The sequence below is a fragment of the Pseudopodoces humilis genome, chromosome 25, assembly GCF_049639895.1.
Source record: "Pseudopodoces humilis isolate 2021_Gansu_Grassland_sample_001 chromosome 25, ASM4963989v1, whole genome shotgun sequence".
NCBI classification, from domain to species: Eukaryota; Metazoa; Chordata; class Aves; order Passeriformes; family Paridae; genus Pseudopodoces; species Pseudopodoces humilis.
In genome coordinates, this window is record NC_142224.1 from 6239001 (window position 1) to 6521001 (window position 282001).

Consider the following 282001-nt stretch of genomic DNA (forward strand, 5'->3'; position numbering starts at 1 on the left):
CTGTGCACAGGGAAGGGCACTCGGGGCACTGTGGGCTGCCCTGGAAAAGGGATGGGAGGACAGAGAGGTTGCTCAGCCACTGGAAATCACTGCTGACGTTGTTGGGCCGAGCCCAGAGAGGAGCCCCAGTGCTCTGGGGTGCCGAGGCCAACACAGCAGGTTTGGGGGGTGCTGAGCCTGCTCTGCTGGCCCCTGGCCAGGCCCATCCATCTTTGATGCTCCGCTGCCTCTCGTCCCCTGGGTCTGGTGCCAGCGAGCTCCGCAACAACCCCGTGCCCTTGGCTGCTGGAGGATGGGGGCTCTTTCTTCTGGTGTTGGCAGGGCTGGTGTCCCCCACAAAACACCTTTATTTCCTTTTAATCAAACTGTCACCAGGAGACACGTCTGTTCCCACTGGCCTCGCTGCTTTCATCGGGGTGAGGACGGGGCCGTCCTTCGGAGCGGGCGGACGCGGATGCGAAACACCTCAGCCAGGCAGGGCAGGGGATATCAAAGCAGAGCCTGGAGAGGTGGGATGCCGGGATTTGCATACACGATTGCCAGCTGAAATGCGAACAGCAGAGATGTGAAAATCAGTGTGAAGGGTGAGCATGAAAAGCAGGGGCAGGCTGGGGAGGGGGAGCCAGGGCAGGTGGGGAGAGAAGCGGCGAGATATGAAAGAGGAGGAAAACGAACACACAGAATATTTTAACTAACAGAAAAGTTTCTTGTACGGCAGACAGATGATGAAAGGGAGACAGTGAGGAATTATTAGGACAGAAGATAAGGAAACAGCAGAGATAGGAAATAATTATTTTGTATCTGTCTTTATAAATGAAAATGAAGGGCATTAACTTAAATAGGATTTAGATTTTCAGGGACAGAAGGGGATGAATTAGGAAGTGTTCAGATAGCGGCAGAAACGATTATTAAAGGTTGGGGGCTCTTGAAACAGACGCTGTGGCTGGGCCCGTGCAGAGGCAGCCGGGGTGTCCCCGGCAGGGAGGGGACACCTCGGGGTGCCAAACCCTGGCTGTGACCGAGGGGTGCTCGGTCCCCGGCCCCCACACTCAGCCCAGAATTGCTCCAAGAACCCTCATGGCGCTGTTTTCTCTCCTGGCACAGTTCCCCAGTAAAGATGCTTCTGTTTAGGATAATGATAATTAGGAACACATTCTAATATTGCTGTGGGGGGTAAAAATAAAAATCCACCCTTGGTAAGAACTTCCTTAAGGCATGTTTTCATCCCCCTTGCGCACAAGTAGAATGAAATTCAGCAAGTCAAGCATTTTTATTACATTCTAAAGCCAAACAGCCCTCGGCCCTGTTACATTTTCATGCGCTTAAAGAGCACTTGCAAAATTCTTTTCATTTGCACTTAGTTTAATTTCAGATGATGTTTTCATCACTGTGTCCCCACTTTGCACACACAGCCTCCTACCTGTGGTTATCCAGGAGAATGGAACCTCATCTGCATGACCAGAAATGTTTGTTTGCCTGGTTTGATGTATAAATGGGCAGGTTTGAGTGAGCTGCTGATGGCAGATGTGGAGGTCTGGGGGAGTGATTAATTTGAAATTATGTGTCAAGATTTCCAAACAGACCAGTGACATCGAGTTTAATGTCAGAAATTGAGCTATTTGAGCACAGCCTGACCTTCGGGGGCTGCATGTTAATGACATTCCAGAAATACTCTTGGAAGTGCTGTGGTTTGGGCACTGAACCTCACCAGCCACTTGGGAAAATCCCTTCTTCACCTCTGGCAACCTGATACGAACTTTTAACTTTTGCCCTGAAAAACAACATCTAACAGGCTTTAAATAAACCAAATAACAGTAATTTCTCCTAACCTCAGACTCTTAATAACACTTCTCTCTTGTGTTACTCTGATACACTGAACTTTGCTGGTAATGGATTTGGCTTTGGTGCTGATGTGCTGACTCCTCGCAGCTCATCCCTGTGGTTTTTATAGGGTTCTGCTGGTGGATCTGCCTTGCCCCCCCAGAGGAGCTGGAGGATGGATTTGGGGGTGGCACTGGGCTGGCAGCATCACAGAACCCACTGGCACCTCACTCTGCTCCAGCTGGAGAGCTGAGGGGTGTGGGGATGCTCCCTGTGCCGGCTGTACCCAGCTGAGAGTGAGGGGAGATCTCCACGTAACCCTCCTGCTGAATCCTGCCTGGGAGAGGAGCAGGATCAGCCTTGTGAGTGGGCGAGTCACTTATTTATAACTCTCCCACTGAGAGCGAGTTTGTTTAATTTCTGGAGCAGCACAGCGCCGGCGAGTGTGGCTGTATAAATTTGCTAACAATAGTGTCTGAGCCTATATATAAACCTGGAGACACTGCAGTCCGCAGTGCATTCCAATTAACAGGAAGATGCATGATCTGTGGCGTGCCAGAGGTAAGCTGGGACCTTACCTTGATGCTGCTCTTATCAGTCCCCAACTCCCTGGGAGCAGTCGCTGCCTGTGTCCTTTATAGAGCTGTACAGTGTTTGGCAGCGCCTGGTTTGTCCTCTCCTCTGGGGATTTTGTGCTCCTGCTGTGTTCAGAGCCACACACTGTGGCCCCTGGGGGGCTTTGGCCACTGGCCTTGCACCCCGTGTTCTCTAATTGCGGTGACTGTGGAGGTTGGTGCTGGCTGCGGCACACCCTCGTGGGGCTGGTGGTCCCCAGAGGAGGTGGCAGGGGACAGGAGGATGCAGGCAGCAGCAGGTGACATTGCAGAGGGAAGGGCAGCACATCAGGCAGCAAACTGCTCTGGGCTCTGGAACAGACATCACTGGAAAGAGGGGTTTTAGGAGATGTCCATTACAGTGTTAATTGTTAATTGATAAAATCTGACACAGAGTAAAGGCCAGAATCTGCATGAGTGAAGCTGGGCTTGTCTTGTAAATTACCCACGAAGAGCTCGAAGAGCTCGAGTTTCTGCCTTGGCTATTCTGTCAGCAAGAATAGGACTATTCACCTGGTAAAGCGGAAAACCATGATTGAAATGAGATTTACGGCACAGTTGTGGGAAATAATCAAAATGAGAGGCCGCCTTTTCAAGCCACCCACTGCCAGCAGAGAGGCAGCCAAGGGGCTGCTGTGTGCAGGGCATCTGGGGACACCACTGCTGCTGCTCTGGGGCTGGGGGGCCGGGGGGAGGCAGGAATTGGGTGGTGGGGGCTCCCCGAGGCAGTTCCTGGTGGCTTGACATCCACCAAGCTGCAGCTGTAAGGTACCTGAAATTACAATATTGCTCATTATAAAAATGAATTCATAAATAAGCACTTGAGCAAAGGGGCAGGGCCATGTTTCTGCTTGCTCTTTGTGGGGGAGCTGGTTTGAAAGTCAGTGTGTGCTCTGCTGAAGGTATTTGAAGGTTCAGAGGAGCAGAGTGGCCTGTTAGGTGGTGTAAGGACGATTTATGCCCTCAGTGAGCTCACCGGGCACAGGCTCAGCCCCTGCTCAGAGCAGCTGTTTGACATGCAGCAGCCAGAGCACATTCTGCACCGTCTTAATGGAGCCAAGTAAATCCCATCAGCTCCAGAGGCTGCAGACTGGACCTGGGGAGGGGCTGCTCCAGCCTCCTGAGAAACCCAGTTACAATATCACCACTTCATGTCATGCAAGAGAAAAGGTGCAATTTAAAATCCCATCCTTCAGGTGCAGCGAGCAGCCTTTGGTTGTCAAAACTGCATTTCTTTAAGGCAGTGGCCCAGAATAAACTGGTAATGAAGAGTCATTTGACAGCAGGCAAGCTGGAAACATGTCTATGAAAATAATACAAGAGTTTCTAGTTTATCGTGCATTTAGGTGACTTATTTTTTCCCTGTGCAGCTCCTCACCACCACAGGCAGTTCAGCAGAGCTGTGCCTCGGGGAAGGAGGTGTCTGAGCAAGCTGCAGGTGTGTGTGGAAGGAATGTGCCTCATGGACTGAGCGCTGCCGGGCTCGTCCAGCTCCTCCCGGGCATGGCCAACCCCTCAGTTAATTCTGGGAACAGGGTACCCAGCTGCAGCAGGGACTCCTGCTCCCTTGGCCAAGGCATCTCCTGTGCCCAGCCAGTGTCCACAGTCAGAAATCACATCTCCTACACAGGACAGACAATAAATGCCCGTTCCTTGATTTTCACATCATCTGCTTACAGTCTGGAAGCCGTGGCTGACAAGACCTATTATTTTTCCAGTTATCCAAACTGTCTGCATCGTAACAGCTTCCTACTTCAGTCGAGACAGTCTGAAAAGTTTAATATCATTTCAAATCAGAGTGCCAATAAAACTTGACATTATTAATATGATGTCAAGGGGTTTTCCAACTGCTTAGGGAAAAACAACGTGTCCCATTAAACAAAGCTCCCTGCATTGTGAAATATTAAGTGACTTTTCAACGAGTGCCAGCTGGAGCTATTAGTTTTCCTTTGGTGCTGCTGATGTGGAGAGGAGGTCTGGCTGAGAACCTTTTATGAAGACATTAGCCGAATCCATGCAGTCGGGAAGGCTTTTGCTTTCCGAGGGACCGCGCTCGATCTGGGCTGCGTCTGCCAGGATGAATTATTAAAGGCAGTAAATACGTTTGGAGGGATGCGCCTCCTCCCCCCGTTAATGCACTGCTTACACTGGGGAGTCTGGAGCCTCTACCGGGACTTGGAGCCAAGATTTCCATAAATGAACCCACCCCCTAATCTTCTCCCAGCTCTCCCCACAGGAGCTGGGAAGCGCTGCTGGCGCTGTCATAGAAGGGCTTGGCTTGGAAGAGACTTTGAAGATCATTTGGTTCCACCCCCTGATATGGACGGGACACCTTCCACTATCCCAGCTTGCTCCGAGCTCTGGCCAGGCTGGCCTTGAACATTTCTAGGGATGGGGCAGCCACAGCTCCTCTGGGAGCCTGTGCCAAGCCCCCTCAGTACAGAATCTCCCTGGCTCTGACTCGGGGCTGGAAGGGGTCGGTTGTGCTGGGGTCGCTGCCTCGGCGCAGTCTGGCTTGGCTCATGCTTGTCTTCCCAGGGTATCCTGCTGCTGCTTTCCAGGCTGCCTGGTTTTCCTGGTGGGTGCTCAGGCAGCTCACAGCCGGTGGGAGGCCTGATGTTCCTGCAATCCTTCCTTTGCCTCCCAGTCATTGTGAAAGAAAATCGCTTCATCTCTTTGTCCAGACTAAACATGTTCTCACAAAAAAAGTTGAAACGGATTTTTTTTAGCAAGCCTTTGGTACCACACCCGGGCCTGAGCAGGGATTTGTGTGCTCCAGGCTTTGTAGAGCACATGAAAGCCTCAGCTACACACGATGTTTATATCGGGCATGTGTTGGTGCATGTTCTCAAACACACTCCTGAATGCTGGGCTTGGCTCTGCCTGCACCTCTGCTGTCCCCACTGGTACAATAAGGAGGGCTTTGATGTCTCACAGGGGAAGTGCAAGTATTTAATTTAACTTTTATCAACTTCTTTGACAATCTAAGAGCACTGCATATAAAGCCAGGTTTCAGGGAAGTCGAGGCAGTGATGTCCCACTTTTATCTCTGAGAGAGATCCCACATCTGAGCTCAAACCCTGCAACCCCCAGGGCTTCCAGCCAGCCGTGCTTGTGCCTTAAGGCCATAACTATTTTTGACACTTTTAGCCAATAAAATCACAACCTCCTGTTCCCATTCTCATGCAGGGAGACCAGCAGCTTTGTTACCTGAGCCATTAATGCTGCCAGGTGCCATGGCCAGGGCTGGAAGGGAGCCTGCTGCCGGCACCCTTCCCAAGGAAACCACATCCCGAGGGTACCACGGAGCTGCACCTGGAGCTGGAACCTGCCCCAGAGCACCCCAGGCACTGCCCTCGGCTCTGATCCCTCTGCAGAGGCTCTGCCTGGTCCTGGTGGCTCCTTGCCCCAGCCAGGGGCAGGAGATGAGGATGCTGCTTCAGCTCCCCAGTAAGCCCAGCTCCTGGAAGGACAGCAGGCAGTTTTTATGCAGCCTTCAAGGGGGAGGAAGCTCCTTGCTGCCTTTTTCCTGCTGCACAACCTTCCTTCACCTTCCTTCTTTTAATGTCTTAATCAAGTGGCTGATAAAAGAAGTGATCCATGAAAAGGACGGGTATCTTGACAAGGCACAGAGGCTTGTGGCAGCACTTTCCCCACAGATCAGCATCCTCCACGAGACGGAGAGACAAAAAAGGCAAATTTTTGTACCCTTAAGCTTCCACCACTGCAGTTCAAAAGACCAATCTTTACAGAAAATAAATTTAAAGGAGAATTTTTGATGTATATGATGGTCTCTTGTGGTCGACAGGAGTGCTGCTGGCGGTATATGGAGTTATGCAAAGCCAGAGTTGGGATTACTTAAAAGTGTCTGTAGCTCTTTGATTAACCAGTGTGTATTTTATTTTTTATATGGCACAATCACAGCTCTACATTGATAATATCTTGCTATTATTGTTCGATACGCCAAACTCCCCCTTTTCCTGCAGCAGGAGGCTGCTTTTTAGGGCTCTATTTAAAGAATTCACTCTCTGCATATTAAATTTGTGGGTTTACAGGAGGGTTTGTGCTCTTGGGTGTAGTTTTGGTGCGATGCTGTGCTCAGTGAAGGGTGGCTGGTGGGTGTGGAGGCAGGGAAAGGGTCAGGGCTGTGTTTTGGGAACCTCTCTGGGGGAAGCGCTGGCAGGGAGGCTCTCAGCATCCTCCTCTCCCACACTCAGGGTGTTTTTGGAGCTGCCACAGCAGGAATGATGCTGATTTTTGGTGCTCTGCCAGCTTTACAAGACCGGAGAGGCTCTGAGGTGCTGCAACAGCTCAGGGGCCGAGGCAGGAGGGATGTGAGGGCTCAGCTCTCCTGCGTGGCTCCGTTTGCTCTGTCCCCCCTCAGCAGCTGCTCCCTGGGCCTGGCTGAGGGCACGGAGACAGCAGAGATAAGAATAGCTCATTGGGGAAGGCAGAAGCGAGCAGTGCCAGCCCAGGGCTGCCGTCTGAGCCTGCTGGAAGGGGAAGTTCAGCAGCTGAAGGCAGGGAAGGCCTGCTGGGCTGGGGCCTGCTGGGCAGCACGTGTGTGCACCTAACGCTGCTCCCTGCCCGAGGCCCCTAAACCCTCTGAGCAAGGCTACAAACACAAATGTGAGGCACGCTGCTCTCTCTGGCTTCTGTCCAGGGATTTATTTCTATATTTATTTTGCATTTTCCTTCTGGCCTTTCGGCTGCCCACACCACCGGTTCCTGAGCAAGGCCTGAGCCCTGGCGTGCCGACAGTCCTGTGTGATCCGTGTGCCCTGTGGGATGTGGAACGGGGAGGAACAAGCTGTGCGTGAGTTTCTCAGCCCGTTTTAAGGGGAGAAGGCATCACTCTGCATCACCAGAGGAAAGGGTATCCTCTGTGTCCATACTCTGACTTTACACAGGGACTGTGATGGTGTTAATAAAGGGTGGGACAGCCTTGGCTCCCTTGGTGCTCTCCTGGGAAAGGCGAGAGCCTGCCCATGGACGCTCCAAGAAGGAAAAGGAGGATGTGGGATACTGGACCTGGTTGTGTGAAATTTGTTCGGTGCTGTTGGATCAGAAACGAGGGGGAAAGGGATGCTCAGCTCTTTCATTATTTGCCTCCTTTTATAATGCTTCCACTTTAAATAAAAATGAAGGTAGAGAGTAAATTTCACATCCAAAGATGGGTGTCTGCTCCTGAATAGGATCGATTTAGGGTCAGCGCTTCAGCAGCGCAGGATTTGGGTTTCAAAGGTTCCCAGCCACTCCTGCAGTCAGGTTTTTCTAAAGGGCCCAGCGTGATGACATTTACAGCCAGGATTTTCAAAAACAGCGTAGTACTTCAGATGCTGAACTCATGAAAAATCCAGTCATTTAATTTGTTAAATGAGAGCGAAGGTCTCTTCAGATAATCTCCCTGTCATTGTGAGAGTGAGGCAGTTCTGTGGGAAAAGCAGCCCGTTCCCAACTGCAGCTCCTTTCGGGAGCAGAACGCGCTGGGCCGGAGTCACTTTGAAGTGTGCTGGAAAGGCAGGGAGTGACCTGAGGAGTGCCAAAGGCCACCCGATAGCAATTAACTGGGATTTGCATGGCTCGTTCCATGAATTTGGAGAAGTTTGGTCTTTGAGGAGCACACCTGCTTGCTGAAGGATCCTTGCTGGAGCCCAGGATGGCATTTCCCAGAGCCTGGCACAGGGACGGGCACAGCAGAGGCTGCTCGAGTGAGCCATGGCTCTCCAAGGACAGATACAATTCTTGTGTGACAACTTGCTCCTAAGATTTCAGGCACATCTTTTCCTTAAGAGACTCCAGCGGGCTGAGCACTGCCTGGGGATGCACAACTTGGAATTCATGGCTCCCTCCAGCCACAAACTGCCTGCAGTCAGGACAGGGCACTTCATCTGCCTGTCTTGCTCTGCACTCTGGGGTTGGTGATGCCCGGAGCCATTTGCAGTCCTCAGGGTGCAGGAATTCCTGTCCTGACTCCTTGTTTTGGATCAGATCCCAGCTGGGGAGCAGAGTTCCATTGCTTCAGCCAGCGGGCATTGCTCCCTCTGTAGCTGTAATAACCCTGGAATGGGGAAATAACAGCTCCTTATTCCCTGGCTCCTTTGCCCACGATTTGCTCTGAAAGCAGCACATGCAGACACGGCTCTGGCCACAGCGAGGGGCTGTCACCTCCGTGTGTGCATGGGGATTTGGGATGGTGCTTCCCTGGACACGGACTGCAGGTGTGGAGTGTGTGTAAATCCCAGCTGAGGAGCTGAACCTGCCACTGACCTTTAGCTGCTTGGCAGCTCATTCTCCTCTGTAACACCTCCTACAATTAACAGTCAGTCGGTGGTTCATTAATGAAGCAATAGCAGCAAAACAGAGCCCTGGCAATGGGCTCCCACAGCCCTTAGGATGAGCTGTCCCCCTAAACCAGAGCCAAGTGTGGTGTGAGGTGGGCAGAGCAGAGCCCTGTCCTGCTCAGGCTGAGCCAAGTTTAACAGCACAGATGGGATGGATCCTTCTCTCCTTCCTCATCCCAACCTTCTGCTCTGGATGGAGAGGGCACTGGAGTTTGGAGTGATGCCAGAGCTTTCTCGGGGTTTCCTGGGAAGGAGCATGTCAGCTGTGCTGGTGATGTGGAACATCCCTTCCCTCCTTCTGCGCTGTCCGCTCCGGAGGCCGTTGCCTTAGAGGTGACTCCAAGCATGTGAACACCGGCTTCCTTCCCATTTTTTCTTTTTTTTTTTTTTTTAAAGTCCCATTTTTCTGTCTTGTCAGGTCTATTTAAGCATTTAATGAGGTGAGATAGTACCAATAAATTTAACACAGCACAATAACTCTGATGTGGGCCGCAGCCTAATAAACTCCCATCCTTGGGCCGGGAGGGCGATCCAGATTGCATCTGGAGTGATTGCTTTGCTCAGGTGTTCCCGAGGTTGAACAAGGACTTTGGAGGCATTGCCACAAAACCGAGGCTCTTCACTGAGTCAAGTTTGCTGAGGGTAAAGCTGGTGGTGGTTAATCGGCAGCAGGGGCACAGAGGAGGGGGGTCTTTCTCACATTTCCAGCCCCACTTTGTCATGTACCCCTTGTACCACCCTGGGCAGAGAGCTCAGGCACTGCCCTCCTGATGTCCTGATGGCTCTGACACATCTCTGATGAAACACTCGGGGATTTTTGCACCATGTTGCACAGTGTAGAGAGATTTGTCCTTTGGCTGCTTTGAATGTCTCCTGAATGAGTAACTTGGCAGATTTTTATTTTTTTTTATCCCCCTCACTACTTGCAAATCTGTTTGCAAGCAGCTTGCTTTCTCGGGGGAGGACTTGGAACGATCCGCTGGCTCCTGCATCTCGTTTACTGAAGCATCCCTGGCTTTGGCAATGCCTTCTCTCGTGCTCAGAGCGGTTTTTTTTGGGCAGAGAGAACAGGGAAAGCCGGGTTTAAATTTCATGCAGGGGCATCTGCAAGTTCAAGACTTATTCTGGAACTTTGGCATGCTGATTTGTGGCTGAGGCAAAGTTATTTTGGAGTACAAACTAATTGTCTCTGGCTTTGCACATGTTTGAGGATTTTAATTGTGTCTGCAGCCTGATATTGCCCATTCAGCAGGGCCAAGCAAAGCGATAGCTGAATTATCCTTCTTCATGTGGTCCTAGCAGTAGAGAGGAGGAAATTATAGGGAGTCTGGTGGAAGTGTGTGTGATCTGGAGCCCAGGGCCCTGGCTTTGAAAAGCTTGGCTTGCCTTCCAGAGCGCAGCTTCCTTAAGCTCCCCTGTGCTGAGCTGCTTTCTCCCTGCTCTGTGCTGAGGGACGTTCTGTGAGAGGTTTATTACAGTTTTCAGTTCAGCTCTGCTGCAGTACAGTAGAAATAATGCAATCCTGCCTTGGCTCCATCTGCTCTTGGGGGCTGAGGTGCAGAACAACCTTTAGCTATGCCGGCACTCTCACCACCAGAGCTGGGGGATGGATGAGGGATGGATGGATGGATGGATGGATGGATGGATGGATGGATGGATGGATGGATGGACAGATGGATGCTCTGAGGCTCCCCTGAGGCAGTGATGTGGCTGGAGAGGAAATGCTGTGTTTGGAAAGCGTCACACTCAGCTTGGTGCTGGTGTTGGGGAGTGGGCTCCGTGCTGCCGGGAGCAGGCGCGGCGCTCTCGCCTCTCCAGTGTGCTGGGTCAGAGCATCCTGCCTGGACAGGAACGTGCTCCTGCTGCACAAAACAACCCTGTGCTGCCTGGTAGCTGTAATCTCTGATGCTGCTTCTGTCATCTCATCCACAGCCATGGGAAATTAGGGTTTGTCCCCCAGATTTGGGAGCAGGGAAAGGAGCAGTGTGGTGATGGCTGCCCTGGTCACCAGGCTGGGTGGGAGTGGAATTAAGGACAAGGGCAAGGATGCCAGAATTACCTGCAGAGTATTGGGTGTTAGCTGTATCCAGAGCATCCAGGTGTGAATGCAACACTCAGGTTTATCATCATTATCTACTCCAAACAAGTCCAGGGATAACTCACTGCTCAGAGCATGTTGGTTTTGGCTCAGTAATGGATTCAACAATTCTTTGAACATAGGGTAGAAAGACAAGAGTCCCTTCAGGTAAGAGACAACTCAGAACACAAAAATGCCTGAACTGCTGGGTTTGGGGGCTGTAGAGGTCATGAACTCTGCTAAATTCTTTCAGCCTCGGGTGCTGGAGCTCCATGAGACAAACCTGGGGGAGAAGGAAAACATTCCTGGTGCCCCTGTGCCTCCACAGAGCGGCAGCAGCAAATGTTTCCAATTACCCTGAGGAGTTTGCATGTGCTGGGTTATTCTGCTCAGTGCCAGAGGGGCTGGATTCCCTCACTGCTGTGGAGAGTCTGTGAGCCAACAGCCACAACCATGGAAAAACACAAAATCCAGCTTGGGCTTTCATCACAAAAATAAATTCTACTATGCAGAGGGAAAATGAGAGACGTGGAGGGCAGGGAAGGGGACATGCTTGGGACTGCAGGCCCTCCTGGGTGAGAGGGAGGGTACTGGACCCTGCACTGTGCAGCCAGGGATGGGTGCAGGGGCATGTTCCGGGAGGATAAAAACACCCTGTGGAATTTTCTGCCTTTGAAAGAAAAACAGGATGGAATGGTCCTAATGGTTTCTTAAACCCAGCTCTGTGCCACACTGTCTTCCTTGAGAGGATGAAGCAGGGAACGGTGTGTGGTCAGTTTCCGTCGTATCACTTAAATCCGCCACCACCGAGTGAGGGACGTGTTCGGAGAGACCTTGAGGAAAGGCATAGGGAACAGCTTGAAGTATCAGGGAAGCTTTAGCACAGAGATGAAAAGCTGCAGGACAAAGTGGCCGGTGCCCATGGAGCTGTGCAGATGGACAAGAACAATTTTGTGTGTGAAAAATGAGCTGGCTTTGCCTGGGACACAGCAGAAGTAGGAGAGTTCCCAAGTGCTCGAGCAGAACAGTCCAACCCTCGGGATGGAGCTTGTCTGGAGCCTCTGCAGCCCACAGCTATAATTAGGCTGCACCCAGACAGCTTCAGCCCTTCCCTTTCAAGTGTCTGAGTGCAGAGCCATCAGTGGGAAGCACAGATTGGTTCTGGAGAGGCAAAGCTCACTGAAGTACCTGGTGGGTGCAGGGGAGTTGTGTCTGCAGGTGTGACCTGCTGAGCTGGGTGCCCAAGGGGGTGTCAGATACTCCAAGAGGTGCCCCCGCAATGCTCCTGGAGCCCCAGGGCTGAACACCCTGGCTGTGGGTGAGTGTTTCTTTAAAGCAGCCGCAGTGATCCTTGGCTGCCTGACAACCCAAATGTGGTGGCAATGCCATATGCTTCTGGCTTTAACCCTCCACGGAGTGCCCCAATTTCTCTATGTTTTGATTTTAGTCTTTTTTTTGTTAGATCCGGCTTCAGCAGCTCTCCCCTTGGCCGTGGTTGATGGGGAGTGCTCTTCTCCTCTCCAGCCCTTTGTTGCTGAAGCAAATCAAGAGTGTCTCAGCTCCCTCGCCTTCCCACACGCTGCCAAGTAAATCCCGCAACTTTCTCGGGTGACGACATAAATTTGCAATGGTGTTGTACAAAAGCTCCCTCCGAACCAGAGCTGCCTGGCATCCGTAACAAGCTTATCAAAGGGTTCCTTTGCAGGGAGATCTGAGCCCTCCAGGTTTTGATTCAGAGCAGGTGAAGGCAGAATGTGCTGGAGCCTGATTGAAATGTGCGAGGTCAACAAAATAGAGCCGAGAGTGCACAATAATTGGGGAAGAAGCGGCAGCCTTGCTTTCTGCATGTGTTCCTGTGATCCCTCGGCTGTAATCTCCCATTTCCAAAGGGAAGCCTGTCTTGCATACTTTATCATGGTGCTCATTTGCACAGGAGGGCTCTTTCTGCAGAAAAGGGAGAAAGCCCAAGCTAAAACCACCCCTGGCTTTATTCCCCGCTGTTCTTGTGCAGGGAGACGTCCCAAAGGGCTGTGGGGAGAGGAGCAGTGCAGTATCCAGCTCTCATTTTATGGCACCCTGCTTCTTTCAGAGTCTGATCCTTTTTTCTGGGATGCTGAGGAAGGGGTTTCTGTGCTTTCTTGGAAATTAAAAATCCCTAGAAGGATTTCAGGAAGGTATTTCAGGGCTGAAATACCTGGGCTTTTTGGGGTAGAACTATTTGCCGGCCCAGATTCTTGCCTGGTCTTCTCACTGGAAGATTTACAGCTTTGGGGATCTCTGGTCTGGGAAGAGGTAGGAAGGGGTTTGTTTTAAGTGTGTACTTTTTCCCAAAGGCTGTAACACTTTGTGGGAAATTCTCTGTTCCCGAACATCTGTACAAATTAAACCCTTCCTCTGCTTTGGAGTGTGTGTTTGGGGGGTTTCCTCTCCTCTCCTCTGCATTCTGTCTGAGAGGGGAATGGATTAAAAATAAAAAAAAAACCAAAAAAACAGAAAAGGGGGAAGAAATCTGTCCCCTTCTCCCTCCTTCCCATCTGTTGTTTAATCACCAGCTGTTTGTCCTTAAGCTTGGATTACAACCTCTCCAGCAGCCTGCTCGGTGCGGGGCCCTTGCTCCCCGCACACAGCATTCTGCGCACACTGCTCCAGGGAAGAGGAAAATCCAGGCAGTTGTTGAGCCTGTTGCTTGATCTCCTGCAGAAACACTAATCTCTTCCTTCTGTGTGCTCCTGCTTGAGATGTCCCTGCTGGAAGTGCCTGTGATGGGGCCTGAGCCGGTGCCTCTCGCCCCGAGGTTGAAGGGTTTGAGGTCGTTGCTCTCCCTCCCACAGGACGAGATGTGAGAATCAGCCCTGAGCCATGTGTGGTGTCCCCTTGGTCCTCTTGGTCCCTCGCTGCCCTCCTAGGCTGAGGGAGCCCCAAGGGCTTCTGCAGGAGCTGTGCCAGGCACGGGGCTAACGGTGCCCTGTCCAGGGAGTAGGGAGCCAAGGGTGGGGCTGGGATTTCAGGATGGTTGCCAGCTCTGTCTCCATCTAGAAGAGCTGGAGATGTCAGCAGAAAACCGAGGGATTGCTTAACAAGCTCTTTAGTGAATGTGCTGAGCTCATCCGGGGGAGCCATGGATGCCAAGTCTGTCGTGCCGATGGACACAATGCCAGGAGCCATCTCCCTCTGCTTCCCACCTTCCTCTCACTCAGGGCTTTGCTCCCCATTTCCTTTCTCCCTGCTCGCAGCACTTCCAGCTCCGCTCTGGGTGCGAGGAGCCACAGCTCCATCCTTCCAGCGCTCCGCAGCTCAGACCCGGCAGATTCTGCTGCACCACAGCTGCCTGGAGACAGAGCTGCCTGCTCATCACCCCACGGGTGCTGCAGCCACCGGCCTGATTAACAAACATCCCCCGGCAGCCCCAGCTCCGTAACCCACGCGGAGCCGGAGGCTGAAAGCGGCGCCGGCTCCCCGGGCACGCGGCAGAGCACCAGCAGCGCCTGCCAGATCATCCTAATGATACCCGGATCAAATGGAAACTATTCTTAGACACCTGTGTCAATCGGGGAGGACAAGAAGAAAGCAGAAACCCAGAGCTGCTGAACACAGCATCCAAAATATTTTTATAGATTAGTCCAAGCTCTTTATTTCCGAGCAGGTGAGGTTCAAAGGAAAGCAGGGCGAGCGGCCCAATGCACAGCGCTGGGAAAGGATTGATTTAGCTCCGAGTTTGTACTCGAACGAAAAAAACAAGCGGGGAGATGGGGCTGAGGATTTTGGGGCACAGCTCGCAGCAGGGGTGTGGTGGGGTTTCTTGCTGGAAAAGCTGGAGATGGGATGGACACTGCTGCTGTGTCCTGTAGGGGAACCCCGGGCAGGCACTGGGCATGGCTTTAGGTACATTTGGGTGAGGGACGAGAGGAGGAATTGGCTGCCCTGGCTTGAATCACAGCAGAAAGGAGAGTTCAGAGTTGGGGGGCCAGAGTGAACACGGCCTCAAAAAGGGCTGGCTCTGATATGGCCTCATCCAGCTCCAGTGCTGACACCAGTCTCTGGAAGAGGGGATATGCTATGACCCGAGGGGTGCTGACAGCGTGTGCGGTGACCGTGGGGTCACCTGCTTGCACTCCTGGCCAAGTCTGGGAACAGGGGCTTTGAAATGGGGCTTTTCATCTTGAATTTCCTGGGAAACCCAAGAATGCAGGAGAGAAGAGCTGCTTGGAGTCAGGAAGGCCATACATTTGCTGGTTAATGCCTCACCAGCAAGGAGAACTTCCTTGCATGGGGCTAATCATTTACAAACTGTATGTTTAGATGTGTGGTTTTAAGCTGATTACCTCATGCCCCAAGTATGTGGCTCGGCTTCCTGGCTCCAGGGTGGGGTTTCTGGTTGGGTCTTTGTGCCCCTTGACAGCAGAGATTGGCCATGCACTCTGTCTGGAAAAAAAATCTTACTGGGAGTGTGGGGATCCCACAGTGCTCGAGCTGCTGGCAGCATCTCTCCTTTGGCTTCTGCAGAGGTGGAAAGGGTGTAAATGAGTACCAGCCTCAGCCTGTGCCTTGGAGCGTTTGGGGATGACCCAGGAAAATCCTTAAATGTAACTTAAAATAACCTAAAATGGATGGTGCCTGCCAATTGTTCCTTGAAGGTGGAAAATGTGCTCCCAACTCATTAAACCCCTGGGACAGCTGTGGGATGGGTCTGTTGGCCTTGGTGGTGCCACGTGTGGTGATGTTGTGCTTTGGTGCCACAGTCAGAGAAGGCAGGAGATGTGGGATCAGGAGAGCTCTTCCCTTACACGGCACCACTTTGGTTTTTTCTTTCTTGTTACCTGCAAATGAGAAATGCTGCTCTCCCTAGCTCTGCATTATTCCAACCATTCCAACCCCCAGCTCCCTCTCCCTGAGCTAATAAGGAATTTTGAGGAGGTTCATGGCCTTGTTTGTTTATATCCGGCCTAGAAAATGCTTTTCCTTCCCCTGCCTCTCTTGCTAAAATGTTTTCTGAGATTTATTTGTAAGCCTATAAATACAGAGTAAATAGCTTTAATTTAATTTACCGGCCTGCTGTAAGGAACTGTATCTACAAACAGGAATTCCAGCAGTCCCTGCTGAGTGAAGAAATGTCTGGGTGCTCCAATATTTTCTGGGTTTTTTTCATTTTTACTTCCCTTCCTAAGGAAGAAACTTTTTCCTCAGCTTCTAGAGGCTCCAGGAGCTTTGCCTGTGGGATGCTCTGAGCACAGGTCGGCTACTTTGCGCCGAAGGTGACAAATTCTCTCCTGGCCCCTGAGAAGGGAAGGCAGCGAGCAGATCCTGAATGGGGCCAAGGCTGGCCCAGTTTGAGGTGCCAGAGCCCCAGAGGGCATCTCCCGCCTTCCACCCACCTGCACTCCAGAAGACGTCATTTCCATATTTTCTCACAACTCTTGGAGTCTTCCTGGTTTCTGGAATGTGCTTGGCAGGCAGGCTCTGGTGCCTGGCTCCTTCTATAAACAGCGTCTCTGCGGAGACGTGAGCGAGGCGCGGGGTTTTATGAATGGGGAATGTTGGTGGCATATGGGAGGCAGCGCTGAGCCCAAAATGAACGTGAGAAAAGAGGGAGAGGGTGCGAGCTGGCTTTCAGCTCGGCGGTGGCTGGAAGGAGCGACATTCCCGCCCGCTCTCCGCCTGGATGGGTGCCCGGCTGCCTGCGGAGCCCGGCAGAAAGGGGCGGCTCTCTGGCACCAAAGGAAGACAGGGCTGCTGATGAAACTACACCTTTTCCTCTGCCCATCTCCAGCTCTGTCCCATCCACCTCCCCTCCCTCCCAGGCCTGTGGCTCTGGGGGAAGCTGCTCATCCCCACGGAGCTCTGGATCCTCAGAGCATGGCCGGGAGCCCGGAGCAGGATGGGTGGGAATGCAGCAGAGCTGGCAGCCTTGGCACATTAACCAAGATAAATCCCGGATAAATGAGGCACTGACGCAGGAGTTTGCTGTGCCCTGTTTCGCCCCCGTAGCTGGGGCTGGCGCTCTCCCAGTCCATCCAGTGCAGCTCATGCTGCTGGGCCTGGCGGGGCTGGAATGCTGCTCCAGGTTTGCTGCTCCCCACGGCTGCCTGCACCTGCTTTGAGCTCCCAGTTAAGAGATTTGCCGACTGCGATCTCTTATTTTACATCAATTTGTGAGGAGGTTCCCCCACGCACCTCTCCCACCCGCCGCTGCCTCTGACAGCTTATTTAGAGGGGGCTGGTGCCCAGGGGTAGAATTTGCAAACAAATAACTCTCACCCGACATGACAGTGCGGAACAGGCTGCGACAATGCGCGCCGGCGCTCGCTGACGTGACAGTGACAAGAGGAGTTTTGTGCTCATTAGTTTTCCCAACATAAAGACTCCAGCTCTGCCCGGCCCTCGCCGCATGTCACCGGGAACAGACTCTTCCAGCTCCCTCCGGCTGCTGTGCAGATGCTGTGACTGACTGGGGCTGTGGGGGCTCCTTCCCCCTTCCCGGGGAGCAGTTCTGGCACTGGGGAGCACCAGCCTTGCCTCTGCATCTGCAGGAGGGTTTTACCCCTTTGTGTGCCCTCAGGACATCCATTAGGGTGAACCCACCTCTGGTGGGAGAAGGGAGAAGGGAAGGGATGAGGCTGCCTTGCCTCTGGTGCTTAGTGCACTTCTGAGAGTTACAGCACATGTCATTCTTGTCTGTGGTCACAGCAACTTCTGCATTCATTTTCCTTACTTTTGATCTGAAGTATTTGCAGTTGCCACGAGTTGCCTTCCTGCAGCGTGATCTCCGTTACCTTGTTATGGTGGGAGTGTGGGGGTGGCAGGGGAAGAGGAGGAGTAAATCCTCCCACCCCTGGAACTGCCCTGCTGGCTGGGATTTGTGATGGGAGTGCAGAGGCTGAACTCCCTGGATCTGTGAGGGGCTGAGTGGGGACACCCCACTTTCATAATTTAATAATTTATCTCTTGGGCAGTCTGTCTGACAACGCATCTTCCCACTTAGGACCACTTTCCTGATGGAAAATCCATTATTTCTTCAATTTCAATCCTTGGGGGATGGTGGAACCCCTTCTCCACCCTTCCCTTCTCCCAAACTTCTGCAACCAAATGCCCCAGGGGCGGCTGCTGAATGTCCACAGCCCAAACCCGCCCATCTCCCCCAGAGCAGCTGCTGCTGATGACACCTCTCCTGCTGGGGTGCAAGCGGGCTCCCATTTTTCCTAATTAGTCATGATGTCTTGCCCATCACAGGAATAAATAGCAAGCTTTCCCTGAGGGTGTGAGATGAGAAGCGCTATTTATCGTTGCTCTCAGAGGAAGCTGACAACATGACAGGTGAAATATCAGGAATAATTAAGAAAAATAAGGGCTTTATGTACTTTATTGCACCACCAACGGGGATATATTGCCAGTGACTCGTGCATCCTTGCATGTGCCCACATCCTTTTCTGGGCTGCATCCTGTGTCCGTGGTTTGTGTCCGTGGCTCAGTCACTGCTGGCCATCCCCACAGGCACCTGGGCTGCCCAGTGCTCCCACCAGCTCAGTGGTGGCTCCACCCTGCAGTCAGGGTTCCAGCTCTGAGGTGTGCACAAGTCGGGTCACAAATGTGTCTGTTATAACTCCTGTTTTCCAGTGAGCTCCTTGTCCAGGAGGAAAAACCCCAGTAATCTGTGTGTGCCTCAGGGATTTGAGGTTTTTTCCTAAATTGTTGGCCTCAGAAAGCAGCTGAGCCCCCGAGATGTGCTGTGCCAGGGCTGCAGCCGGGCTCAAACCCTGCCTGGGGTGTGAGCTGGTGGCTGTGCTGAGGAGAACATTCCCCCACTTCCACGTGGAGCTCGATGACAGATGATGCACAGGGAAAGGGAAGAAGCTCTGGTTTTCCATCACAGCATTAGCCTTGCCCTGGGTGTTCCTGGGTCTGCTCAGGCTGCAGCTGGGCTCCGTGGCCTCCTCAGGAATTGAGTTCCAGCCGTGTCCTGCCCGTGCTTGGTTATGAGGCCGGACAGCTGGGGAGCTCAGGAACTGTATCTCCTCAAACAATGTGAAAATCTGATTACAGCAAGTGTCACTGGGCATCACTTAACTCTTCCTCTGCAGCCCCAGCCTTGCCTGACAGCCATAATAGATCTCTGGGATGCATCCTGCATGGGAATAAAATGCCCAGTCAAAAGCGCTTAGGATCCCTCAAGTTTCGGGTTTGCTGATCACATCTCGCTGGCTGGGGGTGCTTTTGGGGCCACCCAGCCCACACCGAGCCTCATTAGAGCTGTGCAGCCGGGTTCCCAGGCGTGGGCAGTGAAATGTGTCTGCTTTTTGGCACTTGGGAGAAGAGCCATTGTGTGCCACAGTCCTCGTCCCCTCTGGCCATGTGCTCCCAGGGCTCGCTGGCGCTTTCTGGCAGGCTTGTGAAAGGGACCTTTTGTCAGGGGAGTAGAAATCCAGCAGCAAACAACTCTCAAATTGGGAAACACTTCTCTTGGGGCACATATATTTAGCTCTCTTGCAGCACTGTCCCTTCAATTTATCCTTGTGCTTTTGTCCCTTTAACCACGGGCACCAGGGTCTGAAAGAGAAAGATGCCAGCAAAGAACAGCAGCTGCTTCTTGCAGAGGTGAAGGTATTTTTAACACAATGCCCGAGAAAAACGAGCTTGTTTCCTCCACCCTTCAGTCCAAATCATCCTGTGAAGAGGCTCTAGAGGAAAGAGAAGCCCGTGCATGTCTCTCCACAAAAGCATCGTGGAGACAAAGCCACATACAAAGGCTGGAGAGGTGAGTGAGATACACAGGCAGGGCTTTGTCCCAGCTCGGTGGCCTGCTGTGACTCACTGAGAAGCCGAGGTGCTGCCAGGGAGGCAGGAGAGTCATGGATATTAATTTAAAACATGCAGGGTGGCCAGGATCCCAGCCCAGGCAAAGGAGAGGATGAGGGCTGAGTCACAGCCAGCCAGGTCCCTGTCAAACTGAGCCTGGTTTTTGTTCTTTTAAATATTTATGGAGCCCTGTAGCACCTTGTGCTGTGGTCTGCATTCCCTGAGGCTTTGGAAATGGATAAAATGTCCAGAGCAGGGTTTGCACCTCTGTGTGGCATCGCTTCAGAGCCTGCCCGTGACAGCTGGTCACTCCCTGCTTTGTCTCTCACACTGAAGGGTCCCCCAGGCACCTCGGGGACCTGGGCAGGGCAGGGGAGGGTGGCTGGTGGGGCCTCTGCTCCACCTGGAGGATCCTTGTTGGGGGTCAGGGTGTGCAAGGAGTGGGATGTGCAGGGACCCAGGAACCACGTTGCCAATGGAACAGCCAGGGATGCCAGCTTTGTCCCTCAGACACCCTGCAGGAGCAGCCACCTCATCCCCATCAGCTCCCCTTACTGGAGCCAGGGCAAGCTCTGGGGGTGTGCCCACAATTTACCAGTCCTGCCAAAGATAAGATTTCCCCCTCTCCTTCCTATCTTTAAACATTTGTTTTCTTTATCAGTAGCTGGCTGGGATCAAGTCCAACAAGTCTTGAGTTCAGCTGTGCGACCCCTCCACTCGCCAAGCAAATCAGCCCAGATAAGATCTGGGCCTCTGAAGCCAATTGTAATTTAATACAGCTTAAATTGTAAACATCCAATAGTGGCAAAGGAAATATGATCAAAGCCATTGATTTTTTGTAGTGACACAGTGTCTTTTTGACCAATTCCCAATAATGAGAAAATTGAAACCTGTTTGCAGATATTAGAAGCCTAAGTGGTCAAGTAAATAATTAGCAATCTACTCATTTAAGCTCTGAGTATGAAAGATCATTGAGGTCCTTACTTTCAAGTAAAATGCTGAAAGATGCTGAGCATCTTCTTGAAATAAAATGGGGAAAAAAATCACTTTGGGCAGCAGAAGATGGATTTCTGCTGGGAGAGCAGGATGCTTACTGTAGAGAACAAACAGCTTTTTCCAAAGTGCATCAGCGCAGCGCTGCCCATTTTCCATTGTGCTCCCTGCACTTCTGGCCCATGGGTTAATGCTGGAGCCCTAACGAGCTGGCCTGGCTTCCAGGGAAGGGCTGAGGTGATGCTGGCAGCAGTCACACATCCAGTGGGTGTTTGACCCCCCGTGCCAGAGGCACTGGGCAGCACCAGGCTGGCACAGGCAGAGCCCTGAGATGTCGCTCCCTAGGGAGAGCATCCCTAGCCAGGTGTATTTGGCCATTTCCATTGGGGAACAGCTTTGTAGCTGGATGTGTTTGATACGGGCTCTCTGTGGTGCCATAACAGAGGGGAATTTAGAGCACTGTTAGAGCCCAGCTGACTCCCCTTTCCATCTGGAAAGGGCAAAGTATGCCTGGGAAGAGGTTTCAAGAAATAGAAGTAATTTGTTCCTGCTTCCCTGTGAGAGGAGATGCTCCTGCCTGTGCTGAGCATGGCATGTCTCGCTCTGTTCCTTCTCTTTGCTGGAGGAAAATATCTAACCTGGAAACTGGGGGCACAGGGAATCCATTTGGCTCGTGTAATTCATGGTGCGATGCTCTGTGGTGCTGCAGCTGAGGCAGATGCCAGAATTTAGTGGTGTGTGTGAGAATTATGGACTGGAGGGCACGAAAGTGAGGTTTCTGGTTTCCCCAGCAGACAAAATACCTGGCTGATTGCAGGCCCTGCAAAGGCTTGGAGCCTTTCAGAGCTGCGCTTCCCTGCCAGGCATGTTCGGTGGGATGCTTGCCAACCCCCCTGTGGAGACAACATTCAGGTCTGTCTGGATTTCCACGTGCTTTCAGGTGTCAGGATTTCAGCTGGCTATCTCAGCTGCCGTTCCAAGGCAGAAATAGGGTGGCCAAAAAATCAGTATGCAGCAGATAATGGTGCTGGTCACGGTGGAGCGACACTGCTGCCGAGGGCAGGAAGGCACCAATTATTGTTCATGCCAGGCCCGGGCTCACAGTGGATGTCCTCAAAACAGCCGCTCTCTTCCCCGGCCCTTCAGCCAGGAATGAAAAGGCTTTCATGTTCTGCGGGGGCGGAGAGCACAATTTAAGCTGACCCGGCTCCGGCTGGGATTCGAAAGGTCACTTTGAGTACGGCGCTATCTGAGCCCATCGATTTAAAAAAAAAAATAAAAAAAATATTTAGAAAAAAAGAGCCCCAGCGCTGCACGGAGGGGGCAAGCGGGGGAGAGGAAGCGAAAATAGCTCTGGCAACAGGCATTGTTTAAAAGCAACAAAGAGGCTCTGAAAGGCTCCCCGCTCACCGCCGTCAATAGCCACGGCCAGTGCGAGGCCTGCAGCGGCTGCCCAGGCCCAGCGGAGCCTCGGGCCGAGGGCTGGACAGGGCAGGGTGATGGGGGGACAGGGAGGATTGGCACAGGAATTCTGGCTCCGGGAGCTGGGAAAGGGGCTCAGCCTGGAGCAAAGGAGGCTCAGGGGGCCCTTGTGGCTCTGCACAATCCCTGGCAGGAGGGGACAGCCGGGGGGGTCGGGCTCTGCTGCCAGGGAACAGGGACAGGAGGAGAGGGAACGGCCTCAGGCTGGGCCAGGGGAGGCTCAGGGTGGACAGCAGCAGGAATTTGCCCATGGAAAGGGAGCTCAGGCCTTGGCAGGGGCTGCCCAGGGAGCTTTGCAGTGCCCATCCCTGGAGGTGTCCAAGGAAGGGCTGGAGGTGGCACTCAGGGCTCTGGGCTGGGGACAAGGTGGGGATCAGGCACAGCTGGGACTCGATGACCTGGGGATCTTCTCCAACCTCAGTGATTCTGGGATTCCCTGGAGAGGGCACAGAAGGATTGGCAGCTCCCTCCTGGTGGAGAGGGCAGGTGTTCAGACAAACCCAAACCAAGTCTGAGGGACCAGCCATGGCTGAATCATTGCCTTGAAAGCATCCGAGGCCAGGAAAGAAACGATTTGCCCTGAAGAGCTCAGCCCATTGTCAGCTGCTTTGTGAGCATTAGTGAATAATAAGGAGCGAGAGCAGCATTAGCCCTGGGTCCATGCAGTCATCTGTCACGTAACAAGGGGAGTATTGGCACACTGTCATGTTTCAAACAGTGCTGATCAATGGCTTTAAAAAACAAACACTGCAGCCTGGCCCGGGAGCAGCGCTGGCCGGGTGGTGGGGGCTGGCAGTGCCAAGGCAGCTCCTGCCCAGCCGGCCCCCCACCCTGAGCTGAGCACAGCCCCTCTGCTCTGCCTGGGTGCTCATCAGCAGGGAAGGGGCAGTGGTGCAGACCCAGGTGTTGTCTCGGTTTCTGTGGGGCTGAACACATCGGTCCCCAGCTCAGTGCCCTGTGAAACAGCGACTGGGACATCGTGGGGATGCTCTGCGTGGTGAGGGATGTCAGAGTCACGGGCTGTCCAGCTGCTGCAGCCTGGGCAGGGCTGAGGGCTGGAGGTGGGAGAAGCCACGCAGCTGCCATGCTCTGCCTGTCGCTCCATCTTTAGCTGCAGTGTGCAGCCGTGGATGTTTCTGTGGCCAAGAGGGAAAAGGGAACACTCAAGCTTCTGACTGGATTAGACAGCAGGGAAAAAGAGGATTTTGCCCTGGCCAGTGGTGAGCAAAGGTGGAGGCAGCATCTCCTGGTCTGGGTGTCTGAGGGGAGAAAATGAAAGAGCAGAGGAGGCTCTTCCAGAGAGCTCACACTGACAGGTGTTTGGGAAAGTGATATTTTCATATTGACTCAGAGGGGGAGAGGACAAATGGATTGAGGGATGGGAACCCCTCTGCTCCAGACACAAGCCCAGAGGATGTGCCCAAGGAGGCAGAGCTTTGCACCAGCAGGAAGGCGCTCAGCAGAATCCCTTAATGGATTTATTCCTTCAATTTCCCTCAGCTCTTCCAGCCTTTGGATATAAGCAAGGAAAGCAAGTTTAGGCACAGATTATAAAAGTGATGGATCTACAGAAACAGGAGAGGTTTGAAGGGCTGAAATTTACTGCGAAGCCTGGCCCAGAAATGACCCTCTTCCTCCTCCTCGACATTTTTTGTCTCTTGTGCAGAAAAATGCAGCTGGTCAGTGTGACAAGTGGAAACTGGAGCTTTGTCATTGCTGTGCGATGCTGAAACAATGATGTATGGCTGGCGATAGATCATGTTGGGTTTCCGGAGAGCAGCGAAGACGAAGGCATGAGACTAATTCATGATGCATGAACACATTGATCTTCCTGGCTCTGGAAATACAATGTAATGAACCCCCGCTAACAGATCATTTTTGTGCCACTGCACTTCACTAATATCTAATGATTTCACCTTGCTCTGAGATAAAATATAATTGTATGGGAGTTCCAGCTTTGTTCTTTAGTACTCACATAGAGTTAACGAATTATGTTTTCCTCTGTAGCTGTTGGCAGGTTGAGACACGCTTACAAAGGCCCCGCAATTACCAGCTAAGATGCATGTTTAAAACCCCGTGTGTGTGTATGTGTGGTGTGTCTGTGTGTAATGGCTCCATGCATGGAGCTGCTGGGAGCTGAGCAGGGCAGGAAGGGCATGGAGGATGCTGAAATGAGGGTGGCTGAGCTCAGACTCTGGGTCTCACCCATCCAGCTCATTACTGCTGTTTGCAGCATCCCAGCTGGTGGCTGGCAAGCCCAGCAATCCCATTGGAAAGCACAGCTCTCCCTTTATCTCCCAAAGTCCATTTGGAGATCAGCCTGCCCCTGTCTGCCCTCCCAAATCCCCACTCAGGCAAAGCCTTTTCCTTAAGAAGATGAGTTTGGGGTCCTTTTGTGAGCACCCCTGTGAGATCTTTGCACTTGACCTCAGGGAAGGTGCTCACTGAGATTTTCCCAGCTTGTTGTGTGTCTGGAGCAGCCACTGTCTCTCTCCCCAGCCTGTGCTGATGCCCACAGCCTGTCTCTGGTGATGAACAAGAAGGATGCTCCCTGGTGAGAAGCAGGGCAGGTGGAAAGGAGAGGACAGATAAGCACTGAGTCTCAAGATCTTGAGTCTCCTTGTTCTGGTTTGAGGGTTGGTGACCCTGGTGTGTGTCCTGGAGCAGCACCAAGAACGCTCCTGGGCTGTCAGCTCTGGCCAGCAGAGTGCCAGGGCCGGCCACTTCTTCCTCTGCCCCTCCGGCTGTGTTTGCCTTGGCACCTTACCTGTCTGCTGAGATGAGCAGCTTTTCTGGGGCAGGAGTGGTAAACTCCTGTTTGCTGCCCAGCACCTGCTGCAGCTGGGTCCCAGCCCTGGCCATGCCTTTGGAGCTGTAGCACCATGCCAGGAATGAGCTGGAGCGCAGATGGGAGCTGAAGGTGAAGATGTTTGTGAAGTCTTCAAAGTGAGCCCGGCTGGTACAAAAGGAGTCAGTGAAAACCTAAGTGCTCCTGACAGGGAGAGCTGCAGTAACGCTGAACCTCATTTGAAATTCCCTCTAGGCTAAGTAAGGCTCTTCCTTTCATGTGTGGTGTTTGGATCCCTTCTGGGAGACCTTTCCTCTGCACCGTGCTCGGGTACGTGTGGTGTTGACAGATGATTAAGATGTGAAGTCTCTGAAATCAGAGGAACGGCCCCAGTTTTGCTCAGGTGTTTATTCACATTGGTGTAATCATCTCAGCCTCATTTCTGGCTCAGGACTTGCTGCCTCTTGCAGGAATGAGGCACCAGAAGGAAAACCAGTCCTTTACTGGTAGCAGTGCATTTATAGTGGATGGTCCTACTGGATTTGCTGGTGTCCTTAGAGGTCACTTTATGAGGCTCACTTTGTGCAGATGAGGAGCAGAATGTTTTAGCAGACCTGCACTGTGATTTGGGGAGCCAGTGATTGCTGCTTCTGCACCTTTTGGGTGTTTTCAGACCCCAGGGTCAAACAGCACCGCTGGGCTGGAGCTGGGTTTTTGGGAATTTAGGTGGGGCAGACAACACCCATGAGACATCATGTGGTGGGGAAGATAAGGCCTTTGATGGGATCAAGAGAGGGGATTTTTTTTCTCCCAGCAGCTTATATAAAACAAACAAACAAACAAAAAACCCCAAATAATTTTCTGTGGTGCCTGTCTGGAGCGTGGGGCTGGGCTGGCAGTGCCAGAGAGTCCCTGGCTGCTCCCAGCAGATGCTGACACCGAAACCTGTGTGCAGGGATGGTGAGAGGAGCTGACCCCAGCTCTGCTCGAGGACACAGGCTGAGTTCATGAGTGGACTGTGCTGAACCAGTGTTGCTGGTGCTGGACCCCTCCTCACACAGGGCTGGGGCTTCCCTTGCACTTATTTTGATGTCTTCCTTCCTCCCCTCCCTGTGATCTCAGTGTCTTGACTTTTCCAGGCACTTTTCTCCTATAAGAATATTAAACACACTTAAAAAACACTTAAATGCTAATGTGAAACCTGAAAAGAGGATGTCAAATGCACAAGGCACTCTGAAGACATGATGTCTCTGTAGAAGGGTTTGACCCCAGTAATCTAATTTGCTTTACATTTAAAATGATACTTCATTCTCCTATTATAAGGCTCTGTGTCATTGGCTCATAAAGATTACCATTTCTTGTCTTCCAATTGTAATAAATCCCATTCAAGCACCCTCTTGATTTGAAATTTGTCACGACAACATGCAGAGGGCACAGTTCCTGCATTTTATGGCGCGGGTGCATTAGAGACTCATCTGCAGGAAGGATGATGCAAGAGCATAAAATGATTTGTTCCTTTCCTTTCTCAATTAGATACGTGTTTAAAAAAAAATAATTAAAAAATCTGAATTATAGCTTACTCTTCATTCTCCAGGAGTAAAAGGTTGGGCTGGCAGGGGAGCCAGGCTGGCTGGATTGGCCCTGCTTTACCCTTACACTGGGGAATAATCTGGTTTCTTTAAAACCATCTGAAAATATTTCATCTTGTTTCAGCAGACTGGGGAGCTTTAACCTTTCTGGTTGTGCTTGTTGGAGATGAGAGGAAAGTGAGTGTTTGGAGCCCACACCTTATCAGGCACTAAATGCCACAGTCGTAGCAGCTCCTTGTGCCAAAACATGAGGCTGGATCTGGGGCCAAAATGAGACTTTTGGGTAAACTCAGGTGTTCCAGGGGTGGAAACAGCCCTGCTCCATATCGGGGTGAGGCACAGCAGTGTGTCTCACCCAGCCTGGTGCGAGCAGAGCTGGAGCTGGAGCCAGCCCACTCCTCTTCAGGGCTGGGACAGCAACACATCAGCCATCAGTACCATGGAAATGTTCTTTTTTTTGGGAGGTCTTGAATAAATCCATGCAAGAGACTTTGCTCAGGGAGAACTTTTATACTTCTGGTATCTGTTGCTCCTTAGGGTTTGGGGTGGTTTTTTGGTTTTTTTTTTTAACAAAGGTTTTAGTTGAGCAAAGAATCCCATCTGTATGGCTTTTTTATTAAAAGATAAAAAGCTGGAGTTCACAGGAGTTAGCATTAAGTCACAGTCCGCAGCAATCCGAGGTACTTGCTGGCTGGGGACTCTCTCTGTTTATTTCAAATACCCCTTTATCATCCTGTTGAAAGAGCCCTGTGCTCTGTAAAGCTCAGCCAATTGAAAAAAGAATCAGATAATGAAGACTGATGCTGCACTGATGACAGCCCCTCAGATCTTCAATAGGATTGCTCCAAAATCAAAAGACTTTTGCGTTTTATTGTCACATTCATGGCTCAAAAATAATTAAATGGAATCTTTTAGCTCTAGAAAAAAAAATGAAAATTTAAAAACAGCCCCCCACACCTGCAGGAAAGGGACTAATGGGAATATCCAGTGGGTATGGGGCTGGATTCTGTGTGAATTTGCAGATTGTGCAGATCCTGTGTGAAAATCTGGTGATTGCAGTGGGTGCCCAGGACCTGTGTGGTACAGAGGTGACACCACTGCTCTGGGTGACAGGACTGGGCACCAACCCCCAAAGGTCCCAGCCCTGGTGGAGATGGACAGCACCACCTTCCCTCTGTCCTTGGCACAGCTCTGAGCTTCAGCTTCTGTTTTACCTCTGGAAACTTTGAACAAATTTGTTGCTCATTGCAGTGGAAGGCAGATAAATAAAATATATTGGGAGCGATTTGTGCTGTAACTAAACCCTGAATTTATGGAGGGAGAGCGTGGCCAACCACAACTTTGTCACAGCACATGAACGCCTGGAAATTAGGTTTTGCACTTTTAGCTGGTGTTTAAAGAGGCGTCTCCGGACTCCCCAGGCTGGGGACAGGTGTGAGGAGATGCTCTGTGGTCCCTCCGGGGTCAGCAGGAAGAGGGGACATGGCACACCCAGCAAGAGCCGAGATGTATTTCAGGAGAGGCATTAAATCCGAAATGCTATAACTTGATTATTTCTTCTGTGGCCTCCTTTTGACAAAACTCCTCCATTTTCAAAGAGTTACACGGGATTTAGCCCCGCGCCGCTTTCATGTGAATTGTGTGGCTAAAGTTCCATGCAGCTCTTTGAAAATTTCAGAGCTGGTGCTTTCCCCAAGATCGACAACTGTTTTATTTCTCTTGACAGAAAATGGTGAGAGAACAAACACTGCCAGGTGTGGGGGAAGCGGTTTGGTCTCGGTCTCTGCAGCACCTTTCATGTGAGGCTCAAAGAGCCACACGGGAATGGCAACTCCTGCTGCACCTGGACAAGTTCTGTGGGATTGCCCTTTTCTAGGGGGAAAGCTTGGGTGGCTTTGGGTTCTTTTTCCCTCCCTTTGTGGATGTGGGGACCAGCACCTTGGCTCCCTCTGTCCATCTGTGAAACCAAGGAAGGGCAACTAATTGATCATCGGTTTTGTAATCCCACCTGTAAATGGCTTCTACCATAAGTTCTTCTGCAGTGGATGTAATTAGTGTCAGTTATTTGTAATTAGCCACCCCTGGGGTGATGCTGTGTCCCCTAAGACCATTCCCAATGGTGGCAGTGGTAGGACTGGCGCCAGTTTGCACCAGGATTACTCCAATCCCTGGCCCAGTGTGTTGACAGCAGCTGCTGCTCATCCATGGATCTAAGGCTTCTTCCTGCTTCCAAACGCCACTCCAAGCACATCCAAGCCACTGTCCTGTGCTGTGTCACAGGGGGATAGGGAACAAATTGCCTTTATCCTTCTCCTGCCTTTCTCTCTGTGTCTCAAACTGTGGGGCTTGGCTCTGTCTCTGGAATTATACCACAGATTGGAATTCACATTTTTAAGTTCATTTCTGCTCTGATTTAAAGGCTGAATTAACAAACAATGGCTTATTTGGTTTAAAATGCAAAAACACCATCTGGTCCTTGAGATGTGCTAAACCACAGCGGGGGGAGCCAGAATGACACATGGGAAGGGTCTCCAAGTGGCACGGGTGAGGCTCCCAGGAGGAATTCCTGCCGCTCCTGACCTGTGTCAAGGCAAGGAAAGCTGATCTTTGGTGTGGGCATTGCTACAGCTGCAGCTGTGGCCTGGGGACAGCTCAATTTCAGGGGATGCAGCACTTCAGCCCTCACTGCTGGCAGCTCAGAGCAGTGTCCTGGGAGCTCTCCTCTGTCACGGGCTCCTCTCCTCACCCTGATGTAAAGTTCTGGAGTGGCCTCGGCAGGCTTTGCTGGCCCTTGGGTTTTCCCTGTGCCTCATGCCTCACTCCAGAGCTGGCACAGGGCTTTCCAGCATCCCTGGCACAAGTGAGTCTCAGAAGCGAGTGCCCACTCAGCCAGCAGGACTCAGGGAGTGACTCCATCCCATGACACTCTCGATTACACCCCCGTGCTCATGGCTCAGATCAGTCCCCGTGGTCCTTTGTGCCCCAGCCCCTGTGCCCACGCTCCCACTGCCACTCCCAGCTCCGTGCTGTCCCTGGCTGCTGGTGATTTGATTTGATACGGCTTTCAATCACTGCCAACGGGCCAGCAGCACCACTGCTAAACACTGTGTGACAAATAATCTGAGGCTAAGCTTCCAGGACAGAGGAAATCGCTTTCCTCTTGAAATTAAAGTTGATGCATAATGGAAGGCACTAAGACGTCTCCAGCAGGGACATCACCAGTTTGAGTCCATCCCGAGTCCCACTCTGTCTGCTGAACGAGATGCGGGAGGTTAGGGAAGTCATTTCCTAGAGTTCAGCATTTGCAATTTGCATTCTATAATCTCCCGGCCATTTACCAGCAGATAATTTGTCATGGTTTGCTTTAGCTGTTGTGATATTGATATTTATTATGCAAATTGTATTTCCTACTACTTATTGTCCTCACCCTCAGAATACTTGAATTATTATAAACCTGTTTAGTTAATACGGGTTGTCTCTCAATTGATGTCTGAGCCGCAGCAGGTCGCAGTGTGTGGTGTTGTGCAGGGGGGGCTGCACTGTGCAATTAGGAACAGGCACGCAGGATACCTGGATGTGGGATGGCACAGCAGCCACTGGAGCTGCTCTGCTGTGCTTAGTGGGGCTGGAGTCCTCCTGGAGAGGAGGGGATTTGGGGTCCCAGCATAAAACAAGCGCTTTCTCACTAACTGGGGTGAAGCTGGCTTAGTTATGGAATTCTGATGGTTATGGTGGCCCACAACTCTGCTTGCTGAGCAGAAAAAGATATGTTTGGCAAGGCTATGGAGCAGAAAGGCTTGTCATCATGGGAGACAGAGAGTGGCATGGGGACGGGTGATGCCTCAAACCAAGTCTCAGGCGGCTGCATTTTGGGTTTTCTTGGGTGTGAAACCAGCTTGGTTTCACATTCCAAAGGGCGAAAGCTCTCTCCAGCCCCACAGTGTGACGCAGTGCTTGCCCTGGGCGGTTTTAACCTCAAGCTTGGCAGAATCCAGGATGATAAAGTTGAACTGACAATTCACCTGCCTCAGGTTAACTTGGAATAACCTAATTAATAAGGTTGGGAATATTTGACATCCTCTGCGTTTGCTCCATTAACGCTTGCATGGACCCATTGTCAGCGATTCTACGGTTCCATTCCTGGTGCCGTGGGCGGGGGAAAGCTTGGAGCCTTTCCGGGCGAGACGAATCCCCGGCGAGCCCGGCCGCTCGGTGTGCCGCGTGTTACGGTACAGCCGAGCACTCAGGGCAACGGCAGGGGGCAGTTCCGGAGCTTCACTTGTTCATGTGCTCCGTTTAAATCCGTCGCGTGGGTGAGAAATCCGCAGAAAAGGTGGATTTGTTGCGGGGCTGCGGTTCCCGGGGGCCCGTGGGCTCCGGCCCGTGCGCTGCCCCGGGGCCGCCGAGGCTCAACACCGCCTCCAGCGGCGCGGGGCCCCGGGCGGGCGGCGGAACCGGGAGCGGCCCGAGGGCACGGGCCCGCCGGGAGGACGCAGGGGGGCACAGAGGGGGCACAGACCCTGCGGAACCGCGCGCTGCTGAACGCGGGGTGCTGGGCGGGATCCCCCCGGGACGGAGAGCGCCGGCAGGGGCGCACAGCGGGAGGAAGGACGCCGGGGTGGTACCCCGGGAGGAGGATGCTTCGGGGGGCGGGCGGGGGGCACACGACCCCGGAAAGGCCGGGAACGGGGAGAAAGGCGCGTGTGGGGCGCGGCGGTGCGGGTGGGCGGCGGCGCGGGGCTCGGCCCCGGCACGGCGCTGCCCGGGGTCGGGCCCGGCGCGCTCGCAGCCGCCCGCGCCCCCCGGGCCGCGGGGCGGAGCGCGGGGCGTGCCGCCGAACCCCCGCCCCGTGACGCGCCATCTCCCGCGGGCGGTGCGCGGCGGCGACAGAGCGAGGCAGGTGCCGGCGATGGCGGGTCGCGCCCAGCCCAGCGGCCCCGCGGGCAGCGGCGCCCCGGGGCTCCTCCCGCTGCTGCTGCTGCTGCTCTCCGCCGCCGCCATCATCCCCAGAGGTAGGAAGGACGCGGGGTACCGGGGCGGGCGGTGCGGGGAGCGGGGGTTCGCGCTCGGGCATCGCGGCGGCGCTCGGGTAGCCCCGGTTGCGGCGGGGCGGGGGGGAGCCCCCCCGCTCCCCGTGGCCCCGGGCCGGGCCCGGAGAGTGCGGAGGTCCCGGGGAGGCGCCCCCGGCGGTGGCGGCGGCGGGCGGGCTCACCCGCGCGTGGCGGTGCGGAGCGGGCAGCCGCTGCCGGTTTCCATGGAAGCGGCTTCTCCCTCTGCTCGGGGGGTCATCGGCGGCCCCGCAATTAAAAACTAATTGCTTTGCGCGCCCCCTCTATCCTCCCCTCTCCGCCCCCCCGGTGTTTGCGGCGGCGCGGGGATGCTGCACCCCTGCGGGAGCGGGGAACCTGTTGGAATCTGAGTGGAACTTGCGCGACGCTTCGCTCTCCCTCCTCCTCTCCCTCTTCCTCCCTCGCCTCCCCTCTCTCTCGTTCCTCTCCTCTCTCCCCCGGTGCCCCCTGCCGCAGCCGCGCCCCCCGCCTAGCTGGGCGCGCTGGGGGCGATCGCCCGGCTCGGGCGCTGCGGCTGGAGCGGGCGCTAATAAAATGAGGCTAACAACGCGCCCTGAGCGGGGCCAACTGGGTCCTCTCCGCGGCACCCTCGGGTTTCGGTGTCCCCGGTGCGTTGGGCGAGCCCCCCACCCAGCCTGCCTTCGCTCCCCGCCGAGCCCGGGAGCCGCAGCAGCGACCTGCGCTCGTGTCCGGTGGCTTCGGTTCGAACATCCCCCGTTAACGCCGTTCACGTTTCCAGTATGTCCGTGGGGCGGCACCGGGCCACCCGGCCGGAGGAGCGGTGCTGTGTCCGGGATGTTTGGGAAGAACAAGAGGCCATTGAGCGATCTGTTGAATCCCGCTCGTAGGAAAGGGGGGACGAAGGGGCCGCCAGCCCGGCGAACAAAGAGCTTTATTCACAGCCTGTGTGCATGTCCATGCCTTCCCCGCTCTTCCCGGGCGGCCTTTTTGGTGGGATGGTGGTGGGGGGAGAGCGCTGGGGTCGCTTTCAGCTTGTTTTCCCTGCGAACGGGGCCGGGGCTGGTGCCCTCCCGCCGGCTCCGACAAGGGCTGCGCTGCACAGCAGCCCCGGAGGGCGACTGTGCCCCGATCCCGGCGCTCCGCAGCCCCGAGCCCGTTCCGGGGAGCCGGGGCGGAGGAAAGGAGCCCCGGCGGCGGCTCTCTGCGCTGTGAGCCGCGGAAACGCTCCGCTCCGGCTCCCGGGCTTCCTGCGCTCGCTGTGTTGTAGCTTCTCAGATGTCTCGTCACAAGGTGCTGTTTGTGTGTTCCGTGTCTGTCGCTGCCTGGTGAGTCTCCCGCCGGTGTGACCTGGGGATCCCGGTACTGAGAGACGCCCAGGATGGAAATACGAGCCCTGCTCTAGGACGGCCGCGTTCATCCTTTGTTTTGCTGTCTTGATCGCCTCAAATTCTCTAAGAGCAGTTTTTAACGGGAGGCCAGAGTGATCCCCCGGCAGGCTCAGCCTGTTCACCGCTGCCCAGCCAACGGGTGGAACTGTGATTTGAGATCGCAGAGCTGCTGAAGGGAAACAAAAGCAGGGCTGGATGCTCAGGCTGTGCCGGACCCGTGCACCGGGGTGAGAAGCGCCGTGCGGCGGGAGCTGGGGTTGTGGTGCTTTCGTGGAAGACACATATTTTGTGGTTGTGGTGCTGTGTTGTGAATCACGGGATAAAATCCCAGACTGACTGCATTGAGGCAAAATTTCTTTACAGTTGAGGACGTCTTTTTTCCCCCATTCTGCCCCTTTTCCAAGCTATCAGCGTTAGCTCCGGTGCTCTGCGAAGAGAGAATTAGCGTGTGGCAGCAGCGCCGAGCGCGGAGCGCTGTTGTCGTGTCTCCCGCACGGCTGCCACCCGAGGCACAGCGGTGCCAGCGCTGTGTCACCGCCGTGGTGGCACCCCGTGATGCGGGGTGAGGCTCAGGGTTCTGCTGCCTCCTTTCATGGAGGCGATGGGAACAGCAATAGGCAGCAGCTGGAGCTGGAGCTGAGTCGGCAGGCTGGGATGAGCCTGTGCGCTCGGGTGGATCCGCGTTTCTATGATCGCTCTCCAGCTGCTCTCGAGGCTTCGCGGTTGATGGAGCTCCCGATGCCCCAGCGCAGCAGGGCCAGGGCTGAGGAGCGCTCTCGGCTCGCTGGCAGCACCGGGCTGCAGCTCCGAGTCCGTCTGCGCTGGCACCCGGCACTTCAGGGAGAAACAACTTTCCAGCAGAAGCCACAGGAGGAGTTTGGAGACGGCGTTGGCGAGGAGCTGGCCAGGGCTGGTCGTGGCTGCAGCCTCCGTGTCCACCGACCCCAAGGGGCCCGGGAGAAGCCCCCGTGAGGGCAGCGAGCGCTCCCAGAGCGGCTGCGCTAAGCCAGGCTCCTTTGTAAACACAGAGTGAGTTTCCAAGGAGCCTTTGTATGCAAGCAAGTCTGCTCGTCCCTGGCCTTCAGCAACAGCGTTCTGCATGCGACGCAAACACCGGCGGGGAAGGGGCTGGGGAATAAAGCGATCCATCTGGGTTGCAGCTTGGGCTCATTTGTCTTGCGTGTAGGCAGTTGAGCCCAGGTTTATAAGCACGACAATCTGGTTTGAAGGCACTGCCAAGGAGGCTCCTGAGGACGGGAAGGCGAGGACATTGCTCTGCTCCGTGCGTGCCCCGCTCTGAGGAGGGGGCGGCTGTCAGCACCTTCTGCAGTTTGGACATCCCCGGGCTGGGCACTGCTGGGCTGGGCACTGCTGGGCTGGCCCTGGCACAGGTGGCTGCTGTTGGTGCACAGAGGGGGCTGCAGTGACAGGAGGCCGGAGAAGAGCCGCGCTCCCCTGGGGACCCCCGGCCGTGTCAGCGGCCGTGCTGCTGATGCTGCGCTGCCGTCGCCTTTGTTTGCCTTGTGCTGTCTTTCCTGGTGTGTAAATAAAGAAGGCTTTGTGATCTAGCAGCGCTGGCTCCTCAGCCTGGCGCTTGGCGAGCCTTCCCCCAGCCCTGCCAGGACCGGTGGGGCCGTGTCCTGCCATCGGTGAGCTCTCTGCCCTATTGCTGGGTGGAAAATGGGTCAGCTCCTTAACCCTGTGTCTGCCTGAGGCCGCCCGGAGTAAAACCTGTGTGCCAGCCTGGATGCACCCTCTGTTTGAATGGACCGTCCAAGTGCTCCTCAGAGCACGTTTGCTTGTAAAAAGCAAACCCACCTTCCTGTGTGTAAGGCAGAGTTTTCTGGATGTTTCTCTTGAATGGCTGTTTTTCTAGGGATTATTGTCAGACTTTGTATAGGGGTTTTGAAAACCTGTTCCTCTTGTGGGTTTTGGTAGTACTTGCTGGTACTTCTGTCAGGAAAGTGGAGGCTCCCTCCTGTATCCAAACAGGATTTCGGCTCCTGTCTGCGGCTCCAGATCTGAGCAGGCTCCAGGAGCTGCAGCCTTCCTTGGAGCTGAGCCAGGAAGTGAATACTTAACACAGTGATTTGAGAGCACAAGCAAAGCTGGACACGCAGCCAGTGTCTACCGAGAAGTTGGATGCTACGTGTTAAAAAAAGTAAGTTGTGCTTGTTCCTCCAAGGGACAATGTGAGGTGCAAACCCACCGGCGCTAAATAAAGGGACGCTGTGGGAACCTGCCATGAAGGAGAGACCCCAGGTGGAATGTTGTAATTAGGAGTGGTATGTACTTGTTTAAGTTCCATAAATCAGTCTCTTTCCCGGGATGTAATTGCACGCTGCAGAGAGCAGCTGCTGCTGCGGTTCCCGGGGAGCTCCACCACAGACGCTTTGAAGGTCGCCCAGCGTGGGCTCAGGCGCTCCAGGGCAGCGTGCTGGGGAAAAGGGTGGCTTTGGATGCGTGGCGGGCGAGGAGTCGGAAGGGAAATACCACGGGGCCTGACTCTCAGCTGCGGGAGCTGGAACGCAGTGAGCTGTCGGCCGGGACGCGCGGTGCCCGGCCGGCGTTTGTGCTTTGGCCACCAGCTGCGTTTAGTTATTCCAGCGTTTAATTTGCAAGGGCAGGGTGAGCCCCAGCTGCAATACTGTGGCTGCAGGCAAGTCCTCTGATGGCCCTGCCCATGTGTGACTGCCTTCTGTCAGCCTTTTCTGCTGTGAAAACTGTTTTTCTTCTTCCTGGTGTCCTCGTTACCTGTTGAACCCATAGGTTTTCCTGCTGTGTTGCACATCAGGCTCTCCCATCTGCAGGGTGTTGAGTTGGGTCTTGGGGAGCCCTACAAACCACTGTGTGCTGCTGGATGAGGCTCTGAAAACCTGAGTTTCGAGTCAGTCTTTTCACCCATTCCAGATTCCAGCAAGGAATACAAATCCCCGAGGAGATTTGGTTCTCGGGGTTTCTCGAAGCCGCAGCATGTGGCTGCCGGCTGCTTGCATTTAAAACACTTGGCTGGCTTGTACCAGGGACATTTGCTGCCCTCCACTCCTGGTTATTTTAGACCAACAATGTCCCTCTGTAGGGCTGGGCTGGCTATTTTTACCCTGTGGTGTGGTTTTAATTTACTGTGTTTTTCTGTGGTTTCAAAACTTGAGCATTACAAAGACTCTGCCCTTACCAAATTCTCAAGGTGAATCAGTAGAATATTTGATACCCCATTAAGTTCCAGTCTGAAGGATCAAAGAGATACTTAGGCACATCTCTTTGCTCAGAGATATAAAACTTTTGTGGGCTGTAGCTTAACTGGAAAATGTCTTTAGTTTTGCTTTTTTAGGTATGTTTTTGTCCCTGGAAGTGCTGGCAGCTCCTTGGTGTTGTGGGTTTGCTGACAGTCTCGCATACAGGTGCTGCCTCCTGGCAGGTTTGTGGTGGGTTTGCTTTGGTCCTGCCAAAGTTTGTGGGTCCTGCCCCAGTGGCACAGCCCAGGTCCCCCCTCCCCTCTCAGTGGCAGTTCCAGTCAGGTGCCAGCATTGGAGGGGGAATAGTCTCTTTACAGTAAACAACTGCCAGTATATTTTAAAGCCCAGGTGTGCATCTGGCAATGGGAAAAAGTTGTGTTGGAAACTCTCCTCCTCTTCCAATCCCAGCTGTGGAGTTTGCCCTGAGCAGTTGCACTCCTGGCTTGGACCTTCCCTAGGAAATGTCCCATTTTCTGGAGCCCTTGGCTGAGCAGTGGCAGTTGTGAGGGATGGAGATCTCTACCTGCAGATCAGGGAGAGGCCAGTGAGCCATCAGAGCCAAGGCTGCTTACACTTGCCTCCTAAAGTTGTGCTCAGACTTGAAGAGTTGGGTGTATAAACCCCTGGTTCAGGTTACGGCTCCAATCAGCCACTCTGATCTCATGGTGTCCTCTTTTAGCAGTTAGTGAGCGCCTGAATCTGATTTATGATCTCCTCCAAGGTCTGCTTCCAGAATGGAAATGTCATTGCATTCCCCACGTTGTCAGCAGGGCTCTTGAGTCGGTGGCTCTGCAGTGGGGGCCTTCTCTTCACAGAGATGCACTTGGGTGCTCATCCCAAATGTGTCTCTCCTGGACCTGAGAGACCTCAGCATTTGGTACAGAAACTTTTTTGTTGGAGCAGTGATGCTGTTTATAGAGATGAATTTTTCTTGGGCAGCATGAGACCATACTGGGGCTTGGCAAGCTCCAGCCAGGCCGGTCTGGGAGTGCTGGTGCTGTGGGTGGGGGACCATGGGGACCACTGGCCTGTGTGGCACCTCACCTGCGAGGTGAGTACATCTCAGACCCCCACTCCCATCCAGCTCTTGCAGCCTATACCCCTCTCCAAAGTGTGGCAGGAAGAAAGAAATATGGAGCCGCAAAGTGACATTTCCTCCCTCCCCTTCTCCCCCCGTGCAGCAATAGAAATACGAGTCTGAGTCTGCAGCGTCAAAAGAGAGATCAGAGTAATCGGATCAAGCATGAGGAACTGCTTGTTGCTGCTTCCCTGTTTTTAAATGAGGCTGCCTGGCAGCTTCCCTGGCAGAGCACTTTCAACATTACTCGTGTTCAGCTTTGGAGCTGGGGTTGCAGCAAAGCCAGGCTCTGTGAGAATTGGGCTGGAAAGGGAACTTTCTGCGTAGCCTCTGGGCTAACACGCAGAAATAAAGGCTCCCTGTGCCCCCACGGCCCTGGGTTTGTAGCTGAGCAGAGGCACATCTGTCCCTAATTCTGCAGAGAGAGTGCTCTCACTTCATTCATTTATCACAGTGATGCTGCTCTGGGATGTGCTCCGTGATGCCAATACATCCCTGACCTTGGAAAAGCGCGGTGACTTCCCCTAAAGCCATTCCCACCTTGCTGCCCTGGTGTGGCACGGGATAACTCTGTCTATGGAGAGGTGTTGAAATGGTCCAGCTGGGTCAAACCAGGGGGGAGAGCTGCTGGCTCAGCTGCAAAGGCTTCTCTTCATGCAGTGTCTGTCCATCCATCCATCCACCCACCCCAGTCCTTAGTGCTGGCAGTGCTCCAGAGCATCTGCACTGTCACCTGCACTGCTGCAGTGCCTGTGGTCACAGAATCCCTGTACTGCTCCTGGAGTTTGGCTGTGAGGTTGTTCAGCTAATCCTAACTGGTTTCAAAGTAATGAGAACCTGAAATATCCACATTTAGAGAGCTATTGCTGTTAGCTGGGTTTGGTTTGCATTCTCATTCTAAGCTATTTTGCTTGTAAACACAGTTGGAACTATTTGTCTGTGCTCCCATTGCCTCTTTGACGTCTTCATTCGCATTGGTTAATGCAGACATGATGTTAGAAGCTTGGTGGAAGCAGGGAAGCTCCCGAGGGCTGCCCCTCCTGCTTTTCCCACTCTGTATGGAATTAGTTGCCGTTTTCAGCTGCTGGAGGACAGGCCTTGCCACGCACTCCCGGGCTCTTCAGCAGGCAGCACGCTGGGCTGGTTTGGGTGTCAGCAGCTCTGCAAACGCCGTCGTGCCCGGATCCCTGGCTGCGCGTGACGGGGCAGCGCGCTCGGTGCGAGATCCCGAGCGACGCCGTCTCCCGTTATCGGTTCCTGCTGACAGCCTGACTGGGCTCCCTGGCGCTGGGGGAAGCTGCTTGACAACCATCAGAGCTCTGAATGCTTGTCATCACCGGCCGTCAGCTTCGTCAAGCGGAGCTGCTGCGGGATGCTGGGTTTGTTAGGACTCCTCGGAGCCAGCCAGCTTTTCCAGGGTGGGCGCAGCAGGAGCCAACAAAGCCAAAGCCCTGCTTGCCTTGGGAAGAGTTGTCTTGGTGTGGGCTTGCCAGCAGCTCTGGCTCTCCAGGCAGATTCATTCCTTTGGCACTCTGGTTTGTTGCTGTGCAGTCTGATTGCCGAGGATCCCTGCCCTGGAGGGTGGGAGCGGTGCAGATCCCTGGCTGGCACGGGGACACCCCTGGCCCTGGAGGTGCTTGTGGTGCTGGGATGAAGCAGGACCTGCGTTGCCCATTGTCACTGGTGGAGGGTGGATGCGGGGAAGATTTCTCTTGGTGCGTGAAATGTGAGCGTGATTTCCCCTTTGGCACTTTGCTCCTCTGCCCTTGGTTTACTGTGATTTTACGGACTGCTTGGAATGAAGAGTTGCATCATTCAGAGTCTGTGTCTGCAGGGTCACGACACACCGTGGCTTTTCTTGCCCTGTCACAGTTAAAGACCAGTTTTCCTCAGCTCCTAGTCTGTGGGTGGCTCCAAAGGAGACGTTACTCATCCCCGAGTAGGCAGAACCACCGAAAGCGAATCCCACGCTGAGGTTGCTGAGCTGTGTCCACACAAACAGCTTTTCCTTCGATTTAAAGGTCTTATACCCTTAATCGTTCCCTGGAATCTTTAACAGAAGGTACAGGTTTAATCAACTCCCTGAATCCATAACTGCCAGGTATTGCTTCCTCAGCACGAGGAGCGGAGTCGCACCTCTCCCTGGGAAGGGTGAAGATTAAAGTGGGATAGACAGGAGATTAACAATGTTCCCTTCAGACATCGCCAGGGAAAGGGGGAGACGCTCCAAAATGAGGAATAAAGGAAATACTTGGAGTCAAATCACTTCTTGCTCTGTAGGAATCCGTGGAGCCTTGTAAACAGAGGGTTTATGGCAAACCCAGTGCTGTGGCTCTTAAATCACTCTGGGAGAATTTTGGATGCACATTTAAAGGATGACTTCCTCCTCCAGGCTCTCATGCGCAAGTTGGATCCAAAATTTCCATGTTAACACGACATGATGTGTGTGGAGTGCAGCTCAGGGAGGCTGGTCTCGCTGTCAGGTTCAGGATACCCTGTTTTGTGTTGAGGTTTGGTGGGTCTGTTGATCTCACTTCTATTCAGGAAGGGGGAGGTTTAGCAAGAGTCCCATTAAATGGGATTTCAGTGTTTCCTACAGAATGACTCTTTTTCAGTTCCTACTAGAATAAACATCTTGTGTGTTGTATTCACAAGTCACTGATCCTGCCTCTCCTTCCCCTCACGCACTGCACCCCTCTAAATCTGACTTCTTTGGACAAGGCAGGATAAGGAAATGAAAATAGTTCTCTGTGGGTGATGGGGGTCTGTGGGGGTGTAAAAATCCTGTCCAAAGGTTTTGAGTGGCTGAAACAATCCTGCAGGAAATAAATGAGGATTAGTAAGCTATTTTCAGCCTGGTCATTTGCTTCTTCCCAGGGAGAGCCCAGTGGAGTGGCCAATCCAGTGGATATCCTGAGGGATGAGGGATTTTATGCTGGAATTAATGTGGGTGTGCATGGACAAGGAGGGTATTGGAGGAAAATGGTGGGATCATTCCCTTCTCCTCCTGGATTTCACTGCCCAAAGAGCAAATCTTCCTGAAAACTGTCCCTGAATCCTCTGGGAAACCTTTGGAAATGCAGATCCTTGTTGCTTTACGTAAAATGTCTTTGTAGCAGTTGAGGATGCCAGCGTCCATTAAAGACACAATCCAAAGCCATGTGAGAGTTTTAATAACTTGGTATTTTTGTTGTGCCAAAAAATCCAATTACATACGGAATCACTTTTCCTTTGTAAAGGTCTGGGAAAGTGTTTGCCTAAACTGCTGTAGAAGCGGCATTTCAGTGAACCAGCTGAAAAGTCATTTTTGTCAGTTTATTGGGTGTAATAAAATGGTCCATCTTGGGGGGGGGGGAAGGAGGGGGACAGAAAAGCCTCTCTGAAATTGGGATCTTTTAATTTTAAATTGGTTCCTGGGATTTATACGGCTTTCAAAGGCAGATGGAGAGGGAACAGCTCTGGGTAGGTGTTGAAGCAGCTTGTGCCTGTTTTTCTGAGAAATACACAGATCCCATAGATGAAATGTTTACGAAATGGACACGAAATACACAAGTCTCTACAGAAATGCACAAAGCTGAGCACAAGAAGGTGTCGTGGATGGCTAAGGGCTCATGGCTGTACCAGGCAGGGGCTCTGCCATCGTGTCCTCGGTGCTGTCAGTAATCTTTGAGTGCCATCGGTGCTGCTTTCCCACCCAACGTGGTTTTGTTTGTCTGGTCTCCTCTTGGAGAGGCTTTTTTTAGCCTTCATTTGTCCAGATTATCAGCATGCAGAGGAGAGCTGCCTGGTATTTACATGATTTAGTTGTAAATATGGTTAAGTGTTGATAGATATTGTTGTCATAAGTGCTTACAGCTCCTGGACTGATTACTGAATTTCTTATGTGGAAATCTGTACAAGCTCAGCGCACGAGCAGCTTCCCAAGGGAAGTGTGAGGAAGGAGCTTGTGGTTTCCGTGTGGAAATCAAAGCCCAGATGTGGCTGGAGCGGGTGAATTTATGGGGGAAGTATTGTCGGGTTTGGTTGGCAACAACTGGGGTTCCGAGGCTGTGATGGAGTGAAAATAAAAGGCTCCTGTTCCCTGTTTTTGTGGGAACAGATGCTGTTCTGTGCAACAACTATTCGGGGCTGATATGCATAGGGAACATCTGTAGGGTTATCCACCAGGGGCTCGGGCTGAGGGATGTTCATTGCTGCCATTGGGCTGAAGGAACAAATGTGTTATTTGCTGGTAGTTTTCTTTTTAATTGACTAACAGGCTCTGCCTGAACTGCCCTTGTTTAACAGTCTTATTTCCAGAATGTTTTACATCCCTACTCAGAAACCTGAATTTGCAAGTGAGTATTTCTGGGAAATGTCTCACAGAACGCAAAAAGCCTGGATTTGGCAGAATCCTCTCCAAAGGGTGAGGATTGTGGAGGGCTCTGCAATCTTGATCATGGTCTTGAAAACCTGTGGATCTTGCGCATTTGCCCACAGAAACAGAGATTTGTGCAGGTGATTTGGAGTTCTGAGGTGGGAACGGTTATTAGGATAAAACATGGGAGGAGAGGCCAGTCGTGTTGTGTGTGAAGGGGATTTGTGGATGTGATGTTCAGCTCAGTGCTGAATTTAGGGCAGAGATAAAAGCCTCTCCCCACCCCGATGTGGTTCTCCGTGTAATGCCAGCACTTCAATCCTGGCAGCGCTCGGCTCAGGCTGCGGGAAGGGAGCCGGGAGCCGCGTCCCGGATCCTGCGGCACCGCGCACGCTGTGCGGGGGAAGCGAGAGGCAGCACGGCCATGCCCACCCTCCCTGGATGTCCTTCTTGCTTTAGAGATGCTTCCTCGGGAGCTCAGGCAAGTTGGAAGGAGCCTCTGTTCCCTCCCAGGTGAAACCTGTCCCTCTGGAGGGAGCTGGAGCGGCGGGTCTGGGGCCGCAGCGAGGTCTGGCAGCTCGTGTGCCTGGCAGCCCCTTGATTCAGGGCTGTTCTGCCTTGAGGGGGGGAAAATCCCCAAAAACCCTGCACTCGTGGGGTCAGGAGGGATGAGAGAAGAGGAGCCCCAAGTACTTAGTATGGGCAGTGTGAGCTTTGCGGAGTCACACATCCAGATGGATTACATGAGGAACTTGACATCTTGTTTAAAAACAAATCATTCATTATGTAGCAGTGAATAATCAAGCATTACAGTTTCATCTCTGGAGGTTCCTTTTTTGGTTGGAATTTTGATAGTTCAGTAATTAAAAGCTGTAAGCTATTACACTGTCTACATGTTGATCAATTGGTAATTAAAAAGTTGATGATAGATATGGTATTTCATGGGACTGGTTGGTTACGGTCAGATTTCCTTCGTGTGTTTTGAAAATTGTCGTTTAACTTAACACTTAAACGTTTTTCAATATTCATGGGCTGTTTTACTTGATTTTTATAAATGCCTTTTAATGATCGCAATTTGCATATGGTAATTTAGAATCAGAGAATCGTTTAGGTTAGAAAAGCCCTGTAAGATCATCGAGTCCAAGCATTAACCCAGCACTGCCAAGGCCACAGCTACATCGTGTCCCCAAGTGCCACATCCACACGGCTTTTAAATCCCGCTGGGGGTGGTGAGCCCGTTCTCGGCAGCCTGTGCCAGGGCTGGACAGCCCTTTAAGGGAAGGGATTTTGCCAGGATCCAACCTAAGCCCCCGTGGTGCCAGGGAAGCCCGTGGATCTGCTGAGCCCCTCACGGCTGAGGCGGCTGGAGGTGAGTTTGATAACACAATCAGGGATAAAGCAGTCCAAAATGAAGGAAAACTGGGTTGGTAATGGCCTCTGTGATGGAAGATTCATTGCTTCAGGAGTCTAATCTGAGAGCAAAATGAAGCCCAAACCTGACAGTCTTCAGAACATAATGCAAGATTTACTGCTCTGCCACGCTCAAGAGATTAAATGAAAAACCAAACAGCCACCCTCCAAACTGCCCTTCCTGCACATGCCAAACTTAGGGAAAACCAAGGGGTTTTGCTTCTTCTGAGTAAAAAAAAAAAGCAAAATAACCCCAAACAAAATGGTTTTGCCCTGTGTTTGCCAAGGCATGCAGAGTCCTTCCCAATGTGTGGCCCCACGTGGAGGGGGTGGCCCTGGCAGTGAGGAGTGTGGTGGGGAGGGATCCTCGCCCTGCCCTGGTGGTGGATGATCCCACCTGGAAGCTGCTCCAAGGTGTTTGCTGGGCTGGGAATGCTTCTGGAGTGGCCCCTGGCTGGGGGGTGTGGGGCTGGCACAGTGCTCTACCTGAGCTCACCCCAAACTGCACATCTGAGGGACCTGGTTTGGGTCGTGCCTCCTTCATGGTGATGCATCCTTGGACTGGTCCAAGGAGCCAGACAGCAAAAGCCCCAAACACTGAATCCTTCCAAAGGGTGAACCCCTTCCCAACCCTCCCCCCTGATCCCCGGGATGTCCTTCTGAACTCCAGGACAGAGCGATCTGCATCCTCCTGGTGGCATCAGTGCCTGCAGTGGCTTCACCCGCTCGCTGGGGACAGGGACAGTGTTGGAGTGACCAGTTCTGCTGGAGATGCAGACAGAACACCAGTGCATCACATGTGTCCTGGAAAGCCCTTGGTTTAGAAACCACTTTGTCCCGAGACACTTGTTGCTTTGTGACAGCTGGTTCCAGTAATTTGTTTTTATAGGGCAGTTTGTAGTAAATGAATGACACGTTGAATATTTTAGTGAGATTTTAGATTATCTAAAGAATGTTTTCCGGTTTACTAATTGGTAGATAATGCTGAATACATTGATGCTGACATAAGCAAATGGATGTAAAATGATTTTGAAGCGAGCCTCATTAGAAGATGCTCTAATTCAGTCAACAGGAGATGTCAGCTCGTGGCCGTGCGTGCTCGGACCCGACTGCGCAGCGCGGGCGTTTCCAGGTCTGTGTTAATTACAGGCAGGCGTGGGGCTCTTGGTGAGGCTCGTTACAGCCCCTGTGACAGGTTCTGTGCCCTGCCCTGTTAGAAGGCAATGAGTAATTGGTGATCTTGAGGAGCTCCTTTTGGCCTCTCAGCTGTCCACAGCCAGGCGAGGGTTGACTTTTTGAATCAGACTTTCTCTGGAAGGTACCAAAGAGAAGTAAACCAAGGGTGGCTGGGGGTGAGTGAAGGTGTGCTCAGGTGGGCAGAGTGCCCAGGTGAGTGTCTGGAGGCAGGCACTGGCTTCAGCAGTTTCCCAGAGGCCTGATTCTCATGGTGTTACATGAGCAGAATACTCTGTGGTGTGCAGGGTGTTCCTTGGTGATCAGATCCTCAGAGTGGCTCCTGATGAGCGGTGACAGTCCAAAAGCACCTTGCTTTAACCCCAAGGAGGAGGTGGGTTTTGTTGTCTCCTCAGGTAATAAATCCCTGCAGTGTCTGCTGTTCCAGGTTCCATTTATTGTACAGAGCAGGTGATTTTTCACTCCCCTAGATTAGGATCTGCCTTTTTTTGGGTCTTCCATCAATAAAATTAACTTTTCCCTTTCTCTGTGCATCTATGAAGGATGTTACTTTGCTCTCTTGCAGGCAGTGTCTGAAGTTTTGAATTCATAAAGCTGGATTTGTTCAGATCTCTTGTTTTCATTCCCTGGAGACAAAGGGGGCAGTAGGTGCCTGTACAGCTGCAGCCCAGTGTTAACCCTTTGTCCTTCAGGCTTTGTTCTGGGTGACAAATCACGGGGGAGGATCTACCAAATGTGATAATTCTACAGGAAAAATCCCCTCATGTATTTGGAAATGTTCAGAAGTTAAGGCATTTCTGCAAGGTGATTGATTCTCAAAATGCAGCCAAGAACAGTGGGCACCAGGATTGGGGGAGTCCTGAGAATGTTTGGTGAAATACCCAAACCATCCAACCCAACTAACCAAAAGATACAAATTCTTACTTTTCTGAATAGAAATGGAGCAGTTTGGGGTTAACTTTTCTGGGAGTGAGTCCTTAATTTCCCAAGGCTGATCTCTGCAGACACGTGGTGGATAAAAGCTGCTGGGGGAAGAAAATGAGGGAGCAGAGTCCTTAACCAAAGCCGCTTTCCAGGCAAAGGATGATCAGGAAAAGCTCTTCCAAGGGGGGAGAAGACCTCAAAAATCCCCAGGCAATCAAGTTTCAGCTTTCCCCTGTCATCACAGGCTTTCCAGGGGCATTCAGATGGTAGCTGGAGCCTCGCTGAATTTTCACTAATGTCTAAAATTAATCAAAATGAGTGTTATCCATTTAGTGCATAATCCCTTCTGTAGGCTGTGTGTAGGCATAATCAAGGGATGCCAAATGTATTACATTACCTGAGATATTTGGGGATATTTTTATTCTACTCAAAATAATCTGCAAGATCTGATATGAAGAGACACAAAAGGTTAGTTGAAAGCAGACAAGAACTGAATCATTGACTTGAGGAGGAACTGCATTGTGCAAACTGTAATGCTCCTTCTTATTCATTACTGCAATTATAATTATGGAACCCAAAGTATTTAATTGGCCTCCCAGACTCTTCACACTGAATAGATTGCATTGTTACCATTTAAAAAAAATATCCTCTTATGCATTGCAAATACATGTGCGTGTTGCTCTCTAGCTCTCAAGAGGTTTCTTTGTTTATGTGATGAGCGATTAACTGAATTAGGGATCTTTGCTGTGTTGTGTCAAACAAAAATCCAGCGGAAGAAGAATTCTTCCCGGATGTCAGGTGATATTAGAAGCTCTAAACCCAAAACTTCACGCATTAAAAACACCAAAAGCCAGTGTCATCAGGGCTGTTAGGAGTTTTCAGAAATGTGAAGTTCTGGAGGGAGGAGTCAGCCCTTGGGGCCGAATTCCCCCGCTCTGTCTCACGGCAGTGGGGTGTGGGGTTGTGCCCACCGGTCCAGGGTCATCCTGCTCAGGTTCTGCCAGGAAGAGCTGGCTCAGATTGCCTTGTTTTATGTGACTTTGTGTCTTGTGTGTGGAACAGGCAGACATGTTTAATTACCTAGAAGTAATTCCGTCCGCGGGGCTCCCGTGAGCCTCCAAACGCAGGCAAAGCCCGTTTGTTCCCCATTAACAGCAGAAAGGTGCGGAAAGGTTTGTTTTTCCGCCCTCATTCCGGCATCCCTCGTGCCTCTCAGGCAGCATTTATTGTCCTTTCCCGATCTTTTAATGCCCTCACAAATGGAAGGACAGCGAGTTTGGATGTACCCAGCTGGTAACTCCCCATCCAAACGGCGCTTTAATGGAGCGTTCCGCCGGAATTGCCGCTGCTCCTCGTTGGCTGATCCTCGCGGAGGGGCGGTGGGGGGCTGGAATCGTCACACACAAAGATGCTGTGTGTAACACTTGGCAGAAGGACCTGAAATTGGATTACAAGCTCCTATTCCAGCAAGTAAACGTCCGCGGTGTTTTTTATAGCTTATCTCTATTCATCTCTGTTTGCAGGCTCTGCTTGCCAAGCGTTAATGTAAACACTCTATTTTGAGACGTCGGTCCATTTGCCTTCTGGAAATCCTTCTTTTATAAGGTGGTAGTAAAGTCTGTGCATAAAACCAAAATAGCTCTGTGGTCATAACTGTGCTGATGCCGCGTGGCTGGCGGCGCTGGCCACCTTACCTGGGCTCCTGGGGGTTACAGATGGGGGCAGGAGCAACCAGGAGATACAGGAGATACATATATCTGTGTGTGTACAGATATATGTGTAAATATACATATATATGATTTTCTCTCTCCCCAGTGAGGCTGGAGGTCTCTTATAGTTGAATTTGAAAGAATTAAATTGACTTTCAACTTATTGGACTCGCTTCCAAGACTCTCCTAGAACAGATTTCTTAGAGTTGGTGCTCGGTGCAAAATGGATGATGGTTCAAACTCCTCAGGGGATTTAGGGAATGGTTTTATTGTATTGCTGGTTTGGCCGAAAAAATCATATATGGAAACATCACCTGAAAGAGATTAAAAAGTGGAAATGAACCCATCTTGTGTGTCCAGCCAAGCAGTTGCGTATTCTGGTGGTGTAATATGTTGCACAATATTTTGGAAGAAGCTGTGTAAATTCTGGGAAACATGGCCTGGAAAATGTGCGAAGAATCCCGGTATTCTGTGAATGTGCAATCTGTGCAGCTCTCGGAGGGAACTGGGTGTCAAGTACTTAAGAATATTTACTGGTTCAGAGCCTTCTCGTGTTTATTTTGGGCTGCTTTGTGATTGGAAAAAAGCGTGAGGATTGAGATACTTCCTTGCCTCCTTTGAGAGGACTGACAGAAGTGAATGAGGAGATGAAGGCGGAACTTCCCAGCAGAGAGCTGTTTGTATGGGAATGAAATGAAAATGTGCCTTCATAGCGTCAGGAAATCTGTAAATAAAACCTGTTTTTCTTCCTCTGTGTTTGCTCCAGTTTCCTGAAATCTTGTTTACATATTAAAGGGTGTTAAACTGTCTTCCTTTGTGGCAGGTCTTACTTAGAGCTGGGCTGAAGCAGTGGGAATGAAAGGCTCCCACCACTGCTCTGGATAACAGGGCTGGGCTGGTGACAGTCTCTGGGAATTGATGTGGCAGGGAAAAGATTCTTTTTATTTTCTGTCATTGCCATGAGGTCAGGGAGAGAAAGAAGGCACAGGAGAAGTTTCCTAGGCCCCTTAGGTAGGGGGACAAGCACAGAACTTTGTGCTGCCCTCTGCTTTGCAGTGCTTCCCAGGATGAGAATCTGAGGTTGTTACTGATGTTGGTGTTACACTGGTGTCTGCAGGAGCTTGTGCTGGTTTAAAAATTGTGCCCCATTGACAACAAGAAAAGAGGGGTGAGAGAAGGACAGCCCTGGAAATGTTCAAGACCCAGATTAGACAGGGCTTGGAGCCATCTTGTAGTGGAAGGTGTCCCTGCCCATGGCAGGGAGTTTGGAACAAGCTGGTCTTTAAGGTCCCCTCAACCCAAGCCATTCCTGATTCTGTGTCACAATAAAACCATGAAATTACATTAAATCTGAGACCCCACTGTGATGCCTTCTGAGAAGACTCATGGTCAGGGAGGAGCCTGTGACTGAAACAAGTTCAGGTGGTGTTAGGAGTGGAAAGCAAAATGCAGCTCGATCCCACTGTTCAATAAGCACGTCTTTACTGCTCTGTAATACTTTGGTGTTATGCTGGACTCCCAGTTTAGGCATTGGTTCTGCAGCACCCCTTGGCTCTCAGCCACCAGGGACCTCGGGATCAGGTGTCCTCTGCCAGATCCTGTGAGCAGTGTGTGCCATCAGCCTCCCTGGTGACAAATGGCAACTGTTGCTTAATTTTTATCCCCAATTATGTAGCTCCAGGACCCATTTTTCAGGTGGAATGTTGGAGCCATTAAGAAGAAATAAGTAAACTCTGCTGTATTCCATCATTTTTGGCAGGTACCCAGTGGTCTGTAGCCTTAATGTATGTGCATTTCTATGCAGGTATTTTTCATAGGGCTTGTGCCTGGGACTGGTGGAGGCTTCGCTTGCTGGCTGCACTCGGGGCAGGAGGGAGTGCTGGGTGAATCCACAGCCCTGGGTTGCTGTAATACCACACAGAGCAGTGCAGAGTGGCCTTAGCCTCCATGCAGGGGACAGAATTCCTGCAGCGTGGGAACGTGCAGGATTTCCGAGCCACTGGCTCCGTTTCCAGTGAAAAGCGACGCGGTGATTCGAGGAAGATTTGACATTTGCAGAGGTCGTTTGAGGGAAGCTGGGTTACCTTGGGAGAGCTGCCAGGCTGTGCTGGGCCTCGGCTGCACCTCGGGTGACGATGGAAAGGTTTGGTGAGAGGCCCTGTGGCTTTGCTGGGAATCTGTCCCTGTGCTTTAAACGTGTTTCTTTTTGACCTTCCTGAGTGGAGGGAGCAGCTTCCAAAGTTTCCCTGGTTGTTTAGCAGATGGAAAGGTGAATATCCACATGAAAACACCTGAGCCTGAGAGGTGCTGGTGCTGCTGAGCTGGTGGGATGTGTGTCTTCCCTTGCTGCTTTTGATGGAACGGAGATGCACCACCTCCTCTGGAGGAAACATGGGAGATTAGGATGTGCTTTGTTTTCAGAGGAGATTTTTGTGACAAATTTGTCAAATTTGACCTCTCAAAAAATGACAGAAGTTTATCAAAACACTTGCAAGGTTAATGTCAGCTATAAACTTGTTTTTAGCGTGGGCAGCAGAGGATCCAAACAGCCTCCCTGGGTCTTGTTTTGGGAACAGAATACACCTCTGCATTTAAAAAAATGCATCTAAAAACCTCAAATTCTTCCTGGTATGAGCGCCCAAGATCACAGAAGGGTGGCTGAAAGAGATTATCTTTCTTTCTGAGATAGGATCAGAACTATTAGATAATTTCTAATTTAGTTTTGAAGGTCCTGCATTTGCAGGGGATCCGGTGACATTCCTGGCAGCTTTTGTGTGTCCTGGCACTTTTGTGTTTCCAAGTTTTACATCTATTATGTTGAACCTTCCTCGCTGGAGAGCTGTGTGCTGTGAAATTGCTCGGTGGGATTTCAGCAGGTGTGTACAGATTGCTGGGGCCAGGCCAGAGCTCACCGGTTCTGGAGCAGTTTCCCAGCTCCAGCCTGAGCCAGGAGAGGAAGAGAATTCAGCAAGCCCCGTTCAAGATAATGTGATTTGCTGCAAAAGTCTGTATTTTTAGGATGTTTACTACAGAGGTCTGAAATTACGTGGGCAATTTGTTGCCCTTGACAAGAGAAAATGTATCTCCGGTGAAATTTCATACTAAAAGCAATCTTTTAATGGACCTTTTCCTTCTGAGCTCGGTGCTGTAATGGCACTGCCTGCGCTGTAAATCACCGTGCTCCTCGTGCCGGCACCGCACAGCCGGCCTGGGCGGATGGTGCTGTGCTCTGGGGGCACTTCTGGCACTGCAGCCTGGCTTGGCTCATTATTTCCTGTGGCTCCAGCCCCTGGGCCATGGAACAGAACCCTCCTGGCGCCAGGCTGGGGCTCCAGCAGCGTCCCCAGCCTCGCACTCCTGCTCTGGGTCAGCACCAGGGAGGCTGTGAGGATCCTCTGCTGCCCAAACCAGACCCAGGGAGGCTGTGAGGATCCTCTGCTGCCCCAGTAACAGTGGTCTGGGGCTCTGCTGGGGAATGTGAGCTGTGCAGTGCAGCATCCCCAGCTCACCTGGACTGTGCTTCCCCCTTCCCCTGCCCCATCCAGGCCCTTCTGTCCTGCTGGAGGCTCCTGGTGGATCCACAGCCACGGGCCAGCTGTCAGAGCACAGAAATGTGCTTTCACATCCCAGGGACTTGCTGGGACAGCTCCTGTGCTCAGACACATTTCCTTGGCAATCCAAGGAATTAATGCTGGGTTTTGTTGACCCACCTGTTCGTGGGGAGGTTTTTAATTACCTTTTTGGTGGCTGGCCAGCGGGATAATGCCTGTGCATGTTCCTTCTCATCTGTTTGGTTCCCCCAGCTTGAACACAAAGCGAGCATTAAATTGCCGTTTCAGAAGTGTGGCAGCCTTTGGAAGGGGAGCCTGCTTTCCCCTATCCGAGTTGTATCTCACACCCTGGGGTGCCAGGAAGTTGAATTTCCAGGGAAGAAGCTCAGCAAAGGCTTTGGAAGGAGCTGGCAGCTGGGATGCTGCGGCAGTGCTCAGGCAGCTCCCCGCGGGAGGCAGGGATGGATGGAGGATGGATGGATGGATGGAGGATGGATGGATGGATGGATGGATGGATGGAGGATGGATGGATGGATGGAGGATGGATGGGAGGAAGGGAGGGAGGAGCACAGGTACCTGCTGGCATGTTTGGACACAGCCTCCTGAGTGAAAACTGGCAGTGTGGAGTCCCGAGGTGTGTTTGTTCCGGTGTGGATCAGCAGCAGTGCCCTGTCGGGGCGGGAGAGCCGTGGCTGCTCAAGGCTGTACGGATTCCTGGGGACAGCAGCAGAGGACAGGCTCCAGCAGCTGAGCTCTGCTGATAGATTTTTCCGTGCTTTTACCCCAGGCGCCCTTTTGTTTCCTCCTCAGTTGACTTTTTGGTGTCCACTGGCTTTCGTAACCTGTCCTTTGCCCCTGGAGCTGGCAGCAGCAGCAGTTCCACATGTGGCTCCCTGTGCTGGCCCTTGTGGCTCCACTTTAGGGAGAGGGACGTGATGTCCAGGGGACCCTGGCTTGGGCAGGTGTGGCAGCACTCACCTGGTGAGCTGGAGCAGAGCTGGGGCAGCCGCTGCCAGCACAGGCAGAGATTTCCTCAATGCAGACAGAGGATAACTCTGACCTTCCTCTGAGGGCTGTTAAGGATTAATGTTTGCACAGGGCTTTGGGTATGTCAAGCTTTATGTAAATAGCAGTTATGACTCTTTTATTAATTCCCTCCCCCAAGTAAATAACCTGTGCTGTGTGGCGGGCGCTTGCTGCAGCGAGGGAAGGCAGCGAGGCTGGTGCAGCACCAGGTCCCCTCCCAGGGCCACCCTGACCCAGCCACAGCTGCAGCCCCTTCCCAGTGCTGTGCTGGGAGCCCAGGGAGGCAGAGGTGCTGGTTTGCAGCCCTGCTGCTGCCCTCCCTCCGTGACCCAGTCCTGTCCCTAGGAATGCTTTGGGGGACATTTCCATCTGCCCCTCAGGGCATGCCACCTCCTTACAGCCAACACTTCTTTTGGGACTTCACAGGAATGGTTATGCCCCTCCAAAATGCTGGTTCCAGGTCTAAATGTCCTGCCATTTTGTGCTGCACAGTGTTCTTGTGCAGAAGATCTACATTCATCCCTGTCGTTTTGGACTCCATGTTCCATGAATTTATGACTTGGTTTGCTCTTAATGTGAGATGTTTAAAGAGGAGGATTAGTCTCTGGGGTTTAGCTCCTCAGCCCTCCTCAGTTTGTAATCAGGCAAAAACATCATTAGAAGAGATCTCTGTGAAAGGTTTGGGGTGTGAGACTGACAGAGGTGTTTTACTGTTGAGTTCAGGAGCTCATTTCCAAAACTTAGTGTTGTGCCTAAAACCATGGAGGGTGGGAGTTGGCTCTCTGCCAGTTAGTTACTTAAGTTTAAGAGATCTTTGCATTCAAATTACTTATCTGGAGTGCTGGCAGGCTAATAAATTCCAGGGACTGTTCTAAATATTGTCAATCTCCAATGTAATCCTATTAAAATAATTGAGTATTTTCAGGGTAAAGAATTCCCTCATCCTCTGTCCCCAACACACAGGAGAAAACATGAAAGGCAGCCTGGAGTGTCCTCTGCACATCATTGAGCCGACACAGCTGAGGCTCCTGGCTGTGGAGCTGGGAGATTCCCAGCAGCCAGGGCTTGGAGAGGCACAGCGCTTGTACCAAAGCCGTCTGCGTTCCAATTCCGTGCTTTTTTTGTGGATGTGAGTGGGTTTTGTCCTCGCTCCGTTTGACTTGGCCCGGTGCACCTTGATTTCAGCGGGAGGCTGGTGTTATCCTCTGGGATTTGTTCTTGGAATGCAGGGAATGCCAAACCTCCCTGGGCCTGCTCTGCCGGGGTGTCCTGCGGGAAGCTGCCGAGCCCGTGGTGCGTGTCTGATCCCTCGGGTTCCAGTGGGTGACAGCAGTGTCCTGCCTGTGCTCTGGCCCCAGTTCCCAGCTGGATCACATCCCTGGGTCCTGTTGTTCCAGCTGAGCTGGGACAATGGACCCTCCGCTGGCGATGCTGCCGGAGCAGCCCCCAGGACATCAAACGCGGCCTCTGTTGCTTTTTCAGAGAAGACTGTTTCTCCAGTTTGCCTTTTGATAATCTTCAAATGCAGGCCTGACCTGAATTTACAACACGGAGGAAGAAATTGAGAGGAAAAATATCTCCCGACAGCTTTTAAGGTGTCTTTGACAGCAGTAAACTAAAGAAAATAAGCACAAGTTCTTCCCTTCCCCTTTGCTTTTGTGGGTCACTTCAGGGGAAATCTGAGCAAATCAGAGAACTTCAAAAACAACCTCCAGCCCAATCGCTTCCACCAGGCACCCAAACCCCCCCGCCACACAGCCCACAAACCTCACATTCTCCTTGGCAGCCTCCTGTGAAAACCATCTTGGAATAACTCGCCACAAAGAGGACATGAAGTTCCTTGGGTTTGGCAAAGTAAACAGGTTTATTTTTGTTTGCAGAAGGTTTTGCAGTGCAGCACCCTGGCAAAGCTGGCCTGCATCTTCTCCTTGCCTGGATTTACCCTTGGGCCCAGCAGGTTTGCAGGATGAGGGTGCGGGGGCTGCGTTGGTGGCTCCTGTCACCTCGTGTCCCCGAGGTGCCCCAGGGTTTGTTTTGCTGCAGAGCAGCAGCCCTGGCGCTCTGTCCCCGGCACACGCTGTGTTTCACCCCGGTGTGGGTTACCCTGGCTCTGGCTGCTGTGGGCGAGGCGGGAGCAGAAGCGATCCCATAACTCAGCTGGGATTGTCCTTGGAGTGATTTGGGTGGCTGGTGCTGGCTGCAGAGCCGCATCGATCCGAGCTGGCTTGGGAGGTGCTGCTCACCTGAGCACAGGAGCCGGGGCTCCTGGCACTGCTCCCGCGTGTGTCAGTGCTGTGGGGAGGGATGAGCCATTATTCTGAAATATCGGCTCCGTGGGCTATGGGGGATGAGGAAAAGGCTCCTTGCTGCAGTGAGGGCGGCGGGGTAATGCCCCGGTGCTCAGGCAGCGGGATGTGGCTCCTTAGATTTTCTCCTGGCTGTTTTTAAAAACAACCCAGCAGATAGAGCTGATAAATGGTGCTTTGAAGCTGCTTTCAGGTGTCCAGCTCAGCCTGCTGGGGCTGGCCGGCGGCAGCAGGGCTGCTCTGGGCGCTGCCCCGTGGGATGTGCTGCTCAGGGGATGAAGGAGTCTCTGTTGCAGGGAGCCTGTGGGAGCAGCTTTTGTTTTGCCGTGGCTTTTGGGGGGCTGCAGCGTGCTGGAGGCAGCTCCAGGGCTCTGTCCCACCACAGTGTGTGCTGCCTTTGCAGGAAGGGTTTGCCTTAGCCTTTGGAGCAGCACAAATCCAAGGCTTTCTCTCAAAGCCGCTTTAAGCGGGGCCGAGGCAGGGCTGGAGCTGTGGGTGCAGGATCTCAGCGTTTCCATCTCGTCTGCTCAGCTTCCCCCATCTTTTGCCCTTACAAAGCAAGATGGAGTTTATTGTCTAATCACCAAAGCTGCCGAGTCAGGACTTGTGTCCAGGGTGATCGTTGTCGGTGCCAAGAAACAGAATTGAGCAAAATTAAACCCAGACCTGATTAGTGACCTACTTACAGGATGGAGAAGGTGCTGGGACTCTGGCTGAAGCGAATTCAAATTCCCTATTTCATTGTATTTTCTTGATTAATAATAAGTGAGTGAAATATCAGTCAAGATTTTTTTAAAGCAAGGAAGCAGCTTTAAAACATTACATTTATTTTACCTTGGGAGAACTTAATTAGCTGTCAACAGCACAACACATGAGTGGTGACTTTTGAATGAAATTATGAAATCTCTGCTCCTGAGGCATTTTTCTCCCTCCTTCCAAGGCAGAGGGAAACACAACAGATATGTTTAGGTAAAAGCTAAGTAATTTTTAGGAGAATGCTTTTGCCTTCACTGTTTTCTTGTATTAATTACAGAAGTGTATAACCCTTCAGTTCTGATTTGAATGTGAGCGACCAGCACAACCGGGTTATTAAATCAGGTTGCAAATCCGAGATCAGGGTCATGTGGTTCTCTGTTTGATGGGCTGATTTCTTAAGTGATTGAACTTCTATCATTCCACTGGATACCATGGTAATTCACTTATTTCACAAATGTGATAAATAAACCACAGCCAGCAAATCACTCAAATGGTCCTAATTTGGAGCTCCTGCCTTTTGCTGACATATGATGGGAGCGTGGCAGGGCTATCAGGGAAATGGATGTGCTGAGGAGCCAAGGAGAACAAGGTGGTTTGGAGTTAAAATATCAGAAGGCATCAAAAGCCAACCAGGTGTCCCAGCAGGGGCAGCTGCCTCTCCTGGGCAGCCTCGGTCTGTGCCTGGTTCAGCAAACCTCAAGTGCAGCTTCATCTGTGGCACAGCTTTTCTCAAGGGCTTTGAGTAGGGAAGGAAGATGGATGGATGGAGATGGCAGGCAGTGGAGTTCCCCAGTAATTCTCCTTAAAGCTTCAGAGGTCATTTCAATGTAGCTGAAGCTGTGATTTCAGGAGGGGCTGAGAGCAGGAACAGGAGGAACCCCAATATTAGGATCCTAGGGAAAAATCTGCAAAAAGGCTGGATCAAATCCTGAGCAGCAAGTCCTGATTGTGTGAGACTGACACTGAAAGTGACAGTGGTAATCGGCCTGAATTGCCTCGATTGCAACAATGTTGCAAAGTGAACTGCCCTATTACTTAAAAAAATATAAATAAAATTGACATGGGGAGCATTCCTGGGGCGAATTTGCATTTCAAAGAGCTCCAGTGGGACAAAGATCTGCTGTTTGCTGGCAGTGGCTGGGCTGCCCTGGGCACACCCGGGCTTTGGGATGTTTTCCTGTTGAGATGTGGGTTAACCTGTAAATGGTTACATTTACTGGTAAACCTCGGTAAAGTCCCACCCTTCAGGCTGTGGCTGAAGCCCCTCTTGTGCACCCATGGGGATGGGCGTTCACTGAGCCTGCTTGCAATCAGAGAGATAAAAAAGGCTGGTTCTGACAAAGCATTCAATATTCAGTATCAGGTTGTTTTTTCAGTCCAGATCTCACCTTCAGCATCCCTGCCACAAGTCCCCATAGACCTTCTGATTGAGATTCCCTGCTCTTCGAGGAGACAGCGAGAGGAAGGACGAAGAGCTGCCCACGTTTTTGTGGCAACTTGTGACAAACAATTTCAAATCTGGCAGCTGCAACAAAATTGTTGGCTGTACCCTGCCACCACTCTGGGGCTCAGGAATGTGTTTTTGTAGCAGATGGAGCTATTAGTTAGCTGTGCTATCTTGAAGAATTGCTTTCCCAGGTAATCAGCTCTGCTCATTTAGGATGTCGTTTCCCCACCTCGATATGTCAGCCGAGGAAGCAGGAGTGATTAATCACTGCGGCTTGGACACTGCACAGGAATAACTGCGTGGAGGGAATCGTTCTGCGGAGCACCAATGCCACAGGGAGTTTAAAGTGCTCTGATGCAAAGCAAACAAGATGGAAGAGATGACCGTGATGCTTCCTGATGGCTGTGTGGCACCCTGAGAGTTTCTGTGGCAACCTGAAGATTTGCAATTCATGGGGAGCCTGGAGCGAGACAAAACTTGCCGGGCTGGGCTGTGGCTGCTGCGGAAGGGCCAGCGCCAGCCCCTGGCACGGCACCACCGCCGGAGGCACGGACAGACGGACACATGGACGCCTTCCACACTTCCCACCAACTCCTGCTGAAGGGAGCCAAAGGTCCCTCAAAGGTTCATTAAGAATCAGCTGTTGATCCCTGCCACAGACTCTGCCTAAAAGGCTGGGCTTGCTGGACTGAGCAACAAAAATACTGTAAAAGCAGCACATTTTTATTCTTCCTGGTTTGAAGGCTGAAAATGAGATTTTGTTTTTTCAATTACTGATATTCTTAAATTACCAGCAAAGAAGGTTAATCCTTTTTTTTTATTATTATTTTTTTCTGGCAGATCTCAGGCTTAAGCCTGCTGGTGGCTGCCTCTATTTTAATTTCACCCCTTCGAAAGCAATTTGGGATATTTTGCAAGACTTAATGTTGCCATGTGCAGTATAAACATAAGATGCAAAATAGGGCAGTCTGGGATTTGGGATAGAAAGGGTATCAGCTTTAGCTCTGAAGTGTAACCAAGGAATTTAAACTTGTTATTGGGCAGCCTCGTCTTGTGAGGAACATGCAGGATTTTCAGCCTCATCCCTCCCTGTAGCAGCCTTTTACCACTCACCTTCCCTGCTGTGCTGAGCGCTCCATGGCGCTGTGCTCCTCGGGCCTTTCCTCATGGGGAGGGATTCTCCAGGGCTTGGATGTCCTTGGAAGCAGAAAAACAAAGGGACTCTCGGTGTCCCAGAGCCGAATGCATCAGAAAATAGCTGCCCAGGGGTTTGTTGCCTGCTGGGGTGAATTAGAGCGAGCTCAGGTGGGTGGAAGGCAGCGAAGCGAAGCTGTGGTGCAGGGAATTCCTGGCAGCTCGGCTTTGCAAAGCCAGCACCTCGGGACACAGACCCTGGAACCCCACCAGGAGCACAGCTTTGTAACCATTAGGTGTAATCCCCTTTCAGGGGGAGGCCAGGCATCTTTCTCTACTGTCTGACGTACCCACGATGTTCTGGACATACCAAACCAGCCATGGGTGAGGTGTGTCCCAGGCTCTGGGGCACTGCCAGCCTCCCCCAGGTGGGTTGTGCAGGGAGGATATTCACCTCGGAGCCCGTTTGGGAACTCATCTTCTTCCCACCTAGCTCAGTCATGGCTCTTTCTGAAGGATCTTCCTGTTTATTTTCAAAGCACCCCGTGCCTGTAGCAGAATTTTGAAGTTAATTGCCTGGATGCAGACAGCACGGAAGGCGGAGTGTTACAAGGAGATAGCTGGAGATAGAGAGGCTGAGAAAATAACCTCAGGGCATCTGCCTGTGAGCAGGCATGTAAAAATACTAATTTTTGAACTTTTGACTTCAAATGGTTTGTGTAAAAATGTTTAAGTATTTTTTTCCTCTCAGATTTGATCTTTTTGAGTCACAAGACCTTTTTGTGGTTGGCAGGGCTCCTGTAACATATTTCTTTTTAAATGATCTCTGAAGTTGTTGAGTACACGGGTATGAAAGTGCCTGATGGAAAGCTGTACAATTTGTTCAGGCAGGAGCATAGAATGAGTTTCTTTTCAATGGAAACTGAGTTGGCTTTTTGAAGCTCCTCTCGCTGTTTGAGAAGAGATTTTCTATGTGAGGGCTCAACTGCTGCTTTGTGGCTCTTCCCAGTGAGCCTGTGAACAGCCCTGTGTGGAAGTACCCTCAGGGGTGTGCGCTGACAGGTACAATTTGGGGCAGCCTGGTTTCTTGAAACTGAAAAGTTTCCTAGAATAAAAAAAATGAAAAATACTGGGGAGTGGGCCTGCTTGGAGATGTTTCCATGTCAACTCCAGTGTTCTGTCTGTGCCCCATCTGCCGGCGTCGTGACGGGCGAGCTCCTTGGCTGAGTAGGAGCATCCCAGCACACGGCACCGTCCCAGACTGCGGCTGAGTCACAAACGCCTGAGCCGCTTCCATTGGCACTTCCTACACACACACTCGGAAATGGTCCCCAGAATCCCAAGAACAGTGACCTCCCCAGGCAGGGCAGGAGCTCTGAAGACTTCTAGCCAGGTGTGTAAATAAATCAGAGACCAGATCACTCACTGTGATGGCAGGGAGCTGCAGCCTGTCCCCCCAGCCCTGCCCCTTGCGGTGTCCTTGCAAACCTCCTGTGGGTTGCAGAGGTTGCATTTCCTGGGTGCTGAAGGTGACTTTGGTGACTTTGTTCCTCTGAGTCTGACTCTGGTGTCTTGAGGCAGGGGCTGGAACATCAGTGTGCCTGCCTGTGTCCTTCAGCAGCGTTAACCACTTCAGTGTAAGTAACTTGGAACTAAGGAACACAGCAGAATGCTCCTGGCATGTTTCATAAATCCCTGAAAGCTGTTTTTCAGTCTTGGTCTCGTTCTCTGGGAAATGGTAACATGCACCAAAGGATTTTTTGCTAGTCTTGACTCTAGTTTTGACCTAATACAGCAAAAGGACAAGGACAAGAGAGCAGAGAAATGGAATAGAGAATGGAAAAGGAGGTATCTTGTTTGCACATGGTACTTGGCAGGCTGCCCTTGGTGATGGGGGTCTCACCCCCTTGTCCCTGCAGCTTTCCCAGCTCTCCCAGTTCCAGCTGAGCACATGGCAGAACATTTTGCTGAGTCTAGGACTTAATGAGGGGCCATGTTGGGAATAGAGTTGTGCTCCCAGACTGGAGTTCATGGTGGAGTGTACCTTTAATATGAAGTGACACTTGTCAAAACAAATGAGCGAGATTTTTATTGCATGTTCACTCGCTTGTAAAATTCGCTAGTCTGCAGTGGCTCTTAATCACTGCCGCGAATTAGCCAGGTCCTCCTGCAGTTCAATTACTGGTGTGTCATGTTTAAATTCTCCCTTGATGAACTGATGCTGAGATTATACGCACGGTTTCATAACAGGTAACGGGCAAAATACAAACACAGGAGGGGAGCACAGATGGTGCAAAGTGCTTAATGCGCAGTGGGGCGAGGTGTGGTGGCTGCTGGAGAGGGATGTGGGGGAGCTCTGGGTCACCACAGCCAGTTGTGCCTCGGGGGAGGGCAGAGATCCGGCCTGGACCAGGATGTTGGCGTGACAAAAGGGACAGGCAGCGCTGGCCTCACCACAGCCCGTGTTCCTTCAGGTTGCCTCCATCTTCCAGTAGCATCATCACTGGCACTGGGCTCTCATTGCTGTGCCATGTTGGTTTTTGACGCTGCCCGTGGCCAGTTCAGTATAAAATCCCGGGGGCAGAGGCCTGGCCGGAGGTGCAGTGTTTGGGAGGCTGGTTTCTCTCTCTGCTGCTGCTTTCCCGTCCCCAAGTCGCTCCCGCGCCGTTGCACGGAGCTGCTCGTGCTAATTGTTCCAGGCGGTGCTCAGGCGCTGGCTGAGCCTCAGTGTTCAAACAGAGTGGCAGGTGGAGCAGTAGATAACGTTAAACTGCAGCTCGCTGCGAGATGCACTCCCACTGCCTGTCTGGGCCGCCGCGCTGCCTCCCCCCGGCTCGGCGCCGCGCGCAACTCGCGGGGCCCGGCAGCTGCAGGCTTCCCGTCTGGAGACAGCCACGGTGCCTCCCTTGTCCTGACCTCTTGCTCAAAATGAAATTCTTAATTACCAGGGAGCCGATGACTGAGTCATGCTGCGCGTTGTCAAGGAGACAAATAAAGCCCGTTGAACTCGCGGAGATTGTACTGGAGAGACTGGCACGATTCCTCCTTGTTCTAGAAGCACTCTGAGGCTGTGCAGGCTTCCAGATGTTATGTACAGCTGCTACCTTTACAATATAGATTTCAAAATTACGTACAAAAAAGCAAACTCATTCCCTCGTCTCTTATCTGTGCTCTGGAAATTCTCCACTTGCCTTGATAATGTGATTTTCTAAGGAGCCACCTTGGTAATGACCAGAGATGAGATGAGATGCAAGAAGTTGTAATTGGAGAGGAAATAACATTTAAGAAGTGGGAAAGTGAAGATGCTTTCCTGATGCTGAACAGGTCTGACTGATCTCTGTGAGGTTTCCATAGAAAATTGAAATTAGGGTGTTAAGACCAGGGCTTTAAACTTCACACCGAGCTGTTAGGGCAAGGTGAATCTGGGGATGGAGCGAGTGTTGCCACATCTGGGTGAAGAATACCTGAAATACAATACCCTGAAAGCTTGGCCCCTCTGCTGCAGTTTGATTACCCAGGAGGTGCCTTCCTGTGCCTGTACCCCACTCAGGGCTTGGAAGGATGCAGATGCACACACCCGTCAGCCTGGCTGCTGAAATTAGAGCTAACAAATTATTGATAATTAGGGCTGTTTTTTGTTTCACCATTGCAAAAAGTGAATTTATAAAAGCCAATTTATTTTTATCTCTGGCCTCGGGAACTCCAAAGCAGTTGTACTTATTCTTAATTGCTTGTTTTATGGGTGAAAATGAAGCTGGGATGTAAATGACGGCACGGGGGGGAGGCTGGGATAGAGCTGCTGCCACGCTCAAACCACGAGGAGGAAAACTGGCACTGAGGATTGCCTAATACTCCACAAATTCCAATTTTTATTAAGTTTAACAATACAACCGTTTCAAACCATCCTAGAACTAAATATAGTAATGAAATTTTATTTGAAGTCAGGAACATTATCGAGATATGACTTGATGTGTGTAAGATACTGCACATCACTGGAGTGGTACAGATTGTGTTAAATGGGCCTGAAATAATCTTCAGGAAGGAAAATCGTTTTCTATTCTCCTTGACACAAAGTGTTTGTCACAGATACGCGTTCTTATCCACGTCTTGTTAGTGAAATCATTATACTTTTCATTACAACTTTTATGCAAATATGCTGGTTTTCCTTGATTAGGTTTACATGAATAAGCTGTAATTGTAGGCTGAGGTGATATTAATGCGCAACAATTAAATACGTAATTACTACGTGTAATTGTGGTGTGGGGGACGGACAGCAGCAGCCTGGGCACTGTGCTGGCCCAGGGTTTGGGGCTGGGCTGGGGTCCTGCCCTGGGGACAGGAGGTGTCCAGTACCCAAAATGCACAAAGAAAGGGAGTGTGAGGCCGCGGGAATGCGCTTGCAGCATCCTGCTGCTGCTGCCCAGTATAAAGAGCTGGCTAGTTTCCACTTGTCCCACTTGCATTCCTCCTTTTGCCCACCTAAACACGTGGAGCCTTTCAAGTATTACATTTAAGGAAACTTTTTTCCCAGGCAGCTGCTTGCATGTGCTGTAATTCCTGTTAATCCCTGCGTGCACAGGGCTCGCTGGAGCAGCGGGTGGTTTCCCTCCCTGTGACACTTCACCGCGTTTGCGGTTGGTGCTGCACAGGAAATACAAAGAACAACCAAAAGGAAAAACTCAAAAGGAGAAATACTGACCTGTGGGTACCTGCCAAAATTGTCATTTTGGCAAGCAGTCAAATGTGCCTCTCTAATGGGGGTGGCAGTGAGCCGTTCCAGTGCTGGGGATACCCAAGTGCCGCCCTGGGAGCGTCTGGAAGGCTCTGCTTCTGCTCTGGAGTCCCCGTGCTGGGAGGAGGTTTCAGTGTCACCCTGTGCTCCTGGAGGTGACCGTGAGCAGTGAAAAATGTCTTGGCAAAGGCAGTTGTTTAGATGTTTTGTTTTGTTTTTTTCCAGTCAAGAGTTCCCACAACTCTAATTCCTTTATTTTTAGTTTGGAGTGGATTTTTCTGTTGTTTTTTTCTGATAAGGCAGCAAGGCTCCTCTGGTGGCCCCTTTTTGGGGGGTGCAGCCCCCCTTCCCTGTGCTGTGCTGGGACCCAGCACAGCAGAGCACAACTCACTATCTGCAGCCTGAAGAATGAGTTATTGTGCCACCAAGAATTGTTTGAAGAATTAAAATTGACCCATTTCCTTCAGGCACGGGCGAGTTAATACTCGGGAGTGTTAACATCGTAGGAGTGATTTGAGAAGTATTATTCGTCAAATCCCCGTGCTCATATGTATGTAGGTATAAATAAAAAGGCCTCAAAGGTTGTTTCAGCATTTATTAACCTCTCCTCCTCTTCAGGGGCTTTACTTGGCCAAGGCTTTATCTGGTTGTGTGGTTTTTTCTGAATTTGTGGAAGTGGAGGAGCAGCTGTCAACACCTCCCTGGATTGCAACTTGTCTTTGTCCAGGGTTTTATATCCAAGTTCCTGCATTTGTGCTAATTTTTTTTTTCCTGGCTTTTTTTTAGGTAAGTGAGCACGATGAGAGGTGGGATTTGAAGGCTGGTGTTTGGCACAGGACAGGTTCGGGCTCGGACAGCGGATCAGGCAGTTGTCAGCCAGGAGATGCTTCATTAGTAAGTCTAGAAATGATGGGTTATAAGAAAATGCTTCAACAGCTTTTGGAGGTTTTCTGGGGTTCTCGTGTTTGGGTGAGGAAAGGTCTTGGAACTTTTCCTCTCACAACACTGCAGGGAAAACCCAAACAGCCCTTCCTGTCTTGTGATTTCTGTTTCTGATTTTCTGTAGTATATTTAGGAGTGTAACTCTTCAAGGAGTAATTTTTAAATACAGCTGGATTCCTGGGCTTGGGAGTGTTCTCCAACCTCGTGTTGAAAGGGAGCATGAGGAGGTAGGAGGCAGCAGGGGTGGTTTGTTGTTTTTTTAAATAATGCTTAATCTAGAATTAAATTCAGAGGAGTGCCTGGAGAAAATGAGATCTCTCTGATCAGATGCTCAGAATACTTTTTGTCTTCTCTAATAAGCAAGAAAAGCTAGTAGAGGGAATTACACGCTGGAAGAGGAATTTTAATAGCAACAGATATGCAAGAAGGGAGGGATCTCAGGTGAACAGGGGCTGCAGGCTGGTGAGCAGGAGAGCTTTTCCCAGCAGGAGTTGTTGTGGCACGGACACAAACCTGTTCCTCCCCAGCAAAGGCAGAGGAGAGGAACCAGCTCCCTTTGCTTTCAGTCCCTGCCTGCTGTGGGAGGCTCCCACCAGGAGCAGCATTCCCTGTTGCAGCCTGGCTGTGCAGGTCTGGGGCAGCCAGTTCCTTTGCCACTTCCAAGTACCCTCCTCCTCTGGCGCAGGGAAGGAGTTTAACCTCGGGGAGTGTCCTGTGGCACACCCTTCCCTGCCCTGAGCTCCTTCTTGGAGCGTGCTGCATTTCACCAGACCTGCCACCACCACTGAGTGCAGAGGGGAAGATCCTCCTTTTCCTCAGGTGTGGGCACTGCAGGAAAACAGAAGCATCTCACAGTGCCTTTTTGCCTGTGAATCTGGTTAAATAACACAGGATTTTGCTGCAGGTGCCATTCAAGGTCGGTTACTCGGTGTTGCTGTAACTAATTCCAATTAAAGCAGAAAGCTTTTCCCATTTTTTAAAAAAGAAAGACTTAAAAGCCTTAATTTGCTACAGTGAGCTGCAGCTCCTGGCCTGGACAGAGTATTCTGGACATGCAGGAGATATTCCTTGCTCCAGTAATGCCCTCCTGAGCTCGAGAACCCAGGCTGCATCTCCCAGCCTCAGCATTCCAGAGGAATGGGGATGGTGGCTTCAGCAGGTGTTGGCACCTGCCTGTCTCCATAGAATCCTGTGGAGAGGTCTGTAGGGGGAGAAGGGAAAAACAGGAAGAGAAGCAGGAAAAATTGCATTTTCGGGTAGGACCCAGCTAGCCCAAAAGCCGTGTGTGCTGTGGGAATCCCGTTCTGGAGCAGCAGCAGCCGCGTGCTTGTGTTCAAACACGGAGATAAACGCATCCATCAAAATTCATGATTTTGGGGTTTTTCATGGAGTTGCTAATTATTGAACATAACTGCTTATTCATAATTTCTCTTCTCCTGCCTGATAGCCCTAATCCAGTATTTGTGTGGCTGTCATTCCCATGGCAACAGACTGCTGTCTGAGGCAGAAGATTATTAAATACCGAGCAGCGCATTAAAATAATGGGCAGGTTCTGACTTAGAGACTTTCACATGGGGGCAAACTTCAAAAAAAGAGAACACTCTCACAAAAAGCAATTTACTTTGCCAGTAATGTTCTCTATTCCCACAGCTCTCACTGGAGAGAGCTGTTTGAGGAGCAGCCCGCTGCCTCGCAGCCCATCTCCTGCTCCTCCCGCTTTGCGGAGAAATCCTCAGCTTATGTTTATGTCATCGGTCTGTTGCCATGGAAACTTTGTCACAAATGTATCGTGACCTCACAACGGGATGGCAAAGGAGGAGAATGTGGGCTGGAAGATGACATTAGGAATGATCAGCAGCAGGGGAAAAACAGCCCCAGGCCTTGGGAGATGCAACAGAATAAAGCGCAGAGAAGGAGCTGGGGCTGGGGAGCATTTACCTGAGCATCACTGCGGGCACCCATCCCACCCCGATCCTGGTGTGCAGGAACTCGGCTCCAGAGCCATTTAAAGCTCCAACTTTGCTGTTTCCCCATCATTTCCCAGCACTGTCAGGTGTCCATGGCAGAGGAGCAGACCCTTCCCTTCAGCCTGTGGTTCAAACAGCAGGGCTGGGAGCTGGGGGGCAGCTCAACCTCTTTATAAGTGTCAGGTATTTTTCTTTTTGGGATTTCAGCCCTGTGTCAGATGGGGACGAGGGAACAGCAGAGCCCTGGGTTTGCTGCAGCACTGCTGCTCTGTGGAAGGTGTGTTTGTGAGGGTCTGGAGTGACAGGTGTCAAGGTGATGCTTTTTGATGCCTTTCAGAAATCAGACTTCCCCTAATGAAAGCTGCAGCTAAAACGTGAAAGAGGATTAAGTGAGGATTAATAAAGGAAAGGTAGACAAGAGATTTGATTATCTGTCTCAGAGATACTGGCTGGGTAACGTGTCACAGCAGTGAGATGGAGCAGAAGGTTCTGCACACCTGGGGTATCGATTGGTGCTGTTGCAACTTACGGTGCTTTTTGCTCATTTGTGCTGACCCCAGCCTGGTGCAGTACACTTCCCAAAGCAGAGGATTTCCCCTGGAAGGGCTGCTGCTCCTTCCTGCCTTGCCGCAGGTGAGAGCTGCCCTAGCACTGCTTGCTGCCAGGCCCAGCAGCAGTGGAGCTCAGGCAGGTGCTGGTGTGACGCCTCCTGAACATCAAATCAAAGATGATAAAAACAGAGAGGCTGCTACAGAGAGCTGGTGCTGCTCCAATGTTATCTCCCCGTGCAGGTGCTCCAGGCAGTGGAGCCGCATCCAGAAGTGCCATTCTCTGCATATTTCATGTATTTTTAATACAATCCTTCAGAGCACTAATAAGATCTTTGTGCAGCTTGAGCGTCACTCGGAGCCAGTGGCAGTCCTCTGAGGGGGCTGTGTGTCCTGCACAGCCCTGGCACACCCTGGCAAAAGGCTGCCTTGGCTCGTGGCCTCCCAGCTCCCCAGGGCCCACAGGGCAGGTGGGATTCTGGGGACAAGAGGCTGAGCTGGAGCCAGCCAGCCCAGCAAGGGCAGGGCAGCCTCGCCTGCCCTGGAAAACCCTCTTGGAAAACCTCATCAGGGGATTTCTCGTGGTGTGCTGGGACAGTCAGAGGAACAGCATCTCCTTGCTGTTTATCCCTTAGGTTTCCTGCAGGGAATAAAACGAGGGCTGGACTGATTTGTAGACCGTGTGCCTCAGCACTTGCTTTCTCTCTTAAGCAATTTCCCTGTCCTCTGGCTTCTTAAGAGCTTAAGGATCATTTTGCTCTTGCAGTTGGTAATACGAGAGGAGATCAGTAAGTACAGATCTCTGCGACCCATAAACCGTAAAGTCCTGCCTGCAACTTAAACCTCGGCAGCTTTATTTGCTTTGTCGTGGCTTCTCACATGTGTTGGGGTTTAACAAACACGAGTTTTCCCTCTGGAGATAGACTTAAAAAGAGGCTGTGAGGAGCAGCATTGTTCTCGGAGCATCTTGTCTCTCCCCTGCCTTGAGAAGCGTGTGACTCCAGGAGGGAGCAGCAGCAGCTCTGCTCGGGCTCTTTGCTCCTCCCGGCTTCATTCGCAGCCTGCGCTGCCCAGGTTTGTTTTTGGCTGCAGCCTGCAGTGCTGTGGGGACAGCTCTGTACAAGGAGAGTGCTCTCACAGTCCTGCAGGCTGCTGGGCCTTGGCTGTGCTGCTGGGGAAGCGTTCTGGCTGCAGGGGCGCGCGGGGCTCGGAGCGGCCGCGCAGGTGCGGCGCAGGCAGGGGAAGGAGCGCTGGCAGCGCGGGATCCTGTGAAAGTAGGGCATCCCGGAGCTGTTGTGTAACAGCAGCTCCCCTCCCCAGCCAGCCCTCTGCCTCCTGGGGAATTTATGACCGAGTTCACTGCGATTCTATATTTGGCTGAAATATTGAAAAATGCATTTGCTGTCAATGGGTTCCTTTAATATAAAAGGAAGGAGATTTATGGGCAGAGGAGCGCTGGCATCACAAGTGCCCTTTGTCTTTACTTCTTTACTCAGTTGCATCTTCCCCTGGACCTGCTTGAGCCAGGTGTGTTGTTGGGGAAGGTGAGGATGTGAAGCCATAAGGGTAACTCGGATTTCCACCTCCTGGGAAATCCTGAGGACACGGGGCAGCACTTAGAGAAGACTTTGAGGGCTGTTCCTTTTAGTGCTCTGCCCATTTTTAGTCTTGAGCTTTTTCAGTTGAAGACAGAGGGTTAAAACCAGGGAAGTGTGACCTGGGAAGCAACGATTCTTAGCTTTAACTTGACTCCTTCCCTGCTTGTGTCCAAATATGTGCCAGTGCTTTAAAAAGACGCAGTAAGTAGCTCTGAAGGATGCAGTCCAAAGTTAGTCAAGTTAACAGCTCCCACCTCTGAATAGAAAATGTGGTTAGCAGTCGGGTCAGGGCTGCAGTGAGTGGGTGTGTGCGAGTGTTGTGACAAGCACTTGCTGAAGCAGAGGCACCAGAGCTATGGAATGGTGTGGAATGGTGTGGAATGGTGTGGAACTGGAACAGGCTGGGCACGGCCACCAGAACTGTGTCACAGCCATGGGCCAGACACCTCCTGCCAAACAATCCTCACTTTATCCTCCTGCTTCCCCTGGCAGCCCAGTGCCTTTGCCAGCATGCGCATCCCTGGGCTCCAGGAAAAGCCAGGGAGCTCTGGAGCTGCGAGGCAGGGCAAAATTACTTGACTCTAGAACCAATGAGGTGTAGGTGAAGATCTTTCTAGAAAAAAATGTGTAGGGAAGCACTGAGATTGGCAGAGTGTTCAGTCTAAGATCATTGTTGTGGGTTCCATGGGAGCGTGTGGCAGAAGCCAGAGGGTGACACAGCTCTGTGAAAGGACATCAAGGAGCCTCGGTGTTTGTGTGGGATCTCAGTGTTTGTGTGGGATCTCGGTGTTTGTGTGGGATCTCAGTGTTTGTGTGGGATCTCAGTGTTTGTGTGGGATCTCGGTGTTTGTGTGGGATCTCAGTGTTTGTGTGGGATCTCAGTGTTTGTGTGGGATCTCAGTGTTTGTGTGGGATCTCAGTGTTTGTGTGGGATCTCAGTGTTTGTGTGGGATCTCAGTGTTTGTGTGGGATCTCAGTGTTTGTGTGGGATCTCAGTGTTTGTGTGGGATCTCGGTGTTTGTGTGGGATCTCAGTGTTTGTGTGGGATCTCAGTGTTTGTGTGGGATCTCGGTGCTCAGGTGGGATCTCAGTGTTTGTGTGGGATCTCAGTGTTTGTGTGGGATCTCAGTGTTTGTGTGGGATCTCAGTGTTTGTGTGGGATCTCAGTGTTTGTGTGGGATCTCAGTGTTTGTGTGGGATCTCGGTGTTTGTGTGGGATCTCGGTGTTTGTGTGGGATCTCGGTGTTTGTGTGGGATCTCGGTGTTTGTGTGGGATCTCGGTGTTTGTGTGGGATCTCGGTGTTTGTGTGGGATCTCGGTGTTTGTGTGGGATCTCGGTGTTTGTGTGGGATCTCGGTGTTTGTGTGGGATCTCAATGTTTGTGTGGGATCTCAGTGTTTGTGTGGGATCTCAGTGTTTGTGTGGGATCTCGGTGTTTGTGTGGGATCTCAGTGTTTGTGTGGGATCTCAGTGCTCAGGTGGGATCTCGGTGCTCAGCTGGGATCTCGGTGCTCAGGTGGGATCTCAGTGCTCAGGTGGGATCTCAGTGTTTGTGTGGGATCTCAGTGTTTGTGTGGGATCTCGGTGCTCAGGTGGGATCTCGGTGCTCAGGTGGGATCTCAGTGCTCAGGTGGGATCTCAGTGCTCAGGTGGGATCTCAGTGTTTGTGTGGGATCTCGGTGCTCAGGTGGGATCTCGGTGCTCAGCTGGAGCCCCAGCTCCAGACACATCCCTGCTCTGTGTCATCCCATGCTGGTGAGTGCAGCCAAGGATCAGTGGAACACAGGGCTGTGGTGTGGGCAGCGTGCTCGTGGAAAGGAGCTAAGGAATCCAGTGGGAAATGTCTTTGTTTTTGTTCTTTTTGATGAATTCTCTGAATTGTGTGTCTAATTGCGCTCAATTACTCCCGCCTGGCGCAGGTGGGTTCACGGTTTCCAGGCAGGGATTGTACATTGATTTCTTTTGCAGGCCTGGAGACAAAAGTCATTCATAAAGGACGAGGAACTTTGCTGTGCTGTCAGTGTGGGGGGTTGCATTTCTGCCTCTGCATTGTTGGAAGCTTCTACATTGATTCAATTTGAAAACTGAATGAGAAATTAACGTGTTCTCGTGTGGACACATTTCAGCTAAATTATTAAATGAAGTGGTCGACTCTTCTCCCTGTATTAAACCAGCAGAAAAACTATAATTAACCATTTCATTGACTGAGGAGGAGCAGCAAAATTGATGTGAGACATTGACCTCATAGATTTTTCTTGCCTGTGCTGTGAAAGTGAGGGTGAGCTTCTAGGAATGAGAGTGGTGGGTCAGCTTTGCTTCCAGAAATACAAATGTTTTCAGTTCATTATTGCACCTTTTCTGCTTTATCCCTCCTTCCCCTGGGCAGGACCTGCTTCTGCCTTACTCTGCTGGGATTTAGGAATCCCTTCACTCTGGCACTTGACGTAATCCCTGTTCTCCTGGTGGTTCTTGCTGGCTTGTGTGGAAGGGAGGAGGCACAGCACAGCCTCTGGTTGGGATGTCTGTGTTACAAAACACCTGCTCCACTTACTCAGCATAACCAGCTTTTCCAGGAAAAATCCAGCAAGTCTCGGGCAGCAGCAGAGGTCACTTGGTGTCAGTCCCTGGGATGCTGGCAGGTGTCCTGGCTGTGCTGGGCACCATCCAACAGCCATCTGCTGCCAGGTGTGCTGAGGGTGACGGGGAGATGCTGCCCTGGCACAGCAGCCTGCTCCTGGCAGCGTGTGAGTGTGAGAGGCAGCACGTGGGGAAGGGTCCCTGGGGCAGCTGAGCAGGGCCCAGCTCTGCCTCAGGGATGGAGAAGCACTGCCCTTAGAGATGGAGGATGAGAGGTTTGTGGCAGAAGCCAGCCTCCTGAACAGCTGGCCGGCGATGCTGGGGGTGCTGTGACCCTGGCTGACCCCTCATGTTCCCCAGGGCTGTAATCTCAGGATTCTGGGCACAGGGTGTGGCTGGGATTAAGCAGAGATTATGTAGAAAATCCATGGGATGTGGAGTGCAGCCAGCTGTTTGCTCCAGGGGACGATGTTGTCGTGGTTGGAGGAGCAGGCAGTTTTCTGTGCAGCACAGGATAATGTGCTTTTGTGAAATCTGGGAACACACAGCTCCACAGAGCACTGCACAATGAGAGCTGCAGGGTTGCATTCCCCTCACTGTGAGTGCTGCCATAATGCAGTACTCCAAGCCCCTTGGAGACAGGAAAACACAGGCATTTCATCCAGAATGCCCAAGTTAGTCTTCTAATACAGAATTTTACTGGGCACATAGGAGTGCGCTTCTCACACGGTGTGGCATCAGTAATGGGTTCTGTTGGTGCCAATGTAATACCTCAAAATATCCCAACTGTGCATCTAAATATGTAAAACACAGAATCCCACAATTATTCAGGCTGGACAGGACTCAAAAGCTCATCTCATTCCAGAACCCCTGCCATGGGCAGGAGCATCTTCCCCTGTTCCAGTCTGCTCCAAGCCCTGTCCAAGCTGGCCTTGGACACTTCCAGGGATGGGGCAGCCTGTGCCAGGCCCTCATTACCCTCACAGTGATAGCAGGGCATTGATAGGAATAGCAGTTATTACATCTGCTGATTTCATGCTGGAAGTTTCACCAGGAATTGCTTGGGACTCCATGGGACATGTGGTATTTTGGTATAAGGGCAGGTGTGGGAGGGACGTTTGTGTTTGCCCGATTTGAGGAATAAACAGGGGACGTTTTTTGCCTGTGGTTTGCTTTTGTCCCCCTTCCAGCCAGGCCAGCACACCTCAGTGCTGGGGAGCTGCTGAAGCTCCCTCACTCTAATGAGCAGCACTGAGGGGTGCCCGAGGGTTCAGCTCTGCAGCCTGGAACTGCACAAAGTCCCGTGTGGCACTGGGGGTCTGTGAAGTGTGTTCACATAGCTCTGTCTTACATGTGGCAGCTCCTTGAACCTTATCAATTTTTAATGGTACTCTACTGTAATAAGAATATATGATCACTCACTGGGCAGGAGAGGCTGAAATCCCTGCGAATGCAGGTTTTTTGTGAGGTTTGTGAGAGCAGTATAGCAGGAGGCATTTAAGGCGTGCTGGAGGAAGAAGGTGAGCTATCCATCAACCACACAATCTTGGATTTGAGTCTTCTATTTAGATTAAACACGTTAAGAAAGATGGATGGTAAACGTATTTCAGCAGCATTGTCCCCAAACCAGAGCGGAATATAAAGAGTTTGGGAGAAGGATTCAATTACACTGGCAAATAGCTTGAGCAAGAGCTGGGTAGGAAGGGAGCTCGTAGGGCAGTGGGATGCGGATTTATGGAGTTCTGCGATAAAAACATGGCTTTCATTAAACCCTCCCGTTCACATCACATTTGTACCGCGTGGAGACGTACCTGGAGCTGCTTCAGAGCCACTGTGCAGCTCTTGATGTGTGTGATGGTTCCTGTGCATGGATGGCATCCCAAACTGAGGCTCCTTCCAGCTGGAATTTGGGCTGGCTGTGTTGTTGCTGGGAATCACTTCTGTGCTGGTGCCTTTGGGTGACTGGTGACTCAGAGGTGATCTTGGCATTCCCTAGCTTAGGTGCACGGAATGGGGAGAGGGAGGAACCTGCCCCAGCCCTTTGGTAATCCAGTGCTGGCTCAGGGCTGTGTTCCTGAGCTGCTTTGTTGCAGCCAGGACGGGAAGGGTGAGTCTGCTGGTTGTGGCCAGAAAGAAATGAGTTGTATTCTTGGCATGTTAGGGACGTGCTTGAAAAGGCCAAGGCATCGAGGTGACTGTGTTATTACAGGGCTTCCTTGTACAATTAATTGGTGCCCAAGACAAATATGAACAGTTAACTGTATTCTGCTGCAGTGTGAGGTTCAGAGGAGCGGGAGTGGGACCTGCCAGCACTGCCATTGTAAAGCCCTTTTCCTACAGCGTTCCTTGAGGTGTGCAATTACCTGGTGCTTGCAGGCAAGATGTTTTCTTATCTTGAGCCAAAACTTTGTTCTTTTCCTCCCAGTCTGGCACTTGGCAATTAAGGAGCCGTGTGATGCCTGTACTTTGATCTTTACCTGCTTCTGCAGTCCCTGGTGTTGCTGTGGCTCAGGGAAGGGGCAGTGCTGGCCACTGCTGTGACCAACAGCTCGCGTGGCATTTTGCTGTCACATTCAGAACTGCGCTCCTTCTGTGAAAAACAGACCCCAAAACCTGCTGCACTCAACCTCCCATCCTCACAAGACTCGGTTCTCTGCTAATGCTCCTCTTGGGGGGAGTTACAGCACAGGGAAGAGTTAACGTGTTTGTCTTCTCAGTTGTGGTTCTTTTCATTCAAAATAGGTGATTTTTCTTTCCAAATCCTTGTTGCTGTTCTTTGTTCAGCTGATTTGCCCTTGCTTGGGTGGGTGTGAAGATCCAGGATTGAGTGCTGGGTGGGATCAGGATGAAGTTAAGATGCAGGGAATGGGTGAGCTGCCGGTGTGGCTGTGATTCATCCCAGGGGTTAGCAGTACATGGTTTTGTGCTCGGGTCCTCCCTGCAGTACAAACATCTCATATCAGCTCATGGGCTGTAGGACAAGAGGCCCCAGTAGGTTTCTGAGGCTTGTGAGCTCATTCTGCTTTCTCTGGGGCTTTTTCACTTGGCTGTTTAACAAAAAACAACACAGAAGCTGAAAAACCCCAACCCACACACACGTTCGCCTGGGATTTCTCCCCTCCTGGAGTTTGCCTGGATGCACAGCCTCTGTAGGATAACTTGGCTCTTGTCTTGCTCTCTTGCTGTATTTTAGGCAGGGTTTGTGCAGGTGCTTTTTTACATGGAGGTGGTAGTTTGTGTTTGATTTCCTTATAGCTTTGACTGAGCCACGAGCCAAGTGTCCAGCAGAGCTACCTCTGTGTGTTTGTGTTTCCAGACACCTTCCATGGATCCCTGGGGTCACAGGGGTTCCCCAAGGTGGCAACATCAGGATAACCTCTCTTAACTGAAACTTTTAATTCAGCTGTGTGGATTTCCAGTATAATTTTCTAGCCCATTTTTGGTCCTTGTTGCTGTGCATGCTGCAGAGTCCCTGGGGTGGGAGGGACCTTGCAGTGCAGGCTCACAGCCTGGAGCAGACCTGGAGCCCTCCAGGAGAAGGTGACTTGGATGATTTTGTAGCCACAGGAACTACCAAAAGTCTTCCTGCATTTTTTGTTGTGTCTGTGGCCTGTCAACCATTCAGATTATTTTTTTTTTTCCTTCTTTCAGGTTTGGTGGCCAGCCAACATTTAGGATGTTTTTTTCACTTCATTGCTCAAGTCTTTTCATTTCACACCATTTCCCGTGTGATTTGGGAATGTTTGAGCGTGTGCCACGCTTGTGCTGTCGAGCCACAGTCGCCGTGCTGTGAGCCAGGTCCCAAACCTTCCCTCCAGTTCCTGGAGGTGGTAGAGAAAGTTGTGTAGGTCAGCTTGGAATCATCATGCTTGCAAAGAAAAAAATTAAAACTGACTTCAAAGGACAACTCTGACACGGTCAATTAATAATTAAAACAGTTTTTTAATGAGCTATGCAATTACCTGTGTGTCCCTGGAGATGATAGTTTATGGTATTATTGCTCAGTGCCCTTTCTTTAGTCATGGCAGATGACATCTGTAATTTAAAGCAGGCGAGACATTAAAGTGACAGAAGTTTCATTAACCTTGTCTAAAGTTTGTTAATGACAAATGTCTCGCAAAAAAAAAAGCTATTGTCAAAACAGCAGCTTGGTGTCAGGAGGAGCCTCCGAGCTGTGGCCCAGGGTGGCTCTTTGGCCAGTGAGGGTGTGTGTGGATCCTCCTGCAGTGCCAGGGCTGGGGTGTGCCCGGGGCAGGCAGGACTGACGGGATCTTTGATCCCCTCCCACCCTGGAATCCTTGAATGGAGCATCTCCCTACCTGGGCTGTACCCACAGGCTGCACTCCTGGGGGCTTTCACTTGGCCCTTGTGCTCGAGGAACTGCAATGAGTTCAGGCTTAACATTTCACTTTAAATTGTGGCTTAGAATTTGGTTTATCAAATTTAAAACCACGGTCTTCTGAAAGACCCTTGGAGAAAAGGATGGCAGGAGGGGCAGGGGGCCCAGAGCCCAGGGCTCGATGGGGAGCGTGGCCACTGCTGGTCCTGACCAGGCTGCCACATCTCTGTCCCCAGCTGTGAAAGGCCAGAGTCTCTGCCTGCTCCCAGCCCTCACTTCTCGTCGGGATTTGTCCCTGCATCCATCAGGAGCTGGCTGGGAGCATTTGGATCCTTCTGTAAACACCTTCTCATGAAATAGCAGCAAATTTGACAGCCTTAACTCTCAGGTGCAAGTTTTCTGGAGGAGCATCATCCACTGGATGCCCTGAGGAGTTAATTTAGTTCAAAAATTTAGTTTAGTTTAACTGGGGTCCCGATTAAAGAAGAAATTATTTGCTTGAATCATGAGAAACTTTGTGGGAAGGGGGTGAGGCACAGGGAGGTGCCTTAGCAAGGAGATTGCTTTGGAAAGGGTCAGTCATATCTGAACATCTCAGGGGTGAATGCCAGGATACTCAGAAATAGAATTTTTGCAGCATTGTATCAGTGAAGACACTGCAGGGACAAAAAAACCATTTTGTTTGGCATTTTTGCAGTTGCTAATATGGAACAGGTAGGAAGTGCCTTGTTAAGTTATTGATTACCTTCAGATGAACTTACAGGAGTTTATAGCAGCACGCTGTGCCCTCAGACTTTGTTAAACTGGATTAATTTTTGCTTCTGATCCCGTGAGGCTCCCAAACCTATTAATACTGACTGCAGCATTTTGGAAGCGTCCTTCTGGCAGAACATCTCGGCTGCGAGCGCGCTTCAGATCACGAGAGCTCGGCTTCATCTGCCTGGGAGAAATGTGGTTTCCCTTTTCAAATTAACAATAAGGAATGTAAATGTCTGTGTGAGGGTTACACAGCATTTCATGCCTTTGTTTGTTGTGGCAAATTGGATTTAAAACACTTGCTCCTGTGAGAGGGTTTTATGTGCCCTGAAGAAAGGATTTGCTATAGTTGCCCTCCCTCCGATCACTGTGTGTGTACATACAAACACACACACACAAATACTGTGTTTGTGTGTGTGGATGGAGAGGGCAAATGCAAGATCTGCCCGTTCCAATGTCCCAGTTTTGTCAGAATTTGGGATTCTCAGGCAGGAGCAGTCCCTAATCCTGGTGTCTCCTGATTTCGGTGTGGAGTTCCTGTGGGTCATTCGTTGGCATCAGATTGATATCTCATCTCATTTGGGAAGGAAACGAGATGTGCTGATGTTAATGGTGTAGTTATAACCCAAGGTAGACTCTTCATTCCGTGTCCCCTTTGATTTTGCTGTAATTGTCCAGTAGGAAAAGTTGTGTGGACAAAGGGCACTCACTGTGTGGCTTCTTACAGTGTCAGTGTCCTGATGGAATCGAGGCAATCCTTTGGTTTCCCATAGAAATTCCACTTGCTCTGTACACCACCACTTCTTGATAAAGACAGGACAAAACACCGCAGACCCTGTGGATTAGTGTCACTGGGAGAGAAAGGGCAGCGGGGATGCTGTGGGCAGCATCATTATAAGTAGATTTTGAAGGCAACTTAGATTATTTACAGCCTTGTCTGCGTGTCTGGTGATCCCAGAAGTGCTGCTGGAGCCTCTCTGCACCTCCAGGATGAAACACTAGGTCCCTCGTGGCTGCTCTGACCTTCCTCCCTGTGCAGGTAGCAGCTCTTTGTGGGGATTTCTCAGTTCAAGTGGTAGCAGAGGTGCTGAAAACAGAATAGCTATTATGTGTGTTTATCTAAGTAAGACGTAATGTGTATTCCCCAGATGGGTGTACCACGTTGCCAAACTTTTGTCTACAAATTGCTAAAACCGGTTAAGCAGGCACGTTTGCAAATGCACACGGCTCTAGGGAACGCACTTTTGTGTGAAATAGCCCATTAATTTGAAGAAAATGTTTTAAATAGTTTTAGGTGATTGTTTCTAACAGCTCCATTGCTCGAGGAGTGCCGGATGAAGAGATGTGCGGGTGCCGTGGGGATGGGCTGGAGAGGGCAAAGCTGGCAGTGGGGCACGGAGCTCAGGGCTGGGGAGGTGTCTGCTCTGCTCCTGGCACAGCCAGCAGCAGCATTTCCAACAGCCAGGACTGCCTGGAGCCCTGTGTGCTGCTGTTCCACTTCTCTGACCCTGCAGGAGCATTCCAGCTCGCCAGGCCCGTGGTGTCTGTGCAGGGGGATGTGTTCTCCCTGCTCCTCAGCTGCCTCTCAGGTGTTTGAGGAGCCTTCTCTTTCCTGCTCAGCCCAGTCTCTGTGTGCAGACCGTGTCTTCCAGGGAGCCTGCAGGGCCCAGGTCGGGCACAGCTCCAGCTGGAAGCAGCACCTGCCTGTGCCTGCTCTTGCCAGGCTCCCTCCCAGCCCACAGCGTCTGTCCCGCTGCACATCCCACCGCTGCTGGGACCTGGGGGCGAGCAGGACACGTGGGGACCACGTCTCGCTCCTTCAGCTGATCCCCCAGCCCATGGAGAAGTCCAGCACCCCTTGTTTATCCAGGATAACTTTGTATGAGGTGTGAGGAGGTGGCTTGGCAGGATGGTGGGATGCTCACTGGGTGCCTCCTTTGATTTGTGGCTGGCTCCTGCGTGATTTCATGGCAGATGGTTCAGCTTTGCCAGTCTAGAAGAAGGCTAAAATAGGAACAGGTTTGTTTTTAAAGACAGCCAAACAAGCGGTGCATGGCAAACTTGTGATTATTGTGGTGTTTCTTGGTTTACAATACAAAAATATCAAATGCTGTGCGGTTCAGGACTGAGGGTGCAGGGGGGAAGCAAGGTTAAGCAGCATCTCACACCTTCCACTTCACATCTCATTATTCATTGCTAATAGAAGCCTGGACCATCTGTGTCTGCAGAGAACATTTGGATGTGACAGGCATAGGAGATGTTACAAAACTTTCTGTGTGAGATGTTTATTTCTGGCGTGTTCTGCTCGTGCTGTCCCTGTGCCTCCCGCAGTGGACGAGGAGCGCTGGCGGCTGCTGCCGGGGGCTGCCCGGGATGCTGAGGTGTCTCCAGGAGCTGTGAGTGCTGCTTCCTTGCTTCTCACATTCTCTTCAACTTGCAGACAGCCTCCCAAAACCCTCTCGAGTTTTTGCCATGTCTTAGCAGTGGTGCTGAGTGTCCATCCAAGGCCATGGGGTGTGGAGCAGAGTATCCAGAGTATCCTGCCAGGATTGCAGGGGGAGCAGAGTGTCCTGGCAGGACTGTGAGGAGGGGAGCAGTGTCCTGGCAGGACTGTGAGGAGGGGAGCAGTGTCCTGGCAGGACTGTGAGGAGGGGAGCAGTGTCCTGGCAGGACTGTGAGGAGGGGAGCAGTGTCCTGGCAGGACTGCAGCCGTCTCTGCTGAGGACTTGCTGCAGGTCCTGCCCCTGTCCCATCCCTCCCTTTCTGCTGGAGCCCTGCTGTTGGGATGCCTGGATGGGCTGAACCCAGAGATGGGGTTGCAGGTGTTCCCTCTGTCCCACAGCACTCACAGCACCCCTGAGAACATTGCCTTCTCCTTTCTCTACAGTTCTGCCGTAGGGGGACTTAGAATATCAAATATCCATCTCCCCTGGAGGGAAGGAGCTGCTGTGGGATTTTAAAATTCTTTTATGTTTTCTTTCAGCAGTGCTGAGGAAAAATATCTTCTTGGTTCCATCAGTTAAATTGATGCTTGTGAAAGACTTAGCAAATACCCTCTTTCCATCTGTTTATTAGGCTTCTGAATTTAAGCAGTAATCAGAAAACCAAACAGAAAAGATCGTGCTGAGTATAAAGTCCCTCCCACTTAGGTTTCAGTCATTTGGTGGCTGTGGTGGCATCCAGAGCGTGTTTCCTCTCCTGAGAAGAAAATCAGATGTGGCAAAGTTGGCTTTTGGGGGGCTGTGTTCTGAACTGCAGCTCTGGCTCTGTGTTAGCAGCGAGCCCCTGAGCCCCAGTGCTGCTGGCAGCAGGGACACACGAGTGGGCACCAACATCCCTGTGTGCCACTTGTGAGAGAGGACAGGATCCATCTAAATGCTGAATAATTGAGGGCCAGGAGTGCAGCGGGTGAGACGTTAAGGCTGGCTACTTAAGGAAGAGATGATGGATTCCTGCAGAATCCTTTTTTCTGACTTTTTGAAGGCATTTTAGGGAGAGATTCTTCCTAAGGGGATTGAGGTCATCGCTCTTTCCTGTTTAAGACCTGGTGAATTGCCTCTTGGACACTTTATCTCGTCAATGACACGGTGTTCAGTCAGGGGGTTCTGCTGACAGCGTGAACCACACGAGCACAGCTCAGTCTGTGAACATCAGCAGAATCGGAGATGGAAATACCTCTGTAGTGTTGGTGATTTAGTCATGGAATGTAAAGAATTTTCAACAGTAAATGCACCGGCTTTTGAAGTTTCTTTATCCTCTGCAGAGTTTTAACTTAGATGGCAATAGGATATCAGTATTCATTTTACAGAATTTTTTCCGGAAGATATTTTTCTTATTTTTGCCAGCCTGACGTCGTTTGCATTCAGTTCTTCCGTTATCAATAACTGTAGAAGCAATCCGAGCGGAGTTTGCAGAAATTGCTTTGTCTGTGCTTTGCTCCTCCAGTATTTATTGGCTGACACTCTAATGTGATTATTTCTCTGTGTCCCTGCTAAAGACACAGCTTGGAAAGATGCTACCCTGAGATGCCAAATCTGCACTTTTCTTCATATGAATTTGTGAGAGAACAACTGTTTATTACAGGCACCTGATTTGCAAATTATTCCTTTGGAAGATGAGGATTAAGCAGTGTTCAATTTATATTTGTGATAGATAGGTCTCAGCTCTGTGATAGAACAGTCGGAGTGTTGAAATCCTGGAGTGATTTCATGTGGTTGTGCTGACAGGAGATGGTAAGAGAGGGAAGTTTTTACAGGACAAGAAACAAGTTGCTGAACTTGGCATCTGCAATAATCTCGAATTGGCAATACATGCCTTGGAGCAGAATATTTGGCCACTGAGCTGGAAAATTGTTATCAGTTGTGGCAAGGTTATTTTTAGGCAGTAACATCTGTGGAACACCATTTCCTCAAACTTTCACTATCTTTTGTCAAGTCAGCCAGATGTGACTCACTTGAGCATATTGGGTGGAGAGGAAAAAACAAAGTGTTGTGTTTACCAGAAATGCAAACATGACCTTTTCGGGATGAAGGCAGTCTTTATTCCCAGCCCATGGAAGAGGCAATAAGAAAAGATGGATTTTCATCATCAGTATTAAACCTCTTTACAGTGCAGTATTGTGGTCCAGTGCTCTCACAGAAATCATGACGAAGAGGCTTCTTCAAAAAAAAGCAATTTTCTCTGCTTGTTTCAGAGCAGAAAGGGGAGGGAGCCGATGATGGTGTCTTGATTCTTGGCCCCATGTCACCTTCTGTCCCAAGGCTTGGGTTTGGCACTGCCTTGAGAAGCTTTTCTCACCTGGAGATGGTTCTGACCTTTCCCAGAGCATCCTGCCCTGGGAGCAGAGTGTTTCTGTCCAACCTGGAGTCACCAAGAACCTCTTGGCTAAAACAGACAGAGGGTTTGGTGTCCTGCCACTGTCACAAATGCCATGGCAAGGAGAGTCCCCTGTCTTTGCAAGCTCCAGTGCCAGGAAACTGTGGAGCAGGTTTGGCTTCTTGTGGATGATGAGCATGCTGGCTGTTTGGGTGTCTCCAGAGTGGAGGCTGTCTCAGTTTCAGAGCTGCATCCCCACTGCTTGCTGGGCTGGGGAGCTGCAGCTCTTCCTCTCGGTGCCCTGTTGTGGCACACGGGAGGCTCTGCTGTCACCACGCCAGCTCCGAGTGCGAGCGGGTCGGCTTCTGTCACCCTGCTGCACTGCCCAAGGGAGCGGGAGCCTGACTGCAGGGCTCACAAACAGCTCTGGCTTCAAATCCATTGCTGACTGCTGTCACCATAAGCAGATTTGTTTAAATAACTTCCAAACTTTGCCAGGATAAGTTAACTCGCAGCACTGTACTCACAGCTTGCTGCTGCCGTGGTGCCGGAGCCCAAAGAAGAGGGCACCCCGGCACAAGGGGTGGCACTTGGGGGAGGTTTGGGGTGGGTTTTGTAGCCCAGGAATCACGTTTGTGGCATGCAAGCCACAGTGGAATTGCCATGGGAGACTGCAGGAACCCAATGGTGCATTTTACTGCTCGAGGAACCCACAGCATTAAGGGCATCTCATCCTCTAGCACGGCTTAGTGAAAGCAAATAAGCCCCAAGGAGGTATTACCTGCCAGGCTCTGGCTGGGGCGTTAGAACAGGAGTCAGACCTTGACATTTGATGTCTCTGAAACAGGTTTTGGCTTAAATTCAGTTGTTTACTACTGCAGTCAGGAGCAGATTTGTTAGACAGGGCTAATTACATGTGCTTGTTCCAAAATCATTTGGAAACTGTAACATTTGTTGCTTTTCAAGCGCTTTAAAATATGCAAATATTTCATGCAATGAAGAGAGCTGATTTTTGCAAGAAGCCACAAATGGTGTTACAGCCAAATGTGATTTTAGAGGTGGCCCAAAGCAAATCCGTTGGGTCCCCTGAAAGGAGCAGGGAGGAGGAGGAGGACGGGGAGGGTTCTGTGGCTGGTGCCAGTGTCTAATCACAGGTGAGAACTGAGCAGGTGGAGAGCTTGTTTGCTCTCTTCGTCTGGAATTTGTTAAACAAGTAGTGGGAAGATGACCAGGAACCATTCCCAGTTCCAGATGAAGGGATGTGCAGGGGGTTTCTCACGGGTGTGTTCCTCACAGTGCTGCTGTGCATCGGCCAAGAGGGGCTGGCACTGCCTTCAGCAGCACTTTCAGGCTCTGACCCCATTGATCTGAGAGCTCCTGCGATCACAGTGTTTTAAATATTGCTGGGTTTCTGACTATGAACTGTTTGGCTGGTGCTGCTCAGACGTTCTGCTGTGTTGACGGGATCCAACACTCCCCCAGTGAGTGGAAGCCCAGCCTGGCCGTCTCTGCTCTTGTCTTGAAGAGTTTTATAGAAAACTGGTGGATCTGGGGCCTTTCAGTGTTCTGCTGAAGGTCCAACCTCCCCACACCACGTAACTAGATGAGACCCTGGTCGTGTATCATGGGAGCAGGATTGGGAAGTGTTTCCTTTAGGTAAGTCCAACCGCCCAAAAGCTGTTGGAGCCTCCAGGAGCACCAATTCCTCCCATATTTTAAGACTGGATAATTTTATAAAAGCCCTCTTACTTTGTTTGTGTCTTTGCTGGAAACCATGTCTATCTGCCAACCCTTTGGAAATGTCATGATGTAATTATTTTAACGGGCAGTCTGTGCTCCTTTATTTGGGGGATATTAACCTTTCTAAACAAAAGAAATGTTAATATACATGGGAGACGCAGCTAATGGGATTTCATTTTTCTTATTAGAACAGACTGGAGTTCTCTTTTTAAATTATTGTAAAAGAATTCAGCAAGTCGAGTAATTGCCTTCAGCTAATCCACGATGGCAAATTTGAATGTGAATATCCAGATCATTCTGTATGGATGGGAAAAAGTAATGTGATTTTCTTGTTTTTTATTTGCTTTGGCTAAACAGTGTTGAAGGATGATATAAATTCATTGAATTTGAAACAAAGAACATGCTAATTATTAATGCGCCGAGTTGTGATGCGCTGTGAACATGCTGTTTAATTTGCAAGGCCTGTGGTGGCCTGCTTATATTTCATTGCATATTGATTCAAAGTTTATGTTTGTATGTGGTTTGGTGGTTTTCCCTGATAGCCAGGGAATTTCAGCTGGATTTGTGGGCTTTTCCCCTGGTGTGGACATCGTCAGCAGATCTGGGCATGGCAGCGCTGGTCTGGACACAAATGGATAATATTTACAGGGTTTGGTGCAGGTTGGCTGGATGGATTCAAAGATGAATTTCTCTGTCTGCAGCCTGTCCTCAAGGCTGCCTCCTTCTCACCACGCAGCCGCTGGGCTCGCCATGGCCTTTCTGGGGCAAACACTGCTGCTTTTACGAGCTGATGCTGCGTTTTAAGTCATTCCTTCCCCGGCGTGCCTTGCGGTTGGAACGCGTCGGGATAAATATCCCAGACTCTGCAGGATTTATCGTCCAATCTCGATTTTAAAGGGATATTTCCAATATCTAATCACTGGCTTTATCTGCAGCCAACTGGTGTGGTTTGCAGCGTTCTGGGCGGCTCCGCCGGGGCTCGCAGGGAGCCGCGCTCAGAGTTAACGGATACCAGCGGAATTCGCTGTGACCCCCCGGTGGATAAAGGAGGATGAGTGGAAAGCCGACTTGATTGCATGTCTGGAAGAATATTTGTGCCTGATTTATGTTCTAATTTTGGTATTGGGCTTTCTTGACGATAGTAAAATGTCACATTAGCATGGAACTTTCCATCTAATGCGCTGCGAACAAACAGCGGTGCTGAGGCCGTTGTTGGGGCTTCCCTGAACATCGGGATCCAATGGCTTTGCTATAGGAGAGTCTTGGATAAAGCTGTGCTTCTATGTGCAATTTTGTAGGAATACTTGGGAAGTAGTTGCCTTCCCTTTTCCTCAGAAGTGCTCAGGGAGCTGTGCCTGGGGTAGTTAATCCTGGTGTTACAGTGTCAGGATGCTCATTACAGGCTGGAATAAAACAGCCTCCAAAGCTTGCTGACTCCCAGATCCTTGGCAGTGTTGAAGTACACGGGTGGGGGAATTCCTTCTTGGCACTTCATGTTTGTGTTGGATTTTGGCTAGAAATCAAGTGAAATTTTCATCCAGTGAGAAGTGGCGTCATGGACCCCTCAGTGCCGCCGTGTCAGACCCCAGGCTCCCCAAAGTGTCAGCTGCAGTGACTACCCCCAGTGCTGCTGGTGGGAAGCTTCCAAGAGCTCATCTCCTGCAGTGTTGGAGGCTGCTCCTCAACCAGTGATATGAAGGAATTAATAATTCATCTTGTGTCTGTAGGAGGAAAATGAGTCTTAAATTTGATTAGTAAATGACAGGTTTCAGCCTGGTAATTTGCAGCCTTTATTAACAAACTTGTAGAACTTATCAATAACGCTGGAAGCCTCTTTATTTTGGGCACCTTTATTGTAGCTGGTGTCATTTTTCCCGGGAAAGAAGTGCTGGTATTCCTATCTTGAGCCAAGCTCATTAAGGCTCCAGGACTGTTCCACTTGTACATGGTGCCTCTTGCCAGTTATATGCCACAGATGAGTCACAAGCCTGTTTTGATTCCTGGTGGTTCTCCACCTGCTTTGCCAAATCCCCCAAGATTTCTTTTTGAGATGATCCTCAGTGGTTAACCACGACTTAGAGCCTGTCCACAGATTTTATGTGGGATTTTTGGGTTTCTCTCAAGTGGTGGTATGAGGCACGCTGCGAAGAAAATAGTAGCCATATGTATAGTCTAGTCTTGTGGAAAGTTGGGAGAAGCTGTGGAGCGAAACTTCCAAGTCTTGGAGTTTCCTTGGCTCTGCAGTGCTGATGTGCTGGAAGCTCTGCAGTGAGTCAGTGAGAGGGACTTAAAAGTTCTTTGAATTTCCTAAAAGTCCCAAGACAACTTGAGGAGCAGTTTGTTTTCTCGGTGTTTATTTTAGTGCCATTGCACTGGGAGGTCACGATCCAAGCCCTGCTCAAATGGGGAAGTGCTTTGGTTAAACTGTGCTGCGCTGTGGGTGTCAGGAGGATTCAGTGAGGAGGAGGAGGAGGGTTCTGGGGCTGTTTGGGAGGCCGTGGGCTGTGGACATGCTGGCAGAGCCTCTCTCTGAGCTGGTTTGCTATGCAAATTGGCAGCTGAGCGTTGCGTTGTGCTCACTTGGGATGATGCTCTTAAAAGTTGTGCTGCTTTTGTAGATAAACACGAAGACATCCGCTTTCAACTTCACATTCTTTAACCTTGTTTTATTCCTTGCCTAGTGCTGACACTTTCAAGGCAGATGAAAATCAGACTAAATTTAGCAAGGAGCAGAGCCCCCATCCCTCCTTCCCCCCCACCCTACCCGTTCCACACATAGCATCCGTATCCTTTTGATTAGTTTTGCCCTTGGTTTCTGCTTCAGATGAGAAGTTTTGCAAAGTGATGCTGAAGAGAAGCCTGGGGTTTTTATGAAGTGAGCCCTTGGCGTGGCATGTCTTCAGTCCTTTGCAGAAGTGAATCTGGAGACTGTTTCCCTTTGTTGGGCTGTGCCCTCCTCTCTTCCTGTCTTGGCCCTTCTGCCTTATTTGTGCTTCAGAGAGGTGGATTTTCTGTATCTCTTGGTGCAGGATGGAGCCACTGATCTGGAGAAATTTCGTAGCTGGTACTGGTGAGCGTCGGTGTTGACAGTCCGTGTGCGTGCTGCTCCTCACTGCTCCTCCGAGAGCCCTCCTCAGACATTCCCCAACTCATTTAGTCCCATAGTCTCATTTAGTCCCTGTTTGAGCAGAGATTAATTATTTTGCTGTGTTGTGATGGCTGTTGGAAGCCGAGCCCTCGGGGGAAGGAATTTTTTAAGGCAGTTGAGCCTCAAGATTTAATTTGAACTCCTGTCTCTGCATTTGGACAAGCAGATTAATTGACCCTTGATAGGTGTGGGCTCTGCTCCAAATGAACAAATCCCAGCTGCTTCCACTGTGCCTGTGCATGGGCAGATAAATGGCTGGGATGTGTGAGGTGGGACACTCAAACCCCCACTTGTCCTGCTGAGAAGGGGAGCTGAGTGTCTGGAGATGATGAGTGAGGCTCTGGTCACCTTGTTCATGTGACAGACCGCTCCCAGCTGGCTGGTCCTTTCCAAAGGGACCCCTCTGAACTGTTCCCCAGCTGCCTGGGGGCTCTGTCTGCCAAACCCTTGGCATCTCCCTCAGCTCCTCCTGTCTCAGCTCCTCCTGTCTCAGCTCCCTGGCTGTTCCTTGCTCCCCAGCCCTTCATCCCACATCACTTGGTGTGCATATCTAATGAGGAGAAATTGGTGACATCCAGGATTAGCTAACCCCCATCGCTTGTGAAATTAAGCCCTCTTGAGTGTCGAAATGCTGCTCGGTGGCAGATCAGCATTTCTGTTATTAAACATGCAGCTGGAGAACAGGACTGGCTGTCCTGTTACCTCTTCCTGGAGCCACTTGAACTTGCCCTGTGTGCCTTGGCCCCAAACATCCGTGCAAATGCCGTGAGTTTCACCTGGTGCAGAGCCCGGGCACAGCCGAGCTGAGCTGCCCATGGGGACATGTGGCACTTCTCCTGTGAGCTGGGATGTGCCAGATGCCAGCGGGTTCTTTGGGTGAGCAAAAATGCTCCCAGCAACTTTCTTCTTAAATAACAGCACTTTGCATATTCCCTTCTGCTTTTTACTTAGGAAAAACAACTACCTGTGCCCTTTACTTTTGAAACCGAAGGGATGTGTGTGCTGTTTCCAGTTGGGAATGAAACCTGAGTTTCTCCAACCCAAATCACATTTCCTCAGTGCTGTTTAGATGAAAATTACAAGTTCTGTGTATTCTCTTACACAGCTGATGTGATTTTTAGCTACACACTGATAACGTTCCGGAGCCAAACATAACAGTGGCTCTGCAGTATGATAAATCGGCCCTGGTTTTTAGGTCCTTTACTACCTTTGTTCTGAGTAATCAAATTAAAGTAATCTCTTATTACAGCATGGCAGAACCTGCACATGCAGCTGTTTTTTATGGTAGCTGCAGGTCTTAAGGTAAGTTAAAGTTATTTCAGTTGTTACTTATCTTTGGAATGACGATCATGACAAATGGCCAGTGTAATTTCTTTCCTTAGTAGATGGATAGAAAGGGAAGATATTGCACAGGCTGCTCACTGAATTCATAAATTTTTAGACTGGAAACACAGAGTTGGATATTGAAACACTTAACGTGACAAGAAGACAGAGAATTGTTTTCTGATCTTGTTGGTGCCATAAAGTGAAACTCAGTCGGTGAACTTCGTCAGCAGCTTCTTGTTGCCATGTAATTTAGATGGGAGGAGAAATAATCCAAGAGATAAAGATGGCTGGGGTTTTTTTTGCCTTTCCTGCCATGAGACTGGAGCTGTGGGGTGCAGCAGGCACAGTGTGTCTCACAGGGTGACCCTGAAGGGAGGACGGGTGCTTGGGGCAGGGAGTGCAGTGACCAGTCTGACAGGGATGCTCCCTCAGGGATGCTGCCCCTCTCCCAGGATGGGTCATCCCATGTGTTTTGGGTGTTGGTAAAGCTCAGGGTGCTTCTGGGGCAGGGCACACACACGCTGGGACATGGCCAGGCCCTGGGGAGCCCATGTTGTATCAAGCAAATAGCAAAGTGCTATTTGAGTCTTCTCTCCAGTGGTATCTTTTTTAGCTGCGTGTCTCTGGTTCAAAAGGATAATGATGTTTGGTTTAAGGTCAGATCATGCAGTGAGGGGCCTTCCTTTGCTGTCTCTTGGCTAACTGGTATGGACAGGAGCTGCAGAAAGGACATCCAGAAACCAAAGTGACTTGGCACGAAGCTGCAGAGCGATGTCTTAAGGATTGCCAGCAGCACTGATGGGAATAAGCTCCTTCCCTCAGTCCTGGGCTGGCTCCGTGCTCTCCTGCCTGGCTCCCCTCCTTCTTTGCCAAAGTGCCAGGAGATGTGGTCAGCACAGAGCTCAGAGTATGGGTCAAGCTTCTCCCACAGTGTTCCTGCTTCTGTTCTGCCTTGACTGGGAGCCAGGCAGTGCTGGTGTGAGGTCCATGGGTTTGCTGATGTGCCGTTTTTTCTGCATGAAAGGAGGTTTTATTTAGCATGATGTTAATTGGGTGTTGCCCTTCAAAATATGTTGTGTGATCCTTTAGGTTTGTGAGCTGGATGGGAGAGGAGCAGCTCCCTGACTGCATCTGCAGCACTTACACTTGAATTTGTAAGAGGGAAGGAAAATTTGGCTTCAGATTTTGCCAGCTATAAAGAAAATATTTTGATACAAGCTCGTGAGTCATCGGAGGTAAAAGGGAGGCAGTCTGAGCACTGGAGCTGCCTGTGGCTTCCCGAGCAGCCAAGTCTGAGATCCGGGACTGGTCTGAGCTCGGTCAGGCTGTGGTGCCCCCAGAGCAGGGGAGATGTGGTACCCATGGGGATCCCCATTGTCTTCCCAGTGAGCAGGGCTGCAGCAGCAGCTGTGGGCTGGCACTGAGCCCTGTGGATCGAAGCTGGGCATCTCTTGGTTGTAGCTGGGGCCGGCTCCCTCCCTGTGCAGTAACCAGGCGCTGTCCCTAAGGATGAGTGACCGCCCTGCAGTCCCCTCCTGGTCTGTGCAGGTGTAGTCTGCACAAAACCGGGCCTGTAGGGTTCTTCCATCATCATCTGTCAGCATGTGAACTGAAGGGGAATTGTCATGGATGGGCTGCCACCAAAGGACATGAGCTGGGCTAACCCTGCTGGGTTTCTGCAGCGTTCAGTGTCTGTGCTCCCCTGGGAATGCTCCTCACTGGTGCCTGCAGCGCCTGCGAGACAGAGAAGTGTCAGGGGAAGTGCCTGGGCCGCTAATAGCTTTTTTCTCTTTTTGTGCCAGCTAGGGAACACTGACCTCAGAGAGAACCTGGGCAGGGGCTGAGGCACTGGAGAGCTTGGCCAGCATGAGAAGCCTCTCCCAGTTGTCCTCCTTGATGTACCAGTGTTTAAACGATGCTAATTTTCTGTTCGCCTTTCATTTGTTGGATGGCTGCTCAGAAAAGATAATTTTTTCATTTTCCCTGGGCTTCTGGATGGTTAAAAAGAAGCTGTGTGTCGTGCAAGATGGTTGCAGAGAAAGCGGCTCTTGGAATAAATAAACGGAACGCCTGTAAATCTGAGGCAGTTGAGTAGGGAAGGAGAAAAGGCGAGGCTATCGCACGGGAAGCAGGTGGTGGCATCTCTGACTGCCTCCCTTCAAGGTTCCATCTGACAGAAAAGCAAACTCACCCGCGCCTGGAACACCACTTATTTCCCTCAGCACAGAATTCTGATTATTAATTTGAAACCGTATCAGTGTGCGAGTGATGTGGTGACGTGCAGACAAACAGAATACTTTGGTCTTCCAGGGGCTGGCTGCTCGGTATAATTGCGGCTTTAAACAAATTCAGTGGCCGGAAAGCTGTAAAACATTTGCAGGCGAGAGCACGCTTTGAATATTCATCTTCTGTGAGTGTCACCGAGTGACATCTAAGAGTAACTGGGCAGATATGGGTGCCAGGCAAAACAGAGAGTGGGGAGTCTTGCTCGCTGATTTGTATTCTAGATGTAAATCTTAAATTAGTTTGAGATTTTAAAATGGATTTTTAAATGCCAGGCACATAAGAGGCAGAATTGATATTAATATTAATAGGCTTAAAAAGATATTTAATGAAATATTTGTATAATATAATTTCCTCATAATCAAGTCAGGAAAGTATGAACTGACCGTAGGTCTCAGAGACCTCTGTTGTGCCGTCCATCCGATGGGCCCCGGTGTGTGGAGCTTGGGTACCTGGATCTGCCTTTGGGCTGACCCACAGCCCCGTTCTGCCACCCCAAGTGTCACTTCCTTGGCACTGGTGTGAGGATCCATCCGGTGCCAGAGGCACCACATGGGTCCCCTGGCCTCGGGGCTGGAGTTCTCCCCGTGCCAGAACACAGAGGCAGTGCCGGGAAGGCGCAGTCCCTCGGCAGGGAGCTGTGCTCCAAGCAAACAAGAACTTGGAAGAAGTAAGAGTGGTATCCTGCAGATATAAATAAAATGAGGCCAGTTGCAGGAGGAGGAGGAGATGGGAGAGACTGAAATATTAATGAAGATATAAAGCACTGCACCTACACTGAGAGCAGTGTGATGTTCTTGCTCATCTATTCATGTTGAGCTGGCTGGAGCTTTAAATTTTAAAGCCTGGGTGGAGAAGAGGGGCAAGGTTAGGCAGCTCGTTAGAGGCTGTGGTGGTTCTCACAGGCAGCTGAATGGCTCTGAGGGGAAGGAGCCTTCCATCCCAGGGATTTGGACACATCCCTGTGGCTGAGCCTGCCTTGCTGGGCATGCCTCCCTTATGCTGGGTGGTGAGGACCTGGTGCAGCTGGAGGTTGGGGCTGGTGGATGGGAAGTCTCTGCTGCTGAAAACCTGTCTGGGTCAGGGAGTGAGGGCACGGCACCCTGACACAGACTGGGCAGCTTGAAAACCTCAGGGAGGCGAAAGATGGGCGCGTTAATGACACCTGCCCGGTGCCATGGTGATCACGGGCTGGCAAAACCAGCATTCAAGGTGTTCTGCAGACAGTGCTGTGGGGCAGCCACCCCATGGGGACAGTTTGGAGCAGCTGGGGCTGCCCCATGGCTGGGAATGCACAAATCCTGAGCTGGGAGCCGGTTTTGGGGGCAGGTGGCATGGGGAGAATGCTCCTCTGCAGGAGCCATCACACTGCAGGAGAGATGTGCAGCTCTTCTCTGGCAGCTGCTGCAGGTACCTCTGGCTGTTTTCCTCTCTGTCTTCTTTTCAGCAAGGAGTTTGCCTCCACCTACAGGAAGCAGAAAGCAAGAAAAACCCCAATAGTCACACAGTACTCTCTGTTAGCCCTCGACTTTCAGAGTAGCTCATTCCTGTCCTGCAGCACAGGGCCCTGCTCCTGGAGGTGCTCAGGCAGCCTGGAGGCTCCGTGCCTCTCTGACAGGTTTTAATTTCCCTTCCACCTTCCCAGGCCTCGACAAGGAAACATGTGAAAGCTCACAAGCCAATAATTGAGTTTTGGTTGCATTAGCGAGGTTTCTGCTGGGGTTTGTGCTGAAAGACAAAGCAGATCTTTCTGAGGAGAGCAGTAATGGTGCAGGAAGCTTTGGGGAATCACAGCTTTGGGGGGGGTGGAGCTTTGGGTATGGAGTCATTGGCCATTGAGCAGCACAGAAAAGCAGGACCAGGACTGATATCCATGTTGGCACACCAGGCAGGCTGGGCACGGGCCTCAGGGGGTGCCTGCAGTGGGGCTGAGGCTGGGTTATACCATACCCATTCAGTCACATTCCATATTCAGTTTTCTTTACCTTCTTCCTGCATGTGAATGCAGAAGAGAAAGAAAACAGAGCTTGGGTGGCTTCTCCAGGGCCTCTTCACAGGGAACCTTCCAGTTCCTGTTTCACTCCCAAAATGACAAGTGGCTCTGTCACTTCCTCCCATCCACTGCTGCCTTGGAGCCGTCACTCCTGTTCGGGTGCTCAGTGCTTGGTTCTCATTTGAATATTTGGATGGTTTTCCAGTGTAAGAGACCTCTATCTGGGACATCCTGGTATGGAGGGCGTGTAGCATGGGGCACACTTGAACTGTCAGTGTTGCTGTTGTGGGCACTTCCATGGGACAGCAGGGCAGCCTGGGCAAAAACCTTTAACAGGACCTTGTGGATAGGCACAATCCTTGGTGCTGGTGTTGCAGCTCTTTGGAGCAGTGTTCTCCAGGTGCTGGGGGCCAGGTGAGGAGGGGTCTGGATGGCAGGGAAGGGGCAGCCCCCTTGTACTGGAGGAATGAACTGTGCCCGTGGTTGTCAGTCCAACAGCCACACATCAGCCCTTTGTCACGCTGCTGGAATCACGTTTGTGTGTTTTGGGGGCATGGTGCCACATTTGAGTGATGTCTGGGTGAGAGAAATTCCAACCTCTGCATTTTCTGTACAGGATACCTGACAGTAAAGCTGCGGGATGACCTTTATCTTTATGAGCTGGGAGAATTAAGGAGTTCTGTATTTTAGTTTAATTAAGCTATAAGGCATAACAGATGGTGCTTTTCTGGGTGATTATTGAATGTCTCTGCTTTGACTGAGAAGTGCAGTAGCACTGTGATCATAAATGTATTGTGATTTGAGATATCTGAGCTCTTAAGGAGCACATGTTGGTGGCAGTGTGTGTCCGCTGGGCACCCGCCCCTCTGCAGCGTTTCACCGTGTGGGTGCTGCTCTTTTCCATCCTGTTGTGTGCCTCAGTGGCACTGGCCAAGCTGCCACCTCGTGTGGCTCAGCTGCCTGGCTGTGAGAGCAGAGTCACCTGCTCCCCCCCTGCATCCGCCAGCAGTTTCCAGGTATGAGATTCTGCTGGGAAATGTTCTTGTTGTACCCACTGCCCTGAGCAGAGGCGGGTCTGCACTGTGTTCTTATAATAAAATTGACAAACAAATTACCCTAGAATTTCCAAAACTACCCTAGAATTTCCAAAATTACACAGATTCAAAAAACCCCCCAAACCCCAGCATTCAATCTGCAGAAACATCTCGCTGTAGGAATCACCAGCCTGATGAGATGGCGTTGGCGGCAGCACAGCAAGGAGGGACTGAGAAACGCAATGGGCTGGAAACCCAAAGCAGCAGCCAGCTCCTGTCTGCAGATCAGGTACACCCAGAGCACTGGAGATGGTGCTGTTCCAATATTTGCATATCCATAACCAGGTCAGGCATTAAAGATGCATTGTAGCACGGCTGGTGTGTAGGACTCGGGAAGCTGAGAGGAGCTGAGGTCATGGCAGGTTGATTTGCTGTTTGATTTTTTTCCCCCTCTATTACATGAAAACTTGGCATGAATTTGTCTGTGCTGGGTGTTCCTCTGGCAGCTGCCATAGTTACTTCAGATGTTAGAAAGCAGCAGAAGCAAGGAAGAGTGTGGAATTAATTGAGCAAATCTGACCAGTCTGAGGCTTTTGCAATGGGTTTCAGGCAGAATCACAAAATGGGTTGGGTTGGAAAGGGCTTGAAGCATCATCTCATTCACTGCCACCCAGGGATGCCACCCACCATCCCAGGTTGCTCCAAGCCCTGTCCAGCCCGATTTTGGACACTTCCAGGGATTGGGCAGCCTGTGCCAGGGCCTCCCCCTCCCACAGGGAAGAATTTCTTCCCAATATCCCATCTAACCCTGCCCTTTGGCAGTTTCTCCCACTGGTGCATCGTCATCATCCCCTTTTCTTTCCCCCAACTTGTCAGACATGGGAATTGCTCACAGCTTCACCCTGAACTTTTGCTTCCTCAGTATTTCAGATCACTGACTAATATGCTTCAATTTTTCTCATTAATGGAGTATTTGAAATGATCAAAATGAAATAGATTCACTTCCTGGCTATAAAGTTGTTACAAGGATGATCTATGAGAAGTTTTTAACAAAGCCGTAGCCTTTTTTGGAGAAAACCTCCCATTTGTCTTGATCTTGTGCTGTTACAAGATGATCTGGGATCATTCTTTAAATGGTGAACTTTGAAAACCAGCAGCTACACAGGAAAGCTCCAAGTTACGGTTTCAAAGGGCATTGCCCCTTCTTGACCTTTGTTTCCTGGGTTTTGTGAGCCAGTTCCTTGTTCCCCCTCGTCACAGGGGGACACCGCTGTGGTGGGACACTGTCCCTGACACAGGCAGGGTCCCACACTGAGCCTGGACCCCCAGGGGCTCCCCCCGCCCGGAGCTGCCATCCTGGGGTGCTGCACTTCGGGCTGCACAGCACAATGAGAACCCTGGGCTGTCGATGAGCTGGCTCGGTGCCATTTTCGGAGACAATGCCCCGCCTAAATAGCCTGGATTGGGCTGAGAAGAATAATTGCTGCTATGAAATAATTTCGCAATTACCGCTGTAATTAAGGGCAGTTTGTTAATGAAAGTGCTTGGTGAGTAATGGCTGCAGGGCGCTCCATCCCGCGGCCCGGCGCGGCGCGGGGACGCCGGGGACGCGGGGACACAGCTGTCGCCCGCAGGATGGATGTAAATACCCGCCACTGCTGGTGATGAAGTGCCGTCATTACCCCCCTGCCCTGCGGGAACTGGTCAGACAAGGAAAAATAAACTTAAAATATGATGGCGAGCGCTGTGGCTGCCCAAGGCCCCTTCTCCCGGCCGCGTTAATGGGATATGCAGATGCCCTCACCCAGCTGATCCATCCTGCAGCTCCAAACCTCAGAAGCCATTTGTCAGGAATATGAACTTGGAGCTGCATTTTTGTCACTTCACTTGTTTTGAGCTTGTTTTTCCACGTCATGTTTCCTTTTAGAACGCAAATCCTCACAGATTTTTCCTTTGTCCAGCTTAGAAAAAACTGCTGTTAGGAAATGTTGCCGTGTTTGCATGTCTGAGTGCAGAGGGAACACTGGCTGCGTGTTTGCAGGGCAGCAGTCTTGGAAATACCTTGGTGTGTTTGGGCAGGAGTCAAACTAATGGAGCATTTTAAATTGCTGGATGAGGCAGCTGCCAATGGACACATTGTCCATGGGCTGAGGATCTGTGAGGGTTTCCTGAAGCCAGTGCCACAGAATCATACGGAATTGTTTAGATTGGAAAAGACCTGTAGGATCATTGACTCCAACCATTTCCCCAGCGCTGCCAAGTCCACCAGTAACCTCTGTAGTGATGGCAGTGCTGCATTCTCAGGGAAGTCATTTTCAGGAGCCTCCCTTGTTTCCTGTGTGACCCAAGCCCTCGGTATTTGCGGCTCTTGGCTCTTTGTGGGGCTCGTGAGCAGCTTTTCCAGCATGGGAGATGGGCTGGGGTTTGGCCTCTCATGGCCCCTAAGAGGAGGGTGGCTTTCCCAAGGTCCCAAGTCACCCTGCTGATGTCTGGGTGCCAGGCTGGAACTGAGCAAGCCAAATTATTGGTGAATTTCAATTCCAGCTGCTGAAAGGCTTTCCCTGGGAGGTCAGAGCCATTGACTTACGCCAGGTGTTGGCAGAGGTGAGGGAACTTGTGGGAAGGTGGGAATATGGGGCAGGTTTCAGCAGTGCTGAAGAGCAGGGAAGCTGCTGGTGGTACTGCAGAGCACCAGGGGGATGTTTTGTGTGGGGCTGCAGCTGTGGAGGAGAAGTGGTGGCACTTGTCACCATCCCTTTGCTCCACAGCCACAGGGCAGGACGGCGCTGCCAGGGCAGCAGGCAGCCTTCTGCAGAGCAAGGAAAGGCTCTCATTGGTGCAGCTCGTTAGAGGTGGAAGGATGTTTTTGTGCCCAGCACATCGCCGGGTAGCAGTGCCTCTTGTTTTAATTGGATTTGCAGCCTGCTGAAGAGCCGTGATTTACAACAGCTGCTCAAATATGCACAGCGAGGTCTTGGGGACTGCTGAGGTGTTCATCTGACCATCAGTGGAAAATCATTCCGGCCCCGTGCATTCCGTTTGCTCAAACTGAGCTGCGTGAGGTGCGCGGGAAGAGGGCGAGCGCGCGGAGTCCCTGCCGCCGCTCTTCCCGCAGCCGGTGCGGGAGCGCCGGTGTGGGTGCGAGGAAGCAGCCTGTCTGCCTTTACACGAGGCTTGTCAAAGGTTTTATAGATCTCCATAATGAAGATGGATCAGGTTCATTCTCGTTGCCAGTTGCTCTATCAAAATAGCACTAATTACCGCAGCCGCACGTGCCGCGCGCTGCCATCTTCCTCCTTGGAGCCTAAAGCACGTCTTGTGCCGCTCACAATAGATAAAATGAGGCAACTTTTCCCCTTCTATTTTTGGAAAAGTAGTTAGTAAAGGAGAAGGAAATTGATTTTGGTGTCAGAAAGGACATTTCTGACAGGAGCATACTTTGAAATGATTCAAGGCATCTGTTTCTGTTGCAGACACCCAACGCTGCTGAGAGCGGTACCTAAATTAAACTGTTTAAGATGTCAGCTCTGGGTACGAAGGCAATTTACATCCCGGTAGCACGGTTGGAATTTTTATCATGTAATGAACTTTCTCACTCAGTTTACGAACAAAGCCTCTCCCACAGTAACTATTTTTGTAAACGTACAGATCCTCAGGTGCAGGATTGATGTTCATGTTGGGAACGGATGGGGCGGGGTGTGAAGGTCTGGGCAGGCTCACAGGAGCTTTGGGCATGCTGTCTTCATCATGGCTGGCTTTGGGACATCAGTTTGGTGGCCTTTCTCTTATAATCTTGATTATCATGTGATTAAACCCTGGGGAGAAGCATTCCCTCTTGCTGCCAGGGGTCTTCTGCATCCTCCGTGTTCTGCGGAGGGTCTGCAGCGAGATCACCTCTCAAGGTGAGCATTAAATTAATATGGAAGGCTTCTAGAGCTCTACAATTAAAAGGTCTTTTACTTTACCCACTTCAGAACAGATCTGGCAGTTTATTGCTGGAGCCTTGGCTCCCAGCCTGGCTGACCTTGGATCTATGCCTTTTAACTATCAGTGGGGTTTCTTGTGCGCTGTTGTGGCCTTTTATGCAAAGAACAAGCCCCTGTTGTGGCCACCAGCTTTGCTGAAGCATTTGTGATGCTCGGAGGATGCCAGTGAAGGTGGGAGGCTTGATTTTCCTTTTCACGTGCATCTCTCAGTCAGCACTTACTGTACCCTGAGGTGGTTGGGAATGTAGAGGCCCTTCTTGGTATAGATATTTACCTTTTTAATGTTTTCCTGATGAACTGAGGCAGATGAGGAGCCCAAGGGGAAGCACAGGCTACGTTTGCCTGTGACAATCTGGGACTTCAGGGTGTGGTTGCTTCAGCACCTTTCATAGTCCCAGTTCTGACACCTTTGGCAAATGATCCAGAAATGGCAGCAAGGCTGATCCGGTCCCCTCAGAATCACCTTTGTGTCCCTGCTTTATGTGCTTGAGTTCCAGCCTTGGCTGCTTGAGCAAAGCATCTGGTTGGCATTAAAAATTCAGTGTATTGTCTCAAAAAGGGGCATTACATACATGTGGTGCTGTTTGGGGCATGTCAGCAGCTCTGCACTGACACAATTTAGGTATTCCTTCGCCCAGAGTTAATTTTCACGCAAATTGAGCTGTCTGCTTAAGGGGAGAATCAACACCCAGCTGCCAACATGAGCAGCGTATTGAAGGGGTCATGGGTGCCATGTCATTATCATTTGTATTAGTTTATATTGGCTGAAAGGATGAAAGGGGAAACAAGAATATTGACTTATGTTACTTCATATTGAATTAGCATCCCTTTGCAAAGGGCTTCTGGCTTAGCTTGGAGCTGTGAATAGTTTCTGTTCAGCAGAGATGGGGAAGTTTTGGAGCAGGGATGTATCTGTCCATTCCCACTGCCTCTTCCTGCCTTTTGCTGGGTATCTTGAGCTCAGTGAGACCTCACAGTGCTGTAACTGAGTGGAGTTTGTTTAAGCTTTGACTTCAAACAGTGGATTACCTTTTATCACATTATATAATGAATTATTGATCCACTGATTGTGAATATTCCGGGGAAGGCGCGCTGATGGAGGCTGCCACCGGCAGATCCAGCCCTGCCCTCGGCTGAGCAGCGTCTCTCCTGTCCCAGGCTCACACTGCCACGTCTCAGACCACACACAGCTCCTTGGGCATCGTCCTTGGAACGTGGCTCCAAGGGCACAGATCCTCCACCACCCTTCAGGCTGTCACAGCTCTCCCTGAAATCAGCATCGCTGCTGCTGCTGGGAAGGGAGAAGTGAGATATGAAACCCTGCGGTTGGTGAAGGTGTCGTGGGCAGAATTGCAGTCTGGGTGGGGAGATCTCTGCAGAATGGCACCCTAGAGCTTCCTAGAGCCTTTACTCCTTGGAAATGCAGATTTTGTTGTGTTTGCTGATGCCAAAGATACCGTAGTTTGTGTTTATTGAGTTGCTGCTGTTGAGGTGATTCATTGTGCTGACACCGTGTGCTGTTCTGAATCTCAGCCTCGCCAGGCCTCTGTAGGTGAGCACACCTCTTGAGAGACCAGTTCTGACTTCAGGACCTGTTCCCTGGGGCGCTGAGGGAGCTGGCAGAGACTGGAACACACGTTTCCGTTGTCCTCCCTGTGTGGAGGACAGAGATAAAGCAAAGAAACACGGGTACTGCTGGCTGCAGGCTGCCCAGACAAGGTGTTGAGGAGCTGTTTGCGCTGAGTGAGACGTACGGCGCATGAAGAAGAGTTCTGGGCTCTGCCCACCATCTGTGAATGCAGCAGATACCATCGCTGGGAACAGAAAGGGTTTTCAGGCTGTGAGATGAGTTCCTGATTGTTTTGCTCCATGCAGACTGTCTTTGGCATTCCGGCAGCATGGCCCTGCCTGCATCAATCGATCCCCGCCCGCCGTATTGACAGGCAGCTCCGATAGTTCTCATCTGAAGAACTGCAGCATGGATAATTAAGCAATGCACTCTGCAAGTTGGTGATCAGCTTCTCGTGGAGGACCAGTAATGAATAAAAAGTACATTAAGTAAATTAAACTCTTGATGCCTGTAGGTCTGTAACTGCAGAGTTGCCTTTCTGAAATTCATTACAGTTTATAGGAGTTCTGTTAATCAAGAGACTCCTGCAGAAAACATTCTGGGAATTAAAGCTTATTTTATTTCTGTGTTGTTTAGGACACAGACAAGTGATGTTGCTGCTGGTGTGTCTGAATACTGAGCTGGGCTCTGAACCTGGGTCCATGGAATGTGAAAAAATCAGATTTAAGCAGTTAAATGGTACTGCCCCCCCACCCAAATATATATACATACATATATAACTATGTATAATGGGACCTTATGCTTTTCGTTGGCAACATCTTGTCTTTGAATAACACCCAGGCTGATGGGCTCAGTGTCTAAACCAGGGCTTAGTGTCTAAACCAGCCACCTTTGTGTTTCTTGGTGTGTGCACGGAGTGTCCGGGCTCTCAGCAGTGCCCAACATCTGTCCCGTGCTGGATGGCCACGTGTTTTTGGTATGTTTAGATTTCTTCCTCTGGAGCACTGAATCTTTGTTACATTCTGTAAACAAGAGAGCGCCTGCCCGAGCAGGTGCCCTTCTTAGTGTCCAGATGTAGAAATGTTCTCCAGCGACATGAACACGCTGCAGAAACCGTGTTTGCTCTCTAAACTTTTTTTTGCAAGCGGCTGCCAACTGCACGCTTGGATGGGAGCCATTTATTTGTAGCACAGTCAATCTTCCCTTAAAGAAAACCACCAGTGAATTAGCTTTTGCATAGTGTTTCAATCAAAGCATTTGATCCTTGTTTCTGCGAGATAATCCTAAGAACTTCTTATTTGGAGAATAGAAGACCGTGATGGATTTAATTCATAAAGGGAAGCAGCCGTAAGGAATGTAAATGTAAGAGGCTGATAAGGTAGGATTTCCTAGTTGCTATGACAACCCCTGGGTCATGAGCCTGAGAAAATATAAAGTAAGTCCTGGAGCTGTGAAGATGATTATAAAATTTAACTGTCATTCTTCATTTGGAGTTGATGGCAAACATTATTTACTTAAGTTTATCTCCAGGCAGGCGAGGATCCTTTCTTCCTCCCTTAAATCGGAGCCTCGGATCACAAATGAACGCGTTGCGCGCGGCCGACATTATAAGGCGAAGCCACTATTTATTATTCTAACCAGACAATTTGCAGGGAATATCCCTGTAGATTCGGTCACTCTCGTGCAGAAGCAGAGCTTTTATCTGGTGTATCCCTGATGAAAGGCTCTCTGACGCTGCTCAGTGCAGGGGGATGTTCCCAGTGGGGGGGTGCCATGCTGAGCATGGTTCCCCACCCCAGGGATGCCCTGATCCCTGTTTTCTTACCCTGGAATCCCGTGTTTGGCTTCCACAGGGGAAGGAGTGCTCAAACCTGATTATTTGTTGAATGTCTGCCCTGTCCCTCTGCCTGGTGGGCTCTTCCCTTCCTGCCGGAGGGAACAGGGCCACAACAGCCTCCGCATTCCCCTCGTGCGTTTCTGGTGCTCTCGGCATCCGCTCCCACCTCAGCCACGGCAGCTTGGCTTCATCTTCTGTTCCTGGCTGTTGCTGTCCTCCAGATTCAGACCAGCAGATGCATCCTTTTCCAGCCTGTAAACATTTTGTGGTCTTGAGGGCTGCAAGAGCAGTCCTGGCTGATAGAGTAAAGCATAAAATATCCCTGCACGAGCTGCTGACATTCCTGGGATTAAGGGCTCCAGGAGCTGGGCATCTGGGGATGTGGCAGAGCCCGCAGCTGCCAGTCTCCCACTGTCCCAGATACCCAGCTGCTGCAGAAAGGTGGATTAGTTCTTTAACAGCCTCTCTTAAAGCTCTGCTCCAGATGGAAACCAGGGAGTTCCTGGCTTTCAACAGCACCTTCTGTACTGTATAGTGGTTTCAGCCATTCCTGGTGTCATATAATTTAAAGAACACATATGTGATGAGCAGTTGTGTGTGTACTGTAAGGCATCAGCCGTGCCCCTCAGCAGCGGCCTCTAGCCTTTGAGGGAAGGTGGGTGAAAAAATTCTTACAATTACTTAAAGGATGTTCCAGCTGCAGTATTGGAGTGTCTGACTTGCGCGCTAAAAATCATTCAGCACCTCCCTCTGAACTTTATTTTACTGCCTTTGGAACTTTTCTCTCGCTGCTCAGTGTACTCAAGGGGATGAAAAGGGAAGTCACCGGATTCAAAGAATCCACGTGCAGCAAATGCTTTTTGAGGCTTTTCACTGGCTGTGGGATTTAGTGTGATGCTATTTTTGAGGCTGCTCTCACAATTTCAGTTGGGAAACTCTTTCACCTTTGCAGCTTTCATCCTGAAATGATGCTGGTGCAGGCGAGCTGGCAGATTGTGGCAAGGATCAGAGTTTGTAGCCATTACTGAGGAGAAGTAGCTCTTGTGCAAATGGAACAGAGCATTATCACTGTACTGGGAAAACCAGAATCTGTTACTTTTCCTGGGGTGGGAACTTTGTGAAAGCACTTGTCTAAGTGGAAATTGCAGCAGCCCCAGGTTCTACTGACAGTGCCTGTGTTACCCACAAGCTGCATGGCTTCTCTCCTTGTGCACATGAGGACTTTAAAACATCTCTTGTGCTCACGACACTGTGTTTGCTCCGTGGGATGTGGCTGTTGGTAGCTCCAAGGCAGCGTCCCTGGCACTCAGCTGTCCCAGGGCTGCCACACTCCGTGTCCCCAGGTCCGGCTTTGGGAAGTGCCACAGCTGGGAGTGGGCTTTGAAAAGCATGAGGCTTCCATGTGCAGGAGTCCTCCTCCAAACAGGAGCTGCCATCGGGCCCTGCAGGCCACGTGTGAGCCGCAGAACCCACTTGGGTGGACACAAGTTGTGATGGCTCCATAAAGTGGGGAGCTTTGTCCTGAGAGAAGTTTTTCCTGCTTTGGTAACATAGGTGTCTCAGCCAGGTTTGAATCCTTCTGCACACCTTGCACATGCTTAAACACAAAACCAAGATTTCCTTCTGCCTGTTAGAAAGGGTTTCCAATTGCAGACAGGAGTCTGTTTCTATCTTCAGAAGAGAATCATTCAGGGAGGGTGGTGGTGAGCATATTGCAGTGCTGGACATCACCTTCTTCAAAAGGGCTGGTTCCCAAATCTTTAGTGTTTTCCCATTTTTGTTTTTTGGTAGCCAGAGCAGGCTGAGCCTCAGCAGCTGCTGAGCACTGTCTGGGGAAGGTGTTCATCCTTGGACCTTTCCTGGGCAGGCATTGGGGTGTGGCTGTGTTTCTCCATACAGTATTTAGTCATTCAAGGCCACGTTTCAGGAAGGTAAATCAAAAGATCTGGTCCAAAAGGCTTCCCCAGGACAGACCACTGTGCTGGAGCTCTGAAGCACAACAGAGGATGAAACGTTGGAGCGTAACAAGGCTGATGAGCACAAAAGAGCATTTTTATTTGGTTTCTCATCAGTTCTTCGTAAGCATTGCAGTGTCTGTACATCGATTGGAGATTTAGCCCTACTGCCCTTGTTATCCCTAGTTGAAGATGTAAAATGCTTTTTTTTTGCAAGTGTGGACGCAAAAGGCTTTTGAGTTAATTAAATCTATGAAGAAATGAGCTGTGAGCTGAGCATTGTAGTCAGCCCTTTCCAACCTGAGCCTGGACCCCACAGTGCTGGCCGCTCACTGTCAGCGTGCCGATACCTGCCAGCATTCAGGTAGCATCAGATCCCTCTAGAAAATGGAGATTTCAAGCAGCTTGCAGGAGGCTGTGCATGTAAACCTGAGCCAGAAATAGCTGCTCTGACAAAGACTGACAGGTACGTGCCATTCTCTTCATCTGGCACATGCTGTCGGCGGTGCCGCTATGGGAGCTGGCAGCAGCCTTGCAGTGGTGGGTGGCAAACAAAGGCTGCTCTCAGAAATATTTTCCACACAAAGTTAGGATTAAAAGCACAGAGCCGGTATAAAATACCAGTGATAACGATAGGGATGAAGGGAGTTGCTGGCAATACACAACCAAACTGAAATCTGTAAAATGAGGCTTTTTCTCTTGTACTGAGTTTTCCAGCGTTGCTTTCTCACATGGTGCATTGGCTGTGATCTCCTCTGCCTCCTGCAATTGATAGAGCGACTGGGATCGATCGTTCATGGACACGTGGGATGGCATTAGCTCTGGAGACGAGGTCGCTCGATGACTTGGGGAAGATGCTGATGTTGCTGGTCAGCCTCAGCCGAGCGTGGTCGTTACGTGCTCACCTCTGCCCGCAGCCCTTCACTCATCTCTGACTCTCCTCCAGAGGGCCGGGGGTGGAGTGAATCGCAGTCATCTGCCAGATCCCCTCCAAGAGCTCCCACAACTCAATGCAAATGTAGCTGTTCCCTCCCACAGCTCCTTACGCGCTGCCTTGGGCTGTAAGCGCGTCGCTCATCAGCACTCCAATGGTGTTGGTCCTGATGGCTCAGCAGAACCCACTCACCGCCCTCCTCCGCCAGCAGAGCCGAGGGAGGGCTGCTACTACCTTCCCATTTCTGGTGCTGGGAGGAATACAGGGTATTTTTACAGAATCTGCTCGTTAGCAGAACCTGGGTGGACCAGGATGATCTTCCCTTCACTCTGTCTCACACGTGTGCAAGGTGAACAGCTGCACTTCATTTCAGGAGTTCTCCCCTGTCCAGCCTGGCGTGCACTGACTGGATAAAGTGTTCCAGGGGTTGTCTGGGAGCATGCCTTGGGAGCCTTGGTTATCTCCAGGCTGAAGGGTGGTTTCTAGGACACCGTGAGCCCCTTCTCAAGCTGCTCTGTCAGGCAGGAGGAGCTGTCAGGCTGGCTGGAGATGCAGGAGCATTTCTGGCCAAAATGAAGCTGGACAGCGATGGGTGTGGGTGGAATCCAGTGCTGACATTTCAGATACCTTCAGCATCAGAATGCTGAGATAATTGAAATCAGAGGTAATTGCAGAGCAGCCATGGTAAATGTTATGGGTTCTGCTCCTGTAAGAGCTGAAGCTGTGCAGGCAAGTGGGCAAAGAGTGCACGAGCAATAAAGGTTCTTATAAGTACAGGAGATCAACCCCTCCTCCCATTGCTAACATCTGTTGCTGCCAAAATGTAACAATTGTGTTAAATACGTGGCTTTTCAAGCAAATCCTGTTAAACCTCTTTGTGGATGTGTACTGTGTTGTAGGAGGTGACGATTCTGTTCCTTTGCCTCCTTGGGTAGAAGCCCAGGTCAGCACCCTCGGCTCTAAAGTGGATTTTTGGGGTGCTTCTGGTTTGGGTTTGGCAGTCTGGAGTAGTTAAAAACAGACAAGGATTGAAAAAAGACATGCTGTGATCTCCCCCGAGGGCTCCACAAGTCCTCCAGGTTGTACTTGGCTCCAATTCCACATGTCTTCCAACTTGACTCCAGTTCTGATGGTTTTTTTGCAGCTGTTGAGAAATGGAAAGATTTGGAAAGCACAGGTCATGTTCTTATTATCAAGTTTCCTAGCTTTGTATTGTCTTCATATATACCAGGTACCATTAAAAATTCCCATTGAAGAGGCCAGTATCACACTGATAGTGTTGGCAAGTTTGGGGATTGGACTGGCATCCAGCACTCCTGTGGTGACAGAACCCATTTCTCAGTGAAGTTTTGTTTTTCCCTATTTGCCCATTGAGTGGGCTCCAGACCCTCAGCAGGACCAAAACCAGAACAGCTGTGGCAGCTTTAGGGGACTGCTGGAAAAGCCTGTTAGGAGTTATAGAGACTGTGTTTAATTTATGGAGAAGGGAGGGTAACGCATGAGAGTCAGAAATTGGCTGTTCTCTTTGTAAGTGAAAGGTCACGTTACCGAGCACGGCAGGGTGGATTTGTGAAAAACGAGCTCCTGTTTGCGAGGAATTAGAATGAGTAGCTGATTTTTTATTTTTTTCCCCACTTGTGACCTTTAAAGATGCTGCTCGTAGATTGATAAGCAGGCTGATGCTTTTAGCAACCCAATCCTCCATTTCCCTCTCGCAGAAGGACAATCTGTCAAACACCATGGGTGTCACTCGCAGAAAACCTTCCTCTCTGTAGCCCCCCGGGGGAAGGAGGGATGTGGTGGCAGGACCCGAGCTGACAAACAAGGAAAATTCAGCATTGTCTTCAATGAGTAAAGACCTGCATTTCCTGTGGTCTGGAGCCTCTGGATTAAGACTTTCCCTACATCCTTTTCCCAGTCAATTCTACTTTCTCCTTTTCTCCTGTGGTGGGCAGGGTTGCAGTGCTCCTGTCTGGTGGGACAGTGCAGGTGGTTTGGGAAAGTTGGCTTTGCCCCCTGAGCCGGGAGAGCTGCTTTCCCTCCTCTGCTGCTGAGGAGGTGCATTTTGGGGCTGGGAAGTGATGGCTTGCGTGAGGCATCGGTGCATCTTATGTGGTTGTGTTTGGTGACAAAAATAATGGCAGCAGAAGATGGGCTAAACTCAGAAAAATCCTTTTCTTAGTGGTGGGCAGCAGTTCTGTGTGTCCAGGTGTGCCAAAGCATCCTGGGGACACAGAGGAAGCTCCTGACACTGCACGGAGGTCTGGCTTTCAGAGCTTGGCAGTCTCTCTGAGAGGCTTCACTGTGTTTATTTTCTGTTCCTAGAGTGCTGCTGGCACCAGAGTGCCGCGGCTGCAGACACCCTGGGCAGTGCAGTTCCTGTGGCAGCACTCTGCTGTGTTCTGCTGGGTGGATGACACAGTCAATCCGTGGCTGTCCTGGCAGGAGCAGGATTCTTACCGGGTGACAATTTGCTGCAGAGAAATCAGTGCTTTTCTGGTGATAGTGCCTCCCATTGCCCTTGGTCATCCCTTCCAGTTCGGGCAGAAGCTGGAACACGTGGCTTTGGTCCAAACCCTGCTCTAAATGCTCTAAGGCACATGAGAGCTGTTAACGTGGGTAATTCCACCGTGTCATTTGGTTGCCCATTGCTGGGGGAGTGTTCGTGCACAAGTAATTCTCTTTCCACAATTTCCAGTTGTGAGGCTGTTGCTGACCTGTTTCTCTGTTCCAAGAGGATTGTTGTCACTTTGCCTCTGTGATGCTGAAGAGCTCACCCATAAGGTGTTTTTCCTTGCTGTAATGTGTTGGTCTCCAGTGAGGAATAGCTGACAGGCTGCCCCATGACTCTTACCATCCACACTGCCCAAATTGCCCTGAGTTGGGCACATCTGGCCACTACCCTGGCAGGCAGCGGGGTGTTTCTTGGCCGTGCCCTGTTTTAAGATGCTCTGACTGCTCATTCCCTGTGGGCAGAAGGTGCCTTCGTGGTTTCACCTGCTCAAAACTTAAGTGCAGGAGCTGAATTCCTTTCTAGGTCCTGTGTGGGGCACGAAAGGTGAAAGGTGCTGCCAAGACTCGCTCCCAGTGCGGGGAGCTGGCCCAGGGCAGTCTCTGTTCTACAGTGTCCCTTTGTGAGTGCCGCCCTTACATAAGCGTGATGCCGCAGCAGCACGATGGAAATCTCGTCAGGCCGGCCAAGTTCCCTGGTTTGGAGCCAGACATCTGGGATTGGGGTTTTCATGGCATTCTTCAGTAGCATGAGGAGCCTCATAAAGCAGCTTCTCTGGGGTATTGTGCCGAGAGCCGCATTCCCAAGCAATTACAGCCGGGGCTGCAGCAGTAATGAGCCCTCGCTTTGGGAAGGGACAGGAAGACAAAAGGGAAACGTTCAATGGGAGCTGCGAAGCCTTTGAACGTGAATAGCTGTGGGCTTGTTAATTGGGATCACCATTGGGAACATTCCCCGTTCCCTCCGGCTCTGGCAGTGTGACCAGGCTCCGGCAGGGGGAGCGGGGTGGCAGCAAGGGAAGAGGGCTGAGAAGCTGCCACTCTTTGGGATTTCACCATTAATGATTTCTGGCGATGGGGACGAGGCTCAACTGAGCCTTTTTTGGACCAGGAAAGTGCTGCAAGTGGTGTTCCCAGCGGAGAGAGTCTCAGCATAACAAAACGCTTGCCTGCTGCTTCAGAAGGTTTTGCTTCTTCAGCCACCAGCTCCATCCTCAGTAGCTGTGGGGTGGCAGGGGATGGAGGAGCTGCTCTGACTGAGCTTCTTGTTCCCAAAGGTGCCCATCCCAGTGGGACAGTGGGTGCAGGGTGGTGCACCCTAACCCTAAGCACCGTGTCACGCAGGCAGGTGACCATCCTGGCCAAGCTCCCATTTATTTACAAACCTGGGATTTGTATTGGAGTGTTTCAAAGCTTCCTTATTTCAAATGTTTCCTCTAGAGCTCCAAATAAGGTCCAAATAAGAAGTGAAGTTTGAGTAAGAGCTGCTTTGGCTTCTGCAGTGAGTTACTGTTGAGGCTGCTCAGAGGTGGGCTGTTTGTGTCTGTGGGTAACTACAGAGAACATTTTGTTGGTGTTTGTTTAGAAGACAAACAAAAGCTCTCTGAGCCTGGGTGAAACACTTGTCCCTGGGATTTTGAGTAGGACAACAGGTACAGTGTGGACTGTGACTCAGTGTGCGAGTACAGTGCCTGGAACAATGTTGTGTGTCCTCGTGTCTTCACAAGGCTCTGCCAGTTCAGGGTAAACTACTGCAAACTTGCAGTTTCCCTGGGGAAACAGCTGGTGGAAGGTTCAGGGAACCAGTGCTTCCCATCCTGCAGGCCAGTAATACCAGACGTTCTGGCTGGCAGTGCAAGGACAGATTCCTGGGCTCGTTGATGCCAGAGGCAACTGCACGTGGTTCCACTCTGTCGTGGGTTTGCAGTTGAGAGTGACAGCTTTAATTCCTTGTATTGCATTTCGGATGGAAAGGAAGGGTATGGCAGATGAATTTCTTTCTTTTCTGATTCCCTCCCCCCGTTTGATTGCGCTATTGTTTCTTTGGGCGCATTAAAATAGAATTTGACTGGAGTCGTTATCCGCTGTCCCCGCGCTGCCGCGTGTAATCCGCTTGCAGAGCCCTCTGCTTTGTGCAGCGGCGTTTGCTAATGAGCAGAATGCAATTCGGTTTTTTGGGAAATTACATGAAACAGCATAGCCATAAAACCTTCAGATTCAAGATGGCTTGTTTTGTTCTCATAAGCAGCCCAAAGCCCGCGGCTGTTCATCACCCTGCACGGCTGCCGCGGGGAATCCACGGCGAGGATTCAGCCCCAGTTGGAGAAGAGCCTGTTGTGCTCCACGATCCATTCCCATGCACACTGCTCACATCCCTGCGCTCAGGGTACGAGAGCAGGATGAGCTGCTCCCAAATTAAGTACAGGCAGTAGGAAAAGGAAATTTTGCTGGTTGAAGTCACCTGCCTCATTGTGGGTGTTGAGCATATGGTGTCTGTGTCAAAGCATTTTTCCGCAAAACTTGAGCATTTTATCTCGTCAGCTGAGCTTAATACATTCCATTCACAGGATGGTTATCCCAGGATAGTTATTCCAAGGGGCAGCCTGAGGAGGTGGGCTGAGGGAGGAGTGCCGCTCGAAGGGAGGGTGCTGGGGCTCAGGGTGAGGTGTTGGTGTAACTCCAGAGGCAGAACCTGTGAGTGCCTGACTCCAGCGATTGATGACACCCGTGCTCGAGTAGCTGCCTGCCTGCAAGCCTTTCTGTAACACACAGCCCTGGCAGGTTTAGCAAAAAAAATAATCCCCAACCCAAAAGCACCTTCACTACAGGATCTGCCCAAGTGGCTCCTCAGCAAAAACCCTTTTAACGTTTATAAACCACTTTTAAAAGACAGCCTGAGCCAGACTGTCATTTCAGTGCTAGAAAAATACCTGTGAGGAATTGTCCTTCATTTGTAGCTCCAAAATGTGGTGTGTCATCCGGTTTGGTGAGAGCCGTGTTTACTGGAAGGTTGCGGTTGCTGGGGCTTAAGGAGGGCTGTTCTGGACAGACCGTGCCCTGAGTTAGAGCAGGTTTTATAAAGTGGTTTTAAATGCAAGTGATTAAGGGGAGGATTTCTCTTGCTCTCAGGTGCAAATGCAGCTCCTGATTAAAAGTCAACTGCTGAAATCTGAAATTTTCACAACAGCACTGCTGAGTTATTTATTGTGAAGCATTTCCATTGAAAATGAGCCTTGTTTTAAATATCCTACCCTTGATGTGCTGAGTGCGACGGGGCCAGGCTTACAGTTCGTGAAAACTTGGCAAAAACAAGCAGATCTCTTCAAACTGTTGGGGTTTGAGAAGAGAACTGTGAAGAATGTGTCTAATTGAAACTGTTCTTTCAAGAAATGCTAAGCAAATGTCTGGTAGATTTTCAGCTGCTGCTGGCAACATCTGTAAAAGGTCTCAAGTCTCCTGTGACATGGCAGCAGGAGGGTTGGAGCCTGCCTGGCTTTGATGGTTGGAGTGTATTTTGATTTGAAATGCACTCACTGTATGTACAGTAGGAAGAAGGGAGGTTGTTGGTGTGTGATGGGCTGCTCTGGCTTCGTGCTGGGGGCTGAGCACCTTGGCCTGGGGAGTCACCAGCCCTGAGCTGCCCAGCTGCCTCCTCATGGGCATGAGAGACGAGGTTTGCCCAAAACTGCAGCAAAAAAGAGGTGCACCAGATTTTTCTGGGGGCTCCCTGTATCGCCCAGGTTTGTGCCCAGGAGGACAGGGAAGAGCAGGGTTGAAAAAGCTGGAGCTGGGATGTGAGCAGTGATACCCCAGCACCACATCCCTCCCTTGTGCCCACACTGGGCTCCTCAGAATGTTCCAGAGAGCTGCTGAGCAGCACTGTGGGTGGCACTCAGGGGGTGGTGGCAGCTGGGCACCTTGAGGAACTTTGTCACGGGTCACTGCAGTCCATCTAATCCTGGCTAAAAGCGGTAAAGCCGCCGTGGGGCCAGGCGTGGAGAGCCTGCAGGGGTTTCAGGTGGTTTGTAATCCTGGGCACATCGAGAAGGAGAGCTTTATTTAATTCTAATAATGGCAGAGATAATGTTGGCTTTGTGATAGTCCCGGGCACAGCTGTTCTGCAATATCCACGGCGGTGCATGCTGTGAATGGCTAGCAAGGTATCGAGCCCCCAGGATGTTTTCCTTGCTTTTCAGTGCCTGGATGGATTGCATTGGTTTATTGGAAGAGCGCTGACTTTGTGCTTGCAGTAATTAATTCCCTTTTCCGGGCTGGGGGAAGGTTGGCTATAATTTCCTGCATTCTTTTATCATAAGGCCAAAGGAGAAGCTCAGAATAGCGAGCAGAGAGGAACACTGCATACATGCATTTTAAATTTAGTTTCAAGCAGTTAAGAAGACGGATTTTTGGTGGAGTGGCCTCTCTGTATTTGCAGTTTTCAAACAAGGTGACCTGGAGGACTGGATGTAGTGTCCATTTTTGAAATCCCAGGCTGTACTGCTCACTCCACCTGTAAATCCATAATCCCTTCTCCTTCAGGGCACTGCAGTGTGCTGGAGGTCAGGAGTTTGTTTCCCTGCTGGTAGTTCTGACACTGTCCTGTGGACAGGAGTGTTGTTGAGGGGGAGTGCAGGTGTGCGCTGACCAAAATTCATTTGTACCTGAGCTTGGAAACGTGGCAGAAGAGCAGCACAAAGTGTGTCCTTCTGCTGTCCCCCCTGCCCCGATCTTAGGGACATCCCAGAGCAGGCTGCCAGCAGGGGCTCCCCACAGGCATGGGAGAGCATAAGGATGGGAAATACTTGCTTGAGAGCAAGAAAGGCATAAAGAAATTGGGGAAGATTGAGTTTCTTGTGTATTTTCACTGATCTAACGGGGTTTTCCATAAGATGGCAAGCACTGCGTGGCTCTCTCATGTGCGGTGTCACCTTTGCTGTGTAGCCGCGGCTGTTCCGAGCTGTTCCCGTTGTCTGCAGACGGGCAGCGAGGGCAGACTCGCAGGGCTGGGCTGGCAATTGCCCGAGTTGTGGCCGAGCCCTGGCGGTGACACGCGTGCGGTTTGCGGAGGGAGCCGCTGCCCTGGCTGTCCCCCGGCAGCGCCGCCCGAAACGGGAGCTGCCCGAACCGGGAATTGCCCGAACCGGGAATTGCCCGAACCGGGAGCTGCCCGAACCGGGAATTGCCCGAACCGGGAATTGCCCGAACCGGGAATTGCCCGAACCGGGAGCTGCCCGAACCGGGAATTGCCCGAACCGGGAATTGCCCGAACCGGGAGCTGCCCGAAACGGGAATTGCCCGAACCGGGAATTGCCCGAACCGGGAGCTGCCCGAACCGGGAATTGCCCGAACCGGGAGCTGCCCGAGCCCGGAGCTGCCCCGGCGCTGCCCCAGGTGCGGGCCGAGCCGTGCCGGGCTCCGCCGGGGCCCGCAGCCCTTCCCGGTCCCCAGGCCCTGGCTCCCGTTGCCTTGCCAACACGGAGCGAGGAGATGTCGGAGCAGAGCGGCTGCGGCACTGCCGCGATGCCGGGGGCTCGGGGCGAAGCGAGAGGAGGAGGAGGAAGAGAGGGAGGAGGAGAGAACCTCACCGCCCAAAAACAGCCCTCTGCACCGCGGCGGGGAGGGAGAATTAATAACACTCGCAGAGGCATTCAACGTTCACTCCTTGCTGCTTCTGAGATTGTACAACAGCATAATTTTTTAATGACGGGTAATGATGAAACATCAATTTCAAATCTGTTTTTCTGACTGGTGCCTGAAGCTGCAGCGTCGGGCGCGGCGCAGGGAACCGGGTGCCCAGATCCCTATAGATGGAGCCGGTGCCTGCTGATGTTTGCCATGTGGATACCAAGGAGGAGCAGTAAATTGAAAATTGCTTCTAAATGGGCTCAGTTTGACTGTTCTAATGCTTCTCGGGAGAACACAAGAAATGTTGAGATTTTAAAATAGAAGCGGCACGGTGGTGCCTGGTGGTGTGCGTTGCTGGTGTTTGTCTTTCTTTACAGTTCACATCCCTTTGGTGGTGGCTCAGAGGCGCCTCACCTGAAAACAGGAATGAAATGCCATTTATCTGAGCCTTGCAAGCTGCAGAACACGGTGGTACAGGGCTGGGGACAGGTGTGAGTGCCAGGCAGCCCAGTGCCCCACGCTCCTGTCCCCAGGGAGGAGCAGTGACACCGTCCTGCCCCCACCACAAATTCCCTGGGCCACGGGCTCTGGCATCACCTTGGGCTCCGTTCTACCTGAGATTGCTCATCCCTGCCTTGGGGCTCTCCAGGACACCCTTCCCAAACATTGGTGTGCGATGGCTGCACACCACCCATCCTGCCTCGTATGGGAGCGCAGCAGAAAATGAACATTTGAGCCCAAAAGATAAAAATATGTAATGGGAAGGCTTTTCTTGCTGCAGCTCTCCCTCGGAGCAGACGCGTCAAAGGCAGCAGCGAATGGAAGTCGCTCTCTGGAGCTGTCTCGTTCTTTCTCGAGGCAGTGTTTTGATAAATGTTGATGAGTTTCACTGTAAAACTAAATGACATTTATAGCACGATGTATGCTTTACCCATTGCTTAATTATACCTAATGGTGTTGGATGGAAAAGGCATTTACCATTTTACTTTTGTTTAAAATGACAATCTAAACCTCAAAGCCTGTGGGGTTTTGTAGAACGATGACGATTTAATTAAGAACTAAATACAATCTAATTTTAAAAGGCAATTGCAACTTTAAGAAATAAGTGATAAAATTTACAAAGAGCTTGCTGAGAGAGGAGTGTTGTGCTCGGTGTGCCTGCTGTGGGATGGGGTGGGCATCTGAGGGGGTTTGGGAGCAGATTTGAGGAAGGTGGGATGAGAACCATATCCAGACTTGTTTTCTCTCTCATCATTACTGTATTTTTTGGTCATTTGCTTTACAGTCCTGTTGCTGCATCTGCAGAGGCAGTGAGAGGGATTGGGCTAATGCAGTTTATAAACCCAAGGGTTTATTTTTGTGTGCACAACACGGTTTCTCTTCCCTTCCTCCCAGCTCTGCCTTTGTCCTGGCAGCCAGCAAAGAGAACAGAGCCTCTATTGAAAACAAGGCGTGAGGAATGAGCGTGGATCAGGCAAGCTGCATCTTTAAAAATAAACACTGGAACAGAGCTCTGTGCCTTCCACTCAGCTGGCAAAGCACTGACAGCAGGCAAGAATGTGTTCAGGAGCATCTGCCCTTTCTCTTCTTTTCATGGGTTTAGTCAAAACAAATCCCATAGAAGAAGGGGAAAAAAATACCAAAATGCATTTTATTTCCCCAAACCTGGATGAGCCACAGGGCAGAGGCTGAAGGGGGACGTGCAGGATCTGCAGTGAGGAGATGAATGTTTAAAGATATTAGCACTGGTCCTATACTAACATTTATAAATCCGACGGGTGGCAGATTGAGAGCTGATTCCACATTTTTTCTTCTTCCTCTGTAAAATAATAAATATGGTAAAATAGCTCTCAGAGCTGCCTTTATCGTGGGGATGAATCAGGACAGTTGGTGTTGCAAGAGACTTAAAACTTACAAATATGTTGCCCTTTAGGTGAGCATTCATCATTATGTCTGATCTGGGATCTAGACTAAAGGCTTCTCTTATACCTTTTTATCCTTCCTGGGAAGTAGAAATTGGAAGGACTCCTCACTTTGATCATAATGTTGCTGCTGAGATTCTTTCACCTGTTTTGGGGGGGAGTGTCTGTCACTGCTGGGGGTCTATTGTTCTTTGAGAAAAGATCTTGTCTGCCATCTCTAAAATAATTGAAGAGGGGGGGACATATTTGAAAATAAACCAAAGTGAAGGAAAAGACCCCTAAAGACAGGGCCCTTCTTCATGGCCTGGAGTCCCTGCAGGTGATGGGTGGGCAGGGAAATGACTGTGGGCTCCAAAATCCAGGACTGGGCATTCTCATCTGTGCTCCTGCCCGGGGAGATGAAGAGTGGACAGATAACACCTGTGAGCAGAGCCACTCCAGAGGCTGGGAATGCGTGGAAAGTGAGATCAGCTTTCCTCCCATGATGGCAAACTGGGAATTAACTTCAAAGGGCAAAAGAAGCTCAGCCTAACCTGTGGAGGAGAGCATTCAGTGCTTGGTGGGCTGGTAGCAGACAGGTCACCCCTGTGTGCAAGCTCAGGGTCATTCCAGCTGGTAAATGCTTCTGCTTTTACACCACAGTTTTGGGATAACAGCTGGGCAGGTGTTTTGTCAAAGGCTCACAGGGTCCCTCCTGTGTATGACATGGCAGGGACAGTGCTGGGATTTAAGGCTGGCTGCTTGCTCAGCCAGAGGGTGGGAACAGACCAGGATACCCCAAAAAAACACAGCATTCCCGTGTATTCTTTGTTGGTCCTTTGCTTTGAGGACGTTTTCTACAGGTTTGCACATTTGTTATTTTGTCATTTGTTGCTTGCTTATTTCAGTGGTGAAATCTGAAAGATTTCAGACTTAAATACGCAGGCAGTTGAAAGGAGGTCCTTTTTATAGGGAAGAGACCAGGCTGATGTTGATCAGAATTCATTGTGGGTGCTTTATGGAAATACAGATTTCTTGGGTTTAAAAGAGATTATTAAGCTGCACGTTGTGACAGATGCTACTGACAGTAAAAAATAAAAAGGATGTGAAAAAGTCTGCAAGAAATGGGTTACAGGTATGGATATAAGACATATCTGCTCATTAGAGTAAAATGAAACCCATCATCTGACTTGAAACAGGATTCCTTGTTACTGGGAACCCTGTCTCTCTGACTAACGGGAATCAGTGTTCTGGGATGCACCTGGGGCAGGTGCCATCGGATCCAGAAACTGAGCAGGTACCAGAGCAGACATTAATAGCAATGGCATCGTCCCAGAAGGCTTGGAGGGGACGGCGAGGGGCTGGAGCTGAGGGGCTGGAATGGTGGGGTCCGTGGAGGGGCTCCTTGCTGCTGGGCAGTGCCGTGGGACGTTCCCCCCGTTGTGTCCCTGTCCATTCTCAGTCCCTGACTGCCACCCCTGGGAGCAGGGATCTGTGCTGGAGGGAGCAGATGGGGAGACCACAGACCCACGTGCCAGCTCGGGGTGTGAGCAGTGCCGTGCTCCGTGCCAGGCAGGTGGCAGCTGCCGGACACCGCAGGGCAAAACCAGAGGTGGCAGTGATGGTGACAAACCTGCAAACATGTCAATTCTCTCCTGTGCTCAGGTTTTGGCAGGGGCTGCTGCAGCTTTACCCCCGTGGCAGAGACAGAAAGGAGTGTGAGGCAGCAGGTGTTGTTCTGGTCAGGGAAATGCACAGAACATGCTCTTTGATTGTGAAAACTGAATATTTGATCTGTGCTTCCTCCTCTTACCTGAAGCAACCTGCTCCTCGTCAGGGTTTAGCTCCCCATGGAGCGAGTCAAGGCAGGGAAAGGAAATTCCACCTGTGTTTGAAACTCGGGTTTAATCAAGGTCTGCTTCCTTGGATCTGGGCTGTGGGTGTCCTTGGCAGCTGGAAGATAAATGCAGATAAGGAATTCTGTATTAGGGCTCCATTAATAATAAACGTGTGTTGATGCTAACTGAGTGTTATTTAAACACACTGAATGGAGGCAGCAGCCTGCTGGGACCATCTCGTGTTGTCAAAGCTTCTCCCTTGCTGAGGCTGCTCCCAAGCAGTGCTGGGGCATGGCAGTGGATTTTGGGTGGTGTCCTTGGTGGGTGTCGGCTGCCAGTGAGGGCTGTGTCGGGGGAGCACGAGCGAAGGGCACCTGACTCTGTTTCTGCTGAGGGGCCGCTCACAGCTTTGCCCTTTCCTGCCCTTTTGGTCTTCCTCGCTTCTGTCCCTCAGTGTCCCCCAAGAGCTCCCTCAGAGTCCTCAGCAGCCTGCCCTTCCCAGATCCTCCCGCAGCAGATCTTGTGTCTCCCTGGTGCGGGCGAGGAGCCGCTCACGCCGGTGTCCCTGGGGGACGCGTGGATAAACCTCTGACCTTACGGGAGAAGGACGGTTTTTAGTAAGTGACCTTTTGCTGCCTAGGCAATGGACCATCAGCTGCTGGAAGCAAAGCAAGAGACCAGCTGCTTCTCTTTTGTAGAAACACATTTGAAATGTGGAATAGAAACGTGAGATGTGCAGAGCAGCAGGCTTGTGCTGCCGTTCGGAGCGCTCCCTCCCCGGGCTCCGGTCAGTGACAGAGCAGATGGATATTGATCCTCGGTGTCCGCCAGCGGTAACCTTTGAAGGGACAGGCGACGTATGGCCAGGGAGTTTGATCTATCAATATCTGGGTAATAGAAAGACAAGGGTGACATCTAATCCCAGCACAGGTGACAGATCATAAATCTGCACAGACGGGGCGATCGGCGGCAACAGGAGTGTGAGGGGAGGGCGAAGGAACTGCCTCGGTCTGAAACACACTTTTGGCCACAGCTGCAGAGGTTTTCATGGCAGAAAAAAATAATTCCCTTCTTAAGATACAAAGAATTCTTTTAATTTGGACACAACACAGGATTTTTGTTCCTGTACCATTTTGGTTTCAGCCAGTGGAAAGAATTCCCTGATGCCGTTGCATCACATAGATAGATAGATATTCACTATGTTTAAAGTCAGTGCAGCCTCCAGTGTAATTTCGGAGCTATTGTCATCTTTTATTCTTACTCTTTAAGCCAGAAAAGCCATAAAGGTGGCAATGGCATTTTTTTTCTCCACAAATTTAATATCTGTGCACAACTCGCTTGAATTTGCCGTATATTTCTCTGAAGTGGCTGTTTCATAGCGTAAACTTGCTCCTCACAATAAGTAATTTTTAGCACCATCTTGCACATTCTCTGTGAGTGTGGAGAGTAATTCAGGGGAAGTGTGACTGAGCGGGGAGAGGAGCGGGCGCTGCCGAAAGGTGCCGAAAGTGCTCGCTCGCGAAAATCTGTGCTGAGAAGGAGGGGAAAAGGTCCCTGGGACTGCTGGGGCTGAGCACAGCCTGTGACAAGGGATGAGATCCCGGCGGCAGGAGCGGCTCTGTCCCTGCAGACAGTGCCAGGGAGACTCAAGGAAATCAACATTTTGGGAACAGTTTCTGTGAATGTTAATTTCTCCCACCCCTTCTTTTCTCCCTCCTAAATGGGAATTGGAGCATCACCAGGGGATCCCAAACCTGGCACAGCAAATTTGTCTGTTGGCAGTGCCCTTCCTCAGAGCAGTTCCCTTAAACCTGGCTGCAGCATAAAGAAAGGATAGCATGCATTAAATCCAAAAGGAAAAATCCAAGTACCAGGTGGGCGTTACCGTACCAGCCTGGTGTAGTCCCTGCCTCAGAGGGAGACACGGAGCTGCCATACCCCGTTCCCACCATCACTGAGAAAGCTTTGCCCACTTTGGCTCAGGAAAATCCCTGTTCCTCTTGGTGCTCAGCAAGGAATTTTCATGGGCGAGACTCCCCAGTGCTGAATTGCAGCTGACAGATCTGCACAGAACTAACTCAAAAGGGAGATCTTTCTAGAATTCTATTTGTTTGCCACCATCACTTTTTTTGAGGAGCTCTTTGCCTTGGGATTGGAGTTGCTGGGTCTGTTACTGGCCATGGAGAAGATGCTGAAGAGGGAATAAGAGCTACTTGAATGCAGGAAAATCTCAGAGAGGCTTGACTCAGGGTCACAAAGCTGGTAATTACATCTTAATAGAAGAGAAAGTTGCTGTTGCAAAAGGTTAGTTGTGAATCTTGGTGGAAAAAACATTTTCCTCTGGGGTGAAGGCCACACTGAGAGGAGAATTGCTCGGAGGTGCCATGTTTGGCTCCAGGCTCTCTGGCCTCGGAGGGTTTCCCTTAGGGACTGTGCAGGAGTGGAAGGAGCAGCAGCTGCCTCTTCTCCTGCCCTGCCTGCACCCCAGCCTCTCCCAGTAACCTTTCTGTGAGTGGGTGAGAACACCTCTGCCTTGCTGTGCTTTGGCCACCCACGGGGGAATCGGGGCTGGCTTGGGTGGGTTCCTGACCCAGCCTGTTCCCAGCTCTGTCCTCCTGCAGCTCTGTCCTCCTGCAGCTCTGTCCTCCTGCAGCTCTGCAGCTCCCACGTGTGTGTCCATGTGTTTTGTGGGCAGCCTGGTCTCCAGCTGTTGCCCATGAAAAGATGCCATGAAATTAACTCCATCGGCAGCAATTGCCTTTCCTTGCCAGCACAATCAGTGTGGATTGTCTCTTCTTTTCCAAAGTTCAAGTGTGACAACTGCAGCTTTTTAGAACAATCTCTCAAGACTTGGAGCCTGGATGCACAGAGCTCCAGTGGCTTCTCCCACACTGCCTTGGCAGTTCTCTCCCTCCTAGGAGCAGGTCTGCAGAGTAGTTAAACGGCCTTTGGGTTCCCTCCTTTTTCCTGTATCTGATCCCTGACCAAGAGTCTCTGGTTCTGGTTCTCTTCCTGAAGAGCTGCTGGTGGTATTTGTGTTGAAGGGAAGAGATGAAGCTCTCAGTGATGGATGGGACAGCAGAGGAGCTTCTCAGCTCAGGGAAGAGAAGGAACACAAAGAGGAGAAAGCTTCTGGGGAGGTGGATGCTCAGTGTTTATAAACCCACTTGTCTCTGCTCTAACCACCACGTTCCTTTTAGGCATTTGAAACTGATAGATGAATGTTGACATTCAAATTGTGTTAATTCTGGGGATGGAGCATTGTGTCGCTTTTTCCCTTGAGCACGTGGACAGTTTGTGTATCTGTGTGAGTTGTTTCTTCTGACTCAATCTATTAAGAGGAATTTTGTTTAGGTTTACGGCCTTACACAGTTCAGGTGTAATGAAAACCCCTCTTCCCAGGAAAGCATTTGTGTCGGGATCCTGCAGACTGAGCCAGCAGTGCTGCAGCTCATGCTGAGGCACCTGTGGTTAGAAATTCCATAGAAATTGAAAAACCATGCTCCCCAGCACGTATTTTTAATCTTTCCTCCTCTCTCCCTGACGCTTCCCTCTAGCCCGGTGTCCTACAAGCGGAGAAAGAATTGATTTTAAATGTGACCGCTGCATATGAGCCAAGGTCCCTGGGCTGTGTCCAGCTGAGGGGAACTTGTTTGAAACACAATTTACTCGTCTATGTCTGTCTGCAGCCCTGAGAGGAGAGACTGCAGTGGTCTAAGGCAGGAAGACAAGTGCAAAAATTAATTGTACAGGTTGCAGCCAAAGCATCCCTCAAGCATTGTGTCCCTCCCCTCACCCCGCTTCCAGCAAGTATAAAACAAGGTGTCATTTTTCACCTTGCAAAGGGAGATTCAGTAAATGAGGCTGGAGAATTTCTTTGGGTAGTGAAGGAAGCACACATTGTATTTTCTTTCCTCCTGGCACTGCAGACACCCATTTTGGTGTTTTCCCTTGCTCATTAACACCAGTGCATGTGTTAGACAGGAGCTCACCCAGACACCCCCCAGAGGTGGCTTCCTTTCTGTTCCTGTTCCACTCCCTCTGGAGCAATCCCTCACACTCCAAGTCAAGATTTTCAAGGCTCCAAGTCCAGTTCTGGTGTCTGTCCAGTGCACCATGCGCTGGATGAGGATTTGTCCCTCGTGTTGGAATCCCAGCAGGACTGTGACACTGTGCTGTCCTAGTCCCTCCACGTGTAACAGATTAAATTCTGTTCCTTATCATTCTGTTGGGGCCTTTCTGTTGCATCTGCTTGTGCTGTGCCCCTCCAAAGCATTGCCAGGGATTTAACATTGGTTCTCAACAGTAATTTTCCTTTCTTCTCTTAGCTCCTGAGATTCCCTGTTGAGTCCATAAATTTCATCTCCCCTCCCCAGCCTGTCCTTTTGTGTTCCAAAATATTGTCATGCTGTGTGTGTACTTTAATGCTGCTCAGAATAGGGATACACTGACAGTAAATATTTACTGAGAAACTTCCCGAGGTGCTGACAATGAGGATGGGTCTGAAGAGTTCTTGATTTCTGTTGCATTTTTATTTAATTTGGAGTTTGTGATTGCTGCTGCTCATGGAAATGGCTTTCCTGGGAGCAGATAGGAATAGAATCTGGAGGGGTGAAGCAGGCCTTGGCTGAGGTGAAGCACGTTGAGGTCAGCGGAGCAGACGGCGGCCGATCAGCCGCGCTTTGATGAAGAGCAAAGAGGCAGAGCCCAGGAGGCTGTGGAGGGGCTCAGCGTGTCCTTATGTGCTCCCTGCCCATCATTAACCCCGATAAAGCCTCCTTCAGAGGGATCTGCTGCCAGCCCACACCGAGGTGCTGGACTCTGCAGCCATCCATCGGCAGGTTTAATGCAGCAGCATCCCGGCGTGTAAAGCTTCAGTGGCTTGAACTTCAAATAATTTATTTCTAAATTACTTCTACTGTAATTCTTATTAATTCAAATAGTCTTCTAAGCTGATGTAAAATTCAGTAAACGCAAGGAACAGTTTAATGAATTGAAAATAGGATTGAGTCTTTTAAAGTAAATGTAAAAAAATATGCTGGCAATAATTGCTTAGATGGAAATCGAATCTTAATAGCTTTGTTAATGATTTGTAGGGAATATTGCGTTTATGAGAACATATCAAGCTGATCCTTGTGCAAGAACCTTGTTTTGAATGGGTTTGATGAAATTATTCCCCAGAAGCAGTTAGTAATGTTTAGTATTTTTGCTTGAGCCACTTTTGAGATGTTTGATTTCATTGATGCCAGGGCCTGGCTGTGGCTGTGCAGCTCCACGGCAGCGTGTGGCACAGGCAGGGTAGGGCTGTGCTGGGACAGCCTTTGGGGGCTGCACAGCAGTTTGGCATTTGAGAACAGACTCACTTAGGCTGAAAAAGCCCTCTCAGATGATCGAGTCCAGCCATTAATGTGTGTCCCCAGGGTTCACAAGCACCACGTTAAGGGTGCTGATAGTGGGGTGGGGTGGCTGAATGCTCATCTTCTGGTCAGAGAGCTTTGAGCAGGACCAGTTTCATCCTGATCTGCAGAATGTGGAGCAGGCAGGTGTCTGGGACAGGCTCTGTGCCCCTCCTGAGCGGGGCTGGGGCTCTGTGCTCCAATACAGGTGTTACTGTTTAATAGTAAATCTTGCTGCTCCTCAAAGTTCATCAATCTGGAGAATATATCTAAAATTTATACTGAGAGGGCAGAAAAATGTGCCCAGACTTCAGCTTGCTGCCCATCAGGCGTGGAGAGGAGTCTGATGGTTTATCAATCTTTCTCTTTCCAAACAATGCACCTTTTTGTCAAACATTTGTTTCCAAGAGATGTCAAATAATAAAGGCAAGTTGGAAAGAAAGATGAAGAAAAATGAAGAAAATGCAGTGTGAGAGAAAAACTGGCATTTAAGTACGATCCCCAGATTTCCTGTGTGCAAGCTTTATCCTAATCCTGCATTTTTGGGCTTCTCATGGCTGAGGCAGCTGTGGAGCAGCAGAGCTCTGACCAACCAGCCTGTGGCCAAGTGCCCAGGTATCCTGGCTTCATCTGGAGCATTGCTGAAGTCTCAGTACCTCTCCCATCTGATTCCCAGTAGTTATGGAAAGATTGAAATGCGAGGCACAATTCCCACAGCCATCCCCTGCGTCCTGTGGCGCTGGAGGGCTCAGCGTGCGGGTGATGTGCTGCCTCCATTCATTAGAGGAGAGTTTTGGGGTGATGACCTGTAAGTGATTAGAAGGCTCCCACAGCATAATTGCACGGGATCCTTTTTTTTCCCTTCCTCTGGACATTAATAGCACCTACTGATTACACAGTGAGTAAAGACTGATTCCCTGAAGTCTGTCTGCTCCAGTCACAGGATAAGTGCTTGTTACAGCAAGTTGTTCTTTCAAGGTAATTTGAAAAGATGTGTCTGTTGGGAGAGGAAGGGAATACTGGGTGTTTCTGTGTGGGGCAGTATTCCTTCCTCTATTCCCGTCACAGAGCTCCTTTTCCTTTGCTCCTCTACCAGCTGGTGGGGGGGGACCCAGAGTCAGTGGCTGATGTTCCTCCATTGGTGGCAATGGAACTTTTCATTCCCAGATGAAACCACTGGTGCTGTGTCTGACCTTGAGTCCCTTTCTGTGTCCTGCAGGTGATGGTCAGAACCTGGTGACGGAGGACGTGACAGTGGTGGAGGGGGACGTGGCCACCATCAGCTGCCGCGTCAAGAACAGCGATGACTCGGTGATCCAGCTTCTGAACCCCAACAGGCAGACCATCTACTTCAGAGATTTCAGGCGTAAGTTTATGGCTCCTCTCATGACTCCTGTGCCTCACTTGCTCTCAGGATGTGGCATTTGCTGAGATCTTTCCTGTTTGTGCAATGCTGGGCACTTACAGTTCAGCTGGTTCTGTGGAGTTAGGTGAGACAGACAGTCATAATCTTCTCCTTAATGGAAAACTTCACAGTCCCCTCTAAAAGTCAGAGCATCTTACTTTGCAATGGGAATTGATTGTTGTAATTCAGGGTGAATTGCAATTGAGTGCCGAATATTTAGCTGACACAAACAAATTGAACAGAGCGACACCGAGACAGCACAGTGTTCTCAGGGGTAATCTCTTCAGGCCAAAGACTGAAAATTTCAGGGCAATCTCTACTGCTTTATACCCAACAAAATCTCTCATCACTTGCATGTCCAGTGGATAAGTCTGTGCTGTGCTGACAGTGCCATGGTGGCCACAGTGAGATGCTTCAAGTGGTCTGTGTTAGTGTCACTGTGGGGACACGGCTGTACTCTCTGCCCAGGAAGCAACAGGACAGGAAACAAAGTTTAAATTCTACTTTTCCCAATTCCTTCCTCATTCAGGCTGGCCCAGAGTGCCTACAGTCAGTCATGGGGCTTTGTAGACAATATAAGCATTTTACCTACACATCCCTAAGCCACGTGGTAATAAAACCACATCCAAAGATTTGATACTGTGCCCGGTGGTTTGCTCATGTTGATTATTTAAAATGATCTGAGAACAAAAAAAAACCAGGTTTTATTGGTCCAGCTGCAAGGTAGGAAGCAGGATGGAATCTGATCAGGAGCCCAGGGGTGCTCACCTCCATGTGCTGCTGTCTGTAGGGATCTTTGGGAAGGGGACGTTGCCTCTCTCCACGCAGTCACCCAGGCTGTGCTTGCCCCACAGCGCTGAAGGACAGCAGGTTCCAGCTGGTGAACTTTTCCAACAGCGAGCTCCGAGTGTCGCTGACGAACGTGTCCATCTCTGACGAAGGGAGGTACTTCTGCCAGCTCTACACCGACCCCCCCCAGGAGATCTACACCACGATCACGGTGCTCGGTAAGGAGCGGGGTGCTCGCACCTGGGCACGCAGGGTCAGTGGGATGGGGCTCTGTGCGGCACTGGGGGAGCTCCAGCCACCTGGAGAGGGGCTTGCAGCAAGGATTTGAGCCCTGAGTGCTGCTGGCCAGGCACGTGTGGCCGCGCTGGCAGTGACAGCAGCTCCTCTATTCCAGCGGCTCCTGCCGATTAGCAGCAGCTTTTAAGGCTCCATTAGTGGGAGAACCTGAATCAGGGAGGGTGACTTAATGTAAGATCTCACTTGCTGATTAGTTTAAATCTTCCTTCTTTTGCTTAATGAGATTTGGGTCTTAGGTTTTTATACGTTGTTAAGTGATGTTTATAAGCAGTTTTACTCCAGCTATTACAGTTATCAACACCTTCAAAGTTTCTGTGCACTTTCCAGCGCTCACAGGCACGGGAAGCTCTTCCAGCTCCTGCCTCTAATCGTGCACAAACAGTTCATTGGATTTAATTTCACTGCTGGCAATGCTGAGAAGGTGTTTGAAATGAGAATACTCATTTCATTCACCTGCAAGCCAGCACCACATGTCTTTCAAGTGGGAGACATAAATGCAGGTTTTTGTTCGTTTTTTTTAAGCATGAATTGTGCTTTAGAACTGAGGGAAAAGTCTGTTTTCACGCCTTTTACTTCAGTTGTTTTTGAGAAGCCTTTGTGGCATGGCTGTGTGTGTGCTGCCTTTCCCCCACATCCATAAAGGAGGTGGTTTCTTGTCACCTTCATCGTGTACTCAGGCAAACCTCAGCTCTGGAAGCAGGCAAGGTGAGGGAGGTTTATTAGTAGAAGATGAAGGAAGGGTCTTAGTACTTGCATGGAGAAATGGGGCACTGTGATGCCAGGCTTGTCTTGCCTGTCTTTTCTATTATTGGCTCCCTAATTAGGGGAACTAATGAGCCAGGGCAGAGGAGTGGCACTCAATGTTGGCATTGGCTGGTCCTCCCAGGAATTTGTTCCCCACCAGAAATCTCGTGGCCATCACCCAGCCTGTGATTGATCTGAAGTCGTAGCAAAGACTGATTTTGCTGGCCTGCCTCTAATGCTGCCAGCCTGGGGGAGCAGAGGGGGCTCCCAGGGAGCTGCACATTTGCTTCAGCACTTCCATGTCTTCTGTGACACAATATGTAGATTTATTCATGCTTAATTGGAACATGTGAAAGTCTCAAATATGTAGCCCATTCTGTTCTTTTTAGAGAGAAGCCACAAGTGACTAATTAGTCCATTTGATCATCTGGATGGTATTTATACATATTTGCTCTTCATTAGCTTGAAGACCTGTGAGTCACATCTGAACTATGCAGTTGCTTAATCACATTGATCAGAGCAAAGTTGAGTTTCCTTTGGAAGTTCTGGGATTTTCTGAAGCCGTGACTCTGCCACAAGAACTCTCGCTGTTCACTTTTTCCTGGGTTTTGCCTTGCTGCTGCTGCTTCCACAGGAAAGAGATTCCCTTGTTCCCATGTCTTAATTTTTAAGCTCATTTGTCCCATTTCTGGGCTGTGCTGCAGTGGTTGTTACCCCTGAAGTTAGAGCCTGTTTCTCAGTATTACTGGATGATTTTTAATTGAGTACAGTCTTCCAGCTTTGTGTTTTGGGAGACTCCTGATCTAGGGAAGATGTGTGTCTGGGCAGAGCAGCAGATCTGCACCCCAAAGGACGTGGCACTTGTGGCTGAGGGCAGAGCCGGCTCCCTCCTCTCTTTGGTTTGGTTTTGGGATGGTTTTGGGATGGCTTTGGGGCGGTTTGTGGGGGTGTGATGGGAAGCAGGGCTGTTCCCAAGGGATGGTGTTCCGCTCCAGGCTTGTGCTCTGTGGCTTTTTGAGCATCTTAAATGAGGTTGATGTTTGCTGGCCTGCTTCCATGCTCACGGCTGAGCCTTGGAGCTGAACAGCAGGAGAGAAAAATTGCCGTGGAGGTTAGAGGCTTGGTAAGTAATGCAGTGCCAAGTGTCAGCTTTTGTGTTTCCTCTCCTTGTCAGAGAAGTCAGGAAATGTGCACGGAGTCAAGCTGGATTTTTAAATAGCAGCACACACCCGAGTAGCGCGGGAGGCTGCGGCTCTCCCTGGAACGGTGCCTGCTTGGGAGAGGGAACAGAAAGTTACAACCCTGATAAGTAATAATTTGTGAGACTGCGGTGATTATTAGGTGGAGAGTGAAAGTGCTCACTCCAATTACTGCAAAACCACCTATCAAAAGGTTTGATTGATTGAAAGATCAAATAAATGCTGGTTGCTTGTTTCCTTCAGTAGATTTTACAGGTTTTCCTCAAGGTTTTGTCTTGTGTTAGTGATCAAAAGATGTTTTTTTCATCTGGTACGTGTTGTGTTTCCCATTCCAGTCCCACCACGCAATTTGGTAATTGATATCGAGAAGGAAACCGCCGTGGAGGGAGAGGAGATCGAGCTGAACTGCACCGCCATGGCCAGCAGACCAGCCACCACCATCAGATGGTTCAAAGGCAACAAGGAGCTAACCGGTAGATGTGTCCTCTCAGTCCCTTGCTTTGTTCAGGGAGCTGAAGTGATTTATGTAACGCTGGGTGTTTGTTCTCTGCTGCCAGTTTAAGGGAGAAAAAGAGAAAAAAAAGTAGAGCGAGCTTCTTTGAGCGCCAGCTGAGGAACAAAGGACTGTGTGGGCAGACAGATTATTCCCTAACGCAGGGGGCTGAACTCCATTTGGTCCTCTGCCTACCTGCCAGCCTCAAGTGCCGGGTTCTGGAGTCCTGCTGTAACTGCAGGTGACCTTGAGGAGCCCAGAGCTGTGCGCTGAATTCATTTCTGCATGGCTTGTGTAGCTTTCTGCCCTGTTTTAGGCACGAGAGGGATCGTCTGCGCTTTGGGCTGTAAAGATTTGCAATTCACCTTCACGTCTAGCTCCCTTGTTTGTAGAGTGTTTTCCCCGTGTTCAGTTGAATATTCATCTAAGATGGGTTTCTCCGACTCCCTGAAGTCTGGTGGCTCCCAGTACTTGCACATTCAAGTCACTGACTCTGATTGCATGTGACATGCTGTTAGTTTAAGTCTGCATGTAGATGTGAGCTTGGTTGACACCACCTTTGTGCTTTACCCAGTCTGAGACACTGACGGACTCTCTGCAGAAGTCCAGACTCATTACTTCAAACCCACCCCCCTGCAAGGACAGGATAAAATCCTCTCTTTAAGCCCAACACTACAGAGCATTTGAGCAGGCCACATGCTGGGAGGATGCTGATACAGGTGGGATGCAAACCCGCTGCCTGGTGAAGTGGTGCCCCGCTGAGTCCTGGTGCTTGGTGTGCAGGGAGTTAATGATCCTGTTCTGGTTCCCCTCCCCATACCAGGGGCAGCAGGACAAAGTGTTTGTCTCTTTCTGCCTGACCTGTCCAGCTTCTTGATTGAGTTTTCTTGTGTTAGCAGTCAAATCCCAGCTTTGAGCTCTCTGGGAAGAATGCTGAGCTTCATGTAATATCACCTCACCCTGCTCAGTCTTCAGATATTTTTTTTAACAGAGTAGAGACTGAAACACCTGGCTGTGAGTTTGTGAATGACAGGAAGTGTGGCTGTGCCCATAGGAAAGCTTTTCCTCCAAATATCAAGGGGTGTCTGCGTGTGTCACCGGTTTCATATATTATACAGCAATATTTGGTGTCTGGAAGAGCTCTGCTACAGAAGTTACTCTTAGCATTTTGCCTGTGAATTCTTAAATAAAAAGGCACAGATCAGAGTGGAGCTGCGCTGTCAGCAGGTGCTTGCTGAGTTCCTGGAAAAATCCTTTTAGTCCTGTCTTGTCTTGTCTTGTCTTGTCTTCCTGCTCGTTTCCGTGACAGCATCCCTCCGACAGCCGGTCCGGAGCGGGGCTGCCCTCCCTCAAACAGAGCACTGCCAAGTGCTCCCGCCTATCTATACTACTTCTAATTAATTTGATCTGTTCCATCACTTCTGTAGCTAACTGTTGATTCAGGAGTGGGAGGGGATTTGTGGCTCGTTGATTTAAGAGTCTGGGGATTTGGGGATGGTGTGAATCGGTGCGGTGACATCGCATGGGCTTCACTTGGCCGGACCCTGACGGAGAGGAGGACAGGATGGGTGTCCAAAGGGAACATGGACGGGAGGGAGGTGGCCTGGCTGCAGGGGTGCTCCAGCCTGTCCTCACTCCTCTCTCTCTGTTCCCTGCCCCAGGCAAGTCAGAGGTGGAGCGGTGGTCTGACATGTACACGGTGACCAGCCAGCTCCTGCTCAAGGTGGGGCGCGAGGACGATGGGGTCCCTGTCATCTGCCTGGTGGATCACCCTGCGGTCAAAGACTTGCAGACACAGCGTTACCTGGAAGTTATGTGTGAGTAGCAGAACCTTTAATTCTCTTAATATATTAAATTGTGTGCTTGAGAGTTCAGGAACCATCCCTACATGTTAAAATTCCAGCATTGATGAGGATTATATCCTGTTACGTAGAAATCATAATCACAATGTAAGGTAACACTTCACGGGTGAAGCCATGACTTTCCCAGCCCTCTGTTATACCATAAATGCTTACCTTTGTTCTCTGATGAAATACCTCTCTGTACATAGAATTTGCATCAAAGGTTTCTGGCTGGGCTTTTTAATTGTCAGAACAGATTAAATCTGAGTATTTTTCTTCTAGCAGCCTACTAATCTCTGAAAAGTGCTTCTCTACTCCCCCTTCAAAGCAAGATGGTGAGTTTACTGGCAAAATCTGTGTATTCTGCAAGAGAAACCCAGTGTTGTGCACTGTGAACATACAGCATCAACTGGATTTGTACATCAGAGTATGGAGCTCTGTGGAATCTGTAGTAGCAGCACTGATTGAAGCCAGCCTATTTCCTGTACTGCTCCTGACATGTTCATTGTTAATAATGCATCTCACTTCCCTTAGGAGCTGCTCCACTGTACATGACAGCAGCAAGCAGCTACCTGGAAATATCCGTGGTCCCAAATGCACCTGGTGGAAAATTTGGAGCTGTGTACATGCATCCCTGTGTTCTGAAACATCTCCCAAAAGCAAAGTGGGACGGTCCCTACAGCGGGGCCATGTGCTTGGAAAACCAGGCCTTGTGACAATTCAGAGTCCTTGTTTTTGTAGGGTCCCTTCAACTACATCACATTGAAAGGAGGAGAGGAAGTTTTGTATTAATTTATTTCATCTGCTTCATTATGTAGTTTCATTATGAACATCTTGGTTACAATTCTCGTATCTCTGAAACTAGCGGGAAGTAATGTTCCTGTAATGAGGAAAACAGGAATGATCAGATACTGCCTAAATTGACAGATACGAGATTTCTTGCGACTCTGCTAATGTGTAATTCATTTATGCAAACTTAATGTCCATTAACATTTCTTGTAGAGCTCCATTAGCTTTAATAATACATTAGCACCTTTGTGAGGCTTGATCAAATACTTAACGGGGAAGAGCAAAAAATGCCATCTACCCTGTTGTGTGAGGGGATTGGAACTGGCTGGGTTGAAAGGGCATTGGACAACCTTGAGGCTTCCTTTCAGAAATCTCTGGAATTCTGGTGATTTGGTGGAATAAGAGAGGGCCATTGTTTTGGGGGAAAAAAGCTAATGGTTTTTCTCTTCTTCCTCAAATAAATCCCTCCTTGGCCATTTTGCAGCCTTAGGGGTTGCCCATGTGATGAGGACAAAGCACCCCTAAAGCACAGTTCTTTGTCCAGCTCCTGCACTGGAGGCCCTGCTGTATCCCATGCACAGGTTTCTGCCCTTATTTCTGATTTTTGTGTCTCCTTGGGCTGTTCCAGAGCAGCTTGTGGGAATGAGGCACAAAGCTTCCTTGGGAGGGAACAGGGATGAGCAGGAGAAGGGAGTTCAGACTGATCTGGTTTTATGTTCTGAATTAAACTCTGAGCTTGTTAAAAGTAATTATGTTCCAGTGTGGGGACTTGACCCCGTTAGCCCAGTCTGTTCCTTGAGTGGGCAGCAGCAGATGGCCAGAGAGGAGCCCCAGACCAAGAACTTGTCCTGTGTTGTGACCTTGTGGCTCCAGGACTTGATGGGCTGGAGCATGGCCAGACACCTGCATTTCATACCTGCTGCAGGGCTTTAGCTTAAAGAAACGCCACTTTCAGAGCAAACTCTTAGGCTTGAGCTTCTCCTGCCTAGTGATGATGATTTGTTGGCCAGTGGGAGGGTGTGGGCAGGAGGAAGAGCCTCTTGTCCTTGCACACGGGCATCTCCATCAGTGCTCCCATGGAGCTCGGCCCTGGGGGCAGCTGGGCTCCTGCACTGATGCCTGCTCAGTTGGTTTTAGGTGTGGAATGTGCAGCAGAGGATGCTTCTCTGGCCTGTCCTTGCAGGCGCCCAGCTGCCAGGTTTCTGCCGCAGTGACACTCGGAATTCCTTGCTCATCCCGTGTGGATGTGGCTGCTTTCCCTGCAGCAGGTCAGTTACCTGGGCTGTGTGTTCCACCCTGCTCTGACATCCTCTCCCCACAAATCCTGCCCGCTCCCCTCACGGCCACAGCGGAGCCGCCCCTTCAGAGCATCAGCAGGGCACAAGAAAATGTTTTTCTCAGCAGATATCGTATTTCTCTGCACTTAATGTATCCAACTGGAGCATGAAATGTGTTGGGGAAGGACAGGAGGATGATGGATGGAGCCTGCTCAGATAATGAGATATTTTTTGTCTGACTAAATTTCAGAGTAGGGAGATATTTTTTCTGAGATGGAACTCAAAAGTTGTGGGGTTTGTTTTCCAAGAAGAAAGCAGAAAGCAGCAATGCTGGGTGTTAACTTGCCCTACTCATGGAGTAAGCTATTTGTTGCATATCTACCCTGGCACAGAGTGAAGTTTGAGGTGAATGCTTTCACGTGGCTGTAGGGTGTGTTACTGAAAAGAAATCTCTGCGAACAAGCAGTGTAACACTTGTGAAACCCTCCCCTAACACTCCTGAAAAGCAAAGCAGGGTTGGACCATGAGCACAGCTCACTCTCAGTGGCCACAGCACTTGCAGTGCCTGAGGAACATCCTGAGCCCTGCGCTGTGGCAGCACAGTCCGTGGCACCGGGGTGGAAACGTCCCCGGCTCTGCTGGCATCGCTCTCTGTGCCTCGGATCCGTCACTGAGCCATGGGAGACCAGTGAGTTGGGTGTAATTTTAGAAAGGAAATGGAGCAACAAAATGCATTAAAATATCGTTAAGGAGCTGAATGGAACCAGATATTCTGGGAGACGTGCGAGCTGAGCCCTTGCAGCGCGTTTGCTGCTCTCATTACCAGATACTGGCAGTGAGTGTCGGAGCCTGGATTTGGCCTTTTCTCCGGGCTGGCTTTTTGTTCTTTTCTGAAGTTATAATTAACTGCGCCTTCATTTCTGTAATACCTACAAGTGTACCTTTAAAGCCTGCCCCAGTGGAGTTTTGTTGCAGCCTTTGCTGTTGGGATAGAACTTTTTGTGCCCAATTATGTTTAAAATCAGCCACATACGTTTGCTGCAGCATCTCCGGTAATCCTTACATTTCCGTCCAGTACAAATATTAATTGCATAGTTTGCAGTGAAGTTATTAACATCAATGTAATTTATCATCTGGAGATTGCTAAAAGCGAATAAATGAGTTGTTTTGTTCAGCAAGGTGTTGACCCCTTCAGAAACTTTGATTTAAAGCTATTTTTCTTCTTTTAGTGAATATGAAAAGCACCACAATCAGCCGAGTGTTCAGTTATTTGATTTTCTGGGGCATTAGCCACTCTTGTTTGTGACATTTCCCAGTTGGGTGCTCGTTTGTGAGCTCATTAATAAGGTTTTCTCAGAGGAATGTTGTTGGGAGCACAGAGCGTGTGGGGCGGCCGGGGCTCTGCCATTTGCAGGCATTAAGCAGCAGAGTGTGCTTAAATATTAAAAGAGAAGTGTTTATCCCCAAAAATGCCTGTCAGGCTCTGGCATTCCTTCTCCCACAACAAGCAAAATGATTAAATTGCTTTTGTTAAGGGTGAATTTTGCAGAGTCGTGTTTGGGGTTGACAGGCTCTTCCAGACAAGCTGTGATCTGCCAGTCCTGCTCATTCCTTATTTTAGACACGAGATCTATTTATTGAATAGATTTCTGTATTTTGGCTGAAAATCAGCAGTGCAGCCTCTCGTCCTTGTCAGAGGTGAGGAGCAGGCAGGGGATTGCCAGGCTGGGCTGGCTCTGATGCAGAGTGCATTCCTGATGAGCAGCCCCACTGGATTTTGGAATAAAGGTGGCTGTTGTTTACACCTGAGGATCCGTGTTAACTTTGCTGACTTCTCTCAATATTGAAAAACACATTTTTCCTTCTCTTCCCTGAGTGAGATCGGAGACTCGCACAAGCTGGTTTTTTGAGCAGCTCTCTTGGGCACAGAAGAGAGCAGAGATGAGGAGCTGGATGAGGCAATGCCCACCTGAAGGGAGATGTGTAAAGCATTAGCTGGGAAATGCTGAGGCTGGATTTACCTGCAGTGTGCAGGAACACAGCCTGGCCCGCAGATCCTGTCCCGGGGATGCCATCTGGCGTCAGGTTTGCCAAGAGGTGCGTCAGCAGTTCACGCAGGGATCAGAAAACGGATTTTAAACTTGGACCCGGCACCTCCTCGCCTGGCAGAGGCCAGAGCCTGCTCGGCTGAGTCGCTGGCAGAGGCCGTGTTGCCGGCTTCTCTGCTGGCTGGGGTCTGGTGCTGCCAAAAACACCGCGTGCTGGTCTCCCAGCTCTTGGGAAGAAGCCTTCTGGCTGTTTCCAGCCTCAGCAGGGAGCGTGTCCTCTGGGAAGGGAGGGCTGGGGTGGTCAGCGAGGGTCCCGCGGCCCCGGAGCATCGCGGCACCCCGGGCACCAAACCTGCCTGGCGGGGCACTGAGCTCGCCTGCCTTCAGATCCTGGGCTGGCCTGATGAAAGGAAACGGGGTGGAAATAATAGGCTTAGGCTTTTGTAAGGCCCCAAACTCGGTGTAATGTTTTATCTCGGCTGATTAATGACATCTAAGCATTATCGATGAAGTGCATGTTTAAATGGATTAAGAAATCACTAACTGGCAGATCTCAAAGGATAGTCATTAGGGAGTAATCAGCAGTGCTGGTATTTTTAGAGGGAACGCAGGGGCCTGGGTGCTTGGCCCGATGCTGTTCAGTCGAAGCATTTGAAGTTCTTAAAAAGTCACTGTTAATAATCTTTGCTGATGGCACAAAAATGGGGCGGGTGGCTAAAAAAGGAAGAACTGGGACAAATGCAGAATAACTGGAGTGGTTTGGTAAGTTCCCAAGCACGGAGCTTGAGAGCTGTGAAAGTCAAATGCGTGCAGGCTTCGGTGGCCTGTGGCATCCTGAGGGGAGGTGGGGGTTTTGGGGTGCGTGGTCCCTCTGGGGGCTGCAGCCCCCGCTGCACGGGCACGCGCCGTGCCTGTTGTGAGAGAAATCTCATCAAATGCAGAATGGCTTTGTAATAAGTTTTTCAAATTGGCTGCTGCTACAGTGTAACCTTTAGACGACTGGTATTTAACCTTGTATATCACTCTGAGCTTTTGAATGAATTTAGCTTAATAAAGGTGCCTTATTAAATTACGAGGCTGTTTTTTTTAAGCCTCTGGAAAGAGGCGTAGTAGGAAATAGCTGTGGGTTGTTGGGTCTAATTGGCTTCCACGGAGCACACAGGGCCTCGGGTGCACAGATGCAAGTGTTTATTTTTATGTAACAATCCAGTGGTGTGATGTTATGAAGTGCCAAGTTGAGGATTCCAGGGTAGTGCAGTGCACTTGGTGGTGAAAGCTGCCACGTCTTGCCTTGTGTTACCCTGCGAGGTGGTGGTCACCCCGCGGCACGGAGCCGTGGGCACCACTGCTGGAGCGTCTCTCGTAACAGGGCGCTGGCAGGGAGCTGGGGCGGGCTTGGAACCATCAGTGCTCTGTCCGTGTGCGCTGCTAAATGTCACAGGAGCGGGCTGGGGGTCCCAGAGCGCTCGGCATTTCACACACCTGCACGCGGAGTCCATAATCTGCAGGAAATACACTGACTTGCTGTGAGGCAGGGGGTGAGCACTGCAAGGAGAATTTAAGATGGTCTAAAAGCACGTCCTTAAACAAAGGGAAAAGGACACCATTGCGCCTCCAGATTCTTGAGTGAAATTTATTTTGCATACCATGAGCCTAATGCCAGCTGCTTCTCTGGAGTGTCCAGCCATCCCTCTGAATCCTCCAGGTCTGGGTACGTTTCCCTGAGTGCCCTCTGTAATTCCCAGCGTGCTGACAAGTCCTTTGCTGTGGTAGCTCCGTTGGGAAGCTCTTGGCTTTGGCATTGCTGGCATATGTGCTGATAAACCCAGATTCCTTTTGCAGGTGACACCTCAGCCATACCTGGATGCAAACAGGACGTGTCCTCCTCACTGTCGTCGTCAGTTTAATGAAGCCCAGGGGGCTGGGAAGTGGCAGTGGAAGGGCTCACCCAGCTTGGTGGGAGCGCATGGAGTTGGCAGTTTTCTCTCAGTACAGTGAGCTGGGTGTATCCCTCCTGATTTCCATAAGTAATTGTCATTAGTAAACAGCTCATTAGAAATACTAAACTCACCTAATAGGAAGGGGATGCAGCGGGAGAGGCAAACAGCAAAAGGAGGCGTTTCAGTCCCCATGTGCCGAGTAAACTGAGCTGGGAAAGTTTCCTGCTCCTTCCACAGCACGGATATAATTACCATCCATGTTCCTGGCACAGGCTGGTGCTGCTGCTGCAAAACACATCAGAAAGGGGGAGCAGATGGCTGTGGGGGTGGGAGTTGTGGACGGGAGTGGTGAGCGCAGTGCCGAGGATGTGGCAGGTGATTTATTTGCTGCATAACACCGGAGTGAACTTGTCCTCCCGTGCTCCTTGTGCAGAGCTAGTGCCACTCCAGGGCTGGAGCGCCTTTCCAGGCACACCGAAGCTGCCCCATTTCCCGTGGCATTGGGACTTGTCCCCTCAGTCAGTGACACCCCAAAGCGCTGCCACTGCCCCCAGCCCACAAGGACACCCCAGTTCCAGAGCTGCAGGAAGCATCTGTAACAGGGATTAGTTGATGAAATGTTGTGGTAGAGTCATCTCGGGAGAGGATTTACTTGTGTAGCTTATTCCATTACTGAAAATTATGAGAGTTTAAATTGGTTAAATCCTGACACGCGGGGTTTTTTTCCCTAATCTCTATTATTCCATAGGAGGCATGTTAATGAGTTAAACACAGTTAATAAAATGCAGCCAGCCAATATTTTGGGTAGCAGTTACTCTCAAAGGAAATAGAAACATTTAAATGGTTTCAACCTTTATGCATACTGATTTTTTTCCTTCCTTTGTTCCTTACAGTTGAGTAAATTCCTGAAAAATATCTATGGCTTAATGGCACTTGTAGCCTTGAATTGATTTCCTGCACTGATAATGTCTTAGCTACAGCTCAGATTGCGTTTTTAATCTCTGTTTCAGTCATGGGAGGTAATGAATTTTTTAATTGTGGACTCCAGGTTTGTAGTTTGGCTCTTTTTTTTCCTGCAGGGTCTTCCTAAAGTGTTTTTGAGTTGGCTCCCTAACTATCCACGCTTCAATTCTGTTTATTGTAGGATTTAGAGGAGCTCCGTCTGGACGAGGTACAGCCTCGTGTTGTTTACACAGAGGCAGCTGTGGCTCTGTTTGTGTCTCTAACGAGCATCTCTTGTCCAGCCCAGCGCGTTAACACTCGTGGACTGCAGGGGTTGTGGTGCGGGAGTCGCTGATACACCACAAAACCCTTCCGTTGCGGGCACCACGCGTCTCTCCGGCTTCCCCTCAGCACGAAGGCAGATGAGTTCCTGAGCGAGCTCAGGGAGGAGCCGTGCAGCAGAAGGCCCTTCCCGGGAAGCACGGTGCCCGGCAGGGCTGGCGCTGCTGCTGCCGGCTCCGAGCGGGCGAGGGGGAGCGGCGGGGGCGCGAGCCGGGGCTCACGGAGCCGTGTTTTGTGTCCTGCAGATAAGCCTCAAGTGCGGGTTTCTCAGAATTACCCCTTGCAAGGCCTGACGAGAGAAGGGGAGCCGCTGGAGCTGACGTGCACAGCCTTTGGAAAGCCACAGTAAGTTGGACCCTTCCCAGGGGTGGCCCAGGGGGGCCGGTGGTGACGGGACGTTGCGTGGCCACTGTTCCTGTTGCCATTCTCTGCTGCGAAGACAATGTCCCAGAGTGAAGGAGAGATGCTTCCTGCACCCAAACATCTGCTGACTGCTGAAGATACCCTTTGCATTTATTCCTGTGCACCTAATGGCTGAGGGATTTCCACTGGCAGAGCTCTTAGGAGAGCCCTTCCTGGCCACTCTGCAGCAGCCTTCGGGTGCAGAAGGGAAAGGCTCCCAACTGGACACCTCTTCCAGCAGGGAATGGCTTGGGTGGCATTATTCTGCAGTTAATCTTGGGTTTGGTTAAATCTGCAAAAGCAGGGTCAAGAGCTGCATTGTGTCCCCAGGAGGTGCCAGTGCATGGACACTGAGCCCTGGGGAGGTGGGATGGATCCCAGGTAAGGCAGTCCATCCTTCTGCTCATACTGACTGTGTGATGGTTTTCCTCCCCCTTGGTGCCCCGTGTGGTTTTTATAGAATACCAGTTTTATTCTCTCTCCTCTTCTTGCCAAGCCCTTGAGGCTTTCTTAGGCAGTTGATGAAATTTATGCATCAGGAAAATCCTGGCAAGGGAGGGTAGATTTTCTCACACTTCCATTGCTGTTCTAATTTAAGTTTCGTCGGCTTTATTTTTTTCAAAATACTTTCTCTTCCACTTGGATTTATGGCTGTCAAGTATTTACTATCCTTGTTTATTTTCATCATGTCCATAAGATTTCTGCAAACATCCCTGAGATCTGTCAGTGCCTCCTTGGCAGTGTGCCCAGAGCTCGGGCGTGGGGAGCTGGACCCCATCCAGCTCAGCATTGTGGGCAGAGCAGGCACCCAGTGCCGAGGAGGCTCAGGCTGCCCTCATCCTCCCTGGTAGCCTACATCCCCTTCCCCAGTATTTTCTTGATTCCCATAGTACTTGCTTGGTTCCCACTTCCCAGTTTGTTCTGTTTGGCACGAGGCCAGTCCCTTCCCTGTGCATCGGAGGCTGGCACATCCCTGCTGAATTCCGTTTAGTAGCTGTTCCCTGCTCAGAGCCTGCCAAGCCCCTTTGCATTCCTGCTCCCCTGGGTACCTGCAGTGCCTCCCATTTGCTATCAGCTGGGAATCTAATGAACAGGCTTCTCTACATTTTTTCCTTGCAGGCTATGAGTAAGACATTCCCATGTTAAATAGGACAGACACATCTCCCTGGCAGCTTGCCGCTGCACGTTGCGTGGTGCTGGTGATGTGCTGGGAATTGGCTTCTCTAGGTCACTTCACCTGGGTCTCCCGAAGCTAAGAAAATACACAGTAAAGTAATGAGCTGGGTTTGGCTCCATCTTCTTAAGACAAAGAGGTTTCATGAAGTCTTTTACAGAGGTTTTAGATGAAGGGGGAGGTTTCTCCAGTTAAGCGAAGTAATTTCTCTGCAAAATTTGGCAACATAAATACTGGGGGAAGGAAGCTCAGAGGGAAAAAAAGACCAGAGAGGAGAAATTTCTATTTGGTATTAATACAGATATTTTGTTAGATTAGACACAACCTCCTAAAACCATTACAGAAGTGGGAAGATGCTGAAATGGTCACTTGTGGGGCATCCAGGGACACAGTTCTCTGAGCAGCGGCTGCTGTGTCGTGTACCAGCTGGGAAACCTGGGGTCTCTGCAGCACAAAGAGCCCTTTAAAAACTGCAACCAGGAACATCCAAACCCTTCCCACCCATATTGAAGTTAAACTGCGCTTGGGCTCGCTCAGGAGCTTCTGCTGCCCATGCCGTGGCTCGTGTGCCAATGCCATGGCAGCGAGGGACAGAACGCCAAGCCTGTGTCCAAAACCAGTCAGCCAATGCCCAGCTGAGCTTGCTTGGTGCTGGATCCATCCAGTAGCTTGGCTGGGATACTGAAGCATCAGGAACTTCTGCATCATGCCTGTCATGTGCTGTTTGGACCCAGGGAAAAGCCTGAGCCATGGGATACCTCCAGCAACATGAAGTCCCACTTGCCAGCCTTGGAGCCAGGCAGGCTGAGAAATGCTGTGCTGCAGGAAACTCCCCTTTAAGAGGAGCTGAGTGGCCTGAAAGGTTCTGGAATTTTCTTGCTGAGAAACAGCTGATCTGTCTCCTCACTGCTGCTTGAAGACATAATAATAATAGATGCCAAACACCCCCACATACTCAAAAGACCCCACAAAGCCCTTCAGCGCTTCAAATCTTTACCACCTCCAACAAACCAGGCTCATTTCATTCCCTGAATAATGCAGACCCCCTGCCCACTGGGTTCCATCAGTGTGGGATGTAAGAAGGGGTTGCCAGGCGGGTTGGGGGACAGGAGGAGGGCTGGAACTCCCTCAGTGCACGGCACAGCCCCTGCTGAGGTCACCAGGTCCCTGGCAGCATGTGGAAGGGTTCAAACTTGACAAAACCTTACTTGTTCTGCTGTCCAGCTCTGCCCTCAGAGCACCCTGTGGATGAACACTGAGTCTGTAGCCGCAGAGCTTTCAGGTTTGCTGAGTAAGCGAATGATTAACCACTAATGAACTTTCTTCCTGCTTGCATTAGTGTTTTCAGAAAATTTAAGCTCTGGATACAGTTTCCTGTTGGGTTAAAATAAATTTAAATTGAGGAAGCCCAACAGCATCTGGGCTTGAGTAGAACAAAAAAGTATGTGTTGTTTCTTTACAGTTTTTCTTGGTTTGGGCTTTCTGTCTGTGGATGAACTTTTGAAGATGCCATCTTGACCATAGGAAAATAGTAATGTGACTGTTTCTTTTTCTCCCTCCTCTGTAGGCCTACGGACATGAGGTGGTTAAGAGTAGATGATGAGATGCCTCAACACGTTGTAGTGTCTGGTTCAAACCTTCTCATTAGTAACCTAAACAAAACAGATAATGGTACATACCGCTGTGAGGCTTCCAACGCGGTGGGGAAATCACATGCGGATTACATGCTGTTTGTATACGGTACGTGAGAAAAACCACCGTTCTTCTAGACTCGTTTACACGTAATTGCAACATGCCCTGCTCGGAAAGCTGTGACAGAACTTAACATTTGCTCAATGCCAGGTTCACAGGCAGCTCCTGACACCCCGATGCTGTGCTGGGCTGGGGTAGGGGCTGGGAAGGCCCTGGGGTGCTGCTGGGGCTCTCAGTGTGTGCGCAGAGCCTGTCCCGGCTCCGGGAGCTCCCACCCCGTGCTGCCAGGTGAAGCCTAAGGGAAGCCAGAGCAGGGGCGTGGGAGAACTGTGCAGTTCTCCTTGGACTTCTCAATGGTTTCTTGTCCTTCTGGTAACACCTCCTCCAGTGGCCTGAGCAATGGTCCAAGGGGTTCTGAGCCTTTTACTAGCAAGTTAATCAGCCAGCACCCCTAGATAATTACAAACCAGTAAATAAACTGGAGGAATGTGATGCCTTCAGCCTGTCTGTGTGGCTGGGCAGACTCTAAAACATGCCTCAGCATCTTTTAAAGCGCTGTGAAGTACCTGCATTAATTCTTCGTTTCACCTGCGTTACTGTGGCATTGCTGTAAACCTCATGCCCCTGCCATGAGGTGTTGCATGGAATGGAGATTGAGGAGGCACTTGCAGAGCGATCCCCCAGTTTAATGATGAGCTGTTCCTTGGGCTGCATTTTAAACTTTCTCTGTTAAGGGCGGTTGTGTGTGGCTGGGCCGAGTTCCTGGTGGTTCCTTGGTCTTTTCTGACCCGAACGATGCTATGGTTCCACTCAGATGGGACAGAAACTTGGTTTGAAGTTTGTTCCATGCAACAGCTGCCTGAAGCTCTGCAATCTTAGCTCTCTGGCAGTTACTCTGATCCAGTCAGAGTGGAGAACCTCCCATACCTCTCCAAATGCCACCTCTGCAGGAGTGATTTTAAGCCCAGTCTTAGAAACTTGCCTAAAGACTCAAGGTAGCGACGGCTTTGAGCTTATACAGAACTCCTGTACCCCATCCTATAGGTAGTTTTTCTAGTGCCTCTCACTCCACAAGGCTCCAGTTTACAAAATGAAGTCAGGTACGCATTTATGATTGGTAATTCGCATGCTCACAATATAAAAAACCCACTTGTTCACATCAGTGTTGAAAGAAATAACCAGTGTTGCAGAGAGCAGAGCAGTTGGAATAGGACACAGGCAGTTCCCCATGAGACAGAAGCCATGAAAGCTGCTGCCATAAAGCAGCTGAGGGGCAGGTGTAGTTTTGTGTACCCGTCCTGGGCCGAGGCAGGGCTGGGGGAACCTCCCCAGCATCACTGGCCTGAGGTTCCCTGAGCTCGTGGGAAATCTCACATAATTACTCTGCATTTTGGGTGTGACGAGAATAGACAGCACAGGACTTCCTTGGGGTTTCTTCCTCTCGGGGTTAAATCCCCAGGAGACCCAAGATAGCTTTACTTGGAAGGAGATGCAGGTTCTCAGGGGACAGGGGCCTGTGGGTTCCAGCTTAGGCATCTGGCAGATGTGTTGCCCGTGTAGAGGAGGGCTACTCATGGGCAGAGGAGGGTTTTACACATCCCATCATCTCCAGTTCCTGCACATTTGGGAGCATCCTGCTGGGCTCTGCCACTCTGGACAGCACAAGGAATCCTTTTAACCCTTGGTTTAAAAGGGAGAAGTCCAGAGTGGGGAGGGAGAGGTTGGGCTGTGGCTGTCAGCTTCAGCATGCTCACGGGTGGAGCACTCAGACCTCCGGCCCGTGGCTCCTTTCACCACCAAAAGCAGCCAATTCCCCAGCAGCACACAGAACACAGGGGCTGTGTCCGTGCACGGCGGGGGCCGTGGTGGCAGGACGTGCCTCGCTGTCCTCACCAGGACAGTGCAGAGCTGCCCCAGCCACGTCAGGGTGGGAGCTGAGGGGCTGCAGACACAGAGCAGGGCCCGGCACAGCCCGGGGGAGGCAGCATTCAGGCAGTCCCGTTCCCATCTCTGCAGGTCAAGGGTTTGATGTGGCTTCCAGCAGCTGAGCTGTGCCCAGCACCTTCCCAGCTGCCCACGTGGGATGGGGATGTACAATCACCTTGACACACACTGGAAACATGCTCATTTCTAAAATCCATTTTATGCTTTTCCTCTCCATGGGCACAGGCAGATACATTGCTAGAAACTTCCAGCTCCATTAGCTCATTAGCTCCAGCATTTTTTTTTGCTTTTATGGAGGAAGAGCCCACGGCCCAGCCAGTCTCAGGCTGATCAGTGTGAGTCTGGGGGCCCTTCCCCAGTGCTGCTGTGCCCCTCTGTCCCTGGGGAGATGTGTGGGTCAGGAGCAAGACACAAGCACAAGGGCTGAGATCTTGGGATGCAGAGGAAAGACAGTGGCTGCTCATAGCGCAGCGAGCTCTGAGGTGATGTTCCTTAACTCTTGGGAAGTTGGATGGAATATAATAAAGGTGCAGTATATAATTAAAGTTCAGATATCTTAATTAGGGGATCCAAGGGAACTTGCTCAGAGATAAAAGAGTAGCAGATGTGTTAGTGAGGAGCAGCTGACGTGCTACGGAGGAAACCTAAAATCAAAAGCCCATGAAAGGTTTCATGCTCTATTATTGCCGAATGAATCCGTAGTTCAAAGTCTTTCTGACTACTTAGTGCATTCAGTTTGATCATCTGGGCATTGATACATATTTTTTCTTTTACATCTTCTCATATCTACCTTCTCCTGCCCGATAGTTTTGATAAGGATGTGTCCCTGTGTGTAACATCAATCCCGTGACGAGCAGCAGGGTTTAAATCTCAACAGGTCCAGTCCATCTGAGAAATGGTCACAGAGAGAAACATCTCATTAACGATGCCCTAGTAGCAAAAACAAGAGTGTGTAACTGAAATTGTCAGAAAAATATTGACTTTTTTTTAAATTAAAAGAGCTTGGTGGAATTCCTCATACCTGGAAATTGATATTCAGCAATGATGTTGTCATTTCTCTGTATTCCTTACCATCTTTGAAGTAGTTTTTAACATCCTGCTGCCATGTGTTCATAGAGGAAGAGCAGTGAGGTTCATGGCCCTGGGAAGACAGTGAGATCTGTTCATGTGCTGTTAATGTTCAGGCTGTGAAGCACAGCAGGGCCCCTCACACAACCCTCCCACCTGGGTTTGCAAATGTATCCATAGACAACCACCAAAGCACCACTGTGTCTCTCCTTTGTATGTGCAAACTGGTCTTTTTGTTGTGGAAAGTGTGCAGTTTATTTTCCTTATGCCTCTCCCATTCCATTTCTCTCTCATTGACTAATTTGTGCTGGGTTTTATTTATTTTTTTTTAGCATTGTAGAAGGCAGAAAGTGGGGGAGAGGTTGGGGCCAGGTTCTCCAGCCCGAGTAAGTGTGGGCAGAGGATCTGGCCCTCTGTCCCTGCACTGCCGGGCTCTCCCCCTGGGATTGAGCCAAGGAAAGCCCCCAACCCCTGCGCTGCTTCTTAGCATCCTTGTTTTCCTCTGATCACAATTGACCGCTGTTGTGTTCTGCTTGTTTTTTTCTTAATTTGCTTTTTTATTATTTTCCTTTTTATATTTTATCCAGATCCCCCCACAACTATCCCTCCTCCCACAACAACCACCACCACTACCACCACCATCCCTACCACCATCACAGGTACGGTACCTTCATAACCATTGGAAATGTCCTGAATGTTTATTGTCTTTTATGTATATAAGCAGAGCATGAAGCCTGGGGAAAAACAACAAACCAGTTACTTGCAGTATTTTTTTTTTCCCTCAAATACACCCACCCACAGCACGAGCCCTGGTCCGGGAGCTCAGCGCGTCGGACGGTCCTTGCCGTGGGTGTGGGTGTTCCTGAAACGTGGGAATTGTCATGGCAGAAAAAGTGATTAATTCAGTTACTGGTGGCCAGCACTGGGTGCTTCAAACACAGGATGCCAACAGCCTTAGAGCTCCCTTAGCATGGGCAGTCGTTTCAGCCTCCATCCTGTCAGTATCACTTTCTGAGCAATTTATAGAAAGTTTGGTCTTCGGCAATTCAGTTCACCTGATGTGACTCAAGATGCTTTTTCTCATGCCGAGGTGTTGGTCTTTCTCTGTGATAAGCTTCTCCCTCACTCTCCCAGAAAAGGGAATTCCACCAGTCGTTTTTATTGAGTGAGTGCCATCCATAGGCCCATTCTTGAGGAGCTGCCTTTCAGCTTGTGAGGTTTTCTGTGTCTAGCGAGAAAAGATGAATAAAAACAACCAGCAAGATCATGACACCTCTCTCTGACACATCCTCATACCTCCTCACAGACCTGACTCATCAGGAAAACCCTTCTGATTTATTTGTAACCATTTGCATTGTCATTTCTCTGACCTTTCCTATTCCAACCGCTGCTTTTGCTTTTGCTCGCTGCTTTTTGTGGGGCTTTATTTATTTATTTGTTTGTTTATTTATTTTTGAGGCCGAGGTGACAAACGGCAGGTGAGGATGGACCATTGAATAGCTAATGGCACAACGTTTACTGTTTGCTGTAAAGCACCCCTTGTGTAAATGCCTTCACATTTTATTTGCTTTTATGACGCTGCTCAGCTGACTCTGACCACCCTGCCCAGGGCGTTTCGTGGCTTCTTTTCCTTCCGAGGTTTCTGCACCCAAGGCAGGCCCCGCTGGCACGGACGAAGCCTCTCTCCCAACGTGCCTTAACGCGCGCCGGCGGCCACCATCGCCCTGCCAGCCCTCGCCGTGCTCTGCTTCCTCCCTGCAGGTGCGCACCGGTAACCCCAGCTCCACACACCCAGCTTGGGGTGCTTGGGATGCTCTGCCGTGACCGCTCTCCCTTCCTCCGTGTTTCTGATTTCTAGACTTAACCCGCTTTTGTTTCAGTGGAGGTTTGAAGCTTTCTCAGAGCCTCCCTAAGAGCTGTTGGCAGAGAAGCTCGGTCGTGTGTACGCAGGCTGTACGTGGACGTGCTCGCAGGTTTCTTTGTTCGACGGTAATTGCTCATGGATTTCGGAGGGCTAAAAGGAACAATGTGTCTTGATGCTTGGGTAACCCCTTCAGTTAATCCTGGTGCCTGCAAGCCTTAATGACTGTCCTTTTTCTGGGAACTGGGTTGTTATCAGCCTGTCATTTTAGGGATTGCCCCAGCACTGCCTTCCAAAGCCTGTGCTGTCCTCGCTTGTCCTCACGCGTGGTGTCAGCTTCTACAGTACTGGTTGGTTCTTCCCAATGAATAGCAGTTTGGTTGTTTGCTGTCCTGCTACAAGTGCTGTGGCTCATCTCTGGATGCTCAGTAGCCTTTGGGCTTTCCTTCACAGAGTTGTCCAGATTTTTTATATTAAAAATAAGAAGGGGAGGGGAGGGTGGTGGTTCTTGCAGTCAGAAATGGCCATGTCATCAGTCTGGCAGAGGTTCCTTGGGGTAAGGAGCATGTGGCTGTCCAGCGTTGTTCTCTCACCTTTGTTTGCAGTGGTGGAGGATCTCAGACTCTGGTGGCAGAACTCAGTGGGTCTCCGTTGCCTTCTTGATGCTTTTCTGTGTTGGCTTTGAACTGCTGAGGAGGCTGGAAAAGTAATGAAAATGTGATATTGCTCCCTGGTTCCAGCAGTTCCTGCTTGCGACTTGTCTGAAGAAGATTCACTAATGCTAATAAGAGAAATTACTATTTTCTTCCCTGGCACTGAGTCTTCTTGACATGCATCTTACCATCCACTGCCCATGAGCTGTGTGCTTTTCCCACCCAGAGCAGCTGAGGCTTCTTCTCCCTCTGTCGTGCCGAGATGTGCGCGCGTGTCCTCTCCAGTCAGTGCTCAGGAGCGTGGAGCCACACCAGCTTCTGCCCTTCAGTAGTTAAGAGACTTTCTGGCTGGAAAAAATTAGGTCAAATTAACATAATCTCTAGAATTACATAGCAGAGTAGTGTTGGAACATTTTTCAAAGCCTTGAGAGACACCTGATAACTTAATTCCTGTCCTCACCCAAATGCTCCAGCGTTCTTCCTGTCTGACAGAGGAGAGGTGGGAGCCAACGGGGTGTTCTCTGAGCTGCTGGCAATCCAGGCATCTGGAGCCAGCCCAGTGGAATCCAATCCTTAGGATGAGGTGGGCTTGAAATATGTTTTATTTTGCTGTTCTTCCCCTACTTTTAGTATAAACCTGACCTAGTTCATGTCCCCTGGAACCATGGAGTAGTTCTGAAAAACAATTGTCTTGCTTTAATTGAATAAAACATGGGGAGAGAGGCTGCACTGAAGCAGTTTCTAGCAGGTGACCCTAGAAAATTCTGCCCTTGGAGTTGTCCTTTTGATTTATTGGTTCAGGGAGTTTCTGGGGGAGCTCTTGGAAAGCTGACCTGATGCTTTCTCCAGCGAAGGACAAGCTGAGCAGTGGTGAAGTTTCCAAACACCGTGACCTTTAGAGCTTCCCCTCTGTCACTTTAGTGTAGGTGCTTGAAAAGATTTCCTGCGTGACAGCTTGATCTTTTCCATGTATCCTCCAACAGCATTGATATTCCGGCCATCCTTTGGTGTTTCAGCCGTTATCGCTGCCGAGCCCTTTTTTATCAGTTAAATTGTCCTTGTGGCTTTCTTCATTAAGATGTACAATACGATACAGCAGAGCAAGCAGCATCATTTGAATTACCCTGGAGTTGCTCCTTGAAATGCTGGGCTTGGGCAGCTGTTGTTTCCTGGGAAATAAAGGTCCTTAATCACAGTCCAGCCCCGATCTCGGGGCATGGCGCTGAGCGTTCGCCTGCCTTTCCCAGCCTCCTCGCTCCTGCCCGCCTCTCAGGATCCACAGCATCATTCATAGGTGAACATTTGCATTTCCCACACTTTCTCCACAGGTGGAATTGCACAGGTGTTTGGCAGCAGTTTTGGTGAAGACCTGGGGGTGACAGGTGCAGGTTGCCGGTGTTGCCAGCCCTGTGGCGGATGCTGCTGTCTCTGTAAAGGTGCTGCTCTCCATCCTTTGCAGCAGCATCAGCAGCAGGCTGGGGGCCCCCCATGTCCTCCCTGGAGTGCCCATTTAGAGCATGTTTCAAATCCCACTGATCCCTTGGAGTAGCAGTTGTGGGTGTGTGTTTCAGGGGGCTGTAACATTGCAGGCAGTGGTTTTCACTTAAGAATTCCCAGCCCCCTCAGTGAATGCGTGTGGAAAGCACTGAGCCCATACTGTGGAAACAGCTCTGAGTTCCTTCCTGATTCTCAGGATTTCTACAAGCAGGAGCAAGCTCTCTTTGTCTTGGAGGCATGCAGGAGCCAGTGAGCTCCAAAGCAGGAGCTGAGAATTGATGCTGAGTTGGAAGATCAGCTCTTGAGCAGGGACACATGGTGGTGGAACTCTCCCGTCACCCACAGGGGCAGAAGCTGTCTCCTGATCAGCACAACTTCGTGTCATCCCAGGTGCTTTAAAAATAATAGCACGTGGAAATGTGAACGCTGTCGGCAAAAATAGGTTTTCAGAGCATTTCACATGCCAAAAAAATTCCTCAAAACAAGAACATTTTTTTTATCTTCAGTAGGAGTTTGTCCTTTCCTAATTACAGCCGGTGAAAAGCTGCAGTTGCAGGGAATTTATCCCAGCAGTAATCGCAGTGGCTGGTGGGCAGGAAGAATGCAGTCCCAGTCATCCTTTTCTCAGATTTCCTTGCAGTGGGTTTGTGGGAGGCAGCCTGGGGATGACTAAAGCAGGACCAGGACATTGGCTCAGGTACAGCCACATCTGCCTGGCACTGCTGCAGGTGCTGGCATGGAATTTCATGGTAAAAACACTTTTGCTCCCCAGTCAGCTGAGAGTAGTCAGCTTCAGCTCGGCTGTCCGGACTCTCTGACAATCTCTGGCTTTCCTGGGGATGTGGAGATGCCCACACTGCCAACAGGAGATGGGAACATCAGCAGGAGCAGCCAGGGCTCCCAGTTTGCTCTCGACATTCCCAGTCTGCTGTTGAGCTGTGACATGTTCAGGTGCTTGATTCCACTGTGAAGGGACGCAGCCCAGGGATTTGTTCCCCCAAATTACTTATTATTTAAGTTTTGCTTTCTGTTGAAGGTTCTGCCTGTCCCTGGTAAAATGTCAAGTTAATTTAAAGATGATTCTGCACCTTTCTGACATTTTCATCCAGGATGTGTCCGCATTAAAGGGGCTAAAGGCAGAGCTGACAGGCCTGGGATAGGAAATAAAATTTCATAAAATTCAGTCTTTCAGTCCCATCCCAGCCAGTAGCAGGTAGGACCTGTCATATGTGGCCTTACCTTTGATGACACAGCATAAGCAGTGCACAAACCATCATCTTGCTGAGCAGAAGCGTGGGGTGTGTGCAAGCTTGTGCTTGAAATCAAACCCAAATCCTCACAAATCTGCATGGAGAAACATGCAAAAGCATGGCTAGAGCCACTGTGCTAATTTCAGATTATTTTTGTTCTGGTCACACACAGCATCCATTCAGATTGTGATGATTTCTGTGAAACATCTGGTCTGCTAATCAAGTTATCCCCAGGGCCCATTGCAGCACGCCTGGACGGGGGCACTCAGCGCCAACCCAGAGCACTGTATGGAGCAGATCAGGGCTTTGGGATGCACAGGACATCTCCATCCATCCTTGGAGGAGCATGTGGTGAGGGAGAGGATGGCTGAGGTGAGGGGGAGGATGGATGTGCCACTGCTCTGGTGTTTGAGCCCCGTCACCCCTCATCTCCCTCATTGCTGTGGGATGTGACATCTGTACTGGTGTCCCACAGAAATTTAATCCAGGGGAACGCCAGGAAGAATTTTATAGGCTTTTGCATCAGCCCCAGGGACCTGAACCAAAGCAGGGATCTGTTTGCAGTGCTGCATGCTGTTCCCTCAGGCTGCGTGCAGGAATTCGCACTCGCCCCGGTCACTACATGTGAAGTAGTCTGGAAAATTGGGAAGAAAAAGAGCTCCATGCGTCAGGGATCAGATTGGCTTTTGGTTTCAGTTCAGAAAGCAATTTAAAAAGCAATATATTGAATGGATATCTATACTTGATAAAGCCTCTTTAAATTTAAAAGGCAGCAGCATGTTTTGCTGTTATTTTGTGGATGTGCTGCTGTAATTCTGTGTGCGCTCCTCACCCCCTGCACCAAGTACCTCTGCGTGCCTGCAGCACTGTGGCTGCACCATTCAACCAGGGGAATTTAATTTTGCTGCTGGGGTTTTAACATTCCTCCATCGTGCTTGTTCTGTTTGAGGCTGTGGACTAATTATGGCCAAGTTTAAAGGGCCTGATCTGTCACACTCTGCAAACAGTTTGAAGTTGGAGAGAATCCATTTGAGAAAACGAGGAGGCTCAGCGGTGGAGCTCATAACTCTGAGAAATGTTGCCCAGCTGCCTCCACACAGTAATTTTGTAAATATGTGTGTGTATATGTGTGTGTGCCCTCGTGTAGCTGCCTACTGAAGTGGTGAGTGCCTAGAGCTTGGGTGTCATCTGAGTTGTCTTAGCTGGCAGATATTTATTTCTTATGGCCATTGCTACACAGAAATCCCAATAAAGTGAAATTTGCAGCTTTGTACAGGCCAATGGTTACTCCCTTGGGTACCTTCTGTAACTATAAACCAGGCCCCTGAGGAGCTTTTGTACACAAAGATTTTGGAACGCCTTGGCATTGTTCTGCTTTTCCTGAACAGCAGTCCTGATTGGCATTGAGAAGAGAAGCCTTGATATTAAGATAGAAAATCCCACGTTGAGTCTGTTTGGTTATGTGATTGCTATGTCCTCTTGGCTTTTCTGGCAAACCAGCCCGTTCTTCATCACTAGCTTTCCATTTTAAATGATGGCTATCAGCCTTGGGTGGTCGTGTAGCTGTTCTGCATATCGATGGCTTGGGGCCAGAGCAGTGCTTTTTTGTGACAGCAGAGCATTTCCTTGGTCAGCATTAGTTAAGTCAGGAGTATCAAAGACTTCTTGTTGGTCAGCATTTGAGGAGAAGAGATGGATTTTGTTGTAGGACATGGGGCAGAAGGCTGATCCCTGGGGTGCTGTGTGCCTGCTCTGACATGGAAATGTGGCTGTTCTTGAAAGCAAAGCAGAAGCTGGTGGCACATACCCAGGATTCAGGAAAGCACCTTCAAAGTCAGCCAGGCCTGCCTGAAGTTACGGGTTGTGTGAGCAGCAGCATTGCAGGGCTGGGATGTCCCTTCAGGCTGTGGGGCGGCAGTGGTGGGGACACACACGGATTTTCAGGAATGCACTGTTTTGGTACCAAAGCACCAGTGACCTCCTTCTCTCCTTTGCCACGTGGTGATGTAGAAACACGCCAGTGTCAGCGTGTTCATGTGTGCAGTCCTTCTTCCCAGAGGACTGGGACTGAACAGGACTCCCCAAAAGCTCACTCTAAACTTTAACCACTCTGTGTTTCCTATTGCAACCATCCAAACCATTTGCTAATCATAACTTTGTCATTCCAGCTGCAGCCAACATGTTGTTTGACGTGGATATTTGTTCGCACTTACAACCGCTTGAGAACTTTATTTTGTGTAACCTGTCGGTCTCTGTCCCCGGACGGGGAAGCGAGATGCACTGTCCAGTTTGCACTGTTTCTTGACTAATAATCTCTTCCAGCACATCAATACAAGTTTGCTCCCAGCAGATTCTCTATTTAGTGTAAAAGCTGACATAACTTTTTTTATTTCAGGAAGACAGTAAATTGAGACTATTTATAGATGCCAAGATGCTATCTCAGGAATTAATACTCAGTTTTACAAGCCCTTCTAAACAATGGGTTTCCCCCCACCTCCACCACCATTTTCCCTTTCACCATTTGCTTGGTTAAAACAAATGGGGATTGCTACCCAAAACCAAAGCAAAGCCCTGCTCTTGGTCTCCTCGTGGCTTTGGAAGGTTTCCCTTGTAGGCCCCCAGGGCTCCCACAGGAGAACAAGGGCTGGCCTCCTTGAGGGTGCCTTAGATTTGGTTGCCAAGATGAGAACAGCCTATGTTGGCAGTGGAAACAGGCTAATGACGGCTTGATAATCTGCTATGCAAGTCTTGGTGCAGTTTGTTAAACTGTGCAGGGTTTATTTGTTTTGCTTCCATAATTAAAGCATGTAGACCTTGTATCTGTAAGTATTGTGTATTCCTTGTATGATTCTTGTCTTTGCTGCTGCTTCAGGAATTCAGCCCTGGGCTGTCCTCAGCTAAATTGCCAAGAAACAGGTCCTCCTTTTTCCACTGCTGCCTCTGCCCGCTCAGGGGCCCGTCCCCAGGTTGTCTGCCAGCATGTCACCGAGGGGAAACGCCGCTGTGAATTGTCTGTCGTTGCTGCAAAACCCAAGCTCCGGGCTGCAGTGCCGCTGAGGCTCGCTCACACGCTGCTCCTCACTCAAACACTGCCTGCCTCCAGCCAGGCAGGGCTGCCCCAAACCTGGCTGGCCCTTGGCTCTGGGGATTTATTTCAGTCACACGTCCTGAGGAGCCAGTCCGCTCCAGCCACTGACCCCTGCCTCAGAGCACCTACCTCCAGAGGGAAAGTAAACAGCCTCCAAGAACTAAATAAATAGTAAATTTGGGTAATGTGGTTACATTTAGTTTAGAACTATTGGTGTGGGGGAAAGAACTGTCAGAAAAAGCCTTCAGTTTTGGGTCAGTCTTTTTAAACTGCCTGTTGGAAACACCTGGAAGATACAAAGAATCCCTCCATTGGCAAGGCAGTGCCCCCCAGGAAACTTCCAGTGGGATGTAGTCCAAATGGAGTAGAGTCAGCTTCAGACTAACCAGCAAAAAAATATACAGGATGTTTTAATTACCCATAGCTGTTCAACCAGGGACCTGCTGCAGAAGAGGGACAGGCAATGTTTGTCCACAGTTGCCAGTTCTAGAACATATTTTATGCTGGAAAAAATGGTTCATCATGCAGGTGGTGGCTGGGAAGCTGGAGGAGAGGCAGGAGCAGACTGTTCCCTGGCCAGGGGTGCTCTGATGGGGCAGTGTTTGAGTGTGTAACAGCAATGTGCCAAGCCTCAGCTCCTCATCCTGCTCTGGAGCTTCTGTTTTGTCCCCACCAACCAAACCGTTGGTGTCGGTGTTTTCTCCTGTCTCCTGTTCCCCTGACTTTGCAACCACCAGTAATTGTTCTGGCAAGGACCTGGAAAAAGAAAAAAATTTACTGTTTTCCTCAGGCTCATAGCTTTTGAACTGGAGGCATGTCTTCTAAACAGTGCAACTCACTTCAAATGCTTTTTGCCTTTCATTTTATTATTGCTTGTCACGCAATGTTCTTTGAAAGCTTGCTCATATATTATCTGTTCCATTTTTTCCATTTTCCCTTTTTTTGCATGCTGTTCCTCCTGTTTCTTCCCTTCCTCCAATCCTCTGTTCCCGTGTGTAGACACAACGGCGACGACAGAACCAGCAGTTCACGGTTGGTATCACATTCCTGTTTATCTTATTTCTCAGCGCTGCTGAGTGGCAAGACAAGCCTGGGAAGGGGAAGCCAAAAAGGGAACTGGAGTCTTCAAGGGAAAACTGTTTCAGGTGGCCTCATCTCATAAATACAACATGGGTTCTAAGGCAGGAAGGTCTGTCTGCTCTTGTCATTTCTGCTGTGAGCTTCCCAGCTGATCATCCTGGTGCCAGGCAAGCACAAGCCCCACGGAAGTGGCATCCAGGTCCAAGCAATGCTAAGTGGTTCTCACCCATTGACTGAGAGAGTCACTTCACATGTGAAAAAGAAATTTTTATTTTTTTAAAAAGATTTTTGAGCATTTTTCTTGCATTTTGAGTTAGTTTTTAAGACAGGGCATCCAGCGGGTCTGCTGGCATAGGGCAGCCCTGGGGATTCTCCAGAGGAGCGCTCGCCTCCAAGGTCGGCAGGGAAGTTTGCGTTATTACACTGCAGAAGGAGATGGGGAAAACAAATAGCAACACTTTCCTCTCAGCATAGCAGTCTAGCAAAGTAACCCTTCTCATCTGCTCGAGGCAGTCTAGCTAACAGCTTGACAGCTTCCTGAGCTTCCTCCATTCCCCGGCAAGCCTACGTACACGCTGCGGGCTGGAAGTTGAGCATCCCATTTTTTGGCACAAGCTTACTTTTCAGCTGAAGAATCAAAACCTCTGACAATTTTTAATTTCAGCTAATTCATGTTGGACTTCGCTGTCCTAGTTTTTTTTCACTCTGATAAATTGATTTTTTACTGACAGAAACCCCTAGCACAGAGCACCCTGTTCTCCTGCCTGCTCCCCTTGGGGTGTTGCTTGGCCAAGGTCAGAGGCAGGACTGAGCAAAGCAATCATTCAGTAGCAATGTGCCGTATCCACTGGAGGGGCTTGCACTTCTTATCCCAATAACTTACCTACCTGGATGCATTTTCCCACTTGGCATAAAGATGGAAATCTTGGGGCACACTTGTGTTTTGTCTGTGTGTCAGTCTCCCTGTGTGTGTTAATTGTAAAGAGTCAGTGTTGCTGATTTTGTAGCTACATGTTTGTGGCTAGATGTTAATCCCTAATTTTGAAAAAGATCAGGTAGCCCTGACAATAGCACAACTCCCAGTATCCTTTCTAGGTGTCTCTGCATCAGGAAAGGCTCGGTGTAGGCATGTATTAGACTGTGCAGTGAGGACCAGCTGGGCAGATGCTCAGTGGCAAACCCTTGCCCCATTTTTTAAAGCAGTTAAATTTTTTTTATTATTATTTGTTCTGAGGAAGACATAAAAAGCCTGTTTTTAACTCAAGGACTTCCCCGCTCCGTGGGGAGGATTGCTGCCAGGGAGGTGGCCAGCTGAAATGACAACCTGTCCCAGTCAAACGAGCTGCCACAAACTTTCCTGCCTTAAAACCAGCTGCTTTGTTCCGAATTCCCCCTGTGCTTGCCCTTGTGGGGTGCTTTTCCCGTGAAGACTCTGGATTTCTTTCCAAGCTTGTGTTGCTGGAGTGTGTATGGAGTATACCAGGTGTTTATGTTGGCCATTTGTTCTTTCCAATGTCCAATGGGAGTGAGCATGTCTGTGAATGACTAGAAATGCATGGGCATGAATACAGCCAAATGGATTTTCTCCAAAAACGATTTAAAATGAATTGGGGGAAGAAAAAAGAAAATAAACCAACCAAAAAAAAAAAAAACAAAACCAAAAACCAACCCAAAAAAGAGCTTGCTAGCAAAGAAAATGGAAATGTAAGGCCAGTGTGGAGCCAGCACAATGCTTCAATCGGGGAAAGAGGGTTTTGAGCCATTTAAAGTTTTGGAGTGTATCCTAGAGGACTGGGGGGAAGGAGTCCTGTGTGTGTGTGCATGTCCCAGCAGTAGCCAAGGCCCTGCCATTCCAGTTTCCTCACGGAATGGAGTTGACGGCAGCGATGCATGAGTGACCTAACGCACGAACGTTGTTAACTCTTTTGTTGAAAAATGAGAGCTTAACTGTGAATTTTCTGATGCACTTTCTCCTTTCTCTGCACTGTTCATTGCCAGAGCTCCAATAACAGCATGGTCATGGCCGGCAGGAAGGCTTGTGCTTCCGCTGCACCCCACGAAGCTGGGGTTCCCCAGCTTCAGCCCTCCTCCCTCTCGGTGTGCCCCCCTGGGGTCAGGGTGCCCGTGGGGCTGAAATCACAGGTCCCACTGTTTGAGCTGGAATATGGGCAGAACTCAGTGGAGCCGGGAGTGTAACAACCTGGAGTGTCTGCACCCCTCAGTCTGGGGAGAAAGTGCTTTTTCTGCCACGCCCTTTCGATCTTCCTCCCTGCCCCTCTCCCCACCAGTTTTTAATGTCCTGGCCCCTGTTGCCCCTGGCTGGCCAGAGAGCTGGGCCCTCACGAGGTGCTGGCTTTCGTGGAGCCCCTCAGGTGCGAGGCCTAGCTCATGTTTGCCCCCTGCACAAGCAGGACACCTCTGAGCAGCCGTCACCTTGGACACACTGACCTTGTGTCCGGTTTTTATCAAATTCTGCCCTTACCCCGTTGTAAGCAGAGAGCTTTAAATGCTCAGAATGATTCCCCAGGATGTGGGTGCTGCCCACACAGGGCATTGTGCTTGAGGCCCTGTCCATCCATGTGTGCCCAGCAATGGGGGCTCAGGGCTGCTCCCCACTCCACTGGCAAGGCAAGAACCAGGCCATGCTGCCTCAGCACAAGCAGAATTTCTGCTCATTCTCATGGAAAAGCAGGGTTTTGAGCCATTTGGAAAAGCCTCCTCTGAAGCTGGCAAAGCAGGAAGCCTGGAGTGAAGGTTAAAATAACAGAAACACCCCCATCACAAACGAAGAGTGATAAGAAAATACTTGGCCCATAATTCAGCAGGTAAATTATTTTACAGGCTGGAAATTCTTCCCCGAAGGCCCGTGCGGGTTTTCAATTGTGGCCGTAGCAGGTTTGGTACAAGAACAGGTAACACTATTGTGTTGCACTCTTGTTCCTTTTCCTGATAGTGCTCAGTCCCCGAAAATGAGTTTTGCTCTGCTGAAGCCAAAGCCCGGCCACACCACAGCGCCGGCCACTCGTACACCTCGCCAGGTGCCACGGAAAAGGCCTCAGAGCTTTCTGCCTTGCCATCACCAAGCAGCTCTGCCAGCCCACCTGCCTCCTTCCCTCTTGGAAATGCCCTACTTAAAAGTGCGGCTAATAGTAAATCCGTTCCTCAATGTATTTTACAGCTCCCGTCCTTGGGGCGGTTGAATAAAACATCACAGCGTTGTCTGCGCGGGTCTGCGCTGCGCCGCCGCACGCCGCATGAAACGGAATCCCTAATTGCTTATTTAGAGCCTGAGATGGGAGAGAAATTGGCTTTTCCTTAAAAACTGGATGTAGCGTGGGAGCCAACAGAAACCTAAATATAGCCAGGGTGCCTGGTCCTTGTGTGGGCACCTGGTTGAGCTGCAGGACGCACTCACCCTGCCGGCTCTGCCTGCCGAGGATTTGCCATTTCCAGGGAAATGGAGCAGAGTGAAAAGTTCCCTTTCATTTCTCTGACAGGAGTAGTGGCACACTTTGAGTTCATCCCCTCAGAAGTGAAAAGAAGGGGCTTTAGTAGCCAGTATGAAAGTTTAATGAGAAAAATCAAGAAGTAATTTACCACCTATTTAAAAGCCTCACAACAGGTTTTAACGCCGGCCAGTGGCATTTGTGAGTGTCCCAGGTGCAGGGAGAAATGGAATTGTGGAATTGTTGCAAATTTTATTCTGAAAAGGATTTTTTTTTCTTGCTTCATAAAAAATGCAACATTGCCCTTTTTCATCAGTGAGAAAATGTAGTTCCTTTAAAGGGAACTCTCTACAGAAGCAATTTTGGTGAGAGAAAAGTTGAAGAGCTCCTCTGCCAAGTGCAGCTTTGTATGGCTAATGCTTCTGTGAGGCAACTGTTGTATTTACAGATCATTTATAGGAAAAAGGCTCCTGAAAATCTGAAAAGGGCTCCCTGAAACCCAAGAGTGGCACACAAGCAAATTTCCTGCTATTAATCTAAATGGCTTCCCACTTCAGGAGGTAATTCCAACGGAGCTTCCTGGTGATTTGATGTATTTAAAAACCAGTCACTGAAAATTAGTTTAATTTTTAAAGAGCAGTGTATATATATATAAATATACATATTGCTGCTCTGCAGTGAGGCCAAGTCTGCACATTGACCATACTGCACTCACAGCTTGGCTATTTAACACAGTCAGCTCTGGTAGCAGTCCATGAGCTGACATCCCCAGCTTCCTCAGTGCCCAGGGATGTGGGATCTCTTCATGGGAATTTTTTTTCTTTGCTTATGCATTTGCTTTTAGTGGCCAGCAGCAAGAGCGAGTCCTGGAAATCACAGCCCACAGGGTAACACTGCCCCACGCCACATTTCAGTAAGTCTGGGTGGCCTCCTGGCACCGGTTTGCCCTGTCACTGGTGCTGAGATGCCCACCCTGGGGATGCTGTGCCTGCAGACCCCAGCACTTCCTCAGACTCCCAAACCAAGCAGCACTAATGCCCTCACTGAGCACTGGCTGTCACAACCACGTGCCTCCCTGATGGCTGTATAGCTTTGAGGACAGATTCTTTTCCCATAAATCCATCACATTGGTCAAATGAACGGGAGCTGGTTTGTCCAGTAGTTTGGCAGAGAACACGGCCCGTAGCCTGCAAGCAGGCCATGACATGCACTGCGCAATATTCCTACTCTCCCATCGATAAATGGCCAGACTTGTCATCATGACCAAAACTAATTGGATTGGGCACAAAATTGGAGGCAAGCTTTCCATTGCTCTCTGTATGCAGGACCAAAATCAGCCTGGACTAAATTTGGAAATTGTCCCTGTGACGGCCGAAAGGCAGAGTTTGGGGGGCTCTGCATGCTGTTATGAGTGGTCTCAATGCCATGTTTCGTGTGCCAACAGTGTAGAGCGAGGAGCGTTTCTGTCTGTAATAAAGGCCACGATTGCACTGGTGTCACACGATGGCTCTGCCCGCAGCGGCAGATGGTGGCAAGTGACTGACGCATTCTCTTTTTCCCCCCCAAGAAATTCATCCTCAGTTCTTAAGTGTGTTGTTCTTTGTCGCTTGAGAAACGCAGAGAAAAACGAGTCTGTTTTTACTTGTAAGGCTTTACTCAGTTGCCCAATTCGGCCGAGGAGCTGGACTATGGGGATCTCTCAGGTAAGGGTAGTCCGTAGGTAACCCGCTGCTCTCCTTCTCTAGACACTGGTTCCACTCTGATTTCTGCATCTTGGCCATGTTGCATTGTGCAGTCGCTATGGCACAGCCATTCCCCCCCACGCTCTCGCAGCTTGGAAGTGCTCTCCTTTCTGTTGGGGTTCTCCTCCCTTTTTTTTTTCTTTTTTTTTCTGGTTTTGGCACCCATTTCTGTGTGGCATCCTCGGACATGGGGCAGGAGGTGCAGGGCACCAAGGCCAACCATTGTGGTTCCCTCCTGGCTGGGATTTTTTGACTGCTGATTTGGAGAACCGGTTGAGTTGAATCCTTGTAAAACACTTGACTCTGCCATGTTGTGTGAGACCTCCCTTGCAGGTGGCCAGCACTAACCCTTGGCTGCTCGGGGATTCCTCATTGTACCAACATCAGACTGGGGGTAAAAAGGAGGTGGTTGTTTCATCAGTAAGGCCAAACCAAGTAAATTGTTCAAGCCTCTTTTATCCACACTGTACAGAAAGAGGCATAAATGCATCCTCATGGCTGGTTCTTGCCAACTGAGATAAGTGCTGACTGAGATTAAAGCATGACAGTGTCTTCAATGGATGCAGTTTGGTGCATTCAGAGCAGAGCCTGTACCAGTGGTACAAACCTAAATCTCTGCTCTTCATGTTTTCCTATAGAAATGCACCTTTATATTTTTTTTTGCCCCTCCTTGCAGAGCATCCCTGCAGACCCTGGTGCCTGCTGGGCTCTGGCTGCCTGCAGCTGCTCCAGCACAGGGTGCACAGTCCTGGCCATAGGGCAGGAGCAGCCGTTTGTCCCCCTGGGAAGAGCCCAGCCCAGGGGGGTTGGAGCCCACTGCTGTTCCTTTCAGGGGTTCAGCATGGAGCAAAAAACACCCCCAAAAACCCTGAGTCCTCCTCTTATTCCATCAAATGGTTCCCTCTCACCCAGTCAAATTGGGAACATCCCATCCCATAAGCCACTACAGGTGTGCTTTGGCCAAGAGGTCAGAAATGATGGATTCACTCTGGATATTTTCTAACACTGAGCGATGCTAACAATTATTATTGCAGGCCCTGGACAGATCCCATAGGTAAGATGCACCAGGGCTGTGGTGAACATCCCTGTGTGGATGGGGAAAATTTGTTTTGCTGTAATAATTCCTTTTACTTCATAAAATTCCATTTTTTTAAGGAAAAATACACTTTTTGGTGAATGAAGAGAAGAACCTGAAAAAATTCCTCAAAGGAATTGCCCAGAACGGGTGTTTGCTCCCCAGCCTGTGCTGCCCAGAGGGGCTCACACCTTTCCTGGAGCACACAGCTCAGGGTAGTCCTTTTTCTGAGTCGGGAATGGAAGCCAAAATTTCCCCCACCTTTCCAGAACACAGCTCAGGCAGAGCCACTGCCCACAGCAAGCACCTGTCGTGTGCTGTCCAACCCTTTTTGGAGCATCTGGTTTGGCTGCTGATTTTTCCCCTAAGAATTTCAGCATTTTGCTTGTTGCTCTTTAGGTTACTCCTGCCTGCCCAAAGGGTGATCATTCCTGGTCAGGTGTGGTCAGGATCATACTGGGGCAGGTTTGGGGGAGGCACTAGAGAGAGCCCCAGGCCTTTCCCTGCTGCAGAGTGGCCTCTGTCCCATAGCCCTTGTTCAGAATGCCAGGAAACTGCAGCCAGCTGATGTTTTTGGCCCGGGGTCAGCACACTGAGGCTCTCAGATGGGTGCTCCAGGTGAGTGCCGGAGTTGAGCTCTCGGTCGGGAGCAGCCAGGCGGGCCCTGGGAGCCCTGGGCACCACGCTGAGGGATGCAGGGCACCTGCCCACCCCCACGGGGACTGGCGTGGCGGGCGTGGGGGCTGCTGCCGTGTTTGCTCAGTGTGCTGTTCCTTCCAGGTACATCTGTCCCGCCCACAGCTCCAACCGAGGCTCTGCCGACTGAGCAATTAAGTAATGCATCCCTTGCCTTCCTCCCAGGTAGCCTGAGTGCAGAGCCGTCCTGCTCTTCCCACCGAGCTCTGTGTGTCCGTGCCTCTCGCAATCCTCTTGTTCCTCACATCCTGAGCCCTTAGCGTTCGGAGAAGGCTGGCCCAGCACCTCTCAATTCCTTATTCCTTGCTCCAGCCTGGCCGGTTCCTGCAGCCCTGGGAGCCGCGAGGGCACACCTGAGCATGCAGGTGCCTGCAGCCCTGAGGGTGCAGGCACACACCTGAGGGTGCAGGCACACACCTGAGCATGCAGGCACACACACCTGAGGGTGCAGGCACACACACCTGAGGGTGCAGGCACACACACCTGAGCATGCAGGTGCACACCCCTGAGGGTGCAGGCACACACCTGAGGGTGCAGGCACACACACCTGAGGGTGCAGGCACACACCTGAGGGTGCAGGCACACACCTGAGGGTGCAGGCACACACACCTGAGCATGCAGGTGCACACACCTGAGGGTGCAGGCACACACCTGAGGGTGCAGGCACACACACCTGAGGGTGCAGGCACACACCTGAGGGTGCAGGCACACACACCTGAGGGTGCAGGCACACACCTGAGGGTGCAGGCACACACCCCTGAGGGTGCAGGCACACACCTGAGGGTGCAGGCACACACCCCTGAGGGTGCAGGCACACACCCCTGAGGGTGCAGGCACACACCTGAGGGTGCAGGCACACACACCTGAGGGTGCAGGTGCACACCCCTGAGGGTGCAGGCACACACCTGAGCATGGAGGCACACACACCTGAGGGTGCAGGCACACACACCTGAGGGTGCAGGCACACACACCTGAGGGTGCAGGCACACACCTGAGGGTGCAGGCACACACACCTGAGGGTGCAGGCACACACACCTGAGGGTGCAGGCACACACACCTGAGGGTGCAGGTGCACACGTACAGACACCGCCGTGGGCCCTGCCCCAACGCTCCCCCAGCTGTGCTGGCTCTGCTCCAGAGCACTGGCACCTCCTGCAGAGCAGGGAAGGGTTCCCTGCCCAAACGCAAGCGGTGCCTTTGTGGAGGGGGTGCTGGTGGATCGATGGCTGCGAGCACGGCCCCCTTCTCCAGAGAGGAGTCTGTGGAAGCAGCTCTGAGCTCTGCCAGGGTGAGCACATTTATTCCAACAAAGCGCGTTATTTTTTATGAAGCGATCTTGAAATGGGTCGCTGAAGGGGAGCTTATTGATTGAAGAAGGATGAACTCCTCAAATTTCTCTGGTTTAAATTAGAGCGAATTCAATTACGATGCGACAGGCAGGTTAATGCTGCTCTTTAACAGCCCCTCAATAAATTCGAGGAGGGGTAGCCTCCTCCACACCACACTTTGGGAATGAATAACATTATTGCTCATCCTGTCATAGTCGGGCAGTGATTTCTGTCCTCCCATGTCGTGGCTAAGTAGTTTATAGTGGTCATGGAGTAACAGCTGCCTGTTCTTCCACCAGCACCCTCTGCCAGGCCCAACCTCTAGTGCTGCTCCATCATTTCAAAAACTTTCTTCCATAAAAGAATTGACCCCAGATTCAGCTGGGAGGTGTCAGTGCAATCCTAATGTTTCCTACCTCCAGGGAGAAGGAATAATTGGCTCACCAGGTTTTCAGGAGTGCTCAAGTGAATTAAGGCCATTAGGTACCCAAATCATGTGGGATATTCAGGCATATTGATGTGATAATCATTTAATAAACTAAACGGTAACCAGGTTTAGAAGAGATCACTTGTTAAGGAATTCTTCAAAGCCACTGGCATAAGTTCCTGTTCCCCTGCCATGATGCAGTTGTTGCCTGCACATCTGGGCAGCTCAGGAGCTGTCAGTGGGGTTGGTGTGTATAAGCTTGCTCCTGCCCACAAGCTTAGCCCACGCTGTCCAATGTCAGGGGCTTGACATTAATTTGCACCCAGAAATAGAAGGTGAATTTTTGTGCAAGTGGAGCAGTAAATCCCAGTATGCCAAAAATAATGTCTAAACTACATTTTCATAAAAATCTCCCTCCGTTCTCTGCTTTTACAGCAGAGTGCACATAGAGGAAGGTCAGGGCTGAACAGAGATAGCCCAAAATGTTGCAGTTGGGCTACAAATTGGAAGGAGGTGAGGAGGAAGGACAGGAGGCAGGAGCACCATGCAGCAGGGGCTCCATGAAACCTGGGCTTTCCCACATCACAGCAGCACAGGCTGCATCTCCCAGTTCTGCCTTTGCTCCACACCTCTGGCACTGAGCCGAGGGAGCCGTAATGGGCTGGAGAGGGTGCTGGAGCACACAGGGAAGGAGCTGCTGGCAGCAGCAGCAGTGTCAGGAGCGGTGCCAGCGGCGGCGCAGAGGTGGGTCACTGGAAGGAGGATGCTCCTGTGTGCAGAGGGCTCCTGGCAGCAAGGTGAGCCCCAAGCCAGCACTTCGAGCCTCGCGGGATGCGCTGCTGAGAGCGCGGGGAGCACTGAAGGTAAACGTGGAGTGGTCTGACCCAAATAGGTCAGAAGCTGTTAGTGTGAGTAGAAAGGAGATTTAAAATACAGGCAGCCTGGTCCAACCCAGTCTTGCTTTTAGTCTTGAGATGCTGCTGCTGACAAGAAGAGTGGAATATTTGTAGATACATCTATATTTAAAGCCTCATTAAAATGGAATTGAGTGCAACCTTTTCATTGAGAAGCTGGGAGGAGAAAAGTCTTCCCTCTGCTAAACCTCAGTGTAAGCACTGACCCAGAGTGCTGCTCTTACCATCACCAGCATTTTTCTTGAGAGCCCACAGAAAGCTGGTTTTAGCACTTACATTGGCAGAAATGCTAGAGACCTGGAGATCATGAATACATTCACTTTTTAAGATCATTAATACATTCACTTTTTTTAAGAGTCCTGCAAAGCCCCCATAGCTGAGAACCTGCAGGTGTGAATTGCAGATGATGATTTTCAGTGCTTAGATGTACAATCCCCAGCTCAGCATCTGCTCTGTACTGCTCCTGACCTTTGGAATTAGTTCCTTAGTTCTGTGATGAGTAGGAACCAGTCCCAAACCCCTTTTTCTCCTGTCTATGTGCTGTTTTCTGAGCTGCACTTTTTTGTTTAAAGGAAAACTTCAAGGTTGCCATTCCAGCAGTGTAATCACTATTTTGTTGATTATACGAGAAGTTGGTAAAAATAATCAGCAAAAATAAATTTCAAGCTACCCAGGTCTCTTCCTGGCCACCCTGGAAGAGGCTCTGAAGCACTCCTGCTGCTGTGCAGTGATCTGCTCCACAGGCAGACAGGCCTAGAACTGCATCCCATGAAACCTGGCATCCCCTGGTGTGGGGCACAGCCATGCCAATCTCTTGGGGGAGCAGCACAGCATTTGGGAAGACAAACTGATTTTTTTCCTGTATGAGTTCAGCTCTGGCAAGTGGATTATACCATTACCACTGCAGTTTTCCTTTAAGGTGCTTTGGTGCCAAGCAAAGCATCGACCCAAAAATGGTTCAGCCAAGGTGCACTGTAGCTGCAGAGTAGCCCTGAGGGGGCATGTTGGTGACAACATGCTGTGATGTCTGTTCCTTCCCTGCCCTTCCTTCCCTCCTTCTGCCCCACCCACAAAAACACAAGCAAACCCAAAACAAAACCTTGACAGGAAATTCCTGATGATTCGCTGGAGAGGCCAGGATTCAGCTTGCTCCAATATATATTAACATCCTAATGGGAAAGCTCTGCATGTATACATTTACTGTGCCCTGACAAGAGGGAATTAAATGTCAGAAGGATTTGTAGCATCTGTAATTGAATTGGTGCTGAGAAAAGCAAATCTTGAGGAAGAATAACATATTAGGATTAGCAAATAATGTGGCATTTTGTCAGTTCCTGCCATCTCGACTGTTCCCTCTTCAGCAATAAAGTTGTGATTTCTGGTTTAATCAGAGATAGGAGGCGGGGATAGTTTGGGTGAATTGGAGACAGCATTTAAAGCAGATTCTGGTTGTTAAGGTCAAGTCTCTTCTTGGCTTTGGGGAATTATTCCTTGTTCCATGGACCTGACACTTTGTTAATTACCAAAGAAATAGTGAGGGCCAGGATGTGGAGGGGCTGTTCCCGTGCTGGTGGCACACAGACAGGTTTGCTGGGAGAGTGTTGGCATCTCTGGTGGTGGAGCTGGGCTTTGCTGTGCTGGCAGGCAGAGCTCTCTGCTGGGTCACGCTGCTGGAGCACACAGGGCTTGATGAGGTGCTGGAGACAAGGAGAGGAGATGCTGCAGCAGGTGTGCTGTAGGCTGTGTGTAAGCTTGAAGATGTATGTAGCCACGTGTATAACAGTGTGAACTTGGGACTGGCACCTGACAGGGATCTTCTTGAAAAGGAATAGTTGAGAAGAATGCCCCTGCACGTCTCAGCAGTGGAACTCACGCTTAACAAACTGCTGAGCAAACCTGGCAAGGCCTTTGGCCAAAGGCCCTTCGCAGGGGAACCCTCTCCCTGCTCTTGGCACGATGCCAGTCAAAGGAAGACATGAGGGATGTGTCAGGCACGAGCTCTGTCTCGTCTCCACGGCAGTGGGTCGGTGGGACAGTGGAGGCTGCTGCCGCCAGCACGAACACACGGCTTCATCTTTCCAGAACCTTCATTTATGACGATGAAGGAAAAATGCCTCTTGATGCAAAATCCTGCTGGAAGCACATTACAGAGCCGTAACTCAGCATGTTTATGCCCCTCAGCTGTTCCAGATGTCAACAAGACACTCATCTGCCCTGGCTGGGATGCTGCTGGCTGCTCCGAGTGCAACTGAGCGGAACTGGGCACAAAGTTTCTGAAAAAATAAGAAAAAAATGGAGTGAAGCATGCCTAAAGCAGCTGCTCCAGAAGATGAGCCAGTTTAGTTGCTTTGCAGAGAGCAGGTTCACGGAGGCCAGACTAGCCGAGCTGGAGCAGCAGTGGGAAGGCTGTGCTGGACTGGAGCTCCTGGGATGCCTGGTGTGACTGGCTTGCCCCAGCTGCCACCCTGGGCAAGCAGCAGATCCTGTGCCTGAGCACGGGGTCAGCTCAGCACCCCGTGAGTGTCCATGGGCACCTTTCCCTCAGCACGCAGGGATGTTCAGCCACTCACCACAGAGCAGATGCTAGGAAGTGATCACAGCATGGTCTGTTCCCGCTGGACATGAGACAGAAGGTCCCCTGTGCTGTCCTTTTGGATTCCTTGGCACAGTGTTACCACAGTGCCATTCAGGGATGTGACAGTGAAGGCTTTTGGTTTGCAGGGGAATAATCTTTTTTGGCTGCAGTTTTTACCTTATCAGCCAAGCTGCTGGAAGGGTCTCCACAGTGTCCCTCGCCATGCCCCAGCTCATCACAGCATCTCCCTGCCCACACTGGGGCTCCTGCTCTCAGAGGTTACTTGAAGGGGCTTTTTTTCTTAAATTGTTTTAATTAAAAGGCGCTTTATGGTGCTCTTGGTCCCAAGTTATTTACTTGGGTGCCTCAGTCCCTAATCTTGGAGCAGAATTGGAAATATCGATAGAAAACGTAAATCCCAGCTGCTGCTTGAAAGCTTTGTATCAGGTCTCGGCTCAAAAGAGCCCCATTACCTTTAGCTGTCACAGATCTGTACGCTTGATCGATAAACTTCAAATATTATTAGAGGTGGAGGCTTCAGAGATTTGCTCTGTTCTTTGGAGGGAGACGGAGATAAATCTTTCTTAAAAATTGACTTGCATTTGCTCTCTCAGTCGTCCTGGAAAAACGCATTTCTCCGAGGTGTCCAGGCAGGCGCAGGCAGGGCAGATTTATGGGCCATGTGCTTCTTGTAGTGAAAGATTTAAATGGTAAATCCTTCACATATGACTTCACAAATCATGTAAAGTTAAAAGATTTTTACCGTTTCTGTTGCTGCTGTGCTTAAATTGTAAGGTATGGCCAGTAAATCATTTTAATAGAGGTGTCGCGCTTGACTCACTAAAAAAAAGAGACAATGGTTTAGCTTCTATTCCAAAATGTTAATGTATTAATCAGCGGGAGAATAATTGTTTTTTACTGCGTTATAAATCTCAGTTGCCATTAGGATTGCAGCGAGGGTTGATGTAGCTGCGTTCTTAAATTAAAATTGTTTACACTGCTATACATTCATTTTACATGGCCATAGCTCATCCGGGGTTCATTCCGGAGCTGTTCCTCCGCCACATCAGTCATCCCTCTCCCAGGTGACGGCATCCCGAGGGAGAGGCGCTTCTGAAAGGAAACTAATTGTGTGGTGAGGAGTTAAATAAACGCAGTAAAGCAGTCTGAGGCACTGTACAGTTACTGCTTGCTGTTGGCCTCAGACTGGGTGTTAGCTTTTGGGTCAGGAGTGCTGTGTCCTCGTGGGTTGCACTGAACAGTAAAGGTGGGGGTTTGTGCTGGAACCCAGCTCAGTTGGGGCAGAGGATGATTGTAAACACATTTGCCATGCTGGGTGGGTTGGGTTTTGGGCAAGGACTGTTTTGGGAAGTTGAAATGTTTTCAGTAGGGCACTCGTTAATGACGTTTCTCAGAGCTAATGATTAATATTCCCGTACTGTACTGCTCTTCTCTGTGCCCCATCCATCAGGAAGGCTGGGATTTGGGAAGCACTGTAGGGAAATTTCCCAAAATAGATCCCCACCAACGACTCCACGTGCCCTTCCTCCCCTCTCCCAGCTGTCTCCCACGTGCGTAGTCATAGTGCTGCTGCTTTTAGCGGAAAACACCTCGCGAGTTGAGCCACCAGATCAGTTCGGCTCCGGACAAAGCTCCTCTGCCCGAACTCATCTGTCTAGTTAGCTCCGTGCTTCACCCCTGCTCCTCTGGAGAGCCTGAGGGCAGCTCTTCCCATCCTGAGAGCAGCTGCAGCCAGAGCCTGCGAGAGCATCGTTGTAAGTCCCCAGTTCTTATTCCTCTTCTGATCTCAACAGATTCCCGCGCAGGTGAGGAAGGGGCCATACGGAGCGTGGACCATGCCGTGGTTGGTGGCGTCGTGGCCGTTGTCGTCTTTGCGATGCTTTGCCTGCTCATCATTTTAGGGCGATATTTTGCCAGACATAAAGGTAAGACAGAGACCAAAGCTGGAGGATGAAAGGCCAGGCATGTGTGTCCCCTCAGTCGCGGTGTTGTCATGTCTGATGTGACAGACCCCCCAGTTTCTCTCCCAGTTGCACTTCTGTTTCCTGTGTCGATTACTCCCTCAGCACCACACCAAGACCCCCAGAGTCACACAGCCTCCACTTCCCTTGCAGGTACATACTTCACTCACGAAGCCAAAGGAGCAGATGATGCGGCCGACGCAGACACAGCCATCATCAACGCAGAGGGGGGACAAAACAACTCCGAGGAAAAGAAAGAGTACTTCATCTAGAGCAGCCTTGGTTCCCATGAGGTGTCCAACTGTGGACGGTTACTACTGGCCCTATTTAAACGCTACAAAGACAGTGATCTTGGAAGTTGCAACCAGCTTGTGTCTTTTTTTTTTAAGGAAAAAAAAGCAAATGGGTGGAGAGCGGTGAGGCCGGGATGGTCTGGGATTTGCTGTGTAAAAATATTCCTCGTAAAGTACACTCTGCTGTTCGACACCTCAGTTCGTTTGGGTTTTCTTTTTTTGGCCAAGTCCAGCTTGGATTTAGTTTAGTGAAGTCATTTGCAGAAGATTCTGTGCCTTGTTTAATTTCTGTTTGTTCGGGTCGGGGGGAGGCTGGGAAGAAGAGGGGCTTCTGTGCGTTAGTTCCCTTCGGGTTTCTGTGGCTCTTCGTTTCCCCTTTCCTGTTTCTGGAGTTGCCAGCTGGGACCCTGTGGAGTAGGTGCGTTTCTCTGAAGGTGTTTCCCCTTTTTTCTCTTCACCGGTTTCCGTTCAGAACTCGAGCTCATCGGAGGAGAACCAGCACATTTTAGATGCGTAGTTTGCAGTTCAGTGTGCCCATGTCCCGTTCCCCTGTTGCCGTCAGGGCTCGGATAACACCCCCCAAGCCCCCTTTTGTGGCTGTTTCAGGTGCTTTCAATGGTGGCGGCTGGGAGTGGGCTGGAGCTCGGCAGAGGCGCTGCTCGGCCGTGGGGATGCAGGAGCAGGGTCCTTGCTGGGCAGGCAGAGCCCTCCTGGATGTGGGGGCTTCTCCTCATCCTCTCCCCGCTTGGCAGCCGTGGGGGCAGCAGGTGAAGCCCCTCTGATGCTCTGTGAGCCCAGACCTGGAGAGCAGCTGGATGAACAAAACTGCCTTTTTTTCCTACCTGCTGAGTAAAACGCGGGAATCTGTGTTGAAACGAGCGTGCTAATGACCACTAAAGCCATAGGTGCACAGGAGACTCTGGCTCAATCGGAATTGTAAGCGACAGGTAGCAAACCGCGGCGGGAAGACGGTATAAAGTTATATATGCTGACTTTTTTTTGGTGAGTAATCATGGATTTCGAGCGATACTTTTTTATTGTGTTTATGTGGCAAATGTATCTGATTTATTTAAGGACAGCATTAATCTTAGTGTCAGGTTTGGGTATTTTTTTAGGGGTTTTGGGGGGGGGCCATTTTCGTGCGTTTGTTTTTTAATTGCTGTTTTTTGGCAGAACCATTACAATGTGGGACTCCTTTGGGATCGGGGCGCAGCAGGCAGGCCCGTTCCCCGGCAGTATTCCGTCTTTCCCTTCTTCACGAGCAGAACCTCGCAAAGGAAAAAACAAACCTCTTTTTTCCGAGCAGCTTTTGTGGAGCGCAGCTCTTTCCTGAGCCCTCAGCACCATTGCCAAACCCCATCGCGGTGAGAAGCAGCCAGGCTGGAGCCGGGGGCTCCGTGGCCCGGCGGCGGCGGCACGGGACGGGCATCCTGGCCTTGAGCAGCCCATATTTGTTTGGAAGTGTACCGTAGTGCAGTGTTACCGATGTAACTTTGACTTACAATGTTGACATGTCTCAGGTTCATGTGTTTGATTGGTGTTTTCCGTCTCAGGTAGATTGCAAAATTTCGGCCCCACGCATTGGAAAAATAAAAAAAAAAAAACAAACCCACGTAAAAACAGGAGAAAAAACAGGAAATTATTAATTTTAGTTGTATATCGGTTTATGTATTTTTTCTTCAGTATACAGTGCACTGTTGAAATGTATTGTTGAGTATTACTTTGTACAGCTTTAGATCATTAGGACTTTGAAGCGTGAAAAAAGAACAACCTTGTTTAAAGGAGGATCACAAATGAAGAACGCGGAACTGATGATAAACAACCTTGTTCTTTATTTACCCGGCCTTTTTATTTCTTCCCCTTAGGCCAGTTCTGTTTTAAGGTGTCCATGGAAGATGTTACAGTGTAAGAAAATACATATCCATCTGTTCCCATTCACATTTTGTATTGGTTCATGTATCCCATTTTTACAAAGGAAAAGAAGTACTATAAAATATCTGTCTTCTTAATAAAAAAAAGTTAATGTTACAAAACTAGATCTTGTTCTGCACTCTTTATCCTGGCTGTTACAGAATCCACTAGCAGAGTTCCACCTGCAACATGGGCAGGAGGAGCTGGGGCCCAGCAGGTCACACCCAGCACTGCCTAGGACAAAAGGAGTTAAAGAGATTGAACCCGTGTATAATACAGACCAGATTTCAAAAGTTTATACTTGTTTATAATTGCTAAATTATTTTCTTTTAGGAATAATGCCTTAGAGAAAATCGATCTGATACTGATATTCCAGCCTTCCCAAGCTGGGGTAGGTCAGTACACATGTTATTAATAGCAGACAAGTATTTAAACCCTCCCTTGAAAGGTGAGTGTTGAAATATGTGACCTCCTTCCCCCCGTTCTTGTCTCCCATTCAGTCCTGGCACTGCCAGGTTTCCTGGTGTCTGTCCTTGAGACACTTTGGCATTTCCAAGTTGTGACACACGGTGTGTGTTTGCCTCAAGACACCCAGCTCCAGCAGGCAGTGCTGCTGGAAGGATCCGTTCGGCTCCGCTCAGCCCCGGGCAGCCGTCGGCAGCAGCAGCACACTCCTCCTCCCTCCTTTCCCTCCACCACAGCCCCCCAGATCAGGCTGCGAGGCAGCTGCGGCACTGAAATTAGAATCATTAATCTTTTATGTTTTGCACAAAGGATGAGGAGAAAGACAATTGCTTTTTGAGGAGATCACGCCGAGAACAACGGCGCAGAAGCAGCGTGCCTGGCGCCGGAGGGGCCGCGTGGACCGGGGGGCGTGTGCCAAACCAAGGCCACTGTCCAGCGCTTGAGCACTCGGTGCATCTCCTGGTTATGTCACTAATAACATTTTTCTAAGAGAAATCATGACACTGAGGGAAAAAACAGGGCAGAGCCAAAAAAGCAGCTCACTCTTTTCTTACCTGAAATGAGCAGAGCAGCTTTGATGGTTTCCATGGCTATTGCAATTATTTCAGTGCAGAAGAGGTTTGCGGCTCACAGGCCCCCGATGCCGGCTCACGATGGTTTTCTCCTCAAGCCAGCACTACTTGTGTCTCACACTTGTGGTGTCTGTAATTTATCCTCTCAGGGGTCCACGTCTTTCAGGGTTTTAAGGTTATTTAGTGCTTTTCTTCCCATTGAATCTAAACACCCTGGTCCTTTGCTTTTCTGGCCCTACACAGGCAAGTAGGGGGCAGGAAACTGTACCTGTAGCATGCAGGATCAGGTACCTGAAGAAACCCTTTGCATTAACTCCTCAGATACTGAGATGCAAAGAACTTGGATGGGGAAAGCTGGAAAGAGTAACAATTGAGCAACAAGACTTAGTGACCCCTATATCCTGTGTCCACCTGCAGAAACACGCTCTGCAGACATGACCCCCACAGCTGCTGAGCCTGGTCCATTACACAGGGATGGGGACACTGCCAGGATTTTATGAAAATTAAGAAAATCATCATTACTTCAAATAAGAATGTAGTCTTTGCCCTGAATTTCACATTTTCACAAGTTGCAGAAGTCATTTGGTCCTAATTGCAAAATTATTTTATTAGGTCAGTAATAGAGTTCTTAATTTTCTTCCCTTTTTAACCAAATAGAGAGAGGAATAATTTTAACTGGGTATCTGAGTCTGACTTGTGTAATTACACCCTGTTCTGCTAGGCTGAAGTTGCCAAAAACCTTATGCCACGTAAAGTAATTAGCAATAAATGACACTTAAACTCACATCAGGTAACGTGTACCTGGATCCTGGGCTGGGTGATTGAAATACACGGGAGCAGGGATGAGGCGTGAGCTGGCAGCATCGATCTGTGCTGGCCAGTCAGTTCTCATCAGAGGGTCCTGACAAGGGGCTAATAGCTTTTTCTGAAGATCCAATCCCATTTTCTAGGCAGTGGCTGGTGCTGTGCTGCCTGGGATAACACCTGCTCCAGGTGGCATCGATCGGGCGGGGGCACATGTGACACCCCAGGGCTGTGTCCTGGCAGCTTTCTCTGGCTGTGTCATTTCAGTGAAGGGAAAACCCAAATTCCATCTAAACCCCATCACCTGGCTTAAAAATTTACATCTGATTTCATGTAACCAGGAAAAGAATTTCAGTCTACTGACCACTAAGGGTTTAAACTGGGCTTGTCCTGTTCCAGTCAGCTGTGGAGGTGATCCCTGCAGCACTTGGAGGTCTCACCTGGGAACCTGTGTGTGCGGTGAGCAGGGCAGGGGCTTCGCTGGGGCGTTCTGCAGAGCTCTGCACGCCCTGCAGCTGGGCTGCAAACTGAGGAGCTCCTCGGTCAGTTGCAGTTAAATAAACAGACCTTGAATAAACAAACAGGTTTTAGGAGGAAAAATAAACCTTAGACAAACTAACAAACACTATGTCAAAAAATAAACTTTAGTTGAATAAGCAAACTCTAGCGCAATTAAAGAGCTTGAGTTAAATAATCAAACTCTGCTCAGGGTCAGCTGTGCCAGCGAGGAGAAGGAGGAGAACTCAGCAATCCTGCCCAGCACGGGCTCTCCTGGAGAGAGACCCCCGAGAGCTGCTGTGACTGGGACATCTTCAGCTCCTGCAGAGCCTCACAGGTGTCCCTGTCCCATGGCAGGTCAGTTCCTCGCTCCCTCCTCCAGGATCATCCTGTCCCCTTGCCCAGTCTGGGGGTGATGGACTGATGGTCCTGCTCTGCTCAGGACTTTCAGTGCCTCACACCTCAGTGCTGGTGCTGGCTGCAGAGCTCTCCATCTGTTTTCCCTGTCAGCCTGGGCTGAGCTACATTAATATCAGCCCTAACCCGTGTGCCTCTGCCTATCTGCCCACAGCCGTGTTCGCCTGCTCCAGTTCCTTATCCTGTTCTGCAGGATAGCAGCAGCCCTGTAAGTCACAGACCTGGAGTGATGTGGGCAGCATAGGAATAATGCCTCCAGATGGAACAGGATGCAGAATGTAGATAGGAAAGGGTAGGGAGAGATGCCATTGAACAGTCCCTCAGCTCTGCAATCTAAGGTGAGCAGGGTTCCGGCAGTGGGCAGCCTGAGCGTGGTTTGTGGGACACTCTGCACCCCAGGAGGTGGGGAAACTGAGCCCCTTTGGAAGATTGAAGGGATTCAGCAGCCCTGGGAAGTTTCATTTCTGTGTTAGGACACTGCTGTGAGCCAGATTCACATCTGCCTCCTGACTTCACTCCCTATGGTGGCAGACAGAACTGCTCTGAACTGTTCTGTGGCCTGTCCCCAGAGTAATCCTGGAAATCCAGTTTTCCTGTTTTGCATCCCAACAGTACGAGTGCTGACCCAAGTCCTCAGGTGCTGGTTCTCATCATCCTTTGGGGTGAGTGGGATCCCCTCCTCTTCCTCAGCAACCTGCCCAAGAGTGGGAATCCCTCTCTGCAGAGGTACCTGTGCAGTGCGGGGTGCTCGGTGCCGTGTCACACCCGAGCTGTCGAGCCCTCGGCTCCAGTGCCACGGGTTAAGCATCTGCCACAGCAGCTCCCAGGATTCCTGCTGGATTCCTCCTGGGATTCCTGCAGCTCCCCTCGGCAGCAGCGAGGGGTGAGGCTGGCACGGCCTCGCCTGCCGCAGCGCACTCGGAGCACGCATGGAACGAGCGAGCGGGAGATGTGAAGGCTGCCAGGAGTAAAGGGAATATTTGATCAGACGCCCTCCTCTCTCCTCTGTTCTCGGCTCTCAGCCTCCCTCGGGGACGGCACCTCGCTGCCTCCAAGCACCACAGCTGTGACAGGTTGGCAGCAGCTCCTCAAAATGGGACCTGCATGGGAATCTCAATGAGATGGAGAAGGTAATCCTCAGCCTGTGACTCCATGTTCTTTTCTGCACCCTGCACCTTTGTTCCCTTCTCTGTTCCAGCTCCTCTCCACTGTTTTCCGTGCCCATGGTCAGCTTTCCGTTCTCTCAACCCGGTCCCAGTGTCTGTTCCCAGGACGGGAGGTGCTGCCCTGTGCCCCTCACTGGGGCACAGCTTGCTCAGGCATTGTCCTTCCTCAGAACATGCCCCCTGTCCATGCTGTGCTCTGGGCGTTCGTGTTTCTTCCACATAACCTGCTCCAAGCCAGGGGAACAGGGTGCCCAGAGCAGCCTCCAGTGGTGACTGGGACCTGCTGGGAACCAGGTTTCTTCCACATCCCCCAGCCTGGCAGCCCTTCCCCACAACCTCAGCCTTCCTTCCCCCACGGCTCCTGTCCGCAATCAGCCCGATTATCCCTGGTAATTGTCCCTTCTCTGGGTAATGCTGCTGAGCAGGGACAGGGAGCATGGCAGTGTTTTTCTGTGACTAAGAAAAGGTGTGTACGTGGCCTTGATTGCAAATGAAAAATTAAGGCCCCGTGTCTTGCATTCATTCCTACTTGATTACACACCAGTACATAAACAAATCTTCACCCAGTTGCCTGAGGGGTGTCAATGATCCACCTTTGCTTCGCTCGCCTCTCCTCCAGCAAATCTATAACGCATTTAATCTTCGCCACTCACTCTCCTCAGTTTTTAAATGTCTAATTTGCTGCCAAGAGCGGCTCCAATTCTCACTGTGCTGCCGCCTGAACTGCCTGATGTTTGCCTGATTGCTTGGCTGGGGCATCGGGTGCTCTGGTCCTGGGGAGGGACCCACTGCAGGGCACAGGGGCAGCAGCACTGCCCCACAGCACCTGTGCCACTGGGCTCCTGCAGCTTTAGGGCAAACCCCAAACTTCACAGCTTTGCAAGCTGAGGGAGGGGAAATTAAATCTGAGCTGGCCTGGGAAGCTCCAGGTTTGGGAGCTGGGTCACGGGGGAGCTTAGCAGTTTTCAGTGAGGCAAAGGGAAATGAGGAGCAGGGAGCAGGGTTTGCCAAGGTTGTTGGACACTTTGTGTGTTCAGTGGAAATCCTTGGAGCATCGGCTTCTCCTGTTGAGACTGGCAGGGTCACAGGCAGATCATGCCAAGCGTGCCCATCGAGGCCCTCGAGCTCTGGAGGAGCTGCCAGCACCTACCACCACTAATGTGCTCCCACAGCCTGTCCCTGCCTGTCTGCTCCATGTGGCCACCGTGCCCAGCCCTGGGAGTGCTGCTGGGGACCTCTCTGGCACTGGGGACAGAGGCTGCCCATGGACAGGGTGAGGCAGAGCCGTGTTCTGCCTCTGCTCCTCTCCTCAGGCTCCTCAGGGCTGTGTTTGAGCTGCACTCCTGAGGTGAGTCTGCTTGGAGCAAAACCAGTTCAGATTATCAAACTGCCCATAAATCTTGCAGCACATCTTCTTGTGTCTGGGTGTGTGTATATGTGCAGCTTTCTTTTTATTTAATGCTCTATTGAGGTCTGAGGCTTTTCCTTCCACTGGCTTTTATCTAGTCATGACTCCTACAATATTTAATCTCTATCAGAAACTGTAAGCCCTGTATTTATTTTATGGGTCAGTTGTTCATCCTTTTCCCTTGATGTTCTCACTGGCAGTGGAGAGTGTGGAAGGTGGAAAAAGAGAGAAAAGGGGAGGGGGAGAAAGAAAGCCCTGCTTGTTTCTGCCCGTCAACATTTGTCCAAATGACAGGCCGACAAATCAGAGCTCCGAAGGCTAATGGCAGGCAGAGAAATCCAGCAGAGAGTAAACGGGTGCATGAAAGGGATGGTGGAAATTTCCATCCCCAGGCAGATCTCAGCCCTGTCTCAGGCAGGCTGTGTGCTCCTCTCTGCAAGCCCTGGCTCTCCAGGGGGAGACTTGGATAGCACAGGACATCCCAGCATCTGCATCCTCACTGGGGCCAGGCCGAGTGCAGAGCCAGGGTCCTGCACAGGTGGCACCGAGAGCATCCACAGTCCCCACGTGTGACCCAAAGGTGACATACCTGCCAGTCTCATTGCCACTTCACTATCTGGAAAGTCTTTCCTCATATTTGAGATGAATAAAAGATTAGAGTTATAGGGGAGAGACAACACCAAAGGTTAAGGCGATCCACTGAATTTACTGGATTTGCTGCAGTGACAGAAATCAGGAGGAGGTAAGTGCTGCCTGGGCATCCCGAATCGGCTTTAAAGATCCACCTGCGGCCTCCAGTCCTCCTCAGGGTGCAGAGGAAGGAGCAGGTGGAGCAGCATCCCTCCATGGAGTCCTGGTTTCTCCAGGGTAGGCAGCGTGGGATGGTGCAGGAGAGAAGCAAGACCCAGGAGCTGCTGCTGGGGTGGGGCCAGGGAAAAAGAGATGATCTGATACCTGGGGTAGAGAAGTGCTTGCCAGCTTGTTGACCCCGCCTGGCTGAAAGGCAATGAATATTGCACATCTCCACTGCTATCTGCAGTGTGGGCAGGCAAAGACTCTCTTTCCTCTTCCCCTCCATTCCTCTTGGGTTTTTGGGCTTTTTTCCCCCAAAGTCAGAAAAATCTGTCAAAACATCTATCAGAAATCAGTATGAACTAGCAGAGTGCCACGAGGAGCTAATCTGTGTGGAGCTAATCTGAGTGAACAAAGTCACCACAGGCTTGCCATGGGCACTCAGATAAGGATTTGTCATAGGGAATTTGGGTGAAACATGAATTGCCTCTGGGAACTGGGATGCAAACGTGGTGCTTTGCCAGGGGTTTACCTGGGGGAGCCAGTTGGGAAGGGGAGAGCTGGGCATCCTGCCATGATCACAGGCAGCTCCAAGTAGCAGAAAGGTGTCTCCCCTGCAAGAGGTGGAATTTGGGTGCGAGGGTATGTGTGCTACTCCTCAGGCAGAACAGCCAAGGCCATTCTTCCAGTATTGCTTGAGGTCACCTCTCCAAAGCTGAGGAGCTTGTTCATTTTCTTTGTTCCCTTTCCTTTTATTTGGGATGGTTAAAGTTGAGTTCTGTCAGCTGTCATCCTTCAGTGTCTTTGTGCTTGACCTGTGCAGAGAAATGGGCAGGTGGCTACAGAAAGTGTCAGGTTGGGAGGCAGCATCTCCCAGACTCACAAAGATTTACTGACTTGCATCAGAGGAGCTGGAGCCGGGGCTGGGGGTGCTGGGACGGGGTGGAGGGGCTCCCTTGGTGCTTTTCCCTCATCCTTAGCAGCAGTGGTACGGCACAAGGTCCTGTCCAGCTGCTGCTGCCCCTGCACTGTGCTGCGGCTGTGCTGTGCAGGACAGCAGCCTCTCCAGCATTCCCAGCTGCCATGGACTGCACAGGCCCCTGGGAGGATGAGCAGAGCCTTGGAGATGGCCACCTGCGTGCTGAACACCCTCCAAAGCAGGGAGTGGCTGGCCCCGTGCTCTTCATTTCCTTGTGAGAGATTCAGGGTGGCATAGCACAAGCTGGAAGAACATTCCAAGTGTTGTCTGGAGACAACTGGCCCAGATACGGCACAGAGACAACATTTAAAACCTCATTTAAGTGAACACAATGAGAGGGCTCTTGGGTAGAAGGAGAATTAATTAATCTCGTTCCTACGTAGATACTTTTAATTAAATGGAAGTGCGTGGTCTTTCTTTAAAAAAAAGAAAGACACATGGAGAAGAGCTGGTGCCTTTGTGCAAGCCTGTGGGAGGAGGATGGGGAGCAAGATTATTCTTTTTTTGAGTGTTTTCAAGAGGAGTGAGCACTAGATCAGGAGAGGTCTGTATTGTCAGAATGTGCACTGAACATTTTCTTTCATCTGGGAGGGCGGCAAGTGCATTTTCCTTGTCAGCTGCTTCAGAAGGTTGCTTCCTGCAGACTTGTCCTTGCTGGGTGGCTCCATACAGGGATGGGACCCCCGTGTGGGACTTGGCACTGTTGTGTCTTCAAACGGGCTGGCTCTGGACGTGTTCCTGTTCCCTGCTTGCCTTCTCTGCTCTCACTCTGCCTCCTCTCCCTGTGGTGATCCCCCATGCTGGTCACTTGTCCCCAGTCACCCACAAAAGCTCTCACCAGAGCAGTGATGGCTGTGGAGAGCTGGCAGCCCTGGGGAGGGCTTGGGCAGCAGTGGCTGGATGTGCTGGCTGTGTGTTCACAGCTCAGACCGAGCTGTGCTGCAGCTGAGGCTGCCAGGGAAGCCAGGAGGGGTCCAGGGGAAAGGAGTGAAATTCAATCAGAGAAGTGAGAGGTCTCTGGTGCTGCCCAGGCTCTGCCAACACGTGTTTTCCTCACTCTGCCTCAGAGCACTGCCTGCTGCTCAGCTGTTATAGGAAGGGAGGCAATGGGATTTCTCCTGGATTCAGGAAGCTGACATGGCCAGGGACCTCCTGGCTGCTTTGTCGCACCAGCATCTGCCAGACTCGCTGCTCATGAGCATCTCACTAAAAGCAGATGCTGCCATTCAAACACAGGCACATTGTTCCACCTTCCAAAGTGTAATTTAATTTTCCTAGCTGGAATGATCTAGCTTGCAGACATACAGGTCCCACCAGCCCATGTTCCTACTCCAGCAGGCTCGGTCCGCCCTCCACAGGGCCCCATCACACCGAGAGGGATGGGGTCATGCCCCCAGCCACAGCAGCCCCTCGGGGTCTCCAGGAGATCCTGCCCGAGGAGTGTGAGTGCCTTGTCTCTGCTGCAGCGAGGGAGATGGGGCTCAGCCAGGCAGGTGGTTTTGGGCTGGCTACAAGGTAAAATCTCCAAGGCTTTGTGCCAGCTGTTTGGTATCCTTGGCTTGCACTGTGCTGCTGTTATTCCCAATAGGATGATGAAGCCACTGTCAAGAGAACAGGTATCAGCACGAACTGTGTGTCCCCAGATCTAGTGAGTATTTGCATGAGCTTCACAGCTCATCTGAATGTTTGCTGGTGATCTGTGACACACGGTCAGGGCAGAGGCATTGAGTTTGGATGTCACAGTGATGGGAACAGCATGGAAGCCTGCCCAGAGCAGAGCAGGATGCTCACAGCCACGATGGAAACCTGCCTTATCTATTATCACGTTACCTCAGGCAGCCATCAGACAGCTCCAAGGACTGTGTTTCCTAACCTAAAGCTGGTTATGGCACGCTGCATCTTTCCTGAGGATGTGGTGTGATTTCACGCTCTGATTTCAGCACAGAAATGGGCTCGTTCGTTCTGTGGAGCTGCTGGAATAAATCGGCCCTACCAAAGAGGTGCTGTTCACCTGCTGTGATGTGGAGCACAAATATTTGGGGATATTGACAATTGCTCGGTTGGTGGAGCACAGTCTGGACCTTAGATCCGGAGATTTGAGTTTTCCCTGTTGTGCATTGCTGCCTGTTCCCTTCTCCACATCCTGGCCACCCAGTGAAGGCTTTGTGTGGCTGTGAGGGCATCGGAGAGCTGCTGTCCCAGCTTCCAGCTGCCAGGGCCTGTCCTGCCTTGGGACACACACACAGCTTTTCAGGCTCACTCCATGCAATTCCCTGCTCCTTGCCGTGGGTGTAGCAGCACCCTGAACTGAGGAATGGGGCTCTGGACCTGCCTGGGGGTGCCTTACCAGGGGTGCAGGGCAGTTTGGGTTGGGTGCTGGGCCTTTGCTCCTTTTTTGTTCCCAGTTTTAGGGACTCACCACAACAAACACTGAGCTTAAGGAATGTACTTGGCTCTTCCCCAGTAAAAATAGTGTTGCTTTATTATCCTGTCATGTTTTGGTGAAAGGTGGGAACACAGGTCTCTGCGGTCGCCCCGCGGAGTGACAGGATGCTAATGAATTGAGAAATGGCTGCGGACGGCGCTGCCCGCATCACATCTTCATTAGCATCCTTCTCCCAGAGACTGCTGTGATTAACACTGTCACCACAGACGGGACAGGAATGAATAATAATGGCCCATCTTCCACAGCAACTGCGCCTTTTGCTCAGCACTGGAGCAGGGGCCCCGTGGAGAACTTCCAGCCGCAGTTTGGATCTTGCCACATTGGCTTTACCCCGGCTTGTTAAGCAGCTGTTGTTGCTCTGTCTGCAGCTGGAATGTCCTTTATGGCTTGGCTTAGAGGCTGGGGAAAGCAGTGACTGCTGTGCTGGGAAAAACTCAGGGAGCTCCTTCCTTCATCCCGTGAGGGGTCTTGTAAAACATCTGCACACCCCCAGATGTGTGCTTGGGCCCAGGAGGAACTGCCTGGACTGCAGGAAGGTTATTGCAAAGGTATGGAGAGCTTGTGTCTGGGGGCTGGCAGGGGAGAAATGCTGCTTCCCAAGCCAGCCTCATGCCCTGGATTCCCAGCAGCACCACAGCTCAGAGCTGACCCACTGCAGCTGGTGAGAGAAGGCAACTCCAGCCATCCCCGGGGCAGCTCTGCCATCCCTAACACCTCCTGCCCATCCAGCAGCCCCAGTGTCCCTCTCCAGCTCAGCACAGGGGCCTGTAACAGGTCCCTCATTTCCAGGAGGAGCTTCTCACAAGCTGGCTGAGTCAAACCCTCTGAGTCACTGTGTGTACATGTGGGGAGCCATTCAGGAGGCCAGGGGAGTGGAGTCCCTTTTCATGTGCCACCACCTGCTCCTTTGAAGTGCCCTGAGTAGGGAAGGATGCTGAAGCTGTATAAAACCGAGAAACTCGTAGAGGTCAAAAGAATAAATTATAGTAATTTTTAGGGTTTTGTGGGTTGTTTATCTCCCCTGTTTTCAAGTCAATCTAATCAAATGCGGATTTGCCACAATCACAGCTCATGCTAACCTTCACCTGGAGGGTATTAATATGCATGACGCTTGTTAAGTGTTTGCTTAATTTTTATTTATGGAAACTAGACTCTGTGAAGTGTAGCTGAGCTGGCTGGAGAGCACATGTGCAGGGTGTGCTGGGGTGGGAAAGCAGCAGGGAGGTGGAGGCCGGGGGTGCTGGACAGGAGGGCTGGTCCTGCAGCCCCTCGGTCCAGAGCACGTGGTCAGCAGGTCAGTGCTGATCTCTCAGTGGACTGAGGAGCTGGCAGGGAGAGCTCACTCATCACCAGAAATGCTTGACCCCAGCCCCGGGTGCCTGTTTAATGCTCTGAACCTTGTGTGCCATTTTTCTCATCTCTTGAAGATGTGCTCACAGGTCACTTAACAGCAATAGTGCTGTGTCCTGGGAGAGAGATGAGGAAAAGGAGTCTCAGTGGTGGGGGATTTTCCTGCAAATAGCTCTTATTTTTAGCCTGGCTTTTGGGAAGTCAAAAGGGAAGGAAAGGACAGGATTTATTTTTAGCGTCTATTCTGGCCAAAGCTGATCTGAGGTCTGCAGGCTGAAGGACGAGTTTCTCCAATTCTTCAGTGTCCTCCTGTGCCAGGATGCAGTGAGCAGCACATCTGTGCTGGCAGCAACACGGTCCCTGTGGCTTGGGAAGAGCCCATGGAGACAACACAGGCTGAGGTGTTAGCAGAGGCCAGCGTTGTGTTTGCAGGTTCATCCTGCAGTGCACGGAGAGGCTTCTCTAAAGTCTCATCCAAAGGACAAAAAGGATGATCAGGGCTCGGCTCCATCACAGTGTGGCCAGTCTTGGGCTCAGGGGAGGTGTTTGGGGGGTCAGGGTGGCCAGGGACCACGTGGGGGATCTGGGAAGATGTTTGAATAATCAGTGAACTGAAAGGGAACTGAGCCTGCGAGAAATCAGGTGATTGAAAATGGATGAAAGGTTCTGCTGCCCCATCCTTCAAATCAAAGAGAGATCTTCCCAAAGCCGTCCCCCACGCCTCGCAGCCAGCCCTTGGCACATGAAGGGATTGATCCAAACTGTAATGGGCTCCCTCTCTGCCCTGCCTCTGCAGCGAGTCTATAAATAATCATTTACCATTGCCCTCTGATCCGCAGGCTTTATTGAAATCTGCGGCATTGAATGTTTTTACAGCGGCCTGGGTGTGTTCCGACAGTCAGCCCTAATCCCAGCATTGATTAGAGCATCAATATTTGGCAGGGCTGTTGCTGTGGTCCCCCCGAGCAGCCCGGGGGCGGTGGCCCTGCCTGTCCCCCAGCCCCTGGGTCCCGCAGCACCAGCCCACGGCCGCGCTCCGCGGCAGCCGGCTCCCGGAGCAGCCCGCCAGCCGTCTCCTGGAAACCCTTAACGCATTCCTAATATCAGTATTTATGTATCTGAATTAAAAAAGAAAGGAAAAAAGCCTTAACCTTGGGGAGGGGGGAGCTCGGGGATGGCAGAAAGGTTGCAGTGATTAAAGAAAGCTCGGAGCATTCGAGCAATATTAAATCTGACGGGTATAATGACGACTGAGATCTGATAGAACAGAGAGAAGGCTGGAAAGAAAGGGCTGGTATTTTTCCCTGATGTAACATAATGGTCACATTTTTCTTTCACAATGGTTTTTCTGAGATAAAGAACAAATTATACTGATTTGATTGCTACTTAGAAATACTTAAAATTGAAAAAGACAGCAGGTGGGCATGGTTAGGAAGGAGGGTTATTTTAGCATAACAGATGCATGCATAAAGCATTGCAGAGCCAATTTTTTAATCATGAGACCCCCCCAAAAAAGGCCTTTGGAGTCTCTGTGCAAGGTGGGGAGGTGAGGAGGAGTGTGGGGGGCACTGGGGGATGGAGGAGAACGTTCCTCCGCTGCTGCCAGGGTGGGATACACTGGGGGAGCAGTCCTTGCACCAACTGGGGCGTGTCCTGGTGGGAAATAAATCTGACAAGGGGCATTGTGCTGTGCAGAAGGGGATGATTTCCCAGGGCAGTGGGCTACTGGTGCCTGGGATGGCTACACCAGGAGGTGACACAGCCCAGGGTGCCAGGCTGGAGGGACAAAGCCTCCTCAAACACAACTCTGGCAGGGTGTGCTCTTCAATAAACACACGTGGCCATTTTTAATTATTCCCACAATTAAAAATGACTTGTTTACTCAGATTTATGCAGCGCTAATAAATATGCCTTGGAAATTACTTAAGTAACTAGGGTTTGCTAATAAAAACACCATATATAAAGCAAGTGCATCGCTTGGTTAATCAATTAATTCTCATTTAATTACTGGGAATTGCTACAGGTGACTGGCCCTCTCTCCAATTTGCTCACAGAATGGACGTGCTTGTCTACAGCTGCAGATAAATGATGGCAGGGAGGGCTGTGGTGTGGTGAGGCTGGGGTTGCACCTCTGCAGAGTGTCCCTGCTGGAATGGGAGTGTCAGGAGCTCTCCTGCCAGCTCCGGGGTTTAGGGTGGGCAGCCAGGGCAGGCTGTCAGAGGCTGGAGGTACCATACGCTGCCAAAGCAGCCAGGGGGAGTTTCTTTCATTCTGTCAGAACAAATCCTCTGTTCCTTTATGTCTCTTAATTTAAAATTTAAAAGAGGCTCAGGCCTGGGTGACCATTTACAGCAGTTTCCAAACCAAACTCCACCCTTCATTTTCTCGTTCCCACAAGCAGGGTGAGACAAAAAGCTCTGACAGAAGCAAACCTGTTAATTCCAAAATTTTGTTTCCATGACACCAAGGAAGTTTCACTTGGTGATAAAGTGTATTTCATGTTTCTTTTCTAATGGTATTTTAAAAACATCTTCAACTTTCCTGGGATTTCTCCTGAGCTCCCTGCCCAAGCCTTCATGATCGTTACTGCAACAGGGAGAAACAGCCCCCCTTGCTGCAGAGGAGAAGCTATGCAGGTTCTGTACTGACCTCAGGACTAATTTTCAGACAAAAAAAGACTATTTGGTTATCTAACCTGACCCCTTGTTAAGTATTAAACACGTAATTCAATCAGACCTGCTGCTTTTGAGCTTCTGTTTGGCTAAGGGAGAAGAGTGGTTTATAAACGAGACCTTGTACCCTGGAATGCCTGAGCTCTGCTTAAGGCTCATCAGCTCTCGAGCCCCGCTCGTGGCTTTGGTTTGTTGCACCAGCCAGAGAGGGAAGAAGCTGGGAAAAGTGGGCAAAAAAGGCAAACAGCATCCTGGCTGGGGAGGAGAGTGGGCAGAGAGCTGCTGGCACAGGGCAATGCTCCTGGCATGAGCAGCACCAGCCGCACTCTGTGTCTCTCTCCTCTTTCCTTTTCCCTTTTTTCTTCCCTTAATCCTGCCCGTCCTTCTGCATCCACTGGGGCCTCCTGTGAAAGTACAGATTTGTCTGGCTTTTGTGTTTAATCCCAAATCTGTCAAGCCCTGTTAAATTTGATGGTGCCTGAAAGGTCTGGTGTTAAGCAAATAGGTGGTGACCAGAGCCTTTGATGGGAATCAGATAGAAGCCTAATCCTAAAGTAATGTTTTACCCTGTAAGCCAGGGAGGCCCAGGGTGTGCACAAGGAGGAGAGCTGCAGCAGGCTGTGCTGCTGCCTGCCCTGCTTGGGATGGGTGTCAGGCAGCCCTCTGCAATCCCTGCTGGGCCATGTGCTGCTCCATTCCCATCCCTCCTGCCAGTGGAGGGGTACCCAGGAGGGGATGGGAGGCATCCATCCCTCCCTCCATCCCTCCCACCGGCACAGCAATGCTGGTGGTGGATTTTGCCACTTTTACACTCTGAATGCCCAGCTCCTCAAATTGTATCACCCCCCTGAGATTCAGGAAGGTCTGCCTGGAACAAGTGTCCCCTGCACTGCATCATCATCATCATCATCCTGGGAGTGAGGGAGGCGCTGGGACACAGGCAGGTGAGGTGCCTGTGTCACAGGAGTGATGCTTAATCTTTCTTTTTCTTCTCCTTCCTTCCCACTGCAGCTCGCAGGGTGAGGACGGTACTTTTCATTAAGTGAATATTACTGGTCATGTAATTGAAATTCAGCTTTAAGGTTGAAACTCCAAAGCAATGAGCCTTGAAGGAAAATGCAGAGCTCACCTTCGCTCCCTCCTTGTTCCTGCCTGTGCCCCAGGAACAGCCCAGCCCATGGTTTTGCCTCCACTGCTCCTGTGCCAGGGCTGGTTGGGGCTTTTATTTTAATCTGGTTTTGCCCTTTCTCACCACACCCCGTTCCCCTGGAAGTTCACAGGGTTAGTTTGAAGTAGCGGCACTTTATTTTCCTTTTTCTCCTCAAAACAACAATAATTATCAGGATCCATCTGTCCCTGTCCTTTCTGACTGTCACCTTCAGTGTCACTGTGGGTGCAGCCGGAGTGTCAGGGTCTGTCTGTGCTTTCTGGCACAGGGAAGGAGTGGGAATGGCTGGAGCCTTGCCTTGCTCCCCAGCTGCTGCTGCAGCTCCCAAAGATGAGCAGAAATGAAGATGTATCTGTTCCCATCCGCAGATAAACCAGGCACTTTTGGTAAATTAAAGTAATTCATTGTGCATCTCCAGACAAATATGTGTGTGTGCCTTGTTATTAATTCAGGCTCTGTTTTTCATTGCTTTTTTCTGCAGCTAATTACCTGTCAGAGAGAGTTCTCTGCTGGTCCGTGTGCTGAGCTGGGCCAGTGGCCACAGGGCAGGGGGTGCAGGCTGCTGGAAGGTCAGGCAGGCACCCGGGGGATGGGAATGCTGGGCTGGAATACAGGAAATTCCTCATCTGTGTTTCCACAAGGCTTCTTTTGGGGGACTAGAGGTGGAAAAGGTGAGGAAAAAGTGTCCTGACCACCCCAGTGCTTGCCAGGAAGGTGGGGAAGGTTTGGGTTTGTGGCAAGAAGCTGCTGACCAGCTGAGGAATCCATCAGCCGCTCTTTGCCAACATCTTCACAAGGGCAAGATGGTGAGGTCCAGTATTTTTAACAAGGTTTCAGCTGGAAAGCCCACCTGCTCAGCTGAATCCTGGCTACATCAGGAGTGTCTGCTGTTTTCTCTGCCCCGTGTTGCTTTATGTGGGGCTGACAAAGGAGCGAGTAGCAGTTGTGAGACACAAGTGGGTACGTGAGAGGTTATTATAAGCACATTAGCAGAATGAATTATTTATACATTTCTAAGAAATTATCGATCTGTTGGGTCCTAATCATGCAGTTACTCATCAAATGATCTATTTCTCACACATTAACTCTTTTCAACCCACTACAAAAGGATCCTGTGAATAAACTCTGACAGGTGGAAGTAAATGTTTGTGGCTTTGGGCCGCTGGGCTGATCACTGTGGTAATATCACACAAGTGCTGGCAAATCAGCACTCAGGGGGTGACAAATCCTCACAGGACAGGAATTTGTTGGGTTTGAATGTTGCTGGCTCGTTCCTTTGGCTGCCACCAACACGGTGTGGGTGCCCAGCCCTGGATCCTGCCCTGCCCTCCAAGCACACGCTGCTCCACGCTCGCTCCGAGGACGCTGATGGAGCCAGCCTCCAGGGACCCCGTGAGGTTTGTGTTGCTTTCAGCAGAATAATGCAATTCCTCATATTATATTAACCATAATAACACCAGTCTCTAGCTGTTGCTGTATCCCCATCCACATTTTTTTCCAACTTTCCAATAATTTCAGCTCCCTGCTCTGACAGAAGATGCATTGTCATTCACTGGGGCACAGTGAACCAGAGGCACGGAGGGGACCGGCTGCTCCCCATTGCCACAAGCTCTGTGCCACCCCCTCAGCCTCTCTGAGGGTCCTCTCACACCCCAGCAGAGTCTCCCAGTCCGTCACGTCCCTCACACCCACCTCAGGCCACGTTAGAAATTGCAGGAACTCTTGGGGAGATTTATTCTCCATAAAAAATGTGTGACTGTTATGCCAAGTTGTTGCATTTTTCTGTCTTTGCTTTAATGGGTGCTAAAACTGATTGACTCTCTGGCTTTAGACAGCTCCACGGCGTATTCATTGGGGCAGGATTGATTTTTTTTTTGGCCCCCCACTTTTTTAACAGAGCAGCCACCTGACGACTTCAAGTTACGAACTTTGAGCTAAATTATGAACCTTTTAGTTTTGCATTACGAGGAGTATCTGAAACCTGATTTGCTACATCAAACCACATTAGTTGTGTTATGTTATTTTCTAAAAACACATTTCGGAGAAATAACTCCAATCTGTGTTGCATTTTATAGTCCAAAATAATTGAATGGCGGCTGTTTGTAATTTTAGCAATCTCTTAACCTTAATCATATTTAATGGCTTTTCTCTTCAGGCTAACAGGAGGGAAAAAAACATATTTCAGCTCCATCATGGAGCAGCACTACAGTAATGCACTCCTGGCTCCGGCAGGCACTGTAAATTCCTGCTTTCTGAATTATTGGTTCAGGACAATCATTCAGCAGGGAATTACTTTCTCCTCTGTGAAATAAATGAGATGTTAAACTAGTTTTCTGCTTCCTGCAGTAGGAGCAGGGCGGCTGGCAGACCCTGGGCAGGCAGAAGCCCCAGCTGGTGACGGGGAGCGCAGAGAGGAGCGGGGCAGAGCCCACAGCGGGCACAGAGAGCGGATCAGCTCGGGTGAGATCAGAGCAGCGCAGAGCCGTGAGCGCCAGGCCTCACCTGGCAGCTGCACTGAGGGGCTCACAGCACCCCGGGCCCTTCTGCCCCCTCTGTGCCGGGGTCTGTGTCCCCCCAGCTCCCCCTGCACCCACCTGCCAGGCCTGGCACTAGGAGCAGAGATGCTGCCAAGAAATCCCCTCGTCTCCCATTCTAAATGGGGATGGCCACTCGCAACCCCACCAAGGGTTTCATTTGGGGGTTCTTTGCAGGGCTTTTACACAGGTGACCGAGTCAGAAACACTTCCGTGGCGTTGCTGATTGAATTTCCAGTTGCTTTGGTAATTGTGATGTGTTTCAGGGAGGAGGGCTGGAAGCTGTTCCGAGCAGGCTGTGGAGCTGGCAGGGCACCTGTTGTGTGTTGCTGTGTGTGCATCCCTGCCCCGTGTGTTACTCCTGTTCCATCGGCTGCTCTGCTGAGAGTTACGGTGCCACCAGGAGGAATAAACAACCATTATATCCCCGTGCAGGGAAGGAGGTTAATTTCTCCCCACAGGAGCTCTGATCCTGCGGAACTCTCGCCCATTGTACTCATGAAAAATAGGTTAGTGCAATTAGGGATACCGGCCTGGGCAGCAAAGGAGAGGCATGATGGTGATTAACTCGGTGCGTGCGGGAGAGGTCACCTTCTCTCACCCTGCCAGGGAAGAAAAAAACCCCTCTTTTTCTAGCCCCCCCACCAGACATGCTGGAACTATGTGAGTGACAGGGTATTGTCCATAACAATACTCAGAGTTTTGTATGAGATGGAAACCTTCAAAGACTGAAAGAAATTTCCCCAAATCTCTGGCTTCTATCAGGTGGAATATTGATGCTGTTTTAACAGGGTCCTTTTTATGCCATTTCTACAGATGGATTTTTTACAAAATAGTGGTGTTTAAAAGGCAGATTCCTCCCTTGTGCCCTCCCTGGTTCTGCATCCCACCAGAGCAAGCTTCCAAAAAGGTCCTTGATATATCATTTGCAGTAATGGCTCCTGCAATCAGTCTGTACCACAGAGAAGTCAGTGGATCTGTCCCCTTAAGCTCTGGCAGATGCCTTGCAGACCAAGACCGAGGTCTGCCTGGGATCTGGGAGGGATGGAGAGCACCCAGACCAGGTGCCTCAGCTGTGGGACATTCTTCTCTCCGAAAGGTTCTGAGTGCATCATGCACGGGAGGTTCAGCCAGTGTCTGATATAAGGGATAGCGAGACTGAGGGGGGAAAAGCCCAGAAGTTCCATTTTGCTTTTTCCCCTAAAAGGCTGATGGTTCTGAAGCTGGCTTGCGTGTTTGAAAATCTTCAGCAAAGTCAAGAGTAAAGTTCCTCAACCAAGGAGCTTGCACCCCTTCGTGCTTGGCAATATCTGAGGCTGGAGGAAAATGATAATTGCCTTTTCATTCTTCTCAGTGGCATCAGGAAACATGAAAATTGAGTTTGGTTGGTCACATGGGAGCGTCATCCATCAGCAGCACGGTGTGCAAGAGCGCGATGGAGAGCGTTTCCCACTGCAGGCAAAAGGCATTATTAAAGAAACTAATCACTAAAAAAAATAGTACAAATAACCTACTTGTCTGGTGAGCCTGATGGCTTTATTTTTGTATTCTCCAGCATAATGAGCGCAGCCTGGGCTGCTTGGATCTGCCTCTCCGAGGTGTTGATTGGTTTTAAATGTCTTTGCTAACCGCTCCACATTGCGCCCATAAATCCGGGTTTGGGTAACTGAGAGCGGCTCCCGGTTAGGGTGAGGCGTTAATTAAACACACGCTTAGGAAGATGCAGAGATGCAATCCTTCAGCCCTTAAACGTGCTGCTGTGGCTGTTCTGGGTGCTGGCTCCTGTCAGCGACAGCCCAGGGCGTAGCAAAGCCTTTGATACCATTTCCCACAGGATTCTCCTGGAGAAATTGGCTGCTCCTGGCTTGGATGGTTGGCTGAGTAGAAACCTGGCTGGGTGACTGGACCCAAGGGTGGTGGGGAATGGAGTTCTATCCAATATCACCCTGTTTCCAGGTAAAACCAGAGATACAGCCCTGAATGAAACACAGCCTGTGTTTTCCCCTGTTAAATTAAATGATGTCTGAAATTCCTTGTGACCTTGGCCCTTGGGCTGCGTTTAACCTCAAGCAGCACAAAAATATGACTTTGTTTTTTCAATCTACATACCAGGCTTTCTTCTTCTCAGAAGACAAAATATTAACTCTGTCTGCTTTGAGCAGTTGTGATTCAATTGTCCCTCTCCCTGAACTGAGAGCTGGAGCTAATGCACAGGGATGGAAGTCAGGCACGACTTCCAAACTGTTTTCTTTTAAGCAGCCCATTACACATTAACCTGCAAGACTGTGTTTTAAGGGAGCCTTGTTCATCACCTCAGAAAAGTCAAATTAACATAATATCTGGAAAAGAACAATGGGGATAGAAACTGTTAGTCATTGTTGATGGAACAGGTAAGTTTCATGGCATGATCTGCTGAATATTCATACCATATTGTTTTTGACATTTAAGAACTCAATTATCAGCTGACTAATCAGTCTTTTACAGGACATTATTTTTGTGACAGAAAACGCAGCGCTGGTAAGCCTCGAGGGAAACACTGCTCAGAGAGATCTTGGATCTTGTTTTATTCTGAAGGCAGGGTTTTTCTTTATTAAATGGATTAATTTAGCCCTTCTACCAGCAAGCAACTCGGAGCCCTCTGGAAGGCTGGGCAGATTTTATTTTATCCAGCCTTTCCAGCTCTGTGTGACACTGGGGCTTGGAAGCATCCTTCCCACCAGAGCCAGGGCTGGCGTGGCTGAGATGCTTGGGGATGTCCAGGGAGGGGAAGGGGAACAGAAAGGGAGTGGGTCTGGTCAGGAGCCCCAGCACAGCACGGCTCCCATGTGCTTGGGAACCTCAAAATGTAATGGCAGTCTCTGAAAGCAGGAAAAGGCTGGGAACAGTCTAAGCCTTAGGAAAGATACCCAAATCTTGTCCTTTCCCTCTATCCTTTTCTTTTTTTGGAAGGCATCCTGGAAATCTAGTGATAATCTTTGTGTAATTTACCTCTTGCATTGAACAGCTCAGGGACCGGCTTTCCACTTGATAGATTATTTTGACATATTTACTCATAGCTTTGTCTGTCTCAGCAGCATCCCCATAAAAACCTCAAACTTTAAATTAATACGTGGGGACTGGGATTTTTCTTGCCTGCAGTTGAGCAGTCTCAGCATACTCTCCTCTCTCTGGCTTTTAGTTATGTTTAGGTCTAAAATTGTAACTACAAGAAATCACTGAGTGCATTTGTTTTAGAGCAAAAATGGAGATTTTTGCCAAGTGTTTTGTGATGGGGAGCTGCCCTCGGCCATCCCAATGACCACGGTGTCAGCAGTGCTGCTCCTCTGCACAGCATCGGGGCACAAAGCAGGGCAGGGGGACTCAGGCAATTCCCCACAGCTTTAGTCTAATCTATGGATGAAAGCAAGCACATTATTTCACCTTGGTGGAAGGTGGCAGATATTAATAACCCCATTAAGAGCGGTGCCATTCGGCTCTGTTTAGGCAGGCGACGCTGGAATGGTCGCTGGGAAGCGGCAGGGCTCCCCCAGCTTCCCGAGTTAACAAGATGTTGTGTTGCTGAACGTTGTTTTTCTGTTTCGGTAACGAGCTGCGCTCGGGGTGCTGTGGGTCAGATCAATAGGAGTACCAGCCCCCTCCATCACCCCTGCCGGGAGCAGGGAAGGACAGCACTGAAGGATTTCTTTACCGGTTTTTAAAACAAGTGATTTCTTTTACACTCATGTTTATCACACACTTCAGAGGGGTTTTTGTTTTCTTTTCCTTTTGCAGAGAAGCTTCACCCCCCTGGCAGGCAGCCTGGCTGCGGTGGGGTGACGCGGGGTGCTGTGCTCTCCCTGCACTCTGTCCCGGGGGTCTCTGGGCTGCTGCTGTGCCCTGCTGGCCCACACAGCAGTGGCACCACCTTGGGTGTTCTGGCAGCTTTGTGGCTTGCAGAGGGCTGCAGCGATGCTGGGAGCTCTGTCAGCCCTGTGGCTGCTCGTGGTGCCCCCAGCTCATGGTCGGTCACCCACGCACGAGCTGCTGCTCACGGGCCGCTCCTGAGCGTGGACAGAGGTGACACGTGGATGTAGAGCTCAGAGAAAGAGCCAGAAACAGCTGGGAAGCCTCTGCAGCTCCTCCACAACTTCTGCTGGCCTGCACTTCTGTGCAGTGGGTCACACTTGGCATATTTAGGGCTGCAGCCAGGGTGCAGCAGGGTTAGTGGCTGCTGGGCAGGGATGTGGGGCACGGCAGCCTCTCATTAGGAGCTTGGCAGGACTTGGCATTCATGGCTTTTCTTTCAAAGGAAGAAAAAACAGAGCACTGCATCTTGGGGGTTTTGTTTGGGAGGAGAATACAAAGAATTGTAATTCTTTTTAAAGCCGGTGTTATATCTGCATCCATGTAGACGTGCACCCGCTCCTTTATCTCACATGGGGATAATGATGCCTGGCTCCACACAACCTGAATAATTCATCTGCATAAACGCTCAGTGCCCGGCGTGTGACGGCCTTCTCTGTGCAGTGCAAACAACCCCAGGGAAATGTGAAGGAATAATTACACATCTGGGGTCACGGGGTGGCTTTAGGGTTCAGTTCAGAGGGCCAAGAGCTGTTGACATGACGGGGTTGGCAGCACTGGCTGGGGGCTGCAGTGCTGGCTCTGCCCTCTGTCCCATGGGCAGGATCAGCCCCTCTATCATCTGGGACTCGGTTTCCCACTCTCTTATCTGCAGTTAATTTTTTGGTGTTTGTGCAGCCACTGAGTGATCTCCAGTATCCCCAGAAAGCAGGTGCAGGACAGGTAACTGGGACAGGTGCTCCAGCCAGTTGTGCTCTGTGCCACACTGTGGGATTTGGGTGTCATTTCACCTCTATCAGATAACTTTTCAAAACAAACCTGCGTTTTATTTCCTGTAAGCAGAGCACTGCTCAGGTCCAGCTCTCTTTCCTCTTTGCAGAGAAGAAAATTGGCACATTTCCCCCTGCAAATACATTTATTGTGCAGTAAGGGATCAAAACACCATTTAATCCTGAAGATTAAAACCTTATGTTGTCGGGGGATTCCTACGTGGAGCACTTATTTCCTTTACACTTGTTTTCTTTCTTTCCTGATGGATACAGCTGTCTGTTCTCTTGTCACCAGCCAGACCCCTCATAGCTGTGCCAGGGCTATTACTCCATCACGTTGCCACTCTGCAGAAAGCAGGTATTAAGCAAAACAGCGTTCTCAGAAGCAGAAACCGCTATTGTTAGCAAAACAATACCCGCAAAACAATTTCCTGCCGACTGAAGCCTCATTGCTCCCAGCAGCTGGATGGGAGGGGTGATTTGTGACCTGCTGGTGCTGCTGCTGACCCCGGAGTGGTGCCTCCTCCTGCAGGTGGGCAGAGGGAGGTGGAGGAGCTCCATCCCGAGTCCTTGCATAGATGCTCTCATACAGGATGTTTTCCCCGCTATGGGCACTTTAGAGGTCACTTTGCTGTTCTCCAGAATTTATCTGAAATCAGTCACAAAGGACTGGCTGGCATCCCCTAGTGCCCCGAATGTCTCTGTGTATCAAATCTGGGCAGGGAAAAAGGAAAGACAGTGGGCAGTATGGGGGGGAAAGGTGGGGGTTGTTGGGGAATATTTTCCTGACTGCAGCAGCAAAGGACACCAAGCCTCACAGTAAACAAGCCCAGGTTCCTGGGGTGGCAGAACGCCAGACCTGGAGATTCACTGCTCGTTTTTTCAACAACAACAATTAGCTTCTTCAGCTAATGAGGGGTTTCATAAGCAACCATGAATAATAGTGCTTAGGGACTCTTGGCAAAAATCGGAGCTTTGACTCAGACAGCCACGGTCTCTCTGAAACCCAAGCAGAGGCTCCTCACAGCATTTTCCTCCAAGCTCATTTCCTGGGCAGACAGGCAGGCAGAGGCAGCGGCGCCCCGGGGCCGGTGGGGTTTGGGTGGGTTTGTTCCAGGCATCTCCAAAGGGTCCCTGGAGGAAGAAACGATCGGGTTCTGCAGTCGGGGCTATCGGAATCCAATGGCAGCACTGGGAGACGTGGAGAGACCCTTTGGCTGCATCGATGGGAAGGGGAGGGACATCAATTCTATCTCTTTGAGTTAATGAACTACAGTCTGAAACTTGCAGCCTGGTTAAAAGCAGTATGGATTTCACCTACCTGCTGCTCGAGGAGGATTCCTGTGCCTGCTGTGTGCTCCCCCCTGGCTGTGGGGTTCCCTGCTCCCCTCTGCACCCCTCCCTCTGCCCTGCTCCAGGGGAGGCTCAGCAGTGTTCCCCAGCTTTGCCAGGAGGTGCAGGCCAAGGCAAGTGTCTTCCTCTGAACGTGCTCCTTGCCCTCGTGTCCTGGAGCCCCTCTGGGCACCTGGCATGGCCAGCACAGAGCGCAGCCGAGCAGTGGTGAGCAGAGGGACGTTCCCACCATCAGGGGCTGCTCACACAAGCTGGACAGAGGGCCCAGCTCTTGCTGAAGCGTTGCCATTGCCAGCTCTAATCTTCAGCCTCTTCCTGAGCGTGAAGCAGCCTCAGCTTTCCAATTTTAATTTTATTCATACAGCTGCTATTACTCCATCTGGATCACGCGGGATGAATACTAATGGCCCTCTGGATTGTTTTAAGTGCAGATCTGAACCAGATACTTGCCTTCATTTTGTCAGGAGCTGTAGCATCACACTGAGATTTGTGGAGTTTCCTCCTAATGGATCCCTCCTGGTGGCAGCATCAGACCCTGGTGTTTTTGTGTGTGAGGGCAGAGGAAACCTGCCAGTGCCACAGCAAGGGAGATGTGGGCAACCTTCTCTCTAGACAGGAATATATATTCATTTTATATGTATATATAATAAATAAAATACATGTAGATTGCCCCAGCTGAGGATGCCCCAGGGAACTTCTCACCCTCCAGTGAGGTCCTGGCTCTCCCCACAGGGCACAGGAGCTCCCCTGCCCCATCTGTCATCACACTGCTTGAGAGGATGCCCCAGGTCTGCTCTGAGGGCACTCCAACCTTCCGCTGCATCCGAGGTGGGAATTATTCCATTTAGCAAAGAGGATTAATGTTTCCTAACAAAGGGTAATTTATTCAATTGTGTGCAGAAAAGGTAGCGGTAAGGCACGTAGGAAGCTGGCTTTATTTCTGGCTATTGTACTGGAAGTTTAAATCCTCTGAAAACATCGGTAACGCCGTTGTGCACCTCTGGGGAGAGCTTGACCAGCCCCAGCTGGATTGGATTGCCTTAACTGCACTTGAGTCTGACAGAGGGGGCAGCTGGCAGAGTTTCAGGGTGCACAGCCTGCTCTGGAGCAGATGGTGAAGCGCTGATCCCACAGAGAACACCACAACCTCCCACCCCATCCCACAAGGGGACCCTTGATGTGGGAGCTGCTTCTCTTCTGCAGCCCCACTGCCCAGCAGCAGTCGTACACATCCCGGCTCCTGCCCTAATCTCCTCCTGCATCCCTGCAGAAGGAGGCCTGCAGTGGAGGAGGGACCCTGACCCACAGGATGGCCGGGTCCGAGCTGTCCACATTCCTTCTGGGGCTACAGCTGTGTTGCTGTAGCTGTTACCGGCTTGGAAAGGAAGTATGGGAAAACTTAGGAACATGGAGGAAAAGCTAAAATTGTCCCCTGAATGAAATTATGGGGAAAAGCAGACAGACTCTTGGGAAACAAAAACCATCTGGTACTTGAAAGCTTCCTTTACCCCACCCATCTCAGCAGTCCTGGTTGCCCAGCGCCTGTAGCCAGGCTCTAACAGACAGTGACAGAGCAGGAGGCCCTGAACAAACCCAGCTGGTTGTTACTGTTTATCCAGACCAAAATGAACGCAGTGAACCCCGTCCCAGTCCCCATGCAGAGGCCACACAGGTCTGAACTCCTGTTGGGGATGGTTCTGCACAGCACTGATGGCATCACACATTTTTCAGCACCTTGGGAGGTATTTATAGCATCTCCAGATCTTTTGTGTGGCATAAACTCTTGAAATAAGCAACCAGTAAGAGCTTTTACCTTACAGGGAGACTATAAAGCCTCCATATCTGCATTGATCCAGCCCTGGGGATTTGCATTAATTACTTCTTCCTCCGGTGACTTTCAGCTCCGGACTGAATCTCTGGCAGCAGACACAGTCCTGACACCGACCTGGTATCGCCTGTCACAGCAACAGGGGGGCAGCACACTGGGAGAGGGGACATCCAGTGTTTCAGACCAAGGCAGCAAATCCTCCAGCCCCGTCACATCACCACGCTCACAGCAGGTCAGCAATCTGAACTGCAGCAAGAGACTCGGGAGGTTACTCCTGACAGAAAATAAGGTTTAGATAAAATACATCACTGTGCCGTGTTGCTGGCTGCTGTTTTGGACAAGACAAAAACAGAAGTGTGAAAGGACTTTTATTTTCTTCTCCTCCCTACCTGCCAATTCTGGTCTCACCAAAAATATTCTCCCTCCAGCTAAAGACTAAATTGGCAAAGTTGCATTTATAGGGAATTTCTAAGGAATGGATTTTTGAGGAAAACCTTGAAAGTCCCTTCGCTGAAGGGGTGAGAGGGCTCCTTCCCCACTGGGTTCCAGCCTGTGGCTTCCCACGGAGTCCTGCTCCTGCTGCCCTGGTAAGCAGGGCTCCAGCTGATGTCATTTCTTGTGTTCCAAGCCCTGCCTCTCTGCCAAGCTCTCCAAGAGCTGCTGCCCTCACTGCAGGGCTGCGTGGGACCATGGCTCTCACATTGTTTCTGGAGGAAGGGCTCTGTGGGGACACAGCTCTCATCACTGCTTCGCTGGCCGTGGCATCAAAGAGAATAGCAGATAAATTGTGGCTGGAGATGATGAAGGGGAGAGAGCCCCTGGGATTTGCTCTGCTCCAGGACTGTGCCATGCAGTCATTAATGATCTAGAGAAGCAATAAGCTGTGAAGGAACAGAATTTGCGATGACACACAGCTGTGTCAAGTAGGCAAGTTTAAAGAAGCTAGAGAAATTATAAGGACATCTACCAGTAGCTGATGGGAGAGTGCCTGGCTTGGAGATGATGTTTGCTTTGCCCAACACAAAATGATGAACAGAGACTGCAATTACCTGAGGTGTTGGTGAGAATGTCTGTGCCCTGATTAGCCCTGTCAGCTCAGAAAGCTGATACACAGAGGAAACCCTGCACCCATATCCCAAAAGTCAAAAAATACAGTTCCCTCCAAGGTGTACAACAGGGAAAATCCAGCCCTGGAAATAGGAAGTTTTAATGCTTACCTGAGCATTAGTGTTTAGTTCTGAGACACCTCAGAGAAGATAAAGGAGAAATAAAAATTATACCAATATTTTCCTGAATAAGATGAAACTCCCTGCAGTAAGTTATTGGGGATCCCAAAGCACTTAGCAAAGATCTCACGAGAAATCTGGGGTGGTCTGGCCCCCAAGCAGGCTCCTCACAAGCCAAGGGCTCAGTCCTGCTGATGGCATCCTGGGATGGCAAGGAGTTGTAATTCTCCAAGCCCAGCACTGCTCCACTTTTTTCCCCTTAACAACTGAAGTGATTAGAGTGAAACTTTGACTTGATGAGCGATCGTTGTCACAGTGGCAGCTGAGTGTAGCCCCTTCATTTTCTTGGTTTGTCTTTAAAAGAACATTGGCAGCATTTCATCCCGATTTAATGCTCAAGCTCTCTGTTCCATATTCATTTCTCTCTCCCTTCTTCCCCTCTCTCATGCTTAAAAGAATCAAACTATTGTTTTATTTTTGTTCACGTGTACAAAGCAGGGACTTGTGAGGTGGCTGTTCCTCTCGGTACATGTCACCCATGGGACACGGGGTGTGCTTTGTCACAGAGGGAACAGGGACAAAGCTGCAGCAAGCCCTAATTACAGCATAATGTGCAAAAGCAGCTCCATATTTCTTTCCCTTAGGTTCCAGTTCAGTGGAGTCCTTTACTCCTCGATCTCTGATGCGTTGGAAGCTTATTCAGCATTATTTCTGTTAATTAGTGGCATTAGAGCAGTTTCAGGAAATCCTGGATGAGCTCAGAGATGTTGCTGTTGTACAATTTATTGCCACCTTCCTTCCTCCCAGGACTCCAGCCCAGGGCCGTTGCTTTTTAGGCAGAAAACACAAGAGAGCCCCGATCCACAGCGTTCCCAGGCTGGAGAGGGCAGGAGCAGTGAGGGGAGGGCAACCCAAAGCACAGACACCCGTGTGCGAATCCTCTGTGTCACCTGTGTCACCCATGTCACCTGTGTCCTGTGTCACCCAAGTGCAAATCCTCAGTGCCAGCCGTGTCACTGGTCATCCCAGGACAGGAGCAAGGCCCCTGAGAGCCTCTCCCTGTCTCCCACTCACCTGAGCCCCTCAGGGAGCTGAGTTCTGCTGGGCTCCCACCCTGCAGCTCCTTTTCCTCTGCTCACTGAGCCTTCAGTCCCTGGCAGTATCGACCCTGGCACTAAATCACCTCCCACCTTTCCTCTGCCTTGCAAACACCGGGCAAAATATTTATAGCAGGGATCTGCAAGTTCCCAGCTCCTGCTGGGGATGCAGCTCACGTGCCACGTATTTCAACAACAAGGACTTATTAAATAATAACTGACATTTACCTAGCTGCCTCTTGTCCTCAGGGCCCCCAGGACTTGGCAAACTTTAATTAATAGTTGTTTTAATAGTTAAATAACCTTTATAACTGCATTTCATTTATTCCAGGTCCGTCAGAAATAAAGTCATAATGATCTGAGTCAAGCGATAAAACACAACATCTGGTTTAATGTTTGCAGGTTATTTAATGAACTGAGGAACCTGGCAGAAGAACTAGATATTTATTTCTTTTTCTTCTTGTAAGAAATGGGGTTTGTAGTGAGATACAGCTTGATGCTGGTGTTTGGCCTCCTGTTTTTCCCAGCAGCAGGTTCAGCTGCAGAACCCTGTGTGCCCATCCCGTGGGGACAGGGTTCCAGGGCATGACCACAGACAGGGTGCAGAACAGCACTGATTTATCTGGGGGTGCACTCTGCCATCAGTTTTTACATGGCCCTGGGCACAGGATGAGCAGTTCCAACACAGCACACGCTTCACCAGCCACGGAGCTCCTGTGTCTGCAGAATTCATGGCAAGGCTGGCAGTAGTCCCAGGGCATCCTTCCCCAGCACGGGTTCCAGGACAGGCAGTGCCGCCTCCAGAGGCTTCTGAAGCCTGCTCCAGGGGACTGACCAGCCCCTCACACCCGAGTCCCTGATGTGGCTCCCACCTCTTGCCCTCTGGCCTGCAGCAGGCCCTGTCCCCGTGTCCCAGCTCAGCCCCCTCCCTGCAGCTCGGTGTCACCTGCTGTCCCTCGGCTTGTGACACATTTCCTCCTCTTTCTCTGCAGCCTATTACGAGTATCCTGACTAATGTTGCTTAACGCAGCTCACTCTGTGGATCCCAGAGTACCGTCTGCACAATAAAATTAGCTTCCTCGGGCATATTTTGGGTACTCGTGCTCCCCCCGCAATGTTACCTATTAATTGCACAGAGAAAATATTCCAGAAACTTACTTGTGCCCTTGAGCTACATTCATGTTTATTTCCATAACTCTTTGATACAATATTTGTCTTTGCCTGACTTAGTTTGCCAAAAGGAAAGGGAGAAGGAGGAGAAGCATATGAGGGATTTGGATTGCCTCACATCTGCCTTTCTTTAAGCAGCCCATATGGGAAAACATATTCTTCTGCACAGAATTTGTTAAAGGTTTCATAAAACGCATTGCGTACACATTTAGCACAGAACCCAGCAATATTTATATTTAAAATGGGTCCAAACAGATCCATTTGGAGAGCGCTTGGAAGATGTAGGGTGGCAGTGCACATTGCGAATGTAATAGTCTCGTTAGCTGGCTCAGCTTGTGGGATCTGCTCCGGGAGTTGATGGGAGAAGAAGCTCCCACTGTGGTAAGTGTAAAAATCATAATGTATGCAATGCTGTGAGCATATTTCATCTGTGACGCTCCAAAGAGGTGACATTATCCACGTTCCCCTTTAAGACAGAGTAGCTGAGTAAATGGGAACCGACAGGAGTGGATACTTCATTCATTTCCCTGGTGTCGGTGTAAATCACGAGAGCCAACTTGCAGCCCCATCGTTCCTGTTGGTGCACAGCTACTCACGTGGATCGTCCCACAGAGTCCCCTGCAGCAACCCACGGAATTCGGGTTCCACGGGCTGGAACCTCAGCCCCGCGGGGTGAGGGAGGAGAGCCGGAGCCGCTCCCTGGAGCCCTGGTGCGCCCTGGGGCCAGCACGGGTGGGGAGTGCTGCGAGGGAGAACAGGGGCTCTCCGAGAGCAGATCCTGGGTGTCTGTGTCGTGATTCCAGCAGGGGATCGGCCCAGTTATGGGTTTATCTTATAGGGATGAGATTTAAAACCGCGTTCGTGTTCCCCCGGACCCAGGAACACAGGCGGGGCTGGGGACGTGATGTCCTGCGGGTAGCAGCACCAGCGGAGGCTGACAAGCACTAATCACATCCCATTAGCTGCCTTCAGCCTTCGCTGGGCTTGGTTCGGTCTGGTTTATCTGAATCTTTATTAGATAAGCTTGAATTAGCGGCGGGGCGTGCGATGCAGCCGGCTCTGTGATGCCATGCGGAGAGGCGCTGCCGTTCCGGGCCATCCCGAGCGCAGCCCTGCCTGCCTGCGGCTGATTTCATTTCGCCTTGGCAATCTTCTGCTATGCACTTAAGTAAACAAAGATCAAGCTACTCACAGCCTTAATTAGGCTGCACATAAATAAGAGATTACTGGATTAGCCGGGAGTATACGTGGGAGAGTAACAATCACAGCGAGCAAACCCCACTACCGGTGTTTCCCTCGCAGCGCATCCCTGGGATCTCCGCTGTCCCTTGCCGCCCCACGCTGCTCTTTTGCTGTCTCGCAAATCTGCGGGGCTGCTGTGAGCGTGTCAGCGCCGGGGGAACGCGGGTGGCTCCGGCAGCGGGGCCGGGGCTGGGTGCGGACACCGACACCGGGGCTCCTGCCGCTCCGGGAGCCACTGCCCGGGCTGCGGACACCGACACCGGGGCTCCTCCGGCTCCGGGAGCCACTGCCCGGGCTGCGGACACCGACACCGGGGCTCCTCCGGCTCCGGGAGCCACTGCCCGGGCTGCGGACACCGACACCGGGGCTCCGGCCGCTCCTGGAAAAGCCCTGGGGACGGCGGGGGCTCTGCTGCTCGCAGCCAAGAGGGGCTAATGCGAAGGTCCGGGTTCCTTGGCATGGGGCAGGACGGAGGGACGAGGCTGGGAACATCCCGGCTCTCCCCCAGCAGAAGGGATGCTGCTCTGCCCTGCCTCATCTCCCGCCCGCGGCAGCACAGGCTCGTGGGGACACGTTCCCAAAAGGCACAAATGTTACAGGAAGATGCTTTTTCAGCCAAGGTGCTGACACAGCACCATCCGTGTTTCTTAACCGGGAGCGATGTCTGAGTAATCTCAACCTAAAGCCTGAAATATACATTATAGGCTGTGTCTTTCTGTGCTTTATTTGGGCTGTAAAGTGATATCTTATTATTTCTTCCTCCTGGGCATCCTTTAATGAATCTAGATTTGAAAGTGAAATATTTATTGTATTTCGGGAACTTAAGCATGGAAGGAGTGGAGGAGGAATATGCAAATTTTCCAGAAAGCATTAAAAAAAGGTCTTTTCTTTACTAAGAAAAGGAGGTGCAAGTGTGAATTTATTGAGCCCCAGAATAGACGTCCCAAAAAATAGTGTAATGGGGGTGTGGGGAGCAGGGCTCCCCCAGAAATGACCCCATTCTAGCTCCTCTCAAACACTTTGGGAATGGGAAATTAAGCCTGGAGTTCTTGGTCTTCAACCTGGCCATTGCAGTGCCTTGGAAAAATGCAGAAGAAAATATTTTTCTGCAAAAACACCAGAAACAAAGAAATGAAGCCAAGTGTATTGGCACAGGTAAACACAGATTTAATGCAAAAGTTGCTGGAGCCCCAACTTCATTGGAATCCACGCATTTGTTTAGAAAGAGAAATATTCTGCCATCTTCCATAGCCAACATGAAGAAAGATATTAATGGGCTATGATTCTGTGACTTCAGAGCATTGTAGGGTTAGTATTTCATGGAGCAAAGACAGAGTACATCGTGTGTGAACAGCACCATTGGCTTCAGCTGCTGAAAACAATATGGGGCAGAAATAATTGAACTAAAAAGAAATTACAGCTATTTGGGGAGGTGGCAATTCTGCTGCATAGAGAGGAGGCTGCAGGTGCCGACGCAGGCATATGATTTAAAAAATTAGGATAAAAATCACTGGGTTTGATGCTGGAGAGATTTTTGGTGGAGAGGGAGCCGCTCTGTCAGCATTATATACAGGCAGGGAGGATGGAAGAGGAGGCCTTGGCTATATGGAGAATTGTGTTGGGTTCAGGTGGGCTGGTATGAATCTCTGTTTGTGCTTTTAAGTCTCAGATGTATCATCCAGCCACCGCAGCTTAACAAGTTGCTGTTTGTCAGCTGTGCTGTAAGTCACCGTGGGCGTGCTCGGCACCCAGCTCGGGGATGCCATAAAGCTCGGCAGATTGTGCCTTTCATCTGTTCTTATTCCAGTTCTTTTAGCTTAAACTAGTTCCTAATCATTACAAAAACCCCAAACGAGGCTTGTTTCCAACAAAACAGCCATCTGGACATTTTCTTGCATCTTCACAGAGCTGTACTGGGAGCAGCACCGCCCTGGCCCTCGCCCCAGCCGCTCCTCTCGCGCTCCCCCGGTGGGGACACCCCACCCTTGGGGACAGCAGGGTGGCTTCAGCAGGCAGCTCAGAGCTGGGCTGGCACCTCCTGCACCCCTCCATCGCCTCGGCCATCTCGCCTCCAGGCAGAACGTGGCAGAAGAGGAGGAAGAGATGCAGCAGCAGGATTGAAATGTTCCAGCCCTGCTGGGCTGCGGCGTGGCAATGTTTCACTCTGAGATAGATTTTTCACTTGAAATTTGTTAAATGGTGGATGTCAGCTGGGAAACTCAATGTTTTGATGGCTGGAAGCGCCTGTTGGAAGGAGAACTTCTTTCACAGTGATTGTGAAGCACCTGACTCCCAGCTCAGAGTACACAAATATACATTCTACAATATATAATACCATATGTAATATAAAGTACATCTGCTTCTGTATGTGTGAAATGTGAACATGGCTGATTTAGCAATGAAGAGGGTTACCCACACCCAGGTTTGAAGGAGCAGTCTGTCACCCTGAGAAATGGAGCTCTGTGGAACTTCCAGCAGGTCTCAGGGAGGGGTGAGCCCTCCTTCCCCGAGAGCCAGCAATGCTCTGGTGTGCCACATGCAGAGCAGGTCACCTGCAGCTGTCACAGTATCTGCATCATGCTGGCACCTGGTCCTGGCCCAGGTACACAACCCTGGGGCACCTGTGCCAGCACTCACGTGAGTCACTCCACACTCCTTCACTTCTCCAAAGGTTCTGAACTGATAAAACAGAAATTTTCTGGTTTTCCAAATAATTTTCAGCTGTCTCTGGCTAATTTCCTCCTCCCAAAGTGACACAATTTCACAGTAAATTCATCACTGCAGCAGCTGCTTGGCACCATCTCTGTTCCAGCTCCTGGCAGCCCTTGTTGTCCCTCCCTCTGCCCCAGCAAATGCCACCTGTGGCACTGGTACTCCGCTCTCAGCCCATTCCTTTCCATTTCAGGGAGACTCTTTCCCAGCAGAAGGTGAAACAAAGCCTTTCACATCCTATTCCAAGGTGTTTTACCTGTCCCAGCCCCATGTCCCCCGTCCTGCCTCTCACTGCGCACACCAGGCAAGGATACTGGGGCACAAAGAGCCCCACATCACCCAGGGAGCTGCCTTCAGGAGATGTGCCTCTGTCCCAAAGCACACCCAGCTCGCTGAGGGGCAGCTCCTCAGCAGCTGATGACACCAGGAAGAGCAAGGACATGTTCAAGGCAGGCTGATTTTTTGGCAGATGAGATTAAAAAAAATATTCATTGGGCTGGGACCTACAAACCCGAATGCAAACAGGGAACGTGACCTGGTCTCTGCCAGCTCCCCTGTCTGGTGGGGAGAGGTCTCTGTGCCCCCTGCACAGGAGGGGTCCCCCACAACCCTACCCTGCTCCCGGGGAAGGAGATGTTTGCTGCTGTCAAGTGAAGAAACTCTGTCTGTGGCTTTGTTACTTGACATGATGGGAGCTCCCAGGAGACAGGGGAATTGAAGACAATGCCTTTTTTCTTTATTTGCTGGGCAGAGATACAGGGAAAGTGTGTGAGGGCTCCCAGCAGTGTAAGAGTCTGGATATTCTTGTGGTCAATCACTGTTCTTAACCTTTCTCACTCCTGCAGGGAGTCCCCTTGGGATTGTTTGCATTTCGACTTCAAGACTGCCCCTCTGAAGGCAGCCAGGAGAGGGGGAGGCTGTCACACAGACACCACAGTCCCGTGTCCCCCTCTCCCCTGGCATCAGGCCATCAAAGGCAGGCTGAGCCATCCTGGGTCTGGTGCCAGTGAAGCTTTTGTTGTACAAACTCCCCACTCCTCTGAAGGAATAAGCGAGGTTGTTTTGATTCCAGCAGATGACAATCCAGCTTAAAATACACTTGAGAGTTTGGTCAGGTGTATGTTATCTTCTAGACATCTGGATAGTGTTTTGGGTTTTCCCCCCAAAGAATCCAAACCTCCCCTGCTGCGGTGAATCCTCTGCCTGATGTGGTGGGCACACATCCCTCCATCCCACCCCTGTTCTGTGGGGACCCTCAGCTCAGCATCGCTGTTGGAAAGGCAGAGGCAGGCAGTGGGGAGCTGGCAGAGCTCTGTCCTGGCCCTGAGCTCTGCCCTGGCCCTGCGGCTGCCCCTCTCTTCCCCTTCTCTGCTCCGAAGCCACTCGCGACGCCGTATTCATCTCAATGTCATTTTCCTTGAGATGTGAGCTGGAACAAATCCGGAGCAGCTGCTCCATCTCTAAGTGTCCTTCAGGGATCCCTTCAGCAGACACTTTGCAGGATATAATGATGACATTCTAACGAGCGCTAATGCACACGTTGTCATCTTTCTGTATTTACACTTCCCACAGGAGGCATCGTTCCAAGAAGGAAAAGTGAGAGACGGAAACTTTTATACAGAAACTTCAGCGCCTGCGCCAGGCTCGGCCGGGGAATCTGCCCGACGGAGAGGAGCTGAGGGCTGGGACATCCCCAGGCTGAGGGACAGTGGCTGGCAGTGCCCAGAGGGGTGGCCAGGAGAGGACAGACACCAAGCAGGAGCCCCCTGATCCCTGCAGTCAGATTACACTGGGCTGGAAGGAAAAAGAGGAGAACAAGGATTATTTTGGGGTACAGAGTGACAGCAGAGCCCACATCACTCCAGACGTCACCAGCTCCAGTCTGATGGTGTCACTGGGAACCAGGGCGTTCTGTATGCTGGAACTTGTGGGCCTTCCCTCTGCTTTGCCCCTGAAGATGCCACACAGAACAAATTCATGGCCCTTCTGGTAGACACTCATTAGCCACACCATTAAACAAAACCATAATGGCCTCAGAGAGCAGCACTGTCCCGTGGCTGTCACTGGCAAAAGGACTCCCAAGTCACTAATGCAGTGAAACTCTCCTTGTCCAGGAGGAAACGAGAGGAGTCATCCCCAGGAATGGTAAAAACAAATGTATGGACATGTGTGCCTATAGATAAATAAGTAAAGAGAACCTACCAAAGTGGGTGGAATGAGACTCTGTATCCGTGAGGCCTTTCAGCAGTGGCAGCTGGAATGGACAAGGTCATCACTTTGTCCTCTGCTCACTGATTTTATTGGGAGGAAGATTATATCAAATAAATAATATATCAAAATATTTCTGTTCTCTCTGCATGCTCCAGTGTCCCCACTGCACTGCCTGGACTGGGAGGGAGGATCTGGCCAGTATGATAACTAGGAATAAGTGGCTCTGCTTGTCGGGGGAAATTTTGCTGGCAAATTTCCGAACCAGATTAAAAAGTAAATGAGATTTCTTCTGGAGAGTTATTTTCAAGGGTTTTGTCTGCTGATGTTCTCGTGCAAGATTGCAGCTTTGCCAAGGGGGGAAGAGAACAAAAGGGGAGGATAAAGAACCGAGGTTGCAATTATCTGACAGAACGAGGTTCTCCAGTGAAAGCACCTAATCAGGAAAGTCTCAAATTTGCTTAAAATACAAAGTGTGGTACAACATTTATTTATAATCTGCCTCACCTGCTCAGATAAAACTGTTTCTAAAGCCAGGCAATTGCAGGAGACAAGCTGTAAAATGGAACAAATGGAATCAAATCTGGTATTAATAACAGTGGAATGAAATAATAACAGAAGTGGGTCTTGGAGCAGAGCACAACTCCTGTGTTCCAGCGAACACAGGTGGAGCTGTGTGGGCATTCCAGGCAGGAGGCACAGCAGGATGAGGGGGAGGCAGAAGCTGTGTGAGCCCCCAGCATGGGACAGGAGTGGCTGAGCCCCGCTGTGGGCAGGTGGTTGACGAGGTGAGTGGTGAAGCTGTCCATACCTGGGGGAAGGTGAAGTTATGTCCTGGAGAGACTCTCTGAATGCAACGTGATGCTCCTCCAAAGCCTTCAGCTGGGACCCTGGGTGAGTCTCTGGGCATTTATTTCTCTGGAATGTCTTTGGTTTGGTTGTTTGGTCAGTGTTTAATTTCCTGGTGCAGGACTTTAGTCCATGAGCACACATCACGTGCTCTCGAACTGCTTGGAAGCTCAAGGAGTGACTGTAGTAAAAACGAGGCAGGGAACGTGTCAGCTTCAGAGTGAGATGGTTTTGCCTGTGTCAAGGAGCTCTTGCTCCAGCCAGACATGTGGGGAGGTCCTCTGGCATTGTGAAAGTTGGTTGCACGGGTGTTATTCCAGGTTTTGTGTCTCTGTGCTCTGTAACAAGTTCTTTGCCTCTCTGCAAGGTCAATGACATGAAACACAAGCTGGGCATGTGTATTTACACTCAAACATTTATAAACCCCTCTGTTATTGTCCTTTGCTGTTGGGGAAAACAGACAAAGGCGCTGGGTTTGGTGCTCCACAGCGAGATGTTCAGAGCCAGAACAGCTGGTTCCCGTTACTCATAATCCTGCCCAGGCAGAGCCTACTGGAGATGGCGGTTTGGGGGTCTTGAAACTTCTTGCACATAAACGGCGAGTCTAAACAGAAACACCTGTGTGTGAGCCTTTGTCCAGGGAACAGCTTGCTGATCTCCTGCAACCTGTGCTCCTAAATGCTCCAGAGAAAACTTGAAATGATTAAAAAAGCACTTCCTGCTCCTGTTCCATACACCAGGTGAGGAGCAGGTGGATGTGCTCCGTGCTGGAGCTGGCAGCACGCTCCTGCCCCTGCCCAGGCTGGCCCATGGCTGTCCCAGCCCCTCTCAGCAGGCACAGGGCACTGGGGCTGGAGCCGGCCGTGCTGCAGGGTGTGGGGTCTGCAGTGTTCCTCAACACTCACCTGCTGGTATTCCGCTTTTGTGATGTTGCTGTGCAAAGTACTAAAGCTGCATGGAAAGGCTGTAAAGAAACTGTGGGTGGCTCCTGGCAAGTGTGAGGGGTCAGGGCAGTGCCGGGGGCTCCCCGGGAGGTGACATGGGGTGCACACCGCTCTAGGTATGTGCCAGGCTCTCCCAGGGATGCTGCACCACTGCCAGCTGCCCTTAAGCCCAGCTCCTGCCCTTCATTTTGTGTGGATTTGGGCAAGCGTGTTTCCAGGCGCCGAGCAGCTGCTGGGCTGACAGCGCTGACGCGCTCGGTCCGTGCGGGCTGACTCCTGTAATTGGGGTCAATCACAGAAAAAACCCTGTCACAGCAGAAAGTGCTTCTCAGCTGCTGGGGCTGACACAGACAGCAGTGCTCTGGGGACAGGGACACAGCCACGCTGCCCTCCCTACCCTCTCCTGCCTCTCCTCACCTGCTTTCTTGGCACATAGCTCCTCTTTGCTGTCTCTCCCCCCAGAGCAGGGCACTGCTTGCCCTGGTGCTGCTCTGCTTACCCCACCTCACCTTCTGACTGGGCTCCTGCAGCAGTCCTCCCCTCTCTTTGGGGGAGCAGGGTTTGGAAGCTCGTGAGCTGTAGGAAAAGCCTGGGGTGCAGGAGGCCCCTGTTCTGTGCTGGTGCCACTGAAATAAATAAACAAACATATAGATCATTGCTGCTCCTTTCTGCTCCCCCTGCCAGTCAGCGCTGAAGGAGCCAGGGACCTTTCATGGAGATAAATGCAGTGCAAGGGGTAATTAATGTGACTGATTTCTCCATGGCAGGAGCTTCCCAAGGCTCACTGCTGTGGTGCCCTTGTGTTCGAGCAGGGAGAGGAGCCAGAGGTGCCAGCATGTTCTGAAGTGGCGCGAGCTGGGGACAGCCACCTCCGGTCACCTCCCGTCAGAGGCGCTCAGACAGCCCGGAGGTCTGCCAGCAGCATCTCAGCCCACAGATAATAACAATCTCATTTCCCTGCTAGGCTGCACCAGCAGGACCTTTCCCGTCTCCTTTCTCCCCTTCTCTGTCATGGAAGTAGCAAAAGGGAAAAGTTCACAGCTCAGAGCAGGAGGCAAGAGATGAAATTGCACAACTCTTTCATTGGCAAAGGGGGTCTTACAAATCTGCCAGGAGTGAGAAGGCCCTGGTAAAGGCAGAAGGAGCAGGATGGCCCTTCAGGATCTTGGGTACACACTGAGCCTTTGCATTTGTACACAGCCGTTTGTCCAAAGAGCTGGATCATGGAAATGGGGGCACCCAGTCCAGAGCCCCCACAGCCATGTGTGTTCCCAAATCCCTTCTGCCTCTGCTCAGCTTCACTGCAGCCCTTCCACCACTTATCACGAGGGACAGCATGTCTGGCCTTGTTTGTGGAGCATGAATGTTCTGTGCCATTGTTAATTGCTGCCCCACACCTTTAGTCTAAAGCCTCATCCAAAGCTGCAGCCAGGGGCTCATTTAGGTTTCTGGTTTGTAGCAATAATACCCTTTTAATATGCTAAATGAGAAGGCAAATGAACCTTCCTTACGCTCATGAGTAGTTGAAAACCTCTCTGTACGACTGAAGGTCACTCCACAGGCAGATCAACACCACCCCCCAGGCCCATCCATCACTCAGGGCTGGCACTGCAGGTGGCACTGGGGACACCCGGGCTGACTGCTGGGGACAGCTCAGGCTGGCATGGGGCTCGTGGCTTTCTGAATGCCAGTTCCTTCCAGGTCTCCCCAGACCTGCTGGCACTGCCAGTCCCTGTCCAGATCCCAGGCTTTGGTCAGGGCTTTTTCCATTCCTCAGCAGCAGACACGTCTCTTCTGATGCTATCGTGCATTCCTCTCTCTTTTCCTTTCTGCTCTTCCTAGGAGCTGGTGTCCTGGTGATCTATGAGTTGTTTGGAGAAGCAGCAAACACTACTTATGCATTATATACATGTCTTGTCTGTTCCACTTGATAATGCCATCCTTTAATATGCTCAGCAGTAGCTTTTGGGCTGCCTCTCTCCCCTCTCCCCTAAAAGCTGCCTGGCACACACTCAGACCTTTTTCTTCATCAAATAATTTAGGGGATTTTATGTGTAACTTTGTTTTCCAACATCCTGTGTGTGGAGAAGAAACCAAACAAAGCATCTGCCTCAGGACCCTGCAGCATTTCCGTCCTGTTCTTTGCAGAGACGGAGTGGCTCCGAGGTTTGGTGAGAGATGAAAGGAGAGGAGACGATGCCAGATTAGTGTGTGAGCTGGTGTCTCAGTGTGGGTGCAGGGGGAGCTGCCTCCCTTCTGTTTGGCGCCCGTCACGTTGGCAGTGTGTGTGTATATTTCTATGTTAGAATCATATATTTATGTGTTATGTAAGTGTGTAAATGGGTGCCCTGGCACCACAGAGGCAGCAGGAGAGGAGGGGAGCACCGCAGGCCCCTCTTCCCAACAGCCCCCCTTGGAGGACCACGGGTCCCATCAGGGTGTGGTGTGAGTGCTGCAGGCCTGGGAATGACGTGGGCTCTCCTGGAGATGGAGAGCCATTCCAAAGGGGGGAATAGAGCTTTTTCAGTCCTCTTTTTCCAGCTGAGAGGAGAGCATCTGTCAGCACTACTCTGATTCATGGAAATCACTCTGACCTCTCATATGGAGAGCCTCAGCTCTTCGAAGCCAGGGGAATCGTGGCCTCATCCCTGAACTCAGTTATTTTACCTGTTCTCTCTCCACATACTCCAAATAAAGCACTCGATGTGCTGCACTCAAGGCGCCCTGACTTCACTCAGTTGTCAATGACAGCTTGTTCTTTTTGATACCCATGCAAAAATTCCCACTCTCCCTTGTTTTCTGTTTGCTCATCTCCTGCACTCTGTAGAGAGGGGGGTGGGGGCCCTGGTCCCACTGCTGCCTGCACTGGGAAGGGCGGGGGGGACTCCTGGGTGCCAGCTCCATCCTCAGTGCTGATGCTGCAGGATAAATCCTGCATCCCTCCACACACACCATCCTCTGCTCAGCATGATGCTGAGAGGGAGAGGAGAGAAGTACATGATAGATAAGCTTTAAAAAGGAGTCCAGGGTCACAGCTTTGTCTATAAAAAGTAAATAATGTGAAGAGCAGAGACCTATCTTCTGGCTGGCACATGCAAGGAGCTGAGAACGTGCTTTGCCTTGTGATGGGGAGCTCCCTTGGGACCTTGGACCTGCCAGTAAATGAGAGACCCGTGGGGCGAGTGTCTGATGCACAGCCTGGGGCAGCAAAACAGCCTCAGAGAGAGAGCCACTAACACAGAGCGACTTGAAGGTTGTTAAGACATTTGCCTCTTGCACAGAATTTCCTCTCCTTGTGTTTCCATTTGGCACACAGTGCTCTGAGGGCTTGTTCCAAAGGACTGGGATGGAAAGCTCCCCCAGCTCCGAGCAAATGCAGCACGGAACGGTCTGGAGGAGAGGGTGCTGCTGGAAGCAGCTACACTCCAAGCACTGCTGCCAAGGTGCCCACCTGGGCTGATGCTGCACAGCTGGAAGTGGCACAGAGGGAAATGTCGTGTCTCTGGTGGCTGGGCATGCTGAGACAGCACCCCACCCTCGCAGGAGCTCCACAGCATCCCCCCTGCCTGAGTCAGCAGCGGCAGAGTACAACTTGACCTTGCGTGGAAAAGATGTCAAACAAATCGTTGTGCTCGTCACACATGGCTTGAGACACGCGAGCACAGCTCCCCACAAATCAATCTCTGCCTTGGCCTGGCCATGTGAGCCCTTGCTGGGGAGGAGAGTGAGGCTCCTGGTGCCACATCCACCTCCTGCCTCCGTCCCCAGAGCCCTGGGCTGCCGTGGGCTCACGGAGAAGCTCCACTGAGCAGCACCCCCCGCACCAAGAGCCGGTCATGGGAGCTTGGGCAAGCACATTTAGCATCGTAATTACAACCTGAAATGTCCTTGGAGGATCTGCAGGGCCTACAAGGAAAGGAGAAGAATGGATAAAATGTCTTCTTGCTGGGATAACACCTTGCATCCCCACAAATTGCTTTGGTGGTGTGAGGGGAGGGCAGGGATAGAAGGAAATCCCACAGTAGAGTTTCACAGTGTGAAAATGAAGCGTTTCTGGGGAAATGAGGGAAGCTGCTGTCAAACCCATGGAGTAGAGCAAAGGTGTCAGCCCCTGCATGTCAGTGTTCCTGTGCTAAGGCACTGTCCTTCAAGCTTCAGCCTCGTCTGTAGTTTAGCAGCATCGCCTTCCTCCTTCCTCTGCTGTTTGGGGCAGGGAGGGGGCTTAACAGGGTTTTCTGTGCAAAGGCATAATTATACTTCCCTGATTAATCTTCAGGCTGAATCGAGTGCTTGCCATCAATCTTTGAAACAAACATGTCTATTTATATTTTAATTATCTTTCTTCTTTCCTAAAGTTCAGGTTGATTTGAGCTTCTCCTACATATTTATCATCAGTGCGATTCTCTCCCTGCCTTTCCTGCTGCTCGGCACGTGAGGGCACGGTGCCTGCTGGCAAGGGGTGGCCACACCGTCACCCCTCAGTGCCAAACTCCTGTTTGGGCTTGGAGCCAACTGGTGTTTGTGAGTGCTTGGCCACGGCATGGCCACAGCCTGGCAGAGGGAGCCCGTCTCCAGTGGCACCATGGGCTGGGGGAGAGCGAATCCGTCTCCAAGGGAGCGGCAAGGCTGAATTTCGGAGCGCCCGTTTTCCCTGGGCAACCGCTCCAGCCATTCTTTCATTTGCAGCAAGGCGCTGTGATTTGTAAACATTAATAACCATTATTACTATTAAAAGGAAAGAAAGCGAGTAGCCCTGTAACTAATTACTTTAAGTGTTTTCAATGAGCCGCAGTTCGGCTCCTTTATAAAATCTCCTGCTGCGCAGACCAGATTGTCATTATGATCGGATCTATCCTTGGACCTATTAATTTTGCCTGGAATAACAGCTGAACAGATGCGGGGAGAAGGCTACTCTGATTAACATCATTCCTTTCAAAGGCCGTTTGCTCCCCAAAGGCCGGCGCCGGCTCCTCCAGCCGCTCCCGGCTCTCGTCACGGCCGGAGGAGCGGAGTGGAGCGGCGATCTGGGCAGCTGCTGCTTCTCACAGACCTGGCCCCTCCAGGCTACAAAGCCTCATCCGAAAATCAATGGGAATTGCCAGCCCTGGTGCCACAGTCCCTCTCTTCTGCAGCAGATGAACGTGGGGGCTGCCTGGAAGCGTCAGGGTTTTGGTAAGGGAGGCTGAGCTTTAGGAATTTCCCTGAACCCGAGTTTGTTCCTGAATTGTTAGGTTGTCTGGGTGTTTTTTTCCTTCTGAGTGTCTCCAGTTTGTTCTCCCTCTTCCTTTCCCTGATCTTTTCACGGGGGAAGGCGAATCCATCACCGAGTGCCAGTGCAGGAGGGACAAAGCCTTTTCCAAAGGACCATTAGGTGATGAAATACATTTCCTTGCCCTCATGGGTGCCCACGTGCTGCTTAAATGAAGCTTTTTAACTGAATGTGGCGGTGGCTTTTCACATGGGGGAAATTGTTCTAGTATTTACTGCTATTAAATTAATTTCTCAGTAGAGGATTTTAGACTCTTGTAATTCATGAGGATATTTTCAGTCCTGTTTACTGTCTGGTGCTTAAAAAAAATTGTCTCAAGCATTTGTTTGCCGAATATAACGCTGTTATTACATTAGCTTTCTCTCGCAAGAGAGACAGGGGTTCATTAATGTTGATGTGAATCTTATTGTATCTCGGAGCTCTCTGAGCAGCGGGTAATTTTTCATAACATATGTGTGGCAATATTCAGGCACAGAATGATGAGTGGAAAATGGTTGTAGCCTGGCGCTGGTACACACCCCGAGCGGCTGCGGCTCTGCACAGCACCACTGGGAGATGCTCCAAGTCCTCTGCTCTCTCTCTCTCTCTCAATATATATATTACAGTATATAAAGCACAGTGTCTAGTCAAGCAGCGGCCCATGGGAATTTCATGAGGTTTATTTAACAAGGCTGATGCTGCACCGGGGCCAGGCCAAGCCCCTGGTAGCAATACAGCCTTGGAATGGAGGGATGGAGAGCAGTCCTGGCAAGAAAAGCTTGGGAGAGGTGCTGGATGGGAGGCTGGAGAGGAGCTGGGTGCGTGCACAGCCCAGAAACGCCCATATCCTGGGTTCATCCCACAGTGTGAGCACCAGGCGATTGCCCAGAGCAGCTGTGGCTGCCCCTGGAAGTGTCCCAGGCCAGGTTGGACAGGGCTTGGAGCAACCTGGGATACTGGAAGGTGTCCCTGCCCATGGCAGGGGGTGGAACAAGATGAGCTTTAAGGTCTCTCTCTCCCAAACCACCCTATTCTCTATTTATCTTTATTTATTTATTTGTATCTATATATCTATATATTTACATGGTGCCCAGCTGCAAAGGGGACTCGTGCCTCCAAGCCGAAGTGCCTTCGTGTCTGGGCAGGGACTGCATAGGAGAGAGCTCAAGCGGAGAAATATCTCTTGTTCTCAAAGAATGAATATCCGAACGGTGAAAGACACAGCCCGAGGTGGGATGGGGGAAAAAAAAAGGGAAAAACTGCTTCATTTGAAATGTTATGAGTAACTCTTAGTCCTAATGCCTTCCCTCCGAATGGCTGCATTCAGCAGCGGAAATTGGCAGCAATCAGGCTCACAAGTGTTCGAAAGAGATTTACTTGGACAGATGAAAGAAAACCATTTTCTTCTAAATGCCGGTGCCCTGAGCAAGGCGCTCTGCCCGCGCACGGGGCCGGGGAAGTGCGCGGCTCCCCAGCCGCGGGAATATCGCTGGAATATCGCTGGAATATCGCTGGAATATCGCTGGAATATCGCGGAAATATCGCTGGAATATCGCGGAAATATCGCTGGAATATCCTGTCCGGGATGGGGTGGCTGCGGCCGTGCCAGGTGAGGTGTAGTTCTCATCTGCCGCTAATGAAAACTCCTCTCTGGTTTCTTCATGGGACCGGTGTTTAGTGCCGGGTTTTGATCAACAAAATGATGCTATTCGGGGCTTCTTCCCTTCTGCTTTGAAGTCGAAATGCGAGGAGGCGGGGAGGGGAGCACTGAGAGCCTGTGAAGATCCAACCCACCGGACTTGTCAAAGCCGAACCCGTAATTATTATCCCCCTGAGAACAGAGCTGTTCTCGCAGCGCCATCAAAGCCGCAGCCTGCAGATGAAAGCCCAGCTTTGAGCTCCCTGCTTTTAACACCTCGTTTGTTTTTAAGCTCTGTTGTTCCCAAATGAACAAACGGTTTGTCTGCGGTGCCCAAAATAACCAAATCACTCGAAAAGCAGCAGCCGGGCTGCCGAAGCCTTGGAGTGGTCCTTGCCGTGGTGTCGGCGCTCCGCTCGCACCTGCCCCGCTACTGCTCTTGAGCAATAGCTCTTGTTCAAGGAGCTTCTGGAGCTCCAGACAACAAAAAATCACAGTGTTTCAATGTATAAAATAGAAATACTAAAGCAGATAATCACGAGTAGCAGATGTTGCCAAGTATAATTAACAGCTAGTCGGTTTCTGGCCAGTTTGGGGGTTTCCCCCCAGCCTCTCTCCACGTGGAAGAGCTGCCTGGCTGAACAGCAGGGTTTCCAGGGAGCTGCTGTGGCCAGAGAGACACGTTCAGGCCAGCTTTGCCCAAACGTGGGGGTCTCGCTGCCTTCTCTTCTTGCCCTCCTTCTTCCCAAACTTCCGAGGGAGGCAGCAGCTGCCCAGCTGATACTTGCTACTTACACTGAGACTGGAAGATGATTTTCCTCTCCCTCCTGTCCCTCTCTGGAGAAGGAACATGTCATACCTCTGCCAGTGACAGGCAGCTCAAAATGATATTTTCAGAAAAAAACAGCACTTAGGCTTCCCTTCCCCGTGCTTTGGCATTCGGGCCGACTGCCTGGGTTTATCTTCCCTCCTTGCACACAGGAGGCTTTCAAGTAGCATTTCAATTAAGATTTTAAACTGGCAAGATGCAAGTTAGATCAGAGCAGAGCTTGATCTTAGCAACTCCCCTCCGCTCCCCGTTTGATATTGGGAAATGTCGCTGTTTGTACTTCTGTGTCGGAGATGCTGCGAGTGAGCGATTGCATCGTGTGAGCGCTCCCCAGGGAGATCTGAGGGGGAAGAGCTCATTCTCCTCCAAAACCTCCCCCAAAAGATGAGCTTCAGCGAGCAGAGGGTGGCTCCAGAATAGAAACTGGGCCGTGAAATTTGGCGGTTCATCATTTGGGCCTGGAATTAAATCACTGCATAGTTATAGATAACTGGGTGAGCCCTTGTCCAGCGATAATTTATCTGTAATCTCTATTTTCTTTTTTTTTTTTTTTTTCATGTTTTGGGGACAAATCTGCTTTTTCATGTTTGCGCTCCCCCTTGCCCAAGGGCTGTTCAGTACCCAGAGCCTTTGTGGCACCAGGAAAATACAAAGGATAAATAGTGGTAAACATGAGAGCTCCACCCATCGCCTTTCCAGCCCTCCTGCGCCTGTCCGTGCAGCAGCTGGATGGAAACGCTTCCCCCAGCAGAATCTGCCGTGTGCTCAGGGACTGCGAGACGCAGATTTGGAGGCAAAAGTTGCCTTTTTTTCCTTTGGAGTCTCTTGTTTCCAGCGTTGTTTATCAGGCTGAGCTGTGTCCGTGCAGGTCCCACACCGGCACCACTCCCCATCCGGACATCTCCGAGCCTCGTCCAACAGCTCGCACTTTGATTCCGCCTCTGAGTGAAAGCTCTTGCCGTGCCTTATTTAGGGAATGGAAGTTGATTCTATCTGCTGTTTGCTTAGAGGGAATAGTGATTTAAAATAGCAGCCAGAAAGCTCCAGGAGCCTGGTGGCTAATTAGTCATACAGCGGCAAATGATGGCCACCCATCAATGCGATATAATCACCCACAAATGATGAGTTAACCGGGGCAAGTCGCTGTCACCCCACCACGGGGCTCCTCAGACTGTGCTCCTTGGCACAGGGTCAGACTCATTCTCCTTCAGCATTGAGAAGCCTGGTTTTTTTCAGCTATCAATGTCTTGAATTTAAAGTGCCTGAGACAGGGCAGCTTGAAGCTTCTTCTAAGGACTCCCAAAAGCTGGACCAGTTTGACCTCGTGGTCATGCAGACATCTCTGCCTTTGCTGTCTCTTTTCTACCATCTCTGCAGAAATACACAGCCATACTCATTTCCAGAGCAGGAAAAATGAGAAGCATTGCAAAAATCAATGTTCAGCAGAGGACAGTGACTGGAGGGCTGAGGGGGAGGAGGACGCTGCTCCTGCTTTCTGAAAGGTTATTTTAGCTAAAGACAATGAAAAAATGCTCCAGGAGAAGAGCAGCTCCTGCAAAGTCCACCTGATCCTCGTGGTGTTTCATAACTCAATTGCAGCAGCCTGTGAATCTCTGCAAGGAATATTATTCTTGTTAGGATAGTGAGCTCCCATTTCACATGCTGTGCTGGCACAGCCTGAAGCCTTGGTGTTGTTGCTCTAACCCAGGAAGAAACCCAGCAGGGATGTTTGTTCTGTGCTGTGGGTGTCTCGGACAGAGCATGGCAGGAGAGACACAACCCAGGCTCAGAGGAATCTCTTTTCCTTGAGGATGTCCCAAAGGATTGCTCCCTTTGGCATAGTGGTAATGGGAAGTAAATCTTAGGCTCAGAGAATCCTTTGGGTTGTAAATTACCTTTAAGACTGAGTCTAACCATTAACCCAGCACTGCAATGTCCCCACTAACCATGTTCCCAGCTCTGTTGCCCTTCTCTGGACACACTCCAGCACCACAGTCTCTTTCTTGTCATGAGAGGTCCAAAACGGACCCCAGCATTCGAGGCATGGCCTCACCAGGGCTGAGCACACAGTTACAGTCACTGTCCTGGTCCTGATGGCCACATTACTGCTGGTACAAGATGCCAATGGGCTTCTTGCCCCCCTGGGCACATGCTGGCTCATTTTCAGCTATCAACCAACAATGGTCTCATTTGAACTTTATCAACACAATATAAATTTAATAGTTTCACTGGAATGTGCTGTTCATATTGTCATAACATGGGGGTGTTTGGGAAGGCTTCAGAGCTGGTTTAATTAGCAAAGTTAGTTGGGAGGGCATTTTGCATTATCTTCCTCCTTTTCTTTCTCCTCCTGCTCTATAATTTATGTCAGTCACAAAGACGAGAGCTTTGTGGCACACAATAAACAGAGGGGGTTCAAAGCCAGCGGTTAGCAGCGCTTCAAAGGACACGGGGAAGGGAGGGCGCTGGCAGGCAGTTTATGAGCTGTCATCTTCTGTACAGCCCTGCAAAAACAAATAAATAAGTGAGAGCAGCTCTGTCCTCGCAGTGCTGCTGGCTGTGGGCACTGTGGGGTTGTGGCCTGTGCTGTCCCACAGTGCTGACCCGGCTGGCACCTCTGGACAGACGGGATGTGGGCAGGAGCAGGGGCAGGAGCACACTGCCAAGGAAGCTCAGAGGAACTTGCTGTGCTGAGCAATGCCAGGATCCCAAGGGAAAGTTTTCCAGTGCTCCCCACTGGCCAGTGGCAGTTCTGTTAAGGGCTTCCTGTCCTCTTTGCAGCAAAACCTACTTGTGCATTCACAGGGGAGTCACACAGCAGCTCTGCTCAGGCTTTCCGTCTGTCCTTCTGTCTCGTGTCCCAGGAACTCCATACGCCACTGCCTGTCTGGCTGAAAGCCCAGGGCAGCAACGGGAAGATTTCCTTTGACTTCAGTCTGTCTTGGATCAGATCCAGGGTGGGAGCAGGATTAAGATATCCACTCACTCCCTGATGGCCTGGACGATGGCCAACGCCAGTGGCACACTTAGCGTGGCCCCTCCTGCTCAGAGCCATCCTGGCTGCTCGGCTCATCCAAGCCCCACATCCCTCAGAGAAAGCCAAAAGTTGTATCACAGCTATGCCACAGATGGCCTCTGGGTCTGCCTGGCTGAGGACAAATCTTTGGAGCAGGGATCATGCATGTGTGTTTCCAACACAGCAGTCTGCTCTGAACATAAACAGTAACAAGGGACAAGGTTTTTCTGCAGCAGTGGTGTGGAAAAAAATCAGATTAACTGTCCCACTCCTTTTCTTTCTCTTTCTGCATCTGAAAGCAAGAAACACAATTGATTACAGTCCTATCAAATTAGTAGTGTAGCTCAGGCTTTCAGTGGTCAATTATGACCCGCAGCAGAATGCTGGAGCCGCTTGTTGGCTTGCGGAGCTTTGTTCCCACCAACGCCTTCCTGCAGGGCTGGCTCTGAGCTGCGTGGGCAGGGGAGACCCCCTGGAGCTGCCAGCAGCCCCCATCCCCACGAGGCTGAGGGTCCCCAGTCATGCCTCAGGTGTGTTTGGCATCCAAATGGAAACATGTCAGGAAAATGAGGGATGTGAGGCTGGCCTTGAGTTTGGCCAGCCTGAGTTTTGAGGGCAATTATATTTTGAGCTGAACTTGCGCCAAATTCAGTGGGTTCCAGTAGATTTGTTCCTACCAGGGAATGAAACACATTGGATTGAAAGGGGAAAGAATGTTCCCACCAAACAATTCAGGCCTTTGCCCCCTGCAGCTCTTCTTTCATGCCCATCACTTGCTCTGCAAGCCGGTTCACACCAAAGGCTCCCTGGAGCTGCTCCCCCGCGCGCCCCCGCTCAGCTCCGCTTGCCCCTCGCGTGTTGAAGGCTCTTCCAGAAGAGTGCAGAGCTCAACCTGCTGCTTTTCCAGCGCAAGCTGCCTCTTGTTAGCAAAAGGAGATTTGGGAAAGGTTATGTTCTTAAGGAAAACGGTTCTGTTGCTGCGCTAACAAAAGCGAGTTACGTTTGACGGAGGATGTACCTTGGCGAGTCCTCGCTGTCAGTCAGACCCGAGGCACACAACACGACCTGCCACCCTGCACCAATGCCACCCCGTGTTTATGAGAAGCTGTCACCACACAGCTTCAATCCCTCACAAAAATAAAAAAAAAATTAAAAATAAAAAAATCCAGGTTCTGAAGGGCATATCTTAAAGATTGCAGAGAGTCATCTAGTTATGTAAAAATAAAATATGAATTTTAATGTGAGGCATTAACATGAGCTCTTTTAGGAATAACTACAGGACTTCATGATGAACGTATCAGAGCCCTGCTCCAGCACAGGTGCCTGCCAGTCTTCATAAATCAGCTCCAACAAGTTAATTCTTCATAAAGGAAGAGGAATGTGAATCTCAGGGATGGATGAATGGGCACATAATAAAAGAAGGTGCACGGCTTTGAGCACAGGTCCTGGCAGGTGGAAAGAGAAGGGCAGTGCCAGGCGACATGGGACACAATAACAGTTTTGGGAGAGGTCTTTCAATTCCCAGCAAAGGGCAGTAGGTTGCAAAGATGGCTCTTACCTATTGTTTCTATCATGACAGTTCCTGCAGACACCTGGGATGAGTGGGTGCTGGTAGAGGTGCCAGGGATGCTCAGTGGCATGCGGGAGACATGTACTGCTGGCCACCTGAAGGCTGATGAAGTCCAGAGAGGAGGCACAGGGCGGTGCTGTGGCTCCTGTCCTTGGACAATTCTCGTCACAGCAGCTGCTCTCGGGGAGGAGAGCGCCCGTCCCGCACGCACGTGGGGATGCTTCTCACACTAAGCCTGTTCAAAAGGTCGCTGAGATGCTCCCTGTGAATAGAGCTTGCTGCTGAGCCAGGCTGCTTTTATTTGTTGTTGATTTTATTGATGTTATTGACTTTTCCATGGGGCACTTTGGGGACATTTGCACGATCGCATGTGCAGGCGCTGCAAATTGCTTGATGGTACAATGTTTAACTCGCGCTCTGCGCGGGCGCCAGAGACACATTTTTATTAAGAATCTGTGGTAGTTGTTGCTTTTGTGTTTATGATAAAATATATAATGCAGTCCTCACCGCTGCCGTCCCGCTGTGGCCCCAGGCTAAGGCAGAGTGATGATGTGTCGTGCAAGCGCTTCCCAGACAGCAGCAGCCGTACCCAGCTCAGGACTGGCTGCAGGGAGCTCCCAGGCTCTCTGTCAGCATCCCAACAGGCAGGGAGTGTGTGCAGGATTGCAGCATCACCAGCCCAGACACCAGGGCATGGCTGCTGCTGCTGAGCTGTTCCCAAGCTCAGTTTCTGCAAGTGAGGCTTGAATCTTGCAGGAATTTGTGTAATTCCGGATGGTAGCTATGAGGGGTGAAGGAGGTCAGATGAACCTGAAAATTTCAGAGTTTCTAACCCAAGGCCACTGTCTCCTCAAAGGCTGGGCATCTGTTGGTGCTGGACAAGCTGCTCCAGAGCAGTGAAGTGGCCACCAGGAAGGTGACGGAGCCAGAGGTTTCACTGGGAAGAGAGTGGGATTAAGATACCAGACCCTTCTGACTGCAGCTTCTCCCTGAGGCATTTCTTCGTGTCCTTGCTGCCCCTGCCCCCTGCATCCCTGCTGTCCTCTTCTTCCCAGCAGCCAGCATCATGGCATTAAGTGTTTTAACCAGAGCTTTTAGAGATTGAGCTCTAGAAATGTGATGTCAACACAGCTACGCAAACACCATCAATATTTCAATACGTGGGTGAGGACAGGGGGAACATCCTTTCCTCCGTAAATAAAAGAGGATCACTTGTTTTCTGCTACAGGACTTGTCGCCTGCCTGAGACAGTAATATTTTAAAGTTGATTGGATCTTAAAATTGTAAGAGGTCCCCAGTGGCCCGACTTTAGCTGGCATTATCAGCTCAGCCATTGTCTTATGAAGCAATCTCCTCTTGAACCATCCTGTGCTCCCTCATCCTTTAAACACGTGCAGCCGGAAGCAGCTCGATTCTCTCCGGCTCGGGCTGTGTGGTGATGGTGAGGAATGAAGATGAATATCCTCATGCCTGTGACCTTGGCAGCAGCCAGCCTTGTCCTTGGCACTCAGAGCACCTCTGAAGGTTCCTGTTTGCTTTTCTTCATTCTCCAGGGACAGGTTGACAGTGTTGTCCTTCAGGCTGAAAAACACATCAAAGGGAAAAGCTGGGGGAGCACGAGGGAGTGAGTGACATCCTGCAGGACGAGGGCCGAGCTGGACCTCATGCTGGCCAGGGAGGAGATGTGGGCAGCTCACTGCCATGGGCTCTGTGTTCTTGGAGTGAAGCACCAGCACCAAGGCACGTCCCCCAGCAAGGAGCACCCAGTCCTGCAGCACACGGCAGCACCCTGGTGAGCAGCACCTTCCAGCAGCCTCCAAACGTCCCAGAACAGCAGGATTCTTGCTGTCGTGCCGGAATAAAACCTGGTCCTGCTGTGGGGAGGACAAAGCAGGGAGTCCTGGGTGGGGGTGAGACCCAGGAGCTGCTGTAGGGCAAGCTTCTTTCAAGCAAGAAAGACGATTCCAGCTTCAGAAGAAAGACTTGGGCGTGTCCTCACAGCGATTAAGCGGGGGTTTACACACCGGCGTTGTAAGGATGATCTCTAGAAATGGGGATACACATCTCTGGAGATCAGGAGGAAGAGAAGCAAAGGGATGAGGTGTGCTGAGAGGATTGGCTGAGGGAGTGTTGACAGTGCCATGCCTGCCCAGGAAGAGGGAAATCCTGATGGCATGTGGATGGGCAGAGGGATTGGGAAAGGCAGAATGATCCTTAGTGGTTAGGAATGAAAGTAAGACAAATTCAGGCAAGAAATATGGGACAAATTCTTAGCAGCATGGTCATAAAACATAGGAATGGTTTACCTAGGGATGGCAGTGCAGCTTCCCAGAGTCTTTAAATCAACACCAGATATCACACGATCTCCAGGCAGAGAGCATCTGCAATCTTCTGAAGGCTTCCTTCGGGCTACACTACCTCTGCTCTTAATTGGGGTGGGTTTAAAAAATTAAAAATCCTACTAGTTGATTTGCCTTTGCAGTGAATTTCCCCATTGGTTTCCGTCTGAGTCCCATGAAACCAGGACTGTGTGTCTGCTGTTCTTATTTCCAGCTTCAGATAATTCTTCCAAAATGCCCTCTTGTACAAATTGAGCCAAATACGTGTGTGCTGTGGTAGCTAGGAGACTGGCAGGAACAGTGCTCTCCGTGATTATCCAAAGCAGTTGTCATGTTATTCTCATCGCTAATGGTATATAATTATGTATTAAGGCTCTCTCCAGGTAGAGCATCTTGGGGCAATTAGAGCACACAGCAGAGGACACGGAAAAGACCCCAAGACAAGTCACTTTGTCCCTCTGGAAAGGGAAATAATTGTCCCAGAGCACATTGTTCTCATTTCTGCTGCCTGACATGAAAGCGGACCCATTGCAGTGAGGCAGGACGTGGTGTGGTCAGAACCAGGCAGAGCAGGATCCTTTCTGTGCCTCAGTGCATCCCGTGCATGCAGCACTCCTGGTCAGAGAAATGCAGCTGTTCATGCCAGGAATGCATTCCTCTCCTTTCCTTTGCTTATCACAGTTTGTTCTGGGTGGGGGACATTTTATTAGCCCTGATTTATCTACTCTGATGAGCACAGGCTGACTCGGATCTTGTACAGGCTGCCTGGGTGGGTGCTCATGAGCCAGGGATGGGAAGAGGATTTTCAGTGGAGCTGTGGGCTTGCTCCTCAGCTGGTACCTTCCACCTGGGCCCTGTCAGCCTGTCCTCTGCAGACGCTCACAGACCAAAAACATCATTCCAAAGTGCACTGCTGCCCTGGACATGGACCCAAGGTGGGGGGGGAGGCAGGAGTGACAACACCGAGCGTGTGGCACCAGTCACGGGGGAATCAGAGAGGTGGGACTCTTGTCTCCTGTGCTGACACACGCCACGAGTCCTGGGCTTATGCAGATACCACAGGGGGATTCAGCCAGGGCTTGTCCCCCACGGAAACAAAGAACAAAACAATCTAATTCCTGCAGGAAACTCTTCTTCCCTGTGGAAACAAGGGATTGTATCTAGAAAGGTAGCATGTACCCTTCAGACGTCCCTTGGACTGGAGAAACAGCCCCCGAGGGAAAGCCGTGGGCTCTGTGCAGCATCCCCTCCCTGGCCCTGCTCCATGGCCACGCTCCCTCCTGGAGCCGCTCCTGCTCCCGCTGCCCTGCTCGCAGCTCCTGTGTTCGGGAGACACCACAAGACCGACTGCAGCAACAGCAGCGATGCCACCAGGGAATGGCAGCTCACAGGAAAGGCTTGGCTGGTGATTTTCGGGCTGTAAAGGAGCAGCGCTGTGCGTGCCAACACTTGGGCAGGGACAGGTATTGCAGACACACCTGGCGGGGAACATCCCACCACCCTGCCACGAAACGCAGCTCCTGGCAGGGCTGGTGGGGAGCCGGGCACAGAAAATGCAAGCGTGCAACAGGTGGAAGGACTCGTGGGGACACTGAGAGGACACAAACATCCAGAGCCAACAGTGAGGACAGCGGGGGAGCTCCCACGCTGCTCCCCAGCCCTCGGGCACGGCTGAGGTTTACTGCAGATACCGCCACAGGCATTTCCCCTCCGAGAAAGGGCTGGGCTTTGCGTGTGTGGGAATCCAGAGCCACCCTCTCTGTCCTTATGAAGAGTTTTATCCTGACTGGCAGGAACAATGAGAGCAAACACTGCAGAGCACTGGCTGGCGATGAAAGTTTCTCTGAACCAACAGAGATTTCCTTCAAAGGGGCCTGTGAAGAGGTTCCATTTAATTACGAGGCAGGAAGTGCCACATAACTAATATATGCACACAAATACACACCCATGCATGCAGCCACCCCGCAAATGACTGGGCACTGCGGAGAGCCTGGCAGATCCTTTGGTGCTGCAGCCCTGGCAGCTCATGGACCAGACTGCTGCTGGAGTCACGTTGCTGCCAAAGGGACACGAAACTCAGTTTTATTTTTAACTTGGCTGGAGGGAAAGCAGAAAGAATATCTTACAGTGGAAGAAGTAGATGAGGACTCTGGAGATCTCAGCTCGGTTCTTGGCTCTGCTACAAATTTCCCATGCGACCTTAAGGAGGTCACTTCATCTCTCTGTGCTTCATTTCCCTTCTGCAAAGTTTGGAGAGCGTGATCCTCCCTCTGGTCTTGTCGGTTGGGTTGGGAGCAGACACTGATTTTATTCCCTTGCAAGTGCAGTGCAGGAGAGCACTCTGTCCAGGGAAGGTGTAGGACAGCTTCCCCAGCTGTGCCCTCACACAGGCTGCGTGGCTGTTGAGAACAGAGTTACCCCAAGGCTTCCCAGGAAAGGGGATTTGGAGGGTGAACAGCAAAGCTTGGTCTTAGGAAAGCAGAAGGATTTGTACTCTGTAACCTGCCCTCAGTGCCCGGAGCTGAGGGGTCAGTAGGTGCCACTTGACTCACCAGATAATCGTTTTCTTTTCCAAAATACAGTGTCTGCTAGGCCCTATCACACCATTATCACACCCATTTATGCTCCTCTCCCCGCTGCTGTTAGTGCTGGGGAATGGATCTCACTGACTGTCACCTCTCCCTCCCCATGCTGCTTGGCATGTGAGTGGCAGCCCGTGCCCCGCACGTGGCACCGCGCTGCTGCCGGCGGCTCCTCCGGCACGGGGATAAAACATTGCTGCAGCACCCGGCAATTTATGGCCATTTGGATCCCATCCATCACTGGGGAGGCGGCAGAGAGACAAGTCCCTGATTCCAGAGGGGCCCTCCGTCCCCATGGCCTGGGAGGCTCTTCCTCACTCTAACCCTGTTCTGCCCCTCTCCCTCTCTTTGCTCACGCTGTTCTGCTCGCTCTCCTGCTGGAAGGACAGTCCGGGGAGGGATGGGGGTGCCCCATCCTCCTGGGGCCTGGGCGGCTGTGGCAACTTCCTGACAAGTTGTGTTTTACGGAGTAGTTGCAAGGTAATCTTGCACGTCCTTGTTTTGTCATTTAGGGCACTTAAAGTGTCACAGAGATTTCACTACCCTAAAAGCTTATCTGTCAGCAGGAGAGAGTTATTCCAGTAAAAGGGTATCATCAGCGGCAGTGGGAGGAAAAAAAGGAGACAAAAATCATGTCTGAAGGTTTTCTATTCCGGGCTCTCTGCAGCCGACCTTGAGCCGATGCAGCTGCGCCCAGCAGCTCCCAGGGCCAGTGGGCAGCACTGGCAGCGGTGCCAGGGTGGGCAGTGCAGGGTCCCCAACACATCCCTGCCACCTCTGAGCACCCAGCTCAGCCCCAAAGAACTGGGGGGTGTTGCTTGAGGGTCTGTTTCGTCCCCTGATGTTGTCTGTGCTGCAGCTGCCACAGGGCAGAAGTTCCGGCCCATTGTGGAGGAGCCAGCAGCTGTGCCTGGGAGCAGGAGGATTTCTCTGAAAAAAGAGAACAGGAGCAGACCACACTGAAGCTGGCCAAAAGTATATTATGAACTGATCTTTTTCCTGATTTCTGTGGTTTGCACCCAAATAGTGCAGTGTGGATGGATGGGAAGAATGAGAGGTGCAGGCAAGGGCAGAGAAAAGATAAAGGAGGGAGGGAAGAAGGGAGGGAGGGATAACTGGTTGCTCTTTTTGCCATTGTGGGAGACTCAATTGGCTCATGTCTGGAAGGAGTTTCCACACGAGAAACTCTCCATCCTGGCAGTGACTGGAGCTGTGAAGGCTCCTGTTCAGAACAAGCTCCTTGTGCACTTACAGGTTTAATGTGCTGTGAACCGTCTCGATCTGAGAGACACCCACAAGCATCAGGGGTTGGAGCCAAGGGCTCCCAGGCACACTCTGGATTTGCCTTTGAGGAATTATTTTAGCTACCATGTCCAAAAAGAGAGTTATTTACCCCTGTATCTGGATCCTCCATGACTGTGTGGTGCTGATGGAGCTTTCAGAGCATGGAAACAACTGGTGTAAGTGCTTCTACAGAGGGAATGATGTGAAGCCCGTTCCCTCTCCCCAGCCCCTGCTGCAGGAGGGAGCTTTGTTTCCAGCCCAAAATAACACCCGCTTTGGTGGGGTTTATCTGTGCTCTGCCAAGTGCGTGACAAATTTGTACTAAATTGGAACCTCAAATGATGCCAGCACAGAAAACCAGAAATGCTATTGCATAACACAGGGAAACGAGATAAAAATCCTCCATACGGCACCGTTACTTCAGAAGCAAGAATAAACAATATTTAAAAATGTATAAACACAGGTGGCATATTTTCCTTAAAAACATTTCAAGAAAAACAAAAGCATCTTAACAAGGAATAAAATATGAAAAGCAGGAGAAGTAGGTCAGAAAGAAGTCAAAGGAAGGGGGGAAAACTAGCATGGAAAGGGAAGACAAAGAGGATTCTGGTGGCACGTGGCCGTGATGTGGGTCCGGGCAGCTGCTGGCACACAGCGTGTGTGAACGTGAACCTCGTGTCCTCAGCTGCAGCACGGCGCTGTCCCAGGGCCCCGGCAGCTCCACAGGGAGGCATCCAGGCACCTCTGCAGGTGCTGCCTGTGGTGGATAACCCTGTGCAGGGATGTCCCTCAGCTCTGCCCTGCTCCAAGCCTGCCCACACAGAAAATAAACCTCGCTGGAATTGCCAGTTTACCTGGGAGTTGGTGACAGAGGAGAGAGACATTTCAGACTCATTTATTTGCCCCATTAACCATTTTAACGGCCTCTCTGCAATAACAATCATTCCCAGGGTTGGCAGAGCAGGTGTTCCAACAATCAGCGGGATTGAGAAGCCCTGGATGGCCATTATTATTAATGCCCCTAATAAAAACATGCCTGGGAGCCGCACATCCCGCGCTCCATTACACCCTCTGGTTTATGGGCCAGCAGCTCCCGCCCCAGGACAGCCCAGGGGAGGCCAGGAACAGCTCACCTGGCAGCGTGGCGAGCACCAAAGAAAGGCTGTCCAAAACCACAATCTTTCAACGTTTTATTGTGTCGTGAAAGACTGCACCTACAACCAGGTGCAGGGAGTATCAAACAGCGTGTTTTAGAACATCCGAACCCGGGCGCTGCTGAGGCCCAACGTGCTGATTCCCCGCCCAAACTGAAAAGCAGCAGTAACTCAGGCTTCTGTCTGCATTGAACAGCTGGTAAGAAACAAGGTAACCCAGGGTGCAGCTTCCCAAGAGACTGGCAAACAAAAAAGAACCAGGAGACGCATCTAGTGTGTGCTACAGGCTGGTGTGGCGGGAGGGGAAATCAGCTGGCAGCTTTATCACTTTCCCCGTTCTCAATCAGTTTCCTTTTCTTCTCATCCGTTTTCCTCTTGAAGATGTGGTCTCTGTAGAACTGGAGTTCTTTGATGCTTTCCCTGATGTCATCAAGTGCTCTGAAAGAGAATTAAGGAGGGTTTCAAAGCGCCTGGGTACATCTTCAGCTATGCCCAGATCCTAATGCCTCTGAAAACTTCCAGGCTGCAGGAAACCAAACCAATGCACGTGGAAGGTGCATCTGTCAGAAATGAAAATAACCCTCATTGTCTCAATAGCAATAGAAGTCCAGTGGTGCCAATGTGCCAGAGAGGAACACACGGCTGATTTAGTTTCTGTCACCCTGGACACAGCTGCTGGAAACCAAAGGATCTGCAGCATCAGCTGTGAAAAACAACTCAATCCCAGAGAAGAGACGAGGGCTCCAGAGAGCTGCCCAGCTCCAGCCAGGGCATACCCAGGGCTCAGCTCAATGCAGCAGCACATCAGCCACGACTTCAGCCAGGACCTCTGCGACAGCCAGCCCTCCTCCTCCTCTGTGTGTACCAGAGCCTCCCTCCTGCCCAGCACAGACATCAGAGCAGAGCCACGGAGGTTCCCTGGCTCCTTCCCACTACTTCTCTGCCACATTCCAAGCTCAGGAAATAGGCAGGAACAGGACTCTCGCCCCCCCATTCACAGTTCTCCTATTTTTGTGTTTCTGTGACCACCTCTGCCCAAAAAAGGGGCAGATAACCCCCATTAAGTGGCTGTTTGCATGGTCAACAAACATGCACTTTGAAGAGCAGAGTAAATCAGAAGGGCTGAGGAAACTTCTGGTCCTCAGGATTTTAATAATCCCTTTCCCTACACTATCTTGGCTTTGGACAGGGAGTACAAACATCTGACAGGGTGCAGAAGCACAGTCTCCACCTGCACCAGACACTGGATGCTGGAATTCAAAGGAGCCCCATATCCTGCTCAGGAAGAGCAGAGTTCTCTGCAGGACAAGCCCTGCTCTGCCAGAGACAGAGGCACAAAGCTCACCTGTGAGAAGCCGCTTTCTTTGGTGCAAACTCGTATTCCTCTGGATACCAGCGCCTGTAAGCAGAAAAATTGCCACTTGGAAAAAAAAAAGGATTCAAAACCGTATCTGGTGGCTGCTGTGGGTTTGTTACATTTGGTGAAGGAACCTTGGTTTCACCAACACCCAGAGAAGCCACAGCCCTGCAGAGTCCCCCTGCTGTGATCTGCAGAACCCCAGCAGCACGAATGATCATCCCAGGGGACCTTTCAAACCACCTAACGGGGGGAACATTTACCTGCAAAGTTCCTTGACAGTGCTCACATCAATGATCCTGTAATGAAGGTGCCTCATGAACTGCGGCATGTATTTGTCAAGGAACTTCTTATCTGCATGAACAGAGTTACCTACAAAGACACAAACAAGATGTTTCTTCAAAGACGTTGCAGAGCAACATGGAAACGAGCAGCAGGTGGAGCGAGCTGGGAGAGATCACAGGGGAAGAAAAGCCATTCACAAGCAGCTCATTTATCCCATTTTCTAGCAAATATGATTGTAAAGGTTTTTCAGATTTTCATTGCAGCATCACACAGGCTTTAATATTAATACCTCTAGTAATTCCTCAGTTACTACTCCCTCAATTTGTGTCACACAGATAAATATCAAAGAATTAGTCCAACATTGGGTTTTTCGCCAAGTGAAAGTGGCCATTAGTATTAACCTCATTCAGCACCTGTCCCAGGATCATATGTGAAATTCTGAAAGCAGTTCTGGGTAACAGGACACCTGGAAGATCCTTACTCGGCCTTTGGTTGGATACCCAAAAGGAGTATCCAAAAAGGGAGGAGAAGACACAGCACAGAGCAGGAAGACATTCCTGCCACACGTGCCAGTGGGAGCCCAGATCCCGCTGGGAGTGCAGGACAGACGATGTTGTAGTTAAGAAAGATGCTTCACCTGCGAGAGGACAGAGCCCCGGGGGTGTCTGCTGCCGCACGAAGGACAGGAACTCGTACTCTGCCTGCTGCAGTGAGATTTTACTCTCCTTCACAGCCTTAGTAAGGCCAGACTGCAAAAAAAGAGCCAAGTCATAAATCAAGAACACGCTGTCACAGACACTACCAGGAATGCTCCAGTTCTCAAGTAAATGTTTAACTCTGCAGTGAAAGGTCAACCCTTCAAGTGCTGTTTGCTCCCCAGGTACCTCCTGAACTCTGTATCTCAGTTCTCTGGGACACCCCCAGCCTTTACTCTCCCCAGGGACCTCCTGCTTGGGAAGGAAAACCAAGGCAGGTAAATAGTCCTGACAGCACTGACCTTCCTGTGGGCTTCAGGGCTTCTTCTTTCCCTTTTTTTGATTTCTTTGCTCAGAGTTCTTTTCAGTTACCAAGACATGAGGCGTTGTTTACCCACCTGCAAATGCTTCAGCCAGGAGAACGCTACATCCCTTTATATCCCTGTTTCAGGAGAGGCACTCACCTCCCCAGCAGGGAGCAGCAGGTACCAGTGAACACAAATAAACAGGATCCTGCCTTCAGGGTTTATCAAGATTCCTATAAATCAAGAAAGTTCCTCCCTTATTTTTTTTTTTTTCAATAGCTAAATGTCAAATCCTCTCCAAGTGTTCTCAGTGATTTATTTCCATCTGGCTACGCTATATATTTCCACGACTGTGCAGCAAAAATCTACTTGACAGATCCAAGTGGTGGTTAAAAAATTCATTATGTGGCAGCATTTTCATCTATATTCTAATTGCTTCTCTTCTCTTAGTCAATTAAAAATAAGTAGCTCCTCAGGAGCAGCAAGGACGCATGCTACCATCTCCAATTCACTCCCGAGCTGAAGCCGAGCTGGAATCCTCGACTGGAGCAGGGAAAAGCACCCATCACAGTAAATTAATATTCATTTTCCAAACTCTTGCTAATTCTTCCCAGGGAGAGCAAGATGCCGAAGGGGGAGGAGGGGGGGGGGGTTATGGATGTCTTAAAACTTCAGCCCTTAATTGAAAACTAACTTGAATTTCAATTCATCATCAGGGACTGGAAAATTCATTTGCTCTCTTGCTGCTGGCAAGGGGGAACCTTTGTTTGGTGGCCCAAAGAACTAAGAATAATCTCTTGCTGCAAAAGTGAAGCTTTCAGTGAAAAAATCCACAAGGCTCACAGCACTGAGGGGACAGGCAAAAACCCAGAGTTTACAGGATGTTTAATCCCACATGCAGAAGAAATGCAGAAGAAATCTGCATTTGACTGGCTCTGAACTACCGTACACTGATCCTGCACCTCTTCTTACTCTGGCATTCAAGCTTCACCTTCCCCTTCCCCACTGGAATAATTTTGAATTATTTAATGCAAGACTTCATCAGAGGAGCCCACCCAACCCAGCCTGCACCAGGGCTCCCACAGAGGCAGGAGGTGGCCAGCAGCTCTGTGAGAGGACAAGGAGCCAAACCCCAGTTCTCAACCTCACACTGGGAGAAAGGAGGCTGAGCCCCTGCCTTGGCAGATGCGAGCCAGTGGTGCATCCCTGAGCGACAGATCCCGTTCTGGCCCCCCTGCCTGCTCCAGCCCTCCCAGGGGAGCCTCACTGCTCTTGTGCTGTGCTGATGCTTCCCACTCCCAAACCGGGAAGCAGCTTCCAGCACTATTCCAACTTATCAGAAAGCAGGCTGCGAGGCACAGGCGGCCGAAGGCTAAAGATCCCCGAGTGCAGTCTGAACTGTGCTGCAGATGACTCGGAGACCTTGGGCAAAACATTCCACATAGGCTCCTCAATACAAAATAAGCCTGATACTGTCTCCTGTCTTTCAAGCCCTCTGTGTGGCTGCAAAGCGCTCAGCACAGGAGTTGTCTCTGCTCGGGCGGCCGTGCTGCAGCGGATCACTCGGAATTACGCGTCATTCCCATGGCACAGGGCACAGAACGGCTCTACCTTCCCGTGATGCTCCTTGCACCACTCGGACATGCTCTCCAGCAGCTCGTCGGGCTGGTTTATAATCAGGTTCGGGCCCTGTCAGGGACAGGAAAACATACAAGGTAATGGAAAAAAAAGTTTAGAAGCATGTAAAAGTTTAGTGGCAAGCACAAGCAGAGCAGGGAGCGGGAGCGGTTTCAGCCCGGGGACACCGAGCGCAGCGTGACGCAGGTGCCGCGCTCCCGGCGGGCCGGGGCCGGGGCCGGGGCCGGGGACCGCCCGCCGTCACTTTGTTCCAGCATCCCCTGGAAGCGGCGTGGTGTGGGGGCTGCCGCGGGGTCCCGCCCGGCGCGCTCACCTCGGCCAGCACGTTGAGGTCGCAGTCGGTGATGAGACACGCCAACTCAAGGATCTGGTCCTTCTCCACGTCCAGGCCCGTCATCTGCCAGGGGCGAGCGGCAGCGTCAGCGCGCCCGGGGACCCGCGCCCCCCGTCCCGTCCGCTCTTTCCCCGCGCCCCCCGCCGCCCCGCGCCGCCGCCCCGCACCTCCAGGTCCACCCAGACCATGCGCTGTCCCATGTCGCCGCCGGCCATGGCCGCCGCCCTCCGCCGGCCCCGCCACAACCGCCCGGCGCAGATCCGCAGGCGGCCCAGGCCGGCGCGGCCGCCGCCCAGCATCGCCGCCGCACTACAGCTCCCGGCGGCCCCCGCGGCCCCGCCCGCGCTCTGTGGGTGTGGATGTGCCGCGAGGGCTGCTGGGAGATCTAGTCCGAGGCGGTCCGGAGCGCTCCTCCCGACACCGGTCCCATGGAGCAGCTCCGCTGCCCCCGACTCAAAGGTGGAGGTTCACCCAGGGGCTTTCCCCAGGGAGATTTTTAATGTTCTCCAAGACAACATTGTAATATTTTAAATGGACAATGGGTTCAAATTGAAAGCGAGTAGGTTTGGATTACATACTAGGAAAGGATTCTTTACTGTGAGGGTGCTTAGGCACTGTAACAGGTTACCCATGGAAATTGTGGATACTCCATCACTGGCAGTGTTCAAGACCAGGTTGGATGGGGTTCTGAGCAGCCTGGTCTAGTGGAAGGTATCCCTTCCTCTGGCAGGGGTTTGGAGTGAGGTGGTCCTTCACGTACCTATCAACCCAGACCACTGTGTGATTCTACAACTGTATAAAACACTACATGAGGGATGTTGCAGTTGCCAGGCAGCATCTGTCCCACCTCAACTGTGCTTAAAACACCAGATCCTTCCACCTGACACAGATGTTCCTTTCTCCTAAAAAAATACTAACAGCATTTCTCTGTGACACAAGGACAGAGGGGTGGCTTCTCCAAAACTTCACCACGGATTTTCACCCCGTGAAAAGCCCTGAAGTGTGAGTTAACACATTTAATACTGAGACCAGAGTTTGGCAGGACTGCCCTGCTGGTATTTTTACAAACACTAAAAGGTGACTTCACTGGGGGATTTTTTGGGGAGGGGGGGTTTATACATGTACTCAGTGAGAAACAGGTCACATTTGCTTTGCCCTCGAGTCCATCAATGCCGCGCCGAGTGCCACTTGGCCTCTCTGTAGCTCTCCCTGCGGTACTCGTAGCTCCAGCTGTCCCGGTGCCTGTCGTAGTGCTCCTCGCGGCCGCCCCGGTAGTGGTGCTCGGCCTCGTGGCCCCTCTCGTCGAAGCCGTACTCATCGCGCTTGCCCCGGCCGTAGTCGGAGCCGCACTCCCCGAAGCACTCGCGGCCGAAGTGGCGGCTGTCCGAGAAGTAGGGGTGGGTGCCCAGCCGGCCCTTGCGCGGTGCCGGCCCCTCGGGGCGCCGCGGCCCCGGGGAGCCCGGCAGGGCGTGGGCGGAGTGGGAGTAGCCAGGAGGGGCAAAACCGGGCTGCTCGTATTTCCCCCCGAACTGGGGCTGCTGCCGAGCCGCACTGTTCATCTGGAAGGGAAAGAGGGAAAGGGATGCTCGGTTTGGTACACTGCCTGCCCGGTGCAGTGCTTGAACCAAACCCTGGGCTGCACTCTAACTCACGCTGCAAATACCAGAACAGAACAGAACCGTTACCCACAGCTGGACTCCCACAGCCCTCCCAGCTGGCCCCCTCTCTACCAGCAGCTTCAAATCTTCTGGAATTGTCATTTCAGCACTCCAAAAGCATATTCCCACAACCTGTGCCTGTGAGTGTGAGCACGTACCACCGCTTGTCTCTGCAGGCTCGACGAGAACCCTGGTGAGGCCATGCTATCTGGAACCCTGTCATACCTGCAGGGAAAACAGATCAGGAGTTTCAGCCTTAAACACACAACTGCTGCAGACCAAGGGGCATCTGCATCCCACTGGTGTTCCCTCCACAGGAAAGAAACGCTAAATTGCACTTGGAAGTAGCCAGGAACATGGTGATCATGCAATGTCTGTCTCCATTCCACACTCCTGTGCTGGTGACACTCATACCTGCTGCTGTTGGATGCTGGATGAGGCATTCCAGGAGGGTTGGTGCCAGCAGCTCCGAGCTGGGAACAGGATGGATTGATATCCTGGGCAGCATGACTGCTCCCTGGGGAAAGACAAATATTTCAGAATATCCACAAGTACCAGTTAAGAAACTTGGTTGTGAAGTGAACTTGCAGAACATCAACATGTTTTGAATTTGCTTTCAAGTTTCCACATATTTAATTGGCTCTGAAATTTTGTCAGTGATCTGTAAAAGCACATGGTCCAGTTACCAAAATAAGGCACTGCAACTGTCTTAATTCCCACCAGGAAGAGCAGAGATATTGTAGCCAATGTGTTTCATTTAACAACTATCAGATGAGGTTTTTAATGCTTGTGTGATAATTTAGAACAGATCTTAGAGGTGCTGCAGGAATAGCCAATAAAAACCCAAAGAGAAAGCTCAGCCGAGGGCTTGCACCGGCCATGAGGGACGGGAGGTCCCCGGTGGAAGCTCCGGGACAGGAGGGTGTGAGGGGAGCAGAGCTGGCAGATGAGGGACCCCGTGGTGAGAGGCTCCTGCAATTTACCCGGTTAGGTGTGATCCTGCTACAGGCTCGGGCAGCTGGCAGCGGTTCCCTTTCCCTCTAGAAAAGTGGTTAAAGTCCCTCCGGTACCTGATCGGAACTGGATGCGCATGGGCCGCCCGTACAGCTTGATCCCGTTGAGCAGCCGCAGCCCGTACGGCACCGACTCCTCGTGCTTGAAATTCACGAAGGCGAACTGCTTGGGCCGTCCATCCCGGTCCTTCGGGATCTTCACGGTGATCACGGGGCCCGCCTGCCATCGGGAGCGAAAGCGTTAAGCAAACACCGGGAGGGAGCGGCCGCCGCCGAGCACGTGCGCCCCGCCGAACCCTGTCCCGCGGCGGCCGCCGTAGCCCTGCCGGCCATGGCGGCCGCGGCCCCCCCGCCGCGCCCCACCCCGGTACAGACAGCGCGGGCGCCGGGCGGTACCTGGTGGAAGAGCTCGAAGATGAGCTCCTCGGTGACCTTGGGGTCCAGGTTCCCCACGAACAGCGTCCGGTTCGCCTCGGCAGCCGCTGCCCCCATCGCCGCGCCGAGACCTGAGCGCGCGCGCTCCCAGCGGCTGCGGCCCCGCCCCGCGCGCGCCACTTGGCGTGACGTCACCGGGGCGGAGCGTGCTGGGCCCGCCCCTTCCGGCGGGGAGGGGGTAATGGGAACGGGACAATGGGAACGGGACAATGGGAACGGGACAATGGGAACGGGACAGTGGGAACGGGAACGGGACAATGGGAACGGGACAATGGGAACGGGACAATGGGAACGGGACAGTGGGAACGGGACAATGGGAACGGGACAATGGGAACGGGACAGTGGGAACGGGACAGTGGGAACGGGATAAGGGGAACGGGACAATGGGAACGGGACAATGGGAGCGGGACAATGGGAAGGGGACAATGGGAAGGGGACAATGGGAACGGGACAGTGGGAACGGGAACGGGACAATGGGAACGGGACAATGGGAACGGGACAGTGGGAACGGGACAATGGGAACGGGACAATGGGAACGGGACAATGGGAACGGGACAATGGGAACGGGACAGTGGGAACGGGAACGGGACAGTGGGAACGGGACAATGGGAACGGGACAATGGGAACGGGGCAATGGGAACGGGACAATGGGAACGGGAACGGGACAATGGGAACGGGACAGTGGGAACGGGAACGGGACAATGGGAACGGGACAGTGGGAACGGGACAATGGGAACGGGGCAATGGGAACGGGAACAGGCCAATGGGAAGGGGACAGTGGGAATGGGGTAATGGGTATGGGACAATGGGAACGGGACCAGGAATGGAACGTGGACAGGACCGGGGCCTCGGCGGCAGCTGCGGCCACAGAGTCCGGTCGGGATGGGCCCGCGTCTCTCCCGGGGCACACGGGACCTGCGGAGCCCCCGCTGCGACCCCGCGGGAATTCACTGATTACTGTAATTAACCAATAAAGCCTGTTTGCCATAAGCGAGTCGTGGATGCGTCACACACAGCAGCCCCTCTGTCGCGACAGTGCCGCCCTGTCACGAGCCTGCGCCCGGGTCCTGCCGCTCGGCCACCGGTGCCGGGGTTTCTCCGTTTCCCGTTATTCCCGCGCTGCTGTGGAACTGACGGGAAGCTGAGGGGGTTTGAGCCAGCCGGTTAAAACCCGGGATGCAGGTTAAAGCCCCCAGATGGGTTATGTGGGAGCAGGGAGGGCTCTGCATTCCGGGGGGCTGCGGTGGAACACGGGGAGTCCTCTCCAGGGGCCCCAAGCCCGGCTGCTCCTGTGGCTGCATCCCGCCGGAGTGGATGGGCTGTGCCCGAGCAGCCTTCCCGGGGCGTTCACTTCTCCAAGGACTTTGGAAAGCATCCTTGGCTCTCCCCAGCCACTGCAATCCCCTGGGTATCCCAGAAGATGCTGGATGTAAAACGGGTGTTCTCCATCTGGAAAAATTTTGAAAGGGGCAGTTGAACCCTCATTTTTCATTAGATCCCCACGCGTTGCAGCAGATCCGATTTCCTTGTTAATTGGGTGCTGTTCATTTTCTCCACTTCATTACTTGCCGCCGCACCTAGAATTTATATCCATTTGGTTTAATCGCGTTCGCCTGGTTAAATTCCAAACAGTCACTCGTTCAGAAAGGGAATTACTACTTTACTTTGCCAGGACTTCCACTTTGCCTTAATTTCCCTGGAGCCTCGTTTACTTATCTCTGCCTGTTTTCCCTCCCTGGGTCCCCTCGGGCCTGGCTGGGAGCGTGTGGCACCCGTGCCATCGTGGCTCGTTCCACGTGCGAGTGCCACAGCCCTGGCCAGAGGCCATGCCAGGAGCTGGTGGGCTCAGGCATTGCCTGGCACAGCCTCACCCAGCCCGGGCTTGAAAAATACACAGTGAGAGAACAGGAACCACTTCAGGTGCTTCAGAGATGCTCTTGGAGTTCTGGAGCTCCTGGGGCAGAGGCACTGTCCCCACGCCCCCCGACCCCAGCTGGGCTTGATGACGGTCCCAGAAACTGTGGCACAGCTCCAGCTGCAATTCCCTGTCCGTGCAGGCAGAGTTGGAGTGTCCCTGACACAGCAGGTGTGTGTCTGTGTCTCACCGCTCGCTCCGTGTTGGGGAGTCCGCGAAACACCAAGCGCCTCCGGACTGCTCACCTAAAGAGAAAATTTCACGCAGGATCCTCAAGTTCTGCACCATAAACGCACTTTCCCCTTCCTGGCTGCTGCTCGTGCTGTAAAATTCTTTCCAATACTCCTGAGGGTCAAAATTCTGCTGGTAAAACTCTTCCTCCGCGCGGATCGCTGGCGTTTCCATCCTGCCGAGAGCCAGCTCCGCTGCTCTGCCCTTCTGTGCCGTGTAGCCAGCCGGACTGATGGCAGCAGGACTGCAGCGTGCTCTCCAAGCCCTGCTTTTTCCATAATAACTCGCTTCTGCAGCCCCCGCAGCCCTCGCCCTCCGCCCTGAGCAGCACAGAGGGGACCCGGCGGTGGCAGCTCCTGCGCCATCGCCACAAAGAGGCAGCAGAGCCCTGCGCTTCTGGCTCTGGCAGGTCCCCACAGCAGCTCGTCCTCCTCCCACTCGCCCAGCTGGAGCCGAAATGATCAAACAGTTTTAGGCTCATTACCGACTCCAAATCTATATCATTTGCCTTTGCTTTTTTAAAGATCCATCGTTAGAAGTGACAGCAGAGGAGCTGCCGCATCATCGTCAAACTAGTAAGTGCGAGTGTAGATCCAAGGTGCATTTGCTTTACAAACCCCCTCACTGAGCCAGACCTGCCACTGCCAAACCCTCTGCTGAGCATGTGAGGCGTAAAGAGGACGTCAGCTAGAAAGATGAACATGGTAAAGAGGTTTACTTCTGTCAGAAAAACCAACAATCGGTGCTCCCTGCTACTGCAGCGCTGGCACACGAGGCCCTGCACGAGCCTTGCTGACCAGGAAAGCTGACCCAGGGGCGTTCACCAGTTCAGTGCTTAGCTTTCAGTCCTTCAAGCCTGATTTTGTTCACTGAATTACATGATCTGGGGATAAAAGTACAAACTGTCAGCACCCAGAGGCCCCTGAGCGGGAGTGGCAGAGCATCTTGGAGCTGACAAAACTTACTGCCCTCATTGCCAGCCTGGCACTGCCTGGTTCTGGGAATCATGGAATCTGAGAATGCCCTGGGATTGGCCTACCACGGGCAGGGACACCTTCCACCAGACCAGGCTCCAAGCTCCATCCAACCTGGCCTTGGACACTTCCACTGATGGGGCCTCCCCACCCTCACAGGGAAAGGTTTCTTCCTAAAACCTGGTCTAAACCTACTCTGTCAGTATGAAGCCTTTCTCCCTTGTCCTGTCACTCCAGGCTGTAAACAGTAAAAACTCTAATAGGCTCCCTTCAGGCCATGATTAGGTCAGCCCAAAGAGCGAGCCTCCGAGCCCATGGCAGCCCCCAGAATGGCTCTGACGCTGCAGCTTCCCAGCTCCACGAGAGCTTGGCTCCAGACGTCTGATTTCCATTTCCCCATTCTCTTATTTCAATCAAAGTGTGTGATTAGGGCTGTGCGAGCTCCATTGTCATCTCCACCTAAGTGCTGCTCTGATGGGTGGAAACAGCATCTCAGTGTTTACAGTGAAGAATGCATGGCTCTGCTTTCCTGGACAGTGCACAAAATCTGCCACTGCAGGGAGGGAAAAATCACACGAGAAACAAGCAGGAGCTGCAGGAGGCTGGCAAGGGAGGAGGGGAGCTCTCCCAGCCTATGGGGAGCACCTTGTCCTCGTCCCCTTACCTGTGCAGCAGCTGGCAGATTATAAAGGGCAGAGGGAGCTGGACAGGAGCCATTTTGGTATTTGCAGCACCTCGAGGTGTTGCTGGGTTAGGCTCTACATGAGCACGGCTCCTGCTGGTGTCCCAGAGGAGGTTTGGAAGCAGCCAGTTCATGCAGTGGAACACTGGCCTGGGTGTCCTTTGAGGGTACTACTGGGCGCTGGTGCTTTTGTGGGGCTTGGTTGAAGGTGGCTGGTTCTTTCAGTTGTTGTAGAAAACATTTGGAGTTTTCCCCTGCATTTCTGTGGTCAGAAATATTGTGCTTCAAGGTCCCTGTCAGTCAGAGGGATCCACCACTGCTGTGCCCTTCCCTCTGCCCCTTTCCTCCCAGGGACAGACGTTTGGCCGAGTCTCTGTTGCATGGGCATCAGTGGGATCTTACTTAAATGAGAGGTAATTAACAACTGGCCGTGCTGCTGGGCCCCTGCCCCGGGTCTCGCTGCCCACAGAGGGGAGCGGGAGCAGCCTAGTGCCAGGAACAAAAGGCATCTCTTCTCCTTGTGGTGTAGAGGATCCCAAACAAAAGGTTCCCAGTTCCCTGCACTCCTCTCCCTGCTTCTCACTCCCCTTTCTATGCTCCCACTCTTCAACAGGGATTTAAGCTGTTCTTTTCTCTGGGTTGCAACAAGAAAGTAGCAATTAACTGTTATAAGGCTGTTTTATAGTCCTGTGCAAACCCTTTCCATCCACTCTGCTTTAAATGGGTACATCTTTTATTCCCAGTTTTCGGGAGTGTAAAACTTTACAGCGCTTGCTGCAAACCTTCATACTTTGCTTTGCAGTTTATTGCTCCCTCTGCGGATATATCTCACTCATAAATATGGCTTCCAGCTCCCAGAACTTGACTAGGAGCTGCAATGCCTCAGAGTGGTGCCATTAATGGGACTTTGCCTACATATCGCAGTGTGATTCATCCCAAACCTCTGTCTCTGCCCGAAGGTGCAGAGCTCTGTAGCTCAGCTCTGGCAGCAGCAGGTCTCTCAGCCAGAGCATTCCAGCGCCAGCTGCACATCCCTGTGGCTCTGAAGGTGTGAAGGTGGCTGTGGAGAGCTCAGTGTGAGCTGGGGTGGCTTTGGGCACTGCCATTGTGCAGCCTTGGAGCAAAGGCTGTCTCAGGTGGAGAGTTTCCTCTCCTATGGATTGTTTGCAGATTATTTGTAAAACTTTATTTTCCTATGATTAGCGTGGAGTCTCCGCTCTCCCCATACTAAGAGGGACAAATAAAAAGGTTCCAATGGTGAGGTTCCTGTGGGTTTAGGAATGACATGGGTGTGTTGTTTCTGACCACCCTGTAGTAGTTTTTATTTCCATGGGATCACTGAGGAGCTCTTTTACCCTACTGCCCAATTTTTGGAACACTTTGGAAATGTGCTGTGCTTGACACAGACTCAGGTATCCATGAACAGGACCAGCCAGTTTTGCACCAAGTGCCAGTGCCTTTGTTCTTCAGCAGCCAAGCCAAAGCTGGAGGCAGAGCGGGTTCTGCTGGTCCTGCCTGGGCTCTGGGAAGGGGACAGGACACTTGGCACCCCTGCACTGGTGGTGGGCCTAAGGGGAGGAGTGGGGGTTCCTGCTGCCGACCCCAAGCAGCTGCTGTTATTCTGGGACCATCATGACACAAAGGATTTGGAAAGGTGTGGGATATTAAGTGCAGCTTTCAGACCCCTGCATCCTACATGGTAATTTCCTTGCATTACAGCGATGGCAGCTTTAAAACCACCCTCCTCCCGTCCCCTTTTAACAAAACAGAAAAGCATTTAGGGCCGATTTGTTTGGAGTCCAGAATGGCAGCGATTACAGCATCGCCGTATTTGGGGTAGAGTGGTACTGGTGTAAGAATGACTTCTGTTTGACAGGGTGACTCAGGGTGGGAGCTGCTGTTTATCCCACCCAGCGTGTGCCCTGCCCCGTTACCAAAGCCGGGGTGCTTTGTCTCATCCCTTTGAGCATCCCACCACTGCATTAAAGCTGCATTTCCAGGGAGAAATAAGATCTATTTAAAAAGCCTTGGCTGCCTGTGTCACCCCGCAGGCGGGCCGGGCGCTGTCCTCACCCCCGGCTGCAGGAGGGAGGTGAGCAGGGCGGGCACTGCCTGGCAGCGCTGCGTTAGAGGATGCTTTATGGGGCCATTTCCCGGTACCTGCCCATGAGGCTCCAAATGTCAGAGCCGAGAGAGGGAACAGGTGGGTTCTGTGCGTCTCTGGGGCCCCACTAATTCACAGGCGATAAATTAATGACAGGAACAGGGACAAAGTCTTATTCTGGGTGCAGGTGACTGAGCAATTCCCTTCTGGCAGGCGCAGGGAGGGAAACCTGCCGCTGTCAGGCTGCCTTTGATTGTGTTGTCTGAGCCAGCCTTAAAGGCAGCCCCCGCTCGAGAGCGGCTTTGCTCCTGTTCAGGGCTCTGGAAGCAGTGGCAAGTCTCGCTTAAAATAATGAGCACCTCTGCTAATTACCTGAGGCTACCTCTTTGAACCGCAGCCTATCGCTTACCTCATCCCCATAAAGGAGCCGAAGGTTTCCTTCAATCCCAGAGACGTTCAGAGCTAATGCCATCAGCCCCGTGAGGAAAGGGTGCAGTGATTGCACCCTCGCGGACCTGCTGCTGGTGCCAGGCGTGCTGGCAGGAAGGGGGATGTTCCTTGGCTCCCTCCCGGTGTTCACTTTTGTCCCACCTGCCTCCAGGGAGGAGAGCTGGCACTGTGCAGGAGGGAAAGTGGGGATGCTTTCGTGGGGAGCAGGGCCAAAAATAGTGGGGGAGAAAAGTACAGGACTGGTTCCATTTTAAACAAGCTGTACAATAAGCTGTCGTCCACGGACCCTGTATCAGCACGGTTTCGGTTTTGTCTGTGCCATCTTTATAGAATTCCCGAGGGATTGTGAGCTGGGAGCCGTGAGCCGGGCCGGAGGGCAGCAGGGCTGCTGGAGCTGTGCCGGGCTCTCTCTGGCCTCTAGGAAGCACTCTGACCTCAGGGAAATGCTGAGATCGCTCCGAGCAGGGCTGCGAGGGTGCGCAGCATCCTTAGGCTTGGCAAAGACCTTTTTTTGGAGAGCCTTGGCTTGGGAGTGGGCGAGAAGTGAGGTCCAGGGATCCCAGCAAGGCAGAGCTTGAGACTCGGCAGCTGCCTGTCAGCTCAAGGGAAAAGGTTCTGGGAAATGCCCCGTGGGGATTGCACCAGCCTGGTCCCGGAGCAGGGGTTCCCTCCGAAATGGGGGCGAGGTGAATGCCAGCCCTGGAGGATGTGGTTAGATGTAGGAGCTTGGTGCCTGGAGAGGTTGGATGGTTCAGGAGCCGCTCTGGGCTCGCCCTGCAGAAGTGCGGGAGAGACGAGGCTTCCCGGGAGCAGGCGGCTGCGCCCCGGCCCGACGAGCCCGTGCAGATGGCGAGGAGATAAACGACACCATCTCCGTACTGTAGTGGCTCGGCCGTAATTCCTGAAAGACATTTATTGGAGGCAGCTTCCCTTTTTCAGGGCTGTGACTCCTCGGGCAGGGGGAATTGCGATGGGGAAGGTGGAAAGAGCAACCCGGCTTTACTGATGAGACCGGTGCCCAAACCCCCATCCATTCCTCTCCTCCAATTTTCTCCTCTGACAATTTATAGGTTGGCTTGATGCTTGAATAGCTGAGTCTCTCTAGTAATATGTATTCTCTGTAAGTATTCCCCGCTGTGGCATATCCTAAGAGAACTCCATCAAATAATTATCTTCCCTTTTATTTATTCACAGTCTTTTCACTCGATCTGCATCACGATAAAATATTCCAATGGCTTCCTCTTAGCACCGAGCCTTCCCCAGATTGTAAAGTGTATTTATGTACAGTATTAAATCCGCCCTGCGCCGCTCTTTATCTCGCCGCTCTGCCCGTTCGATGCCGCGGTGCGCTGGCCCTGGCCACCCGTGCCCTGCCTCCTGTGTCCCCTGGCACGCACGGAGCCTGTGCCACCTGCCCCAAGCCCAGGCGGCCAAGGGCCCAGCTGCAGCTAGTGCTAAGGGATGGAGAGGGGCAGCCCCACCAGGGAACCCTCCTGTCCTCCCTCGCCGCTGCTTCCAGCCGGGATGTCGCTGCCTGGCAGAGCCGGGCTGCCCGCCGGCAGCGGGAGGACGTGACTGCAGGGCAGCCGAGCGCAATCAGAGCAGGGAAGAAACCAATAACCTCCTTTGCCCCCTCCGGAGGTGCTGGAGGAGCAGCGCTGCTCTTCTCCAAGCACTCCACGTCTCTCTGTGGGGCCGGTGGCCTCTGGGGAAGGATGAATCCCTGAAAAGGGGCTGCCAGCCAGGGGCAGCTTTTCCTGCAGAAAGAGGCTATTTCAGGGGATGATGTGCCGAGTCAGAGCAAAGGTTTTCAATGCTCATGAGCACTTGGAGCAGTCCTCAGAGAAGGTGCAGGCATGCTGCAGCACCGCTCTGACCTGTGGCAAGTGACATCTTTTCTCCATGGGATAGCAGGTCCATGTTTGCAACTGGGATTGCTGCAGGTTTTGAAAACAGCCCTTCCAACACCAGTATATCCTCCTTGCCTTTCTATGGGTTTCTGCGTGCTACACAGCAGCCTGACAGAATACTTGGTGTTGTGCATCCCTGATTGCTGCTTTAAAAGACTCCATGAAGGACCAGCGGCCTCTCCAGACCAGGATGCACAGGAGGCATCTTGACATATCTGCAGGTGCAGGTCATCCCAGGGTGCTCTGGACTGAAGGGGCTCTTGTGGTCACATTCAGTCTGTAGCAGTGCCAGGGATTCTGTTAGGCCAGAAAAGCTCTCCCACTCTGAAGGAGTAAAAGTGAATTTAACTGTGTTTTCAGGTTTGCTTACACTGCTCTGCCCACAGGAGCACTCCCTGGGAGGCATGAGGCAGCGGCAGCACCAGCACTTTCTGCTGTGTTGGGTCACCATGACACGGGAACAGCAGTTATTTGGTTGGTCACAGAGAAATGGCAGTGACCATTCACAATTGTGGCTTTTCCTCCCAGCTTAGCTGGTAGGCAGATGGGCCAGGGATGGGCTGTTTCCCAGAAGAGGGAGATGCCAGAAGAGAGGATCCATGGTGGTGAGGGTGATGACCATGATGCTCCAACTCACTTGGCTCTGGTACCTCTTCAGAGTGGCATCCTCTCCACTCCTGGAGAGCCAAGTTCCCCAGCAAGGGTTAACAGAGTGTATAAAATTGATTGCGATTTTAGTAATTCAGTATAATCACAGTCTACCAGCAGGTTGCTTTTCCAGCAGGAGGGTTTGGAATTATTTTCTGGAGTTTGCAATATAGAACTTAAATTAAGCCTCAGAAGTCAGAGGAGCTCTGCTGCATCTCTAATGTGGTGCTAAATTCTCAGCAGCACATTCCCTGTATTAAAGCCTTTGCTGGCAATTAGGTTCATTAACTATCACAATACCTTATTTATTACTCGGCATGCCATATGGTTTCCCAGCTAAAGAATGGCACCCATTCTAGCACAGACCATTTGGCATCATAAAGATGTTAACAAATAATGTTATGGCTCTCAAGGGCAAAAGGGCTCGCCGGGCTGCAGGTCTGCACGGCAGGAGAGAATATGAAAACATTTTTCTTCTATGGCAAAATAAAGAATTCCTCGAGACAGAAGTATTCAAAGACTATCCCGCTTGCATCACGCAAATGGGAGTTTTATACATGCCCATAATGGTTCTGTCAATATTTGCAGCAGGCAGCGTGCTCACTCATCTCCTCTCCTTCCCCTCGCTCCCTCTGAGCACGGACAGTGTCAGAGCACCGACAGGAAGGACCCACCTCCAACTAATTGTGCTGCATTTATGCCTCTTAACTTTTATTTCTTCTGATGGCACCAGCTCTTTGGTGTATGCAGCTCTTGGGGACAGGATTAATTGTCCAGCACCGTCCTTTACTACTGTCCAGAGCTCAGCACTGGGCACGGCACCGAGGCAGCCGGCGTGCCAGCGAGCGTGCAGCATCCATTGCTACCCTGCAGAGGAGAGGCTGTGTGTGCATCTGTGTTTGGAGGGGGAAAAGCTTCACCAGTAGAAACAGCTCATTGGGACCCCAGTGACAGGACATGAAGTTAGGCATTCTGACCCTGAAAAGGGGAAAATCCTAGCTGTAGTTAGTTTAGTGCCCCTGGGAGGAGATCAGGAGCTGTTACAGCCCAGGCTGTGAGCGCTACGCTGGGTACGCCACACTCGGGTCCTATTTTCAGCAGGATTAGGATTACGGGAGCCAGGGACAGCATTTCAGGTCACAGGGACTCACACTCCTCTTGGGTACTGTGTGGCCAACAAGGAAAAGGCACTTCATTCCTGTTCTGAGTGCATTATCCTAGAATAAATGTGTCCAAAGGGTGATTTTGGCAAAGAGCAATTTAAATCAGAGTAGTACTGAAAGCACAGATTAAACCAGACTTTGTGATCCTGTTACAGTATCCCTTGACAACCTCTGAATTTCCAGAAATGGGTCAGAAAGACAAGTTTGAGGCACAAGTAGCACTGCTGCCAAATTCCCTAGGCAATGCTCACTTGATGCCTAGGTGTGGTTGTTTCCCGGATCCTGCTCCTCGTTGATTCCTGGGACAGATTTCTGATTTGCAAGAAGACAATTCTTCTGGCATGTGAGCTGAGGAATGGCTCTGGGCTCCTGCACGTGGGCTCTGGTGATCAGGTAGCTGCAGTAGCACTGTGCCAGCTCCCTGATTTCCTGCCAACAGTCAGGTGGGTCAGGGCACCCCCAGGGCTTGGTGCCCTCCTGCCCAGAGTAGCCGGTGGTGAGGCTGTAGCAGCTCTTGGATAACTGCCGTGGTGATGATCACTTCAAAATGCTTTAGTGTACAGAACAACTGCTCTTTCTTTGGGCAGTGGTGTCAGCTAGGTGTTTGGCTGGCACCAGGCTCAGCCTGTGTGCAGCAGCTTCACCGTACCCTGGTCTGTCAGAGCTGCCTGTGTCCTGCTGGAGCTGCTCTTCCCAGGGAGGGATGTGACAAAGAGCTGTATTGCTGCAAAACTCACAGACTTTAATGCCAGCAGGGATTATTTCTCATCACCTCAGCTGAACTCAAGCAATGTGGGTGAAGTATTCTACCTGCCTGTTCACACAGCACTGCTTCCCAGTGGGATTACAGCCATTTCTTTGGGAGCCCCTCTGTTTTGTTTTTCATGGCAGTGGATGGCACGCAGTATTGTAACATAGAGCCTGGTCCTGACAACAGCAATGCTCCATGGGAGGATGAGTGTGGACAAAGATGAAGCTCTGCCCCCCAGACAGTCACTGTAACATCCCCTTTCTGCTGCCCTCGGTGCCTCTCTCCAGATTCTGCCAGCTCCTCTACCACCAGTACCTTTGAGTTTTCACTATGCCATGTCCTCCTTCCAGCTAATTATCTTTCTCATTAGAGTTGCAGTTTGGTTTTTCTCCCCTTCGAGTGCCTTGAATAGACATTCCAAAATGTGCCCCCTCAAAAGCCTCTGGGCTGGAATATCTCACCCCACCTCCCCAAGCAGTTTTGCTCCTTGCCTGCCCTGTCGGTGCCTTTGCACAGCTGCCAGGACCCTCAGCCATCTGGTGATGCCATAGCCAGTTTTGTAGGCAGCATGGTGATGCCAGTGCTCCAACACTGAACCTTTCATGGGGATTCTTTGTGAATGGAGAATTGTTTTCCAAATGGCAGAGAGAAATGGAGTTCTGGCCCATTTGTGATGGAATTGGCATTTCCCAACCACGGGATGCAGCACCTGAGGCAGCAGAAGCCGTGGAGGGAGAGGCACACCAGTGAGAGGGAATGGACTGGGTTCCAAAGGGAATTAATACCTGGAGAGGAGCTGGGGGTGGTGCAAGCAGCTGCACCCCTGGTGACAGCCATGTCCCACACTCTGCTGCCTCCCCCTGTTTGCATCCCTGGCTGCTGGCAGGGACATGTGGAGCCTCTGGCCCTGGGCAGATAGGTCTTATCCAGGAATGACTTTGCAGGAGTGTTTACTTTCATTCCTGGGAGGCTGATCGAGCTGTTCCAGCTAGGAATGTGCCCTGGCTGAAGGGGGACCCTGCCAAGCTCCCTCCAGCATGAACATTGCACGGTCCAAGGGCACTGGAGCCCCTGCTGGACTTGCCCCCACACTCCCAGGGCCGGAATGTGACGCTTGTGTCCATGGGACTTGTGGCATGGATGTGTGTGCTGTGACCAAGCTGGAATACACCAATTCCCCATGACCTTTGGGAAGGATTCATCAATATCCACCCTGAAAGGGCAGATTGTGAGCTGCCTTGCTGCACCAACGTTATCTGATTTGGTCACTGAGGAATCTGTGACCAGATAAGATACCAGGGCTTTATTGTATCTTCTGGCAATTATTAAGAAAATAAAATCAGTTAATATCTAACCTTGAACCTAGACCAAAACATTTAGCCTCACACTTTGTTCTGCCTCTCTTGTACATTCAGGAGTTGTACAGTTTAGAGGGCTGTTAGGAATGATGGAAGAGATGAACAGGAATTTAATCTGAGCCTAAAATACCATCATTATGCAGCTCGAGCATCTCAGAAATGAGGTCTGTGCCATGTGTGATGCAGCCACTCGATCTTTTTGTCCTGGTGCAAGAAAGGGAAGGAGGAGGAGCCCCTTTGGCAGAAGTTTCCCCAGCTGTGAAGGCATTTTGTGTGAATATTTAATGCAGAGATATGTTAAGAGCAGGGAAAGGAGCGGGGGGAAGTCTTCCATGAGTGTGGGCTTTTGTTTGCCCTGTCAGAAGCAGTAACGTGTTCTCTGCGCACACACAGAGCACATAAATACATATAAATATCCTCTCCCCTGGAAAGGGAGAGAGAGAACTGTGCAGCTGGAAATGGGACATGGAGTGCTGCTAGAGAGGAAAGATGGAATGATGAGGTGTTTACTGAGTGACTGGGATTCAGGATGTGGCTTGCTCCCTCCGGTAAATGAACCTGAGCATCATGAGGGCACAGAAACTGGCTGGTTCCAGTGGGACTGAGGATGCTGCTTGTGGTCCTGGATGACTTTTTGGTTTTGAACTCTAAAGCCATTCAGGGCTCTTGGAAACCACTCTGTTAAAGGCAGGGAGTTTAAATTGTTGATCTTGTGCTCAGAAAAGCATGCAATGAGTATTTAACTCACCTGGCATTCTTATTAATGTCTCAACTTGGGTGTGATCCTCCTGGAGAAGGAACAGCCCTGGGTGGAAGTGCAGCCCCGTGCCCCACTCCTGAGGGGACCAACCAGCATGAATGGTGTCTGGACAGGCTAAGAACATCTCCTTTCCCAGTGCTGTATCCACACTGAGGGTCAAAACCAAAGGGAGGCAGGAAAAGCAGGATGAAATTGGAACACAATCCTTCACTAGAGTATCCCCTGTTTTGGGAGGCAGAACAAGCCCCCAGAAGCACTTTGTTGAGGTCCTGGTGTAAATTCAGCTCTATTTAAAGGACTTTTTTCTGGGATGAACTTTACTGAACACACATGCAGCCTCCACAGCACCATAAAGTTGGGGCTGACATTTAATGCCTCGGCACATCTCTTTCCTTGTCCCATGCAAGACATCAAGTATGTCAGGTTAAGGGAAGAGAAAAAGAGGAAAAATAATTACACAGTAAATTAAACAAGGCCAACCCCCTCCCACTTATTAGGGCTTCAAAAGCTGCTACCTCTCTCTCGAATACATACCAAGGGTAACACTAAAAATAGGTCCTGTACTGATGCTTGGGTCACAGCCTGCTAGAGGGAGACATTTTTATTTAATTACTAGCCCAGCAGTGTGTTGCTGGGGGGGAATACATAAACACGGCTCTCGAAGGCCGGCTGTAAAGTTTGTGCTCCTTCGCTGAGTCACTGTGGCTAAATTCCCCTTTGTGTGGGGGATTTAGGGGAGGAATGTGGGAAGGCTGGCCCGGGCTGCCGCCCTCCTGAGTCACCACTCAGCTCATCCTCCAGCCCTGGCAGGCTCAGGGCCCTAAGCCACTAATTAGCCTCATTGTCTTAGGACTGCAACATCCATAACCTGGCACGGGGAGGGGGGAGGATGGAGGGACAAAGCTCCTGGAAACCCATGAGCTGCACGTATCTCCTGGCACTTGTGTTCTGTGCGTCACAACCCACCTCTCAGCGGTCCCAGAGGGATACTGATCCGCTCCTGCCGTGGGCTGGCATCGATTCCATCGTGCCTATACGCGAGTGAAGTTGCAACTTGGAGCAGTGCTTACAGGCAGGCAGGATTTTTGTGCACAGGCCCCAGTGTGCGGCAGCCTGGCTTGGAGCGCGCTGGCTGCTCGCTCACGTGGCGCTGACACGATGATCCTCGTCACCGCTGCCTCTGGCGTGCTCGAGCGTGGCTGGGTGGCATCCCACATCCAGCAGGGCCGGGGGGTTGATGGGTGGGCACGTGGGGAAGGGCACACAAGGGTTTCTGCAGTGAGACAGTCCATGCGTGTCCGGTCAGCTCCATCCCAGCTATCGGGCAGCTCCCTCGGGCTGGATTCAGCCGAGCTCCAGCACTAACTTACTTTGGGATCGACTGCAATGTGGATAACCCATATCCCACCAGCCCATGCCACTGCCCCGGTCCAGCTGCGTCCTCAGTGTGACTCTCAGGTTCCCCTTGTGCAGCATGCAGGGCACAATGAGGGGCCTGTTCCTGGCCCCTCCACTCCCCCGGGCTGCTGCAGCGCGCACGGGTCCGGTGTCCGCACGCTCGGACGCAGCCTGCTGCTCATCAGTGGGGTTCAGAGGAAGCTTAATGCACCGTGGCTGCACACTGAGCAGCTTTCCTCAGGCTTCTGCCCTCCCCCTTGCAAACAGCTTTGTGCATTTAGGCTTCTTTTTTTTTTTAAATAAAGTCTAACACATTTAATCATCTTTTCATAAGCTGTCAGCTTGCCGCGCGCCAAAGCAGAGCAGCGCTCTCTGCCCCGGCTCCCAGCAAAGCAAATATGCCTGGAGAAATCCCGCTCCTGGTAGCGTACACACAGGGGATCAGGAGCTGTGAACTTTCCTCGGGGTCTGGGGTGAGATCAAAAATCGGTTTTTGAAAGTCATGGATTTTTCACTGAATTTGAAACAGATCTTATTTTGCACAGCATCTTTGCTTCAGTGTTTCCTAATTCAATTTCAGCAGCGCTGGAAAACTCAGTATACTGGAAAACTCCAACTGCATCAAAAGCAAAACACAACTAGTCCTAGGAAAACATGGGAATGTGCCTGTCTCCCACCCTGTAGGGGCAACTGGTTCTCTGCAGGAGCAGGGAGAACAGGTCCAGGGGAGAGAGCTGGGGTGGGCACAGCTGAAGTCAGGGCCTAGGAAGCTGGAGAAGTCAGAGCTGTGTCCTTGCATGCCTCTTGGGGTGAAACGGGGGATTATGTGTCAAATAGCACTGGAGGAGTGTGCATGATGGAAAAGGGCATTTGTCTGCAGAGAGTGGAAGAAGCTGTTGCTTTGGAGATGATGGAGAGCAGCTGCTCCTCTTCCCTTTCCATTCATACAGGGTTGGTGATGCTGGGGCATCTTCTGGTTGAAGTTGTCTTCCAGGATGCTTTTTGTGGACTAAGCATCCTGAAGAAGGAATTTCCTTTCTTACTGTAATTGTGGAGATTGCTCGGTTTTACTTTTCTCTCCCCACACTAGCTGCCTCTTGGAGAGGCATCCCAAGGCTGCCCTTGTCATCATCCCTCAAAATATAGGCTGCTGCATTGCCTAGTCCTTGTCTTCTCACAGACATGGTGCTGCTGGCCAGGATATTTCCACTGGGGAAGTAAACGTTTGTGTCTCCCTGTCCAAGTAACTGATCAGGCTGAGGGCTAGAAGTGGATCTGAATGGATCCCTCATTTTCCTGGGAAGGATGTCCATGCTTCACCTGGTCCTCACACAGAAAGCCCTTCCTGAGGAACCACCGACTCAGGGGTTTAATGCTGGAGGTTAATAATAATCACACCAGGCAGCACATCATTGCACCGTATCTGGTTGAGAGATTTACAAGTGAAACTCGTGGCGGAGGAAGAAATTGCCTCAATCACTCGGAGTAATGGCACATGGAGAGGCACTTGGGCGTGACTGCTACTTAACACGGAGCCCAGCTTGGCTTCATTTAGCTGCTGGTGCCTTTCTAATAAACACGTTACACTACAAGGTGGGGATTAAGATCAGAAAAGTAAATAAATTGGAAACTGATGGGGAGAGATGGGAGGGAAATGGAAGGTACTGGGGAGGAGTGATGAGGGATTCCCCATGCCAGGACATGGGGAAATGACCCTGAAGGCTGTGGCTGTAGCTTTCCAAGCATCTCTGTGGGCCTCGCCTGTGGGCTCCAGGTGCTGGAGGCAGCCCCACTGCTGGGGTATGTGGGGTGCCCCTTCTCAGGGTCACCAAGCTGGTCGCTGCCTTTGGTAAATAGCAGCTCTGGAAGTTGGTGTCTTAAACAATTCAGTAGCTTTTACTATATGTATTAGAGGAGCAACAAAAAGTGCAACGCACCAGTTGACAGGAAGGACTGGGGGGTTAATTTTCAGGATGCTGCCTGGGAATTTAGCCGTGGGATTTCCATTATTGCTAATGGGACTCACGCAGCTTAATTTCATGTGAGCTACACTAAAAACATACCTCTAACTGTCTGCAAAATTTCAGTCCTGAAATCAAGCCTTTTAAAAGTTAGAGAAGGGTAAACAAACACCTGAAGCCACAGTGTCTCACTATTTCCCCCTCTCAGCTGTTTGGATTTTAAAGTCTGGAAGAGGGAGGAACTCAAGCAGTTTGAGACAATTAAAAACCCCATCCTGCAGGCACGCTGGCTGCCTGTGCGGTGCGTCCCCGCTCTCTGCCAATTACAGCAGCAGAGTTATAACCCCCGAAAAAATAGGAGTAAGCTGATGCCTTACCCTTAGCTATAGTACAGCGAGCGCAGCGTTATCACACGCGTCTAATAACCCGCGCAGCGCCGCCGTGCATCGTGAGGCCTCCGTTATTAGGCTGTTCTCGTTAAATGACTGCTATCATCTGGTCCCAAAGTACATTAAATCCCATTATAATTATAAACACACTTCCCCATAACGTTCTCCTTAGATTACATTTGCGCTGCTTTACCCCAAGGGTATCTTTGTACTAATGCCGTCCATGTTTGTTGTTTTAGCTGACGATCCCGGGCCCTGCGCTGGCTGTCTTGTGCCACGGGTGCAGCAGGGAGGGAGGGAGGGAGGGAAGAGGGGAGAGCTGTGTGTGCCCCTCCCCGAGGACTACACAGGTCTCTGGGCGCGCTGAGCGGGCGCACCGCCAAGGGGCTGAGGCACACGCACATCCTCGGTCGAGGATGCTCAGGGCACACGGCGCTGCTCGGCGCCTGGCCCGCTGCTCGTGTCGCTGCCCAGCTGCCGGTGTCACGGTGTGCCTGGCGCCTTCCCGTGCGGTTCGCTCCTTTCCCAGAGCCGACCCTTGCGGCGGAGCCCCATGGCCCGTCCTGGGGTGCGGACACCCGCCACGTCCCTACACACAAGTGGTGCCGTCACGGCGTCAGTCTTTTATCGCCGGGCGGGGGGAGAGTAAAACCAGCTTCGTCGGGGCGACAACGTGCTCGGTGTCACATCATGTCACAACCACCGCGGCTCCCGGTCGGAATCCGCCACCGGACCCCAAACTGGGCTCTGGGGCTGGATTTTACCGTCTCCACCCCCGGGGCCGGGGGTCCGCCCAGGCGCGGCGCGGGGGGCGGCTTTGTCTGGCGCGGCGGCGGCGCCGCCCGGCGGGCCGGGGGGCGCAGCCCGTCGGGGCGCTCGCAGCGGGGCCGAGGGCAGCCGCGCCGCCGCCCGGTGCCGCTCCCGGTACCGCCGGGCTTCCGGGTACCGGGCTCCCGGGGCGCCGCCGCCTCCGGCCCCTCCATGTTTGTTGTCGGCAGCGCTGTCCAGCCGCTGCCGCTGCGCTCCCGCAAGGTGCGGGGCTGCGCGGGCGGGGCCGGGCGGGGGCGCCCGCACTCAGCCGGGCGGGGGCGGGCGGGGGTGGGTGGGCGCTGGGGGCGGCCTGACGCGGCCGCGGGGCGGCCCGTGGGCCGGCGCCGCCGTCATTTGCTGCTCGGCGCGGCGAGCGGCGGCGGCGGCGATGAGAGCGGGCAGTGCGAACTCCCGGCGCGGCCGCCGGCCGCCGTGAGTGCGGGCGAGGGGGGGCGGCACCGAGACCCCCGCGACCCCCGCCCCGGGACCGCCGTGGGGCCGGGGCTCCGCCGCTTCGCCGCGCACCTGATGGGACCGCGCTGCCCCCCCGGGACGGGGCGGCCGGAGCAGGAGTCGGGCGGCGGCGGGGGATGCGCACCTTCCTCTCCCTTCCCTCCCTTGCTTTTCCCGGCCGGCGGTAGCGGGGACGCGGCTCCGGCAGCCGCGGATCCGCCGCGCAGCGCGGAAACTTTTGGGCGAGTCGCTGCTGGGCTGCGGGCTAACTTCCCTCTCCCCGATCCCTTCTCTTCCCCACTCCCTTCTACTCTCTGCTCCCTTCTCACTTCTCCTCTCCTTTCTCTCCCCGGCTTTTCTTTCTCCCCCTCCTTTTTTCTCTTTTTTCCCCTTTTCTCTCTCTTTCGTCTCTTCCCTCCCCTCTCCCCCTTTCCCGCTCCACTCTGCTCCTCTCCCCCTCCGCCTTTTGTTTTCGCAGATAGTCGGCACACAAAGCTGGTCCCAGATTTGAGCGACGGCGAGACACCCTGATGTGTGAGCCTGGGGCGCGCCATGGATCTGACTAAGATGGGGCTGATCCAGCTGCAGAACCCCTGCCACCCCACCGGGCTGCTGCACAAAGCCAACCAGATGCGCCTGGCGGGGACGCTGTGCGACGTGGTCATCATGGTGGACAGCCAGGAGTTCCATGCGCACCGGACCGTGCTGGCCTGCACCAGCAAGATGTTTGAGATCCTCTTCCACCGCAACAGCCAGCACTACACCCTGGACTTCCTCTCGCCAAAGACATTCCAGCAGATCCTGGAGTACGCGTACACCGCCACCCTACAAGCCAAGGTCGAGGACCTGGATGACCTGCTCTATGCTGCTGAGATCCTGGAAATAGAGTACCTGGAGGAGCAGTGCCTGAAGATCCTGGAGACTATACAGGCTTCTGAGGACAATGACACCGAGGTCGCCATGGCTGATGGAGGTGCCACCACCACCACTGAGGAGGAGGAGGAGAGGAAGTCGAGGTACATCAAGGGCCTCTTCATCTCCAAGCCCACTGGTGAGGAGGGTGGCTATGCTGGCATGGCCAGCCAGAGTCTGCCAGCAGCCACAGTGGAGCAGAGCCCCTCTGCCTCCGCATCCTACTGCTCCCTCTCTTCCATGAGCCCCACCAAGGCGGCGGTGGACAGCTTGATGACCATTGGGCAGTCACTGCTGCAGGGTGCCCTGCCACCCAGTGTCCCCGAGGACGCACGCTCTGCCACCACCCGCCGCCCCTCCAGCCTCGCTGAAGTCAAAACTGAAGCCATGCAGGTGGATGAGGCCTCCAGTCATGACAGTCCCCGGACAGCCGAGCCCAGTGCCTCCAGTGGGGAGAAGCCTGACGAGAAGGGCAAGGAAGGACCTGGCACCCCGACCCGCAGCAGTGTCATCACCAGTGCCCGTGAACTGCACTACAGCCGTGAGGAGGGTGCAGAGCCACCCCCTGATCCCGGCCAGGGGCTGCCGCTGGGGCCGGAGCCGTCCGCCGCTGGGCCGGGAGAGAAGCCCTTGGGCATCTACTCACTGCTGCCGAACCACAAGACTGAGCCGGTGCTCGGCGTGCCGCCCACGGTGGCATCTGCCCTGCACGTGCAGCCGGCCCTGGCTGTCTCCATGGACTTCAGCGCCTATGGCGGGCTGCTGCCCCAGGGTTTCATCCAGCGGGAGCTGTTCAGCAAGCTGGGGGAGCTGGCAGCCGGCATGAAAACAGAGAGCAGAGCCCTGGGTGAGCAGTGCAGCGTGTGTGGGGCAGAGCTACCGGACAACGAGACCCTCGAGCAGCACAGGTGAGTGCCGAGGCCGTGCTGCACTGGGCAGCCAGGATCTCGCCAGAGGGTTTCACTGTCTGTTTGAGTGTCGTGTGCGCTGGTGCAAAGTTTTCCATCATGAGCCCCAAAACTTGTGGAGTAGCATTCTCAGAGGGATGGCTGTTGCAGCTCCCCCAGATCTGGCGACTGTGCCAGAAGGTTCCTTCCAGTGAGTGCTGGTTGGAGACAGCCCGGATGAGCTGGGGCCGTCGGTGTTTCCTGCGAGCATAAACCCCACCAGTTTCCGTGGCTGGCGTCAACCAAGCAGGTCACAGTTGCTGCCCTTTGAGTTTAGGGATCTGCGTGTGGAGAGATGCAGTGGGGACAGGCAGCACTCGCCCACTCTCTTGAGAGCCGGTCCCTCCTGTGCCAGTGCCGGGGCACGCTAGCACGGGCAGTGGTGGCAACATGTGGTGACTTGCCAGCCTGGGGGGGTTTGTGCTGCTCAGCTTCCCGGTTTATGAAACATTTACACTTGGCACAAAGTGGCGCGGGGGTCAGGCTGGGTAAAGCCGGGGCGGGCGCACAGGGCTCGGGTGCCGCAGAGCCGCGGGTCTGTCCGTGCGGGGAAGGGGAAGGGCTGAACCTCCAAGGGCTGCAGCTGCGGCTCCGGGGGTCCCCTGCTCAGGGCGGGGGGATGTCTGTGCTCACTCCCAGCCCGCAGCCTGGGGCTCGCTGCTGGCTGGGAGCGTGGTGGTGGCTGCTGACACGTGAGCTCAGCGCTCCGCTGCTTATTGCCTGCAGGTCGTGGCTCAGGGACCAGGGCTTGTTCCCTGATTTGGCTGGGGAAGAGAGCCACGTTAATTACCACACCAAAATCGGCGTCGCCAGTTAAATCCCATGGCTCTGAACGCGCTTCGGTGAGCGCTGCTCTGGCCCCCGGTGCGGCTGCAGCCCCGCGACAGGACAGCGGCGTCCTGCCTAGGGAAGGCATCACCGGCATGGTGCCTTAGCTTCTCCCTGCCTCCCCTGGCAGCGCACCCTGTCAGATTTTTAATGAATCAACAGGTTTATTAGTGCTTATGCACGCCAGGCGCTGCAGGGCCGGTGCCGGTGCCGGCACGCTCCTCCGGCGGGGCAGTCGGTGCTGCCGGCGGGCCGGGATAGCTGCTGGCGGCTGCCGGAGCCGTGGCTGCCCGTACGCTCAGCCCGAGCGCTCCGGGTGCAGGGCGGCAGCTGCCGAGCCGGGATCCTCAGCCCCGCGGGGCTGCCAGCATCGCCCCTCGCTCTGCCGCACGGACCCTGCGGGGAGCAGCCTTCACCCCTTGAGGGTCCTCGGCTCCGTGTGGGTGCACAGCCGCTTTCCGCTTTGTTTCCCCCTCCCGCGAGTGGGAGAGCTGGGGCTGGCGTTGGTTACGTCCCCGAAGCCGCCTCGGCCGTGCGGTGATGCAGACCGAACGTCACCGGGAGAGCTGCAGTGAGGGCTCAGGGAGAATTTTAACGTGCTTTTCTGCCACGGTCTCAAGGCTCTCCCTTTGCCCCTGCAAGCCCAGAGCAGCAGTTGCTGTGGCCGCGGTGGAGGGCGATGCTGGGGCTGTCCGGAGGTTCCTGTCGCCCGCCGTGAATCTGTCCAGGGCGAGGGAGAGCCGGTCACATCCTTCCCGTGTGCTCGTGAGATGAGGGAGCGTGGCCCAGCTGTCCAGCACGGCAGCCCCTATTTCACAGAGCCTTCCCGGGCACAGCTTGTTTGGACAGCCACGGCTGCAGCCATAGCTTATTTCTCACTTATTCACGATCCTTACGGTGAGGCTGGGCACACGCCGTGCTCCGCGGGGCTCGGGGTCTGCCTGAAGCACGGAGCTTAGCACTCGCCCCTGCCAGCAGAGCCTTAAAGGCAGTTGCTGAAGCCAGCACCAAACTCTGTTTGCCTCTTCTTGCTTTCAGACCAATTACCTGGCGCTGGCAAACTTTGCAGGGTTAGCCAAATCCTTTGAGCCGTGTTTAAACTGATCTGTAAGACCGTCCATGTTGAAAGGCATTGGGTAACAGTCCAATGAACTCACTCCCCGGCCCCCATAGTCTAAATCCCAGGCGGTTCGTGTGTAGACAGGGTCTCATGTGGCTTTTTTATAGTGTTTGCTTTCTAATACGTTGTGAGAATTACCATTTGGGGAGGATTTGTGGGATCCTATTGTATTCATGGAGCTGTTAAGCAGCATCTGCGTTGGGTTGGGATCTGCAGCTCTCTGCCGGAGCAGCTCTGGTGGCAGCTGCACCGTGCTGGCTCCGGGCTCCTTTTCGCTCCACTGCCTGGTGGTGAGGGGCCCTGGGGATGTGCACCCTGCTCTGGGCTCTGGGCACCACCTCCCCAACCAGCTGCAGGGGGGGCAGGATGTGCCAGGGGCACCACGGAGTCACTCGTTGACTTTCGCTGACCTCTTTCTGCCGTGCGCTCGCTGCTGTGGTTTTGCTTTCCGACCCTGATGCGAGGCGGAGAAGCCAAATCAGAGCCGTTCCCAGCTGTGGTGAGCTGGGGGGGCAGGGAGCAGGGGCGGGGGTACCTCACTGTTCCATGGGTGTTTGGCTGCCAGTGTGACAGCTTCCACGTGCCGAGCCCCAGCAGGGGACAGAGCCCAGAGCCACACAGCACCAGTGCCGCTCGTTCCGCAGGGAGCTCAGTGAGCCAGCGTGTGCCGAGCCTGTTTGCAGAGCACAGGCAGCCCATGCATATGGCAGGGCTGTTTGTTTACACACACATGCCTATAGAAGTGTAAACATATATGTTTATAGTCTTGGAGTCTTCTGAGTGTTGTTCCTGTCTTCATTAGTATGGGAAGCACGTGCAGGAAAAAGGAGAGCAGAGGGTTGGCCTGGCCTCAGCAAGCACAGGGGGCCACTGGCCCTGGGTGACAGACAGTGCCCGAGGGACAGTCATCTGCCCTGGCCCAGTGTGGTAACACGGCTCCGTGGCCTCGTGGCAGCATTGTCTGTGCCGTGTCATACCCAGGGGCACTGAGCTGTGACCTTTGTGGGGCCAAGTGGCCACAAGCCTTGGCGCTGCTTCTGATCGGGGTTTTCAGGTCCCTGAACCCACCGGCTGCTGCATGATCCATTTTTTTTCTCCCTTACCAAGCTTATGATTTTGACTAATTGAGTGTAGATTGAGTCGTCGAGTGTTTAATTTTTTTTATAAAAGATTTCCTTCTGGGTTCAGCAAAGTTCAGACTTAATCTAATGTTAGTATTGATCGTCGCTTCTAATTGCAGACAAAAAAGCCATAGTTCAGCGGCCCTTTTGGGGGCTGTTTTGTGAAGGAAAACCTCCAAGCTGCAAGGCTAGAGCTGTGCTGAGCTGCCAACTGAGCCTGGCATAATTTGTCATCGGGAAGTTAAATAACTTAAAACTTTAAAAAAATTAAAGCATGTCTTTATAAAGTGATAGCAACTGGGAAGGCTGCCAGCGGGGATGTGATCCCATACGCTTCATTTATGGCACAGTCGAGGATCCCAAGCCGATGCTGCCCGGGAATTCACCCTCCACAGCGATGCGGCTGCTGGCAGCACGTGTGGCAGTGCGAGATGGAGATGCTGGTCTGGAAAGCAAAAGTGTTTTCATGGTGATGGTGTCATGAGGCCGATGGAGGCCAGTGGTGTGTGAATGCTCCTTGTGGGGCGATTTTGGGTGCAGGGTGCTTGTCCTCACTGTCATATGGGGGGATGTACCTTGGGGAAAGCTTCCATGCCAACTGTCAGGTCTGTTATGTGTTTTGAGGTTCCATGGCCGAGCTGTCAGCTAAAGATGTGTTTGTGCCAGTGGAGGATTTAAGGACGGGGTAAGGAGGCTCACTCTGCCCCAGTGTCTGCTGTCCAGCCACTGTACCCCAAACTCCAGATTTGTGCCCTCTTTTCCCATTTAAGGCAGAAAAGTAGTGGATCTGCCTCTCTGCTACTAGCAGCACCGGTGTTCAGGGCCAGGCATCGATGCTCCCATCAGTCTGAAATGGTCCTGCTTGGGAAAACTGCAGCTTCCCATCTGGATCCAGCCTTTGGCTCTTCCTCTGGCAGCCTCACCTCCCCTCTCTCCACCTGGATTAGCTGAGCGTTGTACTGCTAATGCCATTAGGCACATTGGCACTGCTCGGCATGTCACAGTGAGAAACAGATGCAGTGTACCATTAAAGCAATAAACATGATAAATCGGATCCCAAGTGCTTTGTGAGATGTTATTAGTGTTAATTTCAGTAGCCGAATACAGTAGTTGGTTTTCATTTTATTTTAAGCATTTGTCAATTTACGTTCCACTGCAATTTAAACTTAAGAAAAAAGGAGGAAAAATGGAAAGCAAGGCGGGGAGGGAAGGAAAGGCCGGGACAGCAGCCCCCCAAACTCTGCCCATGATTACTTCCAGAGTTGGAGGATGACCTGGCAGCTCTTGTTTCTTGCTGATGGGCCTTATTAGCGGCACCTGGCATCATAAGGGGCTAATGGAAACCAGCGTTCCCGGCTGCCGGGCCGCGGTGCAGGGCAGCCGGGCGAGGAAGCTCTTATTAGCTTTATGGGCAGGGGGACGTGCCCCGCTCAGGAAATGAATGTTGCAGCTAAGGTCCACAGCGCTGACCCCGAGCGTGTAACCTGTGAGCGTTGGCCGAGACCCCGCGCAGGATGCTTGGGATTTCGGGGGCTCTCTGGTTCTTGTCATGGGCAGAGGGGGAATACAACGTGGTATGTTGCAGCCTTGAACTTTTGATTTATTCAGTGGGTGACTTAACCATTTCCATACTCAGCTCCAAGTGTGGAGGGAGAAAAGCCCTCTTTGGCTTCCACATTATTCCATCCATTATTCTGCATCAGTTTAGTTATGCATGCACTACATTTGAAATTGAAGCTCTGAGGCTCCCATCAGAAAACACCTATTTCTGTGTATTTGTTTGTTTGTTTGTTTGTTTCCCTCTGCCCAGTGAAACTCTGGTTTCTCCTGGCTGTGATGCCTGGTGCTTCTGACACCTTGCAGAGGGACATCCAGGGATGTGATGGGGTCATTGCCTGCTCTCTGCCTGGTGTGCAGCCCCTTCCCCAGCACTGTTCAGTTCCCAGGGACCAGGACCCCACTGGCTGTAGGGCTGGGACCCCAATACATGAAACCTGTCACATTGAAGACACTCGGGTGTCTTTTCCCCAGAGCTGGCTGTTGCTGCAACAGCTCGGTGAGATTTGCAGAGCATCCTCAGTCCTCGTTACACCTCGCACAGTGATATTGGTTAAAATGCCTTTACAGCTGTACAGAGGGCCTCTCAGAGAGCCTGTGCTGGTTCAGGGGTGACTGTCCACCCTTTCTTCCTTTCCCTGGAGCATGGGAGTGGTGCAGAGCAGCCTGGGCTGTTGGTGACAGAGCATTCCTGCAGCCTTCCCTGCTTCTGCGGGATGTTGGTTCTATAGTTACACCAGTCTGTAAATCTGTTTTCCTTGGATAGAGTAAAATGATCTGCATTTTCCTTTTTGCCTGCAATTAGCAAGATTTTTCTTTTATTCTTCCCCTACCCCCCTTGACAGCTTCAAGAGAGGCTTTAAATGAGTAATTACTAAATATTTCCCGGCAGCCAAACACGGGGCCATGGCATCTCCTGTTGCAAAAGTGAAAAATATTTCTGTTTGCAGTTAATTTTAGTGGCAGGCAGATCATGTTAACTGGGTGTAATTGCTTCCAGATATGGCAGAGGGTTTTGTGTGTTGGGATGAAGGGTCTGGTAAGTGCTCACTTCCTGTGTAAATTAGCCTATTCCATTCATTCCTCCTCACCCAGCAGTCCTGGCTTGTGTCACTCTGCCGGTGAGGGGTTCTTCTCCCCTGCCTGGCTCAGCACTTTATGGTGGGATCAGTCCTTTGCAGGGCATCGCTCCCTCCTTTGCTGGAAGGGATCTGCATCCTGCTCTGCAGCCGGTGACCCGGACAGAGCTTGGCATTCACCCTGGCCCTGGTAGAGTCTGGTGGTGTGACAGGTACCAGCTGAAACAGGGAGGGTGGCACAAAGGGAATTTCAGACAGGATATCATATGAGCAGCAGGGAAAGGTGCTTGCATCCTTCGGAATAAATGCCGACATGGCAGGGGAGTCTGCGCGTGGCCAGGCACCTTTTAACATTGGCTGATGAGTTTCCAGTGCAGTTGTGACATCTCCTTTTGTTCCCAGGCTGAAGCCCACTTGCTGAGCCCTGCTGTGGGGTGTTCAGAGTATCACCTGTGTGTCTGCTCTGAAAAAGTCTTTATGCAGGCTGAGGCACGCCTGAACAACTTGGATTCGGTTTGGAATGCTCTGGTTCGCGTTGGCAGTGCTCTGGGTAACTTCTGTGCTGACAGCAGAGCAGCAGCTACCTTTGGAAGAGTACAGGTGCTGTTGAACCACGTCATTCACAAAGGAGGTCGATTCCTCTTTTTGGCAAGAGGTCACTCTGCATCTGAAGGAGGGAGCATTGCCCTAAAATCAAGGTTGCGGGAGCGAGCCTTTGTGGCCCAGGCTCACACGCTGGCCAGGGGCCAGGGCCGCCCGGATCATTTTCGCTGTAGTGTTCTTAACTGATTTTAAGTAGATTATGGTTGGATACGCGCCCTGCTGTGCTGGTTCAGGTTTCCATCGGCCTTCGTAGTCTCATTGCTGTTTTATTGTCACGTTGTTTAGCAAACAAACCGGCAACGTGTGATTGAGGAAAAGCTTCTCCACGTAGGCACGAGCGCTGCAAGGCGCGCAAAGCCTGGCTAGAGCCGCCCGCCCGCCATAAATCAGCGTTAAACGCCCTGCTTTGTTGCGGTGTCAGCGCGGGAGATGCGCTGGTTATCGGCGTGGATCAGCCGGGCTGATAACCCCCTGCTCTGCTCAGCGCTCAGCCAGGAGCGGGGACAGCTCTGGCTGCCGGCACGGCCGGTGCTGCGCCTTCGCCACGTGCACCGCCGGGAACCTGCGCACCCCCTGCTTGAGAAAATGCACCTTCACCCAGCTGCGGCTTGTGGGGGGAGGAAGGTGCTCTGTAAAGAAGGGAAACGTCAACTGAGCATAAAAATAAAGAGAAACTCAAAAAACCCATGGTGCCAAGCACCAGTCCATTTCCATTGCCAGCGGCAGGCTTCAGAAGACGCGGTTGGGGTACGTGGGGACGTGTTTTAGTGGTGGGTTTGGCAGTGCTGGGGGAACGGTTGCTCTCGATGCCTCAGACGTCTTTCCCAGCCTTTGTGATTCCCAAACACCGACCCTGCCAGAGTTCAAGGAGTGTTTGGACAATGCTCTCAGGCACGTGGTGGGGTTTTTGGGGCTGTCCTGTGCAGTGCCAGTAGCTGAATGTTGATGATCCTTTCGGGTTCAGGATAATCTGTGATTTCCACACCAGGTACTGCACCATTTACAGCCCTCATGTGGTTTTCTGCTCCATCATAACTACTGAATGTGCTTTTATGCTTCTGCCACTGAGTCTGGGGATGGTGCTGGACTCCACATGCTTTGTCCTTGGTCACCTTCCCTCATTCTCGTCGCCATGCAGTATTTATAGTAAATCATATTAGAAAGGAGCGCTAAAGGGGAAGCATGATTCATCCTGCTTGAAACCACCACTGACATAAATAAAGGCAAAGCGCTTACTACGTGTTTTTTATTATGGTATTTAGGGACAGGTTGTACTAATTTTGGCGTGCACAGAGTAAACCCGGGAAGGCTATGACTCCAAGAAATCCAGTTTCACCACAGCACAGGCTGTGTTTTTAAAAAACTCAACCAAAACCAAGCCAGCCTTCTTGAAAGTGCATGTACATGGCAGCACAAGGCTTTTGGGACAGCTCGTTGCCTTCCAGATCTCACTGTGTGTCTTTGGCTGTTCCGCTGGTTTCTCAGGGCTTTGCTGTCATGCAGGAGCAGAGAGGGCTGTGAGCTGAGGCATCACCTTTACCTGTGAGGGTATCAGGGATCCCACAGAAGCTGTGGCTGCCCCATCCCTGGAAGTGTCCAAAGCCAGGGTGGACAGGGCTTGGAGCAACCTGGGGCACTGGAAGGTGTCCCTGCCCATGACGGAGGGTTGAAATGGGATGAGCTTTAAGGTCCCTCCCAATCTAAGGCATTCTAAGCCATTTTGTTATCGCAGGTCTGGAATAGGATGTGCAAATTGTAGCAGAAAGGGGCTCCCTGATGAGGGGATGCACAGAGAGGATGTACAGAGGGGATGCTCACTGCAGAGACCCTGCCAACAGCTCTCAGACCGTGTGAGCCGGGGCTGCCACAGCAGGGCACAGGCAGGGCTGGGGACGGATCTGACCTGGGCACGGGCTGCAGTGACAGCCGGCTGCACAGCACACGTGAACGGCCTTTGCGTGGGGAGAGGAGGCAGCGGCGCTGTGCAGCACCCACACCTCGCTGGCACCGGCACACCGAGCCCTGGCAGCGCGTGCTGGCCACCGGGCCACAGCGCCGGGGTGGGTCCTGTCTGCCACGGCGTGGTGGGGGCACTGCAGTGCCACCAGCCCACACGCCAGGGCCCCTTTCTGCCAAACAGCACGGCACTCAGAACCGAAACCCTCTGTATCTCCCCCTCCTGCCCCACTCCAGGGCGTTCTGCTGTTTTTACCAGGAACGAGCTGATTTCCTCTTCTCTTTCTTCCTTCCCCCTGTTCTTAGAAAAGATCTTAAGTGCAGAGCACAGGGCACTCCTGCAAATCAGAGCAGTGACCAGAGGCGCCTGTCACACGTGGTGACACACAGGCTCTGCCCACACTGCCTTTGCCTTCTTTTGCACATGTGTTGCCTTGGTGGGAACCAGCACGTGCAATGAAACTGGCAGAAAACCTGCTTCCCTGTAGCAGGAATCATCTTAGGAGCATTTTGACTTGGATGAAAACCTTCCAGTGGAAGAAAAGTGAAAAGTACTTGATTTTGCTTCCCAGGTTCCTGTCTTCTCCTTGGGTGAGGGATGGGGCAATGCTATTCTGACTTTGCTACCCCTCCCCCGGCCTTTCAGTTCATCATCACCCTAGCTGAAGGGCAGAATTTGGTTGGGGATTTTTTGGGGAATTTGGGGTTTGCATTTCTGGGGCTGTGGGGAAGATTGCATGTAGGGCAGGGCTGTAGGAAAGGGTGTTGTGGTGGGAACTGGGTCACTGGCAGCTCCCAGCCTGCAGGGTGCTGAGTCAGCAGTACCTGAGAGTGTGGCAGCACAGGGGCTGCCAGGGGATGCCCCCAGACCTGCCTGTGGGATTCCCCCAGCCCAGTCCTGCCCACGGATCTGGGGAGGGACAGATCTGTGGATGCGATCTCGGGATGCAGAGGCAAGCACTTGTATTGATTTCTGGCTTCTCTGACCCTTTAGCTGGAGGCAGCTCTTCCCTCAGCGTTGAACCAAATGTAACTTAAAGCAGTGCAGAAATGTTTATCATCCTTCCCTTGCAGTAGTGAGCACTGCCCAATGCATTATTGAGCAGGGTGGGATCTGTGGCAGGCTGCCCTGGAGCAGGGGCCATGCCCAGCCGGCTCAGGCCAGGGAGCAGGGGCCTCCAGTGCGAGCTAAGGATGCAGGCATCACTGGGAGGAGAGCTTATACTGGACCTTGCGCTGGGAGAGAGACCCGGCCAGCTCTGCCTGGCCAGAAGATGGGAAGAGGATGGCAGAAGAGGGGACCATGGTGCTGGGGGGCTGACTGAGGGCTCACAGAGATGGGCATCTCCCGAGGATGACACTCAAGGCTCGGCTGCCACTGGCAGCTGCGCCGCATCCTCCTCTGGCTGGAGGTGGAGAGCAGCTCGCTCCCTAATTAGCACCTTTGTTGCTAAGTGAAGGAAGCGGCCGTGCATGGCGAGCTTCCTGCCAGCGATCCGTGTGTCGAGGAAGGGACCTTCCATCGCCACCATGTGCGGTGCTGGGGAGTGCAGCCACAGGCACCGAGGGGCCAGAGCCGGGATGCTCACAGCCCTCCTGCCCTGGGGGAGTGTGCTCCTGGCAGTGTGATCCTGGGAATGTGTGTGCTCCTGGGAATGTGTGTGTGTGATCCTGACAGTGTGTGTGCTCCTGGCAGTGTGATCCTGGCAGTGTGATCCTGGGAATGTGTGTGCTCCTGGGAATGTGTGTGTGTGATCCTGACAGTGTGTGTGCTCCTGGCAGTGTGATCCTGGGAATGTGTGTGCTCCTGGGAATGTGTGTGTGTGATCCTGACAGTGTGTGTGCTCCTGGCAGTGTCCTCCAGGGACAGTGTGCTGCAGGCAGCGTGGCTCTGCTGCTCCACACGCTCCAGGCACCTCAGCAAGGTGCTGCTTTACCGTGGGCCTGTGACAGTCACCTCCAGGTGCCACCGCTGTCACGGGCTGCACCGAGGGTTGCTGCTGAGGCAGCCCTTCTGCTCCACTCTGCAGCGAGTGTATTTTCAATTACCTCTGGTCACCTCTCACACGGAGTCTGCCCTGGCTGGCTGGGTCAGACATGAGTTAGCTGCAAGTGTCACCGTGTTAAAGGGAATAACCGTGTCGTCTTCGAAGGGATGGTAACGATGGATGTTAATGCCTGTGGAATGACAGCCTGTGGCAGCACTCGTTAAACAAGACTCCATTTGGGTTGCCAAATCCCTTTGATTCTTCCTGCATTATCTTCTGCCTCATCCTGGCTCTGCATCCTGCCGCTGGGACTTTATTTTATAGGAGCTGTAACGTTTGGGCTGTTCTGTGTGGCAGTGGTCAATGTGCTCTCCCCACCATCCTCCTCACCTTGTTTAGAGCACTCTACAGAGTGCTCTTCAGCGGTGAACAGAGAACCATTTGGAGCATGTGGGGGCTCCCGGACTCCAGACATGTTTTGCAGCCAGAATATCCCATGATTAGGGGTGTTTGTTGGAAAACCCATAATATTTCTACTAACAAGTGATGGTTTTGTAATTTTCAGCATCTGTTGCTGGTGACATTCCCCTGTGTATATAAACTTTGCCTTTTCCTTAGTACATAATGCCAGGGAAATGAGGATGAAAAGCATCATGATTGTCTGGGCACAGAGATGGGGCTGTCTCTGCACAACTGCCCTTCCCAGCCCAGCTCTGGAGTGGCCAGACAGTCCCAAAAGGATGTGCAGAACAGCCTGGATGCAGCCCCAGCTGCTGACAATTCCAGCACACTGAGCTGCCCATGGGAAGGACCAGCTGGGGAGCAGGAATGGTGCTGATTTTCACCCAACATATTTTTGTTCTTGCAAGAGCCAATTTGAAATCTGTTTAACTTTTCAGTGCCCTGTACCCCTTTAAACATTACCCCTTTAAACGTTTCCAGTGTGTTCTCACTGATGGGTTACCTTTTCTTTCCCCTTGGGCTATAATTAGTGTCCTTTACACAGAATTGCCTTAGAATTGGATTTGAAGAAGATAAGAATCAAATTACCAGTATTTATCTTGTAAATTCCGAAAGTTCTACCGAGAGGCACCATACAAGAAGGATTCTTAAAATATCGTGCCCTGAAAACACCAACCTCCCATGGATCCCAGGATTCTCCTGAGGGTCACATCTGCAAAATACCTTGGGTTGCAGGGCAGGGCCAGGAGGGAGACAGGATGGTACTTTCCCCACCAAAACCCTGCTGGTGGTCTGGGGGTGCAGCTTGCTGGCAAAACACCTTCCCTGGGAGGTGAAGGTGCTAAGGCAGGACAAGCATCCCCACTCCCCTTGGGTGACTGGATGCAGGGTGGGAGCATTATCTCAGGCTGGGCTTTGGTCTTGGCTTTCATGTCTGGTCTCATCTAAGCTGGAGAGGAAGAGCCCTTGAAATGCCTCCTCTCTTCCGCTTTCCCAGGCTCTCACCTGGGGTCCCTCCCTACTCTGACAGGCAGTTCTCAGATGATGAGGCAAGTTGAGCACCAGAAGTGGATGGAGGTAATTTTGGTGGGCTCTGTTTTGACAGAAATTAAGCATCTGAATTTAAATGAAGGAGGTGGAGAGCCTGGGCAGCTAAGACCATATTTTCATAGCATAAACAGTTGCAGAAGAAGATTAATGGCATCTGTATAAACACTCCATCGCAGCAGTGAGGGGCTGGGGGTTTTTTTAATAGTTAGAAAATGCTAAGGATGTCTGGAGGCAGGAGACACTGTACTTCCCTCCTGCTCACACCTTCCACCTCCCTGGCCATCCCACAGTAAATATTCCAGCCACCCTCAGCCCCACTCTCCCTTCTCGCAGTAAATTACATATTAAAGTAGCCTGGTAACTGAGCACTGGTTGCTGCGCGATAAGCTCTGGGAAATCGATATGTTTGCCATGTGCCTGCTTGTTTATGACACCTGCCTGCCGAGCAGTTGAGCAATGCTCCACGGGCCCGGGCTGCACTCACGGGAGGGGCTGCAGCAGCACCAAAGGATTTTCTTGCTCCCCAAGCGAGATATTGCCAGAGCTGCCTGGCAGCATCCTGTCAGCGGGGTAAAATAACAGCAGCGATGATCTTTGGTGATGCAGAGCACGGGGAGGCGGGTGGGATCACAGTGTGGGTCACAGATTCATCCATTTTTGGGGTTTCTCCCAGCCCCTCCAAAGGTTTCTGCTCTGCTTCTATTTGCCACCTCCATGGGTAGGTGTGGCAGCGGAGCCCAGGAGTTTAAACACACATTTTGTGCCCCGGGGGCAGGGAGGCAGCTGCCATCTCCAGAGCCCTGTGCCCTGAGCCACACAGGGACCCCGCATTCCCCGGCTATGCAGAGAACCCACTGGCCACATCCCAGTGCTTGGGGTGAGCCCCAACCCCTCCATCTGCCAGCAGCCACCCCTAGCTCAGCTCATGAGATAGCCCTGACTTGAGAAAACCCTTCCCCTGGACTTCTCAGCCCAAGAGTTTGGGTGCATTGCCTGTGCAAAGGTGGGTGCCTGCTCACGTCCCCCAAGCACCAGTGGGGCTCTGGGGTGGGAGCAGGCATTTTTTTTCTGAAATCCCAGCTCAGCAAACTGCAGTAATTGACCTTTTGACCCAGATATGAAGTTGGAAGGTAAAAGATAGAGCTTGCAAGTTTTTTATAAAACTGTTGACCTCTCACAAGATTAACTCAGAGATAATGGTAATTATCAACAGCTTATGGTGGATCCAATCGATGGTGAACATTACCTCCTGCCTAAAACTGAAGGTCGGTGTTTTACTGCAGTGGAGATAACTGCCACGGGTGTTCACACCGCCATCAGCCAGTAAAACATCCCTGTGCAGAGGAAATCCCTGAATGGGGCATGTGTGGTTCCTGTGGGAAAATGGACTCGTGGGATGGCTCAGTGCACGGGGTTTGGGGCTGCTGAATGCTTCAGTGCAGAGCAAACAGCCTCCCTGACACTGTGCTGACACACCGGGACAGAGGCTCCCTTGGGATACCTGGATCAGGAGAGTGGGCAAGGAGAGGCAGCACCCTGCTCCAAAGAGACACGTCCTCTTCCTAGCTTTTGATTGTGTGCTTTCACTTTTTATGTACAAAAGATTGTCCATTTAATTAACTTGAGAGTGCAATTTCAAAACCACTAATGCTTTACACATGACAGCTTTTAAAACACAAGTATTGTTCCAGTACTGCGCCACACTCCCTCTGCCTCTTCTGGGTTGTTTTGGGAACAGATATTCCCTCCCAGCAGACCCCAGTTCTTGAACAGGATTTGAACTGATTTGGGGTGTTTGATCCTGAGTTTGCCTTGTCAGTGTGCCTGGGCTGTCAGGAGCCCTCCGTAAGCAGCAGCAGCGATTCCCTCCATGTCCTCCATGTCTCTCCCTGGGTGTCACCTGTTAATCTCCAGCCAACTGTACTGTGAGCTGGAGCATCTTTTCTCTTGCACTGGCAAGCAGGCTTCTTTTCTGTTCCTTAAGCCTTGGGTTTATCTTTTTTACCTTTTGTTGGTAGAGCTGGTTTCTAATGGATGTGCTTCTGTGCACACCCTCACTTTGACCCCTCACCTGAAACACCCTTCAGCCTTTCCTGGTTCCTTAGTTTTTACCAGGCATCTTTAAGTTGTCCCAAATGGATAGGGTGGGGGGATGCTACAAAGGCTGGCCAAGTGGATGCAGCATGGTCAGTCCAGGCAGCTTATCCAAAATCTACCCACCCTTGCTGATGTGAGGTGCCCTCTCTGCAACCCCCACCCAGCACATGGATGAGCCCCAGACTCCTCTCCCTTCCCTCACTATCAAGGAGAGTTGCAGGTGGCTCTGGGGAACCCCTCGATTTCCCTTCCTGCGTGCCTTTCCCCCAGCCTGGCGCAGGGAAATCGGGTGGGAACCTGGAGGCAAGTCACTGCATTTGTTGTTAAAAACTTGCATGCACCGCTCCCCCCCCTTCTTTCCCCCATTTTTTTTTGTAGCTTAGAAACCTCTCTTTGTGGCAGAAGGCTGGGAGGGTTTGAATGCCACATCCCGGCGTAGGAGGCTGACTGGGACCATACGGCTTTATCATTCATTAATTCCTGTGCTCATTCATCCCCCTATTTAAACTTCTCTGTAAAGACGGGAGCTACAGATGGTCTTTTGGTACCCGCTTTAGCCGTCAGCCCTCAGCCCCAACAAAGGGGTACAGAGGGAGCAGCAGAGTGTACAAAATATTTCCAACCATTAGAAATCGAGGTCTCATTCACTGGCAGCTCCTGTTTTGAAAGCGAATTTATGCAAGAGCATCGTAAAGCATGGCCTGAGCCAAAGCATGGCCAGGAGTGGGGCTGCACTGAGGAGCATCATCAGCTGCTTTTGCCTGTGATAATTTCGTGCCAGGTCACTGATTCCAGTTTTATTTAAGAATTTATTACTGCTATGACACCAACATCACACTGCGGGAAGCAGTGACCAGAGTGTGCCTGGCAGGGATGCTGTGCCTGAGGTATCCCAGGGCAGCTCGTGCTGCGTGGTGGTTTGTCCTCTCTGTTTGCTGGCACAGCTTCCCAGTGTGTTGAGGTTTTACATCTGTGACAGTGATGTGCTGAGCCAGGGATGCACTGGGGCTGCAGTGCTGGGAGTGACACCCGTGACACCTCTGTCTGCCCATGCCCCTCTTGAGATGTGTTTCAAGTCCCACAGGCACAGGGGGTGGTTTTGTGGTTCTGCCCTCAGGAAAGGTTTGCAGGAAGGCACTAGGGCTGTGGGGATGCCAGCATGCAAGGGGGTGGCACTTGCACCCCTTGACAGAGAAGGAATTGCCAGTGTTGTGGAGATCGTGGAGCTGCTGGGGCACACAGGGGACATGCCCTTAAACAGAGTGGCTGGCTGCTGCCAAGGGGGCTCCAGACCTGATCCCGGGCACAGCACTCACTGGTGTGATCCGTCCGTTCTTCAGGAAAGTCGGGACCAAAAGTTTTCTCATGGAAAGACCAAATTCTGCGATCTCGTTTTTGCACATGCTGTGCTTAAATATTAACACCAATTGAGCAAATTGCCTTTTAACTGCCTTTATTTGCTTTCATTAACGGTATAATTTAAAAGCTCCCGAATTTGCATGGAACCTGTTGTGCATGTTGGGGAGGGGGTGAGGCTGCTCATAAGTGAATTAATCGTGAGCAAGCCTCCTTAGGGAGGTCCCACGGTGCCAGGATGGCTCAGCAACGCCCGGGTTCGGGACGCCGCGTACTTTTGGCCGGGGCCAGGGGGAGTGGAGCGTGTTGTCAGTGCTGGCGTCCCGCTCAGAGCTTGGCTCGCCCGGAAGGTATTTATTTATTTTTCAGCAAAACATGTTGTACACTGAGCAAAACTAATTATGGAGAGCTGAGGCAGCGTCTTCCTGTTGGTGCACCGGCACTGGGAGCGGTGCGGGAGAGTGAAACTGCAGGGGAAGTTGCCGGAGCCGGGCCCCGCAGCAGCGAGCAGCCCTGGCTGTGCATCCCTGCCAGTGCATCCCTGCCAGTCCATCCCTGCCTGTCCATCCCTGGCTGTGCATCCCTGCTTGTCCATCCCTGCTTGTCCATCCCTGCCAGTGCATCCCTGCTTGTCCATTCCTGCTTGTCCATCCCTGCCTGTCCATCCCTGCTTGTCCATCCCTGCTTGTCCATCCCTGCCTGTCCATCCCTGCCTGTGCATCCCTGCCAGTGCATCCCTGCTTGTCCATCCCTGCTTGTCCATCCCTGCCTGTCCATCCCTGCCTGTGCATCCCTGCTTGTCCATCCCTGCTTGTCCATCCCTGCCTGTCCATCCCTGCCTGTGCATCCCTGCCTGTCCATCCCTGCCTGTCCATCCCTGCCAGTGCATCCCTGCCTATCCATCCCTTCCTGTGCGTCCCTGCCTGTCCATCCCTGCTTGTCCATCCCTGCTTGTCCATCCCTGCCTGTCCATCCCTGCCTGTGCATCCCTGCTTGTCCATCCCTGCCTGTCCATCCCTGCCTGTGCATCCCTGCCTGTCCATCCCTGCCTGTCCATCCCTGCCAGTGCATCCCTGCTTGTCCATCCCTGCCTGTCCATCCTGCCTGTCCATCCCTGCCTGTCCATCCCTGCCTGTGCATCCCTGCCTGTCCATCCCTGCCTGTGCATCCCTGCCTGTCCATCCCTGCCTGTCCATCCCTGCCTGTCCATCCCTGCCTGTGCATCCCTGCCTGTGCATCCCTGCCTGTGCATTCCCGCCTCGCATCCCTGGCTGAGCTGGCAGCTCCCATTGCCGCTCCGAGCAGCGCCGCTCGCTCCCGGTGCGCGGCGGGGCTTTGGCAGCGCAGCCAGCGGCAGCCCCGAGAGCCGCACCGTGCAGGGCCGACCGCTCCGCTCAGGAGCTCCTTTGACACTTCCCATTTCCGTCCTCTCTCCCAAAAATATGTGATTTCTGAGGGGAATTTTGCAGCAGTGGCCCCATCCCTGAGCTGCGGAGGTTCTTCTCTTGCTGCCACCTCCTCTCCCTGGTCACTTAGGGCTCCCCCAAAGCCCGGTGCAGTGCAGATGCATTAATTTGCTGCCTTGACAAGGTGCATAATGTTCATTTCCCAACTTGTAATTGGAAATAATTAGTTCTTTGTCCTCCCTGGGAGATCCTGAGGAGGCGGCGCAGGCCTGGGCAAAGGCAGCGGTGCCGGCGGCGGACGGGAGGAGATCAGTCCGGGGCTGGGAGAAGAGTCTGGGGAATCCATGTGGAGCAGGGCATTCCCAGCCTGTCCGAGGGCATCTCTCCTGGCGGAGAAGGACTGTGTAACAGCCCAGCGTTACAGTTTCATTAATCAAAGACACTTCCACTGCCCCTGTACAGCAGCACGGCTGCTGTGCCTGTCCCTCGCTGACAGCTCCCTAATTCATCTTCTCGGGGAAGGGGGATGCGCTGCTGCTCCCCACTCGCACTGCCAGTGCTGAGGCCATCGCCTGTTCTCCTTCCCAAACTTTTGAAGCCCAGCCAGCATGAGGAATACCTGGGGAGACTCTCTGGGAGCCAGTGAGCACGGGGCAGGCAGTGTGCACATAGCAAAGGCAGGACTCACAGCTGGACTCCTGCATCCTTGGAGTTCTCCCATCCCCTCTCCAAGAGAGGTGTCTCTGCCCATCCCCAGAATACAGGCATAAAACCCCAGTGTGTCCCAGACAGTCACATCCCAGGAGCCCGATTCAGCCCTCCAGAAAGGCACGTGACAATGCACAGATCCAGGCGGTGGCAGGTTGGAATTGGGCATCCTTAATTCTAGCTACAAAAACACAATGTTTTGGAGTTGCTAATAATAAGAAAGTGTTTTCATCAAAGCTTTATTCATCTGTGTGCTGACATCTGGAGAGCCAAGATAGATATTTTCCTTAAGACTGTATTTCCAAGCCATGAGCTCTTCCCTGGCTGTTAATTAATCCTTTGTAGTTTAGCAACTGATGAAATCATGACTCTATGAAATTTTAATCCTTGCGCTGTATAGGCACAACCGACATTATCAGAGGACCCCAGGTGTGTGCTTGAAATTAGTTTGTTGAATCTCTTGCATATTTGATTACCTTATAAAACTCCTCAGGACCTAGGCCGCTCATGGGAGCGGCAGCGTTTCTCTGTGGCTTGTGCCCATTCCTGGCTGCAGTTCCCAGGCGAGCAGGGGCAGAAACCAGGGACGCACCAGGGAGGAGCATCAGCATTGGCAGCATCTCCATGGGGAGGTGAGGGGTGGGAAGCACGTCTCCCTCATGGAACAAAGCAGCCAAGCTGTGGTTTGATTCCATCTGGCACCTGGGGGCTGTTCCTACTCCCTGAAGAAGAGATCACTGCAGGGAAGCAGCTCCTGGGCCCATCCCAGCTCATCCCTGGGGCAGCTCTGGGGTACCACCCTGTTCCTGATGCATGTCCAGCCTTAGCCCTGTGGTCAGGTCATCAAAGAGAGTGGAAATTAAAACAAAATTCCCTCCACCCTAAAATTCTCCCCCTGATTTAAGTTTCTCTGTGGTCCAGTACCCCAGTACCATATCCGCTTTCCCCTGTCTCCCTGCTTTTGGCTCCCTGGGGGCTTTTAATATTTCCTTGGGGCTTCAGGAGCTACAGGCTACCCCTTCTCTGGGGAGCAGCAGGATGGTGCTGCCTGAACCATCCCAGGACTCATCTCTGCAAAGCATCCGATGCATCATGCTGAATGTTTTCCCTGTGTCATGGAATTCCAGAAAGGTCTGGGTTGGCAGGGCCCTTGGAGGAGCTCATCCAGCTCCAAGCCCCTGCCATGGACAGGGACATCTTCCACTAGCCCAGGCTGCTCAGAGCCAGGTGTCCCAACCATCCTGAAGGTCGGCAGGAAGGAGTGGCCGAGGCCAGCACTTTGCTGGTGCTCCAATGGCACACGTGCTGCTACGGAAACCAGATGATGAATATATTTTTAAACTTGGAATCTGTGAACCGCTTATTATTTCTGAATTAGGAATCAAAACATCTGCATAATCACGCCGCTGCTGCGGCAGATGTACCCAGCGCGAAGGTCACTTTGCTGTTTTGTGGAGATCTCGTGTGGTTTAAAAGAAGCAGCTCCCCCCGTGCTCTCCCCATGCCTCTGACACCCGTGTCACGACGGCTCAGCGCGATGCCCGGGGCCGAGGCTGGCCGGCACAGCAGCGAGCTCCTCTCGCAGTGCTCAGCACGTCACTGTCAGCAGATGCCCGAAGAACGGGGATGATGATTTTGGACGCGGTTATTCCGAGCAGGGCCGCGTGCATCGCCACGCGTTAACCCCTCGGTGCTCGGCGCTGCGGCCCCGCTGTGACAGTGCGGAATCACACAACTGTTCCCATCGGTCTCCAGTGCAGCAGAGGAGCAGGGCTGAGCCCTGGGCTGGCAGAAGCTGCTGACACCCGGTACCGTCACTCAGTGGACTTTGAGTAAATTGTGCAGTGGGTGCATTCTGAGTCCGCTTTTGAAAGCTGCAGATGCAGCCAGCTCTGGACCCGCGGCAGCATCTATGCCCCCACGGTCCTGCTGGGATGGGCAGCTCCCCACTGCCAGCTGATGGTTTCCCATCCGTGCTTGTCCCACCTCATGCGAGCCCATTGACTCTCTGGCTTGGGGGTCTGGGACACACAAAGGCAATGTTCACATGGATAAAGCTCTCTCCGGGGGAATTCCATTCAATAACGAACATTGAACATGGATCCGAAACCAGGGCCTTGGAATATGTTAAAAAAAATCTGTATGCTGCCTTTTTGCTGTAGGCAGTTTGTCTTTTCCCAACCTGTGGAGCTGGAAGCATCGCTCCGGTGGGATGCTGGGAGCAGCGGATGGGAAATGCTTCCACACGTGCTTGGCCCAGGCCAGCAGCAAATTTTGAGAGTCACTGCCCTCTGCAAAGGGAAAATATTGTTCATATTTGTTGTGGGCAGTCTCTAAAAAAAGATTGGGATTGTACATTTGGTGTTTGTGGCCTGATTCTCATCAGGTAAGGCAGGACAGTGGAATTCTTTCCTTGGCTTTTTTCAAAGGGGAAGTGTTGGCATCATCTGGAATGATGTCACTCCACAGCATCTGGTTTGGACTCATAAATTAGTTCATGGTAAGTATAAATATTGTACAGGCAGGGAATTTCAGTGCTCTCTATTGATAGCTGTCCCCTCCCCCTTGTTGGTTGTTTGGGGTTTTTCATATTAAACCATTCAGAAATAGTAAAATCTTTATTTGCAGCTCCTGTAAGATTTATTTATTTATTTGTGTATTTTAGCAGCAGTGGTGGTTTGAGGGCAGGTTTTTCGGTTGGTTTTTTTTCTTCTTCTTAACTTATTAAAGCGAAAGGAAGGTCTCAGCTCCCTTCCCCCTTCCCTGTGCCCTTAATAGCTCTCCCTGCTATTTTAATCCGCAGGGCTGGGAGCTGAGGGCAGAGCGGTGACTGCAGGAGCCGAGCCACCAGGACCACGGCCCACACACTCCGGTATCAGTCACCAAATGTTGTAAATAGCCACGTCAGGGGAAAAATCACCCTCTTGGCAGCTCAGGTGTGAGGCTGGTGTCAGAGGATGGAGAATGTGGGGTTTGTGTCTCCTGACCTTGGCTTCCTGCTCTGTGCCCCCTGGAAACGAGATGTAGAACCACTGCCTTGATCTTGATAAAATAGATTGGAGATGAATCAATTTCATATTGATTTTCCCAGGCAAGAGTCACTGGTGGAAATAGGGTGGCAGGGAAGATTTTTGGGGAATGCAGAGTGGCACTGGTCCCCTTTTGGCTGCCCAGTGTTCAGTGTATCACGAGTGCCGTGGTAGGGCTGTGCTGGCTGGTGGCTGCCCCTCTGGTAGGGCACTGCTGTGACGGCCCAGTGTAAATAGAATCAGAAGGCTCCCATAAAACTCCATTATTGCTGCAGCACAAAGTTAGAACCACTGGAGGTTTGCACTCCCTGGTACTCATGTGCAGCAATGAATATTTTATAGGAAAGGAAATACTTAGTGTCTGAATCTTTTTATAGCTGTGACACTCCCATGTGTGTGAGTTGCCCCTTGCACCCGCACCCTTTGCCAGCACTCACTGGGCTGAGCCCCCACAGCATCTCCCAGCCCCACAGCATCCTCTGGTCCCACTGCCCACAGAATCTGCCAGCCCCACATCCCCGCAGGACCCCCTGTCCTGTGGCATGGCATTCCTGGGAGATGCAGGGGAGCAAACCAGGGAAATGCAGCAGGATGGATGTGGGAAATCAGCAGGTTGAAGATCTCAACCTGTGCATGGGTGTTGGGAGATGCAGCAAAACCGCCGTGGAAGTCCCAAGTACAGATTTCTGTCGGTGCAGGACTCTGAGCACCACACTCGTGCATGTTTTTGCCTGGCTTTGGACTCGACAGGACTCTGCTTGTATCATGCAGCCTCCCGATGCCCCCACTGTGTTTCAAGTCCAAAACATGGATCAAGCAGGATGTGGGCAGGGATGTGCAAGCCCCTGCAGCCGTGGATCTCCCGTGCCAGGCTGTGTTCCAGTCACACACTGCTCCAGGCTTTGTCTTGGGGCTCGCTGCTCCAACAGGTACCAAGTGAACCTCTCTGTGCTGGTGCCTTCCCTCGGCAGCGAGGGGTTCTCGCCTTCCCTCGGTAGCTGGCCACCCTGCCAAGCTGTGCCCTGGCCCGGAGATGACAAAGTGCCCTTTAGTTAATTGCAGAACGGATCGCCTGGAGTTAAAAGTTCTGATTTATATGACTATGGCTCTAACTGCTCAATAACATGGGCCCGTAATCTACTTTCATTTCAAACAGAAGGGTGATTTATGGGGCAGCATGCCGCTTTAGCTCAGAAATGAGGTGTTCAACATATGCTCTGTTGACATAAATTTGGAATTTATCGCTCCTGTCAAAACTGCCTGTTGGACAAAGGTGCGCATTAAGGCAATAAATGGCTTGGAATAGTTTTCTGTCAAATTTCCTAACCATTGTATTCACTCTGTTTGAGGGGAAAAATACACACTTAAAAGTAATCAAACGGCCAAGAGCCATGTGTCTTGCTCAGCGTGGAGGGAGGGGAGGGGGTCTCCTCCTGCTTCCCAAAAGGGGTGGCAGGGAGGGGCTGGGATACAAGAGTTCCTCGAGTACAGACAGTGAAAGGCTGTTTTAGGCAGGGTTTTAAGCATGCAGAGCAGAGATTTGCTTGTGGTGGCAGTGGGACACTTGCAGTGGTCTTTAGGTAGCAGGGCTGCAGCCGTACCCACACCCCAGTGTGCTCCACCAAACTCCTGCACCCTGAGATGCTCTGCCGAGCCCCTGCATCCCCGAGCAGTGGTCACCGGCGTTTGCCACCGAGCCCGGCCCTTTCACACAAAGCACCCTGTGGGGAAAACTCATAATTTTTACACCACGCAGTCTCGCTGGAGTCGCCGTCCCTTTGAAGTGCTTTTTGTGGGGCATTTACAGGCCTTTTTAATTACCGGCAGCTTGCGAGGGGCCAGCCTCTCGCCCGGCTTTTGTTTGCCGGTGCTGGGCGGGGAGGGGTAATGCTCGCTTTGCATTCCACCTGGAGAGCCCCTTGCCAAAGCCCCGTGCTGAGGCTCACTTGGGAAGGTTGGATCTGGGCCGGGGACTCTGTGCCATGGGCATCCTTGTTGCTCTGGGCATCCTCATTGCCCTGGGCCATCCTCTGTGCAGGAGCATCCTCGAGTGATGTCTCGTGACCGGGAGGCTTTGGCTGACTTTGTTTCCATGCTCTTTAAGTGGGACATTGAGTGGGAATTAGAGGAAAACCTTCTTTTTACAAAAAAGGCACTTTTCCACTTTGCCTCTGCTCCCAGTCCCACGGGCGCCTTCTTGGCTGTGCTTGTAGGGATTTTGCAGGAGAAAGGAGCACAGTTTCAGCCTCATACCAGAATAATAAAGCATGGTTTATCTTTTGGCAGAGTTTGGGCAGTGCTGGGATGTATTTTAACGCCCTTCACTCCCCCGCCCCCTCTTTCTGGAGGCACAACTTCAGAAGCACATATTGATCTTTCCCCTCAGATCTTAACAGCCCAAGCAGCCGTAATACCTTGCTTACATCTGCCAGGTTTTTGTGCAGTTTTGCAACATCTCCTTAATCCGGCGAGCAGAAATAGAACGCTTCAATCATATTTCGCTACCGGGAAATGGAGCAGATAAAGCGCTTTAAGACCTTGTTGAAAGGGACCGTGCAAGATGGCGAGTGATAAGAACGTCCTAGAAGCAGGCGCTGAGCGGAAAACTTTTGTTGCTGCTGAAATTTGTTGATAGAGATATTGCAACTAAATTACTCTTTGAGCGCCCCTGTGCCCCCTTGAAACAATGCAGAAAGGATGTGACTTGGGGACATCGTAGTGCCCTGGGCAGTGGCTGGTGGATTTCCAGGGCACCGTGACACCAGTGCGGTTGGGGTCTCCTCATTTCCTTGTTTCACCACTCTGTGCTGGGGAGATGGGAGAAGAGGTTGTGCTAGCCAAAGGTTTGGGAGATTTAGGGGTAGGAAACTTGTCCTTCTGTTTCTGTTTATTGAGAATCGCTTAAAAAAGCCCCAAACCTCCATGTTTTACTTGAACTAATTAACCAGTTAGACTGTGATTCGGGGAAAAGGCATTCTGGCCTCAGAAGGGACAGTACGGACCCAGAGCATGACATGGGTCTTCCTAACAAAGTGGTTTTAACTCGGTGTTAAGTGCAGGAGTGAGCACAGCCCGAGCCAGGGAGTGTGACAGGCATGTCCCAAATTAAAAATGCAAAATGAGAAGGTTGTCACTTATTGAGCTGCTCACTGGCAGCAGAGCCCTGTCAGGAGGCTGGTGTTTTATTTATTTTTGCAAGGCAGATAAATCCTTTGGATTGTAAACCTTCTTGGCCTGAATTCGTGCATGACTCCTAATCCTCTGCTATGACACAGTGAATTCAGGACAAGCCTGATTAATAATTACATTATACAGCAAAGTTGAGAGTTGAAACCAACTCCTGCTCCTTCCTTCTCCCTTCTGCTCTGCAGCATTCACTCACTGCTGAACATCAGGGGGTCTTCTGCTCCAACTTTTCCCGTGCTGCTATTCAGTATCCTGCAAGGTGGGATGCAGGGCTGGCAGCCAGGGAACAAGCCCCTGAGCCCCGTGGGGCAGGGGTGGTTTGGGGCTCTGGGCTCTCTGCAGCAGCGAGGGGCGATCCTGCTTGGAGTCAGAGCAGCAGCTGCTTTGCACCAGTAGAACTTACACCTCAGGGGAAGTACAGCAGGAGCTCACAGGCACATGGTCCTCGCAAGCCTGCACAGCTGGGGCTGAGCCCTCCCACGAGAGGGTCCACATCCAGCCCTGGACAGGACCATTCCTGTTTTGTCTATGGCCACAAGGCAATAGAAATACTCTCGTCCTGCTGCGGCACGATGATAAATGGTGGCTGTGATCAGAGGTCAGCACACAGCTCTGGGCTGTGTTACTCCTCAACACACACAAATACTTCTCTGTTTACAGCATCCGATGTTGAAACTTTGCACATGCTGCTGTCCCGAGTCCTCCCAGCATAGGTCTGAGTAGCTCGTGGTGAGCGAGGGCTGCTGGGGCAGCAGCCCATGCATTTGGGGGTCAGGGGCATTGATCAGCGTGGCTGTCCAGCACAGAGCCAGGTGGCTTTGCAAAGAGTCTGTCACCGTGGAGGTGGTGAAATAAAGCACCAAGTTCCCATTCCACATGTTCCTGGCACCGTGTCCCTCCACATCCCTCAGCAGCAGAGGCTGTTGTGGGGACCGAGTGCTCCCCTGTGGGGTGGTGGGGGCTGAGCAGTGGCTGGTCCCAAAGGGGAGGGGAAATGGGTCTGGAGGGCTGCCAGGGGCAACAGCGATGTCTTGGGAAGGAGATGGAATTGGGTTGGGTTCATTGAGAGTTTTGGACTTGGACAGTGCTCCTTTAACGCTGCCCGTTAAAGGTCATCCCACTTAGTCCAGAGCTCGGTTACCCAAAGATGGAGCATCAATGTCTTCACACCACAGAATGGGCAATAATGCAGAGTCTGGCCACTGTGGCTGAGCCTGACACCCCTTGGGGTGATCAGTGCCTGTGGGCAATGCCCTGGGCAGAAAGGCCCCTCCTGGTGAGCAGGATGTGGGGGATGCTCAGCACTGTGGGGTGGGAGGTGCAGTTGGAGGTTGTGCAATGCTGCCTGGGTGTAGCTCAGTGTGTACCTGCCAGGAAACGGTGAGTGGCATGTTTCCTGTTTGCGAGCTGCTGGTTGTGTTTGTTGCTTGTGATTTGTGTCATGCTGAATTTGGATGGAAATTGGGATTTGGTTAGAAATGCACACAAACAACCTCTTAAAGTGGTCAGGGTTTTTTTTGGATTACAGTTCCTTTTTCAAAAACACTCAGAACATGGGGAAGGAGTTTGCCAGCATAGATTTTGCCTTAACTCCAGACTGCAGATTTATCAGGTTTATTGAAAGACTCCAACAATAGCAACAATGACAAACACTGACAGGGAGAGGGTTGTCTCCTCAGTCCTGGGGAGTCACATGGGACCCCCTATCCATGCCCTCCCTGCAGTGCTTCTCAAGCCAGCAGTGTCTTTAGGCAAAGTGTGGGTTGCAGGAAGCACCAGGCAGTTTCTCAATGTTGTTTTGGGTCACTTCCCCCCATCTCAGGACTCACCCTTCTTTGTTCTCCCCTAGGAAGCTGCACAGTGGGATGAAGACATACGGATGCGAGCTGTGCGGGAAGCGGTTCCTGGACAGCTTGCGGCTGCGAATGCACTTACTGGCTCACTCAGGTGCGTTGGGAGGGGGGCTGGGCTGGGGATAGGGGGTTGCTCTGTCTGTCCATCCAGGGACGCTGTGGCTGCCCAGCTCACACGTCTCCCCTGCAGCAGACACGTGCAGAGCCGGCTGCACCCTTCCCCGGGCAGCACGTTGCAAACTTGTTCTCCGGTGCCCAGTAATTTGATTTATTTAAATTTTCTTTTTTGGAGTTTGTTTTCAGTTCTTTAATTGTGGAAATATTTTCCAGACCAAGCAGCTCAGAATAACAAACTCTACATGCCACGCAGCTGCTCATGGTCAGCCCTGCTTGTAGCGTGAGCATTGTTCCCACCTCGGGCCCCAGCCTCAGGTTCGTTAGCAAAACTGCAGAATTAGGCGTTCTCTGACTAATGAATCCAAGTAGCAGGTTCACAGGCTGCAGGGCCTTTAATTAAATAGATAGGGGAGGGCTAGAGCGCTGCATTGGAGGGAAGACTTGTGCTCTGCAAGTCCATGTCAGCTGATGTTCCCCTTGGGGGTACAGTCCTGGCACAGCTGGGAGTCTGATGTGGGGAGCTGGAGACAGCCACAGGACCCCTGGACCTCGACACCACCAGGAGTCCTTGTCCTCCTGCTCTGAGGACAGATCTCTGGGGGGTGGCAGGTACAGTAGCCACAGATCTCCCTGCACGTAGCTTGGCAGGGAAGCTGTATTGTATTTTAAATGGATTTATACACTTTTATCTATTTTTTTGTCTGTTTTCATTTTGTTTTCCCCACTGTCTTCTTGTCCTGGGGTAGTGGGGAACTTCATCTGGCCACTTGCTGCTTTCTGATGTTTAGGTCAATAGACCCAGCCCTGACCCCATCTCCATTCCACCGGTTTTTGGGCCAGGCACCAGCTCCTCGGGGTGCCTGCAGCAGCAGGTTGCTGGGGGAGGTCCTGGGGATGCTGGTCCCCCTGAGTGGGGATTCTGGTCCCCCCCAGGACTGGGGTTAAGGATGCTGTTCCCCTCAGCACTGGCACGCACGGCTTGTGTTTGTTATGGTCGCGCTGGCTCACAGCCTGTCCCTGGCAGGCAGCCAGCTTTGTGGGTACAGTATGTACAGTGAACACTGAGCCAAGCTTGTCATCACACAGGATTAATTATTATTTTTTTTTTTTTTTTGTAAATCCGGCGAGGACGGGGGGGGGCGGGGAGAGCTCTGCCTCGAGCTCGCAAACAGCCGCTGTGAATTCCAGTGCTGTTATTTATTAAAGCAGGAGACCTTTGCACCCCTTCCCTCGCCTCCCCCCTGCCACCAGTCCCGGACACAGTGAGGTTGTGCTGGAGCACTGGTGCAGGGCTTGTTTTCAGCTCTGAAGGCGGCTTTGCCTCCACACCAATGGACCGTGTGTTTAATGAGGAGTTTGCAGTGGGATGGATCATGCCCCCGGCACCCTTCTCCTGCCCCAGTGCCAAAGGGTTTAAGGGGATTGACATCTGCAGCTTCCCCACCCAAGTGTTGATGGGTTATGGTGAAGGTTCCTATGGAGGCCCTGGCTGGGGAGCAGCCCTGGGGGGCTGTGGTGCTCTGTGGCAGGATGGGCTGGGCACAGCATTGGTGTGCCACAGCCATGCAGGTGAAGGGTAGATACTCAGCCCCATGTTGACTCTCAGTATAAAGTGTAAATGTTAAGCCTTTTATACCCTGCAAAATCTTTCCCTACCTGTTGCCCATGCTGCTGGCAGAGAAACTCAGAGACCTCTAATGCTGACATTGAGAGTTGCCCTTCTCCCGGAAAAGCAAATTGTCAGGGAAGGCAAGGTGGGAGACCCAGCTTGTTGGCTCTGTGGTTCCGAGCACCATTGGTTTGACCAGAGAGGCTGATCCCAGCACTGCTGCTCCCTCAGTTGCATCCTCACCAGAACTGATGCAGTGGGTGCTCATCCTCAGCCTGGGATGCTGGTTACTCAGCCCCTGCTGTGATCTGGATTTGTTCCCCAGGACAGGGAGGAAAGGGGGTTTCTGCCTGTCCCAGCTTGCTTTGCCTCTCCATCCAGCAGAAACGGCTGCTGTGGAGATGGCTGTGCTGCCCTTCTCCACTCTGGGCTGGGAACGGTGGGAATAGCCAGTAGCATGCAGGGGTGCTCATGGGCAGCATGGGCAACATACAGGCAGCAGACCCCTGCCGTGTTGCTTCACACCCTCCCTCCCTACCCAAATATGCTCCTTCATCATCAGGAGAGGCAGAAGAAAGCCGCAGGGTCCCGCTGGGTGATGGCCGAGCTGCCCAAGGAGCAGGGACCAGCGTGCTGCTAGGGATGGCACCTCAGACAGAAAGGGACGGCGCATCCCACCCTCGCCTCCCTCTGCCCAGTGGAAGAAGAGGGGGCTGATCGCGGGCCGTCCACCCCCGCCGAGCGTTGCCCGCTGTCCCCGGCGGTGGGATGTGCGGGGCGGAGCCGGGCTGAGCCCGGCCGGTACCGCCGCGGCTCCCGGGGCCGCCGCCCCCCCGCCCCGCCTGGCCGGCGTCCCGCGCTCGGTCCCGGGTGATGTCAGCGGCCTGCCGGCAGGTCTGGATGTTCTGCCAGCGTTCCCGCGTTTATGATCATCCGCAGATGTGCATCCAAGAACACACTGTACCCACAGCAGAAATTAATGCAGGCTTGACTGCCGGCCAAGCCGCGCTCACGGGGGAGAGGAAGAAAGAAAACAAAAACTGTTTAATGCTGTTTATAAATTATACACTGGCTGATGAAAAATACATTTCTCTTAGCCCCCACCCCTCCCCTCCCCATCCTCTCTGCCTCAAGAGCCTGAACTGAGACCAGAAAATTATGGTTTGCTTTTTAGCTCCTGTTTTGGCCGGGTTCCTGGACCTGGCCGCTGGGCTGAAGCCAGATTCTTGCTTCTCCCCACCCTCACCTGATGAAACGCGTTTATTTTTCACCCACCGTCTCTCACCTCTCCCTTGGTTTGGCCACCCCTTGTTATTGACGTTATTGACATTACTGATGCTATTGATGCTGTTGAAGGTGGGTGCAGAGCGGGGTACCGGGACCCCTCACATGTGCCCAACGCGTCCGATGTCCATCCGTCCGTCTTGTTCCCTCACAATGTCCGTGGCCATCACTGCCCACCCGCTTTCTGCTGGAGGGGGGAAGCTTCCCAAACTTCCCCCAAGGCTGTGGTGCTGGAGACTCCCCTCACTTGGGCTGGGGGGCAAGTGGGGCAGGAGCCCCCTCATTCCTGCCCACCCCTCCCCACACGCTCGCCAGCCATTTACGCCGCTTTTGTGTTGTTTTTAATACCGCTAATGTTTATCATTTGCCCAACAGGCTTGACAGATTTTGTTTCCTGTCGAGCGGCGGCGGTGGCGAAGCCCCCCCGGTTGCCAAGGAGCCGCCTCCCCGCACCGTCACGGGCTGATTTGGTATTCCGCGCGGCGCCCCGCCGCATTTCTGTATGCAAGACAAAGTGTTTTGATGGAGGACGATTGCAGGAGTGTCTGGAGGCTGTTTGGAGTTTTATGGGCTGTGCAGTACGCGCCGTGCTCGCTCGCCGTGCGGGGCTGCCAGGGATGGGGTCTGTCATTTTTTCCCTGTGGAGAGGATGCTGCTGGAAAGAGTGGCACTGGCAGGGGCAGGAGGAAGGGGGCTTGTGTAAAAACCTGCCACTTTGGGATCCCAAGTTAATTATTATAATTACCAATTTTAATTATTATTTTTTAAATGAAAATACTCCCTGCTCCAGTGGTCCCTGTGTCGTGCAGGAGTTGGTGGCACTGCCTGGCCAAGGTTGGCTGATGGTGTTGCCGCTGACCACCACCTCACCCAGCCCCAAGCCCCTGCTCCATCACTCCAGGTGCTTTCCCGAGGCTCTCCAGGGAGCCCGTGAGATGCTGCCACAGCATCCTTCTCACACGAGTTTGCAGCACCCCAACTCAAGGTTCCTCCTCGCTCTGTAATGCCCACACCTCACTTTTTCTGATATTAATTATTACCTTTCCTTGGCACTTTGGGAAGCAGGAGCTGAAGCTGACTCTCCAGGCCTGCTCTGCAGCTCTGTCTTTTCTGTCTTTTTTCAGCCTTTCTTGGGTTTCTCCACTGTATTTTTTTAGCACAGAGATTTTCATGACTTGTCTCTTCCACTTGGGTGAAACAGGGGAGAAGGGAAATAATAGTAATAGTAATAATAATAATAATAATAATAATAATAATAATAATAATGGCAATAATAAAAATCCAAAAGCGGCTTGATGTGGGCAAAAGAAGAAAACAAGAGAATGGGATAGAGAACAGGCTAAATTTAAAATTGTAATTGGCTGACTTCCACAGGCTTGCGGGTGTTTTAATGACTCATAATAACTTCATTTAAAACCAGCTGAGCAGAAAATAGATTGGAGAGGAGCCTCAGGCCATTATGGATTTGTTTTTTTTTTTGACAAGCTCTGTTTTCGGCAGCCAGGAAGGCACTCGCAGAGGGCTCGGCTGCTGCGCTCCCCGAGTTGGTGGTCTGCCCGGCAGAGATTGTATAGAAGCCGGGCTGGCTCTTCTCTTTTTTTCCCCATTTTTTTTTTTCACTGATTAAAAATAGATGCCTTGAGGTATTATTTTAGCATCACTGTGGTTTGGTGCTTTTTTCTTTGCACTTCTGATGTGGTAAACGGAACATAAATAAAATTGGTTTTGAAATTACTGAATTAATTAGGTAGTAAAGCAACGGCAGTGCATAAATTTTCTTGCCAATTTTTTTTTTAATCCATATTTCCCCCCCCACATCTCCATCTTCTCACCAATTACAGTCTGTTAATAATATATAATCCCAAATTTTTATTAATCCCTTCTGATGAGGGAGGGGATGTCACATTCTACTGACGGGGCCATTGTGCCGAAACAGCAGCAGGGAAGGCTGGATCCTCCCCCACCACTCTCCTCACCAATTTCCCATCTTCCTCCTCCCATAGCCATCTTCCTCCTCCTCCAGAGTGTGCTGGCAGTCCCTCTTTTTCCTTTATTCCTTCTCTTTTCCTGAGCTAGAGTTCACAGTGCCACTTCCATAGCCCCACAGAAGTTTCTCCTCCCCAATAAAGTAATTAAATGATGGGCATTGGGAGGGACTGTTGGGATGATGGTGGCTGAAACAAGATGAGCTCTGTCATCCAGCCCGCCGAGCTGAGCCTGGCTGGTTGTGGGGGAGCTGCAGCCCCTGCCTGTGTCGTGATCCGTGGGGCATCCCGCTCCCCAGAGCTGCCGTACAGCCTGCTCCCTCACATTTCTTGGAGGGGAAATGAAATAATGGAATCATAGAACCATTAAGGTTCAAAAAGACCTCCAGGATCATGAAGTCCAGCCTGAGTTCTGCCCCTCTTTGTGGCTTTGCTGGGGGCACTGCAGACCTGGGCAGCTCCAGCCTTGCTTGGGGTGCACATGGGGCAGCACTGACTGCGCAGATCGCGCAGGATGGAGCAAGCAGCGGCTCCTCACCCGTTTGCACCGGGGAGCTTTATTAGGCAGGGGCTGTAAATTTGCTTGTGCGGATATAAATGTACGGCAGGGGGCTGGTGCCAGCAGCAAGGCTCGCGCCGAAACACGGCCGATACTTGGCAGCACGCAGAGTCCCGTCCCATGCCATCGATAAGATCTTCTGGAGATATCTTTATGTAGTAGGCGATACGAGGCGCTGGCTAAATATACCCTGCCCAAACCTGCGCGTGCGTTCAGAGAGGCTGATGGTTCCTGTTTAAAGCGGGGAGAAAGGCAAGGGGGGAGAAGAGAGCCCTGCCATGAGCTCCGCTTTCCAACGTGTCCTGCTCCCTTTCATAACAAACAGCAAGCCGTGGTGGTTTTTTTTCTGAGCCCTGTTATAATAAGCTCAGATGTTGGATGACATTTTCCCGGTGACTCACATAGTAAAATTAACCTTGAACTATTTACATATTCAATCGCCGCCCTCCTCCTCCTCCTCCCCCTCCCCGCCGGCGTGTGTACATTACAGGAATTCTGGCTCCGTATCAGTTTTTGTTTTGCTGATGAGAAAAGAAAAAAAAAAAAAAAAAAAGAAAAAAGAAAAAAAAAAAAGAAAAACCTCCCCCCGCCTGGAGTACACATCTACTTGAGGGAAAGAACACGCAGTCCTGGCCTTTGGAAATTGGCAGGCGGCGTGCTGTTCCCGCGCTGATAAGAGGTACTGTAAATAAAACTGTACGGCAGCGCCTGCTGTAAATGCCCCGCGTCTGTACTCATTGTTCTGACAGCTCCGGCTTTTTTTGGGTCCGCTGTTTTGGTACACACTGTGCTTCCTTATGTAAGCCAGTGCGCCCGGCTCCTCCCTGCGTTCGCCCTGTTTATTTTCGCCTCGCCAGGAATTTTTCCTCCCCCCCCTCCGCCCGCCCCCCAGCCAGATGCTGGCTGCCTTTGCCTCGCCTGGCTGTGCCTCCCTCCGGCCACAGCTTGCGGAGGGCACCGGCACGTCTCTGCTCTCCGCTAGTCTCACTGGAAATGGGGGAGGTAAAAGCAAACCCGGTGTTTAGCTGGCCCGCGGGTGCAGCCCCTCCAAGCGCAGAATGGCCAGCGGTGCGCAGGGAGCGGGCACGCTCCGGCAGCCGCCCTGCCCGGCCACAACCTGTTGCTGCCACAGTTGTTGCATCCTCAGGGATACGGGTTGCCACGTCCCCGTGGATCACGCCTTGCTGCGGTGGGGCCGGCGGAGCTTTGAGTGGCGATGGAGAGCCATTGCCTTGGCAACTGCGGGCTGCGCATTGCCCGCCCCGTGTGCGGGGCTGAGGGCAGCCCGAGCTGCTGCCCTATCGATCCGGCGGCTTCTCCCCATCCCGGCACCTGCACGGACACACTCTGCCTCCTCCTGCTGTGCCTGGAGAGGAGACCTCCGGCAGTACCCGCATCCCGCTGCCCCACATCCCTGCTGCTGTGCCGGGCCCGTGCTCCCCTGGCCGGTGGCAGCTGTGAGGGAGCCACCCTGGAGCACCCCAAAGTTTGGGTGTGTTTGCCCCTCTGGAGCAGCCGAGGTGCCCAGGTGCACTCAGGTTGTTTTGAATGCAAACTTGACATCGCAGCGAGGGCGGCGGGGAACAACATATGCACAGTAAACAGGCAGACTGTCATATTGATTAACAGATGAGACCTCTATTATCGATCAGCTCTTGGCGAGAAAATTTATCACTTTTAATTTCACTGCTGCCAAATATTTCTGCCTGCGAGCCAGCCGTTACCGAGACAATTTAAAGGCAAAGGAATTCTCTTTTCAATGCGTCTTGTGATACCTCTCTCCCTGTTGCCTTCTCCACCCACCTTTCCCCAGATCCCACCCTAACTGTGGGACAGAGGGCTTGGTGGGGTGGGAAGGAGAGGAGAGAGGCGGTGTGGACCCCTGGAAATGGGCAGCAGAGCATTCTGCGTGGCAGTGCCCCCACCTTGAATGCTGCTCTGTAACATTCAGCTCCTCACAACATACAAATCAAATCTCGAAATGGGGCTGTGGCTATGTCCCTCAATGCTGTTGGATATGGTGCACCATTAATCTGGTTTCATCTGGAAGTTACTTACCTGCTCCTGGGTATCCTGGGTTTTTCCTCACCCAAACCAGAAGCACATGTTGCTAGTAATTTTCTAAGAATTGCCCCCAATCCCACATCTCTTTCCAATAGTCAGAGATGCCTCTGAGCTTCTTGCTCAATTGTCCCATTCCAGTCACATCCCTGATCAGGTGCATCTTTGGGTACCAGCAGCACCAGCCACGATGGGAAGGGACAGAAAGCAAATTGCAATTGGATAAATTGCAGTGCTAATGAAATGCATTGAAATTTAATGATTTTTAAAAATAATAATAATCCTTTCCTGGCAAGCAGCTCTGTATTTTGCTGTAATGTGCAAGGGACAGGAACACAGGGCTGAACAAGGCACTGCTTTTTCTGGCTGCACAGGGGACATTAAACGTGAAACCCCTGCATGGCTCTGGTCCTGGAGTGTTAATGGCAGCAGCAGTGTCCATGTGCACGTTCAGGTGTG

At 51.5% G+C, this 282001-nt stretch overlaps 4 protein-coding genes across 14 annotated transcripts in view; 2 read left to right on the forward strand and 2 right to left on the reverse strand.

The window, feature by feature from the left end:
* Positions 1 to 31378: 31378 nt before the first annotated feature.
* CADM1 (cell adhesion molecule 1) lies at positions 31379 to 164724 on the forward strand. 10 transcript variants are annotated; one of them, XM_014259792.2, is made up of 13 exons: positions 31379 to 31510; positions 119615 to 119761; positions 120655 to 120807; positions 123165 to 123302; positions 124984 to 125139; positions 132747 to 132846; positions 135645 to 135817; positions 139369 to 139440; positions 148130 to 148162; positions 153306 to 153359; positions 155254 to 155334; positions 162228 to 162359; positions 162549 to 164724. In XM_014259792.2, exons 1-13 carry the CDS (start codon positions 31408 to 31410, stop codon positions 162665 to 162667), a joined length of 1461 nt encoding a protein of 486 aa, XP_014115267.2. In that variant the 5' UTR covers positions 31379 to 31407; the 3' UTR covers positions 162668 to 164724. The 10 variants fall into 10 exon arrangements, with proteins under 10 accessions (XP_014115267.2, XP_087923049.1, XP_087923048.1 ...); XM_088066923.1 differs by lacking the exon at positions 155254 to 155334; XM_088066922.1 differs by lacking the exon at positions 153306 to 153359.
* Positions 164725 to 221011: 56287 nt separating this feature from the next.
* REXO2 (RNA exonuclease 2) lies at positions 221012 to 225905 on the reverse strand. Its single transcript, XM_005531087.3, has 7 exons — positions 225774 to 225905; positions 225586 to 225669; positions 225246 to 225323; positions 223272 to 223383; positions 222613 to 222721; positions 222338 to 222391; positions 221012 to 221430 (listed from the first exon to the last, which is right to left on the reverse strand). The coding sequence occupies exons 1-7, from the start codon at positions 225903 to 225905 to the stop codon at positions 221301 to 221303; spliced, it is 699 nt and encodes a 232-aa protein (XP_005531144.2). The 3' UTR covers positions 221012 to 221300.
* Positions 225906 to 226071: 166 nt separating this feature from the next.
* RBM7 (RNA binding motif protein 7) lies at positions 226072 to 228836 on the reverse strand. The gene is made up of 5 exons (XM_005531088.3): positions 228674 to 228836; positions 228335 to 228497; positions 227679 to 227781; positions 227423 to 227489; positions 226072 to 227165 (listed from the first exon to the last, which is right to left on the reverse strand). The coding sequence occupies exons 1-5, from the start codon at positions 228767 to 228769 to the stop codon at positions 226773 to 226775; spliced, it is 822 nt and encodes a 273-aa protein (XP_005531145.2). The 5' UTR covers positions 228770 to 228836; the 3' UTR covers positions 226072 to 226772.
* Positions 228837 to 246719: 17883 nt separating this feature from the next.
* ZBTB16 (zinc finger and BTB domain containing 16) overlaps positions 246720 to 282001 on the forward strand; it is a 54735-nt gene continuing 19453 nt past the window's right edge. Inside the window, exons 1-3 of one of the 2 annotated variants that reach the window (XM_014259821.2) lie at positions 246720 to 248489; positions 273924 to 274021; positions 277313 to 281452. In XM_014259821.2, coding sequence (XP_014115296.2) covers positions 247222 to 248489; positions 273924 to 274021; positions 277313 to 277941 — 1995 coding nt within the window. In that variant the 5' untranslated portion in view covers positions 246720 to 247221 and the 3' untranslated portion in view covers positions 277942 to 281452. Of the gene's footprint in view, positions 248490 to 273923; positions 274022 to 277312; positions 281453 to 282001 lie in introns of those variants that run through there. The other variant, XM_005531089.3, reaches the window with a different exon arrangement.

Bases quoted from the DNA above. Each gene is read 5' to 3' on its own strand.
- CADM1 (XM_014259792.2), top strand. From the start codon at position 31,408: ATGGCGGGTCGCGCCCAGCCCAGCGGCCCCGCGGGCAGCGGCGCCCCG. The intron at 139,441-148,129 runs GTACGGTACCTT...TCCCGTGTGTAG, and splicing joins CATCCCTACCACCATCACAG to ACACAACGGCGACGACAGAA. The intron at 153,360-155,253 runs GTAAGGGTAGTC...TGTTCCTTCCAG, and splicing joins GGACTATGGGGATCTCTCAG to GTACATCTGTCCCGCCCACA.
- REXO2 (XM_005531087.3), bottom strand. From the start codon at position 225,905: ATGCTGGGCGGCGGCCGCGCCGGCCTGGGCCGCCTGCGGATCTGCGCC. The intron at 223,384-225,245 runs GTAGAGCCGTTC...CTTTTTTTGCAG, and splicing joins GCAAGGAGCATCACGGGAAG to TCTGGCCTTACTAAGGCTGT. The intron at 222,392-222,612 runs GTAAATGTTCCC...TTCTGCTTACAG, and splicing joins ACTGTCAAGGAACTTTGCAG to GCGCTGGTATCCAGAGGAAT.
- RBM7 (XM_005531088.3), bottom strand. From the start codon at position 228,769: ATGGGGGCAGCGGCTGCCGAGGCGAACCGGACGCTGTTCGTGGGGAAC. The intron at 228,498-228,673 runs GTACCGCCCGGC...TCCCGATGGCAG, and splicing joins TCTTCGAGCTCTTCCACCAG to GCGGGCCCCGTGATCACCGT. The intron at 227,782-228,334 runs GTACCGGAGGGA...GTCTTTCCCCAG, and splicing joins GCGCATCCAGTTCCGATCAG to GGAGCAGTCATGCTGCCCAG.